At 42.3% G+C, this 260,841-nt stretch overlaps 1 protein-coding gene across 1 annotated transcript; it reads left to right on the forward strand.

Moving 5' to 3' along the window:
• The first annotated feature begins 30,895 nt into the window (after positions 1 to 30,895).
• CACHD1 (cache domain containing 1) lies at positions 30,896 to 223,328 on the forward strand. The gene is made up of 27 exons (XM_016208395.2): positions 30,896 to 31,153; positions 108,633 to 108,695; positions 136,322 to 136,470; positions 153,568 to 153,674; positions 169,319 to 169,445; positions 172,022 to 172,166; positions 173,045 to 173,261; positions 179,456 to 179,605; positions 183,095 to 183,328; positions 185,048 to 185,197; positions 185,827 to 185,950; positions 186,762 to 186,879; positions 190,621 to 190,789; positions 195,147 to 195,289; positions 196,021 to 196,202; positions 197,359 to 197,469; positions 202,709 to 202,831; positions 203,975 to 204,074; positions 204,163 to 204,279; positions 206,754 to 206,914; positions 207,258 to 207,344; positions 208,489 to 208,605; positions 210,331 to 210,482; positions 211,778 to 211,939; positions 213,110 to 213,187; positions 213,806 to 213,907; positions 221,309 to 223,328. Exons 1-27 carry the CDS (start codon positions 30,911 to 30,913, stop codon positions 221,545 to 221,547), a joined length of 3,870 nt encoding a protein of 1,289 aa, XP_016063881.2. The 5' UTR covers positions 30,896 to 30,910; the 3' UTR covers positions 221,548 to 223,328.
• Positions 223,329 to 260,841: the final 37,513 nt, after the last annotated feature.

Here is a 260,841-nt window from a genome sequence, read left to right on the forward strand (position 1 = left end):
AGGTAATCTTTCAACAGTTACTAACAAAATGTATTTGCAACTTTTCTTTGGTTCATAATTTTAAAAAATGCTAACTCAGTGTTGCTCTCAAGACATGGAAATGTCCATTATTTGCTTTCAAATGAAAATAATCACATTTTCTGAATTTATAGGATAAACATATTTAATGTATGATGCATTTATGGAAAAAATATTATCTAAGTCTTTGCTGCAGGCCACCACATTCAGAACCAATTTACTGAGACCCTGTGGTAACCCAGATCTCATGATTAAATCCCTTATAATGGAATTTTTTATAAAAATACTAAAATCTAGTAAAAAAAAATTCCAGTGGTTATTCCAGAATTTTGTGAAGATCTAAGCCATGTCTGGGAATTCTGAAAATCTCTTGAAGACTAGAGAGTAAAGGCCAATTTTTAATTTCTTTCAAGTGTCCTTATCTAGCAGTTACAAGCTGCTGACAGCAGGACAGACTCAGCAATCTTTCAGTGCACTTTCTAAATAGAATGGCTTCAATAAATGCTCCTTTCATGATACACTTTCAAAGTATTAGCATACATGTAGGTGCTTTCACAGATTGCGAGGGACATAATCCATTTAATATGAAAGCTGTGTTTATCCCTTGTAAATTATTGATTAGCCTTAATGTGCATATACACACATGGATTAGGTTCATATTTATAATCAAATTTGTTACTTACCATATTTCTATTTTTCAATATTTATCTCATTTCCAATGTCATTCATTTAAGGGTCTGCTAAATATACCTTTTTACGAATTGCCCCTCCCCCACTTTGAATTATCTCTTTATGAAAGAGTTTTTGAAAGTGAGAATATAAGTTGAAATTCAACTAACATTGACTGACTGACTACTAACTGGCTGCTCTGTGGTGCTTTTACATGCATTACCTTAAAAACAAAACTTTTTACACATTGATATATTTCTTTCTAGTCACTTCCCTTGTGGATGTAGATTTATTGTTCATATAATTTGTATACTGCTTTTTAAAAGTGTAACAGAGTACCTTAAACATTTTTCCTGATAATAGAATCTTCATACAACAGTTTTTAGTGGTCCTATCAAGTAGATGGAATCGCTCATTTATAAATGCCTCATTGATGGACCATTTAAGTCAGTTATTCCTTTTCAGTGTGGGAAAGAAGAATAACATTTCAGAATTGTGAATAGCCAACCTGGTATGTAGCACAAAACCTGTAGAATCTTGACTTGTGGCTCAATGGGTTTATAAATTACCTTGTAGCAGAGACATCAAAAGGATGGCAACAAGGTTAAGAAAGTAAGATCAACAAAAGAAAGAAATACATTCAAAGAATTTGCACTTTTTATATTCAACTCTTTTGCCTCTTTTTTATTTACATAGGTGTCTTAGATATTTATTGCAGACAAATTAGAAAATGCAAATAAGCAAAAAGAAAAAAATGTCACTCTATATCATACTACCTAGAAATCATTAACACTTGGATCATAGCTTCCAGGGAAGTAAAGCTTGCAGTACAGGAAAATTATGCAGCCTCTATTCGTTTTTATATCCTTCTTTTTACTTTTTAGCAGCTCTGAGTAGAGCTCCTGCTGGCACTGGTTCAGGAAAGTACAAGGATTTCTCTATCAGAGGTTGTACAAAATATCTGGAGTCTTATCAGCACCTGAGGGTAACTCAACCTCCCCTACTTACCACCCATCTGTATCCCCCCAAAGAAGGAATTCTTTCCATGCAAGTCAGTGCTTTACTTTTCCACCAGCTCCCAACGCTATCTTTTAATGGCTTATTTTGCTCTTCAATTGTGCCTTTTATGTTAATCACCAGTGGGCCTGGGAGAAGAAATGATTGAAGAGAAGGCAAATGATAGGACCTGCCTTGGGGGAATTCTGGGCCCCAGACCTCACAAAGTCTACATTGGGGTCCTCAAATACTTGGAGACTGCAAAACCTCTTACTGAAAACAATCACCTCAAACTGAGAGTTGCTGTAAGGTTGGCAAAACTGCTTTGAAATCTTCTCTTGCTATTGGCAAATTTATAGAAAGAGAAAAAGAAATCATTATCTTAATCTTTCTGGAAACAGCTCTTGAATAGAAATGAACCATCCAAAGTTACTGAAATATCTTCAGAATTCTAAGACAGCAAGCACACTAATAGCTAAAAATGTCTAACTCATGTTCCTCTAAAAAACATATATAGGTTCAACTTTTAACTATTAATTATGTTCATTACATTAGAACTATTGAAAAATAACTACCATTGCTGAAAATGTATCCATTTGTAATATAAACAAACTCTTTTGAATCAATATATAGATTTATCAAAGTTCTTTCTTTGCTTCTCTAACATGTTGTTCATGGAATTTATTTGGTACTTAACTCACAAAGAAAACATTATTCTTATGGGAAAATGTAATTTTCCATTACAATCATTACCTTTAAAGGCTCAATTTCTAAGAACACACAATATTTTTGTCAGTCCCCTTCTTTTCCGAATATGTTATTTTTGTCCTTTTATTGATCGTCTTTATAACCTTAAATAATATTTAAAATTTTACTTCTTTTCACCAACATTAATCAGCATCTGGACTCAGCTCTGTAAGATAAGAAATGAGTTATCCTACCCTTTTCTTTATGTTCTTCACCTACCTCCCACTTTCTACCTTCTGTGACTTCTACATTGTAATGTTAAGATTTATTCTGTTTGCAGCTACAGCTGATCCATATCTTGTCTGAAGGCTGATTCTAAACATTAAAAACTAATATATACCATTTAATATTTTCCTATGTAAATATTTTTCTCACATTGGTTCACAAAGTATGCTGGGATTTCTAACCCCACCACCTCCAACACTTAAAAGAGAATACACTTTATTAAAAATATTAATGAACTCCATTCTCTTATACCGTGATTTTATTTTGTTTCATATTTCAACATGACTTTATTGCACAGCTTTTGTTTCTCCTGGAGTTTGTAATTGCATTTTCTTTCTTTTTTTAAAAAAAAAAAAGCCTTGCCCGGCTGGGGGTGGCTCAGCGGTTGAGCATCAACCTAGGATCCAGGAGATCATGGTTTGATTTCCAGTCAGGGCGCATGCCCGGGTTGCGGGCTCAACCCCCAGCAGGGCCTGCAAGAGGCAGCCGATCAATGACTCATTGATGTTTCTATCTCTCTCTCTCCCTCTCCCTTCTCTCTCCAAAATCAATAAAGATATATATATATTTTTAAGTCTTATCAGATTCTCAAGTTGCCCTGCCTTTCAATCATATCATCTGAAGCAATGAAGCATTTTCCCCCAAAGAACTTCCTCTTAAAGAGCTCCTTCCTCCTCCAGCATGACCAGCTTTCCCCTTCACTACTCTGTAGCATGGGTTCTATGGGGGTCTGCCAGTTGCCTACCATCTTCATCATTTCCCTTTGGAAGAGAACCCCAAGTTTTAACTGGGAATATTGCCACCTGACATAAAACAAATTTCCCAGCCTCCCTCATATTTTGGTGTGACCATGAGCTGGTTCTGGCCAATAAGATGGAACCACAAGTACACTAGACTCCTCCCAAAGCTTCTTTCGGAAACTGACTCAGCAGCCTATTTGCTCTGTGCATTTTCTCCTTCCTCAAACCCATGCCCGACAGCCGGCACTTCCCTATCCGTATTCATCATTATGTGACCTTGAGATGGGACAAAATGCTAGGACCATGGAAGTTCTAGAAAGATAAGCGCCTAGGTCCAAAATGATCATGTATAGACATCATATCGGTTCTACATTGCCCCTGCCTCTGAATTTCTTTTATGTGAGAAAGCAATAAAGACCTATCCTGTTTAAATTACTGTTACTTTTTTGTCTGTTACATGCAGCAAACCTAACTAATTCTATCTGATATGGATTGGCAGTTTCCATTACCTCATAGTTCAGTGTGACCATGAGCCAGTTCTGGCCAATGAAATAGAACCAGAAGAAGAGTATGGACTCCTCACAAAGCTTTTCTGAGTATAATCTTAATACTCTCTTGTAGTAACACTGATTATTTTTTATACCCACTTTTTGAACCTTTCTGTGTTTAGAGAATTCCCTATTTTATGACTCCTGATAGAAGAAAAGAGACCACCTCACTTTATAAGAGCTGAAAATGCCAGATAATTGCAGCTAAGTCATAAACATCTGCTAGGACATCATAGTTAATTGCATCCAGAAGGTGGAAGAGGAATCGAGTATGTGAAAAAGGCACAACCCAATTCTTAAAAGCCTCTCTCTAAAAGGGACACGCATCACTTTTCACTTACATTCCATTAACAGAGACCAGTCATACGGCCTCACTAAAGAAAAGGGTGCCTGAGAAATGTACTTCCTAATTAAAAGGCTGCTATGAAGAAGGACCATAAAATTTGGTGGCCTGTTAGCCATCTCTGCCATAAGTCATAGCATTAAGTATTTTTATATATTGTTAAGCATTTGTCTTTTCTTTGTGAGCATGCATATATGTGTGTAAGCTGACTGCTGATGTTCTTGGCCCATCTTTTAATTGGGAGCACATGCATTTTCTCATTAACATCTATGAACCCTCTGTAACTACTGACATTGATCGTTTTTACCTGTCCTGTTTTTGTAAATTGTGTTCCCCAGTTTATTATTTTCTTAATTATATTTATGATTGCTTTTGATTTATAAAATAAACATCATATCAAATCCTTCAAGGTGCATTTTTATTCTTCCATTGTTTTTAAGTTCTACCTATGTTCTATTTTTTTCGCAGAGATCAAACAGCTATACATTAAAATATTCCTATGGTTCTTAAAATAGTTAAACTTAATATAATTTTATTTTAATATGTAGCATGAGATACGAACCTTAATTAGATTTTTTCAGAATTATCAATTTCTATAACACCCTTTACTTCATTACTCTTCTTTATATGTTAAGTTTTTTTAGCATACCAGTGTCAGCTTCTGGGCTTTTTCTACTTAATTGAGTTTCTATCTTTTTTTCAATCCATACTATACCATTTTAATGACTTCACTTTAAATCTTAATGGATAATTTCCCACTAAATAGTCACCTTTTTCAATAACTGCTTATTATTCTCATCGTCTTTTTCCAGAAAATTTCTAGAATTATTTGGGTAAATTTTTGAAAAGTACAATTGAGATTTTGTTTAAAATGTTATAAAACCTACAAAATTACTTTGAAGGAAAAATACTGACATCTTTAAAACACTTAATCTATCCACCCAAGAAGGAAATCTAAGTAAATAAGTAAGATTTTCTAAAACCTGAAACATTTTACAGGATGCCTCCTCTCTCTTCACATTCTATGTTAAACAATTATTTCAAAACTTTATTTCTAAACAGTCCTGAGATTGAAATGACCAGCAGGCAGAGTTTTGCTGGTACACAACTGAGGAAATAAGAAATATATGCTGGTCAGTCCCATGAGCCAGCTCTCCTGATCCCCATTGACTCATGGCAGTAAACATTCAAGGCAATCATCTTCCCTTAGTCAGGCTGGATGACATTTTCTCTTTGGCGAGCTTCTGTTTATATGTTGGAGTAAGAAGATTTTTATCATGCTTGTTTAGTTTTTAAAATGTAGTTTAAGAGAAGAAAGAAATCTAAAAACCATTAGTTCATAAACCAGACATAAGTAACACTAAAACAACTGAGCTACCTGGCCAGGGCTACTTTATTGAATTTTATTGGCTAATATTTTGTTGATTTTTGCATCTCTGTTCATGAGAGATATTGATTTATAGTTTTCTTTTGTCTTTGTCTGGTTTAGGTATTAAGGTAATGCTGGCTTCATAGAATGAGTTAGAAGGTATTCCCTCTGATTCTATCATCTGAAAAAGATTGTAGTGAATTGGTGTCATTTCTTCCTTAAGTGTTTGGTAGAATTCATCTATGAACCCATCTAGGCCTCAAATTACTTTTGTAGATGTTCATTCAATTAAAAAATATTTCTTGGGAGACTGCAATGAATCAAACGAATAGTTCTACTTTCCTGGAAATTTTTTGCAATACTGAGTGAAATAGGGGTGCCTGAGTTAATTTTCAGTGCTGTACAATGATTGATTATCCCAACAAAATGTATCAAAGTGTTCTCCCCCTGATTATTATATTGTTTCAAGTTTGGAATGTTCATTCATTTACTTCATTCATTCCTTTTTTATTTGTTTATATACTTCCCACTCCCCCAAATAATTCAAAGTAATTTTACAAGACATGAACACATAGAACCGTGAAAATAACGATGTTAAATTCTTATAATAGTTTAAATTTGTGTCTGAAATCTATTCCATTCCACTCAAAATTTTCCTGCTTTTAAACAAAACCTGTGTATTTTGATTCATTGTCATATCATAACAGAAGACTGTAAAGTATATAGGGAAAAGCATGGTCTCTGGAATCAAATGCTTGAATTGGAGTCCCAGTATCCCCTTACTAGCCCTTTATTTGGGAGCTCTCCGACCTTCACACTTCTCAACTGTGAGATAAAACACCTCAAGCCCTTTTTGGAAACAGGCCATTTATAACTAAACCCAAAGGTAAATAAATAATCTCTCGGTGCAGATAAATTCTCCTCTGATCAATCTAACATGATGAATAAGTGAGAAAATGTATGTGGAAGTACTTTATAAACCCTAAAGCACCAAAAATTATTTTATCATACTGATAAGGTTGTTTTTAATTAATAGAATTTATCATCATTTAAATAAATATGTATTTGAGACTTCTCATTTTTCCAGTGGAATTTTCATACTCAATTTATTTGTTACATAATGTATCTTATGGAAAGTTGAAGTGATGTTTCATTAGCTATATATTACCTTAGGAAGAAATCTTATCTTAATAATTTTTCATTTTCCTAGGGCTTCAAATAAGAACCACAGTTTATATATCTATTTGTTATTTCTTCATTTATTTCTTCCAGAATGTTTTCATAGTGTCTTTTTGATAAATCGACCTGAGCCAAACTAATAATTAGTTATTATTTTGAAATTAATTGATTTTTCATTCTACTTTCCAGATATGTCGCTAGCCTATAATAATGTAATTTATTTGGGAGTGAGCATAAGCTTTGACAGGGCCCTCTAGGAAGCAGAGCCTTAGGTAAGTGTTAAATGTTGAAATGTGGGGAGGAGCAAGCCTAGAGAATAAAAAGGGAAAGGGAAAGGGAAAGGGAAGTAAGGAAAGAGGTAATAGGAGGCAACAAGCTACTTCACAATGAGCTGCAAAGGACGTTGCTTAGTCCTCAGGGTCTTGCCAGAAGGGCAAGGAGGAGCCCTACCTCCAGATGGGGGGGGGGGGGGGGGGGAGAAAGTGATTTGTGCCGATCTCTTAAGTTTCCCATTTCCAGTCAGTCAAGATTCATCCCACAGGAAAGTAACTCTTGTGTGTGTCTGAGTTGTGTCCTCCTGCCCTGTGGGGGGAGCCAAGAAAGTTAAAATGCACACTACAAAGAAGCATCACGTCCGAGTCTAGAAGAGGTGACGAAAGGCAGTAATACATCAGGTGGAGTGTGTGGTACAAGCAAGTCAGGGCTACAGCTTGATTCTAGAAGCAGAGGGGGTTCAGCTAAGACGGCACCGACTGGGAGGTCGGTGGCATCCTCCGGGGGCGCGGAAGAGGCTGTTGAGGGCATCTGCGGGGTGCACAAGATCTGATCTGATACAGGTGGTCCTCTAAATGTATGAGGAGGTTATTTCTAAGTTACTTAAAATATACTATAATTTTGTTGGAATTCCAAGGATTTTATTTTATTTATTTATTTTTAATATGTCTTTATTGATTTCAGAGAGAGGAAGGGAGAGGGAGAGAGATAGAATGATGAATCCTTGATCGGCTACCTCCTGCACACCCCCTATTGGGGATCGAGTCTGCAACCCGGGCCTGTGTCCTGACCTGGAGTTGAACCAGGATCTCCTGGATCCTAGGTCTATGCTTAACCGCTGAGACATACTGGCTGGGCATTAATTCCAAGGATTTTAAAAATATGTCATCTGTAGATATAAATGTTCCTTTCTTTGTTTCTCTGTTTTCATTTCTTTTTCTTCTCAAGTCATTATGAGTGTATCATAATATGTTGAATAGGCCTAGGAACAGAATTTGTTTTTATATTTATTCCTGAGGAATTAACTCCGTCAGGTCTACATTAACTATAAATGTTGACCTCAGTTTTAAGTAGGTAGCATGTAAAAAGTACAATAAGAGGTTCAGTGGCACAGACTTTCTAGATCAGTCTTTTTTCTCTTGGTGCACAACTACGTTTCCCAGCCCTCTTGTATCTGGGTGTAATCATGTGACTTACTCCAGCCAGTGAAATGTGGGTAAGGCTAGTGTGATCCTCCAAGTCCTCAACTATAGTTTGCCAGCTGGCTCAGTGCAAGAGACCCAGCAGAGGAGTCCGAGGCCCTAAGGAATGAAGACCATTGGATGAAGTGGCCCCTGAATGACTAAGTGGAACAGAGCCCTGCCCATCTTGCCATGTCGCCTTTCCTTGACATCCTGAAACTATTTTTTCTTTACCTTTGTCTTCCATCTACTCCTTTGACCACTATTCTATCTCTATGTCTGGTGGAATTTTCTCTGGATAGCCACCAAAAGTGAAAGACATTAAAATCTTTTTATTCCAGGTACCATTTCCCTGGACCATCTCTTGCTATGGCAAACGCATCTACTTTCACAGCTCCCAGTCCCACCTCTTTGCAGATGATTTCTAAGCCTGCCCGGCAGAAATAGTCTCTCTGCCAAGCTATAATCCTCCTTTACCAGTGGCCTGTTAAGCACTTTCATGTGGCTATTCTGCTGACACTTTAATTGGACAAGTCCCAAATCAGACTTCATTAATCCCCAAACCCAACTCTCTCTTCTGATTTCCTCAATTCCATTAACAGTGTCATTTTGCCCCTGCCACTTGGATTGCAACTTTGAGGGCATGTTTTTCTCTTCACTCTTTCTTGGTAATTTCCAATTAGTTGCCAAATCCTATAAATTCTAACTCCACAATGTCTCTTGAATTCATTCCCTCTTCTTTCCTAAGAGGAGACACATTTATTCTCACCTTCACATTGCTAACAGCAGCCTCTCTAGTTCTGACCCACATTTTCTTCTCACTTTGACCACTACATGAGTTCCTGCGCTGGCATCACCACCTCCAGCCTTTCCTTCAGCAGCAGGCTGTTCCTTTCCAGAGAAATCTTCATAAGGCATAACTATTTTTACACTTTCCTATGTAAACTCATCAATGGCAATTTATCTTCCTGAATTGCACAAAACTGTCACCTTGTCAGTCGCATTGGACTCTACCATTGTGCAGCCACTACACACCTTTCAGCTTGGGCTTTATGCTGAGAAAGGCTCGGCTTCAAATTCTGGCTTTGACATTCCCTGATTATGTAATCTCAGGAAAATTGCTTAATCTTTCCTTCAAGCCTCTTTTTTTTAATTTAGAAAAATGGGAGTAATAATTGTACTCATCTGTGTAAGATCAAAGATAACAACAAAGCCTTTCCTTCTCCCTCCCATCAAAAGTCAGGCTGTATTTCCCCACTCTTTGAATCTGGTCTGGCCTTGTGACTTGTTTTGGTAAACAGAATTTGTGGAAGTGACCTTGTGCAATTTAAGAGCTTCAGCCTCAAGAGATCTTCATGATTCTACTCTCTGTGCTTGAAAACCTAAGACTACCCCATGAGTGAACTCAGGTTAACCTTCTGGAGTAGCCACGTGAATGCATCCACAACTCCCAGCTTGCCCTTCAACTGACTGCTAGCTACTCGTCATATAAGTGAGGCCATCTCAGACCATCAAGCTCCAGCTAATCCACTAGCTAACAATAGCCGCACAAGTGAGCCCAGGCCTGATTAGCAAAGAACCCTCCAGTGGAGCACATGGTAAACACTTAATAAATATTTATTACATTGAAATTCTTAAGTGCCAACTCAAGCAATTTTAGAGGAGGAAGAGCTCATTTTTGGTGGGTGGTCAGGGTAGGATTTGTAAAGGACTTGGATTCAAACAAGCTTTTAAAACTGGGAAGGATTTAGAGAGATAGAAAAGAGGGAGAGGGAATTCCAGGAAGACAGATGTGAGTGAAAACACAGAGTTGGGACACACATAACCATTCCGGAGACAGAATCTAATGGTCTGGCGGCAGCAGAGGGCTGATGGCAAGGTAGAAATATTTTTCATCCCATTATAAAAAGTGAGGTAAAGAGCTGAGACTCTGCCCATGGAAAATTGATCCTAGGGTAGCTTGGAAGTTGGGCTGAGGTTTATTTTCTTCCCAATTATTTTTCTTTTTAACCTTCTTAACCTGATGATCAAATACATTCTGATGGAAATGAGTCTTCAAGTCAGCCTGCCAGTCCATATTTCAAGAGTAAAGGAGATTCCTCCTTCTTCGTGCACAGCCCTTAGACTCACACCCCACCTAGGTGAGGCCTGAAGCCAGAGCTGGTACTGCATGCTGAGACCATCAGATGTATAAATTTCTTCTACAAGTCAGATTCAAGGTAAGTGAGGCCAGGAGGAGGCAGAGAAGAAAGAAAGGATTAGTGAAGAGTCAGAACAACACAGGTTGTAGGAGGAGCTTAAGATCCAAGGACATGTTGTCCAGGAATAGAGAAGGTGGGCTGGAAGGGTTGGGAAGGCAGGAGAATGGGGAGGAGCTATAGGCACGGAGAAGCATAAATGTGTACCACATGCTGGCATATGACTACAGGTAAGTTTACATAAGTAAGGTAGCAGATATCTATTACCCGCAGAAAGGGCAGGCCCCAAACATGTGCTTCATGCCTGGACCAGAAGACTTAGTTCTAGTCCCTCCTAACTTATTTACTATCTGCCTAAAATTTTCTTTCCTAGAAAGTTAGAATTTGACACCTCCATCCAGTTCTCCATTTGACCTGATTTCAGTATTCTTAGTCATTTTAGGACTAAGAGAAATCAGAAGATATTTTATTAAATTGTTGATGAATGCAAGAATATTTCTCAACATTTTTTATTTCTGTTATGACAAGTCAGTTTTGCCATTGGAAAGATTTTGGTGGTTTGGTTTATGTTGGTTTGTGTGTTTTTGTTTTTGCTTTTGTTTTCATATTTCTGAAAAGCTTGGTGTGCCTCATAGTTCTCTCAGTAGCTGACTGTTGAAAACACACCTTTGATGTTATTTCTCCAGTCCCAGGGCCCTCCTAGTAAATAGCGAAATCTATTTTTAATGCATTTGTTGACAACTGTTCATGCCCATCACAAAGATATGAATCTGGGAGGAAATTTGTGAAGGTAGGAGGCTAAGAGCACAAGGGGAAAAATACAGGCAGATTATGCTTATGAGGACATTTGCTTCCTTCTTGCCTGGATGTGACTGGAATATTTCTTTAGTGGATACCAAAATTATGGCAGTTTCTTAGAAAACATTGTGTTCTGGATTCTGACAAGGAGAAGATAAATACAACTAAAACACTGCCCAAAAAAGCACCCTCAAAATAGCAAATAAAAATTAATATAAAAATAAAAATGCTGCACTCTGAAAACCAGAAACTGGATTCACTAAAATAGCTGGAGGAGAGGAGGCTCTTGATAGAATACTAAGTAGGCCTGCCTCCCACAGTGTCTCATTAGCTATGTCTCTAGGGCAGAGGGAATGCACCTCCAGACTCACCTGCACCATAGCTAGAGCTGTAGCTAGGTAGTGCCTTGGCCAGTTGGCCTGTCCTGCCTAAATCAGTTGTCCTGCCCTGATCCTGATCTGTCCCCTCCAAACCTTTCTCAACATTCAAGATTAAACTCCAGTATCACTTCTCTGGTCGTGCAAGCCTGGAGTGATCTCTGCCATTTAGAAATCCCTTAGCACAGGATTTACATGAGGGAGGGTCGTTGGGAGTCACCTTAGGGTTTCTTCACCATGGATGAATCTCATGGACATAATGATTAGCAATCGAAAACAGACACAAAGACTACAGACAGTACAATTTCATTTATGTGAAACTTAAAAGCATGCAAAACTAATTCATGGTGGTAGAAGCCAGAATTGCTACTTACTAAGGAGGAGTAGCAACTGGGAAAGAGCATGAGGGAGCTGTCTGGGGTGTTAAAAATGTTCTAGATCTTGACTTGGATGGTGGCTGCATGAGTGTTAGTCTTTGTAAAAACTGAGTTATACACTTAAGATTTGTGCACTTTTTGCATGTTACACATCAAATTCTTAAAATGTTTTAAACAGATGTTATACTGACAATCTAGCAAAGTCTTTAAGACCTGACTTCAGAGCCAGACAAACCTTGATTTAAATAATTCTCCCACTAACTAGTGAAAAGGATTGGTGCCCATTATTTCTTATCTCAGCTTCCTTATGTGTAAAAGGAAATAATAGTAATTGTAGGAGTAATTGTAAGAATTAAATGAGTTAGTTGAGCAAAATTTTTAGTGTATTGTTGAATAAAGGGTGAAACAGTCTAGAATGGTATCTACTATTAGCATTACTGTTGCTACTACTATGTTAATCAGTTACCAATCAACTATTATTAATAATAGTACTCATATTGTTAATAATATTAATTTTATTAATGAATTGTTTCTATTCTATAAGAACAGAAAAAGAGCTTGGGAAAGTAAATTACACATGGACAGCAAATACATGATAAGTTTCTCTTGTGCAGTGTAAATGGTAAGCACTACCTTCTGATCATAGCATTCTTTTCTGCTGGTTTACTGACTTTAAAAGCCTTCCCAAATGCTCTCCAGGTAGCTAATACCAATCAAGTGGAAATGGTAATTGAGATGAACATTTCAGCCAGTGCTGATTATAATCGCCTAAAAGACAAGAACAAGGCAATATTCAATTGGGTGCCTGATAAACCTTCTCTGACGATGCTCTGACAATGTGCAACCTATTGTCCATGTCATTAACTGTCCTTGTTAAAGGAGACAGTATAAAGGAGCCAGGATTTACTGCTTATGAAAAAGTACCAGGCTTTCATGAAAAGTAAGCTATCGGGTAGATACTAACACCACTGGCAAGAAGAGCCTTGGCTATAGGGGAATAGCTGCTGTGGTTGAGGAAAGTTGGAGCCTTTTCCTGTGAAAATAAGGAACCTGGAAGCCAATGGGTAAAGCAAGACTAAAGGTCTATAGTGGCCTGGCACAAGGACAAGACCATAAGTGGTGGTCACTTAAGGTTCGAGTCAGAACATGTAATGAAGCCAAAAGCAAGGCATATAAAAGAAGTAGAGTCAAGATAGTCATCAGGCAAAAATCCAGGAAGATAGGTGGGAACTGGGAAGACACACTTGGGAGGGCAGGTTAAGGCAGACTTACTCAGTTTGTGATGCTTCTTGAACATCCAAGTAGAAATGCCAAGTAGACTTGGATATTCAAGACCGAAGAGGCTGGAACTGGAGAAATGAATTTAGGGCTTATAGGCATGGTATTGAAAGACATAGCACTGAGTAAGATCCCCTAGAAAATAAAAATAAAGAGAAGCCAAGGACTGAAACATGGGGCCCTTCAATGTCTCTTTTCAAAGAAGGAAAAGTAAAGAATACTGAACAGGAGAAGCCACTAAATTAGAAAAAATAAGCAGAAGATAACCCCAAAGAAGTGGGGGGGAAATGCTTTCAGAAAGTGTTCGAGTGGTGTCAAGAGGTCAGTAAGATTAGGACTAAATATTCACCACTGAATTGGGCAAGTTGGAGGTCGCTGACCACCTTGACAAGAACATTATCAGCAGAGCAGTAGCTACAAAGGCTTGATTAGAATGGGTCTTAGAGAGATTTGGAGTTGTTAAAATTAGAAGAGATGAAATGTTAGAAGAGTTCTGTGGACTGTAAAGTGGCAAATGTATGATAATTTTGTTACAACTAATCATTATGGTAAAAAGTACTTAACCTTAATACTTAAGGCCTGCTGGTGCAGATAAGTGAACAGTCAGTAGATAAAGATGGTCAGCTGATGACAGGCAGATCTTAACAGAGGCAAATCTTAAGAACACATTAAGGTCACAAAAGCAGTTTGTTTTCCTCCCTCTGTATCTTAATGGAAAGTGGCTGGGAGTGGTTGACAAGTGCAGCAAACACATGTAAAGCAGGTCTCTGCAACGGCATTGATGCAAGAGTAAATGCAGAATTTGTACATTTGTAGATTCAAGTGTAGACTTAAGCAATGATTATCTTCAGACATTAAAATTTGGTTAATTAGAAAGCCATGAAATCTTTATTAGATGTGGATAGTAAATTTGATATCCATCTAACCATTACTTTGGCAAAGTGAATTATGGATTCTTATTTATCCATCCAAGTCACTTACTAAAATATTGCATGCCTACTATGTGTAAGGTCCTATGAGACAATACCTACTAGAAAATGTAGCTGACTCAAATATTTCACACCACAAAACTCAGAACATGTGACAAACCTATAAGTTTTTAAATTTTCTCTAATGAATTTAAAATTCCTCAGTAGCCTCCATTGCTTTGGGTGAAAGGAAAAATATACTTACATGTATCAATCAGCAATCTCTCTTTCAGTTAAATCCATTTCTTTAGTTTAAACTACTCACCTTCCAGGGTTGTCCTCCCTTCCCCCTTCTCTAGAGGTTCATCTTGGTTGGAGGATAACTTGCAGGTTCTGGTTGACAGAAGGGCTCTTGGTAGCCATCCTGTCCTCTGGGTCTTTGCCAGCTTCTGATGCAGTGTGGCTACTCTGTATTTGTCCCTGGCATCTGGCTGGCACCCACTGCTACAGTTCGCAGCTGAAGAAGCATCTGGTCTATTCAGTGATGGCTCCGGCTGCTGGTGTCCTCACATGTTCGTGTGTCTGGTGCCGGTGGCATCTTGCTGTCAGCTCTATCAGGTGGTTCATTTTCAAGTGCCTTCTTGGGATTTTCCTCCCCAACCTCTAGGCATTAGCCCTCTGATTCCTAGGGTCAGATCTATCCCACAACCTCTTGAAAAGCTGGGGCACATGGCTCATCTGTCTGTCTTCCACAGCTTTCTCTAGGTCTACAGCAAACCTAGGAATCCTCTCCCTTCCAATCCAGGAGCCTTAAAAACTCAGGAGATCTGTTTTCTTCCACCTTGCTAAGCCTCTCTCCACCTCTAACTCTCAGTTCAGTGGCACTGTGATCAATGCAGAGCTACCTGGGTCAAATGTATCTGCTTGTTTTCCTGTTACTCATCCACACATATCCACTGGGGCTTTAGGCCAGAGGAGACACCCATGTCTCACCTCCCCTTTTTACTCTTCTCTCCTCTCCCCCAAGGTTCTACTTCTTCATGTCAAAAGGACTATTTTTCTTTCCCTCCTGTCTGAAAGGGCCTTCCCCTACATCATTTTCTCCTTCTTTGCAAGGAAATTTAGATGAAATGTTGTTCCCTTCCCTGAGGCCAGGATGGCAAAAGAAAACCGGAAAACCAAGAAGAGAAACCCATTGGGAGATATGTTTTTAGAAAACAACATATTTCTTCCCAGAGAATAGAGTATATTAGAGGTTGCTTGTCCTCAGAAACCTTACAAGCTAATTGGAGAGGTAGGACAAATATGTAAAACATACAGTAATGCAAAAGCTCCCCCAGTGTTGCAGATGTTACGGTCTGTCCAGAGGCTGGCTCAGCTGGCTGGAGGGGAGCATCGGAAGCCCCTTCCTAAACTCTGCCCTAACGGAGGGAGGACCAGGCCAACAAGGGGGAATTCAGTAGATTAGCAAACGGTCCTTAGAGGATTCTGGGCAGCATTACATTAATTCCTTTTATTCTGCCGGAGTCGTACTGCCCTGAGCAAAAGGAATTTTGGACAGACTGTCATTTTGCATACTGATAAATATGAACTAACCCCAGCCCAGTGGAAAATATTTTTTATTATTCACATCTTACTTTCAGCTGAAACATAACAAGCACAGGACACTTTCTTTAATAGTATTCCAGAAAGGAACTTGAGCCTGCAAGGGCCATTTAGGCTTTTCCCCATGAAGGAATGTCCTTGTACAAAGCTATGTGTCTATGGCTTATATTTCAATCATTTTTCCTTGGCTATTTGTTAGTGTGGTGAATACAGTTACAGATGTAACCCAGGCGATAGATTTCCTTATTTTAATAATACATTAATTCTTCTGTCCATCTTTATTCTTTTATGCAGTAAGTTAGGTTAATATAATGGCCAAAAAGAAAAGAAAAGAAACCAAAGAAGATATGTATGTCTATATTTATATACATATAACAGAGCAAATGTAATATTATATGTATTCATGTCTGTGTCTACTTACATGTAAACACAAAACACTTATAATGTCTATATAAATTATAGGTATGGCCCTGGCCAGTTCAGCTCAGTGGCTGAGCGTCGTACCGGGCATGGGAAAGATCACTGGTTAGATTCCTGGTCAGGGCACATGCCCAGGTTGTAGGTTTGGTCCCTGGTCAGAGTGCATATGCGGAGTACGTTTGGGGCTCTCCCATTGATGTTTCTCTCTCCCTCCCTCTCCCTTCCTCTCTCTCTAAAATCAATAAAAACATTTTTAAGAAAAAAAAAAGTATATATGTAGGTATGTCATTAAGTGTGTATATATGTATGAAGTACATATATGCATATATACACACACACATGCGTTTGGGTAAATATAAAGTACTAAGACTCATATTGAAGGGTAAGCTGCATACCCACATTTGATACAAATGAAATGTTTTATGCCTTTGAACCTTTGCATATGTTGGTTCCTTCAGCCTCAAATGCTCCTCTGATCCCCTTCGCCTCCCACACTCCTACTTACCCTCCAAGAACCAGCTCAGGATCCGCTCCTCACCGTGCGCTGCTGAGCTGGGCCTGACTATAAAGAACTTGATCTCTGGCCGCCTTCGTTCCTTCACGTCCCTGCCTCCCCTCCCAGACAATGAGCTCTTTACGCAGAAACTGAGTCTCAGTCATGTTTGCCCTGCCCCAGACCCTAGCCCTTAGGCACATGCTAAGCACTCAATAAACATTTTATGAAGAAGTAAAAGCAGTCCTTGAGTAATAATTAGGAGTTTAATGTGAAGGGATGGAGAGCACTCCCCTCACCCAGGGTGTGAAGGGCTTTGAGGAAGGCGGGAACCTTTTCCCAAGACAAAGAGGAGTCACCAGGCGGTGGCCTGCTTTGGGAAGGTCTTGGGGGATGGAGGCCACCTACCTGGGTAATGTGGAGTGGTGTCATGCAAATAGCTCTTGTGTCTTTGAAAACTCACATGATGAAATACTGATTATTTTTTGTTTGTTTATGCTCACCCGAGGATATTTTTTCCATTGATTTTTAGAGAGAGAGTGGAGGGGAGGAAGGGGGGGAGAGAGAGAAACATTGATTGGTTGCCTCCCACACATACCCCGACCAGGATGCAGGATCGAATCTGCAAACCAGGCAGGTGCCCTTGACGGGGAATCAAACCAACAACCCTTCAGTGCATGAGTCAAGGCTCTAACCACTGAGCCACACAGGCCAGGGCATGACTACTTTTTGAAAGTCAGAAAAAAACAAACAAAGCTCAAGCTCTCTGAAAGTTTCATAGTTTGTAAGGAGAGGGCAGGAGCGGTGGCAAATGGTCTCTTATCTTACAGGGCGAGGTGGAAATGAGAAATTTTACCCAAAGTGTTTTGTATGATATATTCGTGTGAGTCAGAGGCTGGTCAGGAAAACTGCAACTATTTCAAGTATTTAGAATAGAGGAAATGCAATGAGGGGACTTCAATAAATTGGGGCCAGAAGAGCTGAACGCTGTAGAGGGAAGGTGAGGAAATCCAGAGATCAGCCACAGCAGGAAGCTGCCGTCCCTACACTGCAGAGATAAGGGGAGAGGACAGTGTCACCAGAGACCAGGAGCTGAGGTCACAGAAAATGAAACCCCGTCTAGTGGGAACTTGCAAGACAGGAGCTGGAGCTGGTCCTGGAAAAGGTGCCAACCAAGGCAGACAGCCTGAGGAGCAGCACCGGGGCTGCTCTCCCCTCTGCCTGCCTGTCGCCCACCAGCACTCCCGCTGTCCAGACCTGCGCTCAGGGCGAAGCAGAAAAACAGAGAAATGGATCTGAGAGCAGCACTCAAATCATTCGCACCATCAGTTCCGATTAGTTTTGGCTCTGAGGAAAAAATCATTCAAAATAACTGTGGCTTGAATAAGAGCAGCTCGTGTTTCTCTCCCATAAAAGCCCAAGTAGGTAATTTAGGGCTAGTGTGACATTTTATAACATCAGAGACCCAGGTGTCTTCTATCTCGATACTGCTTTGTGTGTGGCCTTGACCTCGTGGTCCAAAGAGGAGGCTTTGTGTTTCAGGCGTCAGGATGGTAGAAGAGACAAAGAAAACCAGAGAGAGGAGCACATACACGTTGTCTGGCAGAACAATGTTTTCTGAACTGTGGGTCATGACTCACTAGTGAGTCAGCAAACAATATAAAGGATAACTTAAAAAAATAAAATAGAATACAACAGAAGATATCAGAGTGCTTACCATATGGTGAAAGCAAGTATTTCTTTTTTTTTCTTTTTTCTTTTTTTTAAATATATCTTTATTGATTTCAGAGAGAGGAAAGGAGGGGGAGAGAGAGATAGAAACCTCAATGATGAGAGGGTCATTGATCGGCTGCAGCCCGCAACCCGGGCATGTGCCCTGACCGGGAATCGAACCCCGATCGCCTGGATCCTAGGTCGACGTTTAACCACTGAGCCACGCCCGGCTGGGCAGCAAGTATTTCTACATAAAACTTTGTTTCAGAATTATATGTAAGTGTATATATGACATATATGTATATGCACACACACACACACACACACATATAGTGTCCCCAAAAAATGTATACATACTTTAACAGCTGATAGCTCAATTCTGAAAATGAAATGTATTTTAACAAGCACTGGCTTTATAATTATTCAAAGTGTGTACATACATTTTGGGGGGACACCATATATAATCACATAACATAACCTAAAATGTATTTCTTTTATAAAATGCTGTCAAAAATTCAAAACAATGAAAACTTTCTGGAAACTGTTCCACTTCTGTTTCTCCCCATTGTCTAGAATTTGGTCACACAGCTGTAGAATTGTAAGAAGGGCTGGGAAATGTACTCTTTTTTATAGGCAGCTATATGCCTGGCAAAAATTAAAGATTTTATTACTATAAAAGAGAGAGCTGCAATAGTCAAGCACAACTAGGAGTCTCTACCACATACGGAGTCACTGTTATCCTTGCCTGCTATTATTGTTGCTATTGACTGTTGTTATTGGCTGAAAGAGCCATTTACTCAGAGGGTGGCTCTTGGGAATCTAACACGGTGATGGCAAGTTTGGTGCCTGCACGCACACAGTGTGTGTGTCAATCTTGCTTTATCATTTAGTTTTCTCATCTGTAAAATGAGGATAAGAATAGTGTCTCCCTCATCAAGTGTTTGGAAGGTCTGAACGAAGATGAGAGTCAATAGTTCAGCACAGCGTGGGGTGCCCATGAAGGGCTCAGGGATGCTGGGTGCAGATGTCAGCACCGGAGCCCAGAGGCAGAGCATGCGGGAGGCGCCCTTATGGTGGTACGCTGTGCCCAGCCAGCATCCACTCGGGGCTTGAAGCAGCTGCTGAAATTCATGGTAAACAAACTCTGGTTCACATCAGCAAACTGGGCCTTGGCCAGAAATGGGATATTGTGACTTTAAAAAAATAAATAAATAAATAAATAAATAAATATATATATATATATATATATATATATATATATTGATTTTAGAGAGAGAAACATCAATGGGAGAGAGAAACCTTGATCAGCTGCCTCCTGCACACCCCCTACTGGGGATCAACCCCGAAACCCAGGCATGTGCCCCGACCGGAAAGCAAACCCAAGACCTTTTGGTGCATGGGACAACATTCAGCCAATTGAGGCATACCAGCCAGGGTGGAGTATTGGGACTTGTAAGAAAGAAAGTTGAGGGGTGAGCTGAAAGCAACTTCCAGGGTTCAAATGGAGTTCGAGTAATAATCACAGTGCCTGGCACATAGCAGCCTAGATTATTTGTTGGATGAATGAGTGATGACCAAAATAGAGAAGATGGGAGCTAAATACCTTTTTGACCATGACGGAAACTTACTTTTGCTCTCCTATTGCTGATTACATTTAGGTTGAATGCATACTCAAAAGGAAAATAATTGTCACACTCTTTTATTAAAAACACGTAACTTTTTCTTTCACCTTCTGCATATTATGATTACTCTTTTAACACTAATTAAACACCCACCATGTGCTAAGTGGTAAGCAGAATAGTGTTTCCATTCTCAGGGTAATGGTCAGAAAAACTCTGTAGAAAACACAATAGGAAAGATGAAGGTAAATTTGGTGTTTTAATATTAATCTTATTGGCATAGTACTTTCAGGGAAAATTGTGAAGTCTCTTTACTTGGATATATGAAAAAAAAGATAAACCTTAATCTTTTGGCAGAAGGAGAAAATAGACAACTTGCCCAGGTTCCTTTATTTCTAGGGAACACCATGTGCCTAAAACAGAGGTCACTTTAGACAGGACACATGTCCCTCATAGCTAGTTAATGCATTTACATTACCTACCTGGTCCCTGTAAGCATTTGAATGTGATATTTCTACAAACACTTAGTAGCCTCCAAATACTGAAAGGCTTAGTAGGAGGTGGTAGACTCATGTTCCCTAATTAAATAAATGTTTACTGAGTTCCCACTATGTGCTATTTGCTGCTGAGAAGAAAGATTGTAAAAGGGGAAAAAATGCTTTGCTCCCAAATGAAGGAACTGCCCTCTGAGAAAGCCAGTCACGAGCTAACAGTCGCAATGCACAGTGCTGAAGATGGTGACTGAAAGGCCGAGGGAGCGTCAGGAAGGGTTATTTACCTCTACCCGGGTAGAGGGCAGAGTGGTCAGGATAGGTTTCCTGGCTAAAGGTGATTCCACCTGAACCTCCCAAAATAAGATTGTCTTATCCAGGTGGAAAGGTGATGAAAGACATCCCAAGCAGGTGAAATCAAAAGAGAGGAGGTAGGGAAGGGTAGAGCAATGAGGGGCTGTGTGAGAGATTCAAGCGGCTGGTTTTGACTGGTGGTGCAGGAGCACGCTGGGAGGAGGGGAGGCGGGGAAACAGAGAGATGGGTCTGGGTCCAGGTCATGCAAGTCCATGTGAGCTAAGAATTTCCATTTCATCCTGAAGCTTATGTGGGATCATTGATGCATAAGTGTTGGAGAAAGGAAGTGATTTAACTGGGTTTAAAAAGAGAGACTTCAAGGATGGTCTTTTCATTTCAACCTTGACACCCTCAGGTTGCATTTGTGTGATCCCCTCCTCTAAGGGCAGGCAGGAAGCAGGTCTGCCCAGTCAGTGCAGTGACACGGGGGCAAGGACACCCAAAGTTAGATGCCTAGTGCCAGAAAGTAAGTGACCCAAATGCCCCTGAGGGTGGCATACTGAAGTAGGGGCTCCAACATGGCTCACCAAACCCAGAGATGCTGAAGGTAGAATCTGTGGTCAAAAGCGGACTTAAATAGACCAGGGAAAACTAAAGTGACAAATGGCAGGTGAAATGAAAGGTCTTCTAATTTGATTTTGAAACTCTTCCATTACGAGTTTTTAGTATAACACTAGCAAGGGTTGCTTATGCATTTAAGAGTGGAGGGAAATACAAATAGGCATGTTTCTTTCTTTTCCCTATTTCTGACCCTTGAGGCAATGGGGTAAAGTTACAATGCTCAGTACACATATCTACTGCAGTAGGAGTTCTAGAAGTCTCTAGGATTGTGGGGATCTCGGTACAAAAAGAACACTGATCTGAAAGTTTCCACCTTATTTGTTCTTGCAATTGCTAGTTCAGCATCTGTCTTTGCCACCAAAGTGTGAGCTCCTAAGGGTATGAGGTGTGCCTGCCACATCTCTGCTCTCTAGCATGTAACAAAGTGCCTGGTGTGAGTGAATGATAATGATTTTTTAAAGCTGAATCTGCTTGCCTCATTTACCACTAAGTTACTTATATACTAATTCATGTGCAAGTCAGCTGGAGGACATTGATAACATATAAAATCCATGCTTTCAAGATGGTTTGTGGTTATGTTACTGTGTTTTGGCTTTTATACAGACATGTGTTCATGGCTCCACTTTTCTGAGCATTAGTTTCCTTCATTGCCAAATGGATTTGAGAATAATACCTGCATATTATTATGAAGCAGGAGAGCACTGTAATTAAGTGTGATGGCCTTGTGGGGTGGATCAGGGTGGAGGGGATTAATGGGGGGGACATCTGTAATACTTTCAACAATAAAGGTAAAAATAATTTCAGAAAACTTCCCCTACCTGGGGAAAGAAATAGACTTACAAGTCCAGGAAGCATAGAGGTACCCAAACAAGAGGAACCCAAAGAGGCCCACAGCAAGACACATCATAATTAAAATGCCAAAGTTTCAAGACAAAGAGACTCTTAAAAGCAGCAAGAGAAAAGCAGTTAGTTACCTACAAGGGAGCACCCATACGACTGTCAGCTGATTTCTCAACAGAAACCTTGCAGGCCAGAAGAGAGTGGCAAGAAATATTCAAAGTGATGGAAAACATGGAACTACAACCAAGATTGCTCTACCCAGCAAAGCTGTCATTTAGAACTGAAGGTCAGATAAAGAGCTTCTCAGACAAGAAAAAGCTAAAGGAGTTCATCACCACCAAACCAGCACTACAGGAAATGTTGAAGGGTCTTCTTTAAGAAGAAGCTAATGAACAAAAGAATCTGACGAACTAAATAGATCCAGAGACATTGACACATGCAACAGACGATCATATTTGAGAGGAAAGAGGGGAGGGGGGTGGAGGGGGGAAGAGATTAACCAAAAAAGTTATGTGCATATATGCATAACCCATGGACACAGTCAATAATTGGGGTGAAGGCCTGGGGAGGGGGTGGGAGTGAAGTGGAGGGGGTCAATTGGGGGGGGGGAATGGGACACCTGTAATACTTTCAACAATAAAGATAAATTTTTTAAAAAGAGTGATGGCCTGGACTTAAATAATGACACCATCACATACTATTGGGGTGAAACCTTGGGCAGAGAACTCAATCTCACTAAACCTCAGTTTCCTAATCTGTAATATGGGGATGATATACTTACTAAATAGGATCTTTGCAAGGATAAAATAAAATGATCCATTTAAAACACTTAGCCTAGTGCCTGCAACCTAGTGAGAGCTCAGTGAGTGTTAGCTATTATTATTGTGACTCATAGTTTTAGGGATTAAATGAGGTAATTCCATTTAAAACAGAGCATCATGTCTACAACCTTATAAGCACACAGAAAGTGTTAACTATTCATTTATTTCTCTATATAGTCATCATCTCACTATGCAAACTACTGTTTGTCTAATTCATTTGCTTTGTCCCGTCTCTTCTGTTGCAGCCTTGATCTGTGATTTAAATCTCTTATTTCATTTTTTATATTTTTAAGTTTTGCATCCCTAGCCAGAGTCAGAGCAAGTATCACGGTCCACTGTGTATATAGTAAGTGCTCACCTATCATTATTTTGATTTGGTGTATTGATAAATCTATTACTCTTAAATAGTTTTCAGAAAAATTTTAAACTTTTGGTAAGATGGAAAAAAACTATATTGCTTATATCCAATAAGGGGTCACCAAGCCCATGAAAAGAAAGGGTCCCCTAATATCAGTATAAAGAAATGACTAGGTGACAGTTCTTGTTCTTTGCTTTCTAAGGCTCCATAAGTTATGTTTAAGTTATTACTATTATGTTTATAAAAATTCATAAGTGATTTTGCTAAAGCTCTGAGTATTTTTAATTTTTTGTCATTTTTTTTTAACTGAAAACTTTTATTTTCCCTTAGAAATGTCCTAGATAGAACTATTTAGATACTTTGAGTTGCTATTTAGTTCAGTCAATAAATCTAAGTAAAGAGCCCCTGACTTAACCCATCCTCTGCACAACTATAGTGTAATCTGTCTAAAATGTCACTCCTCTCCTTAAAACCCTTTGGTGGCTCCCCAACCCTCACAGGAGAAAAATCCAAGTCCTTTGACCAAGGATCAAGGCTGCTATGTTCACCAAAGTTCTCTGTTGCCCCTTCCCACCTAATGCTATAGAAATTATAAATTTCTAGTTCCTTCCTTCACCTTCTTTTGTTTTGGTCTTTGTACATTCTAAATGCTTTTCTCTCCTCCAGGGATGCCACCTCCCCCCACTTTTTTTTGCTGAGTAACTCCTACCTATTCTTGATGACATTCCTCAGGTGGAGTTTTCTCTGACCTCCCCCATCGTTAGATTAAGTGGTCTTCTTTCGTACCTGATGCATAACCTCCTCTAGAGTGTTCCATATTTATTAATTCAACAACTATTTCTTGAGTAGTTACTATGTACCAGGTACTATTTCAAACACTGAGGATATCTTGACAAAACACTCAAAAACCGTTGCCTTCACGGAGCTCACAGGAAACAAAATAAGTAAACAAATATATATGGTGTTAGATGGTATAAATACCACAGAGAGGTAGGCTATAGGGAGTTCCTGGAGGGAGAGTTATAGGAGTTACAACCCTATATGGAAAGGTGAGGAAAGGCCTCCCCTCATATTTGAGTCCAGACTAGAAAAAGGCGATGGGGGAGACAATGCTCCACAGGTTTCTTGCCTTTTTGCATGCCTTGTGAGCAAGATATGAACTCCCCAGTTGTTCTGCACTATATTTTCAAGGAGTTTATTTAGTGAACAGCCTTGGCAAGTAAAAATTGTGTCTGTCTTTGGAGCAGAGGGAAAAATCATTCTCTGTCCAGTGTATTAAAGATATCTCCCTCTGGGACGGTTTTGTTTGCATTTCATTATAAATGAGATTTGGGCTGTCTAGGCTTGGGGTTCCCCTTCAGCACTACCTGGTGTGTGCAGGTGTCACCTGGCCCCCATCAGGCTGCCGGTGGGAATTGGGCCTTGGGGAACTGGCACAAATGCTGACACTCTGGCTACTGCTGTTGCTGTGAGTAATAAAGTCCTTTGTCTGTAACCCAGGAGGCTGTTTCTTCTGCCAGCATCCCCGAGGCTGCGGTGGGCTGACTTACTGGCTTGCAAATAAGGTAAAGTTTCTCAGACTTCACAGTTCTTGACAGTGATGTGCATACATATATCTGCAAGACACAGCGAACAGCAAGTGGAGAGGCCCTGAAGCACTGTGATATTATCTGTCTTAACATTTTCTGACTTCCCCAATCACTGTAAAGTTCTTAAGGATAACTCATCTTACTCGCATGTGCATCCCTACCACCCAGTGAAAGTACTGATACACAGCAAATTCTCAATAGATGTTTGTTGGAATGAACAGGAAAAAAATAGTTGTTTCCTTGGAAATAAGGATGTTTCTTAGGCACGGATCTATGGGTGCCAGTTATTACTATTTCTTTTTTTTCCTCTCGTTCAGAGAGAAGCACATGGTAGAGCAGCAGAAGAATTGAGTTTGGGAGTAAAACAGATCTGGGTTTCCATCCCAGCTTTGTGGCTTATTAGCTTGTAACCTTAAGCCTCAGTTTGCCTGTGCATTAAATTGTAATAACAATCTCGTCTTCTCTGTTTTGATGCTTGAGTGATAAAACACAGGAAACATACTAAAAGTTCAAAAAATGATATGTTGTATGCCATATATAGTACCTGAACCATGGCAGGGTGTTGGAAACATATTTCTTACTGCTATTGTATCTTTGCAAGTTCCCAATGTGAAGGAGAATAGGAAATCTGATTTTTAAAAGCAGAAAGAATAGGAAAAACAGGGGAGATCTGTGTTCTTGGATTTTGTTTGGACGTAAGTCATCTCCATTTATTTAACAGTAGAGCACACTTGCTGAGATCTGAATTACTGCAGAAGTTAATGAACGAGCACTAATTTCTGCCCTTGGAGTTCGTTCTCCTGAGCTCCCTGAGTTCACAGGTTCAATACAGTTTGCAGGCGGTATTGTTTTGAATGGGAGGCCTGCCAGCAGCATTAGGCTGAGAATTTGTTGTTAACTTGGCCCTGTTTCCACCTCAGAGCATGCAAAGGGGAATTGTGGTGGCTTGGAAACTCCATACCACATTTTTGGAAATCTGACTGAGAGTTCCTCAAAGCAGTTTGACATGGAGTTTCTTTGTGGCGAGAATCTTGCTCAAACAGTACCATGAAGTGGTCTATGACTTAAGTGGATTTGTATCCCCCCAAGTATGGAAGAGCCACCAATTGGATGAGGAATCTTGGCCTGTTCCTCCTTAGCAGTCAAGGAACAAAACTGCGTGAGCACCTCATGCACAGTTAACGGTTCAAGGATCATCCTAATTTTTTCTCAGTTCTTTGGTTCAACACTTTTTGGAGTTTCTCCTCTGGTCTGGAATTGTGCTGGATTCTGTGGCAGTGAATAAAACAGACAGTTCCTGCCAGGTGATTCTGCTGTTAGTGGTTGTAGACCACACTTTGAAAAATATTAAGATGGAGAAAACAAAACTACAAATGGACCATTACAAGGCTGCATGTTAAGTGCCAGGCTTATGGAGAGGAAACAGGTAATGAACAGGTGTCCAACTGCGTTACAAGCAAGACCACCAGATAATTTTCATGGTGGTTTACTGTCTTCCAGGGACGGTTGTGACCCACTTACCAGTCTTTTGGTTATTTTGTAGTTCAAATAGCTATACAGTCCATAGCGCCCTCTCTGTACAGAATGAGTGATTGAACTTGATCCTGAGACTTACACCAAGATGAAAGGCAGATAAAATGAGTCTGTTAGTAATAGAACATGTAGATTGGAATTGGAATGGGAAAATTAGCTCGGGCCTTGGTGGTGGTCTCTCGCAGGCCACATGTCCTAGGTACTGCACTTTTTTGATTGGTTCTCTTAGCTTTATCTGAGATGTTTACTCCCTCATAGCTTCTGTGTGTAGAACCATACCCACTATTTACTGGGTGCTTCTATGTATGTAACAGGTGCTATGTTAAGTGCTTTATGTGTGTTTTCACAAAAAATCTAGCTATTACTGTTTATATTGTACAGATGAAGAAAATGAGGGTAAAAAGAGTTAAACTTTACAGAGATGATACAGCTAATAAGTATTGTCATTGAGATTGAATCCAGGTTTTCTGATTCCAAGATCCATGTTCTTAATGGCTGTATGCTTATCCACACACATAAGACTATATATATATATATATATATATATATAGCCATAAACATACACCAGGGAACATGTAGCCCTATGTACACATGTCTGGGTATATATGTGCACATATATATAGCTATATATTCCCTGCAATATGTATTATGAGACTCATGGCCCCTATGACTCCTTCTTATGTCCTTTGGTTTCAATTACCATTTTTCACTGCCTTTTCCCCTTAGCATTTCCTAACTAAAAGTTTTGAGAATGAAAATTTGCTTCACCAGGTGATCTTTTTGCCATGCCCTGGGTGCTATAAACTGGCTTACCTTCGTGTCACGTGCCCATCCTGGTCCAATAAGTTACCCCTCTGGAAAACAATTAACTAATACTGAGCAGAGGTTGGTGGGGGGCAATTTCACTTATGTAGGCTGGGGACATTAAGGCTGGCAGTTTATTAGGCAACAAGCTTTTATTGGTGTATCGTGTACGTGTATATATTATGTGTGCAAACATTTTTTTCTAACACCAGACTAGTAGCTCAGAGCTTGCCATTTGAAGACCTGGGTTTACACACTGGCACCACCATCTAAAAGTTGTATTACCTTGGGCTAATGACTTTATTTCTCTGAAACATTTCCCCACTGGCAACATAAATGTCATGTGGCCCTTTCTGGGCATTGAGAATCTGCTGGGTGTAGGCACTGGGCTAAAACACTAGAGCTCCCAGATGAGTGAGTAACCATCCTGGGGAGCTTGTTTGCAGTCTAACAGTCTTTCATAAGACTCATCTGGGGAGGGGGGTGTCTGTAAAATGCACATTCTGGAACCTAGCCCACCTCCAGAGATTCTGCTTTAGCGTTCAAGACCACCAGCAAAGGTGTTTTCTGGGGGGCTGGTGGGGATTTGGGGGCAGAAAGGCAGATAAGCCAGATTACAGAGAGCCTTGTTTGTTGTAAGTTTATTTCTCTGAGATGGTGCATCCGAAATGTTTAGGTTAGTGAGAGATGGGTTCAGGTTTTCCTTTTAGAAAGGTTATTTTGGTTTCACTATGGAGAATAGAAATTTGGGGGTGAGATGGACCGCATGGAGATCCGAGAGGAGACAGCGGTCATAATCACAGGTGAGCTGCGATGAGGAGCTGAAGCCAGCCAGTGGGATACAGATGGAGAGCAGGGGATGGATATGAGAGGTGTGTCGGCGGTGGATGTAGGGAGTGAGGCACCTAGCTGGACGGTGGGTGACATCCAACAAGACTCGCAGTCAGGTATGGATTTAGGTGGAGAGTAGGAAAAAGCAAGAATGAATTCTAGTTCAGGTATATCTACTAGAGAAGCCAGTAAACAGTTGGAAAAATGAAATTCCAGCTCCAAAGGGAGACTGAGCTTTGTTTAGAAGTTTGCAAACCCTTGGTGATAATTGAAGGCATGGTGTACTGAGAGTTCTCAAAAAGAACCTGAGAGTGAAAAAAAAGGAACATAGAATTAGAATCCCTCATAATAATAATATACAAAAAAAAAATGGTCAAAAAAGGAGAAGCCAAAGAAGGAATTTCAGAAGGATAGCTTAGAGGTGTGTGACAACTTTGCTGACAATAACCTTAAAGAATCCAATTCAAAAAATTAATAATGCTGGGTGCCATTATTATTATTGTTGTTTCTCTTCCACTTCCCACATGGCTAATATGTTTTGCTTCACTGATTAACTGTTGTGTGCAATGGTATAACAATAAAAAACAGAAGTTACAGGATCATCTCTCTACCACTTGTCAATTCAACTCTGGGGACAGAAGACAACATATGGATTTTTTTATCCTGTTATTAATTCAAGAATCCTGTTTACAGCACCTGCTTTGTGTTTGGTACTGAGCTCAGAGTGGATGGCGAAGTGATGGATTGGTCCCTGCCTGCAACAGGCTTACCTTAGCTCTGATAAGCGTGAGTTACGTAAAACAAACATCACAGATACAAAATGAACCAGTGCAAGAGCCTGATTTGTCTCTGTCAAGGGGGCACAGAGTGGAGAGTGTCACAAAAGGAAAACATAGTACAGCAGAAACAACACTGATTGGGGAATTCAGATTAGAAAGACAATTAGGGGTAAAATGGGCCAGGGAAGGCTTACAGGAGGTGCGTTTTTAATACAACAGAGTCAAAGAAGTAAAACAGAAGTTTTGCTGGAAAGCAAGAGGGCACTGATTCCAGGCTCTAGTCCTGCTACCACCCTGGCCAGGTAGTCTCAGTCTTCCTGGGCACGGCTCTGTCTTCTAGGAGCCTACAGGCAGCAGTCTCAGGACCTTTGGAAGGAGGAATGGCCGCTTTCACAGCCCCCTCCCCTGTCCACCTGTTCCAGGTGCTTCCAACAAGTGATTTCTCAGAGGCTCAGCCAGGGGTCAGGGGAAATCGGAAGGTTAACCTTGCTTGCCTCCCATGCGCCAGAGACTAGATGCGTGGGGCCGGCTCCGGTTCAGCAGTTTTGTGGGTTTTGTGTTGGTTTTGTTTTTGCTTTTGGTGGGATCAGGTGGTTCATTTTCAAAGAGAGACGGAAAGAACGATGTCATATTTAAGAGCAAGAGCCTTGGAGTCAGACTTGCGCTTAAGTTCTGGCTCTGGCTGTTATCCCCTGGGTGATCTCCTGGCAATTAATTCCACCTCCCTAAGCCTCAGTCTTTGTTACCTAAAAATGTGGGATAAAGATAGGTACCTCGCAGGGATGTGGTGGGATTAATGGGTAATGTTACAAACCCCAGAGCACAGTGCGGGGCACAGAGTAGCTGATTAAAAAAAAAGGGATCTGCTGATCCAGCCAGTGCTGGCTATTGTTACGAACAACGTCGAAGGAAAGCACAGGACGCGTGAAGGGCTGTCCCCTCCTTCCCAAACCTCGGCCGGCAGACGGCCAGCGTCCTCGAACTTAGAGGGACTTTGGGTGCTGGGGCGCCTTGAACGGGGGGGGGGGTCCCGGAGTCCCTCGCGTGCGCGGAGGCGGCGGGAGCTGGGGTGGGTGGCAGTCCCCGGCCACCGCGGGTCCCAGGGACCCCAACCCCGCGGGGCCAGTACCCGCGAAGAGAGCCGCGCTCTCCTGCCCCAGCGTCTCCGGGGCCAGCTCCGGGGCGGGAGCGAGGGAGCGAGAGGAGGGGCGACGGGGGAGTTTCCCCGCCTCTCTCGCTGGCTCCATAAATCACCGCAGCCGCGGCGGCGGCCGAGCCGGGAAGTGCGCGGAGCCGGAGCGCGGCGTGGTGGCACCAGACACCTCCCTTTCCCCCGCCGCTTGCTTGCTTTCTTTCAGTTTTTTGTGTGTGTGTGTGTGTTTTTTTCTCTTGTTCTTCTTCTTTCCACCCCTCCCCCGCCCTCCCTCCTCGGGTGGCCGCCCCAGCGCAGCAGCCCGGTCGCCGCTCCGCCTCCGGGGTGCCGCCGGCCGCCCTCGCCGCCGCCTCCCAGCGCCGGGACGCGACGGGGGAAGCGAAAGCTCGGCGGCTCCGGGCTCGGCTCCGACTGTCAGCCCCGGGCCGCTCTCCCCCGCGCCCGCGGCGCCGCGGGGCCCGCGCCGGGGTCCGGCACCGCTCGGGCGGCCGCTTCCTCTCCCGCGCGCCGCCGGAGCCAGGCGATGGTGGCCGCCCGCGCTCCCGCGCTGTAGCCGGGCGCCCCCTAAGTTTGGAAGCCGCGGCGGCGCGGCGAGGCGTCTGCGCGGGGGAAGAAAGTTTTGCGGGCTGCGCCGAGCGGGCCCCGGGCGCACCCCCCGCTGCTCTCTCCCCGCCTCGCGGCGCCCGGAGCCCGTCGGCGGGGAGTGCCCCGGGGAGGCAGCATGGCCCGCGAGCCGGAGGACGAGGAGCCGGCGGGGGCCGCCCTGGCCCGCGGCTGCCGGGGCTCGCCCGGCCGGGCCGGGGCGCGGGCGCTGCGGCCGCCCCTCTGGCTGCGCTGCCTGGTCGCGTGCTGGCTGCTGGGCGCGGTGGCCGACGCCGACTTCTCCATCCTGGACGAGGCGCAAGTGCTGGCGAGCCAGATGCGGAGGCTAGCGGCGGAGGAGCTGGGGGTCGTCACCATGCAGGTAAGTGGCCTCCATTGCGCCCCCAAACTTGCCAAGCATCCTGCCTCTCCTGTGCAGAGCCCCGTCCCCAGGACAGGTCCCCTTGACCGTGCACCGACCTCTCTGGCGTGCACAGACGACACCCCCCCGCCCCCCACTTCCACCGGATACCCCTGTTCAGTGCACGGGGTCCCCCCACGCCCAAACGCACACCAACTCTTCCTTGCACTCAGAAGCCCCTCCCTTTCTCCTCTGCAGAACCCCTGCCCTTTGCACGGAACCCACTGTCCCTCTAGCCCAGCTCCTTGATCTCGGCAGGGGTCCCCCGGTTCCCTCGCACCTCCTTTCCTAATTTGCACGAATCTCCCCGGCAGTCTCCTTTTCACCCCGCCGCCCCTGCGAACTTCCCTTCCCTCTTTGTGTGCCCATCCCGGCCCGCCTGGCTCGGATGGTTTCCCGAGGCCCCCAGCCTGCCGCCTCGACCACCTCCCCGTTTCCCTCCGACCGAGTGGCATTGAGGGGCGCCGGGAGGGAAGGCTCCGCAGGGAAGGCTCCCGCAGCTGCTCCCGCGCCACCTGGGCCCGGCGCAGGGCGGCGCGGGGCGGCCTCGGCGCTGCGCGTCCCCTCCCGGCGGCACTGGGGGAGGGGTCGGCTCGGTAGGTTCCCGGTGGATTCCCGACTCCTGTCCTGTGTGGGGACTTGGTGGTTGTTGCTTTCTGCTGTGGCCACTGTCTGTTGCATGCTGCCCGCTGTACGATTTTTGTTTTGTTTATGTCTTTTGCGGCGGGGCGGGGGGGGGGGCACGACCCAGTGAATAAGGGTCCTTTTTCTCTCCTGCTCACGGTGTCGCTCCTTCCCGGGAGAGGCAGGGGCTTCCCAGAGAATGAACGGGTCGAATAAGGGGTCCCGACGATGTTACTAATAACCAGCAGTAGGAAAAATGGCTCAACAGCAACCACCTGGAGATTCTCTCCTGCTCTTACTTTTTAGCCTACTCGGCTGGATAGACCCCCTGGTTTAGGAGAGGTTGAGATGACATTAGGAGTCCGAAACCTTTGCTTACAACATTCTTCAGGAGAACAGCCTCATTCTCATGCTTCTGACAACAACCGTGGTGATGAATGTGGGTCTTCGAAAGAATGAAGTTTCCAGGAATGTGTTCTTGGAATAGGTTTCAAAATTCGGTTTCACTGTGACCACCGGTCCACCTCCCATCACTTTTAGGTTTCTGACATCTTTTTTTTTTTTTTTTTACACCCTCCCTCCCTAGAACCTCCCCAGTCTCTTCCCAGGAGGATACAGTTTTCCTAAAGCGAGTTGCCCAGATCTTTTACATTAAAGTGAAAGACAATTAGAATTTTTTTTTTTAACAGTGAGGTGAGGTTGAAGACTGGTGGTTGGTTTGCTTGAAAGATAATTCTTCTGTACAGTATTTCTTTGCAGACACCCGGCTCTGAAGTGCAGTAGAGTCAGATTCTTCTTCATTTGCATAGTAATAGACAAGCTTTTAAGTTCCCCCATTTAACTGTCCTTTTCTATGCAGATCTTTCAGGTTCAGATCTAGTTAATTTTTTTCCATATGCATTTTGTGATTTCTGTTGACAGTGTTCTTAGGAATCTCTAAGAACTAATAGAGGAAATAGAACTAAAATGTTAATGTTAGAGGGAAAAAATGGATCCTCCCCCCACCCTCCCAGTGGTGAATGTTTCCATTCAGAGCACAAACAATTGTATTTTTTCATGGAGACACCTCTTCTAATAAAGGAAATTTAATATGTTGCTTTTTGGACTCTGCTTGTAAGATTAGTAGGCATTTGTCACCTTTACCCCATAACTAGGGCTGGACAGGAGACCCTAGGAATCCCCCCCTTCCCCACATAAGTTAAGGGCTTGCCTTCTCTAAGATGCTGACAGCAGTTTTACTGTTTCTCACCCTATCCTTGACAAAAGGTGAAATCGGATCCTAACACATTGTCATTTAGGTAGAGATCCAAAGCAAATGTAGTTTTAAAAGGCTTCCCTGTTGAAAAGGAGACACTTTAGAAAAAAGCTCTGATCGGTGGGGGGTTTGTGCCCAAATGGCCCTTTATCTCCTCCCAACTGGCCTCTTTCTAACACCTTTGCAACCTCTTTGTGGAAACTGGCTTCCTGGGGACAGGGTTTTGTCTGGCAAAATGTGAAGTGGCTTCTCTCCTTTTTTGAAAGGAGAAGCACATACTGTATTTAATATTTAAATTCCTCTTCTTGAGCTGTACATTGATCTGCCACTTGCCTCCATCTGGGGAAATTAGGGAGAGTCTCTTTAATTTTGTTAGACTGCCAGCTTTTTTGGGGGTGGGGGTATACTTGTACAATAAAATCTAAGGCAGGTTAGGTTTTTGACCCTTAGAAAAAGATCCTGAACCTCACATTTTCCTCTGGAATTTTTTCATTGGGCCTGAAATTTTGTGGTGTTTGTTACCTAAAGTGCAGATTATATAGCCCACCCTTGTGGAATGTTGAGTTTTATAACTGTAGAGCTAATCTGTTGTTCAGAGTAAGGAAGCCTCACGTGGACATTAAGGGACCAGGTCATATGAGGGGGCTGAGAAAAGCTTATGCCTCTTTGCAGGAAAAAAATACCCTCCCTTGATGAAGGGATTGACTTCTTTCATTTGACCTTGGCATTTCCAGCTCAGTGCAGGCCTTTTCAGGACAGCGTCTTATTCTATGAGGAACTTTTGAAGTCAAGTATGTATGTGTAAAAAAAAAAACCCAAAACCTAGTTTCAGACTTTTAAATTGCTTCTGTTGCAGCCGAAATTCTCCAAAGACATTTTTTAGTTTTGAGAAATTGCAAACTAAGTCCTGAAATGAGGCCTGTTGCAGCATTTCGAATGGCAGCACATATACTGCTCACAGGAGGTTGCAAGGGGTAATTTTACAAAAACAGAAACCAGGCCTCTTTCAGCACTGTAGTTTCCCATGACATAGTTTTTGTGCTTGCTGATAGAGAAGACAGTCTGAAAAGCGGTCCATCTTAAAGATTTTCTTGGAAACCTTTTTCTGCAGGAGGCTGCCTGCTCTTGGTTTTTCTGTTGTTCCTTTTTGGTAATGGAGAAAATAAATAAAAAATCTTGAAATGATTTGCACCAACTAATTTTGCCAGTGCCCTGGGAAAACTGTCACTGAACACTGCCCCCCTGGCAGCAGGCATCATACATCATGGGTAAAAGTCAAAAACCTAATCATTGTCCCCTCAGGGGGCTGGTGGAGTGAAACCATCTACGTTTCTGGGGAGCAGAGAGTGGCTCTGTCCAGGGAGACTCACTTCTCAATCATTCATGCAGCAAGTTTTTATTAAGCAGCTTGGTGGAGGGGAAAGAACTCTACACTGGGTTCCAGCTTTGCCACTTACAAGTTGGATGATCTTCATCTGCAAATTTGGGAATGGTGATTCTTCGCAGAGATTTGCTCAGTGAACCTAATGGAAAGAGTGCATGCATGTGACGGCACCTGTTAATGTGAGGCTGGGGCTGGGAAATGTGGATGGATGTGGTTGTTCTTAAATGGAGAAATATTCATTGAAAGCTTACTGCGCACAGCGCTAAGCTAGGTGTTTAGCGGATTTACAAGGAGGTATTCCAGCGCAGCCCCTTACATTTACAATCTGGAGGACGAGGTAAGATTGCACAGGTAAAACAGCTAAGTAACAATGCCTGCTTGTTAGAAGGCATATCTGGCTCTGGGAGCCATTTCACCAGGCACTTATAAGGCCCATTTAACATTATATGACAATACTGGCTTCCTAACAGCAAGGGCCTGGCACACGGCCAGTGTGCCCGCCTTGATGTTAACTCTAACTCGGCTCTGCTGGGCTTGGGCATAGTCACTGTGAACTTGGCAGACACACCAGCAGGTTGGTCAGACAGCTGCTCTGCTGTATGTGGCCTGGAAGGGGGTGGGGTGGAGGTGGGGGGGGGGGGTCCTTCCAGTAGAGGCAGGAGAAATACCAGAAGCGCAAACTAGAGCTTCAACTCAGATTGAAGACAGAGCCGCAGCCAGGACAGATGTGATTTCAGGAACTGAAGGGCTCAGCTGGGGGGAGGTGTTGGCTGAAAATATAGAGCAATGTTGTAAATAACGGCTGCAGCTTGCACGCAGTTGAGCAGCTTTGCATAAGTTTATCGTTCATTTTTGCAACAAATGTTCAGCCAACTTTGGGAGAGGGGGCATCAGCTGTAGGAGAGGCCTTGGGTTAGACTACATTGGGGATGTAAGGTGAATAAGGCCTGGTGCGTGCCCTTAGCTCTCAACTGATGATGGAGATAGATACAAAACCAGGTGTTTTAATATAGGAGGTTAGTGAGAGGCAGAGAGGCGTTAGAATGCAGGGGTTAGTGTCGTGGTGGAGAGGGGAACGGGGCATTACGGGAGTCCCGAAGAGGGCTGCCCAAGCCCATCTGATGAGGTCACAGAAGGTGGCTATTCCTCCCTTTGTCTGTTCAGTGAACTGTGTGCACGCACAGGCCAATCCTGAAAGCAGCAGCAGCCTCAGACATGAAGGAAGGGTAACTAAATCTGTAGTTCATCAGACATTTCTGTTCCTTTAATGGCATCAGACAAGGTAGTTGCTGTATCTTAAATGCCTGCATAGGGGGTGCCTGTGACTCCTGTACATCTTCATATGACCCCATGTCTTGTTTCTTTGGCCATCACCCCTGGAGTGTCTCTGGTTACTGGACATAAACATCTTGGTGGCTCTTCTATAACCTCATGCTGATATGCAGTGATGTTTAGGTAAGGTTTGTATTTTCCCCTAAATAGTGTCCATGGTACCAGGAATGGCATGTTTTAGGATCCCTTGAATGTGTCCTTAGGCAATATAGAATGTAGGGGTGAGAAATACCTATATTTGCAACTAATATGGTTTGAGTCTATGCCTTGTGTACAATATAAGCCCTCATGGAAAACCAGCTGACTTGTTCTGAAATTGAACATTTGTAGTAGAAGAAAATTGGCCACTGAGGGCTGACTGAGTTGAACTTGGTAAGAGGGAGCCCAAGAAAGAACATGTTGAATGACTTCTGATGGACTGTCTCTGTTGTGCTTAGGACTTCCTTCACTTCCTCTCCACTAATACCGTCTTATAGCTGGCATCCTCGCCTGTGCTTATGCTTTTCGTGCCAATCATACTTGAGTCTGGAGGGGTGTGGGGGAGGGGAAGGAGGTGGCTTCACACTTTGTAACTTGGTGCTATTTCTGGTTGCTGCTTGAAGGAGTTCCTTCCTTGAGCTTAAGGGGATGAGCCGACAGGAACCTTGCAGAACTCTGGAATTTTGGAGTTATGTGCAGTGGGATTTGTTTTGGATCTGTTTGGACCTGGTGTAAAAATATGTTGAAATTCAAAACATGACGGGGCGACAGTTTAAAAATAAATTTTTATTTTTCAATTACAGTTGACGTTCAGGGACAACAGTTTTGACTCAGCTAGTTTAACTGCGTAACTTCCAGCATGTTACTGAATTGCTCTGAACTCTAGTGTCTTCATGCTTCATTTGGTTAATGGAGAGAAATATATTTTAAAAGCATCTAGCACAAGGCTTACATAGGAACAGTCAGTAAACAGAAATGAATATGGGACAGTCTGTTTCGTGCCAGGGCACAGAACCTGGAAGGCAACAAACATGTAGCTCCCAAGCCTGAATGAAACTGAAATCTAATCTTCAGAACCTGCATATTTCAGTGTGGTCAGTCCTCTGTCCCAGAGGTTTAGCCAAGTATGGTGCACAGACCTCAGGGATGTGGTACAAAACCATCCCTTGGGGTTTATGAAGAAAATATTAGACCTGCTATTCATAGTTACTTATTTACTTTTAAAGTTTCATATTACAAAGATTTGAAAAAAAACACACACAAAAGTAAAGAGAATAACATTAAAATGCCCCTGTGTCTTACCCAGCTTAAACAGTTACTCACTTGTGATCAGACTGGTTTCATCTCTGCCTCCACCCACTCTTTCCCTCTCCCTTGATTATTTTGAAGCAAATTCCAGATACCACATTTATTTTGTCCATAACATTTTTATTGCATCCTTATTTAATTTATATATTTTTAAATTTTTTATAACATACCTAATATTGGTACATCAGTGCGTAGAATTTGCAGTCCACACAAAAAATGCAAATACTTAGAATTTTTAATGATGATATGCCTGAGCAAAAACCATCACCGAGTCCCTTAGCCCTTCACAGACAGGTAGTATTTTTGCCCAACAATCTCTTCAGCCTTCCAGATGTAACGCCCAGGCTTCTTCTGGGAAGCTCCTCTGGGATCCTTTTTTCCCTCCCTTTTACATGCCATCTGGCCCTTGTTTTCCGGCCTGGCTTCCTAGAGGAGGAAGGAAGGAGTGAAAAAGGGACACGGCAAGATAAACTGTAGATGGGAGAGGGGAGGGTTGAAGAGGAAAAGCTGGACTATATGCATATTTGTCTAATGATCAGTCTGTCAGCAGATATTCACCGGCCACCTCATTTTGCAGAATTGGAGGCTAGAAGAGGGGAGGAGACGTACTGGCCCATCCACAGCTCCTCTGAGAGCTCATGTCTTACCAGGGAGGCTAAACCATTTTGTACAGGTCAAGATAGTATAGAAAGGAACTCTAAAACGTGGGATCTAGATTATACTCAGGGTTGCTGACTCTAACATTTACAGGGGTCAGTTAGACAAAATGAGTGATGTGGGGCAGGTGTCGGTCAGTAGAGAATGGTGTTCGCTGTTATAAACTGGAGGGCACGTGCCAGGGCTGAAGGGAAGCAGGTGCTACTCAGCTTCTGCAATTGTTGCCAGTGGCACTGTGGGTCCAATGTTGCCACATGACTGTTTTTCAGGAGAAGCTGGATATCTGGTTTTTAGATGAAATCCCTTGATTCTGAAAATGTTGGCAATGAAATCAGATTTTAAAAAAAACAAACAAAAAACAGTGTGTGAGCCAAACCAAACATGTCTGCAGGCTGGATCAAGCCAGAGGCCTCCGATTTACAGTGACTGGATTAGAATTATTCAGTGGGTTCCAGAAGGTAAAATTGATGCTTGTGTGTAAAGCTTATGGGGAAGCAAGTTTCTGTGTAGTAAAAGGAAAGCATTCTGATGAAGAGTTCTCAATTGGATTGCTTTGGGAGATGAGCCCCCCCCCCCCCCCCCGTCATCATAGGTACTTAAAGAAATAGTTATCGAATGTTGACTTGGCGCCAGGTACTATGCTCAGCCTGAGATACCCATCATCAGTTAATTTCCGACGCAATGAAGGTTGTGAGAGAGCAGGTTCTGGATGCTTAGAGAAAGTGCACGGACCTTTTGGTGGGATGGAAAGGGACTCTGAAAGTCCTCCTGGAAAAAATGGAGTGAATAGAAGTTGGTTAATCAAAGAATGGAGTTCCCAGCAGTCTCCTTTGTAATGGCACCTTTGAGGATGGCATTAAGACTTGGAGGTTAGAGAGCTACAGGAAAGAATGGGTGCAAAGAGGTCAGAAAAGTAGACAGAGGTCACATTGTAAGGTCCTTGGATCCTTCCCACCAGTTGGGACTTCAGTGGCAGGTAACAGAACACCCAATTTATATTGGCTTGAATAAGAAAGGTACCTGCTGTCTTGTGTAACTGAAAAGTCTGGTAGATTTTGGGGCAGGGCAAGATTAGGCTCAAACAATGTGGCTAGTACCCTATTTCTCACTCTTCGCACGCCCACTTCCTTAACTAGGTTCTCCCCTTTGCTTCAAGGCGGCTGGCAGCAGCTCATCAGTGTTTGAGTTGGGAACTAGCTGCTGCTTGTGCCTGGGATCCTCTTGTATTTGGAGATGTGCTCTGGGAGAGAGGACCTAGACATCTGGAGAAAGCTTGGTACCTGTAACTCAGCTGAAGTGGTTTAGGATTCAGACATCATTAGTGGCCACCAGCGGCCAGAGCCTGCACCATATCTAGGCTCTGCCTCCCCAAGTTCAGTTCAGGGAGGGCCTGCTTTGTGGTCTTCCTGCTTCTGGCTCACAAGACTGGCTGGCTGGCTTTCCACCGTGGTCTTGTGATCTGCCCTGATGGGTTGTACAAATCCAGGCTCAGCAGGCCTGCCCTTGGCATGCCTTTTCTCCTTGACCTCGCAGGCCCACCGATCACTGGGTACCATGGGAACTGGGAAGGACCAGAAAGTCACATCTGCCTCCCTTATTTTACGGTTGAGAAACAGGCCCTGTGGGAATGAGGCTCTCTGAGAGCACAGCAGTGGTAAGTGGTAGACTTAGAACTCAAGTCTTAGTCTTAGGAATCTTGGTTTTCAATCCGTTTCAACTATTCTATATCCCGTGGGAGCTCCATTTTTCCGAGAAACAGTTGCCTTAAAATGGAAGCAGCCCAGTTGGGCGTGGCTCAGTGGTTTGAGCATCAACCTGGGATCCAGGAGATCAGGGTTTGATTCCCGGTTGGGGCACATGCCCGGGTTGCGGGCTGCAGTCCATCAGTGACTCTCTCATCATTGTTTCTCTCTCTCTCTCTCCCTCTCCCTTCCTCTCTCTGAAATCAATAAAGATATATTTAAAAAAATGGAAGCAACCCAGACTTAATTAAGAACCTTTCCATTCCTCTTTTGAAAAAAATGTTTGGTTTAGTTATTTTACAGCTGAGAACTTAAAGCTGATAGTCTAATTTGGCAGCTGACTGGTTTTGTTTGTTTGTTTAGGTTAAGTTGTTATTTAAATACCTAAGCGTCAGTGAGCCACTGAAGAAATACAGAAATTCTGAGACTTACTACAGTGTTTTTAGATATTTTTTAAAAGCAGATGTAAATGGTCAGTAGCTATTTATAGTTGCAAACCTGTACCACCCAAATTAATTTTTTATTAAAAAGCTAAAATAAAACTTTAGGGGAGGAACAACTGGTGTCTTATTTGTTCGTTTATTTTGTTTCAATGTTTGTGTAAAAGCTACAGAAGGAAATTCCACCTGGAATTTTCAGGCAAAGTTCTATCTTGCAACTGAGCTTCAAGACCTGCATCTCTCTTCACAGTCAGTCATAGTCACCAGGAGTAAGAAGTACTCCTCCTCCTCCAAAAACTGCAAAATAGTATTATTACTTTGGAAGGGTTGTTTATGTGACTCGGCAATGAAATCAAATGTCATGATGTCATGCGAATGACGTTTACCTTGCCCTTTGTTCTGAGTTCAAAAGAAGTCTCCCTCAGCTCAGACTGACATAGTCAAATATCTTCCGAGTTAATTATAGTTAGAAAAGTTCCAACACCTAAATGCCAGAGTGGATGGACTGGCAAGTAGCTGGGTCCATAGCTTTATTATAATTGCAGGGTAGAAGCCAGTCGAGTAAATTCTTATCTGTTATATGTGATAACGTATTGGTTCTGTTCCAACCATAACAGTTATTTTAAAGACTCTGTCAAAGACCAAGACGGCAGCACTTTTTTTTTTTTTCTTGATCCCCCTTGGATATTTTCTTAAATGTTATTTTTGCATGGAGTATTTTAGAAGCTACTCCGAGGCCTCGGTGGAAAGGGCAGTGCAAATCGGCAAGCCGGTGAGAATGAATCTGAATTTTTAATTAGGCTTTGAGTTGCTTGTTCAAAGTGCGGAGACATCATTAGTGATGTAAGTCTTGTTGCATTAGCAGAGACTGACATTTTACTTCAAACGGGAAGAGTGCAGCTGTCCTGTGCAGATAAAAGTTGCCAAGTGCGGAATAGCAAGGTGGATTGGTAGATAATTAGCTGTCCCACGTTACTGCAGCGTGGAAGAAGCCTGCCAGTCATGGGCAGGAAGGAGGAATTATTAGAGGGAGAAAATCCGAGTGTGTCATGAAGCAATTTGGAATCACTTCGGCTGTGGCAGAGCTGATAAGGGGGTATGTTAAGGAAACAAGACAAATGGAGTCTAGTATAGGATGGCCAACTTTCTTTATAAAAATTTTTTTTTTAGTTCAGAGGAGGAAGGGCCAGAAATTAATGATCCATAAATACACTGAAGTACAGATTCATCCATCTGCTCTGACTCCGTGTATAAAATAATAACCAGTTTAAAATAGTCTTCATATTTCCATGTCACTTGAAAATAAAGTGAGGGTTCTATATAGAAAAGAAATCCCAGGGAAGTCATACAACCTTGAGAATTACTGTGCTGTGTATAACCACAAAAAGATATTTAAAGAAGGAATTTTGAAGTATATCACCTCCCTAATATGTGTTACAATATTTATAAATGGTTTAAGGATACTTTTATGGCCTTCTTGGTGGAATATGTGTGTTATGTAAATATTCATAAAAGTTTTACTGTGATCATCACATTTATCTCTGGGAAATGAGAGTTATAGAAAGATTCGGTGGGGTTTTTGTCCATCCTCAATCATTTGCTAACTCAAATGAAACTTCATGGAACTTTTTTGGCCCCTGCCAGGATACTGGACTCATTTGTCCTAATTTCATCCATGTTTATTGATTGGCTTTCTCCAAAGCCCAGTGTTTCTCCTGGCAGCCCAGAGACAGGAGGTGCTGAAGTGTGGGTGCTGTGTTTGCCTTGGATAGTGTTCTCTGAATGAGAGCTGCCCTTGGCCAAGGCAGGAGAGCCAGTTTTTTGCTCTTTGCTGCTGCTGCTCCCTCCCTAGGAAACTGTCAGTGGGTTGTTGCTGTCCTGGGCAGGTTTGGAGAAAGGTGGGAGAGCTGAGGTTTTTGGCAGTCGTGGCTGTTGGACCCAGAGTTGGTTTCAGGGACCCTGTGTGAAATAGGGCTATTTGCCCCTTGGTTGTCTTGGAAGGGGAATAGACTTTGTGCTGACTGAACCAATTTCATTTGTTATGGGTTGAGATCCCTACAGATAGTATAAATTCAGATGACCATCAAGGAGGCCTGCCTGGAAATTTTTATTTGCATACATGTACAGAGTTGCAAATAGTAAAGCTTTGTACAGATGAGAGTTATTAGAGCATGAGCTCCCACCAGCAAGAGCCCAGATTTATTCATCCGTAGCCTTGGTGTGTATGGGTAGACTGTCTCTGGTGTATGGTGAAGACTCAGAAATGGCTGGACTACAGAAATTGTATGCCCATCCTTAAACAGTAGACTTTGTAACTTTCTAATATTTATTATAACAAACTTATACTATGTTTAATGTGTTAATTTTATTACTCTAGACTTAGAGTGACTTAAGCTATTACTTGCTACTAAAGATTTAAAATGTTTCAGATGAGTGAAAGTGTCTAGCAGGGTATCAAGCACAGTAGGACTCTTCAGTATTAGGTGCTCCTGATGTTTAATTTCTTCATGTTAGAGAAAGTTGGGGGAACGTCTATTGAGGACAGTTAGGAATATAAAAATGCGGAAATGTGTGTGTACTTGCAAATTATGTGCTTAGAGCTACATTATCCTAGAGGTTAAAAATTCATTGGTTAATTTGTTTAACAAATATTTATTGAGCACATACTATGTGCCTGGTAGTGTGCTTGGATCTGAGTTTGTGTTTAAAAAAAGAAACATGATCCTACTCTTACGGAGTATACCACCTATTAGGGGAAATAGACCTTAAAGAAATAATCATAAATAAATATAAATTACAAATTTCGAATAGTGTTATGAAGGAAACAAGGACTATTAGAGTACCAGGGAGAGCCTTTAAAAATATGCCAGCTATGTTACTTCCCTGCTTAAAATTCACTAAAGGTTCTCATCTGACTGGGAGTAAAAGCCCAAATTTCAGTGGCCTTATAGATAAGCCAGATATGATCTGGCCCCTGATATATTTGTGGCTTATCTCTTATCTCTCCTTCCCTCACCAAGCTCCCACCCTTCCCACATACACATTCACTGTCCCTCCAGCACTGCAAGCACATACCTGCCCCAGGTAAGCTTTGCATTGTTCACAGCTGTTTTCCTGTGGAATGGTGCTTGGCACTAAGAATCACTCAATAAGTACTCAGTGGACAAGACTGGGTGGTATAGGAAGGAATCCATAGGTGGTGGAAAGGAGGAGCCAGTGGGGTGGAGTTGGAGGGCTAACAGGAGGGAAAAGATCAGAGAGGGTTGGGGGACTAGCATTGCTACGGAGGGAAGAGCCTGCTTGGGAAGGTGGGCCTTTGGCATACTTGAGGAACCGAAAGCAAGCTGGCGGCTGGGTTATGATCGCAGAAGGGTGGTGCAAGTGAGGCATTAGGAGTCTTATTCCTAATCAATGCAAATATAATTGTTTCCCATTAACTCTTTTGGTCATGCCCTTATTGATGAGGACCCATTAGAAGGGTGAAGATGCCTGGTGATAGACCCTGGATCTGGAGAGGGTTGGAAGTTGCAGTGTCTGTGGCAGGCCATTTGTTTTTCTCCTCCTGTAGAGAGAAGGGAAACTACAACTTCATTAAAGTCTCTCATGGTGAAAAAACAAAAATGTAGCTTTACTGTTCTATACTGAGAATAATTTTTTGAAAAAGTCATACTTTCCATGTGATTTCTTCTTTTTCTTGGCAAATAAAAAAAAAACCTTCTAGGGCCAGCTCTGAATGCAGGCATGTGTCGTTTATTGCACTCTGCAGATACTGCATCTTTTACAAATTGAGGGTTTGTGGCAGCCCTGCATTGAGCAAGTCTGGGTGCCATTTCCCCAGCATGCTCAGTTGGTTAGTGTTCTTTAGCAATAGTGTTTTTAATTAACTTATACATATGGGTTTGGGGTTTTTTTAGATATAATGCTGTTGCACAGTTAATAGACTACAATATAGTGTAAATAGACCTTTTATATATACTGGAAAACCAAAAAAAACCATGTGTCTTGCTTTATTGTGATATTTGCTTTATTGCAGTGGTCTGGAACTGGACCTGCAATATTTCTGAAGTGTGCCGTAATGAACTCTTGCAGTAATGACTCAGATGTACCCCCCCACACCTGTTGTATTACATTGATGGATTAATTGATTGATTGATTCATAGGTTTACATACAGTAAAGTGAACTCTTTTTTTCTCCCCGTAAATAGCAAAGATCACTTTTTAATGTGGCTTTGAAACTTTAGAACCAAAATCTTGAGAAGTGTATCAAACATAATTTTTTCATTTTTAAAAAAGTTTCTGGTAAATTATACATAACATAACAATTTTCTCTTTTAACCATGTTAAAATCTACAGTTCTGTGGCATTAAGTGCATTCACACTGTTGTGCAGCTGTCACCACCAACCATCTCTAGAACTTTATCATCTTCCCAAACTAAAACTCTGTCCCCATTAAACAATAACTCATTTCCCACTACCCCCAGGTGCTGGCAACTACCATTTACTTTCTCTTTATATAAATTTGACTACACTAGGTATCTCATGTAAGTGGAATCATACAATATTTGTACTTTTGTGACTGACTGATTTTACTTATCATGGCTTCAGGGTTCATGTATGTTATAACATGAATCAGAATTTCCTTTTTAGGGCTGAATAATATCCCATTGGATGTATATACCATATTTTGTTTGTTCATTCATCCAACAATGGGTATTTGGGTTGCTTCCATCATTTGGCTACTATAAAATAATGCCACTATAAATGTGGGTAGTATAAATATTTGCTTTCAGTTCTTTTGAATCTGTACCCAGAAATGGAATTGCTATATCATGTGATAATTCTATGTGTAATTTTTTGAGGAACAGTCATGCTCTTTTCCACAGTGGCTCACTATTTTATATTCTTATCACCGAAGGACAAGAATTCTAATTTCTCAACATTCTCGCTTTTTAAAAAAAATAATAATAAATCCTAATGGGTTTGAAAATGTACTCTCTTTGGTGTAGAGTTCCATGAGTTTTGGTAAATGCACAGTCATGTGACTATCACCACAATCGAGACATGTAACAGTTTCATGTCCCCCACCCCCTCACCTGGAGCTCCTGAAAACCATCTCCAGCTCTGTAATTTTACCTCTGCCCGAATGTTATATAAATGGATGCATTATGGTGTGCATTTCGAGTCTGGCTTCTTAAATTCAGCTCATGGATTTGAGATTCAGCTATATTGTGTATATCAACAGTTCATTTCTTTCTATTCCTGAGTAGAATTCCATGGTGTGGGTGTACCACGGTTTGTTTATCCATTCACTAGTTGAAAAACATTTGGAATTTTTAGAGGTCATAAATCTATAAACATTCCTATATGTTTATTCATGTACAAGTTTTTGTTGGAACATATGTTTTCCCATCTCTAGGGCTGGGATTACTGTCATATGCTAAATGTATGTTAAACTTCGTAAGAAACTGCCAGTCTGTTTTCCAAAGGGGCTGTATCATTTTGTATTCCCGCTGGCCATGAGTCCTGATGGCTCCACATCCTCATCAGAACTTGCCTGCGTCAGTCATTTTAATGTTAGCCATTGTCAAATGTATGAAGTGGTATCTCGTTGTGGTTTTTGTTTGTTTGTTTTTAAATATATGTCTTCATTGATTTCAGAGAGAGGAAGGGAGAGGGGGAGAGAGAGAGTTGAAGCATCAGTGATGAGAGAGTCATAGTTAATCGGCTGCCTCCTGCACGCCCCCAACGGGGCATGGAGCCCACAACCCGGGCATGTGCCCTGACTGGGAATCGAACCACAATCTCCTGGGTTCTAGGTCGATGCTCAGCTGCTGAGCCACACCTGGCCGGGCTCATTGTGGTTTTAATAAACATTTCCCTATGAATAATGGTGCCTATTTGCCATTAATCTATAGATATTTTTTTTTTGGTGAAATGTCAAAACCTTTGCCCGTTTTTAAATTGGGTTCTTTACTTACTGTTGATTTTTTAAAAAAACAATTTACTGATTTTATTACATTTGTAGATTTGTACAATGATCACTACCACTCAGTTTCATAACATTTCCATTGATCCCAAAAAATTTCTGTGTGCTGTTTGTTCTTGAGTTCTGAGAGGTGTTTTTTAATTCAGAGGCATTTTTTATTTTCCTTATGAGTGCCAAATTCTGCTACTCTGTTTGTTTTTTAAATGGCATTGTTCTCACAAGAAATTTGCTTTCACGACCTAAAGAAGAACGATGCCCTGGATTCAGGGTAGATAAAAATCTTTAAAAGAGAGTTGTGGATTTTGCAGTTCATGTTTTCAGCTCGAACAAAGCATTATTTAAAAGTTTTGGTTAAAGTGGCCTGTGTGGATTCATAGAGGAAGTCACTCAGTCATCAACCTGTTAGTAACCACTGATGGTACTCCATGAGGGTTCAGTGATAACAAATCAGAGCCCCTGCCTTGGAGGGGCCCCCATTCTAGACGAGGGAAATAGATACTTAAATATGCAAAAATTAACAATAACGTTGGACCCTGCTTAGTTCTGCGAGGGAGATAAGGTAGGTTAATTCCGTGTTCAGAGGAGGCCTCCTGGGGGGGGCTCTGCTGTGTGCTCTGGGCTGAGGCAGGAATGGTGTTGAGGCTCCTGGGAGGAGCCCGGGAAGTGTAGGAAGCACAGGGCCTGAGAGGAGAATGAGCTTGGTGTGGATGAGGAGCTGAAAGAAGGCACTGAAGGGGAGGGTGGGAGTGGAGAAGGATGAAAGAGGACAGGGTCCCTGTGGAGACCAGAGTTTGAATTTTTTTCTGGCTGAAATGGGAAGCCATTGGAGAATTTTAGGCACAAGAGCAGCATGGTTGACTTGAGCTTTAGAAATATCCCTCTGGCTATTGGGTACCCTGATTGTATGGGGTGTGGGTGGAAGTGGAGGTGGGGGGAGGCAGAAATGGAGGCAGAGAGAGTAATGAAGGTATTTATTCTTCATGGAGTATTGTCACCACATTTACCTTTGCAGTTTCATTTAAATATGATGACATTGTATTACTTAAGGATGTACATCAACAAAGGCCCACTGGGCCAAGGCTATGATTTAAAGTAGGACAGCTGCAGTAGAACACAGATTCAAGAAAATAAGACTGCTCACTATAGAAATAGGAGACAACATCGATAATCTCCTTCATATTGACGGATAGTCTTTGCTAAACAATTCATGAATAAAGGCAGTCGAGATTTTAGCTTACCAGCAATGTAACTTTTGACAAGTCCTCTTTTCCCTCTTCATAGCCTTAGCTTTCTCACTTTATAAACAGAAAAGTCATACCTGTCACAGCCCTGGGTGGTTGTTAGGGTCACAGTGTATGTATGCCGTAGACTCATGGTTATCATCCTCCTGTGGTTTCATAGGATATATTGAATTGCAAGTAACAACCCATCCCAGCTGAAACTGCCTTCAAGGATAGTGTTTGTTGGCTTAAATCACTGAAAGGTTGACAGACAGTGTGTGTGAGCTTCGGGCACAGTTTGATCAGAGCCCTGGCTCTGTTTCTTCTCTGCTGCTCTCCAGGCTCAGCCAGCCCTCTGGATATTAGCTAATTCTCAGGCTGGTTTTGCCTGTAGTAAAATGAGTGCAGTGGTTCCAGACCTCTCAGGAGCACCTCGCACTCCTCAGAAGAGGACACCGCCCTCCTCTACTCACTGTAGGATGCCTCGGGCTCACCCTGAACCGACTTTACTGTGGTTAGCGGAAGGCAGGAGGATGGGATTACATTAGTTTGTGCCAATCTGGATCTACTCCTAGAGCTGGACATGGGGTTGATTCCACCCGCATCTCATGACTGCTGCGTAGTCTATAGTGATTTGGGCAGCGGGGAGGTAACACAGATGATCACCACAGTTATCATTCCATGCAGGAGAATATGGGAATGGTTTTTTATCATTTTGGCTAGTGTCTTAGTTATGCTAGACTCTCCCCTCCTTCCCTCCCTTTAAAAATGTAATTGCTTATTTACTGAGCAATTGCATGAAACATAAGAAGTACTTGATGGCGTCATGTTAGCACGATAATCTGGGACTGCTTAATCTATTTGGTTAGTGGAAGAATCCAAATCAATTAGTGTAGAAGGCAATTCTAATACTTTATATAGTAGAATATGATTTTAGCTTTATGTGAGATGATTATGGCTTGGAATTACCCATGCTGGTGGAGTTTATATTTTATAAACCTATTATTACAGATATACCCTAATAATATAATATGTTTCGTGACATAACATGTTTCAGACAGAATTATGTTTCTAAGCACCTGGTGGGGGATACTTTATAATTTGTGTTTTGCAAATTGCAGTTTTTTTGACCAATTTCCACTTGCCCATCCCTGATTTTTTGTTTGGCTGTGTCTGTTCCATGTTGACGTTTAGAAAAGTCACGGAGAGAAGTGCCACGTCAGGGTGAGGTGGTTAAACAGCCTGCATTTAGTTCACTTAGTGATTGAAACTTAGTAATAGTTAATACATTTTCAAGTGAACATAAATACACATTTTATTGGATTTTAATAAATGATTTTTGAGAGATTTATAATTACAAAAATAATTACTATCTATTTTGGACCAGGTTATCAAGAGTTCATTGTTAAGGGAATCTCATTATGACATAGTAAAATAGTATCAAGGAGATAAAGTATGATAAGTATCCTTTTTTAGTTTACCCTCCAAAAATTTGTCTTCTGTTTGATCTGATTCAAGAGTTACAGGACTTGAATGGAACAGAATTTTCACTTAGCATGTTCATAGGCTTTTGAAGTAAAAGTATGTGGTGACTTTTCCCGTAGTATTTGACATTGAATCAAGAGATGGGACGCCTGGGAGCATAACTGCTATTGTTCCTCCATCCATTCTTTCAACACTTAAAATGTGTATACGCTTTACCAAGCCTGCCGTCCTGGAGCAGACAGTCCACTGGGGAGATGGGTAAGCGGCCTGGGAACAGCGGGGCACCAGGTGAGTGCAGGGAGATCATGGGAATGCAGTGTTCGAGACTTTTTTTAAAAATCCTCACTCCAGGGTATGTTTGTTGATTTTGTTGTTGTTATTTTAGAGAGAGGAAGGGAAAGGGAGAGAGAGAAACATCGATGAGAGAGAAACATCAATTAGCTGCTTCCAGTGCGCACTGACTGGGCGTCGAAGCCACAGCCTTTTGGTGCACAGGGTGACGTGCCAACCACTGAGCCAGCTGGCCAGGGCGAGACTTTTGCTTAATGGATATGGAGGGGTCACAGGAACCGGAGGGATTGTCTGAGGGATAAACTCTTCAGGCTAGTCTCTCCCGAGCCACATTTCTTGTTTACGGCCTTTTTAGAAGACTCACAAGTGGCCTGTAAGCAATAACTATGCTTTACTCTTCCTCTGTGTGTTTCCTATAAACCCTTAACGTGGATTTTTATTTCTTTTTTCTAACTGAGCTGCCTGAGACTTAGCCCATTCTCCAGTCTCCTAGGACTATCCTGCCAGGCAAGGGGAATGCTTACCTTTTTGGAGGCTTTGTGGATGTGCTTCCAAGTAAAAGCCATTTTTTTAAGAAGTGCGGAGGCCTTCCTGAAAGGTGACAAGAAATCTGAATGCTTCCAGCTATCCTCGGTTTACAACAGACTAGCTTCCAAAGCTCGTTTCAAAGTCTGTTTTTTGAAACAGTATTCACCCAGAGGGGTTATAAAAGCAGACGCAGCCCTGGCTGGTGTGGCTCGGTTGGTTGGAGCGTCATTCCAGGTACTGAGGGGTGGTGAGTTTGATTCCCGGTCAGGGCACATACCCAGGTTGTGGGTTTGATCCCCTGATCCCCCCGGGGTTGGGGGCAGCTGATCCATGTTTCTCTCTCACATTGATGTCTGTCTGTCTTTCTCCCCCCCCCCCCCCATATATATAAGCAGACCCAGTACCCAGGCCAACTCACAAAAGCCTTTTTCCAGAAACTCGGACTTTTAATGCAAGCCCTGTCACTGTCCTTCCAAGCCTCAAGTTTCTTGTAGGGTTATAAGAGAAGGTCTCCAAGAATATGTGGCACAATGCCTGATGTCAGAGGTCTCACAAAGCGTTAGCCTTTTCTGTGTGAAGGGATCTGTTGCTGCGTCTTCAGGATTTAAGGCCCCACCCCTCACTTGTAGGTTTTGAGCTGCAGTGAGGGCCGTGGGTGTGTGGGGTGCGAGGAGCAGGAGGGCTCTCCTGCATTATTCACGGCTGAGGAAGAGGAAGTGGCGTATATTGTTACCTGCTCTGTACTATATACTGTAATAATACGGGTTAAGTATTGGCTATTTTCATTTCGCTCAGACAGAACCCCGTGGACTAAGCTTGCTGCCAAAATGTCTGTTCCTAAGAGCTTTGGCTGAAGGAATTGGTTCTTCAGGTACAAATGGCTCTGTTTCAGCCCCGGACCACTTCTTCCGCCTTTTTCAACTTAGTTCCTGTCTATAGATCAAGAATGACTATTTTGGGGACATTTTTTGCCTGTCACTAAGCAATTTCAGCAAAAAGGGAGATGTTTTTCAAATTCCTAAAGGGCGGACCAGCCTTCTCCCTGGTAGCGCAGGTCCGCCTGGGCCTGGCTTCCTCTGGAAAGGCCTCCCTGTGATGTTATAGCTTAAAAGATGGACGGCCGTTTGATCCAAGCGCAGGATTTGTTGGCTGCAGGGTTTTTGTTAATAGAAAACACTCAGGCACCTCTAGGGGGGAGAAATTAAAGCACATACTTCTTCCTCTTTGACCTCTGAACCCTTGCCATTTACATCAAACACGCGCTGGGGAAGACGGCTAAATGAATAATCTGTGATAGCTCCCTCTCTCACAAGCCTCGCTTTAAACCTGGCATTTCCTCCTCAAACTGATGCGTTTCCACCTCTCAGGAGAAGATGCATGTGCCCTTCAGGCACCTGAGGGGAGGGAGTGCACTTTGTGTGAGCAAAGCCCTTCTCCCCCACAGCATCCCATTCAGTGACTTTCACAACTGTTTTGTCCTTGGAGAACTATCACAAAGTGGCTGCGTGACTTGGCTTCCTAGCCTCAGTTGCTTTATCTGTAAAATGGGGAGCACTAGCTACCTCAAAGGGTGAATCGAAGACTAAATGAGAGCGTGAATGTAAAATCGCTTCCTATCATGCTTTTCAGGTCTAACCTCTCATCCTCAGGGGGACTGACAGCAAATGGTGGAAGGAATGTAGGACCGAAAGCTCCTGCCAATTTAAATTCCCTACACTGTCAACCCCACGAGGCCTTTGTGTAAAAATTAAAAGAGAAGTCTAGAAAAACTTTGCTTAAATAACTTTTAAAAAAGTAAGTACATAATCAAACCTATCGTATGATCCATAGAGACTGGTATGATACGACTGTCCTGTTAGTAATGACTCAAATTTAGTACCATGCTTCAGGGCTTGGGCAGGGTTTGCTTTCAAATGGTCCAGACTTGAAAGGCTCAGTTCATGAATGTCAAGGTTCTCTAGTTAGTGACCCAAAGCAGTGGGGGATTCAAATGATAGGTACAGTTCTCATTTTATGAAATTATCACTAAAAATGAACAGTGAGAAACTAGCTTTTTTGTGTGTGTAAAAAATCATAAACTGTCTTTCATCTTTTTAAAAGACCTTTCCTTAGTTTTCTTTTTGACTAAAGGTGGTTTGAAACTGTAGGATTCTCAAAATATTTCTTCATGAGTTTCAAAAGGTTGGGATTTTAAAAAAATGAAGAAAAAAATTTAAAAATCTGGGTAGCGTCATTCATTTGGAAGAAAGAGGAGGGCTGAAGATATTCTATAGCTGCAGTATAAACAGCCTGTATCTGGAGGATGTTTTATCCTTAGTAAAAGGCCACGGGAAATCTTTGTTGCTTGAGTTATTAGGGCATTTTTATAACTTCAGAAAAATATAGGGAAGGCTAGCCTTTATTCTGGTCGCATGGACTTGGGTTCTCCCATTATTTTCTTAGAATAGGCCTTTGACCAGCAGCTCTGGCCTCTGCCCCCTTTCCCAGGCCATGTGTCCATTTAATGCCTTTGGACCAAATGGAAGCTGGCTCCGTGTCTTTCCAGGCCCGTCTCACAGGAATGAGTTTTCCTGCCCATCACAGGGGGTAACTTCCCCTGTTCTGAAATTCTTAGTCACACAGGAATAGTAAGCTACCTGTCATGGAGTACCTACCTGCCTGTGCCCAGTGGCGCCTCACTTACATTATACACTTACCTTATCTTTCGACTTAACATGAGGTTTGTAAAAGATAGCCCTGCTGCTAAGACCTCCTGGGTATATTGTGCAGTTATTTATCTTCTGGAACAAACACTATCATCAGGTTTATTTTTTGTTAGCCTAGTTTAATACTGGGGAATAGTGGAAGGCATCCTGGTGTGAAGGGAACACTGGGTTTGTCCTTGAGGACTCAGTTATGGCATTGCCTTCATTGTCTATACTGGACAACTAGGTCTAGTTTCCAATACTAGAAAGTTGTCTCTCTTTTTACACCTATATTTGGGTTGAATACTGCTGCTTGGTGACCCCTCAGAACTCTGTACTTGCCCTTGTGAGCTATTTTTAGGGAGAGACTAAGCCTGCTTTCTCTGCATCTTCAATACCTTGTATAGTGCCCAGGGCAAGAGTAGACCTTCAGTAAGTGCTGGATGGGTGGGTGGGTGAGTGGATGGAAGGATGGATGGATTTGGAAGCAAAGGCGCAGGGTTCCATCTTAATCCCTCTGGGTCTCTTTCTTCACCTGTAACATGAGAGTAAATAATACTTCACAGAGCTGTTATATCAAATGAACTGTCTCTAAAATCCATTTGTGAATTATAAAGTAATACATACCACCTGGCCGGCGAGGTTTGGTGGTTGAATGTCGACCCATGAATCAGGAGATTGAAGTTCGATTCCCAGTCAGGGCACATGCCTGGGTTGTGGGCTCGATCCCCAGTGGGGGGCATGCAGGAGGCAGGCAGTCAATGACTCTCTCATCATTGATGTTTCTATCTCTCTCCCCCTCTCCCTTCCTCTCTCGGAAATCAATAAAACATATTTTAAAAAATAAAGTAATACATATCTTACTATAAGAGTTCAAAAGCACTTTTTGAGTGAATCAGTAAAACATTTTAAAAAATAAAGTAATACATATCTTACTATAAGAGTTCAAAAGTACTTTTTGAGTGAAAGGTTCTTATTTTATCTTTCATATATCTAGAAAAATTAAAGGACATCCCATGTATGGCTGTGGGCCGACTTGTTCTTTGTGTAACTGCTTCATTCCCCAGGAAGAAGCAGTCATGAAGAAATAACGAAGTGAAGAACTTAATCGTTCATTCAGTCCATGACTGCCCATCAGTGGTTTAGTAACTTAAATGTGTTTAATTGGGCACTGCATATATACTGTGATATATTCTGAGACAGTGTCCCATGAGTGGTTTAGTAACTTAAATGTGTATAATTGGGCACCACATATATACTGTGATATATTCTGAGACAATGTCCCATGAGTGGTTTAATAACTTAAGTGTATATAATTGGGCGCTGCACATATACTGTGATATATTCTGAGACAATGTATCCTGAGTTCTACTGGAAAATTACTTACTACATTTTGTGCTTCCAACTTCGGAAGATTTGAGCAGTTTGAAAAGCCAGCATTGCTGCGCTGGGAATGCCTGTCTCACGCCTTGCGTCTAGGAAGGCGCCCTTTGAATGTGTTTCGGCCCCCAGCTGGCACTCTGAGGGTGCAAGTGTAGGAAGGGACTTGTGCCCACACCAGCTAGCTCGGCCCGAGCTGCAGCAGCCCTGTCGGACCGTTTTGTGGATCCCTCCTTTCCCCTGGAATTACCAAGGAGAAGGGAGGCCCCCTGCCACTTACTTTAAATCTTCCCTCCTCCCTGCCACACATACCTTTTCCTCCTCCCTGCAGTGGGTTTATAAACATTTTGTGGGGCGAACTGAGTGAGCTCGTGGTCCTCATCATCTCCTTAGAGGAGCGTCTGCACGTTCGGGGGACGTGTTTAATGACGCCGCGGCCCCTGTGCAAACGCTTTGTGAAGGGAGCCTTTGTGCATTTCTCCACCTCCCAGCCGGTCCGGTTCCCGGGCCCTTCCCAAGTCCCCTGACCCCGCGGGGCAATGGGACGGGCACTGAGGGAGGAGGCTGAGCTTCGGAAGGCGGAGACCCTTGGGCTTGGCACCCCAGGCCCCGGGCGTCTTAAACGTTTTCTCCCCTTCTTACCCCCGGCTGGGGATTTTGCGTTTTCAGTGAGGGCCCCACTGCCCTGAGGCCTAGTGAAAGTGGATCGCTTTAAGCCCGCAACAGTGGTGGCCTCTTACCCTCTTAGTTAATGCTTCGGATAACTTTCTCTTAGAGCAGGTAGGGGTTGGTAAAGTGGGGCTGTGGCTCTGGCTTCGCCTGGTAAGACAAGTGAAATTGTCTCATCTGCTCCAACTGTCTGTCTTTCCCTGCTTTCTGTTAATTCGAAGGCAATTTTAACAGTCTTATTTGTGGATAAGTCAAGCTGTATTAGTGACATATCATGAGCAGTTGTCACAAGGAGGATTTACTTATGAAGAATGGTGGTGCTTGAGCTCCCAGACAGTGACACCCCAAAGCTTTGTTAGACAAAGGGTTTACATTTTCTTTTTGTTTCAATTTATTTTGTAGACTTGAATCTAGAATTTAACCTAATGGAAGCTTCTTTATTTACTGCCAGTGAAACTGCAGGATTTTGCCTGATATGGTTGCTTAAATTGCTAGGAAAGGGAAAAATATCTCCTAAGGACAATATTTTATTGGTAATTAGGACTTACAGTAGCACGCTTTTGGGGGCTCCTTTTGCATGCTGGGCCTTACGCTAAGGGTTAGAGTTCTGTTTCGAATACAGTTACTGACTTCAGAAAGTGGAAACAACTTGTCGAAGTTTTGAAAGTCACAAAGTGAAAGAGGTTGGGTTCAAATCTGTCAGCTTGTTACATTAATTGATTTAGCATATTGTTTTTGTTGTTGTTAAGCCTCACACAAGGATATTTTGCCATCGATTTTTTTTTTTAAGAGAGTGGAAGGGAGGGAGAGAGACCACACACACGTCGACTAGTTGCCTCCCGCACCAAACCTGCAACCCAGGTACGTGCCCTTGGCCACAGTGGAACTCTCCGGTGTGCGGGCTGGCCCGCTGACCACTGTGCCACACCGGCCAGGGCTGATTTACCACTTAATGAGCCCTTCATATTTGCTGTCTGGATAAGCCCCAGTTGGTTCTTTGTGTAGGGGGCTCTAGAAAATATGAGAGTGGGTAATGGGAGAAACTGGCATTTTTGTAGGTCAGTCAACAGGAAATATTTAACAGATCCAGTGGTTGAAGACACATTTGTTTAGTTCATTTCTCTGTCCCAAGTAGGCAAGTATGGGGGACCCGCCCCCCCTCTTGGGGAGAATGGAATATATGTAGAAGTATTTTGAAAACTGGAAATGGATGCAAATGTAGTGTTATTGTCATCATCATTAAGGGGGGAAAGAGAAAAGGAAAGAATACCTGACGACAGAACACCAAGTCCCAGTCTCAGATATAGTATTACAGTGTCTGTCCTATATTCTGGAATTCCTTCCTGATGTGTTGGGAAAAGCTGTGCTATGTAACCTTAGGTTTATTTCTTCTTGACCTCTCTGTCGATTCAGATAAAGTGGCTGCTGTCATTGCACACACAGTCTCTTCCTATACTTGAAAGACTGTTATGTTCTCCATTTTCTTCCAAGTGACTGACCATACGAAAGGGTGTGTTTCCAGTGGGCTCGGTCTGTCTGCCTGGACTGAGGTTGATGGAAGGACTTGTTTCTCAGTTGTTGACTGGGAGAGAGAGAGAGAAAGATATTCATGGACAGAAAGAGAGGCCAGAAAGTTTCCTCTTTATTGATTCAGACCTAAAAGAATCCACTTTTTTCTTTTTGGGGACCCATTTTGATCCTGAGTTTCTACAGTGAATTTTCAAAGTGCCCCTAGCACGGAAATCCTCAAAATCCTCCAATGTCTTCATTGCAGCCTACGTTGTTTTTCTTCTTTTTTCTACAAGCTTATGGCCGAGTCTCCCCCCTTCTCCATTGCTTCCTAGGTTTGTCTTTCACAAGGAAATAGAACAAAAGTTGGAAAACTTAAATTTTTAAAAAAGGCATGCATAGACTTCACTCCCTGTTTTTGGCTGAGACCTCGGTAGCTGTATTTTAGTTTTACTATAATATATTTGAATAGCTTTGAGTGTACTGCCAAAGGCAAGAGGGCACTTAATACCTTTGCATTTTATAATGATTTGTTTGCCAACCTGGCTGATGTCCCAGACAACGCATCCTAGAACTTGGGTGGTTGTGAAAGTGACTTGATGTTTGGAGCTTGTTTGAACTACGTTAGACGTATCCTTTTAAATATGTGGGATACTTCACTCCTGCTAATAGGCTCCAGATTCTATAAATGATGTCAAGATTTTGCACAATTCCCTCACCTTATTCTTATTGAAAATGTTTTGATTGCTTTTTAGCTAAATATTATTATTATTTTTAAGTTTAGCTAGTCTGGAATATCTAAGATGTGGTATTCTAGGGAGTCAAGAGAAATCTAGCAACCTTTGAATTAGGAAACTGTGTTCTACATCTGGTGGGACCCTGAGCTAATTGCTTAACCTTTCTGTGCTGTACTTTCCTCCTGGAATCTTCCAGGCTGAATTTTCTAGGGTTATGTGCTAACTCAGATTGTCCTAGTCTGTTGTAGTCAGAAGCATCACATTGAGGCGCTCATTGAACTTGAAAATTACAGCTTACAAAATTCACTGGCTTTGGGTAAAAATGGGGTGGACCATAGTATAGAACCCTTGTTCTACCTAACTAGGATCTTAATAGTGGAGCTGGCGCTCTGGGAATTGAGAACAAGAATCTCTTAAGGGAGGTGAATGAAGTGAGTCAGTCTCCAGCTGAGTCCATCTGGGAAAGCATTATTTACGGGTTAATTCACGGATCAATGAAACCACATGACCTGGACCACCTTCCTACAGGATAGTTGCGTATGGAAGCCCAATTTCCTCAAAAATTAGATGATTTTCCTCAGAAGTTGCCTCAAGAAAGAAAAAAAAAAAAAAGAAAAAAAATGCTTTGCCTAAGTGGTTTCCTGTCCTTAAGGTTTCCATGGAGAGAAAATTTTCAAGATTAAAGGACTCTAGCTGTCATTTTTAACCTGAAGGGCCTTAAGATTTGTGTTTCAAAGCAGGGTTGAAATTCATTCCTTTTTTCTCTCCCCCAGATCTTTTGTGTGTGTGTGTGTGTGTGTGTGTGTGTGTGTGCAAGTTTGCTTTCTCTTCCCAGATGCTGAGCGTCAAGGAGTAATCATCCCATTGGCTACTAATTAGTTATTAGCTTTGCAGTAAAGAGAGAGTGAGGAAGAGAAATAATGTGATTTTATAGTGCCTCTCTCCTCCATATGAAGGATGAAGGTGTGGGGTGTGTGTGTGTGTGTGTGTGTGTGTGTGTGTGTGTGTGTGTGTGTGTGTGTGTGTGTGTTTTCTCCCATTAGCCAGTAATGCTGCAGGGCTGTGGCCACCCGTGGTCCTTTGATCATCCATTCATTTAGCCAACAATTCTCGCCACTACTGTGTGTGCCTCCGGTGGCCCTGGGGTGGAAGTCAAAAAAGGGCCAGCCCACGCACCCTCTTCCTATGCCGTGGGCTGGGCGGAGTCTACAGGTCCTTCCTAGCTGGGAAAACTCACTTCCCTAATGACAGACAGGAGTGGTTGGCAAGGCCAGTAGGGAAGGGCAGGGAAGGAGACCCTTAGCCAGGAAGAGTATAGAGATTTCCAGGTCTGACGAAATCAATGTGATGGTTCTGAGAACCAAGGCAATTTGGAATTGTATTGTGGAGGGAAAACCTACTTGGGAAAGAGCCTGGAATCAGCAGATATTAAACCCTGACTTACTCTCCTGCTTACCTGATGAGCCCTCTGCTGCTAGTAAATGGGTCAGCCCCTGGGAAGAAAACAGTAAAATAACAACAGGATGCACAGGGACGCCGTAAAGGGGCAGGGGACAATTTGTTTTCTAGGGCCACGAGCAAGTGTAGACCAGATCTCAGACCCTTTGACAGGCCTTCACCGGGTCTTCTTTTCTCCAGAAGACATTTCCTGGATTCTTCTAATGCTGGGAGAATATACCCCTAAGCAAGACTGTTTCATCTTCAAGCAGCTAGTAGACAATTAAATCAGCGGTTAGGTATATAAGCACAGAGGGCTACCAGAGCGAAAGTATGGATTTTTATAGTATACTCTTACTTATTCTGTCAACATCCTGAGATTTCAAGTTACTGAATCTGTATTTTTATGTGAGCAGGTACCTTCAAAGTTAATCTCCTCATTTGAAAGAAGGGAAATTTGAAGCTCTTTAGAAATGTAGTTTCTTGCCCCCATTTGCTCAGGTAATTGGAGATGGGGCCTAGATTAAAAGCCAGGTGTCCTGACTTTCCATTCAGTGGTGCTTCTACCATATTACACCACCTCCAAGTACTTTGACACGTGAAGCAAGATGGATTCACAAGCCTCAAATTGTTGGTTCTCAAGTCTTGCCTGCAGGATTTATTACTTGATTTAAAATACTTTCTTGATTCTCTGATCCTTGTATCCCTGTCAAGGGAGAGCCCTGTTGTCTGCTGTGTCACATGCTCTTGAGAAGGGTGTTGACTACCACACTGGGCTGATTTAAAAGTGCAGTAATGGTTACATTAATGGACACTGACCATTCCTCTCTCTGCAACTCATAGAATGGAGGAATCCCTTAAGAAGTATGAATTATTTCCGTCTCGTTTTACCCAGCCTTCATACGTTTATTAAATAGGCCTGACTTCCTAGTCAGTTTGGGATACGTGTTCCTGGTGTGTGTCCAGTGAATACAGTGTGTAGGGCTGACCAGCTGAGGACTGGGTGGCATTCTGACCCAGTGACCCCAGCATCCTGTATTGGCCATCTCTACACGTCCTCATGTTTCTTGAAGTCATGACAAGTCTCTGGACAGAGTATCTTACCAGCTGCCTTTTGTGCAACTGTTGGTGAGTTTTTCCAGACTGGGTGATGTTTATGATGTCAAAAGCCTTGACCAGTCCCATTTTATGGGCTGATTTTTATCAGTTTTCTTGATCATTGCCTTGAAGGCACCTAAGCCTTCATAAAATTGAATTTTAACAACCTGAATGATGCTCTTCCTGTAGTCAGTTGCCATCATGTTTAAAACAATTGGTGAGAACACAAAATAAATGACAGAAACTCAGTGGCAGAAGAAAAGTGACAGAGGAACATGCCACATACACTGCAGCACACTCAACTCTAGACAACCCAGCAAAACTCTGCTTGAGAGTTTGTAGTATGGTTGTATTGATCAGAAAAGGGTAAAACTTGGGGGTTTTTATTCTGCATTCTATAGAATTAAAAAAGAATTGTAACAGACCTCTAACAGGAATTTAGCATCTCTTTCCACGCTGATGTAGACAATAAATCCTAATAGTATTGGCAGTACCTGGGACATTGTCATCAAATCAGAGATATTTTGTAACTTGTACGTATCATAGATAAATTGAAACGACAGGATCCTCACTACTTTGAAATTACAGTAGTTGTTAGACATACTGCTGAATATTAATGCATTAGTAAAGAACACACATTACTGTATCACCATAAGTTAAAAAAAATTTCATAATCGGTGTTCTTTACAATCCTGTGTGTTTTATTTTATGCATTTAAATACATGATTCTGAGAAGAGTTTCACACCCTTAACTGTCCTGTCCCTGGGCTTTAGGACATACACAAAAGCTAAGAATCCCTGGCCTAGGACAGGTTGTGATAATAGAAAAAAATCCCTACATCTCAGTGTACACAGATTTCTCATTTAGTTAATGTCTCCTAGGGGTTGATGTGGCTTTCCTCTATCTTGAGACATTTAGCATCTCAACTTGTGACTTCCAGGTTTGTCTCAATAGGGCAAGATAGGCACAGAGAACTCACCTTCATTTTTGTAGGCTTTGGCTGGGCAATGACACAAGTCGATTTTTTTTTTTTTTTTTAACACATACCAGTCATCGTTTTTGGGCATTAATTCTCAATTAAGCTATGAAAGGATTCAGTAATGATTATATTCCTCAAGAAGGGATGCCAAGGCAAAGAAGGTCATGGTCAGGAATCCAGAATATCCCTTCCTCTTCGTTGGTACTTGTGCAATTATTCACATTTGAGTTCCTTGTAAGAAAGGCAGCAGTTACAGCATGGAAGCTCCAGCACCTTAGAAACCCCAGAGATGCTCCCTTTCTCCACATTGACATACTTGCAGGACCGGTAGTAACAGCTTTGAAATGCTCCGCCGATGCCTTTAGGAGTGAAATCCTGCATCAGTATTTCCAACTTGGCAGCTCCCCCTATTTTGATGTCCATGAGTTTCTTCACTGTCACAAGTCACTTCTGATCACAACCCATTGGCCATACTTGATCATATGACCCCAACCCCACTGCAAAGGACTTGGGGCGTGTGGTAGAGCACGTGGCATGTCCAGTAAGCAGCATGCATGTCTGTTTCACAGTAGTATACTTTCATTGTCCAAAAGTGTCACAGCACTGTATCTTCAACATTGAAGATGCCTAATAAATATCTGTGCTCTACATAGTATCCTTGACTGGGCATGCAAACAAAACATGGAGTTGAAATTTTCACAAAATCCAATATTGAAGTTCATACATCAGTGACAAGAATTAACTTATTCCTACGTAGATAGTGAGAGTTTATTAGAATTCTTCTATAATTGAGCTGCTGCTTACAAACTTAAGAATCTCTATTTCCTCCCCTTCCTTTTAAATAAATAAGGCAGAAAATGTAATGAGTTCACTAACATTGCATTTTCTGGGGTAAAGAAATTAAAAGAAAAACAGTGAGTTATGACCAGAATATAAAGATGGTCTGTCTTGATACACTGACTGTATTTCTTGCCTCTCTTGCAGTTCACAACCCTTTGTACCAGCTCCATCTTTATTTTATGTATTGTTTCTCTTGGGATAAAACCAGCTTCACTCATCATGACCAGAGGCCTTCAAGTCTGGTTCAGAGCTGTATTCTTGGATTTATTTTAGTCTAGGTTCACTACCTCTTTGAACTGATTTATGCCTTGTGTGTTGATGCCTTCAGCAGTTACTTCCATATCTTAACTGATTTTTCTGTAAGAAAATACTATCTGAATGGCTTCTAGAAATAACTTCTACTTCTGGCAAATATTACCTCTGGTGAAATTACTTTTACTTCTGGTGTTTCATGCACATAAAGGCCGAAACATGGTGATTATAGTATAAACACTTTGAAAGATTGCCTTCCAGTAACTTTCTCCTAAATTAGGGACTTTTCTCCCTGAAAGGTGTAGAAGTATGGATATTCTACTTTCCTCAAAGGCTGACAAAAAAGAAATAGAAGCGACTTCCAGTTAGAAATCATCAGTTCCACCTTATTTTTAATAAAACATAGTCGGCGTCTTAGGGTGTCTTGGAAAGAGGAACTGGGCAGCATGTATGAGCCTCTAGAAGAGAAACTGGACGAGCTTGGCCTAGATGCATCTTTGCTGGCACTGATCAAATAAACACAGTGACTTTATGATAGATGAAAGGTCTAGAACTCGGGTGTCATTGCTAAAAGGTGTCCCTTTTTTCCTTCACCACCTTCTTTATAGAAATTGTCCAAATAGTAATTTGGATATAAGTGATATAAGGCTTAGCTTACTTCAGTAATAAGTTAATTGGTTTTGGGGATGAAGTTAATTGGTTTTGGGGATGTTTCTCCAGTTGTTTTCTTCTTTACATCTAAGAAAAAGCAGCAGCACAGATACTTCCCGTTTTGGAATAGAGAGGATACATCACAACCTAAAACATAAAAAGGACAGCATTACAAGTAGGCGCTTCCCCACAATGGAGCTGTGAACTTATCCTGTAATGTACACTTCAGAGCTATCTTATTTGAGCAAATCCTCTTGAGCCCTAAAATTGATTTGTTGTATTGCTTCCCTGTTTTTTGCCAACAGTTATTTAGACAGAGCTGAAACATATTAAACACGGGTTGAGTTCCCTGTTGTCCTGTCTGGCACTCTGTTTCCATCCACAGTGTACGCTGGTGTACATTAGATCACTAAGGGGCTCATTATTACTGAATTCCAGCCAGGACTTCATTTCCTAAACACATGTGCTTGTCTGGTAGTGCTTGTAGGCCTTAAGCTCTACTTTTCCCTCGTGTGTGTGTGTGTGTGTGTGTGTGTGTATTTCTTTTGTTAGCAGAGAGTAAGTACAGAAAGAAATCTTTTCAGATTATAATTTTTTTTTCCTTTACTCATTCCCGCTACTTTGAGGGGATTTCAGGTCAAAGAGGACAATACCAGCTTTCTCTAGTTAATGTTAAAATTGGGGTGAAGTGGAATAGGTGAGGAGAGGTAAAATTTTGTTGGAAGAGTAAGAACGAAGTTACCTACAATTAAAACCACTTAACCTGTAGTTACTTTTCTCAAACCCAAGTGACAGCCTTAAAACTGACCACTGAATTATGGAACTGAACTTAAAAAGGCTTGGGTTCATTGCATCAATCAAAGTACTTTTCCCATTTCGGGTGCACTGATCTCCCCTTATTCCTTGGTGTTGGTGGGAAAACTTGGTCAAAAAGGATAATTACTTTTTCATTTAGTTGCATGCTCTTCAAAAGGCAGCAGCAAGCATTCATTAATTTCCATCTGATAGAGCTGAACTTTTTTTTGGTGGCTAAACAATTGAAACAGGAAATGACCCGAGATACAGTTTCCATGACACCCTGTCACTTGGATCCAGTTTTCCAGAACATGAAAGGCCAGTGCCGGCTTTTGATAGTGAGTAACTAATTGGACTGGCCGATAGTGGGAGAATTTTTAATGTGAAAAATAAAGGAAGAAAAAATGGAACAGCTGTGTTTTGGTACAGTTGTCTAATCCCCAGATAAAATACTCCAAGGACATTGAAATTGAATAGTGCCTTTAGTCAAGGAGAAAAATCTAAAATCTGTGAAAGCACTGGTTCACTTGAAAGAAAATACAGAAAATATTTATGTGGAAAAACAGAAAACAAGCAGCAAAAGAGAAAAAAATTATACTAAGTGATGCCTTTTAGGAATCATCTTTGTTCATGCAAAGCATGATTTCATATTTTTAAGATATCTTCATGCACTCTTGCATGTGAAAAGAGAGGCCACCTGCTGGATTTTTTTTTCCAGCCCACATTTTCTAAACATGTTTTTTAGGTAGTATAGTGAGTAGAGCTGACAAATTTTGTTTCATACCTATAACTTATGTTAAATAAATTGAGACATACAGTTAGAAATGTTTTTATTGATCAGTCTCCCGTACACACATACATTTAGGCTTCAATTGTATTTTGCAGCTGAGGAGCATCTCTGGAGAATTCAGTGTGAATAAGCCAGGGGTTTGTTAGACATATGTACTATTTAGAAGATAATTGGTTGGGAGATTTAGGCTCTGATTCCTTGTCTTGCCAGCCATCCCCCAGTGATGGGAACCTCTCTGGGACTCTTTCCCTATTTCTTGTAAATGAAGAGGTTGGAGGTAGTCCTTTAGAGCTCTGTTATTCTGTGTACTTTTGAAATGTAAGCCAAGCTTTGACTACTCCTAACATAGAGGTTTATAGCGATGAGCATAATGGAAACACATATAAAAAGGTTAAAATGTAAAAATAGAAAAAATATCTCTATTTCTTAAGAAATACTCCATTTTATAACTTAGTACTAATGGCATCCTTACATTTGAATCTTGAGGAATGTGGTCTTTGAGTTAATGAATTTTGTAGTAATTCTTAACCTGTCTTGCATGTGTTATCAGAATCCTTTCTGTTGGTTTTACAGCAGTTAGATTTACCTGGTGGGTTTAGTTCTTTCAGTTTGTTTATAGGTCCCAATCCTTGGTTTCATTTTGTTTTCCCTAAGTAGGAGGGTAAAGCAGATGTTAACACTGAAATAAATCCTACTGTATTTAGTAGGTGGGGTGTGGTAGTGGACAGACCCATCTGGCATAACCAAGGGCAAATTACCTATTGTAAATTTCCTCCTTTGCCAATTGTACCCACTTTTGGGTGCACTGCAAGTTCCCTTAGGCCTGGGACCTCCTCCCTCTGTACATTTATTATCCCAGCGACCTGGCACAGTGCCTGTTCCTAGAAGGCACCCATTAGATGTTTGAATGGATGGGTTGTGAGGACAAAGTCAGAGAATGTACACCAGGAGCACCCAATAGCTGTTCAATAAATGGTAGTAGGTCTTAGAGTTTCATTCCCATGACTTGGTATTTTGTGAGGCTGTTGGTCTAAAAAAACCAAAAAAACCCCAAACGACTCTTGAGACTAAGACTGCTAAATTTTTTTCTGGGAAAAAAAATTTTTTTTTTGTTCACCTAGAAGAGCATTTTTATTCTGATTATAGGTCAGATTTCTTCTATACCTGCACCCTAACTAGGTGTAAAACTAGAGCTGGCTTTTTATTACACCACCACTGGATTTTAAGCTGTGGGTGTCCATGCAACAATAGCCTTCGGTCTTTTTAGGGTCGTTATCCCGAGTGCAAGGGGAAGGGACAAAATACACGGGGACAGCCCAGAGCGTGGGGGAGCCCGCCGGGGAGGGGCGCGCTCGGCCGGGAGCCCCAGCATCCCGCCCGCGGCCGCCTCCCCCGACGCCGGCCCGACGGCTTCCCAGGCTCTTTCTCGGAGGCACGAGGCCGCCGCCTCTTCTCGTGGGCCGGCAGGCAGTCCGTTCCAACTCGGAAGATAACAAAAGCTGTCATACTGCTGTTCATCTCGCCACCGTGAATATTTGGCGGGGTCTGTACAGGAGACTGGTCCTTGCATCCTTGATGGCGGCCCCAGAGACCCGACGGCCCTGGGCCTCTGCGAGCCTGGGAAGGGCGCAGGGAGCTCGGGCTGGGAAACGGGGCCTCAGGTCGTGCGCAGCGCTGCAGCTCTTTGCGCCCCCCCCCCCCCGCGGGCACCCTGCAGCTCGTCCCCCCCCCTTCTCTGCTCAGGGCGCTCTGGGTTTTGCCTTCCACGCTGAAACCCCTCTTGCCCTTCTCCTCCTGAGGGTCCCCCTGAACTTTGTCAGCCAACCCCAGAGCTAGTCCTATGGCATCACCTCCACTTCTGCCACCTCCCGTCCCTGCCACTCTTACCCGCTTTGGGCTGCGCTGTTGGTTGGTTGGTTTTTAATCGTCACCCCAGGATATTTTTTCCATTACTTTCAGAGAGAATGGAAGAGGGTGGGGAGAGAGAGAGAGACGTTGATGTGAGAGACACATTGACTGGATGCCTCCCGAATGCACCCCAACAAGGGATCCAGCCTGCAACCGAGGTACGTGACCTTGGCTGGGCTCGAACCCAGGACCCGTAAGTCCCAGGGCTGAGGCTCTAACCACTGGGCAAACGGCTAGGGCATGGGCTGCCTTGTTTTGTGTGGTGTGTGTGTGTGGGTTTTTTTTTAACCAAGGTTACTGAGGTGGTATTAAACAAACACAAACAACAACAAAAAACAAGCGCCTTTTTAAATGCTCAGGGACTTTCCAGGGAAAACACCACCGTGAGGCACTCATTGCGGGATAATTGCAGCCCTTGACTGGTTTGTCATTATTTCCTTTGCTCGTATTAAGCGCCAGGTGGTGGCAGATAAACAAGGCCAAAAAGGAGCCAGTGATCGGCTTCACCTGCCTGAACTAAACTGCTGCCAGCCACTTGTTCATTAGAGCATTTAATAAGTACTTAAGGCTGTGCTTGGTGTTGTGCTGGGCCCTAGGAATAAAAAAAAAAATTACAGAGGCCAAAACTCCTTATCAATGCAGACAGGTAATATAACTGTCATTCGTTGAGCACCTACTAAGTGCTAAATACTCTACCTGCGTTACCTTACGTAATCCTCACCACTTCGCTACCAGGTGGATAATAGATTGACCCTCTAATTACAGTTAATGAATGGAAGAGCTCACGTTTAAACCCAGGCACTCGTAACCACTACACCAAACAAGGCTAATAAAGTGGCGCAGTGTACTGAGTGCTTATGATGTGCCAGGCGCTGTTCATGTGTATTAATTTGCTTAATCTTCCCAACTACCAGTGAGGTGGAGGTACCGTTGTTATTATTAGTTTAATACAGAGGGGGACATGGAGGGGCTAAGATGAATTGACTTTACTCAGGGCCATGTCCTAATGACAGCAGAGCCACATTCAAGTCAAAGCCAGGCGGAATGTAAGTGGGTGTAGTGGGAGGAAGTGCTTTTTTCTACTTGGAGGAGGGTGATGTTCCAGGAAAGATTTGGAGAGAAGGTAACTCTTAAGCTGAGTGTCTGGTGGTCTGGTGTGTCTTGTATATCATGGTTGTGTTCTGCCCGGTACACACTGTGCCTAGTTTATAGGAGAAACTCAAAGGGTACCCAGAAAATGTGTTCAAGTGGAGATAAAGCTCTTTAGTATTTTGTTTTGAATTTTCCTGATAAATACTTCAAATTACCTGCTCTTTAGGGGAGTAACTTCCCCTATTAGAGCATGTTTCATTGGAGCAATTAGAAAAGTTATAGTTCCAATGTGGTTGAAAGCCATTGCTAGCTAGGAGCTGAATTTGCTTTTCAGTTCTTTTTATGACCATTTATTTGTTAGTCAAGGATTTCAATGTACTCATCTATAAAATGGGGTTGATAATAACTCTACCATCTATTCTTCTGAGGCGTACTTTGAGATCCTGGGCAGAAAGGTGTTGGAAGATCGTTACTTGTATATTAATGTAATTTCATGCATCCTGCTCCGAAGGTTTTGTTCCTGATGTGCTAGGATCGGACAGGAACAGATTTTTAGGGTCAGAGCCTTCTCTCAATTTCTCCAGCCAGAAATACTTCCTTCCACCTTTATACCCCTTCCCAGAGTCTTGTATTAATTGGTTGTGTGCGCTCTGCCTGCCACACTAGATTTTGTGCTCCTTGAGTCAGGCACTGCCCTACTCATTGATGCATCTGAGTTTGAGACTGAACACAGCACATACTGATCAAATCAAACTAATGGGCTGCCAGGTTAAGGTTGAGATGAAAGGTGATGGTTTTAGTTTTTGTTACAGTTCTTTTCCTCTCTGAGGTTGAAAAGGAACAGGATGCATAGATGTGGAAAGCGAGGGCTTGAAGGCCTCTGGGGAAGAGATGGTGCAGGAGATGAGGGAACTGCAGGAAGAACCTGCTGACAGCCCGGGAGACAGGGAATGTGGAAACTCAGGTTGAATTAGGAAGATGGGCCAGAAATAAGACAAGGGTGAGCTTTCAGAAGCTGAGAGGGAGCCTGGAACTTGAACTCCATGGGAAATAGCAGAGAGAAAATAACTTCTTTTTGATATGTCAAAAACATGGTATTCAAAGAAAAGAGCATACTTTGAAGAGTGCCCTAGTATATGCCTGGCCAAGTCATTTAAAATCGGGGCCTCATTTTTTTTTTAATGGGGAAAATTATATATCCCATCTCCTTTCTGACACATTTTTGTAGGAATTGCAGAAGGATGCCCATAGAAGCATTCTGGTATTCAGTGTAAAGCAGAACACAAATCCTGAGAGAGAGAGCGAGCTTCCTGTAGAAGACAGTGTTGGATTTAGACTCAGAGGGCTTGAGAGCATGTGGAGCGTCAGTTTCCTCATGTGTAAAATGAGGATGGGAACGCCTGCCTTCCATGTAATGGACCTGCTAGGAAAAGAACATATTTGAGTTGGGACTCTTCTAGAAAACTTGTTTCAGCGGCTGACATTAAATACTCCTACTCTCTCACTTAGATGTGTTCCTACCAAGGCCACAAGCTGTTGCTTTCCTCACTGATGAAGCAGTGGGCTCAGTACAACAGAGATGTAACTTGTTTAGAGAACACTCTCAGGTCTGACATTGGTAAACCTCCACAAACCATATTTTAAAAAATGTTAAGACCGAGACAGTTTCTCCAGCCTGGACAAGTTGCCTCCCTGGTTCTTTCTTTTATCCTTGAAAAAGGTTCTGGGCTCCCAGCCACTTGCCTTTCCTTTGGTGTCCCCTGCCATCCCCCTTACCCCCAGTTTTCTTCTCCCTCCCTCCCATGATTGGCTGCTGCTCCCCACATCTTTGTTGCCCAGAAGTCAGGCACAAAGGAGAAAGATCTCCCACCCACCCCTTTTAAGGCCTTTATTGCTAATTATAAGAGAGAAAGTAATAGGGCATCATGGAAAGATTACTCTGAGACTTATACAGGACTCAAAATTTACTTAAGTTCATACTCTTTTCTGTTACCTTGTTCCTAACTATACAAATGATGGAAAATGGTCCCTGCTTTTATTTCTGAAGGTTGGGGCACATCTCCTCTTTGAACTGCCATCAGCAAAGGCCTTATGACTTCCTCTACCACAGCACCTTATGCTTGCGGTACCTGCCCGTTAGCAAGTGTGGAGTTTTCAATTTTTGGAGATCTCCAGACGGGGTAATAACAAGTTCACTTGGCTTCAGCTCTGTCCAGGAGGGACTAATTGCAAAGCAAATCCCAGGCCATAATAAGGAATTGTTGAAAGAACACTGTCTTTAATCCTTTCTTTGGCATCAGCCACTTGCAATTAAAAAGGTAGATTTGAATCAACTAAAGATGAACAGCTTAGTTCATTTATCTTTCTTGGCTTAAAAAAATGGGTAGGAAGGCAAAGGGTCTTAGGGAAAACACTGAAGTTATTGAGTTATTTTATAAAGCTTTGTTTTTCTTTGGCCATGAAATCGGCCCTAAGGGGCTTTTTAAAGTAGAGAAGTGTTGTTAAATCTCCAAGGATAGACGAAAACACTACAACATTACATATAAAAATAAAGTTAAAATCAGTTGAATTTTATGAAAACATTTTTTTCCCCAAAACCTAACATATATACCTGTGTGGGTTTTTTCTGTTGTTGTTTTAAATATGTCTTTATTGATTTCAGAGAGAGGAAGGGAGAGGGCGGGGAGAGAGAGATAGAAACATCCATGGTGAGAGTCATTGATGAGCTGCCTCCTGCACGCCCCCTGCTGGGGATGGAGCCCGAAACCCAGGCATGTGCCTTGACCAGGAACTGAACCTTGATCTCTGCGATCATTGGTCTATGCTCAACTGCTAAGCCACGCCGGATGGGCTACTCCTGTTTTAATAGTGACATTTGCATCCTTTCCTCAGTTTATTAATAATAGGGAAGATTAAGACAGAGTAGAGACAAATGATTTTCGAACAAAGACTCTTGGATATATATTTGTGTTACACAACTACTGTTAAGATTTTTAAGTTCAGGATTATGAAGAAATGATGGGTTTCAGAAAAATATATTTTTTAAAAGGTTGCTGAAAAACTGACAACCTGGATAGTACATGTTCCACATATACACACAATCATATTTATGACAGAATAGTGAAGAGGGATTAGAACCTTCATAAAAAAAAACTAAGGAGAGTTAGGGTGCTTGTTAAAGCTGCTCTTTCAACAGATTTTTAAAAGTTTATTAAATATATTGGGGTGACATTGGTTAATAAAATTATATAGGTTTCAAGCGTACAATTCTATAATACATCACTTGCATGTTGTATTGTGTGCTCACCACCCCAAGTCAAGTCTCCTTCCATCATATATTTGGCCCCCTCCGCCCTTTTCTACCTCACCCCTATCTCCCTTTCCCTCTGGGAACCACCGTATTGTTGTCTGTGTCTGTGAGAAACAGAGTTTGACTGGGGGTCAAGAACCAGGAGTTTTGGATGGATTCTCTTGCTCGCGCTTGACCAGCTGCGTGAACCCAAGCAAGTCAATATCTTCTCTTGTCATAAAAGGAGTGGAGAGGTACAGTAGGCTCACTCCCATGGGGTTGTGATGAAGATTTAGTCCGTGACGTGGGACTGTTGCTGCTGTTTGAGCTGCCTGCAACGTAGACACCCTTTTTTAGGACAGGCAGTTGGGCCTTTTTCCTGCTCCATAGCAGTTAGGGTGATGGTTGTGGTACCTACACTAGAGACTCCTCTCTGGGACTTGAAACATTTAGGCAGCAGTAGACAAGGACAGCTAGTGAGTTTAAGATTATGGAGAAGAGATTCCAGGGACAGGACAGCCAGATGCCCACGGTGGCTTCCAGCAAGGCTGTTTGGGTGGTTTGATCTCCTGGGGAATGTTCTCAGTTATCTAACCTCGCTAAGTTTCTGCCTCTTTCTGTGTTTCTAATAATTTCCTTTTCCAATTAATTCCCGTCTTGATACATTGTTTTTTTCTGGTAGTATTCATCGTCTAACACTGCAAAGTTCTTAAACTATAAAAAACAGAAATTTGCAAAGAGAGTTGGCCCACCGGGTCTAAGAATCAGATCACTTCAGATAACACCAAGTGCCCTTGTCAGTCTCGCTGCAAGATGGTTATATGATTTAAATGAGAGGTTGGAGCTGGGGACCTTGAAAGTCCTGTGCACTGAAAGCTTGTTATTCCTGGAGGTTCTGATGTGGGGAAATCTATGGGATTAATATGGCTGTGGGTACAGTTGGGATTTAGAGTGTCAAAGAAAGGGCACAGAATTTGGCAGTGGTTCTGGTCCTCGCAGTAGAGCCCACAATGAGCCAGAGTGCAGGGCATTTTCCTTTTGCTTTTAACTAGGTGGTAGGTGAAATGCATAGTAGGCATTTTGTGACTATACTTATGTTTAGTGTACCTGTGATCTCTACAGGCATTCCAGGACGCAAAAGCTGAGAGAGAGAATATGACCATGTGGCAGGTAGGGTTGAGAGAACATTGCCAATGAGGAAGACTTACATTTACTGAGCTTCTATAGAGAAGACTGTCGTTTAATCTCTTTTTTCTCTCATTTGATGTTACTCCCTTTATTTTCTAGAACCTCGTTTAGAGGAAGTCTTAGTAACTTGCTCAGCATCAATTAGCTGTTATATGGGAGACTGAACATTTACATCCAGGCCTTTTCTATTTCAAAGCACAGGCTCTTTCCTTGCTATTCATGCTAGAATCAAGGCAAAATAAAAAAAGAAGTAGACGAGAAAAAGAACAGAGAAAGCAATAGGGGTTACCTAGGAAAATAAATAAGCATTAGGTTCCAGAGATAGATTATTGAGACATCAAGGGACAAGGAATCATAAAACTGCAAGATTAGAATAGACCTTAAAGGAATAAAGCTCATCACAATCTGCATCTGATCACCCCTCTACCAGTGGTCACCCAGCCTCTTCCTGCAACAGTGATGGGGGGCATCTTACTTCATTAGATGGTCTTTCCATCTGTGGACAGCTCTAGCTATTAGAAACATATTCTCTGTGAACCCCAGGATTTCTTCTGGCTCCAAGTTCACCTGTCTACCAGTAATAACCTCTTAGTAACTAAAAATGATAATTAGTACTTGGAATTGATAAAGGTAGGCAGCAAAGTGGTCATGAACCCGATTTCTGAAATTAGAATGCTTTGGTTGAATCCTAGTTCCTCTACTTGCTAGTGATGGCCTTGGACAAATCACACATAATCTTAAAACCCTGGTTTCTGCATCTGTAAATGGTGGCCATCTCATGTTGCTGTAAGGATCCAATGAGGGAAAGCATTTGGCACAGTCCTGGCACACAGACTTTTACAAAGTTTTATAAGGTAACTGATTGTTACTACTTCCCGCACCTCCTGAGGTAGAAATTATTATTCCCATTTTCCAGATCTTGAAAATGGATGGAGCTTCCTGAGAATCATAGAAAAAGCAAGTGGAAACCGTGACGCTCAAGGGCAAATAATTTAACTTTTGCTCTTTCCATCTTAACGCTTCCCACCACTCCCCTACTCTGAATGGAGAAAGGCTGCTGCCGGCCAACTGGAGTCACTGAGACAAAATAAAACACCCTGAAGATGTGACAGTCATGGCCTGAATTCAACATTTCCACACCTCAAATTGCTGTACCTCCATTTTTTCTCTCTCATAAAGACGAATTTCCTTTTGGAAATGTTAGTTCATTCATTTATATTCATCAGCACATGGATTAGGTGTCACTTCATAGATTTGTTTTGAATAGCTAATATAAAAAGTCTCTTGGGAGGACAGCTTTGCTTTTCAGCATTTGTATATGGCAAATGTAGCATGAGATATCATTAAGTTTGTTTCTACCAAGTATGTCCCAGAATCTAACATATAACAGGCCACGTTATATACTTTATAAAAGATGAGATGTACTTTATGTTAGCTGGATGTTAATCTCTGACTTGTGAATATTTTTATGCCAGTTCGTGCTAGAGACACAAGTTTTCATCCTTAATGTGTTCTGTTTTCCTGTTATCGATTGCTATCATCTGACTCCGAGAGCCTGGCACCAGAGTTCAAACCCTTGGTTCTATTGCAGACTGGTTTACCGTGAGTGAGCCTCTTCTAGCCAGTGATTATCTATGTGCAAAATTGTACTATTTCTTGTGATATTTCTTACCAGAGTGATTCCTAAGGCAGGTTTTCTCTACCTGTACACTAATGGCATTGGGTGGTGGCGGCAGAAGAGGATCTGTCCTGTGCATTTTAAGATATTTAACATCTCTGGTCTCTACCCACTTGATGCCAGCAGCTCCCCCTTCCTCCATACCAGTTGTGATAACCAAAAATGTTCAATGTCCTGTGGGAGGGGACATAATCAATTTCCCACTGAGAAACTGTTAATGAGGTAGAACACTGTTTTATATATTAAAGCCTGTTGCAAGCTGAAGAGCTATAACTACTAGACATTTTCTTAATCTCTAATTCAGGTAAAGGACTGTGCCAAGTGCTCTGGAGAAAAGGTACAATAACCACGTGCAAGTTACTATCCCTGCTTCCGAGCAGCTCTGGTGGGGGAGGGTGATGAAGATAGAATTTGGTAAGTCTGCAAGGTTCAGTTAATATATCAAAGGCGAGATGGCATTTGGCATTTGAGTTACACTTATAGGGAACAGTAGAGGTGGAAAGGACTCCAACGAGGACTTAGTGCTTTATTTCTAGGCTTATGATAGGTTGCCAGTCAGAAAACGGAAATGAGAGAAGTAGGCCTTAAATGCATGTGGCAAACTGGAGATTGTGTGACTCACCTAAAGGGGACAGTTGCTGTCAAAAAAAAAAGCCAGTTGTTGGCAGCAGGAACGTTAGCCTGGTGTTGCCAAATCTTGCAGTGTTTCAAAAGATGTTGAAAATGCAGATTTTTGTAAACTGTGAAGTTTCCCAAATTTTACACATAATCTCAATTTAAAACAACACTAACATTGTGCTGGTCAAAGAAAGACCCATGGAGGTCAAATTAGGTTGCAAGTTTGCAGCCTCTGTTCCAGGTCATCTTTTTAGGGTGTGGGAGGTGGCTTCTTTGATTCTTTCCCTTAAAAAGCTATTAGAGGAAATGTCAAACTGGTATGTTACTTCTTACTGTATACTACTAATGTTTTACTATCTCCATTTGAATCTTATCTATCAAGATAAAGTTTAGATCTGAAATGTTGACCTACTTTAAATAAAACAACATTTTTTGGAAAACGCGAGCATCCTCCACTTAAGAATTCTCCTGGGTCCTCAGCTAAAAGTGAAACCTGGAATGGCTGCCAGCAAATGCCTTTTGTAGCCTTGGAAATTCAAAGTGATTTATCACTTGCTGGTAATAACTGGAGGCCTCTATATACAAGAAAGAAGTTAAAGGTAAAGAGGCCAAAAATAACAAGTATAACCATATGGCTTTTTTCAAGAGGTGTCCATATGACTATCTAGCTAAAAAGGACTCTTGCCAGCTTGACTGTGAGTTTTATTTTCTATATTTTTTTTGTAGCTTTACATATAGCCTCTTAGCTTTAACATTGTAGGGAAGGAATTCCTCCTTGTACTCTTGGGTTTTGAAAACCTGATCTATGGGATGGAGCCAGATTCATAGGTGACCATAGGATTAGTAGTGGTTTTTACCTCAGCAGCAAAGCTATATGATAACCCCTATATATATTCTTTTAAGTCTGCAGAGGTAGTTTAGCTTTTTATGATGGTATCCAAGTTCCATGTGGGCATCTAGCTCAGTGCATCATCTTTTCTGAAGGATGAAGCATGAAACGACTCAGTCAGATGCCTTGAGGAAATCAAGATGTTTATTAGCTCATATAATTTCTACTTGTTTAGTAAAGTAAATGGCATACTTTGGCCTGATTTTTCCTTACAGAATTCTTCTTTATCCTTAGTACTTATAATTTAAAAATCTATTGTATAATTATGCTGAGAAAGACTACGAAGTTGAATAGTCCGTAGGCTCTGGAGCTCATATGTTCCTCCTCAGTCATAGTGGAGATATTTTCCCCAAGTTCAAGCTCTCTGGGGTTCTTCATTGGCATTTTGGTATCCATGTGATTTTTGTCACATTATAGGATGGGATGATTTGGAAGGAGAACACACACACACACACACCACACACACACACGACATAGAAAGCTAAAAATTAGGACTCTAGATCAATCTGGATGGTATGAATTCTTGGATTTTTAAAAAATGAATCCTGAACTCTCATTACAGATATTTTGTTAAACTATTTAACAATGTCTACTCACCTGATTGAACAGTGTACTTCTAAAAATTAACTTCTTTGGGATATACTTTGGAAAACAGAATTGGGGAGCCATGGAAGTTACAGACTCTCAGGTTATAATGAAAACGACTAGGAAATAATACAGACCCTACCCTCTTCGTGTGAGAGACTGAATTTAAATTATACTAATAGTCTCCTGAACCCAGATGCATTTCCAGTCTGATTGGTTTGACATTTGTCTAGGACCTTTGGAATATAAGCTTATGCAATTAAAAACGAAAATGAGTTTCTATCCTTGCAAGTTCAGAATATCTGAAAGCACTTTTTTCTCTTCTTAAATCATTTAGACGATTGGTATTTGTGGTATGGCTTCCTCATATGAGAAATGCTATTGTGCAACAGCTCTAGTTGTGTTGCCTGAACGCATGCCAATTCTGTTCAGATTGAGCCGCGGGGACTGCTTGTTAGCTCCCTAGCTGCCTGGGAGAAAGGGTAATGTAAAATTAATGTATGAAGAAAGGCCTGCTATCTGACACTGTGTGGGGATGCAGGTGGTCTGAAGTGCTGTACAGAAATTAAACTAACATGCTAATCTTTCTACGTTAATGGGAAAGTGGCTGGGATTCACAGTTCCAACTCTGTTGGTTTTAATTTAAAAAACCGGGGAGGGCGTGGTTAATCCCTTCCCTTCCCTGGCTCCATTCCTGAATGTAAAGCATGTATAGAGCCTGAGATTTTGAGATCTTTGGGTGTCTGGAATTTAGGGTGTCCTTCATAGAGGAGTGGTGGAAGAGATTGTTATAATAGGATTCTCACATACAGACTACAGATATCTAAGAAAATGCTTCTTTATTCAAGTAGCCTTTTTCTTGGTAAGTAGCAGTTGCATTAGACTGATGCTGAACATTTTTCTGTTAAGTGGAAGCCAAGGATAATGTAACATAGGTCCTTCATTCAACAGTGTAGTACCGGTTTTTAATATACCTATCCTTTTCATAGTCTCTTTTCTTTCCTGGTGATTTGGCAGTGATCCCTCTCTGTATCTCCCCGTTCCCATTTGAGCCAGAGCAGCTCATTTCAGCATTGAGCCCGTGCACACCTCTGTGGCACCGGTCCTCATGTGGTTCTAGAATAGCTGGTTTGCTGATCTGCTTCCCCTCTGCGCTGGGAGCTTGTTACTGCGAAACGGCCTATCTTACTGTGTGTGTAACCACTACATCCAGCCTGGCTCCTGGCACACACTAGGTGGTCAAGTTATGAACAAACAAAAGGTTCCGGAACATCAGTGAGGTTTTCAACATTGGAAAGAAGGAAGGATTAAATAACAAGCCAGGTTTGTTTTTTTTGCACTTCCATGAACACTATTTTATTTAATCTTTAAAACAGTCTTGCACAATAGGCGTCGTAATTCCTGTTTTGTTTGTTACTCCCCCCGCCCCCCCCCCCACACACACATTGATCTCAGAGCTGGTTAGGAGGAAGAGGCTGGATTTGAACCCAGGTTTCACCCTCTGCTTTTTCTTCTTACCGCTGCACCACAGGAGGACATTTTCTCATATAGCAATATTTCTAGGAACTTTTTTTTCTAGAGACTTTTCTTCCTTTTGAATTTAGTTAAAGCAATTCTTCTTTTGTATTTTAAACCCTTCCCCCAAATAAACACTGGTAGAATTCCACCAAAAACAAAACCATAGGAGCTTGTCAAGCAGAGCTGGAACGGGAAACACAGCGATGGAGTTGACTGGAGTCAGAAAGACTGTTTTCATTTTGGGTTCTCTACTCATTAACAGTGTAATCTTGGGCAAGTCATTTATGCCTTAGTTTTGTCGTATGTAAATTGGGGATACTATTAGGACCTATTTCATTGGATTGTGGGGATCATGTGAAATGATGGAGGTACAGCGCTTGCTCTGTGTCTGAGACATAACTTCTCAAATGCTACGTGCTTTTGTTTTTAGCACAGGGATACATTTCATTCATTCATTCAGCAGATCCTTGAGTGCATGCTCTGTGGTGGGCATCTTGGGTTCTACTCATTCATCAGTTATCAAAACAAACAGAACTCCTTTTCTGCACGGAATTTATATTCCAGTTGCATTCCAGCAGGGAGGAGCTAGACAATAGACATAATAAACATTAGGAAGTAAATTATCTTGTGTGTTGGAGAGTGGCTAGTGCTATTAAATAACAACGAAGTAAAGGCGGGTAAGGAGGGTCAGGAGAGTTTGTAGGGGCCTGGGGTGGCCTTTGCGGTTGCCATTAAATAGCACATTCACTGTAGGCCTCACAGAAGACAATTGAGTGGAGTCTTGAAGGAGGTGAGGGAGTTTGCTGTGTGGATCACTGGGAAGAGGTGGTGGGGGTATGCAGCAAGGCGACAGGGTGGCAGGAGGACAGCAAGAGGGACCACTAGGGCCTTAGAGGCCCCTGTGAGGGTTATGGGGGGCCAGCGGAGGGTCTTAAGCAGAGGAGTCGCACCATCATCATCACCACGCTGCTGCTCATCTGGGGGAGGGACCCGGGCAGTGTAGCTCCTTGCTCCTCTGTCTCCTATTAGCTTAACCTTTTACATGTCAGATGTGTGTGGGGAGAAGTGTATTTCACCACCCCAGGGTAGCTGCCCTGCCTACTCTGTGTCATTGATTGAACTTGGCAGTCCTGTGGCTGTAATGGTTGTATTCCTTGGGAAACAAAGGAAATGATTAGATCATGAGAGGGAAGGAAAGTAGAGTCCTGTGGTAGCACAGCTTGTGATCCTCTTTGAACATGACTTGATGTCTTCCAGGCTTCCCAGGCTGAACTAGGAAACCTTTGTAGAGGATCCTGGGAGGTGTTGGTGGGTTTAGTGTTTTTTAAATGTTTGTCTCTTTTTACCGTGAGGAAGATCCATTATGGGGTAGGAGGAAGAGCTTAAGTATAATCATTTGTCAGCTCATGACCTGTGCTTAACTGCTTTCCTCCCAGATAACAGAGACAGGCATGCTCTCAGCACACACGGCGATGGAAAACTTTCTGTGCTGTGTCTCCAATGAGAATCAATGATTCTTAAACCTGGCTTTCAACACCCAAGACAGTCTTCCACTGTTCTAATTGTGTCCCGTTACTCTCAACCAAGTTAATATGGAATCTACTTTTTTTAATGCATGCACGGGAATGGGTGATATCAGGGAATGGCAGATGGGATGGGAGCAGGTCATGGTGCAAAATTTCACAGAGTGTCACATGGGATTGGAGTCTGAGGAGCTAGGTTTCATGCCCAGCTTTGTCAACGTAGCTATGTAACTGACATCTCTGAGCCTGAGTTTCCATCTCTGAAATGGATTAAGGTGACTTTTTTTGCTTCATGGGGTGAGGTAGACAGGTGTCACCAATTTACTAGTATTGCGACACCAAATGTTGGAAACAACTTTTCTGGTGAAGTTATTGTTTGGGAACACAGAGAGTGTGGGGATAGCTATTGTTTAATCTTTTGTAGACAACATCAACATGTCAACCCTGGGTATGTCTCCACTGTCTCATTCCCTGGGAGTTGAAACTTTTGGCTTTCTTGCAGGTTGTTTGCAGACTGTTACACTCTAGAATCTTATAGATAATGGCCTTGACTATACCATCAGCCTGTGCCTTTCAACCCACATGCTAACAAGACTTGGCCTCTGTTTAGTGGTCCTACTAATACATTTTTGCCACTCACAATACTCCATCTTTTTTCATTATGTTAATTAGTTAAGGTAATTTTTGGAGGTAAGCATCACTTAATTGAATTAAGCTTTACAGTTGAGGGGTTACTCATTAGCAGGAACAGCATCTTATCTCATTAATTCCTTGTTACCAATTGATAATAGACTTAATGGAAGAATTTGCTTGAAAGTTTCAGAGTTTCAAATAGTTTTTTGGGCCTGACTGATAACTTTTTGCCTTCGGCAGTGGACATGTGGGAAAATCCCAGATGCTACATAATCTGGGGCCAGCAGGTTAAGGCAGCGGAATCTTTTGTTTGAGGTGCAGCCAGGAATTGCTACTAGAGAGAGTCACATCAGATACCTTAACGAGATCTGATTTCAGAAATGGAAACATGTGAAACACCTTAGAAAAATTAGTATTCATCTGTTCCAGGCCTTGGTTTCCTTATCTCTAAAATGAAAGGATCAACAAACTCAGTAATAGGGAGCACATTATTATTTCTTAGTACTTTAAAAGTACCTACCAAACTCTTTAAGTCTAAATTAACTCATTTTTTCCTTCCAGCAAAAAGTTATCAGTGACTGACATTAACTGTCAATCAGATCCTCTGAGCAGCTCAGGTTAAACAGTTACAATATTAAGTTGGTATAATTCCACAGCAAACCAAGAAAGTTGATGTGCCTTATGACGAGCAAATTTTAACTTTTTAAGAAAATTGCAAACAGTGCTCAATCATTGCCACCTGTTGTGAACTGACCTCAATTGTGCACAATCTCCTAGGGTTTTTTTTGCAGGGGGTGGATTTTGATAGCAGCCAAATTATTTGAGTTGAGTGAGGTTTAGCTACTATCCCACAACCCTACCACCTGGTTATAACTCAAACAAGTCTGAGACACGATTCTGCTACACATACAAACATTGATTAACAGCCATACGTCAGCCAGCGGGCATACAACAGCTCACACAAAATCACTCTGCGTGCTTAAGTCTCAGCTCCCTCCTTTGAGTTGCTCTGATCACTGCCTTGCATGAAAACTTCACTCCTAGGTGTGACAACATTGCAGAGGAGGTTCTGTTATCCTTACTCATCAGCATCAAGCAACTGGCAGTCTTCCAACTGTGACTGGACTCGGGGCCATTTAGGGAACAAGCTGATCAAGGCTGCACTCTTGTTCATGCAAGGATAGGGGTATCTCTAAAATATTTTGGCCTATTCTTATAGCTTGGATATATTTTTTTATCTTAGCAGTGAGGGTCATTTCTAACATTTATAATGCCTCTTCATAAACCCCACACACACACACACACACACACACACACACTCACACACTCACACTCTCCACCTCTGCTAATTGGCAAAGGGTCTGGTGTTGATTCACATGGATAATGAAAACCTTTGCGGTGCCTCTTTCTGGAGCATGGGCTTGATGATTAGAACACGAGCTGCCTCCCCCCGGGAGAGAGCCTTCCTGAATATAATGCCAATTGCGTTTGAGTTGTAGCTTAACCTAATTAACTCACACATGATATCACATTACCTATACTGAATTATTGCTAAGTTAATTAGGCATCTTAATGCTGCCTTGGGAACCCCATGGTGGAAACCACTGTTACTAATGGTACTCTGTAGGAGTTAGATATTAAAATGATTTGTCAGGATTCCTTTGTTCAAAAAGCATTGCTTAACTTCCACACATTCAGAACCATCTCTTGTCACAGGGGGGAAATCATGCATGTCAGATAGTTTATGCGCATTGTCCCTGCTTAACCTCTCATCTACCCTGTGGAGACACAGCTCCATTTCATAGACAGAAAACTGAGGCAGAGGAGACTCAGCGGAGACTTTATCTAAACGTAGGTCTGTTTCTGCTGGTAGTGTTGTCCTATCACCCTAGCATTAGTTTAGCCTTATGATAAAAAATTATTGCTGCATAACACATTATCCCAAACTTTGTGCTTTAAACAACACCAGTGTATTATATTAGGCAGAACTCCGGGCGTGGTGGCTGGATTCTCTGCTTAGGGTCTTACTGGACTGAAGTAGAGGTGTTAGCTGGGGCTGTAATTAGCATGACAGCTTGGGGGTCAACTTCCCAGCTCACTGGTTGTAGGCAGAACTCATTCCCTTGCAGTGGTTGGACCAAGGTCCCTGCTTTCCTTCTAGCTGTCGGCAGGGGACCACTGTCAGTTCCTACAGACCGCTCACTACCTTGCTACACAGCTTCCACAGGCAGTTCACACCGTGAGTGTTATTTCCTTCCAGCTCAGCCAGAGGTTATCTCTCTGATTCCCTTCTGGCAGTAGCCAAAGAACGCTCTGCTTTTAAAGGGTTCATATGATTAGGCCAGGCCCACTGGCTAATGTTCCTTTTTTTTTTTTTTTTTTTTTAATATGCTTTTATTGTTTTCAGAGGGAAGAAGGGCGAGGGAGGAATAGAAACATCAATGATGACAATCATTGATGGGCTGGACGCCCCTTACTGTGGATTGAGCCTGCAGCCCAGGCATGTGCCCTGACCGGGAATTGAACTGGTGACCTCTTGCTGCATGGGTCGATGCTGAACCACTGAGCAACACTGGCTGGGCCCCTTGGTGCTTTTCTATCCCAAGTTAGTTTTATTCTCAAATCCATCAAATCAAACACATTGAGTACTTATTGAGTACCATGATATATGTTACTCTTAACAGAGAATTTGAAGCAAGTAGAGAAAGCATTGTGACTTTACCCCTGCCAAGCATTTTTTTTAAAAAGAATAGTTTTATCGAATTTTAGACAGAGAGGAGGGGAGAAGAGAGAAACTTCAATGTGAGAGCACATGGATTGGCTGCCTCCTACATGCTCCCTACTGGGGATTGAGCCCACAACCTGAACATGTGCCCTGACCGGGATTGAACCAGCAACCTCTCCGTGCCCAGGACAATGCCCACCCAACTGAGCCACACTGGCTGTGCTGCAGAGCATTTTTGTTATATCAGATGGTACAGTATATAAAGAATAAAGTTTTGTGGGGTATTTTTTGTGCTACAGGCACTTCCTTTTTTCAGAGGTAGTAAATGAGAAGTTTTTAAAAAAATTTATAGATTGATTTTAGAGAGACAGGGAGAAACATTGATTTGTTCCACTTATTTATGCATTCATTGGTTGGTTCCTACATGTTCCCTGACCAGGGGTGGAACCCTCAACCTTGGCGCATCAGGACGATGTTCTAACCAAATGAGCTACCCAGTCAGGGCAGTCAATGAAAAGTTTTGATGTTGCCCTTTGTCTCCTTCGAACTTCTGCAAAGCACTGATATCTCCAAGAGCCATCTGCCCTTCCCTATTCCTTCTTTTGTAAGGAAGCGATGTGTGCCTGACGGAGGCCAGGAGAGACTCATTAAAACTCCAGAATTAAGGACTGAAAGCCAGTAGTGCAGAATCATCTTCTTTTAAAATATATCTATGGATTTTATTTTTAAAACAGCTTTATTGAAATATAATTCACATACCATGTATTTCACCCACTTAAAGTGTACAATTCAGTGGTTTTTAGTATATTCACAAATATTGCCAACCATCATCACAGTCAATTTTAGAATGTTTTCCATCTCCACAGAAAGAAACTGTACTATTCAGCTATCACCGTCTTATCCCCCTGCTCCTTCCTGCAGCCTTAAACAACCAGCAGTCTATTTTGTGTCTTTATAGAATTCCCCGTTCTGAACATTTCACAAGAATAGAATTATATGTGATCTTTCGTGACTGGCTTCTTTCACTTAGCCTAAAATTTTCCAGACTTGTCCATGTTGTAGCATGTATCAATATGTGATTCCTTTTTATGACTGAGTAATGTGCCATTGTATAAATACACCTTTTTTTTTTATATCCATCCTTCAGTTAATGGTCATGGGGTTGTTTCCACTTTATGGCTGTTATGGATAATGCTGCTAATGTAAGGATTTGTGTACAAGTTTCTGCACGGACATATGTTTCATCTCTCTTGGCTGTATACTAACAACCAAACTGTTGAGTTAAATGGTAACTGTGTTTAATCATTTGAGGAACTACCAGACTGTTTTCCACAGAGGCTGCACCATTTTGGATTCTGGCCGGCACTGTGTGAAGATTCTGATTTCTCTCCTTCCTCACCAACATTCCTTGTTGTCTGACTTCTTGGGTCTAGCCATTCTAGTAGATGTGAAGTGGTATCTCATTGTGGCCTCTCATTTGCCATTACTTGGTGACTAATGCTGTGGAACATCTCTTTATGTGTTTACTGGCCATTTGTAAGTCTTCCTTGGATAAACGTCTATTCAGATCCTCTGCCTATTTTTAAATTATTTCTCTTATTGAGTTGTAAGAATACTTTATATGCTCTAGATACCAGTTTCTTATCATATACATGATTTACAAATATTTTCTTCTATTCTGTGGGCTGCCTTTTTACTTTCTTAATTGTTTCCTTTGAAGCACCAAAGTTTAAAATTTTGATGCAGTCCTATATATTTTTCTTTTTTTTGATCATGTTTTTAGTGTCATATCTAAGAATCTTTTGCTAAATCCAAAACCATGAAGATTTGCCTCTGTTTTCTTCTAAAAGTTTTATAGTTTTAGTTCTTACACTTAGGTTTTGGATCCGTTTTTAAGTTAATTTTTGTATAGGGTATGAGATAAGGATCCAACTTTATTCTCTTGCATGTGACTATCCGGTTGTCCCAACACCATTTCTTGAAAGGACCCTTCTTTCACCATTGAATGGTCTTGGCACCTTTTCTAAAATCAGTGGGCCGTAGATACATGAATTGGTGCAGGCTCTTAAAAGTTCTGTTATATAAGACATTATCACTGGGAAGGTGAGTGGACGGTACGTGGGAACTCGTTGTAAGTCTGATTATTTTTTTCAAAAGAAAACATTTTTTAAAATGTTCTTGGGGCACAGGCAAAATTTAGGAGATTGGGTTTATTTAGTAGTTTCCTCCTAGTTATGAAACTCCCAGTGGGGAAAATGGCTTACTGTATTTTATTCTGTGTGGCCTCCTCTCCAAATGAAAGAACATCGCATCTCGGCTGTAAGAGAAAGAGAGGACCCATAGTAAAGCTGAATGATTTATGTCCATGGAACTAGGTCATGCTGTCCCTCAGTGCCGGCAGTTTTAAAACAAAGGCACACGTTCCTGTGATGTCCTGCTCCTCACTGCTGCTCCAGTGTTTTCAGTAGCACATCTATAAAGTATAGCAGCTGAATTGGAACCTGACTTGGATACATGATAACTTCAGGAATTATTATTCGTATGATAATGGTATTGTGATTTTTTTTTTTTTTTAACAAAAAGAGTCTTTATCTTTTAGAGTTTTATACTAACTGTTTGTGGATGATATCACCGGGTGGGGAAAGTGGGCATATGGATGCACAAGGTTAACTGTGAGTTGGTAATGGTTGAAGCTAAATAATGGCTATGTGGTGATTATGATGTGTTATGCTATTTTGTCTTTTCTAGGTTTCCATAATTAAAAAATAGTTTTGGTTGGGTATGTTCATTTGTAATCCAGCAGTGGAGGCATTTTTAGAGGCATATCATTTGGAGCTGCATTTGCTTTACACAGAAATGGGTCCTCTGAGTTGGGATGCCCACACTGGCATGGAGGAGCACTTAGGAGCAATTACCGGAACACACACTTCTGAAAGGCAAATCTTAGTTTACAGAGGCTTTCTGGGACCCATCTGAGGGCTGCAGGGCTCTAATAAAATTCATCTGTTGCTTACAGCGCCCTTTTGGCTCTGGATGTTATAGATGCTAATCTGCAATGCCCTTTGTTTCATAGTTAGGTGAGTTTATTTTTCTAAAGCTTTTTAAACCCATGATTCTGTAAGTCTTGGCACTTTTTAAATGGAAGTTTATATATAAAATGTCTATGGGAATATATACATTCGATAACTAGAAAAAATCAGAAATAGTCTACAGAGTATTTAGTCTTTCTCATCACCGATTCCGCTCGTTGTAGAGAGACTTGCACGTACTTTATTCTTTCTCGCCTCTTTCCGATGGCTAGGGACCCCAACAAATGTAGTGTATGAGCCTTTACCCAACAACAAGCTTCTTGCATAGAATTGGTACAGCTCTGTATTCAGAAGACTGAAGATTTCAGAACAATGTTGAATTGAAAAATCTGTACAAGAAAGGACACCATCTGGAAATTATTCTTTGCTTTCTTCTTGGTTTTGCTAGTATAATAAAATCTGAGCATTCCAACTTCTCTCGTAATTGTTGAACTTTGTGATGTAAATAGTGCCAGGCTCAGAAAGGGCTTGTAAAGGCTTTGCTGACTTCTTTGTTTTTGTTTTTACATATTTTCAATGAAACTATCTGTACTGTGTTAGCTGAAAGCAGCAACTTTGAGCAGCTCCAGATTATTTTACTGTTTTGAACAATGATAAGCAAGAATAAGAATGGATAGTGACCTCTGTGTGGATAATTTGTGTGTAGGAAGATTTTCACCTTTTCCCAGAACACCCGCTGTCGTGTTTCGTCATATCTGGTTCCATGTCTGCTTTTATGCAACATGGTTCAAGATCACATGGCACCACACACTGGGTGTTTAACCCTTGACTGCATGACATTGCTCACATGATTGGCCTGTTTCCCAGTTTATGGGAGGAGCATATGAATAATATACCATTTAGCATCTAAGTATGTAGAAAATCCTTTAAATACACTATGTTTACCTACCCACCGAACTGAATTTGTGAGAATAATGACAGTTCATTACCAAAATCCAGAGCAGAATTTTAGAAAAGGATGGTTCCAGAGATGACTTTCTATATTGTAAGAACAATTGAATGACAGAATTAGGGAGAAATTATCCTTGAAAAATTATTAACCGTGTTTTTAAATTACAAAAATAACACATTCAATTCAGGAAAAACTCTGGAAACTAAGACACTGATAGATCATGATGGTGGTGGTGGTGATTGATGGTGGTTATTATAGCTTTATTTATTGTGATTATTATAATCCTGGCTCCTGATTGATTTCTATGTGTTGGGTTTTTTTTAATACAGCAAGCCCAGAATTATGATTCCTAGTTTACAGATGAGTAAATTGAGCAAGAATGGCCAAATAACTAGCTCAAGGTTGCATTGTTAGTGAGTGGAGAGCCAGGATTTGAACTTTATGTCACCGAAGAGTCATAACTACTTTTCCGTTTGTCTATACCTGGCACGTCCATAATACCACCACTGGCGGACAGTCATGGCAAATGTCTCCCCACTCATTTCTCTTTGCCATTAACAAATATTATCAAATTATAAAATCATAATACTATTTTGTATTCTGCTTTATAATCCTTCTGCAACGCCTAAAATTCCAGACAAGAAAAGTTTGGTGTTAGGTCTCCTGTCAAAAATGGCATTGAGAAATTAGTATTCACGATCAGAGACAGAGGGGATAAAATATGCTTCCCGCAAGGATTTAAAATGACAGAGATAGTGGGACTCTCTCAATGATTAATACATAGTCAAAGAATGTCAACTAGATATTTACCCCAAATTAGAAAATAATAACCTATCCGAACATTTTTTTCCTCCCCTTTAAGATGAGTGGGTCAAATTCGATGCTCTGAAAAATCTTATCCAGTTTGACATGCTGGTTTGCAATGCAGCTTACTTAATTCTTACCCTGGCTTCTTTCCTCCCACATTGTATTACTGATGACCAAATACAGTAGCCTCAAGTGCTTAAATCTTTAGCATTATTGCTGTTCTTTAGTTTCAGATGTAGGTCAGACATTAAGGGGGTGGGCTGGCATTTTAGTATTTTCCTAAATGTAAAGGTCATCTCCACCTAATTGATCCCACATGTAGAGTGTTCTTAACTGGATGGAGCCCTCTCCCTGGACACCCTGGGCTGTCGTTAGGCGATGCTGGCAGCGCTGCATTCCGCAGCCGGCCCGCGGGGTTCCGGGAGAGACCCGCGCGCAGAAAGGAGGTGGAGAAGGGAGAACCCCGCCAAGTGGACCCCTGACCCACCTAACCTTAGTGCTCTCCCAGAAAACTGTGGGACACTGCCTGCTCATGTTCATGTTGTTACGAGAATCTGGGGAATGTCAGCATTGATGTTTTTGTTTTTGTTCTGGGTGTGTGCTTACTTTTAAAATTTATTATTGCTTTCCAATGGACAGAAGAACTGAATCGTCATGAAGTGTTACTCTTAGAGCCAGATAAAAACCTGCGTAAGCACTGCTTTGTTAGACTCATGCGCTATGCAACTCCCTGGGACATAAGAGCAGAAGAAAGGGGTTGGAGTTTGAGCTCACCTCATTTGGGGCAAGCCGTGACCCCTCAGGCCCCACGTGCGTTGATTGGTAAAACGGGCCTAGTTGCAGTGGTGTCTGCCCCTACGAACTGTCGTGCCTTTTTATTTTTAAGACTCTATGTGGCATGGGTTCCTGAGCCATACTTCCATTCTGTGTGGGATTCCAAGTTATGGGTAGTTTCTCCTCCCAGCTGCCCCTTTCTTTTTCATTCATCTGTCAGTGGTAAAAAAAAAAACTGTAAGAAATGATTCATGTCCCATGTCTATGGGGACCAGAAGGACCTCAAGTGACTTTTTTTTTTTTTTTTTTTGAAGCGGTTTGAGAAAGAAACAAACAAATGTCGTTAATAACAATAACAGTGTTATTCCCGGAAGAAAAGTTCTAGCCTGCTAGGACTTGTTTTGGAATTTGAAAACTTCCCAGAGGGCTGTCTGTTCTGTAACAGGGTTTCTTTTAGACTCTGAAGTTAAAAGAGACTGGGGTGGGAGGAGAGCATTCGGGAAAGAAGCAATTTAGTTAAAGTTTCAAAATTGATGAAGTGAAGCAATTTCCCATTCCTGCTAATGCAAAAAGCCCTCCACATTTATTTATTTATTTTCCATGTAAGTCAGGAACCTGTTCTTTTTCTTACGGGGTGTTGGAAGCCCTGCTGTGTGAGAGCCCCAGCTTTTGAGGAGACCATGTCTTCATTCCCCCTGCCTTCCCTGACACCCTCTGGTTTGGGTGTACGTCGCTGGGTTGTAGAATATAGGCCTCAATTTATTACCATGTTTCTTTCCCTCCAAGGAAAAAGACAGCCACTGGAGTTATTTAGCTGGGGGGTCATGAGTGGATTAATTGGTGGGACTTTCTGGGCACTGAGTAAACCTTTGGTGTAGCGAGCAACTCGGAGTTAGATCTTCCCTGCTTTCGTTGTTGGCCAGACCAGAAGAACGACATAGGGAGTTAGAGGCAGCTTTGTTTTCCCAGGACATCTTCCAAGCTAACGGTGAGTCCAGGAGAGCGGAGCAGGGTGGGCGGGATACTGTTTCCCTGTCTGCCTTTTCACCTCTGCAGAAATCTTAGAGATCGAGGACTCCCGAAAGATGGCATCCTTGAGTGCAGCCCATGCGACATTTCTAAAGTGTGCTGTGTACTTTCTTATGAAACATTGTGAAGCTACCAGATTCCTCTTGATTTCTGCAGGAAGTTTCATCATCGCGTGTTTTGCAAGGTAGCAGTGTGAACACTTTCCCACAGTGCGGTGGTGAAATGGTTTTGTGCCATGGCGTGTGCCCAGCGTCTAAGGTCGGGAGGAACCAAATTTTGACCTGACACGGTCCAGCCTCATAGATTCTCTGTCTTTTAGAGATTTTCTCTCTTCCTTTTTTAAAATACCTTTCTTCTGTTTTCCTTATCATCATGATTTAAGCCTAATATTCTTCTCTCTAAGTAAAGCATATTTTATTATCACTTTAAAATACTGGCATGAGTGTACAAACCTTTAAAAAGACTATTTTATTTTTTGTAACGAGGGTTAGCAAGTACAGATGACCACATGGTCTGTGGCCTTATAAGACTATCTCCCTACAAAAATCAAAATGGGTTTCTAAGACCCCTTCTTAATTAGGGCCCAGCGGTGAGCCGTGTTTCTCAGTTGTCATTCTGTATTGCTAATTGGCTCAGTGCTGTGGAATCTCACTGTCTCTGCTTTTGCTAGTGCTGACTTATCCATTCTCTGTGTTAATGGATGTTGCACAATGCAGAATGAATTCTCGAAAGGAGAGGGGGATGAGTTTCTGAAAGATTATCTCCATTTATAATGTGAGCCGCCCTACTTTAGAATTCTACAACACTTAATAAGCCTGATATTTAAAATCAAATCTCTTACATGGTCTAATTATGTAGCTAGATATTATTATCTCAATGTCCTAATGTGAGTTAAGTTTGAAGGCTTTTTCTTTCCTGTTTCTGAAGGGAGGTCCAGCTAATTTACTGCAAATGAAATAAAAAGTATTTTGGAGGAATCGGTTGACATTTAGCATTCTGGTTTGAAATCCCTCTGACTGTTTAATATTTAATGGGCTGCAAAGCATTCTTAAAAATTAAATATAAATGAGTTTTAGAAAACCTTGCAGTGGTATAAAAAATTGAGACTCCCCCACCTCATCTTAACTGGAGTGTCTGCCTAGGGCATCTTAATTATTTTTAATGAAGATGACATTATATATTTGATCAGCATGGGTACACCCTAAATAATGAAGTTAATATAAATAGGATTCTTCTAAATATCACAGCAGAGATTTACTTGGAACATATTATTAGTTTTGTCTCTGCAGACGAAACACTCCCCTCCTTTTATTTTTTGTTTAAAGTTAAGAGTAAAGTCACAAAATGACTAGAGAAAATGCCTTTGTCAGAAAAAAATATTCCTAGGTTTATTGCTTTGTTAAAACTAGTGTTTTATTTACTTTTGTAGACTCATGAGAGTTGAGGTACCATAAACAGTTTTGTGGGATCTCTGAAAAGAAGCATTGTCATCATTACTATTGTTATTTAAGAATAACTTTATTGACATTGATTTTTGTAATCATGTGTGTTTTTTCTTTTTTGCTTTTAAAAAAATATTCTAATAATTGATGATATCCCCCTAATTTAATGGCATGGGAATTAAATCGACTCTTGGATTTATTTCCTAATGCTGACATCTGACATTAAAAAGAAAAAAAAGTCAGACCTATATCTTCTAATCATATTCTACCTTTCATTGGGTTATATTCTATTCTAGTTTCATGTTATCCCAAGTATCAGTTATGAATTGGGAAAATGGGATTTGAATTTATGAGGCTATGGTCTTGGTGCTTACTTTTGTAAGAGCAAAGTTACATATGTTTCCAGAAAATGTTTTTAATTAAATTCCATAAAATTTTTTTTCTGAGAAACCCCTTTTCTAAAAGAAATGGCTTTATGTCTGTGTCCTATTTGTTTAAAAGGATGGGGTAACTTTCAGGAACTATGCTTTTAATTTTTTCTGCCTTTGCAGTGATTGTGGAGAATATTGTTTCTTTCCATTTGACTAGGTAAAACTAACACACTAAAAATGGAACCTATCATTGCTGGTCCTGTAATTACCCGGCTTTCAAACTTCTTTGGCATTTTTGATGCCTCTCTCAATACCCCACAACCAATCAGCAGCTGAGAGCTCAGAAATGCCGCTGTGTTCATTTCCTTTATTTCAGTTCCTGACCCATCACCTTACTCTAGTCTTCCATGTCTGTCTGTCTCTCTCATTTATTATAATAGCAACAGCACAACTTATCATTTACTCACCATGGGTTGCCTTCTCTGTTACCACATTTACACTGTGTTATAAGTGAATTACCTTAATACTACTTATAGTCCAAGAAGTAGAAAGTTGGATGCAGAGCGGGGGAGTCTTAGGGGTTAGGTAATGTGCCCTGGGCTACTCGGTTAGTAATTGGCAGAGCTGGGAATTGAATCCACAACCGCCTTGACCCTCATGTTCATGTTCAACACTGTATTATGTTTCAGTCTGCTAATAATAATAATGGGCTGACTATCCGTTGCTGACAAATTAGTCTGCTACATGTCCAGATCAGCTCAATTCATTCCCTTGCTCTGTAACATTACTGCAAAGGCTTATTATTTCCTTAGTACTTCCAGGTCTTCACAGCTTTGCTTCCAGGATTTTGTCCATGATTTTTCCCAAATCTACTTTTTTATCTTTGTCATCATTTATGATTGATAAGGATTGACTAGCTAGAATAAAGATAAAAAGGAAATGAAAGATGCCTTTGAGACTAACCTTGATAGGATCCTATAATTAGAATCATTTGGTGTCTCCTGAAGTAGCACAGTGCCTGGCAAGAAAAGAGTCAGGTGTCCTTTGTGGTCAGTGTCTAATAGTACAGAACTCTTCCTTTCAAACTTAAAATTATGTTCAACATTTTGCTTTGGGGTTTAAATGGAAAAACACTGGCTGTTTCAGTGGTGATGCCCTGCAGGTGAGCAATTTAGCATTTCCTGGGGCTTTTCCCAGTCTTGCCTCCACGTGAGTGTCAACATTTCTTCCTAGAGGTTTAAGAATAGCAACTTTAATTTATTGCTTTTTAAAATGTATTGATTGATTTTTGAGAGAGAGGAAAGGAGAGAGAGATTTGTTGTTCCACTTATTTATGCGTTCATTGGTTGACTCTTATACGTGCCCTGACCGGGGATTGAACCCACAACCTTGGCATATGGGAAAGACACTCTGACCAACTGAGCTACCCAGCTAGGGTGAGAATAGCAACTTTTAAATAAGTGAAAACTTACATTTATGAAAAATGACATTTGAGAAGAAAATCAAAGCCATTAACAAGATCTTAGAAATCCCTGTGTATACATCTGTAAAAGAAAGTTAATTAGAGAAAAACCAAATTTAAAAATAGTGAAGATACAAAGTGAGTATACGTTTAGCCTTACTAACCTGGCCAAGGTAAAGAGTGATACAGGGTTTTCTCTACTATTATTAGTGGATTGATTCTTCCCCTTGAACAGCTAGTTCATTGGGAAGAACGCGCTCACATGTGTGTCAATGTTCCATCCTCATTTTCAAAAATATGTTTTTATTATTGATTTTAGAGAGAGAGGAAGAGAGGGGGAGAGATAGGAACATCAATGAGAGAAACATCAACATCGGTTGGCTGCCTCCTGCACGCCCCCTGCTGGGGATCGAGCCCACAACCTGGGCATGTGCCCTGACCAGCATCGAACCCGTGACCTTCTGGCGCATGGGTCAGCGCTCAGTCACTGAGCCACACCAGCTGGACCATCCTCTTTTTTGCAGGAAGAATGAAGTAAAAATAAAACACTTCTTCCCTAAGCCTCATGCTCCAGCAAAAATTTGTTTAAAAAAAAAAAAAAAGTTTGAGGAAATCTTATTAGCAATTAATGGTATATCACATTCTGCTAGTTCTGTAATGCAGAGCTAGTCTGTTCATGGCATGGAGTGTTCCTCTACCGGCTTAGTTCCTTAAACTTGGAAAGCATCCATTGTGGACACAATGAAAAAGCACCCTTATTTAATGCCCTGAACCCCTTTGAAAGGAAACACTGCAGAAGTCTGCAAGTCAGACAGCTACAGGGAATCCAGTTCACTGCAGTCTAATACTTTTCTACTGATATTAGGCAAAATGTTCACCTGCCTACATTTTTATAGTGTTTATGAATTCTTCCGATGAGTGATTAGGGTTGAAGAGATTGAGAAGGGCGGAATCCAGACAAACCTCTGATTTGTCAGGAGCTGAATTCAGGACTCTAGCAGATACCTCTGCCCCTGCTGTACCTTTGCTTTTCGTCTGTTAGCGCCGTGGGGTAAATGTGGATGTATATACAGGGTGTAAAAATGCACCTACATGTGCATGCACACACATGCACGAGAGAGAGAAGAAAAGGCTGCCTTGAAGAATTTATTTTGGGGAGGTAAACAAGGTCAACAAGAACATCAACTCTGGCAGAACTCACATCTACAAACAAATGTATTTAGGGTTATTCTCAGCTTGTTAATTTGCTTGTTACCCCCGATGTCTCTTTGTTGCTCAGACAGGCTGAGCGTGTTCATACACTGACTGGCTTGGTGGGTGATACTACCCCCTGTGGCCAAAAGGTCTTCCATGTCATGGTTTAGGTTAATGCCAGACTCTAAATACTGCTTCTGTGGGAGATATTATAATTGTACCATACATTCAAAAATAACATGCCTACTAGATGGCCTGGGGAATTCAGAGATGACTAAGAATCTGTCCTGTCTTCTGGAGACTTGCAGGATTTTGGGGGGTGGGGAGGGGCAGATATGTAAACAAATAACTGCAATGCATATTGTTAAGTGTTAGAGCAGCGGATGCACTCATTGCATAGAGAACAGGAAGGACTTTCCAAGGAGGTGAAAATTAGGGAGCCTTAATAATGACCTTATCACGTAAATTTAGAGGCAAAGCGTGTTGTAGGCCAGGGAAACCACCTCTTTGAAAGATCCCCTGTGTTATAAATTCCCAGTGGGCTGTGTTTTTCTCATAGATGTACAGCTTGTACCCCTCTTATGAATTCATTAATTGAGTGGTTCTAGGCACTGGGACACTGGGAACAAAACAAAGTCCCTGTGCTCATGTAGCGTTCATACCAATATGGGGAGACAGACAGCAAAGAGTAAATTATGGACATGTCAGATGTGATAAGAGTTGCTGGAGTTGCTGTTTTGTATAAAATGGCATTTGAGCAGGCCCCTGTAGGCAGAGAGGAAGTAAGTCTATCCAGAGCCTATGTTTCAGAAAGAGGGAGCAGGGAGTGCAGAAGCCCTGTGGCTGGAAAGTGCTAGTCAGGTCTGAGTAGCAAACTGGAGGTCAGTGTGTCTGGAGCTATTGGGGTGAAGTGAGGGCAGGAGGGAGGTCAAAGGGCACACATGATGTGGTTGGGGCCTCAAAACCAGGGCAAGGACTTGAGCTTTTACTCTGAATTATTTGGGAAGCTACTGGAGAGTTGGGACCTGGAAGTGACATGAACCCCTGGCTTTAGAGTCAGCCTCTGAGTTCAGACCACAACCCTGCTCCTCACAAACTCTTGATTTCTCATCTATAAAATGAGACTTATTAGTCTTACCTTGAAAGATTATGTAATGAGGAGTAAAGCAATAGTAGTAGCAGCAATAGTAGAAGTAGTAATAGCCAACAGGAAGAGGATTTGTTTCTATTTATTGGTATCTTTTGTAGAGAGAGAGGCAGGGCCTGAGTGAGAAATGAATGCAGCAGGGAGAGGGCAGTTAATGAGGCTGAGAGGTGGAGGTCTGAACGGAGCTCCAGCCTGAGGCTTTGCAGAGACCCGGCTATGGTTGCCTTAGGCGAAGAGTAATGCAAACACTCAGGTAGCCAGAGTTCACCGTGAGTATTAACAGCAGCTGGGCCTTTCGGAGAGCGCAGCCCAGCCCACTCCAGTTAGCTTTGAAGCTGTGTACCAACAAATGAAGAAATGCCAGACAGTTTTCAACACTGTTATATTGTCAATATCTCAATTTAAAAATTAACTTAGCACAAAAATGTAGTATAATTGCAGTCAATTTCAGTATTTTTAAAGAATTAAAGAGAATACTCTATATGCATGGTTTGTTCTGTTAGTGGGGTACAAGTTCAAAGTTTATGATAGATACCTTTTTCTTTCCATTCTGTCACTTTATCTCTGTGTATAAAGTCTCATTAGAGAGAAGATAAAAAATATAAGTTTAAGGCTCTTGATGAATATGAATTTCAGGCCAAAAAATCCAACCGTCCAACCAGCCCACGCACCAGCCCATCCTCCTGCTATCTCCCCTGCGCTGCACATCAGGCCTTAGTATTTATTCCCTGTTGGATGCTGAGGCGGAGGTTCCAGGTAACTCTGTGTTATGTTTGGGTCCCTGCCTCACTCTGGCCACTACCTACTGCTTCTGCAGCATCTGCTGGCACCTCCCTCTTCTCCCCTGCACTGTCTGTTCTTCAAGGCTAGGGCTGTGTCAGCGCCGCGGCCTCCTGACCCGAGCTCAGAGTTGGCCCGTGGTCTGTGCACAGTAACAAAACGGAGCAGGGCCACGACGGGAAGGTAAACGTTTCCAGAACATTCAGCTGGAGAGGCTAACGCTGGGACAAAGGAAGCTCACCAGCCACTCCAGCAGCTTGAAGGCCCAAGATGTCTTGATCCCCAGATTCAAGCCATGGCTCCAGGGAAGCCTAGAGTTGTGGGAAAAGCAGCCCCGCCCTGCCAGGGGTGGATGTGTGACTTCGGAGGAAGCTGCTTCATCAGGGTGAGCCTTGGTTTCCCCGTTTATAAAACGGGTGCTAATGTACACTTTTCCGGGTGGCGGTAAGGCAGAGGCACGGCAGATCCCAGGGCTCATTCCTGCCCTTCTTCCGCTTGTCCTCTCAGGAATTCCCACCCAAAGCTTATTTCATCTCTAATTCTAAACATGTTGGCCGCAAGTAGAGAGAGCTGTTAGTGCCTGAAGATTTGGAAAAGTCCTCTTTCCCCCTCTAAGTGGCCAGCAGTAGTGGGTACTTTTCTTTCCCTCTCCTTCCCTCTTCTTAATTTCTTTTTTTTTTTTTTAAAGAAATTTCTTTTAGCCAAACCACACTTTAAAGTATACTTAATGGAAATTTGTATTTATACAGAAAGTCAGTATAGGGAAACCGTTACTGACATATCAAGGAGATTCACAGAAGTGTTATGATTGGAAAGGTTCCCTAGTGCGGGACTTTCAAACAGTGATTAGTAGGATACCTCCACCAAAACAACCTTGATAATTTTTTTTTTTTTAAATATATCTTTATTGATTTCAGAGAGAGGAAAGGAGAGGGAGAGAGAGAGATAGAAACATCAATGATGAGAGAGTCATTGATCGGCCGCAGCCCACAACCTGGGCATGTGCCCTGACTGGGAATCGAACCCCGATCGCCTGGATCCTGGGTCGATGCTCAACCGCTGAGCCACGCCCGGCCGGGCAAACCTTGATAATTCTTGTAATGACTGCCCTCCCTGGGCTGGCGGACTCATTATCTATGGAGGTGGGGGCCCAGGAATCTGCATTTCATAACAAGCAAACCAGGATTTATTTTGTACCTCTCAAGTTTGATAATCACTACCTTAGTGATGCAAATCAGTTTTATATAACTTACTGAGCACCTACTCTGTGCTTTCTGTCACATCATATTCCTCACATAGATTGTAACTAAGTCCTCACTGCTATGACCATTAGGTAGATATTACTGTGGTATAGTTTGCATTCCATAAAGTCACCCATAGAAAGTGTATAATTCAGTGGTTTTTAGTATATTTATATTTCCAGAGTTGTACAACCATCACTATAACCTAATTTTAGAATGTTTTCACCATCCCTGAAAGAAACCTTATATCCATTAGTAGTCCCTGCCCAAAGGTAGGCATTATTACACCCTTTGTAGGGATGGGAAAGTGGAGGCTCTGCATGCCTCCAACCCCACAGTAAGTAGTGAGCTGAGGGCCACAGTCCAACTTCCTTCCTTCCGAAAGCCATGCTCTTTCCACTCTACCATGCTGCCTTCCAGGAACTGAAGCCAAATTAAATAGTTAGTTGTTGGGGAGGAGATTTTGATGGTCTGGTTTACCCTTGTTCAGTAGTTTTAGATAATATAGTTTCCCTTCCCGTGCCAGCTGGAATTGTAGGGTAAATAAATGGGGCTTAGTTAGCTTTTAGTTCAGTATCCAGTGCAGCCAGATTTTTAAAATTACAGGAAAAATCAGCATGTCAGAAAATATAATAGAGGGAGACTGAAAGCTGGGAAAATCCAGTGTTTGATTCTGTCCCTGGCTGGTGACCTATCACATTCCTTCTTTGAGACTTGGTTCTTCTTCTGTCAAATGAGAAAATTGTACCAAATACTTTATTTATTCATTAAGCATTTATTAGACATGTAGTAGTGATTACACTGGATGTTATGTAGTCAGAGAAAATAATAAGAATTTTAATGCCAGCTACGCTTAATTGGGCAAAAACAATATATGCTATGCCAGGCAGCGCCCTCGCTTGTCATCCCATGCAGTTGTAGCAGCAGAAGGTGGCAATTATCACTTTGTTCTGTCTCTGTAGACTTGGAGGTATTTTGCTTAAATTCCCATGAGAAAACATAGGCTCAGAAGGTTTAAATAATTTGCCATGCAGCTCTCATAGCTGAGGTTTGGATGATCCCAAAGCCCAGCACTTAGTCCCCACACTCCTCTCCAGGTGAACGGGAGTTGTCCTTGCCCTCTGTGAGCTCACTACTAATGTTTATAAACAAATACTTGCAATACAACATGAAAGTAAATATTTAATGACAGCACTTAAGGGGGTTTGATCTTTTGGATGGGTCTGGGAAGGTGCTGGAGGTAGAGCTGATTCTTGCATTTCCCCCTCTCCTGCGGATCTATTTGTTTAGTATGTGCCGGTTGTATTTTTAGGCCTACTTCCCTCTCTCCTGTTCAGCAGGAGGTAAGGAGCCCTGTTTGTTGAGCAACGCTAGATTGGGATGCACCAGCAAGCACCTCTACAACCTATTTTCCTGCCTCAATTTATTCCTTTGGCCTCCTTGGCACATTTATAAAGCCTTGGACTCAAGTAAACTGGGGTGCGCTCAGACAGGTGTTCTCCACCAGGTCCTATCAGTAATCAAGGGGGAAAGTCACTTTCTCAAGGACGCAGCTTGCATGTGGGTTTCTAAAGAAACCTGAAGAAGTCAGTTTGTTGAGACTGGGAGCCAAGCTTGTAAAGGCGCCGGGAACTAATGTGAAAGCCATTTCCTGGAAATAGAGAGTCTTTAATATGTCTTGTCACTTTGGAAAGCTTCAGAAATGCTGACTTGGAAAAGTTCCTGGCGTTCTGATGGGGACACGGGTAATCTCAAATGACTTTTTATTCTTGGGAATAGTTCTTTTTGAAGGACTTGTAAAAGTGACTGTGTATTGAGCTCGTACCGCAAGTGAGGACTAAGTGCTGTACATGTATTGAACCTCACGAAATCCCTATGAGGTACCTGCTATCACCTCTATTTGACAAATTAGGAAATGGGCCAAATCTAACCTCTCCAAGGTAACAACAGGATTTTTTAAAACTCCCCTTTCACATTTCTATTTTGTTTAGCCCTAAAAACTTGAAAACAAGTTTTAACCAGCATTTATTTATTAAAACTATATTGTGCATCCAAGCGCAGAGAGCCATCGTTCATCAAGATACGAGTTAATTATTGTTGAGACTCATGGCGTGTGGAGCTGGCGTCATTACAGGCCAGGGTTACCATGGCATTCGACATGCATGACAAGCGCGCGGCCTGTGAGACCCTGAAAAGCAGTAGTCAGGAGGACCTGGGAGACATTTATTCATTCATATTAGTATCACATTTATTCCTTAAAGAATTACTGCTTTGATTCATATCTTTAATGTTCACACTTAAACTTGCCATTCTCGCCCTATCCGGTTTGGCTCAGTGGTTAGGTTGCAGGCTCAATCCCCAGCCCTGGGCAGGGTGTATCAACCAATCCATGTGTCTCTCTCACATCGAGGTTTCTCTCTCTTTCTCTCTTTCCCTTCCACTCTCTCTGAAAAGCAATGTAAAAAAAATCCTTAGGTGAAGATTAAAATAATAATAATAATAATAATAATAAACTTACCATTCTCAACTTTGGCTTTTTCTCTTTATTTAAATTTTCATCTTTAAAAATTTTATCCCTTCAACACTTGGACACTCCTCCTGCAGCAAGTTTTACAGATGTTTGTAACATTTAAAAAAAACAATTTAATTAAGATTATATCAGCAAATATAATTTTCTTGAAATAGCCAGCCATATAGCAGAAAGATCCAGACTTAGTGACCTCTCAAAAGTCCAGCAATTGGTATCTTGATAAAATTCTAGCACAGTAATAGAGTGCAAATTTTAGGATCACTGAGTTTTTATATAATCTAGCCCAGTTTTCCATTTTATAGGTGAAGGAAATGAGGCCTAGGGAGGCTAAATGACTTGACCAGGCAGAGAGCTGGTTTGTATAGAGTTGCAATTCAACACTATTAATTTTGTGATAAGTTTTGGTTTATAGTTTCTGTACTTAATAATTGTGCTAAAAAAGTGTCTCTTTAAAAGGACATAGTAGAATTACATTTATAAAAATTCTGTTTGGTTATGGTAGAAATGAACATTTCATTTGAAAAACATCCAAACAGCCTCACGGTAGCATTTTTTAAAATGTCAAAAATTGGTCTTCATCTCAGAATGCAACATTGCAACTGTGCTTTAAACCACACCAGTTGTTTTTCATTAAGTTATTTCCAAATTAGTTTTTAGCAAGTATTTCTCAGCCTCAATCCATAACATTGGTCCGGTGCTGGGAGGGATTTATGCAAAATTGAATGAAACCGTCCCTCAGAGGATTTAATAATTTTGCAGAGGAGATAAGACACATGGGAAACTTCAATTTGACGTCCTTCGAGTGTCAGACTAGAAGCCAGTTCAGTTCATTTGGTTCTTAAAATTGTCGCCAACCTTTGGGATGGTAACCATTTCTAAATGGAAGATCAGTTTTAGGAAAGGAGTGCACGGTTCTGAGCATGTGGAATATAAACATTCGTAAAGCACCTATTTCATCATGTCACTCTCCAGCTAAACATTTATTTTTGGGTGAATATACATTTATTCATGCACTCCTTCAAAAAATATTTACTAAGTGCCTACCATATGCATAAAATCCAGCTCTTCTTCGTGACTTGAAATACCTCCACAGTCTAGCCTCACCATTTCTGTTCCATTTCGTTCAGCTATATTTCCAAAAGCTCCCCTTATAAAATGGACTTTGTATTGTAATTACTGACTTTGGGGTCCTTCTCTAGAATGTGAGCTTTTCCTAGAAAGAAGCAATGCCCTGATCTTTGAACACCCCTCCACGTATACAGGCCAGTGCTTAATCCTTTAAAAGGATTTTCTTAAGGCCAGGAGACCTAGCCTGTGGGGTCCACGTAGGCAGGGATTGTGTTTGTCATGCTCCTTTTTGTATCCCTGTCATCTGGAACAGTGCTTGGTTTAAAGTGCTAAGTACAAACCCTCTCCACCAGTGCTCTGAAATTCTCTCACACAAGCTCTTTTTCTCTTTTCCTGTATATTTTAATCTGACCTCAGAGTCGAGCCCAAGTCTCACCTCTTCGGAGGAGCTGTCGTTCCCTCTCCGTACCCACTCCCAACTCTGACACACCTGGAGCCTCTGCCAAGCGTGCTGAGTTCACACCGAGTTCTGTACTGTGTTCTGCACTATTACTTCTTACTTTGTAATTCTTAATTTCTTCTCCCAACTAGAGTCAGCTTCTTAAGCATATCGGGCCATCTTTTACGTGGTTTCTGACTCCTTCAGAAAGAACGTGATTGACTGACTGAGTTATTAGTTAAACATTGTCACTTAGGTCTGGAAGGTTAAGCGTTTCAGGGTTTCCAGTTCCCTTTGTCCTTAATGGACGGATTCTCAAACACCTGAGCATTTATTTGTGTGGGTTTGTGTGCACACAGAACACGAAATATTGAAAGTGCCGCCCCCAACCCCAAGAATAAATGCACAACCATTAAATAACTGTCCTTTTTTCTTTCAAGGTGAAACAAACAAACAAAAAAGCCTTAATGGAGATCTTGGGGGTGGGGAGTGGGAGAATTAGGAGTTAGGGGAGTGGAAATTTGGCACCATCTGCAAAGCATTTGGGCAACTCAACTTTCCATTTCTGAGAGGTTGCCATGTGCATTGTCATGAATATTACTTATAGTCAAGTTACATTGGCTAAAGGCTAGATCTTTCCAACATGTGGAACTGATTTACTTGCCTCTTTCCCTCTTACCCCCTTTGAAAGCCAAAACAACAACGACCAAAAAAAAAATAAAAAAATCCAATAACCCTTCTGAAGCTTTATTGCATTTAGGGAAGGGTTTCTGTCTTGTTTGGCCTGTCTTTGTTCTCTGGCTTCATATTTACCCACTGCTCTCCTGGTTTTGAATGCTACAACAGGAAATCAAGTGATCAAGACTAGAAACTTTGCTCGCTGAGATTATTGCTTTAGATTTTCCCTGCTAAATCAAGACTGCAAACTACTCCTTTTGGGTGGTAATTTCTTTTGAGGGCTAGAGTGGACCCAAACAGGCAGCCCTTTGTAAAGGTGACACTTGTCACCAACTTGTGGCTCTCCCACATGCTTTCTTACTATTCAGACTTCATGTTGGTTTGAAGGGTGTTAAGTTACATGCCATCAGACTAAGGAATTAATAATTTGATTCTTTTGTGAACTTGAAGTATCTGCAAGGCTGTATGTGTATATTTTGAGCCAATAGAGGACAGGGAAGGAAAAATGGGTGAGAGAAGAACATTTTTTATCTTAAAGAGAAAGGATACTTTCCCTTTTTTTCTTGCTGGTTGAGTAACCAACCACAATAATCTGAATGATTTAATGCCTAGATTAATGGACACACAAATGCTTACTTATGCTTACTGTGTATGGTGCACTGTGGTAAGAAATCGTGGTGTCAAAGTTAGGACCTAGAAATCCAAGAGTGGAAGGAAATAAAGTAAAATGTAAACAGTAGTTGATTTTTACTGAGTAGTCGGACAACACTTTTTTTCTCTTCTTCCTTTACATATTTTCCAATTTTCTACAGTGAACATATTATTTAAATTATAACAGAGACAGTCTTTGCTACAGAAGTTCAGGGAAGGGAGAGATTACTATTGGTGAGGTTGTTAAGAATGAAGTGGAATTGGAGCTGGTAAGTATCTATACAGATATGTTTCCTCTCCCCATACCTCCATCATAGAATAACTGTCATTAAAAGAATAGTCTTTAAAGATTAACAATAATAGAATAGAATAATAATAGAATAACTATAGAGGCTGTTTGAATAACTATCATAATGGTACGTGAAATACATTCATAATGTTCTTGGTGCACTCTGTAAATTCATCTTCACAGTTATGAGGTTAAGTGAGTTAATTCATGTGAAGTACCTAGTGCCAGACAGATAGCACTATATAAACAATAGCAATTACCATTTTTATATATAGCAACCTTAAACCAGAACAAGGAAGTCTTTAGGCTGTGACACGGGCACCGGGTGTACCATTTGCACAAGGTCATCTATTGTGTACTGATTAGTTTTGTTTTAAATTCCCAGCGTAGGCCTCTTCCTCTGCTGGGATTTTCAGCACCTAAACATTTCCCTTTGTCATGAAACTGGAATAGCCTTGTTTCTTGCAAGTCACTGTGGTATTCAAGATCTAACTTTTATAGTGGGGATCATGCACAAGCCCTTGTATGTATTTTTTCCTCTGAAAGTTCTACAGGTGGGGATCCAAATGCAGATGGTTCTTTGCAGAATGCAGCTGTAACTCTAACTGTATGCCCCCTTTTTTGAGTGTGACAACTCTTTGAAAAATGTTTGTCTTTATCCATTATAAAGGAAATACATGCTCTATGTTGAGATGAGGGGATGGGGAAGAGAGAAAATATATTTTTGATTCCTTAGTCACAGGCAAGCCCTGTTATTATTTTTGGCCGCTTTCTAGATTTCACATAAGTTTTATCTATTATCTTGTGTTTACAGAGAAGATGATACGTAAACTTGGGGAAAAAAAGCCAATTTTGCATCCAGACTTGGCCACTTACTTACTAATAGTCAACTTTGGGCAAGTTAAACCTCTCAGAACCTCGGTTTCCTCATCTGCAAAGGGAGGACAAAGCAACTACTATAAAAGGTTGTTGTGAATATTAAATGAGATCATGTGTTGTAAAGCACTCAAATCCATCCCAGGCCCTTGATAACATACATGGTAACATTATTATGTGTAATGCAGCCCCCTCCCTCCCCACTTGCATACATAATTAGAACACTATTTATATATGTAAATGCTGCTTTTAAAATATTAACAATGACAAAATTGCTGTAATAGTTGTGCAATATTATTTTGAAAAATATATCTTTATTGATTTCAGAGGGAGAAAGGGAGAGGGAGAGAGAGAGATAAAAACATCAATGATGAGTCATTGATCGGCTGCCTCCTGCACGCCCCCTACTGGGGATTCAGCTGGCAACTCAGGCATGTGCCCTGACCGGGAACCGAACTGCAATCTCCTGAATCATAGGTTGATGCTCAACCGCTGAGCCACACCAGCCAGGCTGCAGTATATTCTTGATTGGATGAAGACCAATTTAGTCTGTCATCTATTGTTGGACATTGAAGTTATTTGTTATTTTTATTTTTAGCGGTAACCTTTTTAATACTCTCAGTCAGCTATTTTCTTGAACCACCCGCATTCAGAATGGACAAGTTTAGAGGTTTTTAAAAATGACGGAGATTTATAGCACCAGGTTTGCAACCTCAGAATGCAGAATGATGAGCCTCCTTAGGTAATGCCATTTTCTGGACAGTCCATATGTTTAACAGTGTGAGGTTAAATAGTCTGGTAAAAACCAGACAATGTCTAATCTAGGCAGGAGGGATCCTTTAAAACCTAGTAAAAAATTATTCATGGGCTGTGCTTAGGGCAGAATAAAGTCATGGATATGTTTTTCTTTCCCGAATCACTTAAATTAAGTTGCCTCTCATTCCCTGTGCAGTGCTTGGAGTTTGTTTTCATGACAGCACTTTCTCTTTTAATGGGTAACGTTGGTCAGCTTCTTGAGATAACAGTGGTGATCTATCTTTTCCTCCCCTTTGGCCACAATTCCTAGATCATAGGAAGAAACCCAGAGCAGAATTAAGCTATTAGTGAACTGTCAGCCAAATTGGCTTGGGACAGAGACCTGTAAACATCAAGAGAATAATCTTTGCAATAAAAATTCAGTCCTGCATTTTCTTAGCAAAGATCAGGGAGGGAGACCAACAGAATCTCATTAGGCCTATAGAGGTTTTTATTTCTTCACTGTGGTATTGTGCGATACCATTCATTTAAACACCTAGTTAAAATTTGGCAGAGCTGTTGGAAGAGTGAAGGTGGGGCCAACTGTCTGGACTGAGCATCTTATTAAATACTTATGTAATTGTTCCTGTTCCAGCAAAGGGGGATTCTCTTGCCATCTGTTAAGCAGGCTCAATTAAATAGAGAGATTTGGGAGAGAAGGAGATGGGATAGGGAAGGTGGGTCAGTGGAGTAGGGATTGGGGACAGGGAAGGGGGATGGTGCAGCCCGTGGGAGGTGAGGGAAAGCAGGCTACCCAGCACACACAGAGATACAGACAGAGCAGATGTCTTCTCTTTTCTTGTAGTAGAAGTAGGGGGAACTGTTTTCAATTGTTACATGACTCTTTAATTTCTAACTTTATTGGAATTGAACTTCCCTTTGAGGGAGGGAGGAGGAAGGCACTGTGTAGGGAGTAAAGGAACAGAATGCACAAGGAGATTTGATTAAACTGTGGTATATAAGTTTAGAGCATTCAGGTTGGATGAAACTCTTCATAGACACCTATTTTCTTGCTGAAAATTCAGGTCCGTACAGTACTGTTGGCTGGGAAGCTGAAGAACTAAGTAATGTTACCTACTTAGTGCTTGAGGGAGCAATTAATACGTGGCCCCAGGGAGGGCTCAGGAGACTTTGTCTGTGACTTCCTGTGTGACTCTCCAGTTGGTACCGTCCCCATTTCATCTGAATTACAGATTGGAGTGTTGATTTTTCTTTGAGTATTTGTAATAGCCCCGTTACTAGGCTCTTGCCCTTTTAAAAAATGTATAGTTTTAAAAACATGCAAAAACATTTGACCAGGGTATATTTTAAAGAGACTGCCTAGAATGTATGTTGAAAGTGAACCTATTGAAGTGTGGCATCCGTGCAGAAGAGTGCACAGTCCTTGCCGCCTGCCGGATTCCCCTAAGGTGAACATCCCTGTAACCAGCCCCGGGTCAGGGATGGGGCATTCCAGCCTTCCAGGGGCAGCCTTCGCGCCCCCTTCTGTTCACCCTCTCACAGAGGGTAGCCACTGTTCTCACTTCCAGCAGGATATTGGTTTTGTCTGTTTCTGACCTTGATATAAATGGAATCATACACTTGGTCTTCGGGGGTCTGGCTTCTTTCACTCAATATTATTGTGTTTGCGAGGGCCATCCTGTGGTGCATGGTGCGATCGTGTGTGCATTCTCGTGGCCGAATATTCCATTGTGTGACTGCACCACACATTGTCTGTCTGTTCTATTGCTGCTAAGCATTTGGATGTTTTCCAGGTTGGGTCTATTATGAGTAGTGCTGCTATGAACAGTCTTATGCTTTTCTTTTTTTTGATAAACTTATGAGCACGTTTCTGCTCAGTATATACCAAAGATGGGAACTGCGGGGTCATGGGATATGCGCATAATTAACTTTAGAAGATGCTGCCAGTTTTCTGAAGTTTGTGCATTAATGAGAGACAGGTCAGTGTGTCTTTAGATCAGAGTCCGCAGTTCTCATGAGCATAAGAATAAGGCATCTTGTCATCGTTACTGTTTTCTTTTAGTGTGGAAATAAATTTAATAAAGAGGATTCAATGAAATCTTCCTAGGTAAAAGAACTTTTTAAAACTCCTCACCCGTTTTAATGATGTTTCACTATGCAATACAACACATATTTGCTTTTAGTATTTGACAGGATTGAGGAAGGGTCATGGGCCAAGGCAGGCAGTATCTCTCTGCCATGACTAGAGCTCAGGTTTCTGGAATTCCTTCGGTCCTACAGGGAACATGACAACCTGGAAATAGCATCCCGGCCACCCGCCTACCCACCCATTCCCTGGCCCTGTTTCCATGAGGATCTCATCCCCTGGGACTGAAGAAGCTGATCTTTTGGAATTGCCATTTTCATTTTCCAAGTCCTCTAGTAACCAAGAAGCTCTTTACCCTGAAGTCACCAAAATGTCAGCTAGGTATATCATTTGGAATTCTTGGCTTAAATTGAAAACAAAAGCCCCCCAAATCCTGAATTCTATTCCTGTCACAGTTTCACATAGCAATAGAAAGTGATAAAAAAAATAAAAACCTTTGTCTGGGTCTCTTAATTATTCCTCACATTGGTCATATGTATAATAAAGTTATATCGGCACATTATATCTTGCTTAAAATAAATGGATAGAAAAAACCCAAATCCTCATTTTTTTCTCTACATGCAGGCATTAGGACTCCTAGATTATCCCGAACAAAAAGGTGGGGTGAATAAACTTAATAGCTTTGCTGAAAGCAATGCCTGTTTTTAACTTAAGACCTGGGTTCAGACCTCAGCACTTGAATTTTCTACCTGTGAAACATTTTCTAGCTTTTGAACCATAGTTTTTAGGTCTGTAAAATTGATTTCAGATCCCTGCCCTGCCTACCACATAGGGTTGCTGCGGGATCAAATGTGACCCTTTATGTGAAATTATAAACTATGAAAGTACTAAACCTAAGACTTTGAGAGCTGGGCTTAGCAGGCCCTGTGTTTTAAGAAAGACGAGTACCGTCTGTTGACCTAGAGCAGTGATTTTCAACCTTTCTCATCTCATGGCACACAAAAACTAATTATTAAAATTCTGCGGCACACCAAAAAATATATTTTTTGCTGATCTGACCAAAAAATAGGTATAATTTTGGTTCATTCACACCAGACAGCTATTGTTGTGTTGGCTGTTGTCATTTTTTGGGGAAAAGAGGTCAGTGCCCCTGGCTAAATAGTAAGGTATTGTATGTTTTAAAAATTCTTGTGGCACACCGGTTGAAAATTGCTGAGCTAGAGTGTAGTGGAAACTCCCTCTGAACCTTGAGATCTTGTGCACACACATGAGCCTGAACTTTTAACCTTGCACCAGACACCACTGGCTGACCTGTTTAGTTATGAGTTCCTTGTCTAGATTTTACTGGTTTCTCACTACCACCCCTCCTCACATGGGAAAGGAGATGGGCAAAATTTTTGCTTTGGTGAAGCCCCAAACTGTGATCAGGTCATCTTTCACTTCTGGAGGAGGGGCTGGAGGGTTGTATAAAATAAGCAGTCTACAGAATCACTCCTGCCCATCTCTATAATTTCTTTCTTGCTTTAAAAATTTTCTTTTACCCATCTACATTTACTAGGTGTAGAGAATATAGAAATGCGTATAAGCCATAAAAAGATCTACATGAAAGTATTAGCAATCATTATCAATAATTGTTAAGATACTAAATGAGTAAAACAGAGATTGAAACAGCCTCATGGACACTTACCTGGCATATATTCCTACTGCTGATAAATTCACCGTTGTTTTAACACTGGAATGTCACTGCCAGAAATAAAATGAGAAATTGACCACACTCATCAAGATCTGAAGACACTACATGAATTATGTTAATTTTTAATAAGTGTTTTCTTGGTACTGAGCAGGTTTTGAAAATAAAATTCTAGAAAATTATAAAATATGGCCTGGGAATGTGAGGGGCAGTGACTTTGACCCAGCCTCTAAAAGCTTTCTAAGGTATTTACCAGAAAACTGGGAACTTGGAGTTTAGGAATAGAGGTCTATGGGTGCATAATTCCTTAACTAAAATAATCTGTTTTAGAATTCAGTATCCTAATGCCTCTTTATATATACATGCCCAGACCGGGAATCGAACTCGCAATCTGGGTATGTGCCCTGACCGGGAATTTAACTGGTTACCTTTTGGTGCATAGGATGACGCTCCAGCCAACTGAGCCACACCAGCCAGGGCAGTCCTGATGCCTCTTACTGATAAAACACCTGCAGTAAGATCTGGACAGAACCCTATAATCAGATGCATTAATACACCTACATCAACGCAAGTGAACACTCATACTAAATGGTTTAGCGAAGACTATAAATACACATCAGTCGAAGTTGGGATTTACTGCCAAATAAGTTCAGGTCAAGCCATGTTTTACTAATGAATGTGTCATGCAAAACTTTTTTGATTTTCAGGGCCTTTTGAATTTTAGAATTCCACATAAGGGACTGTTGGTATGCATTATGTTTGGGTGTTAGCTCCTAACAGGAGTGGTTTTTATATGGCCAGGTAGCCAATTCTCATGAGACAGTAGAGTTAGGAACACCGTATCTGGAGTCACAGTGCCTGGGTTCAAATTCCAGCCTTGCCAAGTGACTTTGGGTAAATTATTTAACTTCTCCAGGATCTTATTTTTTTATCTTTGGAGCTGTAGTAATTTTCTTATAAAGATTAAATAAGGTTTGCATAGGAAGTACAATGTGTGTATTGCATTAGGCACTCAATAAATATGCATCAGTGTCCTCATCTGTGTAATGGAGATAATAATAATGCCTGTCACAAAGATGTTTTGTGAGACTTAAATAAGCAAATAGATGTCATGTGCTTAGGATAGTGTCTGCCCCATTATCAGCATTCAGTAAATGGTAGCCAGTATCATTATCAGTGTCACCATTACTAAAAGCCTGTACCTTTCCTATCAGCAGAGTCCTTTTTAGGAAAGAAAGAGAAAATAAATATCTGTAGAATGAATGAGTGGAGCACTGGAAAATTACGCTAATTCATAATTAGACTTTTCTAGACTGTAATTCCATTCCATCTCAGTTCTTCCCAAGATATTGCTGGCTACCCCCACGCCGCCCCCACCACCCGGCACCTTGGTCTTCCGTCGCTTGCCCAGCACTTGATGAACTTGGCACTTGTCTTCCTCATCACAGCCGTGCAGGTGTGTTAGGCTGTCTGGGAAGCTGTCCCAGATGCTGACAAACCCTTGGCAGTAAGATAGAAAGGCAAAAGGGAAATTTTGGCTGACGTCTCCAGGTCTGACTCCTTACTCATCGGGAGAGTTCCAGAGGTATCTTTAAAGTTTTAGGATAAATGATGAGGTTGCTGCTCCTTTTGAGTGTGTGCGTGTGTGTGTGCGCGCGCTCATGCGCCTCTACCAGATACATATGTTGGATTCTCATTTTTTCGTTTGTTATATGTTAATCTCTTGTGATTGCTTAGTAATGACAGGGTGTGATAAAGTCCTGAGTCTGCAGAGACATTTTAAGTGCGGGCAATGTATGGAGTGGGCACTAGGCAGGCAGAAAGCAGGGGAAGAAGGTGTGCCTGCGTGTCACATGGAGACTCACGTCTTGGCACGGCTGTCGTATTTCCTGGCATGCAAGAACTGCATCTTCTCTAAGGCCACGCATATTTGGCAAGCCCTGTTACATTGCCCTCCCAAGGGGGTGCTTAGGTAAGGAAGGTGATGGATAATATGGGTAGGTACTGGTTGGACAGGGACATGAGAGAACATGGAAAGAATCCTTTTTAAAGAGCTTTATTACATTGGACTTTAGTGTCTGTAAACAATTACAGCATTCAGGGAGTTCAGGATTTAAATGAGAAACACAACTTTGTCAGATTATACCGGTCTGGATAAAATGGCATGGGCTCCGGAAATCTATAATTAAATGTATTTTTGAAAATGAAAAATATAGCGTAACATCTGGTTTATTTCACGACAGAAGTGCCTGGGTATTGCTTATGTAAGCGTGATTGACTTTGGCTGATACTTGGATTTGTCTGTGTAAAATTACTGTATTTTAATTAAATTTTTGCGCTTGACTCTATTTGTGGTGTAAACAAATTATTCACACACACACGCAACTCATACAGAAAATGGCTGTGTTGTTTAGACAACCTAATGTGTGTTCCTTTTCTTTTTGTTGCAGAGGATATTCAACTCCTTTGTTTACACTGAGAAGATCTCGAATGGAGAAAGTGAAGTGCAGCAGGTAAGGTTACTCAGTGCCTGACCTTCTCCCTCCGTCTTGGCTCTTGGATGTGGCTTTGTTACTCTTTCCACACAATCTCCACATGAGGTTTCCTGTTCTCTGTATATCTTACAGGCAGTTGAAATAATAGTTATATGGATGGTTTTCTGTTATATGTACTATACTTCACTAATACTATTGAATTCCTTTTTGTTGTTTTGGAGATTCCTAAACTACTCATATTTAAAACTATTAGGAAGTTATTTCATCTGATACAGGAAAAAGTACCCAGGTTTTGAGATCAGACAAGCCACAGGTCAAATTCTGGTTTTCCTACTTACTCCCTGACCCCTGGTAAGCAATTTAGCCTGTTTGAGCTGCAGGTTCCCAGCCTTACAGAAAGGGAATGTAATATCTGCCTTATGAGATTGTGAGGGTTAAATGCAGTAATGTCAAATTAACCGAGCGTAAATGAAACCCTTATGTGGAAGGGTCGGGCATAGAGGCAGCTCCATGGATGTTGGCTTCTTTTGTTCTTTCATTTCTCGTTCCTCCTCTTGGATTTTTTCTTTGCTTCTTTCCTCCCATCTTTTTTCAATGCTCTGTAGGGTCAAAAAGTTCTGAGGCCAGAGTCTGTTCACTTTATTTATACCTGGCTTCACATGGACTGCTTCCCAAATTAAAACACAGTGTTGGTGAACTTGGTCCTAAATAATTGATCTTCACTTGCAAAGAAGGGTGGTAAAGAGGATTCTGGGTTTTAATTTCAGCTAATCCACCCACTTCATTACACCCTGTGACTGTCAACGGGTAATTTGAATCTGGGTTGGAAACTTAAGTCTTAAACAGGACCACGCTAAAAACCAGAGTGTAGCAGAGAACTTCCTTCCACAGAGTAAAGAGATCACTATAGTAAAACACATAATAATTTAAACCTGAGATGCTTCCTTTTTTCAATTCATGGAAAACAGCTTGATCTGAACTTTAGAAGTGCTATACAAGAGGCTGAAGCTTTGCAAGTGTCGTTAGCGTGAAGTTATGTGTAGGAAAGTTAGTTATTATAAATTACTGAGGGTTAGTCTTGATATTCAGCATTTCTTGTTTATAGACATTAAGATTTTTATGTAGGTTTCATCAGGTTTAATTTATAGGATGTAAGCAGCTGTGAATATATTTTTTTCTCTCTTAGCTTTAGGTATTTTTAAAAACAAATGACCTGAAATTATAATGAATGTGAAGTGGTTTGCTCCTTCAAGTCTTATCTTCGTAATTCCTATCTTATTTTTATTCCAGCAAACTAGAAAGTGCTTTGGGATCATGAAATTTAAAAGGGTTCTACAGGGGGAAGATTTTTGAACAGAGCATATTCGAGGAAACTTTTGGGGAGACCAGTGGCCACTTGATAACATTTTAAAGAAACTGATCCAGGGATATCAGTTTAGCTTCTTTCCCTTAAGTAACAGATACAGGTTCTCCCTTCAGCTGTTTTCAAACGTGCCGGTTGATTTGTTTTCTTGTACTGATGTCATAGCTTTATTTAACTGTGAACAAGTTTGGAAGCGTTCAATAATAAATTTTTTAAATTATAGCAACTGATTGAGCACTTATGGAACGCTGGCACTAGGCAATTTCAACTTATTATCGCAGTGATTTTCCTGAATAACCTTGAAGGAAAGATATTATCCTTATTGTGAATGAGGAAACTGAAGCTCCAAAAGGAAAGTTACCTGTAGCCTCAGGACAATTAAGTAAGCTTTTAAAATAAGTTTCACACAAATATACCTGTATTTTTAACAGAATTTACTTTAAAATTTGTATTTTCATCCAAAATAAGAAGTCTCTGCTAACTCTATTTTTATCTGGATAATTCAAATGAAGGAGAGTTGCCCCATAGTCAATTCTGTTCCTCCTTTCTCTGAAAAGCAAAGGAGTTCTCTCCAATCCTGACCCAGAAGGTACTTTTACCTTCGCTCCAGTCTCTCCAGTCCGCCCTCTGGAAGAGCCCTGGACAAACAGATCTTATGCCTCTTTTGCATCCAGTATTTGGAGATAATTATCATGTCATTATCATTATCATTTAACCTAAATTTTAATATACCCAGGAGCTACTCGTAGACACTGAGAGGGGGCTGATGGTTGCCGGAGGGAAGGGGGTTGGGGTGGTGGCTGAAAGAGGTGCGGGAATTAAGCAGCATCGATTGGTAGTCACTAAACAGTCATGGGGATGTAAGTAGACAGGGAATATAGTCAGTAATGTTGCAATAACTATGGATGGTGCCAGTTGGGGTATTGGATGTATCAAGGATGTACAGTTGCCTCACCGCTAACCTATATACCTGACACCAATACAAAATAAAGTTGAAAGGAAAAAAAAGAGAAAGAAAATAAAATAGCCAGTCCTAAGTAATTCTTCTTTGTCGTGACTTCCATTCCCTTTCAGCCCTCTGGTAACAATAATAAAAGCTTAGATTTGCACATGTACTGAATACTTTGCCATCACTTCACTGTGACACTCCTGTGGGCCGAGCTGGACAGGAATTACCCCCATTTTGACTGAGGAAACAGAGATCCTCTTGTCTTTTTGACTTGACTAATAATTGCCCAGGAACTCTGGACCCTGAGATCCTGGACAGTACCCAGGAGGAAATCTCTAGGGAACGGCTCATCTCTTATGTTCACTCTTGTATAATAGGTGCCCATCAGCCACTCTCACTTTCACACCTGTTATCTCCTTTGAATTTCAGGACAACTCTGTAAGATAGGTGGAGTTACTATTTTTAACTTAGAAAGGTCAAGGGTCCTAGTTAATATGTAATTAAGCTGGCTTTTTTTTTTAATTGTGAAGTTTTTTTAAACATGTGAAGAGTATATAGAACATATAAATAGAGAGTGAAGAAATTAAAATGAATATCTCAGCCTACTACCCATCTAAAGAAATAAGCATGACCGTCATGTAAACAGACCTGTGTGACCTTCCCAGAGGGCATCTCCCTCTTTCTCCCAGAGATAACCTTATCCTGACTTTTTGTTAAGCCATTCCTTTGCTTTTGTGTGCATATATGTGCTGATTTGTTTTATATATCTATCTCCCCAATTTAATTATTTAGGTTGACTATTTTTATTCTTTAAATTTTCAGTATATTGTTTATATTCATGTATCTTATTCCTTTCACTTAGCATTATATTCCCTAGGATCACCTATGTTGAAATCTGTAGCTAAGGTGCATTTATTTTCAATCCTATGTGGTCGTATTCCATTAAATGCAATGTATGTATCCATTTTTCTACTGATGATGTTTGGGTTGTTTCTAGTATTTTAATTTTTTATTTTTGTTCACACCTCCCAGTGCATAGTTTAGGTGGAGTAATTCTTTTAATTGAAGGAACATTATTATTCCCGGCCTCTGCCAGTTAAATGGTGGTGGTGGTGGTGGTGGTGGTTGGTGGTAGTGGTGGTGGTGTGGGTGTATCTGCACAATTTCCAAATGCCCTAGGCGGGGAGAAGCGCTTTAGCTCAGATGGCAAATCCCTTCTGGAAGAGAATTGCTGGGTGCCAGAGCGTGCAAGGATAATGACAACCAACTACTTCCTCAGTGGTTGTCATGGGTTACCTTCCTACAGGCTGTATTACAAATTTGCTGTTGTGTCCTCTGCAATACTTGGCATTACTGATTTTTATGTTGTCAATTTGGGGTGTCCAAAGTAATATCTAATAAGTTTCATTTGTTTTACTCTGATTACTAATGAGGTTGAAATGACTTTTTGCATGTTTATGATACATTTTTATGTTTTTCTGTCCTGTCAAATGTCTACTAATGTCCTTTGTCCATGTTAAAATTGAGTTGCTTGTTTATTTTAAAAGTTTAGAAGTTCTATACATGTTCTACATCAGTGCTGTCCAAGAGAATTTTCTGAGATGATTAGTTCCATATTGGTGCTGATTGAGCAGCCACTAGCCACATGTGGCTACTGAGCACTCAACATGTGGGCTGAGCTACTGAATAGTTAAATTTTAAATTTTAGTTTCAGTTTTAATTAAAATAGCCACACATGGCCAGTGGTTATCATATTAGATTCCCTTGCAGGTTTGTTTCATAAATATATTCTCCCAATTTGTGGCTTTTCTTTTCACTTTCCTTATGCTATCTTTAAAAAGCATAAAGTGTTAATTTTAATAGTTTTTAAAATCAATCTTTTTGGTTTCTGCTTTTTATGTTTTGTTAAATTCTTTTCTACCCCAAAGATAAAAAGAAGTTTTCCTGCCCAGCCGGCGTGGCTCAGCGGTTGAGCGTTGACCTATGATCCAGGAGATCAAGGTTTGATTCCCGGTCAGGGCACATGCTGGGGCTTCGGGCTTGATCCCCAGCAGGGGGCATGCAGGAGGCAGCCAATCAATGACTCTCTAACATCATTGATGTTTCTGTCTCTCTCTCCCTTCCTTTCTCTGAAATCAATAAAGGCATATTTAAAAAAAAAAAAAAGGTGTTCTCCTATCTTGTCTTTTGACTTTCTCATTTAAGACTTTTCTCCACCTGAAGTTGATTGCTGGATGTGAACTAGATATCTAATTTCTTATTTTCCCCCATATGTATTTCCAAATGTTCTAGCATTATCTGTTGAACAGTTTGCCTCTGCCCCACTTCCCCACTCCCATTTGTTTTCAGTCATTAGTCAAGTTTCCATGTGTGGGGGAGTTTGATTTGGTTCTGTTGGTGAACTTTCTCTTTGTGCCAGTACCACATGCCTGGCAGGGTGACACTATCCTTCCATTTATTTTTCTTGAGAACATCTGTGGCTCTTTGCTCTTACATAAGAATTTTTGACCCACTTGCTCTTACATATGAATTTTAGAATCAGTTTGTCCAATTATGAAAGAAAATCTGATTGGGCTTTTAATTGGCATTACAGCAAATCTATAGATCAATTTGAAGATAATATCTTTACTAACTTTGTATAGCTCTCCATGGACTTAGTAATTCTATAGTGTCTTTTAGCATAGTTTCGTAATATATTCACAAAAGACCTGAAAATCCATACATGTAGGATTTATTTCTAGATATTTTTGTTTCTATTATAAATAATACCTTTAAAATTATACTTTTCTGGCTGTTACTATTTGAGTTTTATGTATTTATTTTATGTGTAAGTTATCTTCTTAATCTATCATATTAGTTCTAACAATTTGCCTGCAGATTGTTTTGGATTTTCTGTATACATAGTCATGTAGGCACATAAGACAGTTTTGATTCTCTTTTTCTAATTCTTATACCTTTTATTTCTTTTTGCGGTCTTGCTACACTGGCCTGCAGAAAAGTATTGCATAAGTCTGGTAGTGGTGGCCACAAAACATATGTATTATGTTTATTGTTTAGTTTCAGATATACTCTAATTCTGATTAACATTGCTTCTTTGATCTGTTATTTAGAAACGTGTTTTAAATTTCCAAATATCTGTACAATCTTTCCAGTTAAACTAACTGTCTCCTCTGTACTCCCCCATTATAGTGAACTTTTTGGGTTACAGGTTTATGCAGTGTCTTCTATCAGATTTCCCATCTGGTCCAAGCCCTAAGCTTTATCTCTTATCCTGGTGCCCTGGGCTGTCATCAAAATACAAGCTCAGGGTCTCCAGATTATGCTCACATTCTCAGGGTGGAAGCAGGGTTTGTCACTGGCTTATTTCCCAGATTTCTGGTTCCCCCCTTGATTGGGGAGTCAGTGCCCCTAAGGGTGGTTTTGGTGTTCATTCAGGACACTAGCCTCTTAACAATTATAAGAACAATTACAACAGTTTTTAAGATTTGTTTGATAAGCCAAAAGCAGACTAGTTATTCAGATTAGATTATTGACCTGTGTGCTCTTAATTTTAGCTCACAATCTTTAGTTGAAAAGGAATCTTTTCAACTTATTTATGCATGTTTTTTGATATTTTGTAGTGTCTGGAATCCTGACTTGAGTTTTCTATCCATCATTTCTTCTTTGGGGTAATGAAAACTAGAGCCTCATGGATTCTTGCCCTCCTCCTTACTCATCAAATCTTATTGAGAGTTGGATCTGACTTGTGCATACTATATAACTTGGCATTAAATCTAACATGTTGTTAATATCTTCTGGTTAGGGGAGCAAAGTAATTAAAACTAATAAAAAACATTTTGTGATTCTTGACTCTTACCACAAAACTCTCTATGGTATAGACTTTTCTTCATTATTCCTTTTAAATGAACCTTCAGAATGCGGTTCAGAATTGCTTAACAATGTGTTTTGAATCTTTAATTAGTTCAGTATATGTAGTTTTGCTGCCAAAAAACTATGGCAACAGCCTCAGGACAATACGAATCCCATGTACGCATTCTTGTGTGGAACGCCTCCCACAGCAAACTCCACTTTCGAATGCTTTAAGAAATTAAGTTGTGTGAGCACAGAAAGGCATTATATAAAATTGAACCTGAATCAAGAAAAATAAATGTTTGATCAAGAGCCCCAGATAGCAAACATAATCCATAAAAAAAAAAAAGCAGTGGAGTGGAAACAAAAGGACAAAGAACCTCTAGGGGCCCTTGATTGGATCCCTAAAGGAATCAGTCACCTTGGACATATTGTTTCAAGAGTTTGCTCTTTTTCTCAGATGTTCTAGTAAGTTTTTATTCAATGAAATGGCAAGCATATTTTCATAATTAATGCTGTATTTCATACACTATGGATTGTTGGCAGCAGCTAATTTTAGAAGACATCAGAATTCTTTTGAAATCAGCAAGTTGGTAAGAGAACTGTTACCCGAACTTCGCTTCACCAGTTTTACTTTGTTTGTTTTCTAATTCATGTATTTATGTTCTTTATTAATTTCCTTCCTTGTATTTTAGTTAATTTTGCTCTTTTTTCTTGCTCCTTAAGTTGGAATTCTAGTCATTGATTTCTATACCTTTCTATTTTCCCCAAAAACAAGGATTTAAAGCTCTAAATTTTCCTCTAAGCACTACTTTGTTACATCCTGCAAAATCTGATTTCATATATTTCCTACTTTTTAAATATTTTCCAGTTTCTCTTGTGATTTCTTCATGTACCCACAGATTACTTTGAGGTGTACTACTCAGTTTCGAAAACATTTCAGGCCTTCTTAAATATCTTATTGTTACTGATTTCTAATTTAATTCCACTGTGGTCAGAGAACATACTCTGTATGATTTAAATCCTTCTTAATTTATTAAAACTTGGGTTTATGGCCCAGCATATGCTCTATCTTGGTGAATGTACCATGTGAACTTGAAAAGATAGTATATTCTACAGTTGTTGATCATTGTGTTCTGTATATATCCATTAGGTTAAGCTGGCAAATAGTTCAGATCATTTATTTTGGGTTTGATTTTTATATTGTCTTAATTCTACCATTTGCTGAGGGGAGGAGTGTTAATATCTTCAACTATAACAGTGGAATTGAATATTTTCCCCTTTAATTCTGTCTATTTTAATCTAATTTATTTTGAGGCTTAATTATTGGGCATGTATACATTTAAGATTTCTAGGTCTTCTTGATGAGTTGCTTGTGACATTATGAAATGTCATTTTTTATCTCTGGTGATAGTGTTCTTTCCTTGAAGTCTATTTTACCTGATTAATAGAGTCACTCCAGCCTTTGTATGCTCACTATTTTCATGGTGTGTCTTTTCATAAGCATTTACTCTCAATGTCTCTGTTACTAAAAGTGTAGATAAGATATAGTTGAGACTTTTTTTAAGCTATTTTGACAATTTCTGTTTTAATTGGGAATATATATTCAATTAATATTAAGTTTATTGTTGGATTTGGGTTAACGATTTTATTGCTTTCCGTTTTCTCCTCTGATTTTTGTTTCTTAGTTCCTCCTTCCCTGTCCTCTTGGATTTTTGAATATTTTTTAAAACTTCATGTCAATATATTTTATTTTTATTTAGATTTCTTTACATGTTTTAAGTGTGTACTATAGAAATTATATATCCTTAACTTATTTCAGTCTGTTTAGAGTTCATATTTTATCACTATGTAAATACAGCACCCTCATAACCTTAGAGACCCACTTCCCCGTGACTGTTCTTTATGCTAGGGTTATCATAGCTGTTACATCCACAGATACTACACACTGCCCAGGAATGTTACTGTTTTGCTTTAAACTGTCATATGAATTTAATAAATTAAATTTAACTAATTAAAAGAAAAATAAATCCTGTATAGTTACCATTTCCAGTGCTCATCGTTTCCTTGTAAAGATACCAACTGATAATGAGTGAAGAAGCCCTTTAATATTTGTTTGTAGTACAGATTTCCTGGTGACAAATTATATTAGTTTTTCATGATATTTTACTCAGAAAATGTCTCTCTTTTGTCTTTTCTCTTAAAAGATGTTTTGGCTTGAGAGTGAATTTTGAATTGACAGCTTTTTAAGGATGTTCCACTGGGTACATGTTCATAGTTTTAAGTCAGCCCAGGTGGTTCCTCTGTGTGCAGTGTCATCCCACCTCTCCCCCTTCCCACTTTCAATATTTTTCTCTATATCTTTGGTTTTCAACAATTTGACCAGGACTGCCTAGACATAGGAGTCTTCATATTTATCCTGCTTGGTGTTTATTGAGCTTTATGAATCTGTAAATTGTCTTTCGTCAGATTTGAGGACTTTTGACCATTATTTCTGGAAATATTTTTTCTACCTCATTCTGTGCTCTCCTTCTGGGACTCCATTTATATGTATGCTTGATCTTTTGATATTTTACTACAAGTTCCTCTTCTCTTATTCTTTTAGTTTTCCCCTCTGACCTTCAGATTAGATCGTTTTTATTGGTCCAACTTTAACTTCACTCCTTTTATCTTCATCCTGCTGTAAACCTCTCCAAATATATTTTTAAGTGGTCTGATATTGTATTTTTAAGCTCTAGGATTTCCATTTGTTTCTTTTTAATAGATTTGCCGTTTCTCTATTTTTCTCTTTTCAATTCATTGAAAGTGTATTTTCTTTTGTATCCTTGAGTTATAATTGCTTTGAATCTCTCTGCTAATTCTTACATCTGCGAATTTTTGAAGTTGATCTCTGTTGGTTGTATTTTTTTTCTTGAGAGTAGGTCACACTTTGCTTTTTCTTTATGTGTCAAAAAATTAATTGGAGATTGTGAAAAACTCTGGGCTTTGTTATATTTCTGTGAGGAGCTGATTATTTTGTTTGTTTTGGTAGGCAATTAACTTGATTGGACACAAACTTCTAATTTGTATCTGCATCAACAGCTCAAATCTCAGCTCAGTTGTTTATTTAGATATAGTTTATCCCATCCATGTATAATTCAGAGTTCTAAGAATTTTTCTGCCCCCACAGGTGTTTCAGAACACCCTAGCATTTAAAATAGATTCTGATAGAAGTTTATAGTTTTTCTTAATTATTTTTGTAAATGGTTGATGTTTACAATTCTACCTGCAAGATTTAAAGTTTAATGTCTCACTTCACCAAATACTATTTATTGGGACATAGTAAAGGAGAAACATTGGTTATATAAGATATTGATGCTTATTAAGTGCTAATACTCCAGATTTTTCTTTTATATAAATGTGAATTTGAGGCCCCAGTTGTGAGGAATTTGGACCAGTTCAAAGCAGTGGATTAGGAGCCATCTGAAAAGCAGGATAGAGATCTTGCACAAAGCTATGTCCCTTTGTTCATAGGAGAAGAAAGATATCCTGTAGCAAAACAATTTACTTGTGGCCTACATTAAGTAGCTATTGCTTTAAAGAGATTATAAGTAGCAAATCAATCTTAAAGTGATGGTACTTTATGTGCTAAATGTAAAGAATCAATCCTAACTAGCCTGATGTTTTAGGATTTTAAAACTGGAAGGGACCTCAGAGACCATGGGTACAGAGCCAGAAAGGTTAGGAAACTTCCTCCCATTCTTTTTTGGACAACCCCCTTGTAGCTTGGGTTGAAGAATTAAAGAACTTCATCTTTCATTTGAAAACTCGAGTTCCAGATAGGATTCTGTCATTGACTGTCTGACTTTTGGCATGATATTTAACTCAGTGTCTACATCAATTTTATCTATAAAATGTGAACAGTACTCTGTTTTGCAAGATTGTTTAAAAGATTATGTGGTTGGCTCAGAGTAGGCTTTCATTATTTTGTGTTCTGCTTTCAGAATACAAAACAGTGATACGGTAGAGTGTAAATATAAGAGCACACTAATGAGATGATTGCTATTCTTAGTCTGTTATTTAATCCTCTTAAGTAACTTACTCGTAGAAGGAAAGATGTGTAAACTTTTTTAGAAGGAGAATTTCCAAGAGAGAATGATCTCAGAAAGGCCCTTGGGAGGGACTAGTGGGATCTTTAAATAGCTGAAAAATGTGAGACTGCACATGGGATTTATATTCACATTGCATCTGTATTAACTCTGTATTTCTGCTGCTAGAAACTCTTCACTGTAGGAAAGTTTAAGTATGTTGTCAAACTATGCATTGGACAACGGGGAGAAAGGGGCCAGTGGTTAGACAAGAAGAGGAGTTGTGGACGAGCTGAGCACTTAGGAATCTCGTCTTTGACTAATGGCTTCCTGTGCCTGGTACTAGGTAGGCGGTTAGTAAATATTTGTTGGAAAAATGACTGGAGATACTCTTGCATCTCAATATTCGTATTTTCAGTATCTGGATTTGTTTTGGGGTTGCCTTGCCAAGTGTAAGCTAGTGTGGTAGTAGCCTGAAGGCTCTCATTTTGTTTACAATTACCTAGTGAAGTATGTTCAAGGCTTGGACTTGTCCAGACTGGAGGAATCCCGGAGGTGGTATTGGATGGATTCCATTCTTTCTTGGCCCCCAACCTTTCCCCTGTATGTTCCCAGGGGATTTGTGTAGGCTGAGTCCTGGTTTAGTTCACCCCCTTACCCACATCTACGCTTGGCTCTGTGTTTATTGTAAGGATTCATTAAATGTTTGTTGAATGTGTGAATAAAAGGCACTAAATCTGTAGGAAGGCAAAAGAAGGGTTGAGAGGCATTGAAGCTGCCCAGGTGGGGAATTATAATGAATCATCCAAGGATCAGAGCAAACAAATGACTGTTCTCTCAAACCACAGGCCCAGCAAGTTTAGCTGGTTAGTGTTTAGGTTTCCTTGATTGGAAATCAATCTGGGTCTGTTTCAGCTCTTACTGTTCTTGGTCTTACTCTCCACAAGGGAAGTTAATTTTTATCTTAGACAACCCTCTTCCTGGACTACCTCTCAAATCTTAGGATGCCTTGTTAGTAAGGTGGGGTGGTGGTCTGTCATTTTGGAAAGATGGTATATGAGGGGATGTGACAGCTGTAATATTTATTTGATCTTTATTTTCTGAGTGTTTTCATGTATTTTTCTCCTTTTATCCTCTTAAAGACGATGTAAAAAGTGCAGGTCTTATTAACTCATTTTTCTTATGAGAAAACTGTATCTCAGAAAGATTTAAGTGGTGAAGGCCTCACAGAAGTGCTAAAGTGGTTGAGACACATTTTAATCCTAGTTTTTACTTTCTTTGTTTATATTGTATTGGCTATGATAATAATTAGCACCATTTATTGAACATATATTATTAATTAATATATGTTACTGATTAAGCATCGTCTCTCCTTTAGCCGCATGACTTGTTTCCTTATATCCTTTCGGCCTTGTCTCAATGCTACCGCTCAGTGAAACCCTCCTTGAATACCCATTTACAAATGTATCCGTTGCACCCCTCTTTACTTCTTCCTCCTGCTCTGCCTTTTAAAAATTTCCTTATAATTGATCACCTAGGATTTCTATATGTATCTTTTTAAAAAATTGTGTATCTTTTCTAATAGAATATAAGCTCTATGAGGGCAGAGATTTTTGTCTTTTTCATTCCTTGACATGCCCCTAGCACCAGGAAAAAGTATCTCCAAGTTGTACATGGTAGACACTCAATAAATATTTGCTGCATGAATTAATAATTCTTAAAAACAACTCTACAGGGTTTACTGACAAGGAAAACTATGCACAGAGAAATATGTTGTTCAGTCACCCAACTAAGAGGTTAAGGTTAGAGAACTTGATTCTGAATTCAAGTGTATTTAGGTTCAGTGCTTCCCTATATATGTTTATATTTTTGTTTCCTGAGGTATTGGGTAGGGGATGGAGGGAATATTGCAGAGTCTGTTACAAGACATAAAGGACCATGTTTTGGTTTTTTTCCTATTCCCTTTTTAGCAGTTTACTTTACTTGGTTAATATGTTGGAGTTTAGTATGAGGTGTGTGGTTGTTTTTTTAATGATATATCACTTAAAAAAAAAAAAGATTTATAAACCATTACACTACACCATGGTGCTTTCCCAAAAAAATCAGGCAAGGTTGACTTTGAATTTGTTTTAAAAGAAATGCAAAAATACTGTGTTTAAAGAATACTCCTTAAACTTTGGAAGGGGTAAGAAAATATTAAGTAAATGTTTTTAGAGCAGAGAGAAAATTTTTGGTATTTGTTACCTCTTCCAAAAATAAAAATTAGGTTTCCTCATAGCCCTGGTAAGTGGTAGACAGTTGATGAATTCAGCAAACATTTGTTGAGGAATTACTGTGTACTTGGCACTGTAGGAAGAGAGACAAAGAGCTTATCCCAAGGCCATAGTCAAATCATAGGAGACATGTTCTCATTTTGGTGTATCTTGCTAATCTCTTGCAGGTGATGTCCTGAAGGACAGAAATGCCCTCTTTGGGCATTTAGGAGAGGCAGAATGATGGTATAAATAGACGATAGATCCCATTTAGTGTGGTAGTACTTTTGGTTATGTTCAAATTTTCTATGTTTTCATAAAATTTTAATACATGGGGGATGAGTACAAGAATTAGTATGTACCTATTTTGTGTTATATTTTGTAAAAGATTATTTATTTGACAGGATAGTTCATATTTATTTAACAAATACTACTTCATGTGAGTTATCCCATTAAATTTTTACCACAGCCCTCTGATATAAATACAGTTTCTCTCCCTGTTTTAGAGCCAAGGAATTGAGACTCAGGTATATTAAGTAAATTCTCAAACTTATATTTTTGGTAATAGTTAGAAGGCTCAGATGCCTTCATTTAAAATTTTTAAATTTATTTTTAATTATAGTTGACATGCAATATTGTATGTTTCAGGTGTACAACATAGTGATTAAATATTCCTGTACCTACAAAATGATCACCACAATATGTCTAGTAACCACCTGTCACCGTACATAGTTGTTATGTTATTGACTCTATTCCCTATGCTCTACATTACATCCTGTGATATATTTTATAACTGGAAGTTTGTACTTCTTAATTTCCTTTCCCATTTTTCCCCATTCTCCTACCCTCTTCCCCTCTGGGCAACCATCAATTCATTCTCTGTATGAGTTTGTTTCTGTTTGGGTTTATTTTGTTTTTTATTTCTATTTATTTATTTTTAATTTATCTTTATTGTTGAAAGTATTATAGATGTCCTCTTTTTTCCTTCCATTCACCCCTTCCACCCTGCCCCAGGCCTTCATCACACTATTGTCTGGTTTTTAGATTTCACATATAAGTGAAATTATTTGGTATTTGTCTTTCTCTGTCTAACTTATTTCACTTAACATAGTGCTCTCTAGGTCCATCCATATTGTTGCAAATGGAAAGATTTCGTTCTTTTTTATGGCTGAGTAATATTCTATTGTGTATGTGTACCACACCTTTACCCATTCGTCTATTGATGGACACCTAGGTTGTGTCTGTGTCTTGGCTATATGTGCCCTCCAATAAACATAGGGGTGCATATATCTTGTTGAACCATTGTTTTTGTTTTCTTTGCATAAATACCCAGAAACAGAATTGCTGGGTCCTATGGCAGTTCTTTTTAAAATTTTTTGAAGAACTTCCATACTGCTTTTCATAGCGCTGCACTAACAATGCATGGGGTTCCCTTTTCTTCACTTCATCACCAACACTTGTTATTTGTTGTCTTTTGATAATAGCCATTCTGACATTCGTGAGGTAATACCTCATTGCGGTTTTGATTAGCATTTCCCTGATGATTAGTTATGTTGAGCAGCTTTTCATGTGTCTGTTGTCCATCTGTGTATCTTTGGAGAAATATCTATTTAGATCTGTCTATTTTTAAGTTGAATCACTTGATGTGGAGTTGTATGAATTCTTTATATATTTTGGACATTAAGCTTTTTATCAGATATATCCTTTGCAGATATCTCCTCCCATTCGATAGTTTGCCTCTTCCTCCTGTTGGCGGTTTTCATCACTGTGCAAAAGCTTTTTAGTCTGATGTACTCACATTTGTTTATTTTTGCTTTGCCCAAGGAGGTATAGCCCAAAAAATGTTGCTAAGATCATGTCAAAGACTTTATTGCCTATGTTTCCTTGTAGGAGTTTTATGGTTTCAGGTCTTACAATTAAATCTTTAATCCATTCTCAAAGTCATTCTTGAGTTAGGTGGTAGGTAGGACCAGGATTTTAATCAGTGTGGTCTAACTCTAAAGCCCATGTTCTTAACCACTGTGCTATGTTATTTTTCATACTTTTTCTGCTGCCAATTTTTCTGTTTTCAAATTTTTTATTGAAGGTGGTTTATTCTCTCCTGAGAGTATTGCACATCAACCAAAGTAATATAAATAATATGTCTAAACATTGTAAGTACTGTGATGAAAATTTAGCTGCTAAATGAGGAAAAGATGGAGTTTAAATGCTCAGTTGACATGGGTGAAACAGTGGTGGGGGGGTGCCTTCTGTGCTGCTGGGGAAAATGCCTTTTAGCTCTAGTAAATCAAAATGATGTAAGTTGTGCCTTTTGAGAAAGGACATTCTAATACTAATGGTGCATCCTGCAGGAACATAAACAAGATACAAAAACAAATGAAGTCCTTGACTTATTTTAAGAGAAGATCATTTGTCTTTTTCACAATTTATTATTACTCCATTATTAACATAGCTTAAGGCAGATGGTTCTAATTTGTGTCGTTTGGAATTTCTATGGGTTACTGTTGGGTTTTTTTGTTGGGTTTTGTTAGGATTTTCTGTTGGTGGTGGGGTTTTTTGTTTTGTTTTGTTTTGTTGTAAATAAGTACTTCCTAAATCAGAACTTTTGGCTAATGGAGTGAGTGAAAAATCGCAGCTGTTGGGCTAGTAAGTAGGATTAAAGTGTAATATAGTGGGCTTCCTTTCTGTCGCACACGAGGAAGACTCGATAACTCTGGCATTCTTAACGTAGGCCTGTGGTTGGTAAAGCTTTTGTTAGTGCGGTTTCCCTGAAGAGTGTAGCAAACCCGCAGCTCCCTCTCAGAGCTCTAAGGTTCTCTTCCAATATATAAAGCTTTGACAGTAAATAAGTAGGATACTTGGAGAACTGCTCAGCCAGCTTCTTTGGGGGGAAAGCAAGGTGGGCCAGGAGAGAGGATGCAGTCTGACAGCTACCTATCTCACTGTTTAATAAATCACAATTTTGAATTTAAAGTAGTTAACTATCTTGTTTATAGTTTAAGAAAAAAATATATGTAGCCTATGTTCTGCGTGCTTGTCTGTAGTATTTGGAAGTTAAAGTACGTACATGTGCATGGATGAAAGCTTTAATTCCTGGACTAAATATAGACCAGCTCACTTCAAGGGGACGTATTGTACATTATTAGCCAATGTATGTGCCTGGTGTCAAGATAAGCTGAAATAATCCTGCTTACACATACCCCACCCCCTCCTGAATACTCACATTCTATATAATATACTCTCTTTGAACACGTAAAAATGCAGTATATATCTATTGTTTACATATATAAATTGTATTCTATGCACATATTTATAGTATTTATAACACAGCGTGTTCATTTTTACATTTGTATATATACACCTATACCAGCGATAGAAGATGGAATCTCTTATGTCTCCCACCACCACGCATTAATGCTTTAGGCTTGAAAATTCTGGTCATAGGTTTTTTTTGTGTTGTTGTTGTTTTGAAAAAACCCAGAACAGTCCATTTCCTCGTTCCCTTACTTCCCACACTTTGTGTTTAGCTGTTTGTAAGGGAACAAACAGATGAAGGGACTGGTATATTTTCCCATCAGGAAAGGCAGGGGAGGAGGGGGTGCTGCATGCAGGCACAGCTGGGGAAAATAGGCTGCAGCCAGCCGAGGGGCGGGGATGGCCTTTGAGGCAGGGCAGGAAGAGACATGTGAGCTCCCACCATGCATCCCTCCCAGCTCCCGCTGGAACCGGAGCTCTCCACATAACTGCAGTTCATGTGAGTGCACATGCCTTCTTTCAGGGAAGCAGACCCTGTGCTTCTGACTCAAACTTCCAAAGCCTTATTTAACTAGAAGGGAATAGATTGAGTTGTCATTCTAAAGGCCAGGAAGACTTCATCATGAGAAATGAATATTCCACTAAAAATGGAAACAAGCTCATTTTACACATAGTTCCAGTATCTCAAGGTTGGATAGTATTCAGAAATGCTGGTGAAAGGGTGGCAGTCAACATTTCTCCAAATCTCCCCACCCCCAACTCCAGCTTCACCCCCCCCCCCAAACTGCTGCTCCTACTAGAAAAATAACTTCAAATCATCTGCACCAGCAGAATGCACAAACAGAAACTCAGCTCAGAGTGCATTTTAAAATCTGCTGAGATACTTCCGAGCAGGGACCATCTCGTCCCTAATACATTCCACGATGCAATAAGAAATACTTGTGGTAATGATGTGGAGGAATTAATTGCAGCTAATATCAAGAACTCCTGGATTGGCCAAATGCTTTGAAAATCTGGACCCATGAAATAACACATGGCATGATCAAATTGGAAGCTTACCAAGAATTACAAATTATTTTCATATTTGAAGACTGGGCAAGTAGGGATCATGTTGAAATAACTATTCGTGGGCATTCCACAGTGCTTGTTACTTAAGCAGCCTTTAGTCTCTATATGCAGCAAAGTACATGCTGGTTCTTCTTCAAAGCCATCGAGAAGTGTCGCTGTCATATCCGCTGACACCCATGTCAGACACCACCCTCTAGAGGGAGGTGTTAGCAGTGAATGCTATGGAAACAAACAGTGGATGGAGAGCAGACGCGCCCTGGTTCTCCTGTTCGCAACCCCCCCCCCCAATCAGATTGGGGTGAAGACCTTGCTGAATCGAGCTGCGCCCTAGGGAACGCTGTCAGACGCAGCTGGCAAGGGAACCAGACGGTCAGGGCAGGGTATCCTCACAGCGTCGTGGTTGAGGCAGATTCCTCACTCCTCTGGTTTGCGGCCCACCTGGGAAACAGCACTCGGGTTATTGTTTCTAGCAAGTCTAAATATCAGTGCGTTTCCTGCGAGCATCGACCATTTGCGCCTCATCGAATTGATCTGTGTGAGTGTTGTTATTTTTCCTAATAAAAAACAAACCCAAAACATTGTACCTCTGTATTAGTACTTAGAGTTGTAGGCCTGCGTGACGAAGGCCCCTAGATCTCAGGCGCTGCGTTGCCACTCAAGTGCCTTGGAACCGAAGCCAAGAAGTGCCTTTTCTGTCTACGGAGAGAAGCGCGTGACAAGCCGGCCCCTGTGTGACGGCAGGACGAGGGGAGAGGGGCTCCTGCCTCCTGCAGGTGTCGCTGGGCGTTCAGAGCCCGTCTGCAGCAGCTGAAGAAATCGAGTGTTTACAAGATGCGCTCTCTCGTGTGGTTCGTTTCCCTTAGTTGTAAAGGGAACCTGTGCTGTGAACATCGGTTACTCCACGTATGGCATACGCCGGGCATTGTGTCTTGCACTGACCTATCTTCTCGCAATGGGGAACCAAGAGTGACATTATACTTACGCTATAAGTGAGCTCTACTGCCGTGACCAGGGCCGTGTATCAGTGAAGTCCTGCAATGGCACAGTGCGAATTCTCTTCCGCTGGAAAAGTAAGTCAGGTTAACATTTTATCAAGAAAGAAGAAATGGAAATAGCTCATATTTTTTCATTGTGTATCAAGATTGTCTTTACCGGAATTGGATTTAGTAAGTTATTAGGCAAGCTGAGGATAAAGGAGTGGTTAGTGACAGCAGATTTTTGTGTCCCTGCCAGTGACATCTTTCCACTTCATTGCTGAGCTAATTGATACTTTCTGACAAGTATTTGATCAATATGCTCTCAAAGGACCTGTGAAGAACCCTGAAACGCTCTGCTCAGTTAGCCTCTTAACTGGAGGGTAGGTCGGGTTTCATCATTTATACAGAAAACATTTCCCGAGTCCCTGCAGGGTGCTAGACTCTGGCCCAGGTTGCAAGCTAGGTTCAAGATGAGGTAGTGTTTGCACTGGGTGTGGGGCAAAGAGTCTGGGCCAGAGTGAACTCGCATGTTCCCAGAGCCCTCCCTGCTGATCCTTGGTTCCTCTAGTTACTTGGAATGCTTCTAAGTTACACTTGGTGTGTGCAGGTTTGTACAGATATTTGTATTCTAAGTAAGAGCTTTCCATGTAAGAGTAAAGGGACTGGGTTTTCTTTCCTTTTCCACAATTGTGTCCTTCAAAGGCCACGAGTGAATTCCTAAGTTCGTGAACCCAGAGAATTTTCCCCCTTTCCTCCTAGATTAATATCCTATACAGACTTGTCTCAAAAGCTGTGAATTACATGGCAGAGATGACTATATTCTGTGGCTCCTGCCTCTCCCCCACTCTGCAGCTCTCACCCTTTTGGTTCTTCGTAAGGTCAAGACTAGGTTGAGCTTCTTTTTCCTTGTGAAGCAGCAGGCTGTAAACTTTGAAGGCCTGAGCACTTGCTTATTTTGGTTTAAAGGAACTTCAGCTCAGGGGCTCCTATTACAGAGCGAAGTGAGGAGAAGTGGGTTGAAGCCTGCCCTTCCCTTTGTTTCTTTTGTTATGATCTGGTTGTTAAGGGTAGAGTGGGGTGAAAAACAGGGCAAGAGCCCTTTGAGCCCTTGAGTTGATAACCTTGGCTTTTAGGAGACATGGGTGTGTGTTTCCATGACTCTCCTGGAATACCTCATAAACACTGCTGCCCAAACCAAACCCCACAGTAACCTTGAAAGCAAACCTTGCATGCTGCTTAAAGAGAGAAGCTGCCACTCTCAACCAGTTCCCAGAGCTCAGCCCCCTCCGGTTCTCTGGCATGTCAGCACTTGCCTTCTGTTTTTTCCATTGCACTCCTCCCCCCTCAGCCACAGGGGCCTCACCTCTCACAGGATTGGGGTATGTGACCCTGGAGCCCAGACAGCCTTGCACATAAATCTTCCTGGTCCACCTGCAGTTCATCTGTCAGCAGCTGCCCCGCTTCTCCGCTGGATGTGCTATTCCCACACACCCCTGGCCTCTGTAGGCCATTGGAAATGCAGACTGGCTCTGTTCTGTCTCTGGGTCTTCTTCAATCTTGTCCTGTTTCATTGCCTACTATGCCCAGGCTCTGCTCTCCTGAGTGATTTCATGAAGCCCAAACTAAGAGTGGATGAGCTGCCACATCACAACTATGGCCAATTGCCCTCAGGACTGATGTTCTTTTTGTCAGCAAGACTTACTTCAGAGCAGCTGATAGTACCCCAGAGGCAGGTCAACAGAGGGAACTAGACAAGTCCAGAATTTCTGATTGGCTTGAACCAGATATAAGCAATATTCATAGGTTATCTGCCCTTTTCTAGAACTGGAAGCAGATTTTTCCAGTATGGCAAATAATAGTGTACTGTATGGGGAACAAATTAACACAGTAATGCACACTTCTGTGTCTCTTCTAGATGCTAAGCACTATATTAAATAAAAATGCCTAGTGCAGTGGTTCCCGAGTATGGATTTGATCTAATCATTCTCTTTATTAGCTGAGTGACCTTGGACAAGTCAGTCCATCAGAATCATCTATAAAAATAGCACATAGTGATTATCAATGGTTGTGAGGATTAAAAAGCCTCAAGTAAAGTTGCACTTTTAAAGTGCCCAACACCTAGTAAGCAGTCAGTAAGTTGGTGTGTTGGGGAAAATAGGATCCTTAAATAAGGAAAGATCAACAATATGAATCAGGATATGAGCGGTACAGGTGGTGAATCCAAGGCAATTTTTTCATAAAAGGGTCTAATAGGCCTTCGGAGAGGCCAAAATTGGGCTGTTCCTGGGAAGAATGGGTAGAACTTAAATGATTTGATCTGGGAGAGTTTGCATTTTTCTGCAATCTGGGGGAGCTTGTAGCAGAAAGAGACTAGAGTAGGAATTAGAAGGCATGGTCCCTCTGTTTTCTACACTTAGCCTGAATTTGGGCACACCAGTGAGCACTGATTTCCCGATTGTAAAAAACGGGGAGGGGGAATACCTGCTCTGCCCAGCTCTCGGGGTTATTGGAAGCACACATGAGGTGAGTTGTGTAAAAAACACTTTAAAATGGTAAAATGCAACATAAGAGGAAAACCATTATTGAACCCTTAAGATTAGGAAGAGAGGATCCCAGGAGACTCCCTGCTACCTAAGATTGTCATCATGTGACCTGTGTAACAGTGAAGTACTGACAGCCCTAGAAAGGTCACAGCCCATTGTTAACACATCCTTCCGACGCCTCTCCACTTGCCCAAAATATGTGCTAGGATCTCCATCCAGAGTACCTGAATCAGTACGTCAAGTCTTCCAGACAATAACAACAATTGCAGTAATAGCAAATAGCAATAACAACAACAGTAAAGCAGCCACAGACATTTATTTGGCACTTACTATATGTTAGACGCTCCACTAAATAATTTACAAATCTTTTATCTTTTATTTCTCAAGCAACATCATAAAGTGACTATTATTATTTCCAGCTTAGGGGTAATTAAATTGAGGCTCTCTCTAAAAATCAATAAACATATCTTTGAGTGACGATTTTAAAAAAAGTTAATGTTCAGGGAGTCCCTCTCCACATGTTATTTCCCTTTCAGTACCACATGCACTTTCTAGTCCAGAGACTGGGCGATAACCATAAGAATAATGCCTGTGCTTTTCCCGGGCTTTATATAGTCATGGTTTCATTGGATCATCACAATAAGGCCTTGAAAAGGGGCATTATTCCTATTTTACTCTTGAGGAAACTGAAGCTAAGGGCAGTCAAAGAACTAGCCCAAATGCCCAGCCCCTAATTGGGAGCGCTGTTTGAAATGTTACAGCTATTACTAATAAAAATAATAGCAAAGGTAGAGCATTGCGTACAGCCCATAGACAGTGTGCAGCAGGAAACAACCGAATGTTTTCTATTTCAACTTTGGAATGCTGTGGTGTGATGTTCAGAGATGTTAAATATTTGGGCTTGCTTATACTTAAAATTATCTCCCTGTCGTATACATTTAAATAACCAAGTCCTGGAACTTGCTGGAAAGCAAAAGGTTTATTCTTGAGTAACAGGGCTGAAATTGAAGGACAGCGGATCAGCTATGAAATTCTTATCATGGCACAAAGGTTTTTGAATGTCAAATGTTAAACTCCTCTGCATTCAGTAGGAATCTTGCCATGAATCCTCGTCCCCTAGGGCACCTCTCCTGACTGTGCCTGTCAGCTCCATCGTTATGTGTTTTAAATAAAGCTTTCCCTAACATTCAAAACTCCTTCCGGCCCTTCCTTTCAGGAAGGAGACATAAATAAAGTGTGTACCATGCCTTTGCATTTTTGTTTTCTTTTACCTTTTTCTAACCGTGTGCCCACCCTACCCCCCAATCTTCAGAAGTATAAAAGCTAAGGTAAAAAGAGCTTTAAAAAAAAAACACAGGGCTCTGGGGAAGTATGCAAATGACAGAACTGTCTATGGGAAAATTAAGGGAAGTGAAATTCAGCAAGAAAGAAATTCATTGATGTTGTGATGAAACGTTGTCAGTGGAGATGATGACAAATTAGAATCCGTTCCCATGGGGACCGGTGCAGTACCTACTGATCATTTGACCCATGGCTGGATGCTGGCTAGCCGGAGAATTGACCCAAAAGATGACAAGATGGTTTTAGCCCCGTTGTCTCATCAGCATTCAGGAACCCCTCAGGGGATGAAGGGGAGAGAATAAAGAAGGGTAAAAGATGAAAGCTGAGCTGTGGAAAGAAAAATGTTTTTAATTACACTGGGGAGGATTGTGGGTCCACCTGTAGCTTTTTGTTGAGAACGTCCTTTGTTTTCTCCTGTCTGCAGAGAGATCAGGGCAGGATATAGACCCAGAATCTGCCTGGCCTCTTGGAAAGGTCCGAGCTGGTAGCCGGTCCTCTTCAGTCTCACACATACATTCAGGATTTAATCTCTCTGTGGGCCGTCTTTGCTCCAAGACAGTCTGTTATGCTTGCCGAGCAACCTGGATTTGGTTGACGTGCTAAAAAAGAGATTGCTTTTAGAGAGAGAAAAAATACCCCACAGTGGAGCATGAGCTGAGGTTTCCATTGTGAGTCGCTGTCACATGCCTTGTCTGAAGGGCACAGGGAGGTCATCTCAGGCAGCGGGGTCAAGAGAGGCAAGCCCTGCCCCTGGGAGTTAAGAGACCCTTAAGCTCCATATGCCTCAGTTTCTTCACTCGTAAATGGGAATTACAGTTTCATTTAACACTGTGATGGCAGATAAATTAATTCCGATGAAAATCCAGAGGGAAATGTTAAATTCTGAAATTCACTTCCTGAAGGAAGGGAACAGTACACCCAGTCTGTTCTCTTTCTGGGTTACGAACAAATGAACAAACACCCAGGAGTAATTAGAATGGTTTAAGTTAGTTTGATGTAACTTATGTCACAGTTGTCAGATAATAACAGGCAGGCAATGTTTTTGGAGAATACATTATTCAAAGTTGGCCCTACCCCTTTTTCATATTGGCGGTAGGATTTAGCATTTCTAAACTTCCTCAACATCTTGATTCTTGTAGGAATTATGAAGAATTCTAAATGAAATATTAATTTTTAAAAATCTAATTCTTATTGTAAAGTAATAAGATTGTGTATTCTGCTAAGAATATCACAGCATTTGTTAAATGGGTTTGAACCGAAATGGGGGAGGAGGTTGTCAGTCTGTGTGTTACGAAGTGTTGCATCAAAGTTGAAAGCTTAGGCTCTGAAATTAGAACACTCCTGGGTATGGGTCCCAGCTCTACTACTTACTAGCTTTGTGACCTTGAGCAATTTATTTAACCTTCAGTGTCTGCTTCTGGAAAATGGAGACATGTACCTTAGAGGGTCCTTTGAAGGATTAATTGGTATATGCTTCTACGGTGCTTAGAGTAGTACTCACACAGAGTTAGCACTCAGCAAACGTTGGCAATTATTATGTTTTCGTAAATACTGCAAGGTGGGGTGTCACAATATGAAAGCTGAGGAGTTTCTGACAGGCACAAATCCAAGTGGGAGAGCTTAAGCCTGACGCCTTTGTTCATTGCCAGTGTATCTGGGTTCTGCATGAAGGTGCTGCCTCCACTGATGAGGACTGGAGCTTGCAGCCCACCCTAACCAGGAGGCAGACATTCCTGTAGTTCTGTGCCTTGGCTGATTGTGTTAAGAGAAGTTCCATTCCACACAGTCTGTGATTTGTCATCTATTTTATCTCAAGCCACCTTTGCAGCTTCTTTTAACTTTGGTTTGTCTGGGGCACCTTAGCTGAGCAGATGAATACAGAGGCTCTACAGTCCAGACAGTTCTGAGTTTGAATAAGTGAGTGGTTTTTTTCACTTATTTTGCAGCTTTGGGCCACAAAATAACCTCATTGTTACAAGATGATAATACCTACATTGTAGGCTCCTGTGTCTAATAAGTACCACTATAGGGTAGCTGTTATAATTTTCTGAAGAACCCTGAAGCCTCTTTACAGTGGGTTTATAACACACAGGCTCTAATCTTGATGATGCTGATGATTTAGATACGGCACATGGGTCTGAGCAGCTCTGTCTAGTGTAGCTTCAGTATGTTTTTCTTAGGACAGAATTCTGCCCATCGGGTGTGCCAGTTACTCATTGCTGCATAACAGACCACCCCAAATTTAGTGGCATAAACAAACTATATCTTTATGTCCATGGATTTTTTGGGTGAGGAATTTGGGTCAGGCACACCAAGGATGGCTTATCTCTGCTCGGTGATGCCTGCGGCTTCCTCAGGGAAGACCGAGGGCTGGGATTATCTGGAGCTTCTTGAGTCACATCTGGAGTCTGGGCTAGATGACTTGAAGACTTGCTCCGCCGGAGCTGGCAACCAGGCACGCATGTGCGTTGGGCCTGGTCACAGCATGGTAGCTGAGAGCATTCCAAGAGGGACAGGAGGAAGCACGTGGCCTTTTATGACCTGACCCTAGAGATTGCCCAGTGTCGCCTTCTCCATGCTTTGCTGGTAGAAGCCATCAGAAGCCCACCCAGATTCAAGCAGTGGGAGTCATGAGACCCACTTCTCAGTGGGGAGGCGTGTTCAGCCAATTTTTATACAATTACTAGGATTATGGCTCCTACCTAGGGACATGTTAGGGCTTCTGACTTCTACATGTAGCAAAGCAAGCTGCACAATCTTTCTATTGCAGCTGCTTAACTCTGTGTTGTATAATGAAACAGTATGTATACAAATGGCTGTGTGTTAATAAAACTTTACTTACAAACACTGGCATTTGAATTTCTAATAATAAAGTATCACAAAATGCCTTTTCACAAAAAGACATTTAAAAATGTAAGCTCAGCTGGCGTGGCTCAGTGGTTGAGCATCGACCTAGGATCCAGGAGCTCTCAGTTGGATTCCCGGTCAGGGCACATGCCCGGGTTGCGGGCTCCATCCCCAGCAGGGGGCGCGCAGGGGGCAGCCGATCAGTGACTCTCTCATCATTGATATTTCTATCTCTCTCTCCCTCTCCCTCTCCCTTCCTCTCTCTGAAATCAATAAAGATATGTTTTTTAAATAAGTAAATAAACCAAAAAAAAGGAAACTCATTCTTGGCTCCTACAAACAGGCAGTGAGCCAGATTAGAACATTATAATTAGCTATATCTGGCTTTTTTTTTAATTAGAATTTTCCGAATATGTAGAAGAAATGTGGATATTTCTCAAGTGTTTGTGTGTGTTTCTATGTATGTGAGAGAAGGAAAGGGTTGCAAATTTTATTCTCCCTCTAGAAATGAATTTGTGAAGATATTGGAATTTCAAGTGTGCCTTATGTTTATCCTATCACAGAACATTTGTTATGGGGCAATAACAGACTGCACTCTTGATACTTGTAGGTGGAAAATTCATATTTAGTTTATTTCAGAACCTAAAGGGAAAAGACAGAACTTGGTCTTGGAGTTTCCAGAAATACATATTGTATATTTTTTAAGTAAGCACTCCATGTTTTTGAAGAGGTTATTGATCCTTAGACCAAAAGATAAAGCTGATGATTCCCAGGGATCAGATTCTTTTTTGGCCTTTATTAATTCATTAAACATTTTTTATCTGCCTATAATTCCAGGCAGTGTACTAGGTGAAGATAAAGAGATGAACAAAAATGTATATATAGTACCTGCCCTTACGGGGCGTACGGTCTGGGGGGCAGCCGGGCGTTCAGCAGACCGTAGCCTTGAAGTGTAGCCTGTGCTGAGGCGGGGGTGGCGAACGCGGGGCGCTTGGAGAACACGCATTAGGCTTTAAGCTGGAGCCTTTTACTCTGTCTCATCCTCAGCTGCCCATTGAATGTGAGAGGCTAGGAAATAGAGATTGTTACAGTAGTGCAAAGTGCTGTTAAAAACCATGTCGGGTCGCCCTGGCTGGTGTGGCTCAGCTGGGTGGGCGTCACCCTGTGCACAGGAGGCTGCGGGTTCCATCCCGGCGCAGGGCACGTGCCCGGGTGCGGGCTCGATCCCGGGTGCGGGGCATGCAGGAGGCAGCCGACCGATGTCACGCTCTCACATTGTTGTTTCTCTCTCTCTCTCTCCCTCTCCCTTTTTCTCTCTCAGAAAAATAAATAAGCTACTCTTTAAAAACAAAATAAAAATAAACACGTCCGCACACCTGCTGATGAGTGAATAGTCCTATATCTCTGAATTTTAAAGAACTGTAGGCATATGTGATACCTCTTTCACATTACTTTGGGAAAGGAAAAGCAAAGAACAAAGTAGAAATTTCTAACTATTGAAACGTGTTAGATTTTTTTTCCTTATGGTACCTTGTTGTATGGGTAGAGAACTAACCTGGAAGAACAGTTTGGGACTTAGAGACTGAATTGCAAATTGGGATAATTGTCTTCGATTTTTCTCATTAGGTTTTTTCCAATGGGGCACTATTGACATTTTAGGTTGTATAATTCTTGGTTGTGGGGCTGTCTTGTGCATTGTAGGATGTTCAGAGCATCCTGGCCTCCACCTACTAGATGCCAGTAGCACCCCACCAAGTTGCAGCAACCAAAATCGTCTCTAAACTTTGCCACATGTCCCCTTAGGAGGGTAAAATCACCAGTGGTTCAAATTAAAATGGGAAATTAAACGGTTTCTCTACATTTTATTGCAAAGACCCCAGCGAGGAGAAACATACATTTCTTTTTAATAAGAAGAAAGAACTCTAGCTCAGGGAATAGAATTGCAGATGGACTTAATTTTGAGACACAAAGTCCCTCCTTTGAAAATGCTGAAATGAATTTGGACAACCCATTATCAAATCATCCATACTCTTGCTATGTCGAGAAATTTTTCTGAACTCTATAGTTTGTGCAATATTTAGCAAGGCTGATACCCTCAGTTATTTAATTGAAACTTAAAGTTTCTAAATATCACTGGAACAAGATCAAATTTTAAAATGGGCTTGAAAATAACAAGTGAAGATATTTGGAGTTGGCTCCAGGTTCTTATCCTGTGAGCTGTTGGATTGTGTGAGATGCATGACCCAAAGGAGGTGATTAGTTCCCCACTAGCATGCTGATAATGAAAGCTCTACAAAACCAATTAGCTATAATTCTACCAGTCATTTCATTTGGGCAACATTCTGTTTAAGGGGAGGAAAAACAACACTGTTTTCCTTGGAGATCTGTAATTAAGCTGTGATATTTGATGGCAACAATCGAGGAAAAAGCAGTAAGCTTATCCATTTGCTTTTGTTACTCCCACATGGAAGTAAATTATGATGAAGTGTTCTGTTCATAGCAGTTAAGAAAGACATTTGTCCATTTTAAGGTATAACAGATCGAATGAGTGTATTTCTAATTATACATTTTGTTTTATTTGGATATCTGCATTGCACAACCCCAAGGATTTGCCCTTCACATGGAAGACTGTGAGGGTGCTCCTGAAGTTGTGTAGGACAATACATTCAATGTCATTTTTTTTCTTTATGTATTTTCCCCCTGACAAAAACGTATGTGAATCCAGAACCATGAGTAGTGGGGTTTTTCCTTCCAATCCCTATTATTGCTCTCTAACTCCCAAAGCCCACTGCTATACTGACAGTCATATCCATAAACTGTTTTTCTTTATCTAGCAGGCATTTTATGGATTGATATTGTTGTTTGAATTTGAACACATGAAAAGTTCTTAATGCATTAGCCCCTATTTTAAGACAGAAGACATTACTTGATTGTTATTTGAGTATCCTTCTGTGACTTCTGGGCATTGTGCTGTTTTTAATCTCAATTTACACAGTAGACGAAGACTTGGATGTGTGTTGTTTTACCTGAAGTTTAATTCATAAAGTTTGTGACACAAATGAGCTTATTAGAACAAATACAGTGGGTTATTGTTTTGGGCTTTCGATTTATTTTGCTCACTGTCGTCCCACAGCTAGCCAAAAAAATCCGAGAGAAGTTCAACCGTTACTTGGACGTGGTCAACCGGAACAAGCAAGTGGTGGAAGCGTCCTATACGGCCCACCTGACCTCTCCCCTCACCGCGATTCAGGACTGCTGCACCATCCCGCCCTCCATGATGGAGTAAGACCTCAGCGTTTTCTGTTGGCCTTGAAACCAGGAATTGAATTGCTTTGCACTCATGTTCAAAATACCTGTTTGTTTGTTACAAAGTCTATAATATTCTTTCGTAAATAAGTCCTTTATTATTATATAGACAAGTAATTTTTAAAGAAGTGTGACTCAGTTTCTATATACAGGGAATTCCTGGGCCTTCCCTGCTCCCCTTTTCATCATCTGGAATTCAGGTTCCACAGTATGGAATATTGTTTGAGCACAGAGTTGACTAAGTCTAGAAAATTGCAAACATTTTGTCATGTGTCAACTAGTAAGTGATGACTAAGGTCATCTCACTGATTCTGGTAATTTGATTTAAGGGAGTGCTTTTCGTCTTTGATTAAGAGCAGCAAAAGTTCCCACTTCCGACTTTAGTGTCAGTACCACCTTTAAAACTACCAAGGAAGTGCGACTTCAGGTACTATTGAAAAAGAATTGGATTCTGTGTGGTTGAGGATGTTTTTATTTATTGGGCTGGTGATATTTGTATCTGGAAGAGTGTAGGGTCACATGATGCTGGAAATTGTAGTGAAAGGAACACTTATCTTGAGGTACAAAGAATTTAATTTTCTATTTGACTTGGCTGTGATCTTAATAAAGTTACTTAATGTTTATTTATTTATTTAAATATATCTTTATTTAAATAAATAAAGGGAGAGGAAAGGAGAGGAAGAGAGAGAGATAGAAACATCAATGATGAGAGAGTCATTGATCGAGCCCACAATCCGGGCATGTGCCCTGACCAGGAATCGAACCCTGATCGCCTGGATCCTAGGTCGAGGCTCAACTGCTGAGCCACACCCGGCTGGGCTTAATGTTTATTTTTATGTTCAGTTTTCTAGCAGTGTATAGCAATCTTTATTATACCAATTTCCTGGGCTATTTAGAATGAGTGAAAGGTGTTAACATGCTTTAAAAATTATGAGTGTGTTACCATAATTAATATGTATTACTCCTCTTTTTACACAATAAATGCTCTTGAGGTTGTGCAAAGGATGGATGTAACATTATTTTTTAGTGGTTAAATGATGCTTTGCTTCCACAAGGAAGTTTTTACTTATTATAGTTTGTTGGTGGGCTGCATTGGTAGCAGGGCATTTTATTTCTCCATCTATGTAATATTATCATGAGCCTTCTCTCAGGCTTACTGTGTTTGTGGCCCAAAGCAGCTCACATTAGTTGTTTACTTAATTAAATGGAAAGTGTATACAATTTGGAACGAGACTATCTGGACATGAATCCTACCTACAGCACATAATACTAAGACACTCTTGCATATTTGATGTCTTTGAGTCACCCTGTCTTCATCTCTAAAATGGGGACAAGAATGAATACTTCACAGGGTGTCATAAGCATTCAGTACTGTAAATGTGAAAATACTTTGTAAACTGTAATGTTCTGAACAAATACTAATCATAATATTTATATACTCCCATAGCATAGTGAACATTTTATTTTTGGCTTATTAGATTTAATCAAAAGAGATGCACATTTTAATAACTGGCATCAGTAACTTAATGTTTTTGACAAATTTATCTCTTATCTAAAAATAAATTTGGGGTCCATTTGGGTTTTGAACTAAAGAAAAAATCATTTTCAGAACTTAGAGAAAAGATACGATAGTAAGGGAGAAGCCCTTAGAGCTGAAATTATGCTTAAACAGTGATTCTCAACCAGGGGTGATTTTTTTTCTTTTCTCCCCTCAAGGGACACTTAATAATGTCTGGAAACATGTTCAGTTGGAAGGTGGGGACAGTTGCTACTGGCATGTAGTGAGTAGAAGCCAGGGATGTGGCTCATACCCCATAATGCACAAAGTCGCCCCCAAAACAAAGAATTGTCGGGCGCAAAATGTTAGTGGTGCAGAGGGTGAAAAACCCTGGCTTAGAAGATTAGAGAGATCTTCATGATTTCGTAAGTGGACCTATTGCTGTAGATTAAACAAAAAGCTTAAATTGACTGGTGTCTGCTGGTGAATCTACCCCATATTTCTCATTCCCATTCTCATTCTCATCACCGGGTGAATTTCTATTAATGTTTCAAAAAGTAACTCAACAATTTGCCTCTCTCCATAGTTTCCTATTACCTCTTTTCTCTCTACCTATTTCCCTTTGCCCCTGGAAGAATCCATTGTTCCTCTTCTGTTCCCATAGTAAGTTTCATACACCTCTGGTATGTGTAGAGCTTACCCGTATCATTCATTGGTGGGGGTGAGTCTGCCTCCCCTGCTCTTCTGGGCAGGGATTACACTCATCCATTTTCACCCCAGCACCTGGCAATTGGGTTTATTTACTATTTGTTGGAATCTAAATTGATTCAAATATGGGGATGAATAAGGGAATGTCAGCTCTCAAGAAACTTAAAAATTATTGGGTGGGGGACAAATACTGAACATAATATGCAGTTAAGGCAAATTGTGGCACAGCAGAGAGGTGCTGTGGTTTCTTGAAACAGAGAAATATTCCAGGTGGGTGGCATCACAGAAGGCTCTATAGACTTTATTTAGAAATATGCATTGGATTTTATCTGGTCATTTGGAGGGATATCACAAGAAAATAATCAGACATGTTTATAAAGATAAACATGTAAAGAAAGTCATTGTAGTGCCATTTAGAAGAGAGAATATTGTAAAGACCCTACTTTTCTAACAATAGGGGATTAGTTAAGGAAATTGTATCATATAAAAGTGAGATGATAAAATGCAGCCATGCTGTAGAAGAGTATTTGCTTACTTGTGAAAATGGCCATACATACATGCACACATACATGCACTCTGTCATTATTTGTTGAAGGAATGATCTGAAGAATTCACATTCTCAGATATAGAAAAAAACAGATTAAGGCTTAATCTAAGACATTCATTTTCAAAGATATCACTTAAGATAGTTTTGAAAAAAAGTTTATTTACTTGTGTAATTTAATTAACAGCTCCCTTCGTGTTGTATTGGGTCAAGTGATGAGGGCGCATGAGATCCAGGGCTCTCCCACAAGAAGTGCCCAGACACACACACACACACACACACACACACACACACACACACACACACACACTCATAATCACAGTCATGGACTGCATCTAGCCTGCAGATTTATTTTGCCCCACAAGATGTTTTAAGGGTTTTTAAATTTGTAAGGTTTAAAATCTGTTGCTAACATTTAAACTTCGGGAGGTTACACATCCCTATTTCTGGCTTCTCTCAAGTCAGAAGATTTGGCAGTAGTGGGTCCGCATTCCCACTGAGCTGTAGCTTCTGTGAAGAGCAGCTCCCCTTTGAAGGCAGAGCATGCTTTCTCCCGTTCACCACAGTTCCCCCAAGTCCATATTGCAGTGTACCCAACCCATTCCCCACACGGTCATCACCTGCTCAGCCCCCATTACTGCATGTGAGTTTGCAACTCGTGATCTGAAATGACTATATAGTGTTAATAAATTTGACAAGAAAATGTCTTGTCCATGTGCATTTCCTTCTATTGCAACTTGAGCATGCATTCTCACGCTCTCAAATTTCAAGAATATAACTCCTTTATGTATAACACTAAGAATATCTACCCCAGAAACCTGGCTTGCCACAGGCATGGGGCTCTGCTGTGCACATTTGAAGCTGTTGTTTAGTCAGCAGGCCCTGCCAACTCTTGGCTTTTACATAAACCAATCAATAATTTCATCTGCCATATCTCTTAGTCTGTTTCTTTCCCCCCCTTTCCCAATCTCCTCTATAGATGTTTTTGCCTGTGGCATTCTTATTTTTCACTTTTGATGTCATTATTTAAGAAGAAGGAAACAATGGAAAGAATAAACTAAGGAGGCATTACTGGGAAGATGAACTCAGATTTTGTGTGTGTCTCCAAGTGGGTTCAGTATTAACCTCATTCAGTTAATGCTTGTTAATTAGTTAATCATGGTATGAATTGGCATTAAGGCATCCAGACTAGGTTTGAGATGACAAAGCTATACTCTGATGGAGCTAGAGTAAGTAAGCAACTTGTTTCCAAGGCTCTCAGAAGCCAACCACCTGGACGTAGCTCTCTAGACACTTCTCATATTCACCAGGGGAGAATTTAAATGCTTCCCTGATTCCAGAAAATGAAGAAACTTCAGAACCATTGTGAAATTGGATTCCTGCCATTTTACAAGTTGCTTTTTCAGTTGGGGCATCCACTGAAATTGATATAGTCATTGGGGAAAGCAGGTAGGACTCATCTCATTTTCTGAGAAGCCAAATTTAATGCATCCCCTGCTGGTGCCCATTAGAACTATATGATTCAGGAGTCAGGTCTTATCAGTCAATCTGGTGGGGGTGTTGTGCTATAGGCAAAGCAACTAGCATGGGTTCTGATGAAGAACACAGGCTCCTGGTTACAATTCCCATGAATAGTCACTGTTACAACCCTCTATATTACTCAGGGTTGTTCAAAGAAACAGAACCAATAGGGTGAGAGAAAGACTTTTTTATTTTTTTAAATATATCTTTATTGATTTCAGAGAGAGGAAGGGAGAAGGAGAGACAGAGATGGGAACATCAATGATGAGAGAGGTGTCATTGATCGGCTGCCTCCTGCACACCCGTCAGGGGATCGAGCCCACAACCTGGGCATGTGCCCTGACCAGGAATCAAATCGCGATCACCTGATGCTTAACCACTGAGCCAGGCCCAGATTTATTTTAAGGAATTTGCTCATGTGATTGTGGAGATGTTAAGTCCAAAATCTGCAGGGTAGCGCGGCAGGCTGAAAACTCAAGAAAGACTTGCAATTTCAATCTGATGGCAGAATTCCTTGCTTGGGGGAGGTCAGTCTTAGTCCTTTTAGGTCTAAGGACTAATTGGATGAGGCCCACCCACAAGTCCACTGATTTAAATGTTGATCTCATTCCCAAAATCCTTCACAGAAACATCCCAGAATAGTGTTTGACCACATATCTGGGTACCATGGCCCAACCAAATTGACACATAAAGTTAACCATCACAACCCCTTCTCAAAGAAAGGACAGAAAACTGAGCTGGAAAACCTACCATTGGAGTTAAATTTTTATTTACCCTCACATTTATACGAGAGGATACTAGACTCTTATTCCTTGGAGCTTTTGAAGCTGGAGACATCTGTGCCCTGATTTCAAACTATATTACAAAGCTGTAGTAATCAAAACATTGTGATATTGGAAACAAACAAAAAACAGACACAGATTAATGAAACAGAATAGAGATCTCAGAAATAAACTCACACATATATGTTTAGTTAATTTATGACAAAGGAGTCAAGAATATATAATGGGGAAGGGACAGTCTCTCAAATAAATGGTGTTGGGAAAACTGGACCACCATTTTACATTATACACAAAAGACAACTTAAAATGGATTAAAGACTTGAATGTAACACCTGAAACCGTAGGACTCCCAGAAGAAAACATTAGGCAGTAAGCTACTTGACATAAGTGTTGGCCAAGATTTTCTGGATCTGACTTCAAAAGCAAAAATAAGCAAGTGGGACTACTTCAAACTGAAAAGCTTCTGCACAGCAAAGGAAATCACCAACAAAATGAAAAGGCCACCCACTGAATGGGAGAAAATATTTGCAAGTCATATATCTGATAAGGGGTTAATATCTAAAATATATAAGGAATTCATACAACTCAGTAGCAATAAAACAAATCTGATTTAAATGGGCAGAGGATCTGAGTAGACATTTTTCCAAAGACATACAGATGTCCATCAGGTACATGAAAAGATGCTCAACATCACTAATCATTAGGGAAATGCCAATCAAAACCACAGTGAGATACCACCTCACACTTATTAGAATGCCCAACATTAAAAAGACAAGAATAACAAATGTTGGTGATGTGGAGAAAATGGAGCCCTCATGCATTGTTGGTGAGGATGTAAATTGGTGCAGCCACTATGGAAAACAGTGTGGAGATTCCTCAAAGAATTAGAACTACCGTATGATCCAGCAGTTCCACTTTGGGCATTTATTTGAAGGAAAGAAAAACACTAACTTGAGAAGATAGCTGCACCCTCATGTTATTGCAGCATTATTTACAGTAGTCAAACTATTAGTCAAACTAATAGTCCAAGTGTCCATCAATGAATAAAGAAGTAGCAGCCTATCTATGCAAAATGGAATATTATTCAGCCATGAGAAAGAAGAGAAGTGCACAGACACAGATTTCTGTTCTGTTGCTAGCATCACTGTTGTGCTTTGGGGCCGCTGTTAAGTAAAATAAGGGTGACTTGAACATCACTGAGCTACTGCCACAGTTGACTTTTTAACCAAGATGGCCACTAAGTGACTAAGGAGCTGGGAGCATATCCAGAGTGGGTACACTGGATAGGGGGATGCTTTAGGGTCCTGGTGAAGGTTCAGGAAGGCGTGAGATTTCATCATGGTCCTCAGAAAGGCATGCAATTTAAAACTTACGAATTGTTTATTACTGGAATTTTGTATTTAATATTTTCAGGCTGCAGTTGACCACTGGTAATGGAAACTGGAAAATGGAACTGCAGATAAGGGGGGACCACTCTATATCGTTTTCAATTCAACTTGTCACATTCAACTCAACTGTATGTTCAAGGGAGTTAATGTGCGAGACATTGTCCTGGCTACTGTCTGCTAGACCAAGCTGAATAAAACACTCTGAACCTCCAGGAGCTCAGAGGACACGTGCAGAATAAGCTAAGGCAGACTGTCGAGCATCAGGAAAGGAATCCAGTGACTCCTTTAGAGAAGAGAGATTATGAACAGAGAGGCTTCTTAGACTCTGGCTTGGTAGAGAAGTGGCAGTTGAGGCCTTGGAGAGTGGAACTTCTGCAGATAGATCTGGGGGAAGGATTCTTCTGCCCAGAAAACAGCAGGAATTCATAAAGCATTGAGTGTGGTGAGGTGGAAGACACAGGGCTGGAGCAGTGGATAAGAGATGTACCGTGATGGGCTCGAAATCCTTGATCGCGTGGACAAACTTCTCAGTAAGCGATAGGTTTTAAAGCAAGGTCTGTAGTCATGTCTGTGATTTGGGCAGATTAATTAGTTGGCAAGTGAAGGATAGATTGTGGTGCAAAGGCATGTTGTTTGTGAAGATGGGCCATCCTAATAATCCAGGAGAATGGCACCTCAGTTACAATCCTCAAGGAAGGATTGTAGGAAGGCAGAAGGTATCCAGGGTGGTGGTGGGTTATATGGAATCTGCCAACCAGTTTTTATTGGAGATTTTGGTGGGGAAGAAGATTTTAAAAGATGGTCCTAAATTTTAAATTGTGAATCTCAAGATAGGAATCTGTTAATGAAAGTGAAAATCAGAGCAAAAAGAGATTTTTAAGAAGATAATGAGTTTAGTATAAACTTCTAGATTTTAATCTTGAATTGCATGTGGATCGTTCTTGCAAGGAGTCTTGCCAAACAGTTGAGATTAGCCTGTAGTATTATTTTTATCCCACAAATATTTTCATCTCCACAACCATGTTATGTGCATGGCTATGTATAGTTTTAATGTGCTAATGCACCAGTGAGTTTTTCCTAAAATCATGTTTCTAGACATAACAGCTGACCCACATGTAGGCAGCCCCTATTATCCCCCACTCCTATTTTAAGGTAGTACACATGAAAAAAAAAAATGCTGTAAAATATTTAACCCTAGGTACAATTTATTTCTTATTACTGTTCTCATGAAAATATAATACTATGACTTAGCCAGGTGCTTTAGCACCTATGACTCTCTTTCCTTTCTTCCTTTGGGGTCACATCATCAAATAATGTGACAAGCTTGGTCCTTGACAGCTGAGTTTAATTTTATTTCAGGTCCTGTTCTTTCCCCAGGAAGATGTGTTTTGTGTTTTTCCCCTTACAGTACTGTATGGTGAATCTTAGTTTTTCAAGTCATTCTCCCTCCTTTATCTCAAACTTTAAACTCATCCCTTTAGAAATTATTATTACCTGCAGGCAGGCAAAATGTCACAGATACAGTCTTACGGCTATTGGTGCCCAAAGGACTTGAGTTGAACTCAGAATTCAACAATGATTTTGCAGAGTGCTTTACATCCCAGAAGGCCCGCTCAGTTACATTACTTATGTAAGTTACATGTGTTTATACTTCAGTAAAATACTTTCTTGGGCTTTTGCTTCTGTAAACATTATTTTACTTAATTTACATTCTTCATGCGATCCTCTCAAGTGGTGGTAGGGTAGACACTGTCCTCTCCCCACCCTCAACCCCTGTTTTGCCAGTGAAGAACTAGGCTCAGAGAGGTGTGTCTGGGCTCAAGGTCGCTTGGTTTGGAATATAGGTTCCCTGATTCCAAATAATTTTCTTTCCATGATAAAATATTTTGCCCAGTGATAACATTAGAAGGATTTATCTGGCCCTTGAAACACTAAACTATACATTCCTTCTTTGAATTTTACTGAGGCTATTGTATGACCCTCTGAAGTGTCTAAATTGGCTGAATGTAATGCCCCCATAGTCTAGTTAGTATGTTTCTCAGTCTTAAAAGCATGTTCCTTGAGCAGTGTCACACGTGTGCATGTGTGTGTATGTGTATATAGATAGATATCTTTGTCTTTAGAGCTATTGATGAGCATCGTTAGAGCAGAGAGCATGTGTATTGGGTCTGCTGACAGCCCTGCTGTCTGAATTTTCCTCGTGTGACCGTCACCAAAGGCAGGATGGGAGACCTGCCACTCTGCTTAGAATACTGAATTTCACCCGGGGCCTTTTATGTATTTTAGGGAGAGATGGTCCTCTTATTCCCTCCCTCCTTTCCTCCCTCCCTCCCATCTTTCCTCTCTGCCTCTGCCCTTCTCCCTCACCCTCCCTTTCTTCCTTCCTGAAAATCTTGTCTCTAGCAGAAATTGCCAACCTTAAGAAATGCATCCGATTGCAGCAGAGGACCAGAAACTTCCTTTGAGATTTCTGAGTGTTCTTGTGCAAAAATTCGAAGTGTTTTCAAAGAAGGCCAAGACTTAAACAACATTCTGCCCCTCAGGGGATGTGGCTTGTTTGGTAGATGATGTACTAATCTGTCTTCAGACTCATAGCTTTGTTAACTTTTTAATATTGGGTCAGTAATTTCTTTTGAGGATCCATTAACCGTAAGTATTTCCTATCTTAAGTTTCATGTATCCTTTACAGAACAGGGAGATTTGGACAGGCCTCTTCCCTCAGTGCAGATGTGCCTGAGAGATTGAACCAGTTCATCTTCAAGGTCATCTGCTACCTCTGAGGTGGTTCGTGCTTCTCCTTGATGTCTGTGTCCTACCACTCACAGCGGTGTGCTGTTTACTAACTACTCAGTGTGCGTGCAGGAAGAAAACATGTGAATTTACAATCTCTGCTCTCTAGTCCTAGAAAGTCTCAGCCTTTTAGATTCTCTGCATTTATTCGTTCAGCAGACATTTACTAAAAGTGTGCATTTTACAGGGCTGTGCCCTGGAGATAAACACAGGAAAGGATCTCTCTGTGTGTATTAACTAGCAAAGGGGGAAAGTATATAAATAAACAACTGTAAAGAACGTTAAGTCCTTTGTAGAGGTCAAGTGGCAGGATGGACAAGGGTTATGGAAAAGCTCAGAGGGAGCCTGTGGATCCCACCCCCACCAGGTCTCGGTCCACCCACCTGTACCCTCCTTTATTTTTCCAGATACCCTTCTTTCTTCTTCATGCACCCCGCCCCAACCTGGTGATGAAGAAGGTAAAGATTGTTTAATGTGGTTTTGGAGCCACTTCCAGTCCCCCTAGATGCCCCGGGTGCGATCTCCCAGGCTTGTGTGAGAACGCGGGTTGACTAGATGATCCTTGGACTGAAGCCTCTCAGTGACCTGCGGTGGTGGGGAAAGGGTGCAGAAGAAATCTGGCTGCTTTGCAGGATACTTAGACTTTACTGGAGAGAGAGACTCTTTATTGCCCCGAAAGCCTCACCTTCCAAGGGCATTTGAAAGCAGCCCTTGTTTCTCCTCTCGCTGAGTGGCTGAACCCTGAAGGTTTAATCTTATTACTGATAAGAACAAAAAGAATGTGACTTATCTCTCCAATCTCTGCAGAGATGGAAGGAAACTCCCTTTCTTGGAACACGGTTATGCGTTATTTGACAGCTTTTCAGTTTGTCCATTAATTTAGGTGTTTGAATAAGTAAACGCAGTTGGGGGGTTGGGGTATCATTTACTTTATGAATGTGGTAGTTCCTTTTTGAAGTGATCCCACTCGTACCCCTTCCTCCACCATTCAAACAGAGTTTAAATATTTGCCAGTACAGATGTTTGATTTTTATCTTAGCTCTTTTCTTTGTTTAACTTTATTCTCATGGGTGGTTAAGTGGGAGATAAGGGGGTTCTTGTTTAATTCTTCTCAACTGGTGTTGCTCAAATATTTGGAGAGCAGACACTTCCCAGAAAGGATGAGCAGGAACCTGACTGAGTGGAAGCGAAGTGATATGTCTGTCTCCCTGTGGCATCTTAGTCCACTGTCCACTGTTGGGCTGTTCCTCGGACTGGAGGGCCTGGGGGACATGGGCCTTTCTCAGTGTCCAGATCGTCTTTTAAAGGCTCCTGCAGCTACTGGTCAAGGGGCTTTGCCTTCTTTGCTTCCAGGACAGTGTGCGCTGCTCTTAAAACAGAGCCTGGCAGTTCAGCAGCCCGGGAAGAAGGGGCCTGCGCTGTGCTGTGAGCTCTGTCAGAGGCCTCACAGCGTATGCTCCACACCAGCTTCTGATCTGATACCCGGTTTTGCTTCCAGAAAAAATGGTGGGGTTTTGTGGTTGGTTTGTTTTTTAACCTTTTGCACCCATCTCAGCATTTTAGCAGTGATTACAAACAAGCAAACAAGTAAAAATTATTCACTACCCCATTAGCTGTCATCATATTGGCCTTGTTTATGGACTCCATTATGAATTTAAGCCTTGCTCTTCTGAGATATCCACAGGGATTTGCTTTTTTAAATGTTACCATAAAAATGTGTCCATGAATAAGACTACATTTCACCACCGCCCTTGGAGCCGTGGGTGTGGTTTAGGCTCTATGTGATAAATCGGGCAGCCTTCCCTGGAAATGTTGAGGGAAATCCATTGCAAATTTAAACAAAGACCAAGAGATTCAGGAAGTAAACCCCAACTGGTGTATGTGTCTCTCTCCTTTATGTGTTTTTTTTTCCTCCTAAACTGGGACTCCACTGAAAAGTTGATTTACACTGTGAATCGAGGCTGAATGAAATCCAATTGGAACTCACTTGAACAGTTTTGATGTAAGATTCAAAGCTTCTGCAAATTTATTTTATCTTCTACATTTGCTGATCTCCTGCTTGTAAATCCTGTTGAAGGAGAATAAAAATGACTGCAGCCTGATGGGAATTAAATGTCTGAAGTTCAAAGCAGTTTGCACATCAGAGCAAACGTCAATCAAATGAACATCTTGCAAGCCAGGCAGGGAGTGAATTTCTCCATGGGGAAGAGATCAAAGTGGGAGTCACAGCTCTGTTTTCTCCCTCGGGATGCAGTTTCGATCAGTTGTTCATGAAAGTAAATCCAGAAGGAAGTGGGTTTTTTTTTAACTTAAGGGGGTAGGAAAGATGGAGTTATTTCTCTTGAAACTGAATTTCAGGCCCTGGTTTTTATCTTATAAAACTAAGTATAGAAAGAAATCATAATCCAATATCTCCCGTTTTTTTTAGAGTGAGGATCTACGGGAGATTTAGAAGGGATTATTCTCACTACTTTTTTAAAGCACAGATATAAAGATAATTTGAGTTGCCTGCTCATTTTATGTGAACATTTATTATTATACCAGTTCCTGACCTTTCCATAACGCGACTGGCAGGTAATATACTTCTCAATGAAAAATCTTTTAGGTAACCGCTAAGACTGAATGACGTGTTTTGATAAAGTATCGTAGGCATGAACTTTATATTTCTCATAGTCTCCAAATCAGGGTGAATGGCATGTTCCTTTTTATAAATGGCACCCATTCATAAAATGCATTCTTGTCTTAGGCAGGGCAGCCGTTCCTGGGGCCCAGAGGTGGCTAATATAGCAAGACAGCTAAGCAAGTTTTTCTCCGTTTCGCATCCAGAAGAGAAGCAGGCACTAGTGAGTGTGGCTGAAGAGCTAATCACAGGGTCTTTGCTCCTGTAATTTTTTCTCCTAGCTGGCTCACCAGCTTAGCACATACTCTTTCCTGTGTCTCGTAAGCCCCCTGTTGGCACCTGCTTCCCTACCTGACAGGCGTAGGCAGGGATAGCAGCGGAGCGAGGTTCATTTCTGGGCATTTCATGGTAACTCAGCTGAGGGCGCAGGTTCCATGGCTGAGATTCAGCACATGGGAGGGAATGCAGACAGACTGAGACCACAGCGAGACCTTTGCTGCGCAATACCAGCCAGCAAGAAGCGGGAGGGAGAGTGGTTGGCATGTCTCTGAATTCCTGAAATATCAGAATGTGGGGGCCTGACAGGAGTAAATTGACTTAAAACCACCAGCATTCACTACATGCGGATTGCTCAGAAAGCACGAATTAAATCATGCTCTGAAGTGAAGCTTAACAATCTGTTTCACCTCTTACTAGTGGACTTTCAGAACCCAGATGTCCTTGAGCTAACGAGCAGATAGGTCACGTTGCCTTCTGGCTGAGGTTCTTCTGCAAGGTGGTTATTTATTCGTTCTAAAACATCAGGAAAATTCTATGGCTTCCTTCAGAAAAGGAACTTCTTCGGGTATTTTATTTTGGGATTGAGTTTGATCTCCGCAAGGCTCCGTGTTTGCACTACATCAAATGGAGTTTTCCAGGGCTGTGGATCATGCGTTGCCCACATTTACGTGCAACTTAAACTGTTACGTTATTCAGCATCTTGTATTCATTGTCCCGTGTGAGAATTTTTCAGAATTTAGTGCAGTTTTCTCTTTCTTGGCCTTTTTTTACTTCTCTTTATATTATCTTTGTTGTCCATGAGCCATTTATTCGTTCACGGTCCTCAGATTACCAAAATGCCCAGGGTCTTTTTCTCAGAGGAGAAAGTCGGTGCCAGGAAAGGAGAAAACTAGTATGAACTGGCCCTGAGTCTGCTGTATCTCTGCTCCATGCTCGCTCTTCTAGCCTGGAACCTCTCAGCTTTCGGTAGTGAATGGGAAGGGAGCTTGAGGCTTTTTTAGAATAAATACTAAAAAGTAATTCAAAATGGCCAATTTCGTAGCTATGCCAGTGGTGAACATTTTTTGATCAGTTATTTGTAATTAATGGGGAGCACCTTTAATATCTTCCGCCTCCTCATCCACATTTTTGTCCATAGAGCTCTTTCCGTGTAGCTATGCATTATCGGAAGCCTTGTGTTTAGCTACTATCACTTTCTATTAAGTAAAAAGCAAAGATTTCACCTCAGCCTACAATCTTTCAGCGTAATCCTTTCCTTTGAGAGAACTGAATTCTTCTTCAGCTGTTTTAGATAATGTTGGTGATGATTTATTTTTTGATTTATTGAGATATAGTGTAATGTATTCCTTATGAATGAGAGCTCGAATGTTCACATCTCTTTTTTTAAGACATTTCATTGATTTTTGGAGAGAGAGGGTGGAAGAGAGAAACATCGATGTGAGAGCATAACATTGATCAGCTGCCTCCTGCACGCCCCCTACTGGGGATCAAGCCCACAACCCAGGCGTGTGCCCTGACCGGGAATCGAACTGGCAACCTTTTGGTGCACAGGACAACATCCAACCAACTGAGCCACACTGGCCAGGGCATATGTACACGTCTTGGTTCTGCTAATACCCAGCTGTGAACCTGGGTCTTCTTAATTTAAAATTTTGTACCCAAATGGAGATAATAATAGTATTTCCCTCAGGGTTTAAGAAGATGAGTTAATAATCTACGTAAAGCACTTGAAATAATTGACATGATAAGCACTTAGTAGCTGTTAACTGTTATCATTGCTAATACTTTCAGTGCTAGTTATTATTTATTAAATGCTTACTATGTACAAGGTCTTTAGAGCCATTTTCTGATTTAATTCTTAACACCTTATGAAATAGTTACTATTATTAGTACCATTTTATAGATGAGGAAAACAGAGGCTGAGAAAATGTAAATTATGCACAAGAATTAAATATATCAATAAGCAATTTTAAACCCAAACTCCAGTCCAGGTCTATGTACCTCTCAAGCCCATGCTCCCGACAGAGACATAATCAATGGTTTGCCAGGGTGGCAGTGCCTTACTTGTCAGAGATATCCAATGAACATGATTGAATAAAACATCCAGACCTCTCCAGTGACCTAGCTCTCTGTCCTTCCTCATTAGTCAGTCCCCAATGAGAATGGATGGAGCACACATTTCCAGCAGTGTGCTAGACCTGAGAGAGAAGTGTAAACCTCAAGTAACTTACAGTCGCACCAGGGAGAACTCGGGCTTCTCAAATATGTGAAAGGTTTTAGAGAGAATTGGGAGTTGAAGTGCTGCGTGTCTGGTAGGGTTTAGGCCATTGAAGCTCCCATAAAGGAATTGGAGAAGGCAAAGTAAGTAAGGTAATTTGCTCATGATTTATAATAAATCTTATTTTTAAATTTTTATTGATTAGTGTTTTTTTGCATAAACGGAATCTAAACCTGGTTGATCTGTGTCTAATGGACATCAACTATGATGACACTATGTTAAGCTCATTTCAAGGCAATTTTAAAAAATAGGAAAAGAGACACATGCATGGAATTAAGATGCAGAATGGCACTGGTCAGTTTGGAGGAGAAAGGGGACATCATAGGCTGGAGCCGATAGGAGAGTTTTCAGGGAGGAAGATGTGAAGAGCTGGGCTTTGTATGGGTGCAGTGGGCACTGGAGAGCATCGCAGTTGGGATCCAGCAGTTGAGGGACTGGTCTGGTTAGAACTATAGGTTGGGAGATAGTGGGAATAAAAGGTTGGGTAGATAATTGATAACACGCACTACATTGTGAAGCCTTTCTATGACTGACAAATATTTACTAAGCACCTACTTTTGTTAATGAGTTACTTCCATTTTTTTCTTATAAAAATGTTTTCTTTAAAGTTCTTAGGGATGATCTTTTCAGTACAGAATAGAAAAAAAAAACAACTATAAAAATAGTTCCCTGGTTCTTGATAGCACAAGTCCTGACTATGGAGACTTCATTTGAGGAGACAGGGGCTCTCTCCAAGCTTACACGTCACCTAGAAGAACTAAGAGAGGAACTTGAGTTACCTCTCTTAGTTCTTCCTTATGTGCCACTTCAATTAAGCAGTGTGGTGTGTGGCTCACCCTTGGACAGGGAATTGGGTGATGGGATTCAAGTTCCTTTTAGGCCCCTGACTTTTGCTGTGATCCTTGGTGTCACTTTTCTCAACTGTGAAATGGGTAGGTCTAAAGGGGGTTTGTAATTCATACAGCAAAGTGCAGATGTGAGTTGCAGGCAGACCATATAGCTCACAAAAAGCCTAAATTTTATCTGGCCTTATTAAAAAGTATGTGAGGGCAGATTCAATGTGGCATCTAGAGCATGGCGAGCAGGTGAGTCACTTATATAACACTCCTCTCACTTTACAGAAGGTCAAATGTAAAGCAAGAGAGGGATAGTGGAATTATGTTGCTTTGCCAGCTTGCACACAGCCAGCTGCTGATATAATAATTTCTTCTTTTCTCTCCATCTGTGGCTTCTGAGGCAGCAGTCTTCTCGTCTAGACAAATTGGAGCAGGTCCAAGGAGGAGTCACCATGATGGTGAAGCAACTGTGTCCTTGGGGGCACAGTTGACAATATTGATGTAATTCTGATCTGGGTTAGAGGCTGGACTAAAAGATCTCTTAAAATCCAGTTCCCTCCTTTGAGATGATATGTTTCAAAACAAAATGTTTACCTTTTGGAACCCAACACACCATGTGAAAACCTAGCCTCCCTGCTCATACAATCAGTTCAGTTTTGTAGCTCAGACATTATGAGATGTGGTCAACAGATAATCAAATTCATGTGAATGACTGAGTTCGGATTGCTTCTCCGAGGTGGTACGGGCGATACAGCTTCTCTTCCTGTGGCAGTGGGGTTTCATTAATGACATTTATCATCTGAGGAACACATTTTAACACACATTTTAAAAAACATAATTTCAGATTGAATATTTCTGGGGGGGGGTGGGAATCTTAGAAACGTCGTAAGTCCTTCCAATATCTGAAATCCTGAATAGGTTACTTAGAAGTTCACTTTTTTTCCCCCTCTTTTGTTACTTCTGGGTTAAATTCACTTTTACAGATACTCTTAGTGACTAATGAGTTAGTACTTTTTCCTGTTATTTTCTTGTAGATTGTTGGTAGCTCTAGCGAATGACCCATTTTTTGCACTAGTATTTATTGGTCTGCTACTAGCCAGAGTACTAACATTGTTCTACTTCAGTACTAGCATGGTGCTACCACTGGAAATCAGAAAAGACCTTGGTCTTATTTACATTACAGTCTAGAAGGTGCAAGCTGTGTGTCATGTACAATGAAAGGGACTTAGGTGCATTATTTATCATCATTTTTGCAGCTTTGGAAAATAAGTTTTGTTTTTTCTAGATAAGAAAACTGAGGCTCAGAAAAATTAAACAGTTTTGCCCAAGGACATATATTTAATAGTGACATAGCAGAGATTCAAATCTAGATCTTTCCTACCCCGAAGTCATTCTTTCTCCTACACTAGTGTCTGTTTTGGTCCTTGGTCGTTGATTTTCACATAGGATAACTTAAAGAACCGTTTCATATGTAACACCAGAGCTCAAGTCTGATTTGTGTTTTTCTAGTCTGTGAATCTATTTTCTGCATGATTTTATCAACAGTACCTGACTCAGGTTCATGGAAGAAACGTTGGTTGAAAGGATGGTTTTTCTTCATCTCCTTAGAATTGAACTTGATTTCTAAAGCCTTCTAGATGCAAATGTTTTTCCCCAAAACTGCTCTGCGGTGGGGTTTTTTTTATATATATTTAAAATCTAAATCACAATTTTACTGTTTATGAGCTGACCTATTTTATATATAGTAGGAACTCTTATTTTTGTTGCTTTGTTTTTCTGCATTGATTAGCCACCAAGTCAGTATTGCTAATTCTCTCCTATTCTTTCAGGTTCGATGGGAACTTTAATACCAATGTATCTAGAACAATTAGCTGTGATCGACTTTCTACTACTGTTAATAGCCGGGCCTTCAATCCAGGACGAGACTTAAATTCAGGTCAGTGACCTCTGAGTTTTATAAAAATAAACGACATTACACCACATTCAAGTATATGAATAAATGTATTGCTTTAGACATTTTCCTTAAGTTTTAAAGAAAAATATGTACTTAAAATAGGATATTTCCTGCTGGAAAGTTGACATTCTGAAGAGGGAAAGGAAGAAGAACACTGAGCTACTAGGTACCGAGCGTTTACTATATCACTTATATGGCACATGCCGCTTACCTTGCTAGGCTCTTCAGCCCGTTATCTCATTGTTAGGAGTTTTACATTTGTTATTTTAAAGGTTATTTTAGAGACCCAGTTATCTTTGCAATAGGAGATGTTGAGTTTCATTTGTATTTTCAATTTTTAATTTGTCTTGGGGGGTGTTTTGGAAAAGTGATGGGGCAGCTTTTCTACTAATAAACAGTGTCACGAGGCTTTATATTGAGTCTAACGTTCTTCCTGGTCTCAGTGGCACTCGGCTTTATGCAGCAGTAGTAACGACTAGGGTACCTGCATGTGTGTGACTCCCAACTGACATGCCGTTTCTACTCCTGCCCTGGAGTTTCAGTTTATGTGTCTCTCCTCTTGTCTTGTTTATACTTGTTGATTCATGGACCTCAGAACCTAAAGGCTTCACCTTTTCAGAGCTGGAAGGGCTTTTAGAAATCACCTCCTAGCCTCAGTTTTCGGTTTTTACCAAGGAAGAGTCAAAGGTTCAGAAGGGTCCTAAGACTTCCTTTATTGCTGGAGAGATGAAAGATTTAATCCTTAAATATGAAGAACTGTGTTTCCCAAATTCTAGGTGTCTTGCAGACATGTAAACCCCAAGAGAAAACCAGAGGACCAGAATAGTTCTTTGTAGAGCTCCATCCGATCTCTGTCCAGGGAAAGCACTGTAGTGTTTGGGAATTGTATACACACACTAAGTAACCTATTAGGTCTGGGAAGATAGAACTATAAGCTTTATGTTGCTTAAAGGTCATAAAACTAGAGCTGCTAGCTGAGTGGTCCAGCCTAAATCAGCGAGGCACATATTGTCTAGACCAGCGTATAATGGATTCAGTCATTTTTTTATTGGTTTGAAAATCTGGAAAACTTCTGGAGAAGATGGGGTTTGCTACTAGAAAGGATGTTAAATGAAGATAATTTTCATAAAAAAACATAAGGAAGTACAGAAAGGCAGAGAATGGGCAGAGAAAATGAAGTATGGAAGAGTCCATAGCTGGCACAGAGCTCAAAGCTGGAATTTGTTCCCAAATTTAGTATTTGCCCTTTTTTCTTCAGATTTATACAGTAACACAAGACATGTTTCTGGGTCTGAAGACTTAAGGTTGAAATAGCAACCTTTGAACAGGATCAGACTTAAATGTGTCCCGAAAATGCACAATTTAATCCAACAATATGTGTAGTTAAAATTTTTACAATACATGTTGGTTTCTTGGCTATTTGAATTAATAAGAAAAAAATCAGTGCATTGCATATACATATATATATATAGGATGTCCCAAAAATGTATACACTTTGAATAATTATATGAATGATCCAGAAGGACTCACTCATAAATGTTAATAGTAATCTTTTTAGTGATGGAACAGTGGGCTATTTTTACTTCCTAATTTTCTTAACTTTCAACTAAGCATGCATTGCTTTATAATCAAAGGGAAAATAAAACAAGAAGGAATTACAAACTACTTTCCAATGTATTTTCGCTCCTTTCTGGTAGACAGTACCCTTAATAGCAAGTTGCTGATACTCTGTCCTGCCTGGTGTTGAGGTTCTAGATCAGGGGTGGGGAACATCCGGCCTGAGGACTGTATATGGCCATGAAATCATTTGGTCTGGCCCTGCCAAGGCAACCACAGGCGGGACTCAAAATTCAATATATCTAGGAGCTTTTTTCATAGCTAATTTCTAAGTTCATGATTTTGTATGGCCCAAGAATGGTGTTACAAATAGCCCAGTGGCCCTTGGCAGAAAAAAGGTTCCCCCACCCGTTTTAGATGAATCTCATTACCTTCCTGGCTGTGTGGTTGGGACAGTAAGAAGGGTAGGCTGGGACAGACTGGGGGGCTGCTCGCTCATGTGGGAGCCATAACAATGCTCTCCTGCCAAGGTCACTCACCTCAGTAGACCTGACCTTGGAGCATCTAGAAGCTGCTGCAGACAGGCCTATATCCTCAGTCCCTTTTATCTATTTCTGATGGTGAGTGCATTGTTGAGATCTATCTCCATCATTAACAGTCATATTATTGTGCCTTTTTCTTAGTGAATACAGAAGCTATTCTTTCTGCCAGGTAATGGCCTCCCACCTGCTAACTAGAATGAATAAGTACAATAAAAATTCATTTAACACCCCTGTCGGTGTGGCTCAGTGGTTGAGCATCTACCTAGGATCCAGGAGATTGAGGTTCGATTCCCCGTCAGGGCACATGCCTGGGTTGTGAGCTCGATCCCCAGTAGGGGGCGTTCAGGAGGCAGCCAATCGATGACTCTCATCATTAATGTTTCTGCTCTCTTCCTCTCCCTTCCTCTCTCTGAAATCAATAAAAATATATTTTTAAAAATTCATTTAACAAATATTTATTAAGCATCTTCTAGGTAGTAGATACTAGGAAGAGGGTGGTGAGGGCGGAGATATATAAAGATCAGATGTTGAATTTGCTATTTTTAAGAGCGCGTCTCAAGTATAATATACTGCCTAACAAGAGCTGTTCTCAACACAGTTGATGTAGATAGATTTACAAGCAGCTTTTGGCAACATGCAGGTATTTGAGAACTAACTTGCTTGCATGTCAAGTTTGTGACATTCCACCAGGCAGTGGCTGCATCCCAAAGTCCACATTCTTGAGCAATCATTTGTAACAGGAGAGGAGTGGTAGATGGCGAAGGGTGACCTCAGAGCTCCTTCCTTTCCTCCTCTGTAGCTCATGCCCCTTTTCAGAGCAGAATTAATGTGCTTCATCGGCTATCGCATGTCTGATATTTACATCTGTAAGATATCCAGCCTTAGGCTCTTTCAGACTGTATATAATCCATCAATGAGTCCCTAATTGATAACACAGTTTCAGGTTGCCTTTTAGACTAGCTGGAAACAGACTCTCATAAATTGTAAACGATTCTTAAGTTCATTTATCTAAAACTAGGTCATGTGTCCATCCATCCAACACACATGTGTGTTCTTAAAACTGCTTCTGCCAGATCTCTACTTTCTAAATTGACTGCTTGTCCCCGATTCCATCCAAATAACTAATGTTTGACAGTGCATGCGTTGTATTATGGTGCCGGTAATGTTTTGTTCAGGTTCTTTCCTGCTTTTATCCCTGGTTTCTCACTCTCTCTTTTTTTTCCTTCAAAGTTCCTGCTGAGCTATTTTCTTGTGCATAGCCTGATCCCTAAAGAGAGTTTATTTGAAGAGTCCAAGGAAAGTTGCCTCTTGCTCTCTTGAGTTATGCAATTGAGGTGAGAGAGGAACTGGGAGTTCGTCTTTCTCACCAAAAGAAAAAGTGTCTGACTTTCTTTATTGTGTTTGATTTAAAGAGCATTTGAAGTTGCACACTTCGATCTTGGTAGCATGGCAGTCTTCACTGAGAAACGGGATTCATGGGGTGTACGGGGCATTGGTAAGTCACGTTCCCACACTAGTGTGCAGGAGGAGAGATGGGCACTGGAGGCTCGAGGCTGTGCTGCTGATTTCAGTGGCTTCATCACTTCCTTCTGTGAATGACAGAGGTTGACCATGTGCTACATAGGTTCTTCTCTTTTCTCTAAAACAGTATGAAAATTATCTGTTAAATATCCTGATACCAATGCAGTGAAAAGCTATGTTCTTCCTAGAAACCTAAAATAAAAATCGACCAAACTCATAATCTCTAGTTTATTTTTATGCCTACGTACCCCAGCTCCATGATTGCATTAATATCATAAAAAAATGTGGCAGTTATTTACATAATATTAAAAACTACTCAGTCATTTAGAAATCCAGATGTCTCAAGGTTGTGTGATTCAGTTTCCATTTGTGTGTGTGTGTGTGAGACATACACACACACATACAAAATTAAGTACACTGAGGGCTGTTTTCTTCACCTTGATTCCCCTTTAAGCTCTATTCCTGTTCTGCAGAGTACTTAGAAGTCTGGTCTTACAGTTTCGTAAAGCAGCCCTATTATACTACTTTCACAAGATTTTTTGCCACATATATTCTCATATGTGTATTCTCTTAACGTATATGATCATAATGGATATAGCTTGTTTTTCTTAAGCTTAGTAAATATACCTGAACATTTTTTTGTTCATATGTAAATAAATATACTTCTATATCATCGTGGTAGTGACTATATAATAGTGTTGAATGAATGAATCTACTCCCCTTCAACATTTAGAATGTCCCAATTTTTCATTATATCATTGCTCCCTTGGAAGAGTTTGTTTTTTCATTTCTCTTTATTGTTGAAAGTATTACAAATGTCCCCCTTTTTCCCCCATTGATCCCTTCCACCCTATACCCTTCCCCTCAGGCCTTCACCTCACTATTGTCTGTGTCCATGGGTTATGCATATATGCATGTAAATTCTTATGTTAATCTCTCCCCACCCACCAACCCACCCCGGCCTTCCCTCTGAGATTCGTCAGTCTGTTCCATGTTTCCATGTCTCTGGATCTACTTTGTTCATCAGTTTATTTTGTTCATTAGATTCCACATATGGGTAAGACCATGTGACACCTGTCCTTCTCTGACTGGCTCATTTCCCTTAGCGTAATACTCTCCAGGTCCCTCCATGCTGTCTCAAAGGGTAAGGGATCCTTTGTTTTTACAGCTGCATAGTGTTCCATTGTGTAAATGTCGAAGAAGATGCTTGATATGATTTCAGTCTTCTTGAACTTGTAGAGACTTGTTTTGTGTCCTCATATGTGGTCTGTCTTTGAGAATGTCCCATGTGCACTTGAAAAAAATGGCTATTCTGCAACTTTGGAGTGGAATGTTCTGTAAATGTCAATTAAATCCATCTGATCTAGTGTATCATTTAGAGTCACTGTTTCCTTACTGAGTTTTGTCTAGAAGATCTATCCAGTAAACTTAGTGGGGTGTTAAAGTCCCCTACTATGACTGTATTGCTATTGATCTCTCCTTTAAAGTCCTCCAGAAGTTTTTTGTTTTGTTTTTTTCCAGGCTGTGTGAGTCTTTTGTTCTGAGATATCTCTTGTAGACAGCATATATTTGGGTCTTGTTTTCTTATCCATTCAGCTACCTTATGTCTTTTGACTGGGATATTTAATCCATTTATATTTAAGGTTATTATTGATAAGTACTTACCTATTGCCATTTTATTTCTTTATGCCTATATTTCTCATTCTCTCTATTTCAACTTATTACAACAGTCTCTTTAACATTTCTTGCAATGCTGGTTTGGTGGTGATAAATTCCTTTAGCCTTTCTTTGTCTGGAAAGCTCTTTATTTCACCATCTACTTTGAATGATAGCCTTGCTGGATAGAGTATTCTTGGTTTCAGATCCTTGTTTTGCATTACCTTGAATACTTTATGCCATTCCCTTCTGGCCTGTAGAGTGTTTGGTGAGAAATGAGCTGACAGCCTTATGGAAGCTCCTTTGTAGGTAACAGCTTGCTTTTTTCTTGATGCCTTTAAGATTCTCTCTTTGTCTTGGATTTTTGGCATTTTAATTATGGTGTGTCTGGGTGTGAGCCTCTGAGTTCTTCTTACTTGGGACTCTCTGTGCCTCCTGAACTTGTGTGATGTTTTCCTTGACCAAGTAAAGGAAGTTTTTTGCCATTATTTCTTCAAACAGGTTCTCTAACCCTTGCTTACTTTCTAGATCTTCTGGAACTTCTATGATGCGAATATTGTTCTGTTTCATGTCCCACAGCTCCCTTAGACTGTCCTCCTGTTTTTTAAATATTTTTTTCCTCTTTGGATCTCTGATTGAGGTGTTTTTTTTTTCCTATCCTGTCTTCTAATTCTCTGATACAATCCTCAGCTTCCCCTAATCTGCTGTTCATTGCTTCCAAATTTATTTTTTTTTTTACTATGTCATTCTTTATTTCCTTCATAGTTTTTATATCTTTTTTCATGCTGTTGAGCATCTTCCTGATCAGCATTTTGAACTCTGTATCTGATAGATTTCTTATCTCCATTTCATTTAGCTCTTCTTCTGGAGAATTCTTTTGTTCCTTCATTTGGGGCTTGTTTTTTTGTCTCCTCATTTTGACTGTTTGAATTTGTTTCTATGTATTAGGTAGATCTGCTAGGACTCCCAGTCTTTTGGATGGTCTCTGGTGCAAGCCAATGTCAGATGCTGTTTGTGACTGGCCTTGAGTACCCTGTTTGAAGTTTTCCATACTCCACAGCCTCTGGTTTCCTCTCCTAGGGCTGAGTGTGTTTGGACAGGACCAAGATGTGCACCAAGGTCTGCTTTTCAAAGCCCTGGGCCCAGAAGCAAATCAAGCAAAGCCTCAAAGCCCCAGGGTTGTTATTTAGTCTCTTAAGGAGCCTCAGGCTGTAGAAACTCCATGGGGTGGGGCCAGAGGCTTTCCAGCAGGGTGAGGCAATTGCTTACCTCTCAGGCAGAAACTGGTTGGAAGGTAATTGTCTGTCTGAGAAAGATGTCCTCTGCACTGTGGGATAATGACTCAGCATCCGGGTCCATGTGGGTGCCCTCTAAGCTCTATTACCTCAGCCAGCCTCCCTAGATTCTCCTCACACTGCTGTAGTCCACTCTGCCCTCCCTCCGCTGGAACCCAAGGTGAGTGGCTGCACACAAAACTTTGTGCGTTGGCCCTTTAAGAGGGTCCCCGCGGTTCTAGCTGTCTCCCCTGAGTCCTTTAGACCCCAGAGTCCTCAGTGGGACCCCCACAGCTGAGATATCCCTCCGGACTTCAGCTGCTGCCTGTGGGAGCCCAGCAGCCCTCTTACACCTCCGCACTTCCTACCAGTCTCTATGGGGTCTCTGCTTTTCGTCCTTGGTTTTGACGGTGCTCTCCAGCTCATCTTCAGTTGCAGTTAATTATTCAGGATGGTTTTTCTATATTTTAGTTGTAATTCCAGTTTGGTACCGGGAGAGTGTCAGTGTAGCTTCCACTCATTCCATCGTCGTCTTGGATCTCCCCTTCCACAATTTTACTTGGCTGCCGTGTGGTGGTTGACATGTAAACTTCTCACTGTCATGCTTTGGTTTCCATTTATCCTCTTACTTCCCTGCTCAGTCCTTTTTCCTTTCCCCTCGAGCTCCTTTTTCGTTGTTCTGTTCCAAAGGGTAGATGTCTCCACTGTCCTCACCTCACTGTTACCTCCCTTAATGCTGCCTGTTTAGCCAGCATCTCAACTCTCCCACCACATGCTGCTGAATTCCAGACCTTTATCTCCATCCATGACCTCTTTCTGAGTTTATTTATTGTGTAACCAACTGCAGGACTCCCATCTCTCTGTGATTATCCTGTAGTTACCTCAGAAATTAAACAGAACACAAACTTTCCTCTAAACTTATTTCCCAGTCCGGTTCACTATCCCAGTTATCGGTACCCCCATCCTGGTTATACTGGGAACTCCTTCTCGCCTTCTCCACCCAGTACTACTCCAGGTTTTACTTAACAGTTTTGACTTAACTCACATCAGTGACCAAAGAAAAGCATGAGTGAATGAATATTTGTGAAGTATTTACCGTGTACGAGATACTTCACAAGGCAATTACCTGCGGAAGCGTTCCTCATCTTGCTTATTACACTGATTTGTGACTTAGGTCTCATTGTCCTCTGTTCATTGAAGGGGAAACTTGGCTCAGATTTTGTAGTTCACAGAATCTCCCTTGTCTTCTCCACTGCAAATGCCACAAACGTAGATCTCTGTTGCCGTTCTAGAAGAAGAATCATGTAGAAACGTCCCAAAAGGTTTCCCTGCTTCTCTTCTTTCTCTTTTTCAGTATATCCCGCACACTAGATATTTTGAAAATAACTGCTCTGTAAGTCCACTTTTCAGAACTCTCTGGTGGCTCCCCTTTACCTCTAAGATAAAGGTGGAGGCCTTTCAACTTCATCTTTTGTTCCTTCTCTTCCTTAAGCCCGCCCTCTGAGCTCTACCCTCAGGGAATCACTTTCATTTCTTCAAATCACCAGTCTCTGTCACTCCTCCATACTTTCCTTCATATTATTGTTTCATCCTGGATGCAATGACTGCCTTCTCTGACTTGTAAAATATTGCTCATTCCTTGGGGCCCAACTTCTTTGCCACCTTCCCTGACTCTTATGGGTAAGAATTCCTTGTCTGGTATAGCTTGGTGGGTTTACCAGGAGGCAGACTCCCAGATGGGGACTGGCAGCCTGTGGGGAAAGGGAAGGAAGCAGGATTGAGCAGTGGGAGAAACGGGCTGAGATACAGTCTCAGTGGAGTCCTTGGCCACCACCAGGAGAGCCTAAAGGCTGTGGTGGCCCTTCGGAGTTCTGTTGGCTCAGCTATGACTCTTCTTTGTTACTTTATTCCATGGCTCATTCTTCGTGTGCCTACTGCTCAATCCGTGCCTTGCCCATAGTAGGTACACAGTAAGTGCTTATTGAATGAATGAAACAAACTAGGATTTTCTTTGTAATTTTGTTACCCCATTTTTATAATGGAATAACCAAGGCCTTTGAAGGACCTTAGTGAAGAAAGAACTGTGGTTGTGATTTGCTGTAAGGTAGCTCTAAGTTTCCTTAGCTTAGCAGCAAATCAGCACACATAAATGTCTCAAGTACACAGTTAGCCTGGAAAAAGGAGGAAACGGGGTAGACTATTAAAGGTCACCCACAGGCCGGAGGGTGGCAGGGAGAGGCCATGGCAGAAGCACAGTGGCCAGGTGAGGAGTGAGTGGGGTGGCCAGAAGTGGAGAATCGGTGCATGCACCGCTCTTCTGAGCTGCTTGGCTGAGAAAGGGAGAAAGGGAGAGCTGGAAGCTGAGGGAGAGGTGAGAGAGGGGAAGGTTTTATTGTTATTGCTGCTGCTAATAGCTTTTTAAGTTAGGAACACTTGGCAGTGCATATATGCTGAAGATGGAGAGACTACATAGAAAGTAACACTAAGGCAGCTAGACAATGAAGTTTAATGCCTTCGTCCAGTTGTTGGAAACCTAAGTGATCATCAGAGTCACCGGGAGTGCTTTGTCCCCCGGCTCAGACCAAGTGAGCCAGGCTGTTGCTTGGTAAAGCTTAGGAATCTGTATGTTTCAAAGCTGATTATGATGACCAGCCAGGCTTGAGAACTCCATTCTTCCGTGAATGTTTGAAGATCACCTGGACCTTTGGGTCCTTTGGGAGAGGTCTACTAGAAAGGAAGAGGGTAGAGCAGGAGATCCTACATCGATTTTGGATTGCCCCAGACGTCTGCTCAGGATTCTGAGCCCATGACCAGGCTGGTTCAACTGCATCAAGAACAGAATGGTTCTTGGTTCTTTTGCATGATAGAATTAGCCTAGAGCAGATGTGACAAGCTCGGAACAGAACCAGAGATTTAAGGATGTCCTCTCTACTTAGTATTATACTGACATAAATACAGTGAGATAGGTGGGTCAGCAGTCATTAATATAACTTTGGCAATGGGCTTTACCCAGTATAATCCATGTGATGGAAGAGTCACTGAGCTCCATGCTCCGTATTATTTTAGCTCAGAGCTCAAGTCATTCCCTTTCTGAGTCAGAATATCCTTGACTCTGCAACAGGAAGAATAGTCTCTCTTTGGTGAACCTCCACATTCTGGCTCCTGCTAGCTGCCTGAATAATAGATAAAACCTACCCCATAGAGTGGTTGTAAAACTTAACTGGGATGATAAATGTGAAAGACTTAGTAAAGTGCTGGGTACATGGTTAAATGCTCAATATGTTTGCCATTTCTGGAGCAGCATAAACAATATCTGGAAAATATAGCCTCTCCTGAAAACATTGTAAAGCAAGACTCGGGATGTGCGTGATGAGGAGGAATTGGAAAGATGTGATCGGGTATAATGCCAGAAACTGTGTTGGAAGTCCTCAGAATGTTCATTTATTTTATTCCCTTCCAAAATGATGGCTTTTTTTTGCACAGACTATGACTGGAGGTGCTATGTAATTTCTGGTCTGTTGGGGAAGCAGGAGTGTTTTTATATGTCTGCAACTCTGTGTGTTTAGGACAGCTCTTGTATTTGGTGTGTGGTAAGCTGTGGGAGGTAGATAGCTTTGGGTGTTTTGCTTGGTGGTGGTGGGCTGGGCATCGGAAAGCCCAGAGCTCCTTGAGGTGGGAGGCAGCAAGCCTTCTGTTACAGAGCATTTTCTTTCCACCCCTACCCCCTGGTGGAGAATACTGTTGAGAAAAACAAAAGTCACAGGCCAGCGACAAGCCCTTTGTAATCCATCTCTTTCTCATCAGCCAGTGACGTAAGCACTAAAGAGGGTAGACAAAAGTTTGGGGGCGTTGTTGGTTTGGGTTCTACTGAAGAGGCCAGAGAGCTTAGAACAAGTCCGATGTAGATGGTGAAATTGGGGGGGAGATACTCAGGGCCCTGGAATCTGGGGCCCATAGGTTTGAATTACCTACAGACAGTTCAGTACACTGTACCCAGGCAGATCTTGAGCCTCGGTAATGGGAGTTGTAAAGAACACCTGAGAAAGGGAAAGGCCTGTTTTTTAGCTGCTTTTCTGATAATGGGTTTTTGTGTGTCGTAGCTGAAGAAAAATAAACCAGTGGGTATTACAGAGTTGTTCGTCTTTGCTTAGGATTAACATAGGAACTGTACGAGAGAGAAACAGTCAATGTGTTGAAGGCTATGCAGAGGCGGGTGGAAGGGGGAGACTTTGCCTTTAAAGAACAAGGAGCCATCCCAGGAAGCTCTTCATTCTTTAAACGCCAGTGTTAAGTTTCTCGGTTGTTCTCAGCATTCTCATCTTGATCCTGTTTGGACATTTTGTTTAGTGTTGGGTCACTATTAGTATCTCATAGTGCTGACCTACAGCTCTTAAGTCCATGGGAAGTAAAGATGCTCTTCCTTTTTTTTATATATATCAACTTGATTAAACCCAAGTTTTTGGAAGTTTTCTCTTTCTCTCTATTTGTAAACCTGTGTACTTCCCTCCTATGGCCTTCATTCTTTGCCCTCTTAACATGTTCTCCTTTGGTTTCTAAAGAGGGTCTTTGGGAAGACCTTGTCCAAATCCATCACTTTACCAATGGGGAAATCGGGGGACATAAGTGAAGAGCCTTGACCAAGATCATCATTCGCTGGTTCACTCAGCAGATATTGCCCAAGCACTTCCTAAAAGCTGGGCGCTTACCAGAAGACCAGAAATGTGATGAACAGGCCTGACCTGGCTCCTGCCTTCATGGAGCTTACAGCTCCTCTGCGCGAGAGAATAGCTTCAAACTTAAATACAACGATCAGGACCCATTTTTTGCCATGAAGGAAAACACTGGGTGCTCTGAGAGAGGATAACAGTTGAGGGAAAGTCTCTGAATGTGAAAAGAGTTACTCTGGACCTAAGGATCACCTTGTGCAAAGAGCTTGGCACATTTGCAGAGCTGAAAGAAATAGCTCTTGATGTGTATACAATGTAGCAAGTTGAAGAGGGGAAAGGTGAGACTGGAGAGTAGGAAGGGGACAGCTGATACAGGGCCTAATCAAGTTTGGGTTTAGTTCTAGTGGGAAACCTTTTGAAGGGTTTTAAGCAAATCTATGGTGGGATTTGATTTCCATTTCAGAAAGATGCCTTTACATGAGAATAAATTTTAGGTCTGTGGGCTTGCCAGTCTTAGAGATGGGACTTCGACCCATGGCTTCTTATTGCCAGTCCATTCTGATTTATCAGGTCTTCCTTCTAGTTCCTAAGTACCAACCTGAATTAAATAGAAAGTGCAAAATAACATTGGGCTTGCATCCAGATGGATTACTTAGGCTTGCTGCAATGAACAGGTAAAAAAAAAGACACCAACAAAGTAAGTAAGAGGTCTCGGCTATATAGTTTCTCAGTTCAATGAAAACTGCTCTATTATTCTAAAATATGTTAGATGCCCCCCAGAATCATGGGTGCTGTAGTTACTGTTGACTCTGCCTTCTAAGCTATAGTTTGTGTCTGTGCCACTTTTCAGTTGAGCCAGCCATGGGGTCAGGGTGAACCCCATGACATCGGACTACCCCATTGGTGTGTGCCATTTTTAGCAATTCAGCAGTTTGTTTTTTCTCACAAGATTAAATGCTACTTTAGCCTGACACCTTATTTCAGTTGTGAAATCATTCCTTTTCAGTGTGTCTCCTTAATTGTATTTATTTTCCTTGTGTATTTACAAACTAATGCAACCAATTATTTTGATTGAGAAACACCATGTTAATATATGTTTATACTGCCTCTCAAGAAATACTCAGTGTGCTTTTTATCTGATGATTGCTAACTCATCTCAGCATGCACTTATTGACATGTAGAAGCACTGTAGTATTCTGGAAACAGCAAGGGCTTTGGACAGACTCACCTACATCAAATCATCCCTCCACGCCGGTGGCTTTGAGCAAGCTCTGCATCTGTAAAATGGGTATAATAAACTCAAAGTAATTATGAAAAGTGGCACACCACATATAAAACTGGTTTACATGATAACTTAATAAATTTTCACTATTTTATTATCACATCAGCTTTACTGGGGTACCATTGACATCCAAGGAACTTACATGTTTAAACTATACAGTTGATACATTTTGATACATAGTCCCATGAAATCTTCAGATGAGCTGGGTTAACTGTCAATTCTATACCTGTTGTTGTGGTGGTGGTGACGGGAGAAAGAAGTGTTGATCATTTAAAAACATATTTAGAGTTACCATTGCTCTATTTTGATTTAGTCACAATATGTAATTTATTTTTAATTGGATTTGGCATTAGAGGAAAGTAAGATTTAGAATTTATCAAACCACAATATCAGAAAACGGTTGAGAAATAGAACCTTGCAGTGGCTCCCCAGCCTGTGTGCTGCAGGTATCACCCCGGCGGTTCTCATCAAGTGGGCGCCTTGATGTGGAAAGAACTGGGGCCTCTGCCCAGAGCTACAGAGTTGACTCAGATCGAGACCTCGCCCTCGAGGATCTTAGAGTCCAGGGTGGACTCTAACAACAATAATAACAATAATAATCCTAACAACAATAATCCTAACTAGAAGGTGGCAAGAGGTGAAATACTGCAGGAATTCAGAGGGTGCGATAGCTTCTGTCTTGGGAATAAGCTTCAGTGAGGAAAAAACCATTTATTGCCTCCTCTGTGTCTGTCTGAGGTAGGTGTGCGGAGCAGGTTTGACAGATGCGGGACCTGCCCGTGGAGAGCTTACAGCTAACGCCGTGCATCACGGCCTGGCTGCTGGGCATCTGCCCAGCTCTTTCCTGGATGGTGTCCAGCATTTCTGAAGAAAGAGTGAGTGTGCAGGACCCCAGCCCAAGTTTTCCAGTGACCAGAACACCTCACTGACTCATATGAATGGAGAAGCCCCCTCTGGGCTGCCTGCGTGGAAAATGGGGCTCATTCACCTCACATCTCGGTCAGCGAGGGGCCCCCCTGGGGTGCGCACCACAATGATAGATTGCTTCTGGGCTCTGGGGTCCTCATTACCATCATATCCATCATCTTCTGCTAGTACCGAATAATGGATGAAATTTAATCAGATGCCAAAGGAGTTCTCAGCGGGAGCATTTGCGGAACCTTGCCTGATTCTTAAGCTCTCGTGCTGCAGTGATTATAGGGAACCGGGATGATGTTTTGTGGTGAGACTAAATGTATCATGCGCTGTATGAATTGTGATTTATTTTTAAAACATTCTTGATCTCAATGGCTCCCCTTTTAATAGTCTCATTGTAGCCTGTTTATTGTTACAGATGTTATTTTTAAATGAGGTCATTGAGCTTTCCTTTACTTCCAAAGGCAATGTTTGCCTTTTTATTGCCGGGTTGGCAGCGCTGCCTGGAGAGCAGCGCTAATATGAGATCAAGGTTGAGGCCTCAGACCCCCAGGAGATGAGGCAGAGGAAATACCTCATCCATGTTAACACACACTCCCATCTGCCATCCATCTCGGGAGAGAGTGTGGTCGCCCGCGTCCCGGTGATGACCTTGAGAAGGTCACCTAGCAGAGTGGAGAGGGGATGGGTGTTGGGGGTCACACACTGGATCGACTCCTATCTTGTCCACTGAAACCTCAAGCAGGTCAAAACCCTCTCTGATCCTGGTTTCTTATCTCTACCTTGGGATGATCATTTTTTTTACTCCTAGGATTTTTGTGAGCATAAAATGTGCGACAGCTCCTTGGTGTGTGGGGAGCAGGGTAACTGCTGAAGGTTTGAGGCACTGAATGTGTTTTCACAAGTCCAGCTTGCCACTGGTGTTGGTAAATAATCCTTGATTGGCACACACTCACATCCATTTACAGATGTCCGTGTCTGCTCTCAAACTGCAGTGGCAGAGTTGCAGCAGAGACCATGTGATTTGCAAAGCCAGAGTTATTGACAGCCTGGCCCTTTACAGAAGTTTGCCAACCCCCGAGCCAGACCAAAGGATGGCCCTGTGGCGTTCAGAGTTTTATATGTGTTTCTCTCAAAGGCATCTCACACTTTCTTTTTGGCTTTGCTCAGATTCCTCCTCTATTGAACTGCCTTCTGCTCCATTTGCCTGCACGTAATTCTTTTAGTATATTGGTTATTACAGTAGGATTTGTTTTGGGGTCATCTTTGTATATTTTGCAGCGGTAAAGCAGTACCCTACACGTAGTAAGTGTATAATATGTTAACCGAGTTAGTGTGGAACAGAGCAGAAGGGCATCAGAGAAGGGAGAGAACTCTGATCCCGAGGAGAGAGGGTAAGACAGACTTCATGGAGGTGTGGGGACAGGGTTGCACAGAGTAACGGGGCTGTCACTCCATCTGCTGATCAGTGACGGGTGCAGTGCACACAGGAGAGGACGCGGTACCACATGACGTAAAGAATATAGGAAGGAGCCTGGAGACCAGGCTTGGATGCCAACTCGACTCTTTACTGATGAAGAGCTTAGACAAATCGCTTAAGCTCTCCACACACATGTTCTCAGCTCCAAAGTGGGGAATGATGATCCTGGGGTTGTTGTATGGATCAAATGAGATAATGTAAAGGAAAGTCTCTACCCGGGGCTGGCACGTTGGAATCATTCCATAAGCTATTATTGAATGATCATGGTTCTGGCCTTTCAAGTACGGTCTGTGCTGTTTCCCTCATTATGGAGTGAGCAAGGTCGAGGTCACACGTCTAGTCCCTCTGGAGACTGGGCCGATTAACATCACTGTTTTCCACAGTTAGAGAATGTACCCCAAGCCAGCGAGTGACGCTGGCCCAGTGAGGGGAGGGATTAGTACCAATGAATCATTCATGCTGGAAAAAAGTAATCCAGGACATAGAGTGTCACCATTCAATGTTAAGATTAATAGCTTCACTTGACTGAAACATTGATTACATTTTCTAATATGTGGCATTTTTTTTTAAGGGACAGAAAGAAAACGTTTAGTAGAAAATTTACAGCCTTCTATCTAGTGGGATTTCTTCATACTACAAGCAGTTTATGCAAAACAGATGCCTGAGGAGTGGTGCCTGTGTGCACCTGTGGGTTCGGTGGTTGTATTTCATGTCCCCCCCCCCCCCCTCCAGTTCTTGCAGACAACCTGAAATCCAACCCTGGAATCAAGTGGCAGTACTTCAGTTCCGAAGAAGGAATTTTCACTGTTTTCCCAGCGCACAAGTTCCGGTGTAAGGGCAGCTATGAGCATCGCAGTAGGTATGTTGACTTACTTGCTGAAGTTTCAATTACCGCCTGAGAGTGATCTGCGTGAAATAGAGGGTCCTCATTCACACACGTGGCTCTGCGTCTAAGCTGCGGTTTTAGAAACTCGTGCTTGTTCTGAAATGATTTCGCCTTTCAACATAGGTTGAATGTCGAAAGGCTGGAGAAAGGCACGTGATAAAGCCCAGAGCTTTTCTAGAACTATAGAACAAGCCAAACAAAACAAGATTTTACTAAAGAAATGAAATTGCTTGAAGCCCCCAAACTGTTCTGAGCTTCAGACATCTTTGGGGAGACATAAATGGTAATACCTTCTCTAGCCCAGCTGGCATGGCTCAGTGGTTGAGTGTTTACCTATGAACTAGAAGGTCACAGTCTGATTCCCAGTCAGGGCACATCCCGGGGTTGTGGGCTCAATCCCCAGTAGGAAACGTGCTGGAGGCAGCCGATCAATGACTCTCTCATCAGTGATGTTTCTCTCTCTCCCTCTCCCTTCCTTTCCCTGAAATCAATAGCATGTCTCAGAGTAGAGGTGGCGATACTCAGCTTTCCTTTCTGTGACATTGTGCTTGGCCGTCCTTTTGAAATTTACGCTCACATCTCAGCTACTAGAAAACATCATTAACGCGGAAATAACTTGAGGTTCTGCCACTTAGACAGGAGGGCAGTGGCGGAGAGATCATTTGTAGGACAAGACTCATCACTTTCCAGAGCCCCTCAGGCAAAGACACCTTTCTTTGGAAAGCGGTTCCCCTTTTGCAGTGTCAGATGTTTGATGCCAGAACTTCTGCCATTAGTGCGAGACACCCACTTTTCTGAGTCTGAATTAACCATCACGGGAGCTTCTCTTCATCTGATTTTCATTTGCTTCTCAGAAGAGAAATTAGATGCATGCTGTTTTTAAGGGACCACCTGTGAGGGGTAGTCCAAAAGGACAAGCAGGACCTTGTCCCAAATCAACACTCACCTACACTGGGAAGGTTTCATGCATCTCGACCGTATATATGTTACTGTTTATATATCCCACTCAGGCAGTTTTTACCAACTTATTGTGACAGTGTGAACACATATGCTGCTTACTATTTATGTGAGTTGAGTTGGAAAGAAGGTGTGTCCTTTTTATTTATTTATTTATTTAAAATATTTCTTTATTGAGTTCAGAGAGAGGAAAGGAGAGGGAGAGAGAGATAGAAACATCAATGATGAGAGAGTCATTGATCGGCTGCCTGGCCCACAACCTGGGCATGTGCCCTGACCGGGAATCGAGCTCCGATCGCCTGGATCCTAGGTTGATGCTCAACAGCTGAGCCACGCCCGGCCGGGCGGTGTGTCCTTTTTAAAAAATCTATTCACCTAGCTTGGAGGACCTAAAAAGTTCCATCTGTAACATGCCTATTCACATTGGGATAGTTAGATTTTTCTTCTCTTCTGTTCCCTCTTTTATTTCTGGAGCCAGGTCTCCTGGATTCTTTTATCCCATTTCCTTCCGGCTCAGTGGTATCAGCTAGTGGTACTTTAGTATTAATGCTGGACTTTAGGCTTGACACAGGGAGTGTCAGGTTGGCCAGATGTGGAGGTTTTTTGGTACTTTGCCTACATTTCTTAATTTGTGCCCAGGTTTTTGTGACCCAGCTGGCATCTAACATTCCCCCCCCCCCAAAAAAAAATCTAGTGTTTTAGGGGTGTCAATAAAGGAGAGCGTTCTCTTGAGGCTGATTTGCTTTCTTAAGCTCCCCCTAATTTGTTCCAGCTTTAACACTGTGAATAGAGGCCTCATTAAACCTCTCCTCACAGCGCTTCCTGTGCTGCACACTAGCAGCAGCCTGCATTGATGGGAGGCGGTTCTCCCCGGGAGCTCCACCCCTCCCCCTTTCTTCATGTTGGCAAACAAAAACCCGGCCAGAAGAGTGGCTATCACAGGCTTGGACAAATTTGATGGCACGGTTTTAAATGCTTAGATAAGGGGCCTTTTGGCGGCTGACCTGTGTGAATTGCCTCAGTGCTGAAAGGAAAGGGCCCTCTTAGCAGAAGCCTTTGTCTTGGGGGAGAGAAACCAAACCTGCTATTCAGAGCTGCTCAGCGTGCTCCCAGATTATAGGCTGCCTGAGTTTTCACAAAGTCCCACTCTTGTCAGGCTGCCAAGGAGGGCCCAGCACCGACGAGCAGGCCTTTCTCCCGCCAAGGCTGTCTCTGCAGCGTGAGGGGGCCACCGTTCCGTTTCCCGGAGCAGGGTGTTGGGTAACGCGGGGCATCACCACCAGCAGCTGAGAGGGCTGACTCTTGAGTAAAGCCGGCCTTCCAAAGGATTTGCTCCTTAAAACCATCTCCCTGTTGCTTTAATCTCTGGAAGACACAGGTTACCAGTCCCTGGTCTGCAGACGCATTGTCGTCTAGAGGTGTTGTTTTCAGGGCCCCAGTATAGCTTCTGTTTCTTCGCTCGTCTCTCCATTCCCATGCCATCCATGGAAAATCGTAGGCACCAGCATGCCTGACACCTGTTCCCAGCTGTGTTAGGCCGAGGCCTTTTACTTAAACCAGGAGTGACTGCAGAGAGCTTCTCCTCCTTCCAGACCCATCTACGTCTCTACAGTCCGGCCGCAGTCAAAGCACATAGTGGTGATCCTGGACCACGGGGCCTCCGTCACCGACACCCAGCTTCAGATCGCCAAGGATGCTGCCCAGGTCATCCTCAGCGCCATCGACGAACACGACAAGGTGACCATGATCCCCGTTCCCCACCTGGCATTGGATCTGCCTCGAGCACCTTTCTTAAAGCACTCTGTGTTTTATGATATACACTTTTTAAGTCCATCTTTAAAATGACTTTGGGAAAAGAGAGTGGTTTAGTTTTCACTCTAGCATTTGAGAAAGCAGCTGCCAACTCTGATTCCAAATCTCTTTTAAAACCACCCCCACCCAGCCGAGGCCTGCACTTCCCTTACGCCTCCTGTTCACTTCTAATTAGCTGTGACTTTCACACTGGAAGTTGTGTTGAGGAGCAACAGGGTGAGGGCTTGGATGTTGATGGATGGCTTACTTTATCTGAAGATCACTGGGAGGGAAGGGAGAGGGAAGGCTACTGGAGGCTTACTAATCTCAGGACACCTCAGAGACAGGTGTGTTTGCAGCCAGTGATAATCTCTTGCCTGTGGACAATTTCTGCTTCATCATTTTCACTTTTCCAGCTCCTAAGGTTTTACTCACTAATATAGTTGTTTAAAACACACACCCCATAGCTTTACCCTCACCCCCACCTCCAGTTGAAAAACCAAGATGGTTAGTACTTGCTAAGACTTTTCTCTGCATGAAGGACTTTTTCTTTTTTAATGTTATATGTGAACACCATACTGCTGACTTCATCTTGGAACAAAAACCAAACTCTAGGGTCCCTCCCTCTTACCAATCCTTAACTAATCCTTTTAAAATTTGATAGATGTGTGCCTCCAGGCATTTATTTTTAAACTCTCATAAATCTGTACGCCTTCTCACTCCTAGGGGTCTTCTGGAATTAAAAAAAAAAAAAAAAGTGGAAGAAGAAAAGAAATAACACCTTCCCATTATAGGGTGACAAGTTTCCTTTCTCCTTCCTCCAGATCTCTGTGTTGACGGTGGCAGACACGGTCAGGACCTGCTCCCTAGACCAGTGCTATAAGACGTTCCTGTCTCCAGCCACCAGCGAGACGAAGAGGAAAATGTCCACCTTCGTCAGCAGCGTCAAGGCTTTGGACAGTCCCACCCAGCACGCCGTGGGGTTTCAGAAGGCATTTCAGCTGATTCGGAGCACAAACAATAACACGAAGTTCCAAGCCAGTAAGTGCATTTTCTCCCAGGGCTGATAAACTGGAGGGTAACAGGTGGCGATAGGAATATGTTACAAATGGATCACACAACCATATCTGTAGGGATTTTTTTTTTTTTTTTTTTAATTTACCTGGGATAAAAATTTCGTGTGTTACCATCATGGTCATGTACTACTAGGATCTTACTAGATTTTCTCTTTTTTTCCAGTGCAAGGTACTCAGTCTGTACAATTTCTTCACTCCAGAGCCTCCTCTTTCTATCCTTTTAAGAAGAACATATCCCATTTATTTCCCAGGGGAATACCCACATCCTTTTTAATGCTAATCATCAGCCTTGCCTCCTCGTTGACTTAGAGTGGCCGACCATATGCACACGAACAGGGCCACAGGAGTCCCTGCCTTGCTCCTTGTGTCCTCTAACCAGTTGTCATTCAGATGAGCATAGCCCTTCCAATGTACAAAGGCCCTCTTAATTTAATTTTCACATATTAAAGAAGATCTAGAATTAGGATGCATGCTAAAGGAAAGAACATTTGAAATACACATGCTTTGACACTACTGAAAGGAATCTGTGTCATTTTTCCTTTTATATTTGAAAATCTATATGTAGGGTGTGTGTTTTTTAAATGAATGTGTCCTCGAGATAAATTTAAAGGATATAGTTTTATTCATTGGATTCTACATATGAGTAAGATCATGTGACACTTGTCTGTCTTTCTCTCATTGGCGTATTTCGCTTAGCATAATACTCTCCAGGTCCCACCATGCTGTCTCAAAGAGTGAGGGATCCTTCATTTTTACAGCTGCATAGTATTCCATTGTGTAAATGTCTGAGAAGACGCTTGATATGATTTCAATCTTCTTGAACGTGTAGAAACAAAATAGATCCAGAGACACAGAAGCATGGAACAGACTGATGAATCTCAGAGGGAAGGCGGGGGTGGGTGAGGAGAAAGTAACATAAGAATTTATATGCATATATGCATAACCCATAGACACAGACAATAGTGGGGTGAAGGCCTAGGAGGACAGGTATGGGGGAGGACATCAATGGGGGGGAAAGGGGACATTTGTAATACTTTCAACGATAAAGGTAAATTTTAAAAATAATAAAATCGAACTATAATTCTAAAATAAAGAATATATTTTTAAGCTCTTTATTGTGTCTGCGTGAAAACTAAGACAGCTTTGGTAAAGGCAGAGCACAGGGACTGGCATATGGTGGGCCCTTGAAAGAAGGAAGCTACTGTAATTATTGCAGCTAATGATGGTAGATGGCATATTAGTTTTTTTTCTGTATATTATTATCTCACAGTGTTCCTGGGTCAGAAGTCCAGGTACAGCTCAGCTGGGTTCTCTGCTTAGTCTTGCACAAGGCTGCAGTCCAGCTGTCAGCCAGGCGTGTGGTCTCTTCGGAGGTTTGCAGTCGTCTTCCAAGCTTAGTTGTTGACATAAGCACTTTCCTTGCAACTGTAAAACTCATGTCCACTTGCTTCTTCAAGGCAGCAGGAGAGCATCCCCGCTTCAAGTCCTAACTTCAGGGAAGGCTTTGAAGGTCTCATCTGATCCAATCAAACCCTTCCTCGTTTTTGATTTAATCAGATTGCCGTCCCTTGTGATCGCTTTATTAAAGGCCTTAATTACATCTGCAGAATTGCTCCATCACCTTTGTTGTAGTCTACTGGTTAGAAGCAAATTACTGGTCATGCCTATGCTCAAGAGGGGAGGGGATCTTGTAAGGGTGTCAGTCATTGGGGTCATCTTAGAATTTTTCTAACTCGCCTTGAAAAGTGACAACTGTTCACAACCAATATTACAGGCTGGCTAAGTGTAAAGTTTCCCATGATTCAATAAGGCCAGTGGACAAGGCTGACCAGGTCTTAAGTATTCAAGAGGATTGGCTGTTTGGTCGATGCCATTTACCCGTAGGTGCCATCTACCTGTCAGCTTTCCCCCATAGAAGCGTTCTTTTTACTTCATTCTTCAGCCATCAAGCCAGCTTTGTAAGTCTAATTTCGATGATCACACTATTTAAATAATGGAGGGAATGTCAGCCTGGCAGTGACCCGGCAGTGCACAGGAGTCGGCGAGCCCGAGGCGAGGTGACGAGCATTGTCTGTAGGGTGTGGGTGGCCTGAGAGAGCATGCGCCTTCAGGAGGGCCGCTGCCCTTCTGTCCAGCTGCGTTGCCAGGCAGGAATTCCTGCCCAGTGTTGCCAGATCTTCTGTTTCAAGAGAAACCAGAAATCGGGATTTTTATGTGAAATCCCTTGATTTTCAAATGTTGACACTTGTTCCAGCTTTAAAATTGCGAGTAGAGACTTCATTAAACCTCTTCTTACCAATCTTCCTGCACCGTACACTAGCAGAAGGCTGCTTTGATGGAAGCATTTGTCTTCCATTTTCTTTGTCCGTTTGTTTTTCTTAATGTTGGCAAACAAAAACACAGCAAAAAGAATGACTGTTACAGACCGGGACAAATGTTGATGGTCCTGGGTTTGTTTGTTTTTTTGCTTTTTGTTTTTTTAATGCTCAGAGGAGTCTTTAACTTGGACAAAGTTTGATGGCGCTGTTTTGTGTGTATGTGGGGTTTTTTTAAATGCTCAGAGGAGTCTTTTTTAGGCCAAGTAACATATTTCCAAGGTTTAGTTCACAGGCCTCCACCTAAAGTTTCTCTTGGCAGTTCAGGAAAAAAAAAAAAAAAAGAACCCGAATGGGTTGCATAAAGAAATAATACTCCAGGAATGAGCATTGTCTAGTTTATAAGGGGCGATCTGAGGTGCTCTCAAGCAATATAGCATAGTGGTTAAGTATGTGAGTTTTGGATTTCAACCAATGTGGTTTCAAATTCCCCCTCTGAAATTTTTCTAACCTTGTGAACTCGTGTAAATTATTTGATCTCTCCAGGCCTGGTTTCCTCATCCACAAACGGGGGGTGATAATAAGATCCAGGATTCCATCATAAATATTAAATAAATGTAGCTGTGGTTGTTATGGTATGCCGTTTCCTCCAGGACTGCCAGCTGACCTAGGGCAGATACCCCAGACATCCTAAGTTGACCTTAAGCCCAAATATGGCCACGGACCACTAGTGGCCTTGGCCACCACACAGTGAGGGGTCTGCACACTCCTCCCAGGAGCTTGCACTGTACATCACCGCCGTTCATTCCACGGACAAGTATTTAGCACCTGCTCTGTGCCTGGCCAGGGAGTGAGGTTATTCTAATGAGTCGGACCTACCCTGTAGGATTGTTGTGAGGATTAATCTGTGCACGAAATTAAAGTGGCTGCCCCCCATTAGTAGCCATGTAAACAGAAGCTACATGTCATAAATTATTGTAGCTTGGATCTTTTTTTGGCCTATGGTAGATCTCTGACTGATACCATCAGTACATCTGGATTGTTTGCTCTGGGTTTGTTATTGGGGCTATTGGTCGGTGGGTCACTTTATAACAGAAGGAGTAAGGTCGTTAGGAGTGGCAATCTACTGACACGGGCAAAGTCCAAATTTGAGTGGCTCTTTCCTGTTTTATATTGACCCTAAGACATGCAGGTGGCTTAGTCAGGGGCTTGCCAAATGGCGAGTCCATTGCATTTTCTTCTACGTACATGCTAGGCCATTGCTCTGCTCCAAGTCCCTATCATTACTCATCCCTAACATGATTAATCACAGCATTTAGAGTGACTAGACAGACTATCCTAATAAGTAAAAAAATAAATCAGACTAAATTTGGCAGGTTTGATATCTAAGAATAGAAAAGTAACTATATTTCGATTGAGGATAGGGCAGGAATGGCATCAGGGATGAGGCCGAGACCATGAAGATGCCCACAAAGTCCTGTGCGTCTTACTGTGGGGAGAGAAAGAAAACACACCGACTGCTAAAGGCATCTGTGGGCTGCAGGCTTGTAGCTTTCCAAATATGGGCCTGTTCCCTAAAACCACCCCTCAGTGGCAGCGTGTTTAACCCAGAATCATAGAGCTGAGTAAGAAACTCAGCGGGTTCTCTTTTAAGTCAGTTTTACAGATGTATCCAGGAATTTATCATGGTACCTTTGCCAGTGGGACAGCGGTTTATCCCCTACTTTAGAACATCCTCATGGTATGTTTATATCCCCACCCACAATATTTTTTTCCAGCCTGAAGCTCTAAGTGAGGTGTTCGCAGGTGTGTATTTACAACTCTGGAGGAGCATTATCACGCAGTTTAAGGCGGGGATATTCCTAAGCGTATGGATTTTTTTGTGTGTGTTTTGCGTCAGCATTCACTTCCTAGTTTCTGATAAATAGTGCAATATAAATTTGCAGTTAGTGTTTATTAGAGAATTATTCAAGCATCAAAATTGACTTTAAGACTTGCTCATATACTAAATCTTAGTAGTAAATAAGAGATAGCAACTTTGAATGGATTGACTTCCTTGATTCAGATTTTCTTCAATCAGTTCATTTGTCTACAACATTGTTGTAGCATACGTTATCTATTCAGTGCAGAAACTTACAAGCTGAAGGAACTTCAAGCATTGTATCCTCAATATTGTGAGGATAATTTTTTAAAAGAGTAACTGTATTCATTATCTGTTGCAGGTTGACAAATTACCCCAACACTCAGTGACTTAAAATAATAAGCATTTATAATCTCATTGACTGTGGGGCAGGAATCTGGGCACAGCATAGCTGGGTACCTGTAGCTAAAAGTGTGTCAGGAGGTTGTAGTCAAACTGTTGGCCAGGGTTGCCATCCTCTCAAAGTTCAGCTCTGGAAGGATTCACTTTCATGTTCACTCAAAGGGGGCTGGTGGGATTTGATTCTCAGGGCCTCAATTCCATTCCTCCCATAGGACAGCTCACAACAGCTCTCTGGCTTCCCTCAGGGTGAGAGAGCATTGAGGTAGAAGCCACCTGGTGACCTTCTTGTGACCTAATCTCTCTCTTGACATCCCACCACCTCTGCTGTAAGTCATTAACTCCAGCCCATGTTCAAGGATGCTACTACCAGGAGGTGGGATCACTGGGGGACCAGCTTAGAGATCGCCTGCCACAGTAACGATAAAACAAATCTCAATTAAATGACAATAAGGACCTGAAGAAATAAGCATATAATGTATAAATATGTCTTTCTCAATAAAATGATAAACGTGTATGCAGAATGTCTTACAAATATCATTGAATCAAAGAATCTCACATTAGACAGAAAATGTAAAAATCCAGTTCTCTTTATTAATTCGCTCCCTCCGTTAAAGCCGTCACTCGGCCCTGTCTCTAACGCAGGAAATCTGCCATTTTTCGTGTTGAGTAAATGCACTTGAAAGGGGTTCTTCATGCTGAACTGAGCTGACTCCTCAGTTTACCCATTAGCCCTCCCTGGAGAGTAGTTTATTCTTGCGTCACAGGTGCTACTTCACACCAGCACGAGAGCTTTGTGTTTGTTTTGTGTTTGTGTGTGTGCTCCGGTTTCCTTCTTTGTCTTTTCCCCTTTGTTGGCCATCCGCCCTTTTGCTTTCACTCTTTACACAAATTTACCTGTTAGTCCTCCTGTGAAGTAAGGACTGTCACCCTCGTGTTAAGGACAAGGAAATGTAGGTGTAGCAAGGTTAAGAAACCTGCCCCTGTCGCCCAGACACAGCTTGTAAGTCGCAGAGCTGGGAGGTGGACACAGGCAGCCTGGCTCCTACGGCCGTGTCTTACTGCTGTTTTGCACTGACAAGTTTTAAAAACAAAAATGTTTTGGAGCTATTTAGTGTAGGGGAAAAGAACTGTACATGTCTCAAGAGCCCCTAGAAGAACCACCATTTTTAAAGCCTAATCCCCACCCCCCAAAAAATGTAAATTCTTGGTGAAGACCCTGAGTCACTGAGTGAAAAGATTAAATCGGGTTCTGAATTCTCATTTTCAGAAGGTGGATGAGCTTTCCGTCTGGGATGGCTAAATTATCTCACCCATGGGTGCCTAAAGGAGGTCTTCTTTTATCTGGTAAATTTATTAGGAGCATCTCTTTACCCGACAGCAGATAAGTGGAGCCTCATTGCCCACAAAGGGGCAGGATGGGCGAGAAGCAGAGGGGGAGAGGAAAGGCCCAGCATCAAGGGGAAGGAGCAGAACAGTGGGCCAGGCAGGTCCTCGAGGCCGGGCAGTCGGGGAAGCGACAAAGAACCTGAGCTGCTGCCTTTAGCCAGCATCCAGTGTAACGATTTGTATGTTTTTGTTTAGATACAGACATGGTCATAATTTACCTGTCCGCTGGCATTACATCAAAGGACTCCTCCGAAGAAGATAAAAAGACGACTCTCCGCATCATCAACGAGGAAAACAGCTTTCTGAACAACTCCGTGATGGTTCTCACCTACGCCCTCATGAATGGTAGGTAGTGTTGCGAGGTTTTTCTTTCAGATGAAAGTTCTCTCTGAGCGTATGCTGCTTTCAGAAAAATCAAAAAAGAACCATCGGGGTGTCCTTAGCTGGAGGGCATAAGCAGAGGGCCCGCCGAGCAGCTCCCCCCCAGGCCCGGCTTTGTCTGCCCGGCGCTGGGGCCCAGGGCCTGCGTTGGAGTCTTCCCCTCGCCTCTCTCCAGTCATGTGGTCTTGCCGAGCATTCCCTGCGACTCCCTCTTCTTCACTTCTCCCCCATATTCTGGGATTTTGACACTGCGTGGAGGTTACGAAGTTTTTTCATTGATTTAAGCTGCAGGATGTCAAGGTACTGACCTAGATTCTTCTGCAAGACCGTGACTGTCATACTTCCCTGCAGAATCACCCCTGAAGCCTCTTTGGTGCCTTTTCCTCCTCAGCTTTCCTAGCTGTGGAATGGAGATCAGCATCCACTGGACGGGCTTGCTGTGAAGATTAGCCCTAATGTAGAGTAAACACCCAGGATGGTGTCTGGCACTGCCAGGTGCTCATTAAGGTTGATTTTATTTGTTTGTTTGTTTGTTTGTTTTTTTATTTTGCTGTTAAATCAGACATTATATGATAGTGTTTAGTCAATTGACAAATTTGAGGTAATCCTTAATATCTTTCCTGCTGCTCTCCAACCCATCCCTCAGTCTGACTGCAGCTCAATTTTCTAGCCTCTCGGCTGTGTCTTGTCTCCCCACCTGTTAGTGCATTGCTGGTCTCCCAAAGCATGTTCTTCTTCAGGCCCCTTGGACTCTCTGTTCAAGGTGGCCATATGCTCTTGTGTTTAAGAGGCCATATCTTGACCCAGCACCCCTTCTCACCTATGGTCTCGTATTTCTCCCATCCACTTCCAGAGCTCCATGTAGAACCACGTGGCTTTAGGGACAATGGTTCTCATATTTTTAATGTCCTAAGGATTACTTGGAGTTGTTTTTGTAAAATGCAAACTCCTAGGGAAGGGAGGGAACGGACAGAAAAGCAAGGGAAGGGGAGGGGAGAGGAGGGGAAATTTTTTGAGCCTTCGGTGTAGCACAGTGCTCTGAGGTTTTAGAGCTTTGTCGTACAAAGTCCCTGTCTTCAAGAAGCTTATAACCTAGTGAAAAAGACACACAGACAAGGCAGATAAATTGAAATGCAATAGTACAGGAGTGAGGAAACATAAAATGAAGGGATCACTTTTTTCCATTAGATTTGAAGGTCCGCTCAGGCAGATGCTGAGTAAGAAGCTTTGTTGTGGTCACCCATCTCTTTACTGGCCCATCTCTTCCCACCAGAGCATCTTATGCACCTGCTGTGCCCCTGACAGTTTCATTCTTCAAAACCTCCGCTTACTTCTCTCTAACCATACCTATTTCCTCTCTTTCTCCCTTTAATCTAGCGAGATGCACATGCTCACTGCCATTTTCTCCAAATGCCGTCTCTGGGCATTGTTCACTGGCACTGACACATTCCCTTACTCTCCAGTCAGGCTTCAACTAGGGAAGCAGAACCACTCTGAGAATTTGGGTATAACGGATTTATCATCAGGATTACAGTGTACAAGATTATGGGGAAAACTCGAGAAGTTAAGAAGAGTTCAAAAAAGAAGAGTTGACAACTCAAAGTTTAGTAACCAGCTCTGGTATGGGTGAACAAGTTAGAACTTCTAGGGATATCTGGAAGCTAGAAACATCGAAGACCATTTAGGAGGTCTGGTCTATGTAGAAGAAGCTCTTAGTGGCTGCTACCCCTGTGAATTCTAAGTGAAGCATCTGGGGTGGGCCTGGGGTTGCCCTTGGTGAGCAAACCAACAGCTGGGGAAAGGAAACTGAATCAGATCAGAGTGAGCAGGGCAAACTGGGACATTCTGGTCCCTCTGTGTCTGACTCTCACCATCTCTCACTTCTCTTGAATCTCACAGCACTTTACTTTTGGCCACCTTTAACCCAGAAGCATAAATGAAGGGGGATTCTGGGAAACGTAGTTTCCAGCTTGACTGTATTGATAATAGAACCATCTGTGTACTTAATCAGTCTGCTACCCCACTTCCAGCCCTACATGACATTTCATGATAGAGTGACATAAAATTTCCAATCTCTGACAGCCTTGCATCCCATACTGTTCTTCTTTAATTAGTAGATGTTCCTGTTTATTACTTTTCTTTTACATTTTGAGAGAACCAAGCAGTATATGACAAAGGAAGGAAATGTATTTATTGCCTTAAGTTGCCTCTTTTTATCATTCACCCCTGGGAGCTTCTGAGCTTCTCAATGGTGTAAGATCAGGGATCAGTCCTGTCTTTTGTGTTGTCTTTTACTTCAGAATGTACCACTCACACCCCTCCCCCACAATCTCAACTTTAAGTCAAGCAAAGAGAACACTAATTTCGTTCTGACTTCCCTTAAGCATTGCATGAGTGGAGCCAAAGCCAAGTTATTAAAACACAATATGTTAAGAAAGAAATGATACCCATTAGATCCAAGGCTAGAACTGTATACACTCCTTATTTCAAAATGATAATGTCACATAAGGTAGGTGAACCACGAACTCTTCAGATTTTTTTTTTTTAATGACTAAATAGTTCAAGAACATGAGGCAAAGCCTTTTTAAAATTCATTGGTAAAATCTCAGTAGTGATTGAAATCATTTGAATTTGTTTACAGTGGTACCCATATGGGATCAGTTACTAATCCTTTTGACTATGTTCCAACAATAGCAAACCAAAATTTTTAAAAGGTTTATTAAATTTATTTTTGTGCTATGGATTACAGATGTTGTAGAACAATACATCCCAGTATGCCTAAATCTTTTACAAAGTTTTAAAACCGCCTAAACAGAAAAAATATACATTAAATAAATCAAGTCCAGTATTATCCTAACAGTATCAAACATGAAAACATTTGTAATTAAAATGAGCTTAAGGATGCAGGGTTTGGAGGCATCCTAAATGCAATCCATAATCCTTTCATTTAGTTGCCTGAGACTTTGGCAAGTGTCTAATAGGCGAGGAGGTAAGAAATGAAATGGTAAACCTCTATCCTTTAAAACTCTTACGACTTCATCTACTAATTTAAATTAAATGCAGACTTCCTAGTCATGACTTCTGCTTTAAAATATTAAACGCAGAAAAATAATTTAGATGTTATAATTAAACTTTTAGGGGAGAACACATCCTTGCTAGACGGAGCTCCTTTGTTTACTCATGTGTTTTCCACCATTGCCTTTTGAAGATCCCCTTTGCCCTCTTGACTGTTTGAGGAAAGGCTGCGCCTCAGGCTCTGTTCCTCAGCAAGAACTGGTATCAGCGTCCTGAGTCCAGATGGTCTCTGCAAAGAGCTCTTTGGCAGAGGGGTCATCAGCTGGGAAGAGGCGTTACCAGAGATGAGCCGGGCCCTTATTCGATGTGAATGGCAAGGTTACTGCAGAAATATGCACCACGCTCTCCGCATTGGCTTCCCTTGGCTTTCCGTTTCAGATGGGGTGACCGGCTTGAAAGAGCTGGCTTTTCTGAGAGACCTGGCTGAACAGAACTCGGGGAAGTACGGGGTGCCCGACCGGACGGCCCTGCCCGTCGTTAAGGGCAGCATGATGGTGCTGAACCAGCTGAGCAACCTGGAGACCACAGTCGGCAGGTTCTACACCAACCTGCCCAACCGGATGATTGATGAGGCTGTCTTCAGCCTCCCCTTTTCCGATGAGATGGGAGATGGTGAGTTTGGAGGACACCTCCTGCTGAAAGATAGGGAGAAGTGGACCGGAGTCCACCGAAAGAGTAATTTGAAGTGTTCGGTGCTCGCATGTGAGCGCTGCAGGCTGCCTGGCCCCCCGGACCCCCAGCCAAGCATTGTGTCGGGCGGCGACGGTAAGGCACACATCCCACCCTCCACAAGTGTTTTAAATCTGATAAGAGAAAGACGGGTCAGTGAGTTTAGTTACTGTCCATCATCTCAAATAGTTATCAGTGTTTTCTTGTAATGAAAACTCTTAAGATCTCTCTTAGCAACTTTCAAATATACAATACAGTACCGTTAACTATGTCACCACGCTGTACAGTATGTCCTCAAAACTTACTTATCTTATACCTGGGCATAACTTTTCACAGCTTTGCAATGTTGTATCCACTCCCTCCTGCCATGCGATGCATGTAATTGGCCTTGACAGTCACAGGAACTGAGTAATAGTTTGCGTGGGCATCGTACACAGTGCTCTGTGTGGAAGCCGGTTCTTTGTAGAAATCTTTAAGGGGATCCAAAGCCCTTTCCTGCGTGTTTATAGAAGGGTGGCTTTCTGGTATGTTGCTAAGGTCTGAACATGCCATGAAACGTAGGAAAGTACATCTTTTTGTTTTGAGTTTTATTTAGAGCTATAGGATTGTAGAATTGTTTGGGGTCCTAGAGATCGCTTTGCCTCAGCTCCCCATTGACACCTGAAGTCTTATTGAGAGAAGTGGAGCAACTTAACCCAACATAGTAAAAGTGGGAGGAAAGTTCCGCTTTCCTGATGCACAGGCCCATGCACTGACACACACACTGTTCACATTCTCTCCTCTTTTCTCTTTCCCTAAGTATCCTATTGTTTTTGTCTAGCCCATGAGCCAAAAAATGGTTTTTATATTTTTAAAGCGTGGTTTATAAAAAAAACACAAAATGTATGTAACAGAGACTATGTAGCCCACAAAGCCTAAAATATTGACTCTCCGCTTCTTTACATAAAAGCTTGTAAATTTCTGGCCCCAATGCCAAGAAATAGATTCCTTTGGAAACTTGGTGTCTGTCTCCTTTAGCTACTCAGTTCCAGGTGGACAAGATTCTGCACCTTTCTAAGTTTTTCTCTCTATCGTCCCAGTTTTGGATAGGACACATTAGAGAAACATAGTCGATTAGAAGCTTTCCTTTATCCACAATGTCTTTTCATCTAACAAACCCTAGAGATCCGTATAGCGGTTATTACTGTGTCCTTCAAACAGACGGGAAAAGCAAGCCTCAGAGAGGTTATGTCCAAGGAAATGTGCATGATACATGAGGGGCACAGCTGGGTAGAACCTAGATTTTTTGGATACCCTGGTCAGTACTCTTTCAAGTTCAGCTGAATTTTCCCTACTCCAGGAAGCAGAATGATGTATTAAGTGCTGCTGATGATTTGCATTGCTCTGGAATGTCATGTCCTTCAAGGTGAAAAATAGTGGGAAATGTACACATTGCCTCAGTGTAACTGAGATATCTGAACCCCCAGCAGACGCTATTTCCCGTGTACTCTCACTCACTCACGCAACCTGGAAAGGCAGAGATTGGTTACTGGGTCACACAGGGAACTTTTCTTCCCAGCAGAACTGGGATGCCTGATATCAGCCTTTATGATTCCCTAGAGCACAGCTCCAGTCTTCATTCTTCTCTGGTATTCTTTGAATTTTTTTTTTTTTAACCCATAGGTTTGATAATGACTGTGAGTAAACCCTGTTACTTTGGAAACCTACTTCTGGGAATTGTAGGTGTGGACGTGAACCTGGCTTACATCCTTGAAGATGTGACGTATTACCAAGACTCTTTGGCTTCTTATACTTTTCTCATAGATGACAAAGGTAATCTGCTAAAACTTAATTATGCGAAAGAGTAATTTCTTTAGCAACCTGAAAAAAATAATCTGTAGCTATTCTGACTCTAACAAAGTAGAAAATGATAGTATTTCTACAAACACAGTGTGACTAGGACTACTGTGTATAGTAGAACACCATAAAGGTGGCAGAATGAATCTAAAAATTATTCATTTATTTCTATGTTGTATTGAGGGGTAGGTAACAGTTATTTGTAACACCAGGAAATTAGACTTAAGGATTGAATGACACATAGAATGTGATCCTTTGGATTTTTTTTGGTCTATATTGTTATCTTTGGATTTACTGGCATTAAGATTTATATGATAGATTAAAGCGTTTCATAAAATGAAGACCAAATGACCAGTGCCTCCAAAATATTCTTGATTAAACAGATGTTTGATAATTTAAGACATCTTTCTGCACTTCAGTTTTATGCAAGAACACATAAAACAAGTTCAGTCTTTATTGGACTGGTGAGTTACATACTGAGAAGCTGAGTGCTGGACAGCCCTCCAGAGTATTTCACGGTTCAAACCTATGATAGCTACTTGATTAGATTCACTACTTCCTACAACATGTCTTTCATAGCCTGTATTTCTGTTTTCTTATTTCAGGGTATACACTTATGCACCCATCCCTGACCAGGCCATATTTACTATCAGAACCCCCTCTTCATACTGACATCATTCATTATGAAAATATCCCAAAATTTGAGTTGGTTCGGCAAAATATTCTAAGGTAAGGGAAAGGTGAGGGTCATAGTATTTTATTTTTCTCTGAAAATAGGATCCTTCGAGGTCAAATATGAGTGTTTATTATAGAATATAAAACAAGTATATAAATTATTTTAATGTTATCAAAAGTATACTCAGTAATTTTTTCCTGAGCATAATAGGCAAAAATATAGTTACTTTGAACAACGGGTAAGGTCTCTTAGAACTATGATTTGGGAGAAATGTCTTGTAAATCAAATTTAGTGTTTACATTGCCTTTAATTGTAAAATCAGGTATATGTTTTCTCATTTAAAAAAGAATACTCCCATTGTACCAAATTGGAAAACGTTGGCAAAATAAAAGGTCAAGTTGAGGACCAGCTCCCCAGCATGCCAAGAAATATCTTGGCAAGGTAGCGTCCATTCCAAGTCAATAGCACCATCACACACAACATTTTCTCTTGAAATAAAGAGCAGATTGGATTTTTTCCAACCATGATACATTATTTTGGCAGATGGTAACCTACGGAGAAACGGGTCTTTGTGCTCATTGGTTGTAAAGTAATAACTGAGCGATTTGACTCAACGTAGTTTCTGGAAAGAATTAGAATTGGGGGGTGGGCGCAGGGGTAGAGAGTCAGGAATGTTTTTAGTGCAGAGCTGACATCATGCTTTGACAGAATTGAAAATCTCACATTATCTCTTTCAAAAGTGATGAGCTTCGTTGCTTTTCAAAATCAGGAGGTGGTCATTGACTCCCAGTTTTTTCCCAGCCTTTAATTAAGTGCTTAATTTTATCTTTCCCCTGAAATATTTCATTCTGTCTGCCAATGCAGCCTCCCCCTGGGCAGCCAGATTATCGCAGTGCCTGTGAACTCGTCCCTGTCCTGGCACATAAACAAGCTGAGAGAAACCGGGAAGGAGGCCTACAACGTCAGCTACGCCTGGAAGATGGTGAGTGAGGGGAGTGCCTTTGCCCAGCAGCTGCGGGTGCAGGAATTCTAGGGACCTTGGGTCAGATGGTGTCATTAATCAGTTTTAAAGTGCTTGGAGAAAGAAGAGTTGCTTCAGATATTTTATAATTTTTCCCTTTTGTATTTATAAAACCAGTTATTATTTATGGTAAATAAATCAAACCATATAAAAGAATATAAAGTAGACAGTAAACTGTGCCCTTCCCTGCCCCCTGGCTTTTACCTTCCATTCCCCAGAAATAATCACTTTGGTCAATTTCCAGAAAATTTGTATCCGCACAGGCATGTATATCAGTGTCTGTGTGCATGTTGACGCGCGTGCACATTTAATGGCTATGTTGTATTATATAGATGAACCCAATTTCTTCAACAGTCCCCTACCAATACAGATTTAGGTTATATCTAGTTAGTTTTTATCATTTTAAACTCAGATGTGGAAGTTGGGAATTTAAAAAAGAGATATGAAAGCATAAGTGCCCTCTGTTAACATATTCCAAGGAAAAGAAACTTCCACGCTAGAATTTGGATAATTCAGATTTACTGCAAGTGCGCTGACTCTTGAGCCATAACTTGTGGTTCCCACTTCAGCTTTTTTTTTTTTACTAGCCTCATTCAGATAGGGGGCTTCAAAGAAATAGAAGCTAACACACACTGTCCGTATGCCTTGTGTTTCAGCCCTTAACTCCCTCTTCCGAGCACACCATAACATACTGTTATGGGGCGCTTGAGACTGTAATTGGTCAAAAGAAGAGTGGACTTCCATTTTTATCGTCAAATTTCATCACTAAATTTCATCCTTGGGATTCCCTTGGATGGACATACCTGGTGTTTAAACTGTTTATTCCAAATGGATACTTAAGTTTCCCTTTAAGAACCTTTTCTTAAACATTTCTTTTGAGCTAAGAAGAATAAGGAAGAATGATAGGCCCTGTGACTTCGAGAGCATCCAGCCTAGTGGTGCGTGCAGACAATTAAACAGCTTCATAGAGGGTCTGTGTCTGGCTTAGGAATCACAAGAATTAGAAATAGCCAACGTGGTTTGGACGTGACTCTCCTCCAACCTTCTCATTTGGTTCTTAAAGCATCATTATGGCAACAGCAATTTCTACAATGGAAACAAAAGCAAACAAAATAATGAAGCTTTTTGAGAAACTTACATTTACAAGCCTAATCTTACCATTATTGTTTGACAGTACAGATTTGAGGAAGGTCAAAGTCTTTTTGAAATTCTCGGAGTCAGCTCATTTTCAGGATTTTTTTTTTTTTTTTTTGAAGATGATTGGACCATCTGCCCTTATTTTTCGTATTAATACAGTTTTTCAAATAAAGATGAATTGTTTAATTTTCACAGCAGAAGAATTGAGCCAGATACCAGACTACTTGACTGAAAAATACTTTCATATTTGAAATTGGTTACCTGCAGTATAACCTGATTGAGAGCAGCTCAGTTACACCCTGGGAAAATATCTGCCTTAATATATGTTTGGCATTGAAAGAGAAACAAGGAGATGCAGGCATTTTCAAGACCTTCTTTGTAGGGTAAATAAACCCAATGTTAACATTTTGGAAAGTGTTATCTCATTAAGATAGGTGTGTTTTTTTCAGTGATACTGGTAAATTCTGGCCACTCTACTCCGCCAAATAGGTATAATCATGAAATCACTTGAGGTAGTTCTCAGAGTCCTGAAATTGTCAAGAACATCACTATTAAGTGAAAACTGAAAGAGGTAATAAATAATGAGATTGGAGTTAAAAAGCCTGGCCTGGTTGCCCAGCAGTAAGAGTAAATATTTTAAAGCTCTGTTGAGTTACTTCAGGGGAAGGGGAGTGGGTGCTTATCTTGTCCTCTGGAATAAAATGGATTCCTCTACTAAATGTAATCCAAATAGACTTCACTTATGCTGAGAATAATTGATTAAACTGCTTAGCATCCGTACATGTAGCAGACATGGATGGATTGTTTCACTGAATTAATTTAAATATAACGAGGGATTATGTGAGGAGCGTTAGGAGATTACCACTCTGTCTCTGGAACCCAAGTCCACCTTCGAGCAGTTGAGGCTGCGTGCTGTGAGGGACGGACGGACGGACGATCAGAAGGCACTCCAGCGTTCCTGTATCACACAGCCCTGCCTCACTTCAAAACAGGAATCCCCTGGGCAGCCAGTGAGGAAAACAGGCCCAGTCCCAGAGAGCCCTTCTGGGTACATTACAGTCCCAAACGCAGAGACGGTCTTTCTCAGATAAGAACACAGTAGAAAGACCTGTCCTGAAATCTGATTCCCTTTCTAGCTAAGAACTATTTATAAACATAAATATTTATAAAGTTTTCTAGGCTAACTTTGTTTTTAATTCTTTTTTAGTTTTTCAACTTCAGTTGACATACGGTATTATATTAGTTTCAGGTGTAACAGCATAGTGATGAGACATGTATATACCTTATGAAGTGATCACCCCAGTAGGTCCAGGACTTGGGGTAATTTCTTATTTTTCTCTTAGAATAGACAGAATGATAAAATTATATGCTGGCCATTCTGATAGTTTTTATTGTTTGGTTCCTTGAAACATGCAGCACAGGAAACAAACTCGAGGGATGACTCAGTGAGAAGGGAAGAGGGGGAATAGAATAGTAAATGCCTCTTTGGAACACCCGGTCATTTTCTAATTTTGTGGGAGGAAGAAGTGGATTAAATTTGCTAATCTAATTGAATATCCTTGGCCGCGGCACTTGAAAGCACTTCCAGGGAGATGCAGATTTCTCCGGTGTTTAAAAAGATCCTGCACCATCCTCCTAAACCCTAAATTACACTTAACTCTAACCTGCCTAGTGAAGAGTTTCTCTGTGGTCATTAAGCAAATCCTTCGAGCTGCTTTAGTTCTGACTTAGCTGCTTATATCACTCTTTTATTTTATTTACAGACTCTCTTTTAAATAGATTCTGTCCATCTCCTAATATAATAGACTTAAGTAGTTTGGCTCTCTTTGTGTTCTTAAGTCAAGGAGCTAGGTCCAAGTAGCTCGACGTGGCTTTTGACACTTTGGTGGACATTTCCCCCACCAAATTTTAGGCAAGCGTTCATTTCTAGGAGCAAAGTGCGTTTGAAAGCACTCCCACATGGCGCCTGCTGGCTGAGGCTGAGCTACGGCACATTGCTTACCCTGGTCTGCAATGACACGCCAGGCAGGCTTTGTGAGGGAGCCTCAGGGTCTGTACTTGTCGTGAGTTGGAGGTCCTGGTCATCTCCAACCAAGAAAAGACAAAGTAGATAATAGAATGAATAAACCAGAATCTGTGTGGGCTGTATGTGTGGAGTCAACATTTGCTTTTAAAATAGGCAGTTTTTGAAACACTCATGCAAAACCAGCTATATATTTCAAAATGCATTTCAAACCCCATCAGAAATAATGGTTGTGTTCTCATGCCTTGTTCCAGCTTAAATAAGCAAAAGAAGGCTGCGGTCACTGTGTCCAAGGGACTAAGTTTTCTAATCCCTTCCTTAGCTCCCTGGTTTTGCGTCAGACTTTAATTTCTCTCTATCAGAAAGGAAAATAGAAAACATAAAATGTAATCTGTCACCCATCTTCATGTCTTTCATTTACTCATCAAATAGTTTTCCATGGGAGATACAAGACAGAGATAGGAGAATATAATGGATTACAAAGTCACTGTTCCCAGGAACCTTCATTTTCTGTATTAGAAATTCTTTATCGATTTTTCCAGGTACAAGACACCTCCTTTATTCTCTGTATTGTGGTGATACAACCAGAAATACCTGTCAGACAACTGAAGAACCTCAACACCGTCCCCAGCAGCAAGCTGCTGTACCACCGGCTGGACCTCCTGGGCCAGCCCAGTGCTTGCCTTCACTTCAAACAGCTGGCCACTCTAGGTAAAGTCTTGCACTGCTCAGCTTCCTTTGTGGTCTCACTCATAGCACAATAAATATCAGTTTGAATTAAAAAAAAAAAAAAAAAAAAAGATGTTGCATGCCTGCAGTGCCAGCTTGGGAATACAGATGTGAAAACAGTTTGAGGCCAGGCCTTGGGTCAGGTTCTGCAGCAGACACTGAGATGAGGGTTTGTGTGTTGATGATTTATTAAGGATGGGCTCTCGAAAGAAACCAGCAACGCAGTACGGGAAACAGAATAGGGAAGGAGGAAAAGGCAAGCAAGAGTTTAATTTTAGGTAAGGTCACAGCCTCAGCCTAATTCTGTAGGGGGGCTTCGGGGTATAAGTTATACTATAGAGTTTGCCCAGACTCAAGAAAGGAGCTGCGCTTTCATATTCCGTAGTCACTTTGAGCTTTCTGCTAATGCTGGCCAAGAGGTTTTAGTAGCCCAAGGACAGTCCATCAAAGAGAGTCGCAGATATGGCCTATTAGAGTCCAGCACCCAGATATGGGGGCCAGGGATACTAGGATTTGTGGGGATACAGGATAGAAGATGGAGAAATAGTAAAAGGAGTTCCCAGGTAGCATACCTGCGTATCTATATAGCATATCTCTATCTACCACAGGCCCCCATCTTCAAAAAAGCTTAGGAAATAGGCAAATAGTTCAAAGAAAGCAAAAGGTAATTTATAATTGTATGTGCCAGGTATTTGGCATTCATCGTCTGACCTATTACAGGTGAGGACTTTTGGTTTTATCAGAAACGCAGAATGTCCCCAAGGGAACACAGGAGGCAGCAGGGCTGAGACATGACTAGTGCCCCTCCTGGGCCTGCTGCCACCTGCTGTGTGGCACGCTGCCCTGCGCCAGGCCCGCGCTAGGCATCTGTGGTGTGTGCCGTCGGTACCACACAGCGTACTCACCGTACTGTGAGACCGGCGTTCTCCTCTTCACTGTTGAAATACTTAAGGTTTAAAAACCATGACTAAGAGTCATTAGACAGCCAGCAACCTGAGTAGAGGGCGCACAGGTGGGAATGGGGTCAAGGAGAGGCCCCCAGCCTCTGGTGTGTGGGTCCCTTGTTTAACTTTCATCCTGTGGAGTTTCTGTCTGGGTATGAGATGAGGGGAGCAGGGCAGGCTAAGTGGTCTCTTCTAGGACACTGTCCAGCAGTGTAGACAACTTGGAGAGGGCCAGAGATGGCCATCAGAAAAGGCTGGAGTTTACAGTTGTTCGTTCGTTTGAATTTAGGCTTTGCCTTTGGTTTTTATACAAGAGAGTATGTACACCCTTCAGTTCACGTTTTATGAAAACGCGCACTGAAACGCTAAGATGTGCGCGATTCTCTCAAGTGCCGTAGGGGCGCCCCGTGCGTGACTGCTGGTGAGTATGAGGTCACCGTTCTGAAATTTGAGAAGTGAAGTGCAGCAGTTTTTCTAGATGAGAAGAAGGCCTAAGCCTAGATTTTTTACGTCCTGTGGATAACCCTCAGAGCAGCACTGTCCGGTATGGTAGCCACTGGCCACGTGTGGCTACTGAGCACGTGACGTGACTATTCCAAGTTGGGATATACTGTAAGAGTAAAATATTTAAGTTTTTATATTGATTACGTGTAAACTGATAATGTTTTGGATATATTGGATTCCATAAAGTATACTAATAAAATTAATTCAACCTGTTTTTGTTTTTTTTTTACTTAATGTGGCTACTGGAAACTTTTATATTACATTTGGGGATTGTGTTGTGTTTCACTCGCCCAGGGCTGCCTAATAGAGATGCTCAGAAACTGTAGAGTTTATTAACTCAAATACTTTACCTAAGACTAATGGTTTGGTCCTACATCCCACAGACAGCCCTGAGGCCACTGTCTGATTCACTGGGCACTCTTACAACCCAACTTCTCCTTGGCAGTAGAAACACCTGCCCCCCCACCCCAGGACAGTGTGGAGGGGTCATCGAGAGCAGTTTACTATCAGTTGGTAATGAAAGTGAAGCAGTGAGATAATTAAAACAATTAAAAGGAAAACGGCAAATAAGTGGTTTCCATCTAATTCCATTGGTGATGGAGATTGTGAGGCAATGTATGAAATATTAGCAAAGCTCCCTTCAGGGGAGCAGAAGGGAGAGACATTGTCTTTCTTGGGACATGAATAAAGCATATATAATGCATTGCAGTTAAATATACATGTGTGTATATGTGCCTTCCGCCTAGACATAAAGCCTCGGGTCCTCTGTCCTGCTTGGCTCTTCCTCTCCCTCAGTCCATCTTACTGCAGCAAGCTTTTCTAAAATGCCCTTTTCTGTCACTGCAAGAAAGGCCCATGCCCCAAGGTGTCTCTCCTCCTCTTACCTCTGGCCCTGCTCTGTTGTCCCTGAAATATTATGTGTTGCCTTTTGACGCTTCTTATTGTGTTGCTCTTATATTACTGCATTATTCTTATTGTTTTCTCTCTCTTTTTTAAGTTCCTTTCTCTCCAGCTGTGTCATAAGCACTCTGAGTTCAGGGACAGTCCTCTTTCTCTGGCACGCCTGGCCCGAAAGGACCCATGAGCGTGATCCCGTGAGTCCACAGCACGCTGCTGGGCAGCCTAACCGTTTTAAGCCTCTGGTTTTCTTCTCCTTGATATGAATATAATAATAATAATCTCCCCGGCTACCCCCTGCCAACATCATGAGAATGAAATGAGACAGCATTACTAGAAGCAACATCTCTGGTCATGGTCGACTACGTAGTTGTGACCCATCTACTGAGGACAACTATAACTGCTAGATGGAAACTCTTTCTCAGAAATCTTCTTGAAAAGCATCAAAGAACTGACATGAGAGTTAGGTACTGGGTCAAAGTCTAGGAGAATCTAAGAACTCAGAGAAGAAAGTCAGCACTTTTAAACCGCTTGTGCAGTGCACATATTCATCAATCCAGAAGAAACAACCGTGAAATTGAACTGTGCTTTAAGTAATTCCTGTGGCTAAGAAGAGGCAGAGATCAAATCCATGGTCCCCAAAAGGTGGAGACTGATAAATATATAAACAACCCCCCCCCCCACACACACACACACACACACGCCTTTAGCAGAGGTCCTATCAGACTACATCTTGAGGGTAAGGGTGACTCGAAACTAAATCAACCCTTGACTTGGGATTCCTGTCATCTGAGTGGCCTAAGGAGCCTCAAACATTAACTAGTCATGGGCCAGTTGAATACCAGAGTCTCACCATGCATCACCCAGGCTGGTCTCCCATCTCCTTGCTGGGACCTGTTTCCACTCCTGCCCTGCCTCCCCTGGGGGTGCGGCACCTGCCAGAATCAAACAGCAGTCCTCTCTGGAGGAAGTTATTCCCACCCTGTGAGCCCTCAGCCATTCTTACTAATTAGTTTTAAGTACAGCGTCCAGCACAGGCAGAGATAACTAGGTCACAAGGAAACAGGACACCGTGAGTGAGAACTCACAAAAGGAATAGAAAATGACCCACAGATTTAAATGAGATGGGCCACGTGATAGTGCTTTCTTAAGCTTTTCAAAATATAATAAGACCGAACAATAGAAAATTTCAAAGCCAAAGATGTAGTGTTCTTGTTTTATAATGTAATTCACTGAGAGGATTTTTGTCTTAAGTAGTGAACTGGGCTTTTCCTCTTAGATAAGATCAACAATTAAATATGTCCAAGTAACTACTGTATTTCTACAAGCTTTGTTTATGTCAAGGTTGGCTGTCCCCTTCTGTGAAAATAATTTTGTAAATTTGATTTTTGCATTGACTCCAATATTCCATTTTTCCTTCTTCCTAGATAATAATACTAGTGTGAGCAATAGTAGTTAACACTTACAGCACTTGCCATGTGCCAACCACTGATCTACATGCTTTACACTTAACTCACTTGCTTTACATAGTATATTAACTAATATAATTCTCCCCGTAACTCTCTAAGGTTGGTGCAACTTCCCCCCCCCACACTTTTCAGGTGATGAAAACATCACATATATTACAACTTGCCCAACACCATGGAGCCAGGAATCCGTGGCGCCCAGCTTCAGCCCAGCCTGGCCCCATGTCACACGCTGTCTCCTCGGTCCTAATAAGCGTATTATGTGTAGGCCTGAGGTATTTTGAACACTTGCCCTTTCAGGTACTTGTATGTATTTGTACGGGTGTCTCTTCTGGTTCCTTCCTTACTAAGCTCCCTGAAGTGAGAGAATGTGGCTTTTTTTCCTTTCCCGCTCCATGTCGAGTTCTTTTGCTTTCCTTATGGAAGACTCCAGGCCACCGCTGCGGACAGGTTGGCAGAGCCTTCGGGACGCTCTGGCCTGAAATGAGGCCCCAGGATTCTCAGGCTGCTTTGTCTGCTCTCTTTCAGAAAGTCCAACCGTCATGCTGTCTGCTGGCAGTTTTTCCTCCCCCTACGAGCACCTCAGCCAGCCGGAGACAAAGCGCATGGTGGAGCACTACACCGCCTACCTCAGTGACAACACCCGCCTCATTGCCAACCCGGGGCTCAAAGTGAGTGCTGGCGTGGGGCCCCACGTCTGGTGGCCCCCTCCCCGGGCCGGGGGAGTGCTGGCTGTGAACCTTTGAAGTGGGAAGGCCAGCCCTGGATCTGTGCCTCTCAGCTGGAGAGCCAGAAAGACAGCGTGTGGCCCCCGGGGAGGTTGGTTGCTGATGACCCTGCTGATGGATTAAGAAGCCCTGGGAGCCGGAGGAATCTCTTTCAGGCCTTCATGCACTAGGGCTTTCTAGGTGGGGGGTGTGATTTAGAGACCAGTGAAACTTGGCCAGACCTGTTTTCCCAGGAGAAAGAAGTAAAGTGCCCCTACCGGCTGCTGAGATAAAGATAATGAATTTTAAGGAGCGGAGATTTAGTGTGTGCGCGCGTGTGTGTGTGTGTGTGTGTGTGTGTGTGTGTGTGTGTGTGTGAGAGAGAGACAGAGAGAGACAGAGACAGAGACAGACAGAGAGAGGGAGAGATGCTTCACTATAGGATCTTTCCTCTTCAACGCAGAGAGCTTCAGTGGGATGACCAGGGGAGTAAATCACAGTCACACATCCACTGACTGTTCCAGTGAGCCCTTGTTTTCCCCAAGTTTGGCTGTGTCCGTCTGCTCGGAAGGGTTTGGAAGAAGTAACTGGGCTTGGCTTCCCTGCCGCCGAGCCTAGGGAAGCGCTGCCAGCAGCCCACTCTCTTTTCATGTGGGTCTTAAAGGATCCCCGCTATGTCCTCCTTTGTTTCCCAGTTCTCTGTCAGAAATGAAGTAATGGCTACCAGCCACGTCACAGATGAATGGATGACACAAATGGAAATGAGTAGCCTGAACACTTACATTGTCCGCCGTTACATAGCAACACCCAATGGCGTCCTCAGAATTTATCCCGGTTCCCTCATGGACAAAGCATTTGATCCCACTAGGAGACAATGGTGAGTTTTCGGGGCTTCCATTATCAAAGATTCCCCCCAAACCCTGGAGAGACATAAGTACATACTATAAAGCAACTTTAGGCGGCCACACTAAGGAAGGTACTTTCATGGCAGTGAGAACATGTTTTTGAATAGTTTCTTTTTAAATGTATTAACAACAGCTTTGTGGGTTTCCTCTGCGTACAATGTTTTTATCTCCTCATTGAAATTTTGAGGCCGAAATGCTTTATGCTGGGCCTTCCCACCTCCTGGTGGCTTGTTGATTTCTGCCTCGTGTGTAGTGTCTGTAGTGGGTATACTTAGTGTCACCGCACATGACTGTGGAGTCAAATGACAGCTCATGTGTGACCTGTGGAAAATGAACATGTATAAATTCAAAAACCTTTTTTTTTACTTCTGGGCTTTCTTTTTACTGATTTTCAAAAACAAATGCCAGTCAGGTAGTATAGCAGGGGAGCATCTTGGGCATAAACACGTGATTTCTAGTCTTAGTTACTAATGAGTCGGCTATTTTTCTTACTGCCTGTTTCCCCACCCTTACCAATCCAGGGTGCATTTTTATGTGACGAATTGTATCAATTGAATTAATCATTCATTAATTTCTTTTTATGTTAGCCTCTAAAACATCCAGACTATAGATCTTATTAAAAGCCCAGATATATCCTGAGTTCTGTATCTTATTTAAAGGAGCATTTTAGATTTTCTTGACCTTTTGTGTTGAGGCTTCGGTCAGACATGAAAGATTTGAACTCTTTTGAATTTTATTGTAACATAGGCATTATTTATAATAAATATTTTTTGACCTTTTAAAAAAATTTTTCAAATTACAGTTTGCATTCAAAATTATTTTGTATTAGTTTCAGGTGTACAGCATAGTGGTTAAACAGTTGTATACTTTATAAAGTGCTCCCCCGATATTTCTAGTACCTACCTGGCACCATACATAGTTATTACAATATTATTGACTATATTTCCTATGCTGTACTTTACATCCCTGGGACTATTTTTTAACTACCCATCTGCACTTCTCAGTCCCTTCACTTTTTTCACACAGTCCCCCAGAAATACTTTTTTTAAGTTACGAGCTCACTTTTCTTTGAAATTTACAGAATTGTTCATACCCTAAAATAACATGACTTTCTTTGGTTTCTATTAGGTATCTCCATGCAGTAGCTAATCCAGGGTTGATTTCCTTGACTGGCCCTTACTTAGATGTTGGAGGAGCTGGCTATGTGGTGACCATAAGTCATACAATTCATTCATCCAGGTAATATTTTAATCAGTTTTTCATCATTTCTTGAACATAGCAAGGGTATTTTGAAAATTTGAATAGATTAATGGCAAAAGTGTGGCCTTTGAAGTGAGGCAAGCTGAGGTTTGAGTGTGTTCTTCAGTCTTGTCATCTTGGATTCCCTGTGCTTGCCCCTGCCATCTGTAAAATGGGGGTAATACCACCTCACAAGGTTGTCGTGGGTGAGTCATAAAAAGCTCTTACCTGTTCTTGTCAGCCATGATGATGCTTCTGAAGAAGAAAAAGAAATGTGTTAGATTCACTAGAGCAGTTTGTAAAATGCCAGCCTTAACCCAATCCAAGAAATACCAATAGGAGCCTGACGATTATCATTCCTTGAGAGTATTTTCCAAAGGAAGGGACCATTTTTAATGAAGGGAACAAAGTATCAAGACATCAAATTTATTACCTTTTGTATTGGGGTCTGACTTTAGAATTATATAGGAGTTTATTATTTTTACTTTGTCCTCGCGCTGCGTCCTGAAAAAAGGCATTTTGAAAATTGATTTTCCAGGAACTATAAAATGTCAGCATCACTGTAAATATATTTACAGTGCTTTATATTTCCTGCTTTTGAAGTTTCCGTATTTAAGCTACAAATGTCAGTGAAATGTTGGGTGAAGAGGCTAGTGAAACACATTAAACCCTTTTAATCCCTTCCTTATACGAAGAGCTGGCTTTCCCTAGTAACCAAGAAAGACCCTGTTTTGACTGGTACCTCTAATGATGCCTTAAAATTTATGGGAGACAGATTTCTCTGCTTAACTTTATGCTTCTCACTGGTGCTCATTAGATACCGAGTGATTGACATTCAGTAGAATTCTTCTAACGCAGGTTCATTGCGAACAAGAGTTTGGAAGCAGTGCTGTGCGGAATTTCAATCATGACCTGTGTCTCTGCGGAAAGCAGGGCCCTGCCGCCAGCCAAGTGCTGATTCCTTTACAGGGCACTGTATCTGTTTGGCTCTCTCAGCTGCTCCCATAATATAATATTTCACATGTAAACAAGGAAACACTCGTTTAGAACAGATTTTTTCGTTGTTTTCATTAACAGACCATCTGCCAGGCATACGCCCACTATTGTCTGAATAACAAGGCCTGTCATCCCTCCCACGCTCATCAGTTGAGAAAAAGTCAACAAAAGTGGTTTCTTTGAGGGGTCAGCAGTCACCTTGGTCTTTGAGGACAGCGGAATAGCTCTTAAAGATAGCATCGGGCAGGTTGAAAACGGACAGGTGTGTTTCTTACGTAGTCTCTGGCCTTCCATCAGGCTTCTCCACCTGGCTGCTCACTATCCAGATCAGACCCGTTAGCTTTTCCTTCTACCTTCTATATAGTATTCTTTTTGTTGGTGGAGTGGGGCTGCCACAGGAAGGTGCAGATTTTTATGCTCGTATACATAGGTACATAGACATGTTTTTGTTGGAATTTCAATGGGTGGAAGAATTTTCGTTGCGTTTATTTATAAGTATTTATGGTGTCAGTCCAAATGGAGCATGATAGAAATGTGATGGCCTTTCCAGTTAGAAATACCTGGGTTCAATTCCCTTATTGGGTTAGTTTTTATAGTGTGCTTAACCTATACAAGTTTAGTTATTTGGGTTTAACAAGAGTTAAGTGGCCATTTAAGTCCTGGATTCTGTCTACCAGTTGCTCAGTGAGAGTGTATTCCAGGAATAAGTACCTGTTCTTGCCTTGATCAGTGTAGTCTTAGGGACATTTTTCTTAGTTCAGCATGTTTTTATTATTTAAAGCCATGTATTTTTCATTCAGCAGAGTTTAGAATGCAAGTCAACCACTCCTTCTGGTTCTCAATCAAAGCATCTGTAGCTTTGATGGATGTGATGTAGATGGTCTCTCTGCAAAGGTAGTTTTTTCAAATAATTGCAAGTGAATTTGGCCTCAAATGCCAGCTTGAGAATCTAACCTCCTCCTAAGATGTGAGTCTGCTCTGAAAAAGTAGATTTACCGTTTACTGTTTATATGACTATAAGCAAGTTCCATTTTCCCTTGGTTTTCTCACCTGTGAAAGAGGGATATTAGGGTCTATTTCAAATGATTCTTTAGTAACTACATTAAATAATATATGTGATGCTCTTAGAACAGTGCCTGGCAAATGGTAAGGACTCAGTAAATGTCAAATACTTAATATTATGTTCCATGACTGCCTGCCTTCATATGTACAACGGAGATAATAATGCCCATGTTGAATGATACGAGAATTAGAGATGATGAATGTAAAATGCTTAGCACTGTACTTGACAATATCGAATCCCAAATAAATGGCAGTTATTTTTATCATCATTCAATTCATGCTTTAAATTTCTGGCATTTTAATAGGTCAGAAGAGGGAACTTATGCTAATGTTCAGTTTATCAGGAGACATTTTCATTCATCCTTGGTCTGTGGAAGTGGTTTGACTGATAGCTTGGGGAGGAGCTTTTCTGACTCAGTGCTCACTTATCAGTTACTCTTAGTAACGGTGCTATGATTCTTCCACAAACATTATTAGCAGTCTGAGAATCGAGGCGTGTGTTCTTTGGAGAATGATAATGCTGATAAAGATGATGAAGCGCAGTCGGTGATTAGGGACTGATCAGATGAGTCTCTGGCAGAGAAAATCTCACAAACAGCATGGTCTATTGTACTTAGAAATGTAGGCTTGGTTTGATTTTTCTATGGAAATTTTTGTGAGTTGCTATGGGAACAGTGTACATTTTTGAAATGCAGGTAAAATATGAAGGTTAGACTTACATGAGCAATATGCATGCTTTTACTTCAGCATGTTGATCATATTGGAACAGATGACAGTCAAATAGAGGATGTCATCTTAACTTGTCACAAAAAAACTGAGTTATTTTTTTTTTCTTTATGGAGGCAGCTGAAGTATTGTAGAAAGAGCAAGATTTCCATACTGGACCATACACCATACATAAAATGTGATCAATTTTGTTTAAGTCTTTTAAGCATTCGAAACCTAATTTCTCATTTATTAAGTAGGAACTATAATTCCTCTTTGACATCTTGGCAGGAAATTAAATAGATCATGTAAAATTGCTTGGAAACTCTTAAGGGGGCAGTGTAACCTCGTGGTTAGGAGCATTATTACTTTGTAATTGAAGACACTGAGTTTAAATTCCTGCTTCTGTTAGTTATTCACTGTGTGACTTTGGCCAAATACTTCATCTTCCCAAGCTTCAGTTTTCTAGAAATGATAGTGCCTCATAGGTTTTCTATGAAGAAATAATTGAAATGATATATTCAGATGTCTACCAGAGTGCCTACAGATTGTGAGTATTCAGTAAATGGAAGCTGTTACTATTATCATAATGATGACTGTTGTTTAGACTCATCACTCTTTCCCAGACAAACAAAAGAGGTTTAAACGTACTTTGACTGACACTTCAGCAAAACATTTGCTACAAAGCACAAATCCCATGTAACGTAATTAAGTCATGAATTTCTTCCATGGTGGAATTTAAGTTACTTCCATAACAGTGGGGCTCTTACTGAGGCAATAGCCTCTCAGAGATAACCCCACAATACAGTCCTCCCCCATCCCATGCCAAACACAGTTTTGACAGCAAAACTCTGATAGAAATTTCTTTATGGGTCATGGTCCCTTTTTCTGGTGGTTATTTGGGGAGGGTGTGTGGAATGGGGATGGGGTTTGGGGTGATATAAGTTAGTATCACTGTTGACAGTAACCCGAAGGGGGCAGTTGTCTACATGGCAAGGCTAATTTCACTCCCAAATTCTGATTTTCCAAAAGGGAGATTTTACTTTGGCAAGTTCCTTCTGAACTTTCCAATTAATATTTATAAGGCTTTTGTCGAAACCATGCCATTTTTCTTTCGGTATTTTCTTTATAAAGAGATCAGTTTGGTGAATAATGATAATTATGGGCTCTTGGAACGTGCCATGTTGGGTAAACTTTAAAAATTCCCAGACACAAAAGTGGCCAAGTAACCAAGCCCTTTCAACTGCTCATGAACATACAGTAAAAAGAACCTAGGTTCCAAGTGAGACGTCAGTGCTTCTGATATATCTAGCAATTTCTCTGAAAGAATGATGAATTCACTCTCTGTCTAGGACTGTGCTTTAAGCCCTATTTAGTTTTCTTTAGAATAACTTTTCCTGAAACACCTTCTTGAGTGTTTTTGGTATGTTTGGCAGCTTGCTCAGCACTGTAAACACACCACCTCATCTAATCCCAATAACAGCTTTATGAAATAGATACTGTTATTATCCCCATTTTCTGATAAGAAAACTGGAGCTTAAAAAGGTTAAGTATTATCCCAGGAGCCACAAAAATAGAAACCAACAGGGCCAGGATTTGATCCCAGATCTACTTGATTCCAAAGCTAAAAGAGTAGCACCATGTCGTAGTGCCCAACTGTATCTTCCTTGGTGCTCCTGTTTTTGAGAGTAGCATTTTAGAATGGTCAAAGAACTGGCCTGTGAACCAGGAGAATCTTATTCTAAAATATGAGCTGTGTTTTGGGTGGAGTCAACATTAGTATTATAGGAAAAAACTAGATATTGTTTCTACTGTTTTTTTGTGACCTTACACTCATCAGTTAACCTTCGGGAGACCTCAGTTTCCCTACCTATAAAATGAAGGAAATAGCCCGGCCGGGCGTGGCTCAGCGGTTGAGCATCAACCTGGGATCCAGGCGATCGGGGTTCGATTCCCGGTCAGGGCACATGCCCAGGTTGCAGGCTCGATCATCATTGATGTTTCTATCTCTCTCTCCCTCTCCTTTCCTTTCTCTGAAGTCAATAAAGATGTCTTTCTAAAAAAAAAAAAAAGAAGGAAATAATTAAGGGGCCGATTCCGGTTCCTTGTCTAAGGTTCCTCGTTGTAAAGACCCATAGCAGCCGTGCGCCCGCCCTCCCCCCGATGCTGCTCCCTCCCACCCCCAGATTCTTGCCGGTCTCGTGTGAACATCCGTAGCCAGGACTGGCCATATTCCACAGCTGCCGGCTCTTTGGCTGGTCTTTTTTTAGAAAGTTCTACTTGAGTCTTACATTGTTCTCTCAGCACATCTCCCTGTGATGCTGGCCCAGTCATTTCGTCGGCCGTTTCTGTGGGGGTGGAACGTGGAGGAAAAGCAGGCGTGCGTTCCTGGGACCGAACGCTGTCCTTGCGACTGAGCGTGGCTTTTACCTTTAAATAACCCGCCTCTCCCTCTCTTGGTCTTTCCCGCATGAAGTACACAGATGTCGTCCGGGCACACGGTGGCCGTGATGGGCATTGACTTCACGCTTCGATACTTCTACAAGGTTCTGATGGACTTACTGCCGGTCTGTAACCAAGACGGCGGCAACAAAATCAGGTAAGTCGTTCGGGGCGCCACGTCCTTCCTAGCGGCGGGACGCGTGGGAATGTCGTCAGGCGTCTCTGCTTGAACGGCAGCTGCGTTGCCGTGGTCGGGGCCAGAAATGGAGTCCGTGGTCTGGGTGTTCTATGAAGAAGGTTTCAGTTTTGTTTTGTTTTTTTAATTTTCTAAGATGCTTGCCAGTTATGATTTAGACAGACAGACTTGGCTCATGACGGAGAGGAACTGTGGCACAGAATTCTCTTACAGCTCTTGTTTCTTTAGAAGTCAGTAATTAGAGGTTTCCTATACTTTGGGTGCTAGAAGCTACCAGAGGGTACTCTTGGGTAGCACTTTTGGTGCTAACTTGGTTATTAAACCAAAGTCCTGTGAGATGTTTCAGATTCTCCTTCCCCAGAAAGAGGCTCATGGAACCAAAAGTCTTTGCCGCCTGAATTTCAAAAGATTGTGTCTGATCAAAGCAAAGGCATTCCCTTGGTTTAATGCAGGCCACTTTTAAAAATAGCTTTCTCATTCCAATCTCATGGCCCGTGCTGCACATCACTGCTAAATTTCACGTTGGCCCTTAATGGGGAGATACAGGACTCACGGCAAATTGTTGGGAAGAATGTAGAGTAAAATAGAGCAGAATGTAGCCTTGGTTAGAGCGGTCCTGGCTTTACTGATTTAGAGTTTCCATCCAATATATTTTTGTATGTCCCCCGAATGTCATATTTTATGTATGTTTATCATCAAAAGGAGAAATTGGATGGTCGACTTCAAGTGTGTGCCTATAAATACTCAAGGTCACTCTTTTCAGAATCTCCCTCCTCAAAATAAAGAATAAACTTCTTGCTGATACATCCTTGCCAAAGATCTTCAAGTCCATCTTCCTTGGACTGGGTGGTCACACTGTGTGAACTGTGTAGGTGCCGTCAGAGGCAGGTGTAACTCTCTCACCTTAAACAGTGTGCCAGTGATCCACCACCTCGAGAATAATGTATCTGTCTACCTGACTGCCAGTCATCCTCCATTTTATCAATGAATGTTTATTGAGAACCTGAGATAAATGCAATTCGTTTCAGAGTTAGCAAGATCAATGCTCTCCGAAGGCACAGAAAAACAGCGCCAATGACAGGGTTGTCACTTGTTTTGGTGCAGGTGCTTCATAATGGAGGACAGGGGTTATCTGGTGGCACATCCGACCCTCATTGACCCCAAGGGACATGCACCTGTGGAACAACAGCACATAACCCACAAGGTATTTGTTGCAAAGCTGGTAGCTCAACTCTCCAGCAGACTGCAGCTCACTAATTACATGGCCTATGTCTTCTGTTTGGCCTTGTTAGGAGCCCCTGGTAGCAAATGACATCCTGAACCACCCCAACTTTGTCAAGAAGAACTTGTGCAACAGCTTCAGTGACAGGACAGTCCAGAGGTTTTATAAGTTCAACACTAGCCTCGTGGTAAGTTGATTCCTTAACACTCTCATGTCCCTTCCACTGTGGAATGTAAAATAGAATAATGGTATCGTTTATTTTACTCTTGGCTGTTCCATTGAGTTAGAATGATAGAAAGATGGACAGGACCTGAGCCCAGCTCCCCAGCATGACAGTTGTGGAATATAAAGCCCAGAGTAGAGAAGCAACTGTTGTAAGTTCTCACACCTGGTGTTTTGTAATAAACATTCTGTCCCACTCTGACGTCCGTCCCACTCTGTCGTGTGAATATATGTGGCACCGTGTTTCTCTCCTCCTGTCTTCTAGACATCACTCTCCTGAAACTCCTAAAGCCACTTAGTTCTTGGTGCTCTAACCGTAACATGAAAGTTCTCATGTGCATCATCCAAAAGTTCTTTCTCTTTTCAGCTTAGAAGACTCTGTACGATCTGAGGCACTGCACACTTACCTGGCTAAAGATCTTAAGGATTTTCTTACTAATTTGTAAATTACCCTAGCTGGGAGAGTACTAAAACAACTAATGTCGGCACCAACATTCAAAACAAAAAGTTATTAAAAAGAAATAAGCTTTTTGCCCCGCCAGTGTGGCTCAGTGTGGCATCAACCCATGAGCCAAGAGGTCACTGGTTTGATTCCCGGTCAGGGCACATGCCTGGGTTGCGGGCTCGATCCCCAGGAGAGGGCGTGCAGGAGGCAGCCGATCAATGATGTTTCTATCTCTCGCTCCCTCTCCCTTCTTCTTTCTCTAAAATCACTAAAAACATACCAAAAAAAAAAAAAAAAAGGTAAGATTTTTATTTGAAATAGATATTTATATCACTAAATGTATCAGTAAAAATTAATTTTAGCCCAGCTGGCATGTCTCAGTGATTGAGCATCGACCTATGATCCAGAAGATCAAGGTTTGATTCCCGGTCAGGGCACATGCCCTGGGTTGCAGGCTCGATCCCCAGCAGGGAGCATGCAGGAAGCAGCCGATCAATGACTCTCTCTTCATTGATGTTTCTCTCTCTCTCTCTCCCTCTCCCTTCCTCTCTCTGAAATCAGTAAAAATATATTTTTTAAAAATTCTTAATTTTAAAGATACTATGGTTAAATGAAAATCCTAAACTTACTCAAAAAAAGCAATTGCAAAAACAATTGTCTAGAGGAATAGACGAATGTTTAAAATGAATACATTAAAAGAATAGTATATTCAAAACAAAGAAGGTCATTATTACTTGGTTCAGACCCCCTATCATTCTGAGAAGCATGTTCTTTAAGGACACTGACAAACTTGGGTGTAATCAGAAAGAGGCTGCCAGGGAAGGTTGTCATATGAAAATCTAAATTACTCTGTGTCTGGCATCATTTGTGCAAAGATTTCCTGAGACAAAGCCAGGATATTCCAGCAGAAATTTTTCAGAGATGTCAACTCTAATAAAATACAGGGGTGGGCAAAAGTAGGTTTACAATTGTTCATATGGAAAATAATACAATAATTAATAATAATATAAGAATAAACACTATTTCCTGACTGTAAATCTACTTTTGCCAACCCCAGCATGAATTAGAATAATGTCTTAAATGGCGTTATTCCAAAAGGGAATTGGAGCATTCCTGGGTGTTGGAGCTAACAGGATGCAAAGCTTATGTTATTGCTTATATTGTAGAGACGGGCATTTCCCAGGCAGTGGAAAATTCATCTGGACCTCTAAGAACCCATTCAGTGCCATGATTCTCACAGTTTGGCTTATTCTCACCCTGCGTATATAGGGGATACTGGCATGGTAACAGTTTAAATAATTGGCCTGCTGCATATGACACACATGGAGAAAGAAATGACCACACTCAGTGTTACAATGCCGCCTTTGAATCTTTGATTTTCTAACATAGTGACAAATTTGGCAATTCACAAAACTGGCTATTGCATTTTCTTGTTATAGAAGGGATAAGAGGGTGCTTGCTTTACTTGGATTGTTTAAATATTCTGGAAGCAGGACACTGGCCTCTTAAAGAGGCTTTGGTTTTAAAATAATTTTATTCTAAAAGAACAGATGTTTGTTCTCAGGGTGGGGGGGTGCAAATGCATGTTTTCTGGTTGTTTAGGTTTGTCTTTAAATAAATTTCAAACTCTTTCTACCAGAAAGTTGTCTTTCATTGCTTCTTGCATTTATTTCCACTTTATGATATATTATTATGTGCTACAAAGGAAAGAACAGATTACAAAAACAGCTATGAAAATTTTATTTTTATCAGCGTAGATAAAAGAGTAAATGATATATACACAACTGTTAAATGAGAATTATCTATGACGGGATTATAAATAATTTTTTAATCTTCCACTTTTTTAACAGTGACTATGTATACTACTTTTGAAATCAGAAATTAAGTGTTATTGTAAGCTATTTTCAGCAGATGGCTGATTGGCTGTTTTCACCATGGTAGGGCTGAGTCTTCGCATTGTTGTTTGTCACTTTTGACTCCTCGGTTGTCTACAGGGGGATTTGACGAACCTCGTGCATGGCAGCCACTGTTCCAAGTACAGACTGGCGAGGATCCCGGGAACCAATGCGTTTGTGGGCATCGTCAACGAGACGTGCGACTCGCTTGCCTTCTGTGCTTGTAGCATGGTGGATCGGCTCTGTCTTAACTGCCACAGGTAAAAATGCCATGGGTCATATTCTCTGTTTACCTTGCTGTTGAATATTTTAACGGATGCCGGTCATTCTGAAGTGGCCCCTGCAAAATAAACGGAAGGTGCTGGGTGCGTCCTGGAGAAGAGGGAAGTCCTGGTTGCAGAAGCATGTGAGCTGTGTTTGCAGCAGCCTTGTCCAAAGAGCAGTGGTTTGAGGCCAGTTGTATCTTTAAACTGTTGGTCGTAAAGTCTTTTTTACTATGCATTTTAACTAGCTCGAGTTTTCTTTGTTTTGCTTCCCCTGGTATGTGTACAATATGTAATGTGTTATTGACCCTCTGCAAGTAACTTTCTCTTTGCTTTTCAGAATGGAGCAAAACGAATGCGAATGTCCCTGTGAGTGCCCTCTAGAGGTCAACGAGTGTACTGGCAACCTCACCAATGCAGAAAACAGGTAAAATATGTATGTATGTACTATATACGTTTGCTTTGAGTCTTGTTCATAGATTTATTTTGGGGTTGGGACATAAGAAGATGATTCATTCTGCTGATGTAACTGTTTGGTGAGCCATATTTCAAGCTCCATAGTGCCTTACAATGAAGTCCACTTCCAGGTTTAAATTTAAATGCTGTGAAAGAATTAACAGTATATGTGCTCTACACAAAAAATATAGAGACTGTTACAGGCATTAACTGAGTGCCTACCATGTGTCAGTTATCTTATGCACATTAAGTCACTTAGTTTTCAAATGAAACCTGTGATAAATACGTAGGTATTTTTCATACACACACGTGCTCACACATAACACAGCATTATTTATATTAGTGACAAATTTTGAGACCAGTTAAATAAATTATGGCAAGTCCCTTCTCTAGAACTTGAAAGAAAGAATGCTGTGTGTATGCATAATAAGACATTTGACCCTCAAACAAAGCAGGGGTTAGGAGCAGCGACCCCCACACACAGTTGAAAATCTGTGTATAACTTTTGACTTCCAAAAAACTTAGTTGTCCCTCAGTATATGTAGGGGATTGGTTCCAGAACCCCTCCATGGATACCAAAATTCACAGACACTCAAGTCCACTCTATAAAGTAGCATAGAACAATGCATAGAGTCATCCCTCTGCATCTGCGGACTCCCAACCACGATCAAAACCAAGACAGGTTATTTACTGAAAAAAATTTGCATATAAGTGGACCCACATAGTTCAAGCCTGTGTTGTTCAAGGATCAACTGTATATACTTATTTAGGCATAGAAAAAACGTCTAGAAAAAAACCCATTAAACTGTTAACAGTGGTAACCTCTGAAAAGTAAGATTTAGAATGGTGAGTGAGGGGAGGTAATATCCATTTCTGATTGTATGTATTTCTATTTTGTTGAATATTTATGACATCCTAATTTTTTTTATATTTCTTTTGTACATTAAAGATGAACATATTAAAGCTTAGCATAGTTAGGTGTTTGGCCCAAGATTTTATATAGCTAAGTGGCAAAGCCAGGATTCAAACCCAGACCTGTCTGACACCGTAGGGGCCAGGGGCATGATGAACTTGGCATGTACATGGTCCTAACCTCCAGACTTGCTCCTGAATAGAAACCCGAGCTGCGAGGTCCACCAGGAGCCAGTGACGTACACGGCTACTGACCCTGGCCTGCAGGACGCTCTTCACCAGTGTGTCAACAGCAGGTGCAGTCAGAGGATGGAGAGCGGGTAAGTGTCCCCAGGGCTTATTTTAAGTCAATGTGATGGTTTGGGGAGCAGAACCTAGTAAACTGTAGTGACCAGCAGCCTCACCGAGCTTTTCCAGCTGATATTTATGATTCCTATTCTTGATGTTTTAAAAAGTAGTGTCTAATTTTCAGATCCCGGACTGATCTCCACAAGCCTTTTATCCACCAGGTTTTCACTTGTTATAGCTACTTGGCATTTGTCCCGTATGTTATGAATGAGTGGGAAACCTCTTCCTGAGATAAAATGTGAAAACAAATGAGTGAGGTGACCTGGCGTGAAGAGGCAAGGGCGAGGGGCAGGAACTCATGGGTCCAGAACCCGAACCCGAACCCGAACCCAGCAGTCAGGCTCTGTGTGATACAGTGGAGCTTATCCGCTTTCTCCCTTAGATAGCAGATATGCTTCCTGGTGGTTTTGAGAACTGAAGACTGCGTGTCCCCTGCTCCCTCTAGGGTGTTCGGGACTAGACATTACGGCCGTAGCGGCTGTGGTAACCCAAAGGGGTGGGAGTGGGGTGATTTCTTTACATATAGCTGCAGGTCCATTTGATGAAACAGTTCGTGGGTAGAAAGGGCAGCCAGCTCTACTTTGGGTGTCGATCTTGGCAGAGGAATGGTAGGGCATCAGATAGACTGAGATGGCATGAGGTAAGCCAAAGTCAATTAAGTTTGAAAAACACTGCGTATATTCCCTTAGAGAGTCATAGTACACTTAACTTATTAAAAACTCTGGCCCTGGCCGATTTGGCTCAGTGGCTAGAGTGTCGGCCTGCTGACTGAAGGGTGCCGGGCTCAATTCAGGCCAAGGACACACACCTCAGTTGCAGGCTCGATCCCTGGCCCTGATCAGGGTGCGTGCAGGGAGCAACCAGTCTATGTGTCTCTCTCCCATTGATGTTTCTCTGTCTCCCTCTTCCCCTCTCTCTGAAAATATCCTTGGGTGAGGATTTAAAAAAAAAAGCTGTAAGAAATTGACAGTAATAAAATTGGTTGAACGTTCCTGCATTTCCCAAAATTATTTGACCATGTTTTCCTTCCTTCCTTCCTTCCTTCCTTCCTTCCTTCCTGCCTTCCTTCCTTCCTTCTTTCCTGCCTTCCTTCCTTCCTGCTTTCCTGCCTTCCTTCCTTCCTTCCTTTTTTTTATATATATATATCTTTATTGATTTCAGAGAGAGGAAAGGAGAGGGAGAGAGAGAGACAGAAACATCAATGATGAGAGAGAGTCATTGATCGAGCCCACAACCCGGGCATGTGCCCCGACCGGGAATCGAACCCCAATCGCCTAGATCCTAGGTCAACACTCAACTGCTGAGCCACGCCCGGCCAGGCTCCTTTTTTTTTTTTTTTTTTTTTTTAATGATCATACACTTGAATGAGGTTAGGCCAAAGTCTAACAAACCTTGGGGCCATTCGGTCTTTTAAGATAATTTTGAATAATCCTGCATTCATCCATGCTGCGTGGATTTCATTGTTTGATTCATAGAGAACAGTTTTATTTCTCTCATTTCTAAGTTGTTGAGGGACATAAAGCAGCTGTCCCCTGGCAGATTATTGCTATTCTCATTTTATGAGGAAAGGAAACTAATGCTCAGGAGTTACAGCACTAGCAAGTAATGGACCTCTGGAGAGCCGCCTGATGCCCGAGCCCACGTGCCCGCCCCTGCCCATCACTGCCTCTGGACACTCAGCCCCGTCTTTCTGGCAGGGACTGTTTTGGTGTGCTGGACTGTGAATGGTGCATGGTGGACAGCGACGGGAAGACTCACCTGGACAAATCCTACTGCGCACCCCAGAAAGAATGCTTTGGGGGGATTGTGGGAGCCAAAAGTCCCTACGTGGATGACATGGGAGCAATAGGTATGTTTGTTGGGAACCCATAATAATTTGATTCTTGAATACACATTTTCCTGTCTGCATACTAGTACAGAAATCTTAAAACGATCTCTGCTTCCCTGATTCCTTTGCCAATAGTTTTTAGTTACAAAACCAAGGCAGATAATTACCTTCAAAGCTGGCTAGATATGCTGTGCAGAATGAAGAGCCGTTGGTCCTGCCACATTTTGCAAGCCTGGAATTCGTTCCCTTAAGGCTCACCTGAGAAATATCAGGCCTGATCTCCACGTGGGTGAACCCTAGAGCTCGTCTGAACGTGAGTCCCAGCTGTCAGAAGCGCAGGGCCGATGATAGGCGGAGTGACCGCTGCTCATCCATTTCCTGCTGCCACTGTCCCTCACGACTTTTGCAGACGTGGAAGTCTTGTGGCTGCAAATGATTATTTAGAGCCTTTGGGTCAACAGAGGCCAGAGCTACCCAATGCAGCTGGAGTGCTTAGGGTGGGCGACAGAGACACTGGAGGGAAGAAGGCGTCTAGAATCAGGCCCCAGGACCTCAAAAATGCTACCTGCATCCCACAGTGAGATCTTCTCAACGTCTTTACGGAGTTAGCACAGACTCCTAAAGCTCAGCTGGCATGTGAGGCAGCTGTTCAAGCCTTTCGTTAAAGCCTGGATTATTGACCTCTCCCCGCATCAGCCTGCCTGTAGAGGAAGCTGCAGTGTGGGGAAGGGTGCTGAGCTCACATGCTAGCCCTGACCCGGGTTAGCACACAGTGGGAGTGACCTCGCTCTGAGAAGTCGCTGTATATGCCCACCTGCAGCTTTCTGTCTAAAAAGTGCATGAAGGGTGCTTCAAAGGAAGCCCATAAGCTTTGAAATGCGATCTTTTTAGCACATACTGATTATTCCTGGTGCCATTTATTTCCGTGAACTCAGTCACATGACCCCAAAGAGGCCCACGTCGCCCTCCCCTCCCTACTTCTCGCCCAAGAGCAGCCCCCGCCCCAGGGAGCTGGGCCTCGGCACTGGCCACCGCACATTTAAGTGGCTCTCGTCTACTCGCTCGTGTTACCCGAGCTTGCTAATCGTGTTCTTGCTCTGTTGGGCAATTAGCATTTCATTTGAGAACCGGGATCTAAATGAAGTCACTGCTGCCACATTCTGGTGGGTTTTCTTTGAGGGATTCAAAGCTCAAACAGCTCATCCTCACCAAACCCCTTCCCGCTCTGCTCCTTCCCATCTCGCCCCACCCCCACCTCCTAACACCACACTTGGGAAATCGTGACAAGGGACGTCTGTCTGTCTGTTTCCATGCAGGTGACGAGGTAGTCACACTGAACATGATTAAAAGTGCCCCGGTGGGCCCCGTGGCCGGAGGCATCATGGGGTGCATCATGGTGCTGGTCCTCGCCGTGTACGCCTACCGCCATCAGATTCACCGCCGGAGCCACCAGCACATGTCTCCTCTGGCCGCCCAAGGTGAGCTCCAGGGGCCGCAGACCGCCTCCGGCGGGCCCAGGGCTGGCAGGGTGGGGCCGATTGCGCGAGCCTCTCGGCAGCTACGAGAACAGCGCTGCACTTCCAGCTTCTCCAGGGTGCATGCAGGGGACCCAAAAGTCTGCTTTCCTCCTTTGGCCCCTTTTGATCCCCTAGGAAATTCCCGGATCCTCTCTCTTCTTACCCAGCACTCGCCCCCACGACCTGCTCTAGAGCAGGCCAGCCAGGGAACCCGAATGCCCACGGGGATTTCTTTCTCACTCAGCTCAGACGTCGCCTTTGCTGTTCCCAGAACACTGGCAAACAGAGGAGCCCCGGGTCACTGTTGGCAAGAACACGGGTCGTTCTATTGCAGCGGTTATTATATAGTTTATTATATATTTTTGTGAATGAACACACATTCTCAGGAATAATCACATCTCTTAGAGCAGGATAGGTGAATGAAGCCAGGTACAAAAGGATTAATCTATAATCCTGGCATCCATGCCAAGAGTTCGATGTGGAATCTGTGTTCCTTTGCAAGGGACAAAACCATTTAATGGCCACACACACACACCCTCCTTCCTAGCCTGAGCTGTCTGGAGATCGGGCTGATCCAGCATTCCTCCTGGGCTAGATCAGGAGCCACTGGGCTTGCCTTGCAGCAGTAAAGACAGGTGACATTGGCATGTGTGTGACCCCAATCCTGATGGAGGGGGATCCTGGGTCAGTGCTGCCTGATTCAGCAACAGGGCTAAGCGCACAGCTCTTTCCGCTCAGTAAGATCCGGTTAGACTGAGGATGGCTGCCCTCCGCTGTGACCATGTGCCTGACCTTCTGTAAGGTGGTGAACCACCACTTACCAGCCGGAGCCTGAGACCCCTTCCTTCTGTTTCGGGTGCTTCAGCAGTGTTGTTAGTCTCTGTCAGCCTCTCCTCTTTCTTCTGAAATCCATGTCAGGTTCGGGTGTTCGCTAGTTCCCCCTCTTGATCTCCTCTGTAAAAAATAATATAACAATAGTAAGATGGGGCATCGGTTTCTTTTTTCCAAGATAGGATCCGTTCTTGACGGAGTGCTGTCACCCAGCCATCAGACGAGCACGCTGCGGGGTGTTAAAGCCGTTGATCTTGTCTGATTAAATAGTCATGTTTCTCTCTTTTTCACGGTGGGTAGAAATGTCAGTGCGTATGTCCAACCTGGAGAACGACCGAGATGACAGAGATGAGGACAGCCACGAAGACAGAGGCATCAGTGAGTGCCGCGGGGGGCGACGGCGGGAGGCTGGTCCAGAATAAATATTCCTTTTCATGTCCTTTTGGCTTGTATTAAAATTTCATAGCCTTTGACAGGATGGGGTCCTTTCGTTAGGAATACGTGTAGGTGTTTGCTTTGTTTTAGAAACTCTCAAAAGGTTTCACAGGATGTTCTTTTTGGATTTCAGTGCTTTGGCCTAAGACCCCTCACACCCTTTCATTTCTTTCTGCCCATCATTGCCCAGGGTAGTGTTCTAGAAAGGGAATCTTCGGGTATGCCTTTTTTTTAAATCCCTAAACTAATGTATACAACCCAGGGGGATGGGGGGAAGGAGCATTTCTTTATCAAAAGAGAGTTCCCTTCCTGTTGAGATACCTTAGGCTTCAAGCACTTAGAGCCCATCTTCTTGATGCCTGCTGGGGGTGGGTAACTAGGGACCGCTCCCTGCCCCAGTTCTAAAACCAACTCCCCTAATCCTCAGGACTTTTTAAAAATTACATACTCTAGCTCTCCACAGAATGACCCCAACACGTAAATGAGCCCACTCAGAGAAAATGCCCTTGACACAGTGAGGACGCAGGCATACAAGTGACTGGCTGTCCTTGCCTTCCGCAGTCAGCAATACCCGGTTTATAGCCGCGGTCATCGAGCGACACGCCCACAGTCCAGAGCGGAGGCGGCGCTACTGGGGCCGATCGGGGACGGAGAGTGACCATGGTAAGACCTGGCTTCCTCCCGGGTGCCAGGGCCCAGGATCCCGGTGGACTCCTGGGCCAGTGCTCGCACCCGCTCTTCTCTCTCTTTCCTGGTCTGTGCTCAAGGAAATGACTTTGACATAGTTTTCAAAAAAGACACATTCCAACACGACACTTTTACAGGAGCCCAAGGGTGGCTTTGCACGTGTCTCAGCACTCCTGCCAGATGGCTTCTGGGCACACAGGTGGCTGCCTAGGTTCCCGCCGTGAGTAAGGATTCAGATTGAATGAAACCTGCTTACCACCCCACGGGATTCCCCACAAACTGGCAGCCTCACAGGTCCTGCTCTCCAGTGTTGTTAGTTGGCAAACACCAGCGTCATCAGGGGCTCTCCCGGGCACGTACTTATGGGACATGCCAAGAGTCCACGCTGTCCTCTGGCATTCCCCACTCCGACCTCCAGCCTTGCCTGGGAGTCTCAGGGAAAGTTTCATTTAAGAGACATTTGCACCCTAGCCAGATTTGCTCAGTGGTTAGAGCATTGGGGTGCATGCAGGTGGCAACCAATAGATGCTTCTCTCTCACATGGATGTCTCTCTCTCTCTCTCCCTTCCACTCTCTCTGAAAAGCAATGGGAAAACTATCCTCAGGATTAAAAAGAAAGAGACAATATTTTCTCTAGGCCTTGAAGGATGAAGAAAGAAAGTGAGGGGCAAAGGGACTAGTGTGTACAGTCACGGAGCTGTATAGAGTAGCTGTGGGGTGCTCAGGAGCGCTCCAGGCTGAGTTGTGAAAAGGCACTGAGCACCAAATGAACTATGAATGATAAAATCCACACCCTGCACCAAAGATGTGGCTGCCGCTTCACTGCTCACCTTCCCTGTGTCCATGGGGCTTGTCGTCACAGAGAACAGCACTTTTTATTTTTCATATAGCTATTTAAGTTTCTGGAAGTATTTATTTTCTTCCCAGAATCAGGGTTCTTTTAATGCATAAATAATGCATTTATTTGACTCTGCTTTCTCCACATCTACCCTGAAAAGAAAACAAAATAAAAACATGTCTTCAAACAGAGTGTTCCCTCCCACACCTGTGCTAAAAAATGCAGGAGCATGTGTTCATCAGAGCAGCCGACGTGGCCTTTTACACGACAGCCAGGTATTCAGACTCCCTTTGGAAAATAGGAGCTCAAGCTCTGGTTGTAAATTGGAGACTGTTAATTTGGGTTTTGAATGGCATTGTCCCCATCAACTAAATAGAAATGTTGCGTTTCTATGGAGAGTCAAAGCAGAACTTAAATTTTTCAGTTTCTTTGACTTTCTGCCTTTTTTCCCTAAAAACCTTTGAACATTCTATAAATGCATTCTGCCAGGCAGTTCTGTGCCTCTTCTCCTTTGAATAATAAAACAGGTTTGAGGCTACTCAAGTTCAACAGAAATAATTTCTTATTCAGCAGAAATACTGAGCTCCCTCTCCCTCTCCCTCTCTCTCCCCCAACAGAAATTACTTCAATACAGAATTGGAATTCTGAGTGACAATGTTCCATTAGCTCTCCCATTGTCTTAGTAAAATGGCAGATTAAGCAACACTTAGATAAAAGGAACAGAACAGTGTCAGTATCTGAAAGCCAAGGAATCTAGTGAAGGGCTTGCTTTCTTTCATTTTTCAGAACAATTGGATCCCTGTTATCCCCCAGGAATAAAAAAATAGTTTCTCGTGCAGACAGAATGCAACACTAAAAGAAGTGGAAGACATTGACATTCCACATAATTCCAGTTGCACTACAAAATCAATAGCATTTAACAGTGTGTTGTCATAGCCCTGAACCCATACAGTGGGTCACTAAAATTGGTGGCACCGAGTTAACATCCCTGTCACGCCTAGAGGATAAGCCTTTTGCCCACATTGAAACAGGGATCTAATCTGATTGTCCTGTCAGCACACTTCTTGCTCATCTGTGAATTCCCCTATGTGGTGACTGTATTGGCATCTGTTATTTGCTAGGCACAGGGGAGGGAGTCAGAGAAGGGGGGGTTGTCATGGTGCAGAAGAGCTTGCTTATAGGAGAAGGTCAGCAAAACTCACTTGGAATCTCCCCTCCCCTCCCCTGTACAAGTTTTGAGACCTTAGCCAAGCTCCTTTGGACCTCAGTTTCCTAATTATTGAAACAGGATTAGAAATTCCTCCCCAGTGAAGTTGTTGTGAGGAGTAAATGAAATAGTGTATGGCAGAGAGGAGCTCAGGTTGACCTCCCCACCTCCACAGCCACTCTGCCCTCGAGGAATTTACAGTCTGGAGGAAACAGTAAATGAATGCATGTATTCATGACTGATAAACTGAATATGACAGCTTCCTTAAAGGAATGACCCAAAGAAGATGATGGGGAGATAGTCGTCTTTTTATCTGCAGGGAAATCGTGGAAGACCCCAGGAGGGGGAAAGTGGCATGTGCTGGCCCTTGAATTTGTAGGATTGCAGGACCAGGGTTCTTTGCTACTCAGTGAACATATTTTCACAAGAGTCTTGGCGTCTGATTCACAAAAGGAACTCAAAAGAATAACATAGATAAATATATAAACACCAAACACACTCGACTTTGTGGTATGGTTCAGACTTGTGAAGTTCCTAGAATTAAAATTAAATGTTACCAGGCTAACCTTGGAAACACTCAGGCTGCATTTCTTATTTAGAAATATTTAGTGTGGCCAACAGAGTTTTGTGTTTCAAAGGAATTTAATTTTAACTTTTTTATCTTAATAAAAAATTCTATTCAAAGTAAGAATGGTTTTTGAAAGGTAGAATTATCTTCGTCAATATCCTAAGCCCACCTAGAGCGATTGTTTTCAGCGTCCAACTTATTACCTGTTACTGTCACAGAGCAGGTTAAAAACAGTTACTATCGTTCTATACTTTTAATTATGTATCTGCTTTGTACATTATTTCTCTTGAAAATATCATCTTCTGTCTAATCATCTGCTGGCTTATTTTTAAATTAAAAACCACCGATCTATGTTTGTGCCTTCTGAATCTATGTTTTGGTTACCATCTCATTAGAAACTTTATGCATATGTATGTGAAGCAACATTGTTTGTCTTTGCAAGAGCGAAATTTTCCCCTAGTGAAGCAAATTCCAAAAGATTCAAAAGGCAAATACTGAACCTTGAAAACCTGGTCAAAAACCGCATAGTGCAGCCGGAGACCATTTTCTAGAGGCGCAGATGTTGTCCTGCAGTTACTCTCTGTGGCCACAAGGTGGCGAGTGAGTCCCCTGAGAGCCCGACATCCCTCACCGTCAGGAGAGGTTTCTTAGAAACCGTCAGCTGAATACACGAGCAGAACACCAAAGAGCAAAGCCTGACTTTGACCCTTCTGTTCTTAATGCACGTATGACTTCCTTCCTGAAGCCTGTTTCTTGATTGAGACCCTCTTTGCAGAGACTTTCTTTCATACACCTTTGGACAGTAAAGACATTTTTCCTTTGAAAGTATTTGTACATGTCCTTTGTGTTTTAAATAGTGCTTCCTCCCTCATGAGTCAGAGGTGGCGTCTGTCTTACTCATTCATCACTGGTCCCAGGGCTCAACAGAATTGCGTGGCACCCAGTATACAATTGTTAAGTGAGAGTATCACCTGCTTCTGCACACTTGCTACTCCCTTCCTCCAGATTTTCATTAATTATTGAGATAAGGGGAGGCCTAGTTTACAGAGGGATTGAGCACATTAAATAGAATGGCCTCACAGCGAGAGGTTCACTTTGGAAGGGTCTCTGCTGGGGTTCTCATCAGAAAGCATCAGGAGAAATGGGGGTGCCCCCAAGTTGCCTCGGGGACAGCTGCAGCATCCCCACCAACCTGGGCCTGTGACTGGTCAGGTCCAGAGCATCCCTGGGCCCTAAGTCAGAATCCCCCGGGCAGGGCCCAGGGAATCCTAGATTGTCTTCATTATTAGGTGAGACTGGTGAATGTCACCACAGATAACTTTTAAAAAATTCATTGATGCCTTTGCTTTGGGAATATGTTATGTGAATTTTTTTAAGTAAGTGCCTGCTTTGTGTGAGTCGTTGCATTGACTATTAGGAGTACAAAGATAAATAAAAGTAAGTTCCTGTGTTTTTTTAGAAAGAACTTGCTAATAGATAAGACAACCTGATATTTTATTATAATATGGTAAAATATAACATAGAGGTGTGCACAGAATATCATTTAAACTCACAGAAGGGACACTGGGCTGAGGGTTGGGGTGTTGGTTGGCAGAGCTTCCCAGAGAAGACCCTCAGACTGAAGCGTGAAGCACAATAGCAAGGTGAGGGAAGGTGGAAAGGTGAACCAGGACCACCATGAATTTTATATCATGAATATGAAGATGAAGATGAATTATCAGTTACTATGGGTGAGTGTAAGTAAGCAGAGACAGGAGGCTGCCTGGGAGTGTTTAGAGGAAAGATGAAGACAACCTAGCGCTAAAGGTTGGCCAAAGATAACACAGACACTGAACTTTCACTAAGACCAGGTTTTCCACTTTAGTCCCTAATATGTAGAGCACATGGTGGCTTAAGCATATGTAGCACTTTGTAACTGAGGTGGTAGGGCCTACCATCCAGTCTTTTATTCTAGACACAGCTGAGAAACTCATTCTGGTCCCTGATCTCTTAGTCTTGGGAGAAGGCATCACAATTTCCCCAGTCCCTAAACCTAGAAACCTTGACCTTTTCTGAGGGTGTCAACTCTCTTGTCCTGTGCACCAGGCAAATCCATTTAGTCGCCAAATCCAGCCCACTCTGCACTTGAAGAGTCCCTTGAAGCCCGTGGCTGCCCCACTGAAGCACTGCAGCTGTCCCGTGTCAGGCCCTCGCCATCTCCTCCGGCTGACGCACCAGCCCCCTGTCGTCTGAGCCTCTGGTCACTCTTTCCTTCTGTCCAGCCTCTTCATTGCCACGAGGGGTCACCTTGACACACGACACGTCTTTGCCCTTTGCCTCCCCTTGCTCATTACCGAATCCTAATGCGTAGCTTCGACCGGCCCTGTTGACCTGGTCTAGTCTCCCCGTCCAGCCGCATCTCCCGTGTCCTCCCGCGTCCTGTGCTCTTCACCGCGGGTCTGTCTGCACGTGCTCCGCTCCCTGTCTCAGGCACCTTTCCTCCGCCTTTCTTTTCCCAATAAACCCTCCTGTCCCAACAGGGCCTCCTTAAGTGTCACCTCCTTAGGTATCCTAGGGCCTTTTCACAATATTGTGTTTTCTCCATTTTCTATGCTTTGGCATGGCCTTGATGATGTGACTGGATCTCACCTTTCCACCTTCCACCTGCTCTGTTCTCTGGCTACCTGCTGGCTCGCATCCTAGCCGCACGGTACAGGAATGTCCTGAGGTTTCCACACCTCTGTAGCTGTGCATCCCCACTTACCAAACTCCTACTCATCCGTCTAAGCCCAACTAAAACTATGAGTGCTTCTGTGACACATTCTCACACCCCCAGCTAGATGCAGTTGCTCCCTGCTCTGGATTTTAACTATACCTCAGTTACAGTGTTTTCCATTGTCTGCATTACAGTAAGCCCAGCTTCACGAATATCTGTCTCATACTTGGTTGTGAAATCCTTAAGGAAAAGAGACGGCTCCTATTCATGTTTTATAGTCTCCCCCTCCCGCCCCATAATGGTCTCCAATAAATGAAGAATGAAATTGAGCTGTGTTTATACTTGTTTTCTTTCTCAAGCTTTTGAGCTCCTTGTATAGGGGCCAGGCTTTCATCTTGGTGTCTCCTGCAGGGGCCAGCGTGGTGTCTTGTACATGGTAGGTGCCCAATAAATATTTGTTGCCTTGGACCGACTTAAGTAATTCTGTCATTTGGGAAAGATTTCATTGAGGTCAGAGAACTGCCGTTATCGTTTTTGCATGGAGCACACGTTTTCAACCACCGACTGTTCCTGCGTGGCTGTGTGCAAGCACGTCAGCTTTGCAGCCACAGATGTGACTAGCACTACCCACGAGTAAGTGCTGACTGATGCTAACTGTAGATGCAGCGGAAATATTAATGAGCTGTCACTTCTCAAAAATTTTAAAGGGGATTTTTGCAATATTTAAAAACATGCCAGAATTCTTGGAATGGAATCCTTTGATCAGCAAGGACATTTTCTTTTGAAACATGTATTACTTAGAATACCAAAAGAAATTAATCTTTAAATACAGGGAGCCGGCTTCCATGGAGAATAGCTGATTCCTTTGCTAGTTGCTGTGGGTGTTGGAGGAGTTGCTCTTTCATTAGGTACTGGAACCTCGGGCAGGTTCACCAACCTCTCTGATCATCGCTTCCCTCACCTGTAAAGTGGATATTAAAATACATGCCTGTTGGTGTGCAGCAGTGACCTGACATCCGTGCCTGCCAGGGAGCAGGTGTGCAGACCGTGATGGCAACTGGATTTGTTCTTACTGTTGTATCCCATTCAGGCATTTTGAAGCCCAGCTTTGCCCACCAGCTCCCAGCTGATCTGAAACCTGTTAAGGCCTTTTTCTTGAAGCTGCCTTTTTTTTCTTTCTTTCTTTAAAATATAGTCTTAATCTTATCTCAGGTAAAAGTGTAGGAGGAGAGTTCCCCAGATGTCACGGGCGGTTATCTATGGCTCAGATGGGACATGAGGAGATTTTGGTTTTTGTTTTGTTGATTTAGGGAAAGGGTTCTCGTATATATATTTCTGATCTGGACTTTCTCAGTTGTCTGAAATGATTAGGTATTGTTTTAAGAAGGAAACGGTCAACAAAAAATCTCTTTAAAAAATAAGTCACTTGGCCCAGCTGGGTGTGGCTCAGCGGTTGAGCGTTGACCTAGGATCCAGGCGATCGGGGTTCAGTTCCCAGTCAGGGCACATGCCCGGGTTGTGGGCTCGATCAATGACTCTCTCATCATTGATGTTTCTATCTCTCTCTCTCCCTCTCCTTTCCTCTCTCTGAAATCAATAAAGATATATTTTTTAAAAAATAGAATAAATAAAATAAAAAAATAAAAAATAAGTCACTTTTCAGCCCTAGCTGGTGTGCTCAGTGGTTAGAGCGTCTGCTCATGCACCCAAGGGCCATGGGTTTGATTCCCGGTCAAAGGCATGTACCTGGGTCGCAGACTCCCCGGGCCCAGTGGGGGTGCCTGTGGGAGGCAGTTGAGCGGTGCGTCTCTCACCTCAATGTCTGTCTCTACACCCCTCTCTCCCTTCCACTTTCTCTTTAAAAAAAAAAAAATCGATGGAAAAAATATCCTCCGGTGAGAACTGACAAAAAATTTTTTCAAAAATAAGTCACTTCACCGCGTGCTGACAGCCCGGCCGCGTTTGCGCCCCTGTAGCGCAAAGATAGGAGGCCTGGTGCGCTGGGGACCCTCAGCGACCCCTCCCCGCGCCTGGGGGCTCCCCGCTTACCTGTCCTGTTCCTCTTCCAGGCTACAGCACGATGAGCCCCCAGGAGGACAGCGAAAACCCCCCCTGCAACAGCGACCCCCTGTCGGCCGGGGTCGACGTGGGGAACCACGACGAGGACTTGGACCTGGACACCCCGCCCCAGACCGCGGCCCTGCTGAGCAGCAAGTTCCACCACTACCGGCTGCACCACCCGGCGCTGCACCACAGCCACCACCTGCAGGCGGCCGTCACCGTGCACTCCGTGGATGCGGAATGCTAACGGCGCCTCCGGGAGGGAGGGCCTGGGGCACCCAGCGCGCCGGGCCACGGGCCGGCCTGCAGCCCACCGAGACGCCCCGTGTCTGGGCTTCGCCAGAGCGGCTGAACTCACGCCCTGCCTGTTCATACGTTTGGAAACGAGGGAAACGACAAAGGGACGCTTGGGAAGGGGCCAGGCTGGCTCTGCGGTGGAGGGGAAGTTAGCCTGCTGCGCGAACCTGCCGCGATCCTGGCGGAACGGAGCAGAAGGCAAACCTCCGAACGCGGAGACGGGGCCTACAAGTGAAACCCTGGGAACCTTCCTGAAGCTGAGCCAGAGGAATGTTCCGAGGGGCCAGGAACACGCGGCTGCCCTCGGGGGGACGAGGGGACAGGGCTCGGCGGGGACCGGGCGCGGCCCCGGGAGGGACTGGGCCCTGAAGGCTCCCCCTTGCTCCTGAGCGGCGCCCGGTGCCACGGTTGCTGTAAGGGACTCCTGCTAAAGCTCTAAATGATGCATCTCAAAGTTTCTAAGTAAAGGATTATTTTTCTACTATTTATTGAACTTTCGAGCATTCTCAAACTCGGGGGGAGAGGAAAGGAAACACGTGAGACGTTTTCAGCGATTATCCCTGGCTGTGTTGTGTGTAATGAAGTGGTTCTTTGACTAAGAAGTTCTGTTTTCTTATTTAACTGATACCATCCCACTGCCCCACTCCGCGAAATGGGAAAATGAAGAAATCTTTCTCTCCGACTTGTTTACACGCGTCTTCTTTAGGACATCGTTTCATGGAAACACGCCTTTATTCGTAATGCAGTCCGGTCTTCTTTCTCTGTGTTTGACAGAGGCGGGGAGGGGCGGAGACACCCAAGATGCTTTTAAAGAAATGTTGTTCCTTTTTAACACATTCCCACTCCCCACACAATGCTTTTCTTAGGTTTCTACAAAACCTAGTGTTACAACCCCAGCCTTTCAGCTAAGGGAGGGTTGTGTTTTTTTCTCTTTGTTTCAGAGACTAGAAATTTGAAAGCATCCCATTTTGATTCTGAGAGTATTGAATGCATACAGGAAGGAGTTTTGAAAATTCAAAATTTGGATTGTGTATTAAAGATTTCTTTTGAAATCATCATTCGAAGCTGCTGCCAGTTATCCAAGAAGTTATCCACCAAGCTGCTTTGTGATGTATTCAGAGATTAATCCGATCCAGCTAACAGAACATGGCATTGTAATTTTAAAGTAGTGTTCTAATTACAGTGATGTATTTTAGATTCACATGTTGTGATTCCAATATGTTATAAAGACATTCTTGCACCGTGTGTGTGGTAAATCTCCGTTTATATGTAGTTGGGAAAAAAAGTCACTGAATAATGTTTTATTGATAGGGTATTATGATATAATGTTTAAAAAAACCCGGTTCTTCGGCAGTACAGGAAGTAAACTATGTGTATCAGGAAACCCCTGATATGGAACCCCGTGTATGAAATCGCAGCCTAGTGGAATAAACTGTATGAACGGACAGTCTCAGTGGTTATAGTGATTTGTCCATGGACCACTGCTCGTGCCTTGAGGCAAATTACGTTCGCTTTGTAACCAAGCCGATCCGTTGCCAGACTGAAAGCAGGCCTCCTTTCTAGGCCGCAGTCAAGTTCAGGGGCTTCCGGACCATCTCGGATATGTGAAGAAATTTAAGAATGTCATGGGATAAAATGAAAAGCCAATATTTTAAAATGTGTGGGACGTAGCTCCCCTTCCTGAACGTCTGAATTCGTGTCATTAATGACGAATAAATGGTGGTTCTCTAACTGCTGGAGAGAATGGATGGTTTTCCTGTCTTCCCGGAAAATTAAACCTCTCCATGGGGTGCTGGGTTTTTTCCTAAAGTGAAGAACCTTTGTGATAAGACACTAGCTTCTTAATTGGGGGGAGGGGGGGGATGGGACTTGGTGTTTCCAAGAAAAGAATCACAAAACCTAGAGTTTAAAAATAAAAAAATGTTCCCGCCTACTCAAATATAGTAACAGAAATGCATTTTGTGTCTTTTGTGATAAGAATCTCCCTTATCCTGAACATGGGGGGGAAACCCGTGAGTTCTTGTACCTGAGTAAGAAAACGACTGTGGTTTCCAGTTCCCGCAGAATGTAGGACATACAGGCCGTGGAGTTTGGGTTGGAGTTTTGATCTTCTAAGTTACCTTTTGTCTTCTTCCCTGAGCGTTGCACGTAATGTTGTTTAAACATGTGTTGTTCGTGTTGTTGTTATTTAAAAGCAAAAATGCGTCTTTGGAAACTTTTTTTCATGGTGACCAGTATCGTTTCCTTTTGCTCCCCCGACACCCTGGCTTCGTTTCACACGCGTCTTCCCCCGAAGGCCTGGAGGGAGCGCCCGCCAGTGGCTTTTCATTCACTGAGGCCTCTGGTGCCCGTAACCAACAGTGCCTGTCGCTGCTGATAAGCACCAAGAGCTGAGGGCGGTCCAGGTCATTTTACATAGCTAGAAAAGGAAATTGCCTGTTTGTGGCCCAAACAACCAGGGTTCAGACCCGTACCAGTTCTCGTGGCCTGTATGTGTCTGCTTTTCAGATAATGTTTGTTTTAGACATTTCGGAAAATGTAGTTTTTCTTCCCCTACTTCTTGATTGAATTTGGATGCTCAACTGAACTTCATTAATATTTTTATTTGAAAGACGTTGTCAGATTTACTCAGACAGGTTTATTTTGCATGTCAGACTGGCTGGTATGCGTGGAAAGAAGTCCTGGAAGATTACTTAAGCTCGCTTCCCTTTGGCAGTGGACTGCTCTAATGATTACAGTTTTTAAAACGTGTATCTGGTAAAATAATCAGACCAGGCCAGCCCAGCCTCGCCTGTGTCCTTCTCGGTCTGTTTCTGAACGAAGGAGCAGTGATTTTCCTGGCTGCGATACAATGCCATATTCAGGATCTTTTTCTAAATTTCCAGGAAAAAAGAATCTAGTTGAAAGCTATATTTCTACGGCTATTAGTTATAACCGTAGAAGATGGGCTGTTTAATAGCTAAGGTGTGTGTCAATATATAGAGATGTATATCCATTTCAGATCCTTCTGTTTTTTTCTCCAGCCTCTCCCCTTCCGTCCTAAACTGCTCATAAGGCAACTTCTCCATCCTTGAATTCAGTGTTTCTTAACCTGTTTTTTAAAAATTCAGTATTGTCCCTCTCCCAAGGAGAAAATTTTGATTTAATTTAAATTCATCCTAACAAGAAATTAAATACTAGGGGATACAATTTTGTTGGAGAGGGTGGAGCTTTGGAGGGCTACAAACCACTGTAATACCAGATTTATTTTCCTCTCCCAAGAATCAGTTTCACGCCTTGGTGGTCAGTATCGCCCCCATTTGAGAATGTGTGCCTCCCAGGTCTGTCCTCAGCCCCTTTTTTAGTGCTCGCCTGGGACAGTCGAGCGCTGAGCTGAAAACGAGGAGGCCGGGAGCTAAAACCAGAGTCTCTGATCCCAGGCTCAGAACCGTCTGGGACTCCCCCCCCTCTCCTGGCACGTCTCACTCGCCCAGTCCAGAGCCTCTGTGTGAACAGTATCGCTTTCCTTTTGGGGGGCTGGTTTTTGGTGTCTCTACCCTCCGTGGAATCAGTGGCCTCCGGCTCGTTCCCAGACTCTTATCGGATCCTTCCCTTACTCAGCAAATGCTCCCTGCGCCCTACAACATGTCAGGCACTGTGCTAGGAGCGGAGTACACAGGGCGAATGAAGCAGAGCGCCCCCTTCTCTCCCCGACTGTGGGCACGTAGGTGGGTGAGGGTTGACTCCCCAGGGTTTCCCCCACTCTTCACGGTGTAGCAGTGAATGTGATCCTGGGAGTCGGCCTCAACGCTAGAGTTGTATTTCCCATTAGTCCTACCACAGCCATCCTAGACGCATCCTGTTTATTTGGTCATAAGCTGGGTCAAGGCGACCACCCTGAGGCATTCCTCCTGATGACAGGGAGAGCCCGGGACCTAATCGGAATCCCACCTACCTCTGCATTCCCACGAGGGAGATGAGAAAAATCCTTATCTGTGTAAGACCTTTTGAGTTGGCATCTTAACACCTGTACTTGATAGCTTCCAACGTAGGCATTAAACAAGCAAGTACAAAATTATAAGTACAATTTCAAATATAGCTGTTTACTGTGAAGGCAAAGGAAGAGTGATGGAAAAAAGAACCAGTAAAGGGGGGGTGTAGGCAAAGAAGAAACCTGCTTTAGATTAGATGCTCATGGAAAGTGTCTGGTGCCCTAGCTGGTTTGGCTCGGTGGTTAGAGATTCAGCCTGCGGACCAAAGGGTCCCGGGTTCGATTCCAGCCAAGGGGCATGTACCTCGGTTGCAGGCTTGGCTAGGGTTGGGGCGTGTGTGGGAGGCATCCAATCGATGTGTCCCTCTCACATCAATGTTTCTCTCCCTCTCTCTTCCCTCAGGTGAGGATTTAAAAAAAAGGAAGTGTCTGAGAAGGGGATGTTAAAGCCGCTACTAGAGGAGGAGCCAGACCACAGGGCAGGGGGACAGGGGGTGTGCTGACCTTTGGGGCGGAGGAAGTAGAGCCTGCGGCGGGCCTGAGATCGGGAGAGCATCACGTCTAGACCGTTGGCCAGCAAAGGGAAGGAGAAATGTAGGAAGGTGGGTCCTGAAAGCCATGGAGAAAAAGTGGGTGAAGTAAGTGGGAAGTCAGTAGGATCTTTAAAGAAAGCAGAGGGTTAGGCTCTATTTTTAAAAGATCATTAGGAGTTGAAAATAGATTGTGGGCTTAGCAAAAATGGAAAAACTATGGATAGGAAACGATGGCCTAAGTCCAGGCAAGCTGCAGGGCGACGCAGGAGAGACGGAGGAAGGCAGAATGGCAGGAAGCCCGTTTTGGAAGCAGGACCATCAGGGTTTGGTTGGTTATGAGACGGGTGAAGAGGGTTCCTGACTTGGACAGTCGCATGGTGGCGTCACTTTCTGTGCTGGGGACCTTGGAGTAGAGGAAGGAATTAAGAGTCAGTGTTCAATGTATTTGGTGCGAGGAGGCCCGAGATCCAGGTCATCCCGCAGAGCTCAGCCCGCTGATGACTTTGACTCGCCATGAGCAGCGGCTCAGTGACAGGCAGTGGGAACTTCTTTTCATCTGCCACCAGCGTGACTGGGCTCTGTTGAGTCTGCACGTGTAGAGCTTTCGCTCAAACCGCCCTGCCTACCCCATCCCCTGGGTGGCGTGTTCCTGAGCTCGAGCTCTGCTTAAATCCGGAGCCTCATCCTGCTCCGCCTTGCACACCGCTGCTGTGTTCCAGCCAGCGGGTCTGCTGACCGAACACCTGGCTTTCCTGACGTCATGCATGTTTCTGTTCGTGTCTCTTGTGTGAGTGATTTTCTTTCCAGCCTTACGGAGGTGTAAAAAAACATATAAAGTTTAAAGTATACATCATGATGATTTGATATATATATTTGTTGTGGAAGAATTCCCCCATTTCATTAACATATCCATTGAGAACAATAAATTTTAGCGAATTTCAATTATATAATAACAGTGTTGTCAACTATAGTTACCATGTTTTACATTAGATCCTCGGAGCTTATTTACGTTCTATACCCTTTACCAACCTCTCCACATTTCCCCACCCCCCAGGCCCTGGCAGCCACTTTTCTACTCTCTTTTTGTGAATTTGGCTTTTTTTTTAAGATTCCACGCGTACGTACGGAATCTACGCAGTATTTGTCTTTCTCCATGTGGCTTATTTCACTTAGCATGATGTCCTCAGGGTCTTTGTAAACGGCAAGATTTCCTTCTTTCTCATGGCTTTTTGTTCACACTTTTTTATCTACTTATATGTTCTCTTCTACTCTTAAGAGATATAACTGCTCCTAACTGAGCAAGCCCCAGTTCAAATACAGCTTCTGTGACCAGGTTCCTGAACCCCCCTTACTCACTTCTGCACCTGATAAAAAGTGAGCTCGGACCCTCAAGTCCTCCAGTGCTCTTCTGCACCCCAGCCATGAGCTTCTAATTCATACTGCCTTGGACTTTGGCTGCACTGTCTTTTGTCTTTTTTTAAATTTTTAAATTTTTTTCAATTACAGCTTATATTAAATATTATTTTGTATTACTTTCAGGGATACAGGATAGTGGTTAAACAATCATATACTTTACAAAGTGTTCCCATTGCATTTTCCTATCAACTCTTATTTTAAAAATAAGATTTTAGAGAGAGGAAAGGAAGAAGGAAGGGAGAGAGAAACATCAATGTGAAAGAAACATTGATCTGCTGCGTCCTGCACGCACCCCGACTAGGGGCCGAACCCACAGCCTGGGCGTGTGCCCTGACTGGGAATCAACCAGCGACCTTTTGGTGCACAGGACCACGCTCAGCCAACTGAGCCCCTCGGCCAGGGCTTCCTATGAACTCTTTTATAGGCTCAACTAGCCTTGAGTTTTCTAGGGGCAAGGACTGTCATTGCTCTTTGTAATGCTCATAGACCATATCCTCTCCTTTGCAGGGCCTTAAATATTTGTTTAAAAAAATACATTTCTAGAGCGTCAACTGCAGCCGTAAGTTAATTACTTGCAACATATAATACTGTACACAGCACTTAAAGTAGTAGATGAAGCACACTGACTTCTCCAAAATACTTGCTTAATTAGTGCAACACTTTTTTTTTTAATTTTGGTATAATTGACATATTCTTTTCAGGCATACAACGTAATGGTTTGTATATTTGTATGTAAATATTCGTATATATTGCAAAATGATCACCACATAAGTCCAGTAAACGTCCATCACCATACATAATTATAATTTTTTTTCTCAAGATGAGAACCTTCAAAATTCATCCTCCTAGGCACGTTCAAATATGCGACACGGTATTTTAACTACAGTCACCATGTTGTCCATTACATCCCCGTGACTTACATGTTTATAACTGGAAATTTGTATCTTTTGAGCCCCTTTACCCATTTCACCCACCCTGTATGCTCCACCTCAGGCAACCACCCATCTGTTCCGTGTATCCATGAGCTCATTCTGTTTGCTTGTCTTTTGAGTACAGTAATTTTTTAGTATATTGTACTAACAATGAAGACAATGTTACATGTTTGAAAGTTTTTTAATACTACCACTGATACAAAAATTCTCAACTTCCTAAAACATAGTTTCAATATATAGACCTTTAAAAGGTTACCTATATTGTATTATAATAATTTATGTGACATATATACACATCAAAGTGAAAAAAATAATTCTTTTTGGCTAATTTAAGTGTATAGTTACTTATCCAACACAGTTTTAAATAGCATTCCTTTTGAAGAAGGAGCTTACATATGGGAAGCTTTCAAACCCTACTTATTTCTTTGTATTTCTCCGTGTTTCTTTAACAGTATTCCCATTCTGTTCTGAGTGCTGCCTGATTAGAGTGTTTTATGTAACAATATACCCACCAGGATTACTGTCTTAGTTCTTACTTTGGCCTAGTGCTTTTAGAAAAAAAAAAATTAAAAAATTACATAACAAAAAGCTTGGCTCCCCTACAAAAGCGTGTTCCTGACTCTCAGGGCTCCTTGGCAGCCCTTTCCCCGACCCAGTCCGCTCTCCGGTGCATTCTCCTCAAAATCCGTTCCCAATCCGGCCGCATTCTCCAGCCGCTGCCGTTCTGCCCTGGCATTGGGGTTGGAGTCCTTGTCTACCTTTTACATCAAAATTGCGCTCTGGCCCCCTCTTCCTCTGTCCGCGGGGGAAGGAATGCGCCCCCGTCCCCCGGAGCCAGCGTGCACAGCCCTGGTGCGGCTGGGAGCAGCGAGCGTGCCTGCCTCGCTCCCATTCCGGCGCCTCCTCTGAGCTGACAGCACTCACTTGTCCCCTGGCCCACAAATACGAACCTCCCTTAACCTGGCTTTCCCTTCAGATTACTGTGAGATGTTCTCTCTCATCCTGGACCAAGGTTTTTAAATTATAAAAATATTTTAGATTTTTTTAATCTAAAATCAGACGCTGGGCCTCCCCCCGCCTCCTCGTGCGGTCTCCTTGCCGCTTGCCCTCCCCTGATGTGCTCCTCCTCTGCTGTGCTGTCCGCTACAAGCTGTAGAAGCACTCCTCCTCCCAAGGCTGCACCCCAACTCTCAGGGTCCCTCCCTTTTTCCTAAAATCCTGATCCCCCATCCTGTTTATACAGGCATTTCCCAGGTAATCCGTAATTTTATGTGCATCATAAAATTGACAATTTTAAAATATACAATTCAGTGGCACTTAATACATTTAAAATGTTATGCAACCATCAGCTCCATCTAGTTTCAAAAGATTTTTGCCGCCCCAGAGGGGAAGCTTTGTACCCATAAAGCAGTCGTTCCCCTTCTACCTACCACCAGTCTACTTTCTCTTTCTATGGATTTGCCTAATCTGAACATTTCATATAAATACAATATGTGACATGTGTCTGGCATCTTCCACTTAGCATCATCCATAGTATAGCCTGAGTCAGTACTGGATTCCTTTTTGTGGCTGCATAATATTCCATTGTTCAGACATACCTCACTTCGTTTATCCTTTCATCATTTGATGGACATTTGGGTTATTGCCACCTTTTGACAATTGTGTATAGTGTTTCTTTGAGCATTTGTTTGAATACCAATTTTTAATTTCTTTGGCTATGTTGCTAGGAGTTGAATTGCTTGGTCATGTGTAATTCTATGTTTAACATTCTGAAGAGCTGCCAAACTCTTTTCTAGAGCAGCTGCACCATTTTGCATTCCCACCAGCAATGGACAAGACTTCCAATTTCTCTATTTTGTTGCCAACACTTATTAACCTTAAAAAAAATTATAGTCATCCTAATGGGTGTGAATTGTATCTGACAGAGCAATGTTTTTTAAAATGTAAAATTAAAGCCCAATACTTGCTTAATGTGCTTAAATACTTTGCCATTGACCTCACTCTTGCTTTGCTCTTAGGATAAAGTCAACCTAACTCCATTTTACCCCTAGCCTCTCCATTCCTGCTTGCTTGCTTTCCCTTTCTTTCTTTCTTTCTTTCTTTCTTTCTTTCTTTCTTTCTTTCTTTCTTTCTTTCTTTCTTTCTTTCTTTCTTTCTTTCTTTCTTCCTTTCTTTCTTAAATGTCTTTATTGATTTCAGAGAGAGGAAGGGAGGGAGAGAGAGAGATAGAAACATCAATGATGAGAGAGTCATTGATCAGCTGCCTCCTGCACGCCCCCTACTGGGGTTGGAGCCCACAACCCGGGCATGTGTCCTGACCAGGAATCAAACTGTGATCTCATGGACCATAGGTTGATGCTCAACCCCTGAGCCATGCCAGCCGGGCTTCTCTTAAGTTTTTGAATAAGCCTTTCTCTCGTCCACCTCAGGGCCTTTGCACGTGCTGCTCACGCCGCCTGGAGTCCTTCCTCTCCAGGCCCACGCCTCCCAGCCGCATCCCTCCCATGGATGGCTCCTAGTAGTTCCTCCTTGGCTCTCAGCGTCAATGCCACATCCTCAGTGACTACCCACATGGTATTAGCTTCATTCTTCTCTTGGGAAAAGTTATTTAAACCCAAGACTGACTGGCTACTGCTGCCGGCCAGCAGAGAGGGTAGCATAATCCTTGATGGGAAAATTCATCTTACACTTACAGAGGGAAAACAAAGGCTGAAACTCTGGGTCCTCCGCCAGTTATTCTGTGCTGAGAGGGGAGGAGACTCTATTCTGTGACATTGAATTGCATAATAAACAGGTAAATGGAGCTTCTAAAGGAACTAGGAAAGCAAGAAGCTGAGAGAGATGTGGGGAGTCTTGAGACAGAAAGAAGACACCCGACGTAAAGGCTCTGGTCCCGCAGAGAAAGGTGGCCGGTGAAAGCCCTGTGAGGCACCAGGTGGCGAGGAGGCGAGAGGGGCATCGGGTTTCAGTCTGTCTGCCAGCTGCATGTACAGCCCCCTCCCCCGACAGCTTCACTGGAGTTTCAGAAACAGAAGCCTTGAGTGGGTGGCTTCCGGGGAGATTGAGGACAGTGAACCAAGTCCTGACAGGACAGAGCACAGAGCAGAGGACAGTCGCAGGACTGAGAGACAAATGAAACGAGTGAAGCCAAACTCAGAGCCAGAGGTCACAGGAACCCTGCCAGAGGTCACAGAAGCCCTGAGGGATGCACAGAAATCTTGGGCAGGACATTGCATTTCCCACAGGACATGGGACAAGAGCTCCAAGCGAATTTTATTTACATCTCCAGGACAGTTTGACCCCCGCCGGCCCAGCTGACATCGCAGCACCCGAAGTGAGGAGTCCCCTCGCTTGCTGTCATCACACCACGGTTACTTGTCTGCCTGCCTTCCCGCCAGACTAAGCGCACAGTCGGGGCCTCTCTTACCTCCTACCGTGTCCTGGCGCCCCCCTCGAGCAGGCACACACGGATATTTGCTGAGTGAATAGACTCGTTTTCTGACCAGAACCGAAGGTGGATTAAAAAAGGAACAACCCCCACCCCAAACTGGAAACAGTTGAAAACTCAAGATGCCTAAAGTAAAAGGAATAAGTTTACTTGTTAAAAGATAGAAAGAGATTGGCATTGCCTTATCAGAATGTCCCATAAGCACGTCAGAATCAACCTGTCCACTGTAAAAATACCAGAAGGAAATACAACCCTGTGCTCATGACCTTGGAGGAAGGAAGACCTTCAACAGGACCCAAGAAGGCAAGAGTCATAACTCAAAGATTGGTGTAATTTAAAATCTCTGTACTACAAAAATAACCAGCAAAAATAGAACAAAGGCTTGACACTGCCAATAATAATACATATTAAAACTAAGCTATTAATAGTAATAGCCTAATAAAACTATTAAGTAAAGGAGGAATTACTCAATAAGAAAACCAGGCCAAGAGTTTCCCTTCAGTGAAAAGAAAGCAACAAATAGACAGTAAGCATATGAAAAATGTTCACCCTTTCTAGAATTAATGAAGTACAAAATAAAATGCGGTAAGCTGTTTCCCCCCATAGTTTCATAACACTCTAAGCGTGAGTGGGTGGGGGCATGTAAATTAGTATAGATATTTAGGCAAATCTATGGAAATTTAAATGCCCAGCACTCTCTGACTCAGAAGTTCCATCTCTCCACGTGTATCCTGCAGAAACGCCTGTGTGCACAAGGAAACATGACAATTATGGTTATGAAGCAGAGTTGAAATGGAAAGTTTAGATACCATCTCAGTAATGACTAAATAAAATGTAGAATATCTATGGGATGAAACACTGTGCAGAGGCTCTAAAAAGAAGGTGGGTCTCTGTGCACAAACATGGTCGTATCTGCAAAGACATATTGTTGAGTTTGAAAAGTCAGTTGCCGAGAGATACAGATAATGGGATACCTGCAATAGGCATGGATGTGAGTGTGCAGGGGGAAAAGACAAAAAACCCGCACCAACAGATCCCAGTAACTGTCCCCAGGAAGTGAGAAGAAACGGCAGCCGTGGCCAAAGGAGAGTGGACTTCTGCCCTGGCTGGTGTTTCCAGTGGTTAGAGCATCGGCCTGTGCACCATTGTCCCAGGTTCGACTCCGGGTCAAGGGCACACACCTGGTCGGGCCCAGTGCGGGAGGCAACCAGTCATTGTGTCTCTCACATCCGTGTCTCTCTCTCTCTCAATCCCTCCCTCTCTGTCTCCCCCTCCTCCCTCCTTTCCACTTTCTCTGAAAAGCAATGGTAAAAATATCCTCAGATAATGAATTAACAAAAAAAAGGGAGAAGCCAAAATGTCTCAGGACAAAAAAATAAAGGACAGTAGACTTCTGACGTATAATGTTTAACATCTTTGCAAATGTAACCATATACTGGTTGTATCCTTAAAATAATTTAAAATTAGATGCACCACAGTAAGACTCTACTCAGCAATGCAAAGAACTGAACTACTGATACACAGAACATCCTGGGTGAATCTCACAGACAGACGCCAGGCTAAGCAAAAGGAGGCAGACACAAGGCTGCATTCTGAGCAAGTCCACTGCGATAAAGTCTAGAACGGGCAAAACTAACCTATATCCAAAAAAATCAAAGCTGTGGCTGCTTCTGAGGGTGGGGAGACTGACGGGTGAGGGGCACTAGAGTAGTGGAGAGGCGGGTCATGTGGACGAATCCATCCATTAACACGACAGTCGTGATGTGTGCGTTTCAATGTATGTAAAGTTGGCCTCAAAAATTGAACAAAATTAAGTGTCTAGTTTTCTGTCCTGGTACAATGTTTAAATGTTCGTTTTGCCCCCATTAGTCAGCCCGTCCTCAAACATGCCCATCGCCTGCTTCTCCTCCGCCATCCTCTCCCTGATCATGTCACCCGAGCTCGGCAAAGCTCCCACACTCCCCTGGCGAGGCAGCTGCAGCCTCACGCGGGAGCGGGCGCGGGCGCGCGGAGGGGAGGAAGGTGTTACACGGATTAACTGGGCGGTTGGCAGGTGTTTTCGTCCGCGGAGAATGTGCGCTGCGAGGGTTGCGTGGTCGGTCCCAAAGCGGGGCCGGGGAGAGGAACTGTGAATCTTTTCCTGGCTGACGGGCCAGCCTGCGTTTCGTGTTCGGGAATCAGCTTACAGAGGTGGGACGCGGCCTCGACGAGCAGGCAGACGACACCGGCGCAGCCTTTTAATTATGGAAAAGTTGGAAAGGGCAAGGAAACAGAGTAAATGGGCATCGGCCCTGCAGGCAAAGAGGCAGACTTAGAGCTGTTGATTCTTGGCCTCCAAAGGGCCCTGGCCTTTCACGTTAAGCCCTTTCTTTATATTTTATGGGAACTGGGATGCTAATGTGCCATTTCAGCAAAGGTGGGACCTACGCTGGGCGCGTGGGGAGAGGGTCGGGGCGGATACCCTCCTCCCAGGCTGATGCCTGGGATTCCTAAGCGGAGATGCCAACTTCCAACCAAATGAATGACAAGATTTAAAATGTAAAATACTTGGGAGTTGGTATGAGGATTAACTGAATTGTTATATTAGAAAAAAGCTCTGGCATTAAACAGCAGTCATAAATGTTACCTACTTGTGGTAGCAGCAACCGGAGCAGCAATACTATGAAGCAAACTAAAATTCAGACTATTTTGGCTTTTTGCAAACATTTCTCAGTTAACTGTAGGTTGCAGGTTATAACCCAGCCGGAAGGAAAGGCAAAGAGAAAAGAGGACAGTTGTACAGTTTGGCCCAGATTGATAGGGGATGCGGTAGTTTCCTCCGCTGGGTCAGAGGCGGGTGGCGTAGACGGCCTGACGACCCCAGCAGCCCCCGAGGGGAGCGGACAGCCAGGTAGCATCCGGACGAGAGAGCTGAGGGGAGCGTGGCTGCTACAGCTCCTTTGCACCAGAGCCGGCCACGTTTGAGGCCTAAGCTGCACTGTGGGCTCCTCTCTGCTCGCCTCGCTGTCTTATAAAACTCAGCCATTAAGGAACCGACCGGCTGATCCTCAGTGTTGGAGGGCTGGGCCCAAATCTCCGTGGATACTTTTCCTCTTTAAATAAAAAATATTTTATGATAAAATACATGTAGCAGAAAATTTGCGACCTTAACCATTCGTAAGTGTACAATTCAGCGACATTAAGAACGTCAGCAATGCTGCGCAGCCATCACAACTCTTTCCGAAACTCGTCACCACCCCAAATATGTTGGTAATTTTTACCTCCCCTGCGTTGCAAAATGGCAATCCCATAATTTAATATTAGAGCTGGAGGGACCTTGGAGATTATCTCCCATCACCTCATTTGTACAGAAAAGGAAATTGATGCTCATAAAAGTTTTATTCCAGGCGATGAGGCAAGATGATGGTAGAGCTGGGACTCAAATCCAGACTTCTTGGCTCTTAATCAAGAGCTCAGTGACCCGGGAATTGCGTCTATCGTAAACTCTATTTTGTTTTAGCTATTCCTACCTACCTAGATTAATTAGTCTAGTGCACAGGTCATAATGTCAAAGGTCATAATGTCAAAGACAGACAGTTAATAGGTGTTCCTTGCATATGCAAATTAATTAATCTGACAACCTGAAAAGGCAAATAAATGCCCCCATCTAAACAAGGGCAGCCAGCTTCAACATTATTGCCATATAGATTGCCAGGTTTTTTTTTAAAAAGCCTAAAATTTAGATTTGTATGTGAAATGTTTTCATGTTAAATATTATATGGGAGGGAGGTTTGGAGGTTGTAGTCATTATTCAGAGCTCTGTACCTGCCAAAAGCCAGGCGTGCTATGTACAAATCAGCAGAGAAATATGAGCCTCCAACAGCACGCAATAGACACGGTATATGGTCACGGACAAGTGAATGAACACATCACGAGTTCACTCCATCCCATGTTCTCCACAGGCTAGAACACTGGAGGCATTCCAGAAAAGCCTGTAAAGAAGATCCTTGTGTTCACTGGCAAGTTAGGAAATTAACCAACCAAGTCATTTATTTACTTATTTACTCATTGATTTATTGACTCACAAATCCATTGATCATTTACCGTGTACTGGGCTCTGTGCTAGATATTGGATATACAAAGGACAGAACTACACAGCCCTTGCCCTCCAGGAACTCGCAGGCTCACCTAAACAGCAATCACAGTGTCACAACTGTCATCAGAAGGAGAATGCCCCGTGCAGGCATAAGGCAAGGGCACAGGTGGGAGTGTTGAGGGGCTCAGGAGAAAGAGAGGAGGGCTGGAAAAAACTTACCAGTGACAGGCTACAAATGGAGGTTGGGGAAAAAGAGGTGATTGGATAGACGGTGATTATTACTCTACAATTCTACGTTCCTCTTATCTGTGTTAGGAATGCTGCCAACGAGTGGTGGTGAGCATACCTGTTCAATTGACCTTTTAATGCACTTCCCCGAGACTATAGATCTCCTTAACCCTTAGGTTCTTGTCCCCTTTTTAATGACTAAAAGTGATAGCTATAGAAGTATATCAAGATTTACTTACACAAATATTTCTTACATCATTTTTAACAGTTAAAAAAATCAGAAATGAGAAACCAGAGAATTGGTTAAAAATTATGCAATGGAATACCTTGCAGTCATTTATAATTGTTTTAAAGAACATATGATTACATGGGGAAATGTGCACACTGTAATGTTGAGTTTTGACAAGAATACAAAATTCTATGCTTAATACCAGATTTAAATATGTGTGTGTGTGTGTGTGTGTGTATATATATATATATATATATATATATAAAATATATACAGAAAGAGATTCATTTGCATAGAAAAAACAGTTAAAGCAAATATACTAAAATGTTAATGGTGGATTTTTAATGTCATAATTGCAAATGTTTACATTGTTTCTTTATTTTTCCAAATTTTTCACAATGACTATTACTTTTATGTTTTTTACAAAAAGTTAACTTACAGTGTTATTTTGGACACATAAGTTATTTGTCCAGCTAGACAACTTGTCTGGGACATGTCCCCAAACTCCCGCTCTAAGTCCAGAAGATCATGGACCCACACATACAAAATTACCCTGTCCCCTTGCCAACAGTCAGTGGGCCCACAGGTGGGCATCCGACGCAAGCAAGGTGACTCAGATTACATTTCCTGAAAATTTGGAAATTAAAATGTTTCTCAAACCAAGTGTCTTTTTGAATGGAAAAGATATGAACCCCAGTGCTCGAGGGTGATCATTTTTTGGCTTTATGGACCAAGGAGGAGAGAAAAGTAGGCCTCAAAGAAGAAAAACATGTTGCCACTGTGCAGAGAGAGGGGCAGGTAGCAGCCGAATGTCGCCAGACTCCCCTGACAAAGGCTACCCCGTTTCCCATCCTTCCTAAGGTCCTCGGTGCTCTCCTTGTTCCGTAACGCAATCATATGCCTTATGAGAACTTTCCCTTTTATGCTTAATCCGAATGGACTTGGCTTCTGTTGCTTGAAACCAAAAGGCCTCTCTAATACAAATATCTTTGGTAGCATAAGGAGTGAAGCCAAGCTTATTAACAGCTTCAAAATGATACTAGACTGTGAGGACAAGGACTGTATTTCTCAACTCAGGTTTCCGTCACGGGGCCCAGGCTGGGCATATGGTCGGTATTTGACACATGCTTACTTTAGTCTGACAGCCTGGGGAATGCATGATGTATTGCTAGGCTTTTACCTTGCTTGCTCTACCTTCTCATTTAAAAATTGTGTGAGGCGTCGTGAAAAGGACATTTCCGAGCCCCTCTCCCTTCCTTGTACAGGAAAATACTCCATATATCTGGCCTGGGAAAGGAGATCTTTTGTTAAATTCCACTTTTTTGGCTCTCAGATTCACTTGTAAATTAAAGGTTAGGCATAGCTGAACACCCCTCCTGAACTGCTTGGGACAAAGAGCTTCATTTGGAAAATGTAGAAAGTTTCTCATCCAAGGGGAAGGATGTAAGCTGGTGTACAAATGTAATCAAATGGCACTTTCTACAATTTATCATTATTCCTTTCTCAGGCGGTCAAGAGCAGCCACTATGGGCACCTTACTGCCAGCCCATTCTCTATTTTAAACATCATGGTGAGTTACAGGGAGGAAGCACAGAATCACTTGAATTGGGTCTTTTCTCCCAAGGGAATAGGGCAAGATATGTATGGTACATAAATAGGGTAACATAAAAGTTTGGGGTTTTTTGAAATGATGAAACTAGGTCAAATTTCTGAAGTTTCTGGCAACTGCAGAATCTTACTTTGGAAATCGGAGCATATGTTTCAAAGTTGAGAACCCACTTTCATTAACAGCATTGGTGAGTGTTGTGAACGGTGTGAAATCTTTAAGAAGTTATCTGACCTACTAAATTTAAATTGGACGCTTAAAGGCTCTGGAAATTGTGTAATGTGCTACCTTCAAATCACAATGTCAGGCTATTAATTGATAAAGTCAACTGCTAATTTAAAACTCTTCTAACACACCAGTTATATAAGCCTGGAGGGAGACGTTGGTAAGGGCCAAGAGCAACAAGCGAAAGAAAACTGTGCTTCACAGCCGTCCAAGTATTTTAAATGCATTAGCTTTAACTCCGGGAAATAGACGTGTTGTTTTCACTCAAACAGAGCCTGGAAATTTGCGGGTTAATACTTGTGTTAAGTTTCTCTCTAGAATCATGCAGATGCTCCCCGAGCCTTCACCACATGCCAGGCACTGAGCTATGCGCTGGTGATACGTTGATGAATGAGAAGGTCAAGTTCTGCTCTAGTGCGGCCATCCTGCTAAATGACCTTCAGGTTAGGGTCTGAAGGATGAGTAATAGTCAAGCGAGCGAGGAGAGGGGAGGCGTTTCAGGCGAGGGAAGAGCATGTTAGAAGGCCCGAGTAAAACAGAGCTTCTTGAGTTATAGTTTTCAACATGTACCTATATTAATCAGGTTTTTTATTTTCTGTATTTTCTGATGCTATGACACCTTGGGGCCTTTTGCCCTGAGACAGAGAGCCTGTGCTCTCAGGGTCTTTACACAGGTTGGTCCCTCTGCCGAACCTTTTCCTCCTGATGCCCTGCAATGTCATCCCTCTCATCCCTCTCATCCCTCTCATGCCTTTGCTCACATGTCACCTTCTCAATGAAACTGGTCCGGTCCTCCTGAACTCTAAATTCTCTATATCCTGCTCTATGTTTTTCACCAAATACTTATCATATTCTAACATCAGATGTAATTTACACGCTTATTTATTTTTCATCTGCTCCTACCAGAAAGTAAGCTCCACGAGGGCAGAGATTTTTACTTTTGTTCACTGATGTACTCTGGGTGCCTGCAACAATGCCAGCTTATAGTGATTACTGTTGAATTACCCCATTTTATCCAGGCCCTGTGGCAGCCCATCAGTTACATGCTGAGCCTTGTTCTTCTGGTACACTAGGAAGGAGATGATAGCCCTCAGGTAAGTTAGGACAGTAATAACAGCTAAGATTTACTGAGTGCCCACTCCAGGCTACACAGTATTCGGAGGGCATCACAGGCAGTAGATCATTAAATTCTCACAATAACCCTATGGGGTGGGTGCTATCATTGCCTTCATTATAGAGAAGGAAGCTGAGGCACAGAGAGGTTAAGGATGATGACTGCTATCACACAGCCTCCGAGAGGCAGAGGCAGCATTTGAACCCAGGCAATCTAGAACCAGGATCCATGGTCTTCATGACTACTCTCTACACCTCTCAGGAGCACATGCTTTCCAGGAACAAAACCCCTCCATGGCTGTAGATGGTAGACGTAGCATGACCAATATTTGCCAAAGGTGGAAATGGCCTCCTCTTGGAATCATCATCATCAATATATTAAAAAATTAGTTAGGAATGTTTTCATTTGTGGAATTTTAAAAGATCAAGTCAGTAAAGATTTGTTTCGCTATTTTAACATTTCTTTGCTTTTTCTTATTGGGGAGGAGGGGAGAAAACCCTATTTTTCTCAGCATTTATGGATCATTCATGTATTTCCCTCAGTGACTTACTTTCTCAAATCAAATTCTTGCTTTAGTTTAATCATTTTTGCATTAATGGAAAAATGATTTTTAAGGGAAAATTAATATGCCTTGGAAGTACTTTTTGACTAGGAAAAAAAGTGGTGCAATGTACCCAGCAAATCTTATTTCTACAAAATGGAAGTCAGTTAAATTGGTCTTTCCAGCACTATTTGGATATTTTTATTGCTGCATTAGTGGGAAAATTTATAAAGCTCTTTCCTTCTGTGTTCATCTTCCACGATGATTAAAAATTTAAATCAGCTTGCCAGCAGGCCTGTTTGGCAGCTGTTGGGCCCATTAAATAGAGTGCATCTTTAGAGCATTCCATTCACCGCTGAGTGGAAAGGATTTTAAAGAAACCAACCTAAGCGCCTGGGGAGTGAAGAAGTTGCACATAATTCAAGCAAAAGTAATAGTGGATTCGTTGTGAATAGATCATATTGTCATAGGCAAGAACTTCAAGTCTAATTATAACTTTGTGATTCAAACGTCTTTATCTGTGGAGAATCCAACTATGATAGCAGTTGACACACCCATCTTTCTGTCTCTCCAAATTCGGAATTCACCATGGGCTCGTTTAAAGTGAAAAACTCCATTACCTCGGTACCTGGTCCATGTGCAGTGCCTAAATGGCACAGACTAGGTTACTGCTTGATGCTTTTGATGGCATGTGAATGAGAGGATATGACCTCTTTATAATCTATTTTTATACCTATCAGAGGAGTAAGAAATGCTGTTCCTTCTTTAGAGGGGCACTGTAAATACACGTAGAAATTGTCTAGAGTGCTTCTATATTTGAGCTCCTCAGGTGTATAAGTAGTATTTAATTACTACTAAGTAAAATTATAATATATATTATCATATATAGCTAGTATTTTTATTTATCACTAACATTTGAGATACCATATAAGGAAACTTTATTCTTAAAGTGGGGGCTAGCCTGGCTAGATAAGCATCACCCAGACTTTTTGTAAAAGACAGAGTCCTGGGGCCCACTCTCAAACATTCTGATTCCACAGGCTGGGGTGGGGCCTAGAAATCTTAATTGCTAAAAGTGTGCCCAGCTGGCTCTGGTGTATAACCATGTATAAGTACCGTGTACAAAGACACTCATACAGTCCTATTATGGACTTCCAGTCCCTAACCGCTGCTAAGGTTGTGAGCAACTTGAGAAAAAGGCTTATCTTACCGATCATTGTATCTCCTTCAGTGCCCAGCACATAAAGATTTGCAGACTTTATTTGAGTTGAATTGCTTTGACAAGGAAGCCATGCCTAGACATGAACACACAAACACTGGAAAGCTTCATCCTTTCTGCAAATTAACTGGCCTTTGGCACAAAGCATCATTAGGTGAGTCAGAGAGTCCCCAGCTTTATGACCCCCTTGGGAAAGAGCCTGGACTTGCAAGTCAGGCAGCCCTGGGTATGAGTGTTGATCCTGCCCTTGACCACATGTACACCATGTACCTACTGCCTCTGTCATCCCGTGTCCTCACCTGTTAAGTGGGGATAACACTAAAAACATAGAATAGTTGTAAGGATTAAGTAAGAAAAGGTATGCTGGGTGCTTGCCATGGGAGGTGCTAGATGAATGTAATGGCTTACACTGTATCTCCATTTTCTTCTGTGCAGAGCTGACAGTCATGGTTCTGTGATGAGAATAGTGAGAGGCCAGATTCACTGCCAAAGTGAAAGCCACCCTGGCTCTGGATTACCCCAGGTATTATAATTTAAATGAAATACTGCCATTGTTATTATAGCTATACTCTGATAGCCCTCAAGTTCAATAATAGCTCCAAGCAATATTTAACTAGCAGTACTAGTTTCCTGAGTCTGCTGTTACAAACGTGGTGTCTTGAAACAACAGGAATGTATTCTCTCGCAGCCTGGAGGCCAGACGTCTGAAATAAAGGTGTTGGCAGGGCCACCCACCCTCTGAAAGTGCTGGGGGAGGATATTTTCCCGACTTTTCCAGCTTCTGATGGCTTCTGGTGTTCCTTGGCTTCTCCTGAGAAGCCTGTCTGCACATGCCTTTCTGCCCTGTGCCTGTGTCTTCTCCTCTCATGATAAGGACAGCAGTCAGTGTATTTGGGGCCCATCCTAAATTCAGGATAATTCCATCCCTGAGTCCTTAACTAATTACACCTGCAAAGACTATATTTCCCAGCAAGGTCACATTGGGAGGTTCAGAATGGTGGACAAATTTTGGAGGGACACTAACCATCTGTGATATAGGTTGCTAAATACAGAGCTGTCCAGGATGTTTCCTAGTCCCATGGCTGAACGTGTGATTGTGGGACCAAGTTCTGGTTCATCAGAAGTGTGGTGTGAATCCTTAAAAGAAGGAACATGCTCTTCTTTGCCCTTCCTTTCTCTTTGTTTCCTGAATGTAGACATGGTGGCTTGACTTGAGCACCCATTCTGGACTATAACATTGAAGACACATGTCGACCGTAAGAGCCTGGGTCCCTGCCAACTTAATGAAAATGCTCTACCCTGGACTGTCTCCTATCGAGCATTTGAGTAACAGAGAAAGAAATGTCTGTCTTGCACAAGTCATTGTTGTTTGGGATTATTCTGTTACAGATAGCTGGACCTAATCCTAGCAAGTACACCACCTGTCCTCTCTTATATGATAGGTTTGAGGTTTAAAACCTCAGAATAAAAAGTCAGAACTGTATTAAGCATTTTAATAAAAATTTTGGTAGTTCCAAATAATCTGCCTTCCCTTTCAGGGCCTTATTATCATTAGAACTATATTAATCTAATTAATAATTTACTGAAACGTTATGTTATGGTTGTTGGTTTTGTTTACTTCCTAACTTTCTTCTAATGTGGGCAAGCAAATAAGCTAGTTTTCCTGCTGTGTCTCTAGCACTCTGCCCAGCTGGGTCTTGGCATTGCCCGAACCCAGAGTATCATTCACAGTAGTCTCCTCAGGGCATCTCTTCAATGTGAATAGTGCCCCCTGGAGGTGTGCAGTGTGCTGGGTTCCATGTATATGGGGGAAATAAAAGAGGCAGAAGGTGGCTCCCCTCATTTAAGGAGTAATAATGATCTTACAAGCTTAGCGGTGTTTAGTTTTTAAATTGTCTGTCACTGTCGTATTCCTGGAAGTAACGGCTCTGGGCTCAATTGCAGACAACAGAATTCACTCAAGATAGTTTAAGAAGAAAGGGTTGACTTACTGGGTCAACAGGAAGGCCTGGGCTGTGTTGCAGTAACCCACAGCCCCCAAACCTCGTTGTTATAAAACAACAAAGGCTCACTTCTCATCATGGCCCGTGAACATCACGGGTTGACTAGGGGTTTTATTCTAGGCACCATCGTTCCAAGCTAATGGAGGGCCCACGGTCTGGAACATTGCTCTTCGCCACGGTAGGAAGGGAGAGGCGATGGTTGCTCTCACTTCATTGGCTTAAGCAGTCACATGGCCGAACCCACCCCAAGGGGGGGGCAGTCCTTCCAGACGGTCAGAAGCACTAATTGCCTACCCCGCCGTGGGAAGGACTGGAGGGGGGTAGAGGCTGGTCTTCCTGCGTGGCTCTGAGCTGGCCAGTCGGGGTGCTGCTGCCCCCGACGTGAGTGGGTCTAGGACCACACCGCCTCAGCCACACTGATTTTGAAACACTCCCTTTCTTAGGCTTTCAAGGAACATTATCAATTTCCAAACACCCTCAGAGTTAGGGACTAGATACTAGAGCCTCGGCTACCACTGCCCAAGAGAAATCAGAAGGCTCCAGAGGGAACTGGCATCACATGCTTTTCCATCTCACAGTGGACCCCTCTCTCACGGTTTCACTTCGACCCCCCTGCCCGGTGGAAGTGAGATGAAGCAGGGGGCTTTGAGCGTTCCAGCCTTGACGGCCCAGGCAAGCGCGTTACAAGGGGTGAGGCTTTCTACGTCACCTTCCGCACGTGCACCATTCATTTATTCTTCCATACAGTCCTGCGTCCATCTTTCCACCTGACCCTGATTAAACCCCTACCATTTCTAGGCACAGTGATTAGACGATTGTCGTGGAGGGAAGCTGGAGGGTATGTCAGGGGCTGAGATGAAAATACTAACCTGGTTTTCTATTATGATCTCTGACTATTTCAGGATCAAAGTGAGCAATCCACATAACTAAGTTTGAAATGGAGCTGTGGAAACACTTTTTTTTTTTAACACATAACACAAGTGGTTTTTTTAAAAAAATTATCCCAAATTAAATCATTTAAAATATGCGGACATCAAAAAGTTCACACATCTGGAAGGGAGAGATGGCTGTTGCTGCAACAAAGCACTGGAGTGGGAGTTGGGAAACAAAAGCCACTTAGCAGATTAGTTCCTTACAAATGCTCACTGGTGCCTTGAAGTGGTTTTCCTACGATAAGCAATAAAAATAAATCAAAATTTACTTTAATGAGCTGGGTAAACAGCACCAGGGGAGCAAGTTAAGATTCTTATTTACCACCAAGAAAATTAAAAAGTATGCACTTGAGGAGTCAGAGGTTTATAAGTTTTTAGAGCTCTATGAACATACCTGTTGTGTTGAGTGAAAACCACAGCTGTCCAGCACCACTGTCATTCACCCAGAGACTGTATTCCAGGCCTTCCCATTACCCTCCAACACAGGGACTGCACCCCACTCCTGTCAGCCCCTCTGCAGAGAATGTGTGCCTTCGGGGGTGAAAAGTTACTGAATGAAAACCATGCACTCTCTCATTCTCAACTGGTTCCTTTTTCATTAGCACTTAAACATGATCCAGCCTTTCATTTGAAAAAATAAACCTTCCTCTTACCCCCGGGCCTCCCCCAAGCACCGCCTGAGCCCTCTTCCCGTCACAGCCACGCGTCTCGGGGTGTGCTTGCTGGGACGGCTGTCCCCACCTCCTCACCTCCCTGTCGCTCCTCAGCCCCTGCTGCGTGTCTCCTTCCCCACCTCAGTGAGGTCACCATCTTTCCTTCCAAATCCAATGGACACTTTAATGTCCTTCTTTTTCTTGGTCTCCCAACAGCTTCAAAAGTTGTAGCTCACGTCTTGTCTTTCTGAAACACTCTTTGGCTCCGGGGCTGCATGTTCTCCTGGTTTCCTTTCTACTTCTTTGGGAGTTTGTCCCTCGCCCACTTAGCGGATGGAATAAAATGGCAAACGGGACTTTCCCTGATGTCTCAGATTTGAGCTGAAACCCCAAGCTGAAAGCAGATGACACGCAGCCCTGCATTCAAAAGAGAAGCGCTCTGACTTGCTGAGAGGGGACAGATCTTGTCCTGTGCCCCTCGACTCATCTAGGGACTCACTAGAGGAAGAAGATTTCTCAGAAGACAGCTGCTGACCAAGCTGGGGGTGCTGAGGCTTTTTTTTCCCCTCCCACAGAGAAGATTGGGGGCACGCTACCTCTTCTCAAGCCAAGCGAGGGAGGCAGTAAGTGAGCCCTCCGAGAAATTCAGGGCGAGTGCTTTCCAGAATGAACGCGGCTCCTTACTCCCAGCTGCATGCTCCCTGACATGCGAAATGCCTTGTTCCACTTCCAGCTGGTGCCAGAGCCAAGCAGTTTTTGGAGAGCCTGACGTGGGCTTCAAAGAGTTTAATGGTCTGTGTGATAAAGACAGAAGCTGGCTGGAAAGGCTGTGTCAGCAGAGGCACTGGGGAGGGTGGGAGGGGACAGTGGGAGCAGCCTCTACTACCAAAGTTTGGAATGGTTCCTGCAGGCCAGCCGTTGCTTAAAAATATTCCAGTTCTTCTCTTTATCTGAGCGTGCGATTGTGCTTCTTCATGCTCCTTCAGGTTAGAGTTGGGAATGTCCCCTGCTTTGGCTCAGAAAGGTGAGCGGAAGGGAGGTGTCACTTCTGGGTAGGAGCTTGCAGGATCCGTACAGAATTCACTATGTTTTCCCCCCACTTGCCACGGTGAACAGAGAAACCTGAGGGAGGACCTGTGAGACCAGGCTCCTGAAAGACTCTGACGAGCAGAGTCCCTGCTAACCCACATTGGACACAGAGCCTGAGTAGATTTCAGTCAGTATTTAGGAGCTGTTAGAGCGTCGCTTAGCCTACCCTGATTAATACAGGTAGTCAGCATGGCCTTGCAAGGATCCAACTCAAGAAGTGGGCTGTGTGGGAGTTGGTTACTCCAACAGAGAGAAAAAATAAATGGAGCCCTGGCCTGGTGGCTCAGTTGGGTAGAGCGTTGTCACGATACGCCAAGGTTGCAGGTCTGATCCCGGTCAGGGCACACGCAAGAATCAACCAATGAATGCCTGAATAAGTGAAAGAACAACTCTCTCTCTCTCTCTCTCTCAAATAAATAAATATGATGGAGGTTGATGGAAATATGAGAGGTCAGTAGATACTGGGTTTTCTGAGTTAAGGAAGAATATACTGTAGAACTCCCCAGATGTTTAGGGAAAAGATGAAGGATAAGTAATTGCCCTTAGAAGAGCATTTTAACATCTGTCACGGGAAAGGGATTTGACAGCCAACCAAAAAAGAAATACTTTGGCCACATTTTCTTTTATCCCACCTTCCTACATTAGCCTGGAAGAAACCAAGAGCCAGAGGAGGAATGGGGTAAATATGGCCCATAAAGAGTGAGAAAACAGACCACACCCTTCCTCCACTCCATGTCTGGGAACCCGAGTCAGGCTGGAGCCGCAGGAAGAAAACTGAGGCTGGTGGAAGCTTTTAGATTGAAGTTTTTCATTTAGATTGGCCGGAACATTTTAGTGTATAAAAATAAGACTATTTGAATATCGAAAAGTTAACAAAAATTAACAGAATGTGCTCATGATATTGTCCATGGTGGACGGTGGAAGGCAGTCATGGGAGAGAAATGAAGCCATTCTCTCTCTCTGCCAAGCCCAACCAATTCAGTAAACAAGTTCTGACTCCTCGAAAAAGAAAATCTTAAATGTGGGTAATCCTCAGGGTTCCACCTTAAGCTCTTCTCTTGCATGCTGCTTTCACATGTTTACGTGGCTGAATGTTTCTATGGCTATGCTTTTTCCCATATGGCTGTTTTTTTCAAACACAGGCCACTCTTCTGAGTTACAGAGTTGGATATAGGATATGTAATTGCTTACTGGGCATAGCTCATGGGAACTCACGCCAACTGGACTCGTTAGCATTCACCCTGTGCCTGCCTGGCCCACTCCTCCTCAGGGCTCCCCTTTCCATCCCATTGCCCAAGGTGAAAAGCGTGGTTTTCCTCCCGCCCTGCTCCTTACATCCAATCAATCTCCAGGTCCTTTCTACGTTGCCTTCTAAAGATGTCTCAGATCTGTTCGTTTCTCTCCTTCCCCTCTGTGATTACATTGGTCTGAATCACCCCCTCTCATTTGAAAAACTGCAGTGGTCTCCATCTGGAGTCTCTGCTTCTAGTCTCACTGAATTCCAATCTGTTCTTTTCATTGCAGCTACAAGTAATTCTTATAAAATGAGTCATTCACTCAACAAATAGATATATTGCCTGCCTAAGGTGTGCCAGGACCTGTGCTAAGGTTTGGGGATCGGAGGACCACACAAAACAAAGTCCTTGCCCTCGTGGAGTTTACATTTTAATGGGAAGAAGGAAATTTTAAACAAGTGGAAAGATCTATAACAGTGGTCAAAAGGATTTTAAAAACTGTAATTATGTAGTTCAGTATACTTGGAACTTTGTGTATTATCTGTGTGTTCCATTGACAGAACACAATGTATTAACTTAGCAAATTTAGTAGAATTAATTTAGTAGGTTTGTGCTAATGAAGAAAGACACAGACAAGATTAAAGTAGACTATGAATTATTTACATTTTTGTTACCGCACAATTGAGATAAACTAAGAGTGGGAATTTGACAACGCAGATCAGGAGGCCCTGCTAAGGCTCTGCTACCTAATCCAGTACTCTCTTTGTTCAGGAATCCTTTCCTTGCCAACACTTGCCAATTCCCAGGTAAGATGTTGCTTTGATGTGCTTCCACAGTCCCTTTATGTCCTCTGTCATACCAACATTTGTACATTATTTTACTTCTTGGTTAACTGTTGTCTTGCCTTATTAGATCTCTACCCACCCCCAACCCCACCCCACTCCACCCTTTTTCTAAAACACACTTGCTTACTCCTACTTATCCTATAGGTCTTAACTCAAACCATTCTTAATAGTAATGGGGGGAAATATGTGAACCCCTGGTACTCATAGGTTTCCTCCTTACAAAATTCTTTGGTAAAGGAATTAGGCATATAGTACCAGAATTTAGGGGAAGAGAGAGCCAGAGGAGCCCAATATGTCTTGCTTGTTGTCTAAAACTAAAGATGTTGCCCTGGCCAGTGTTGCTCAGTGGTTAGAGCATCAGTCCATGCACCAAAGGATCGCAGGCTCAACTCCTGGTCAAGGACATGTACCTGGTTTGCAGGTTCAATCCCCGGCCCCAGTCAGGGCATGTGCAGGAGACAACCAATTAGTTTCTCTCTCTCTCTCTCTCTCTCTCTCTCTCTCTTCCTCTCTTTCTCTCTCCCCCCCCCCCTCGTTCCATTCTCTCTCTCTAAAACAAAAATAAAAATCAATGGAAAAAATATACTTGGGTAAGGATTAACAAAAACAAAACTAAACTAAAAGCGTTTTTATAAATGCCTAAAATGTTAGAGACAGCACAGACAGGAAAGGTTAGTCACTGGGCAAAAGGTGACAATTTTGGTATTTAAAGTGATCACAATAATTGGAAGACACTGAGTCTGTCAACGAGTCAAAAAGCCATGAGCACATGGACATTTTCAAAAGGTGGAAGTGATTTTTAAAACTGCTAAAAGGATTTGAGTTTAATAAATATAAAAGGTTTGAGTTTAATACATTTTATTTAATGAATGAATAAGATTTTGATAGAAATATGGTCATTTACATAAAAATGTCTATTATAGGAAATAAACAGTTGCAACTTGGGGGATATGTTTGCTCACTGTGTTCAAAAAACATAATAAAAATTTTTTAATCTCTATATCGGACTTATAAGAAAAAAAATGGATTTGAGCTATAACAGAGGGATTTGTATATTCAAAGAAGAAATTCCTCTCTGCTCACTGTTAAACCCTAGAGTGAGGTGGTTGACTCTCTCTTGAGCAGCCTTCCCTCCTGTCTGGGTTGTATTATGAACAATTCTGCCCGAAGGCAGGAAGATAGAGCAGAGCTGGTCTCCTAAGCCGCCTTCGGGCCCATGACCTCTAAGGTGGTCGTTATGAGACAGTTCTAGATATGCTTGTACCGTGTGAGACTCGATTCAGTGAAAACTCGGGTGAACTTTGCGAGTGGACATTCTATAAGTGAAATATCTGTAGATGCATTAAATGTGCATTTGCATCAAAGATATAGGTTCCTGTAATGATGGCCGCCTGGGGAACTTCAGCAGTACACGTGGAATTAGCACTAACCTACTTTGCTGAGGTTTTCTTTGCCATGCCCTATCCTGGAATCTTTTTTTTTCTGTGTTAGAAATAAGTTCACCAGCTGAAAAATATATTAGGAAAAAGACCTGTGCTCATGTGAAAACTATTCCAGGATAGTCCAACTTCAAAGGTTTGGTTTCCCTTACTGGATGAATAAAAGCAAGAGGCTGCCCGTAAGTGGAAGACTGAATGCAAAAGCAGAAGGGGTGATGGAATAAAAAAGTGAAATGGAAGAGCTGGCAAGAGACCTGGAATGGAGCAAAATGGAGGGATGTAAAATTAGCTGAAAACAGAGGCAGCTGAAAACAGAGGAACGCTCCTTTCGAGTGGGCGGCTCAAATGCTAATGATTCTATAAGAAATTCAGACTTTAACTGGAGAATCCTAGGCACTTAGACCCGGCAGGATGTTTGGGAAGGGATGGGAAGAATTAACTAGAAAAACCCCCACCTCGGCTGGCTCAGAAAGGAGCTGGAAATGTAGAATCTGTGAAGGGAAGTTTAATGTGTGGGTGTGTTTTTTTTAAACTGCCTGCTAAATTAGACCAGATAATTTATGCATTGACAACGCCGAGCACCTGTTAGCTTGGCTTCAAAAGCAATACTTGTCCAAGGGCTGCAGTCCATTACTAATCAATGATAAGACTGTTGTCAGGACTGAACTACTTAGACGTGGTCTTAAAAGTGTGCTTGAAATGCCAGATCCCAGTAGAGATGGACAAACACAGCGTGGAAATATGCAAAAAGGCCGAAGGCTAAAGGGACAGGACCAAGGTGGATTATATGAGATGGCAGAGGAATAGAACAGAAGCACAAGCAGAGGTCAGATTTTGTAAGGAGCCCTAAATATCAAAATTGAACAATTTGCCCCAGTTCAGGACCTCTGAGAAGCCAGACATCCAGACAGAGTGAGATGGGCAGGAGATGTATTGAAGGAAATGCCTTTGAAGGATACAGGGGGTGGGAGCAGGAATAGGTGGCCTGAGCTCTCTGATCACAGTAGAGGCCTGACCCTGCGGAAAGGGAGAGGAAAGAAAGGAGGGTCTTGTAGAAAGAGCCTCTGGCCCCAGTGCAGCAAGGCCGACGGCAAGGGCCCTACCGAAGGCTGCTGGAGCTGTCATGCCTTGGGGGGCACCGGCCCAGCTCTAGGAAACCCCATTGTGTTTAGTGATTAGCTAAGAGCAGCCTGGGGGCGGGGACGGGGGAGAGCCGGGCCTCAGTATGGACGTTGTGCCAGGTCCCGAAATGCAGCCGCTGAAGGTGGTGAGCCACCTACGCTCTTCGTGGCAAGTTCCCTGGAAGGCAGATCTGAGCGGCCCACCGCGCTGTGCCTTCAGGTACCCTTAGCCACGTACGTTTGGGGAGCAGCTCTTCCACGGTTCCTGTGAGCCTCTCATCCTGAGAGGAAGCTGCAAAGAGGAAGCGTAGTGGGAGGAGCTGTACCCCCAGATGTGGCAGCTGGTCTCAGAACTGTAACTGGTTGATATTCGCTGTCTCCCCCCTCCTCTGTCCTCGCCCTCAGCCGTCACCTCGGTCCTTCCCGGGGGCTTACCCAGTGGTGAGGCTCAGACTCATTCCTGAGGAACCCGGTTCCTTGGCAGTCAGTACCTTCTCAGGCCCTCCTGGCTACGCGAGCCCATTCGTGGTTATAACTGGTCAAGGGGGGAAAGGAGGCACCCGAATGGATCACCTCGTGGAAGTGCAGCCTTACTTCCCTCTGCTCTTCTAGGTCTGCTGCCCTCAGGAAGACGGTGCCTTCTCTCCTTCTTGCCACTGGTTCCCGGATACAAGAAGTCCAAGTGCTCATGCAGCAGCTTTAATTTATATTTAAATAGGACCTTTGCCGTCCCCCTAGTAAGAATATGCTCCTTTGGGGGATGAGAGCCTCACCCTCTCTGAGCTCAGGGTTGTAGCACAAGGAAGCATAATGTCCTCCAGCTGGTCACTGGGAGGGATGGTCAGGGGGCACCACTGTGTCTCCCCTCGGCTTCCCGCGTCCATATATCCTTTTATTCGGACACCCAGTGCCTTATAGAGCTCTCTGATTTACTGCATGTGCTGTATCCTAGATACCACCCTATTTCAGAGTATTGCCTCTGAGCTGGCTTCTCAGCCGTGCCTTCATATGCTGTTCCAACATCCTCTCGGGCTGGCTGCTTTGGGATGGTGAGGACCACTGGATTCCATGGTCAAGGGCCTACCTACCCCTGCACTTGCTTCACTGTGAAGTGGGGGACCTGTCGGATGCTTTGCAATAGGGAACTCCATGAGTCAAGCCGCATATAAACTCTTGGGTAGTGATGCTAACTGAGGCTCTTGAGGCAGAAAAGACAGACCCAGACCTAGAATAGGTACCTGTCACTGTGAGGATGACCTGCTGGCCCTTCCAGGACAGAAAAGCTTAAGACACCAAGTGGCTGTCGGTCTCCTTGAGGCATGGGGCCACATCAGGTGCCAGTGCTGGTCTCTGGTGCTGGTAGGTTGGCTGTTCTGAGGCAGCAATAGTTCGATTGGCTTTAGGGACACATAAAGCTAACGATCACAGGGGTACCCATCCCTGCTGTCATTTCTGGGACGCAGTGTTATTTTTGAGTCTCTCTCATGACTTGGGAAAGGGGTTGTTTTGGAGGCTTCTCCAAAACTTTCACTGCTAGTCAAGGAGCAAAGTAAGCCAAACTTCAATGAAGGATAATCCTATTTTTTATTAAGGATGGGCAACATGACCACCAATGGGTTTACGGGCCCAGTGGACCCACTCCAAGCTAGATTTCAGCCAGACTGCATCTATTACTGGGTCCCAAAGCCCCAGCTCTGATGGGGGGTTGTGATGACTTTAGGTTTTCCCCTATCAATCACAGCTCTGAAAGTGTGTCCAAAAGTCTGCAATGTGTGTGGTTTTTCTCTTCCTTCCAGTGCAGTCACCTGCGTGACTGTAGGTGCCTTTGGGGCAGGACTGGGGAAATCATTAGTTAGTATTTGTCACGGTAAGGCAGGTTCTTCCTCATTGGGACACGGCCGACTCTCAGCCACTGCTTTCTAGTCTGCAAATTGTCTCAGGTCCAGGAACTGAGCAGTGAATCAAACATTTGTACTGGGACAACCACCCTTACCCTCCTGCTTCTCGGCTCTTGCCTGTCTCTGAGCGTAGATGCTCAGTGGCGCTCTCGCTGGTGGCCTTCTACTTTGCCTGTAGGGACACCAGATTCTATTAACTGTTTCCACCGCTTGCTGTGGTTCATGCCTCCTTGTCAGCTTTCCAACCTTGCTGGCAGTGACAGTAACAGTGGCCTCCTGGCTTCTGGCAGTTAAGCTTTGTTACACGGCTTCTAGTATTTTGTTAGATGGCTTCATCCCCATTGCTATGAACGAACCCAAATCTGCCACAGCTCATTCCTGACCCGCGAGGAGAGCCGCCACTCGATGTTTTAGTCATGCTGGTGCCCATGGGTCCTGGCATTCGGGAGAACGGAGCGCTCTCTGGGCCCTGCTGTGGGACATAATCCTCTGGCGGGCCCCCCGGCCTCGCATTAGGAGTTTTTTGCAGCACACCCCTTCCCACAGCCCTTTATTCCCTCCGGCAGCTGCCGTGGGAGCTCAGGCATTTCCACTTCAGCGTGGGCCATCACCTTTTCCAGGCTTCTGAGAGCCACCCCACCTTGCGTTTGCCCCAGTCCCTGGGGGGGGGGTCCTTTCAAGGGTGTCAAACCCCATTTTTCAAGGAAGTGCTCCAAGTCACACAGGCTCCCTGTCCCTCACACCGTGCCTTTTACTGTTTCCGTCCTTCTCAGCTTCTCATAGTCCTTCTGCAGGGCACCAGGGGCCCTTGCACACGACCAGCCAGCGCTGCTCTAACTGAAAGCATCATATCCCCATGTCGTTCAAGCACCTAACCCTTCAAGCTGGCAACGCTGCTCCGTCTACCAGGATGCATGCCCAGCTCACCACCATGAACTCTTCAGCAGTTGTAGGACTACCTCGCGCCCAGGGCTACCGGTCCCCTACATTCCACTCAGGATGAGGTCTACCTGCCGGCCAAGCCCAAGTGAACCTAATTTGACTGCCTGCTTTCTTGGACCTTTTTTTTTTTTTTTTTTTAACCAGTTGTGTCAGTGGAGGTCCTTTGGGTAACAGGCACCAAGCAAAAATTAGGGGTGCATATGATGTATTAAGAAAACACCTGTGAAGTATAAAGGGGAGATGGAGCAGGAGTAAGTGGGGAGAGCAGAGCCTTCAAACCATAAAGCGGGTCAGGCGCTTGTGAAGGAGAGCGAAGAAGAGCGGGTTGGGAGGAAGAGCCCCAGGCTGCAGTGCAGCCCTGAGACAGTCTTGTCCAGGTAGGGGGTCCCCGAGCAAAGACTGCGCACAGGGGACCCTCGTGGGTGGGACTGAGAAGGCCAGCAGGAGTACCCCACTGTGCTTAGCTGTTGGCTGGGAGCCTCCTGGAGGGAGAGCGGCCTCAGTGTGAATGCTGCGATCTGCAGGCACAGCAGTGAGCTGGGGGCTGTCAGCCAGCTTCACTTCCCACGCCTCTTGAAGGGAGAGCTGAGTGGCATGCCGTCACAGTTAAGTCTTAAGTGGCAGGAGCAGGGAGAAAAGAAGCCGAGGCCAGGAGGCCAGGTGGAAACGGAATGCCAGCCTGCCAGGGAACACGTGTATCATAAGCATGGGCATGTGCAAATTTTACCTTATTTACCTGTGTTTGGGTTTGACGGGCTGGTTTAATGTTACAACAGGCCTGAGTGAGTCTGTGCAAATGCATGGGCTGCCATGAGATATGAGCATCGACAAGGAAGGAGACCAAATAATCTATAAAAAACAGACACAAGAATTAAGAAGGCATAGCTTTAGGAAGCCATGTAATGTAGGAGAAAATCATCCTATAATCCTCAATATACCCAGAGGACAATGTTCTATTATTGCATTCATCACTAAAAGATAATTCAGTTTTATGAAGTAAATACATACTTTAAAAAGATTTTCAACAAAATGATTTTTAAATGTCACTTGCTTAAATGGTAAGTCCCTTCATTCTGTATAAAAACTTTATCATTTAAAAAGATGTATTTCCCTGCTCTATAGCTGGGTTATACTTTATTATCTTTAAAATATTCATGCTGCCCACTCCATGGCTTTTTCTATAATTTTATAGCTACCACTTTTGAAAGTTACATTGTTATAGAAAGTATACTAACTTTCTTAGACTCCTGTAATTCAGGAAGCAGGGCCCTGAGAGACTCTAAATGTCAATGGCAAAGAGTAAAATTCTTTTTGTATTATACAATTCAAGGTTCAAGGGAAATGTTTGTAGTTTACATATTTACAACTTCCAAATTGTCTTTCATGACTTTAGAAATAAAAATAAATCTGAATTATTAAGAACTTATATTTTAAAGATATGTTTAGAATACAACAAAGTCTATAAATGATGCTTTGTAGCTAAGTGGAAACTAAGAAAAGTCACTTGTATTAAGCAACATCGTTTAGTTGTAGGTGCTCATAGGCACTCTGTGTTGTGGCATAAAATTAGATACGAGGCGATTACTTGCGGTTAAATTGTAACCAGCAGTAGCATTCATCCCTTTGTTACCACCAGCACCGCCATCATCTGATTCATTGTGCTCATCATTATTAGCACTCTGATACACTTAAATAAAAATAATATTTTTAATACTACCTCTGTTACTGCTACATCAATACCTTACATTCCCCTTGGTGGCTGTTCTAAATCTGGGTGGAGAGAGAGACAGAGAGAGAGAATGAGAATGAATGAATTTGGGGACAGGCTTGGGTCTGAGTTCTGAATTGCTGCCTGCTAGCTGCATGGCTTCCTTCGGTCGGTTGCCTAACATAGAACACAGCAATAGCCACGCCACGCCAGCAGCTGGTTGTGAGAATTAAATATATATGAATCGACTATGTGGACTACAAATTTTAACCCCCTGCTAAAATCAATCAGAGGATGATCTTTCTGCTTCACGGAGAAAACCAGAAGGCCTAAAGTGTATCTCACCAGGCAACTTTTAAAAATTGTTTCTGTCCCCACCACTCTCTTCAAGTTGCTCTCATTCCAAGACCCTGGAGCTCCCTAGCTGCCAACTCCAGTCCCCCTTTCCGCCCTCATTCTGTTTGTCCCCTTGGCTGTGTCGACCAGCTGACCATTCTCTTTCACGAAACATTTTGCTTCCTTGGCGTCTCAGAAGCCACTCTTTCTGGTTCATTTCCAGTCTTTGATTTCTTCTTTCTGATTTCGGCTTCTTTTACAGCTGGTGTGTCCTGGAATGCAAGTCGGTAGTAGCAGGAAGCAGCGAGTGGTTAGTAGGCTCAGCTTATGATCCAAAAAGGAAGTGAAAAAACAAAACAAAAAACAACCAGAGTCAATACTGCGAAGACACCGAAGCCAAGGAGGGGATGTGCCAGAACCAACAACAGAGCAGGAAACAAGGCCTGGGAGCTGGAGAAGGCCGCCGAGGCGACGGCAGATAAGAACACAGGGCACGATACCTACCATAACCCAGCCCTGTTGGCAGACCCCGTTTCATTTTCCCTGGCGCCCTTTCCCGGCTGGGCACACAGCAGGAGAAGCGGCGCCTTAACGGGACGGCCAGGACCCTTCCACGGCTCCTCCTCGCCGGCCCTTCAGCGTTGTCCTCTGCGATCCTATGTCCTGGACTTCTCCTTCCGCCTGCACGCTCCGTCCGAGTGAGCTCATCCAGTCTCATTTTTTAACTACCTGGCTCTCTAACAAGTTTCAGACCGTCTGCTGGCTGTTTTTGTCTAGTTGTCCCACTTGGAAGCTCGGGAGCCGAGACTGAGCTTGGTGTCTCCGTTCCTAAACTGTCCCCTCTTCAAGCCGCAGCATCACCGCCCCTCTCGCCTCTCGTGTTGGGAACCACGATACTGCTCCTCACTTCTTTCTCTGTGTGTCGTCCAACAAGTCACCAAGATTTTTAAAAATAACAAGTATTTTTATGATTACTATTAGTATTATGATGACTGCCTGTTTAGCTAGCCCTTGAGCTAATAAGCACTCTACCAAAGCCCTTTACATGCATTACCTCACCTGATCCTCGTAAGGGCCTTTAATGACAGCCTTCTGGGGACTGTTCCCATCTCTCTTTGGGAGATGAGGGGTCCGAGGCTCAGCGTAATCGCGCCCTTCTCTCAGGGCGCTAAATCGCTTGCTTCAGTTGCACGGAGCTGAATCCAGGTGTTTTAACTCCCTGCCCTGCTCTCTCCATCACTGCCTTCTGCTTCCACTCTGCTCTGCTGGTGTCTTTCAGACAAATCCAGCCCCTCCTCCAGCCGGAGTTACACAGGTTCGCATACCTGGGCTCCAAAGCCAGATGGATCCGCCCTGGGATCCAGAGGCCCCTGCCTGCTGTGTGACTGGACAAGCTACCCTCTCGGCCTTGACCGCTCATTGTTAAATAGGTAGGTACTAGTTACATCACAGGTTGATTATAGGGTTTAAAATTAAATAATATAAACAGACAAACAAAAAAGAAAGAATAAAAGCTTAGATAACCCATGTAAAGCCCTGTACACTTAATACAATAGGCTACTTACGTAACCTGTGTAAAGTTTGATGCACTTACTATTCTACTCCGAGACCTCAGATGTTTTCATGTTATTTCAAAAGGTTTCTGATTTGTCTCCCTGATATCAGACCTGCTAAATTCATTCTCATAGACATGCCACCCTTTTGGATGATGCCTTTGGCCCCTCCCTCTTCCCTGTTTCAGTACGTGTTCCTTATCATCTAGAAAACTGCTTCTCCTTCAAGACCCACCTCCTCGTGGGTACCTTCCCCAAAGTAACAATCAAGCATCCCTCTGGGCTGTTATGAGCACCTTAGCCCTGGCTGGTGTGGCTCAGTGGGCTGGAGCGTTCTCCCTCACACCAAAAGGTGGTGGGTTTGGTTCCAGGTCACGGCACATAACCAGGCTGTGGGTTCGATCCCTGGGAGGTTGTGACTTGTTTGGGTGGCCACAGATCGATGTTTCTCTCTCACATTGATATTTCTCTCTTTCTCTCTCTCTCTCTCTCCCTTCTTCTCTCTAAAGTCAAGAATAAAAAATAATTTTAAAAAGAATACTTTATTCATAGCATTTATCATGCCAAATTTGAAATTACTGAATTGCAATTATTTTCTCCAGGGCAAGTACCATTTCTGATTAGAAATCAATCAAATTTGGTGTGTTATACAGTACCTGGTACATGGCAGGCACTCAGTATATACCCTTGAATGAACAAACAATAACTAAAAGTATCATTCTTATAATTTACAAGGTCTTTTTCATGTACTTGTTTCCATCACATTCTCGTAATATGTAAGCATAAGAGTGTTTGGGTACAAGAGGCTCTATTTTTATAAACTGAGACTTATTAAACTTCTCTAACATGTTACCCAATTGCAGAGCTTTAAAAATACACAAAATAACCACCAATATATATATATTTTTAAGTAAAGGCGTAAGAGAGCACGTGGCTCATGTTTTAAGAACAAGGTAATTATATAGATCATGATAATTACCTGTGGGTATCAGTAAATACGCTGCAGCTTGACAGCTGTACTCCAGGTTCGGGCTAGAATGTGTCTTTAATTTGCCACAGAAGCTGCTATTTAGAGCATCAGGCTAAAACCTGGAGGAACTCTTCGGAATTATAGTAGCATTTCCAAGTCTTCAGTTTCCATCCATTTCTTTCATGTAGCAATAATAATGAATTCAGTTAAGTAATTTTAAATCAGTAGATTCTGTTGTCTCCCTGAATTCCTTGAAAACAGTTGAGCCAAAGTAATAAGGAAAGATAGTTGATTTGAAACCTAGAGCAGTGTTTACCAAAACATAATAACTTATGAGTGGCACATGAAATCAATTTAGTGTCACGCCAGCAATTTAAAAAAAGGAATAGAATAGATTTTTAAAAATATACTAGAGTGTGCTATATCAGGTAAGGGTATGTTGTTTTGTGAAATCTTTGTTTCAACTGTATGTGTATGTGTTTACTAGGTTGTAATGTAAAATTATATATTTTATTTCCCACTGGATTGGGTCAAAAGTTTGAAAGCCACCACCCTACAGGGCACAGCAATGTTGTTCGAGGAGTGGGATCAAGTTGAAGAAGCCACTTAATAAAATTGCTTTAATAGCTTGATAACAGTGTGATCATGTCCCACTTGGGGCCCCAAACCCCAGTTACATAATCATAATCCCAAAAGCATAATCAGCACCTGATTCATTCACCAGACTTGGCTTTAAATGACATTTAATTATTTCCAAAAGTGAAACCTGTCTCTAAGAGATGCACATTCACTACCACAGAAACTCTGCAGAAGAATTGGCTGTAGAGTCTGAAGTCAATAACAAAAAAGCAACTTGAAAATTATTCTCAGCAAAAGCAATCACTAAAATTGGACTCAGATCACTATTTTCCAGGGATGCTCCTGGCATTTCTGTTCACATACTTACCACATTTGCTTATAATTATTATATAGTTTTCTCTCAGTGAAACTGAGCCCCTATCATACAGAAATCTCATTTTATTATTTCTGTATAATCAGTGCCTTTACATATATTGTCTAGCACATAGAGACATTTAATAAATGTTTGTCGAGAAGACAGTACTCATTTGGATAAATACATGTTCTGAAACTTAATGAGTGACTCCAGGTCAGCGCACATGCTAAGGCTATTCATGCTTCCTGCCCACTTGAAAGAATATACTTCTCAAAGTCTTTCAGCCTATAAAACAGAACTTTATTGGAATTTAAAAGTCATAACCTTTTAAATCAAAGCAAAATTTAAAACAAAATGAGATGTTATTTTGACACCAAATTATCATGGATGCAAGCAGGAAAACAAGCACTGTCGGACAATGTGTGTGATAGAGAAAACTGAAGACCATCGTTTGGAAACACCTATCAAAAATCTTTAAATATACTTATTCTTTCATGAAGAAATTTTGCCTCTAGTTTTTTATTCTATGGAAAAATTAAGACCGCAAATACAGATACAAGGATATTAATTTCAGTGCTGTTTACAATAGATAAAAATGTCTAATACTAGAAGATTAAGGATGGAAATTATGGTAATTCTCACAATAGAATAGTATGCAGTCGTGAACAATAATGATGTTCAATTATATTGGCTTAGAAAATATCCTTCAAAAGGCAGGCAACGAAGCTGTAAACTGCAGACTATCACCTAAAAATTTCTGTGAGGTGAAATTCACATAACATAACCATTGAAGTGAATAGTGCAGTGGCTAGTTAGTACATTCAGTTTATTGGTTAACTGCCATCTCTGTCTAGTTCCAAAACATTTTCATGAGCCCAAAAGGAAACCTGTACACATTAAGCAGTTGCTTTCCATTCCCTTCTTCCCCATCTGTGTTCTGTCTCTGTGATTTACTTATTCAGGATATTTCATATAAATGGAATCATACAATACGGTATGGGGCCTTTTGTGTCTGCCTTCTTTCCCTTAGCATAATGCTTTGAAGGTTCATTTGCTTTGTAGCAGTACTTTATTCCTTTTTATGGCTGAATAATATTCCATTGTATGTATATGCAACAATTTATCTGTTCACCGGTAGATGGACATTTGGGTTGTTTCCGCTCTCTGGCTATTGGGAATGGTGCTGCTGTGAACATAGGTGTGCTGCAGAATCATTTTAATGATACAAGTATCTACTGGCAGAGAATAAATTCAGGAATATCGGCAGTCGTTATTTTGGGGTTACAGATGAATCTTTTTATATCATTAAGAGCTTTGAGCTTTAGAATTAAGCAGACCAAACTCCGTTTTTTCATATGTAAAGTTAGAAAAATAGAACATTAAATGAAACTGGATTATTGTAAAGAGTAAATGAAATATATATAAAGTACTTAGAAAAACTCGAGGGGGCACAGTGCGAGTACTGGATACATAGTATGTTTTTAATACGTTATATATTTTTGTTACATTTATTTAAAAGTGTTCCTAGCGGAATAATATTGGTGTTGAGCAAGCTTTTTTTGCGCATGGGTTTGCATGAAGCAAGCTTGTTTTGCGTGTGTATTTGCATGCTACACGCTTAAGATGCCTGTTCCTCTTTGCTGATAACCAGCCGGGCTGGTGCCACAGGCTGCCCGACTGTTTGACCTGATAGCATCACTAGACTAAGGCTAGTTCTACAAGGCGAACTCTCCCCCCAAGTTTTAATTAAAATGATAAACCACTTGCGCACTCTCCAGCCCTGGGCTGGAGCCCTTCTTCCATTTTAGTCTTTGTTTCGGCGCCGCTTCCTCGGCTGCACATGCAGCCGCCCAGGTGGTTCTTCTTCGGGGCTTATGTGCAGCAGGGCGCAGGGGTGGGTGCGGGGCACCGGCTTTCTCACGCACAGCCCGGAAATTCTTTGCGATGAGGGGTTTCCAAAAAACATACAATTTCCTCCGGAGTCTCTCCTTGTACTCCCTAGAAAATCTCACATTTTATTTTTCATTGTGAACTAAACTACGACTTTTTC

This window comes from Miniopterus natalensis, chromosome 9, assembly GCF_054644295.1.
Source record: "Miniopterus natalensis isolate mMinNat1 chromosome 9, mMinNat1.hap1, whole genome shotgun sequence".
NCBI lineage: Eukaryota > Metazoa > Chordata > Mammalia > Chiroptera > Miniopteridae > Miniopterus > Miniopterus natalensis.

Excerpts from the sequence above, each read along its gene's own strand:
- CACHD1 (XM_016208395.2), top strand. The coding sequence starts at position 30,911 with ATGGCCCGCGAGCCGGAGGACGAGGAGCCGGCGGGGGCCGCCCTGGCC. Across the intron at positions 31,154-108,632 it reads TGGGGGTCGTCACCATGCAG|AGGATATTCAACTCCTTTGT; the intron begins GTAAGTGGCCTC and ends TTTTTGTTGCAG. Across the intron at positions 204,280-206,753 it reads AGTTCAACACTAGCCTCGTG|GGGGATTTGACGAACCTCGT; the intron begins GTAAGTTGATTC and ends GGTTGTCTACAG.